This window comes from Saccopteryx bilineata, chromosome 1 (assembly GCF_036850765.1).
Source record: "Saccopteryx bilineata isolate mSacBil1 chromosome 1, mSacBil1_pri_phased_curated, whole genome shotgun sequence".
NCBI classification, from domain to species: Eukaryota; Metazoa; Chordata; class Mammalia; order Chiroptera; family Emballonuridae; genus Saccopteryx; species Saccopteryx bilineata.
The window spans coordinates 299,623,584-299,909,713 of record NC_089490.1 but is presented as its reverse complement, the minus strand read 5'-3'; the positions used below and the strand labels follow the sequence as shown (position 1 = coordinate 299,909,713).

The window sequence follows — 286,130 nt, the reverse complement described above, 5'->3', positions numbered from 1 at the left end:
AGAATTTTAAGATGGGTGGTCAATAAGGTCAAATCCTATACTATAGATCAGTGGAGGACCAAGAAGTCCATTCCATGTAATAATGAACAGGCTCTGGTGACCTTTTGAGAACAGACACTGTGTAGTGGTGGGGTTAAAAGTCAGAGGGCAATGAGCTGAGAAGACCTCGGAGAGAGTAAAAACAGAAGCAGTGAGGGGAGGAGCAAGGGGGGCTGCAGAGGAGGTGGAATAGAGAATGAAGGTGGTTTAGGATGAGAGGACCTTTGTAGGACAACATATGCAGGGAGAAGTGTGAATGAAGCCGAAGGTTCCAGAGGGGAAGAGGGCCACCTCCTCCTTTGATCTTGAGGAGGCAGGAATAGGTGCATACGTGGGGAAATCTGGAGGTGAGCAGGAGGGAAGGACGAAAGTTGACAGAGCCCAGATACAAATGCACCTCTATTTATTATGAAGTAGGTGGTTTATCCGTTGAGAGTGGAAAGAGTGGGGAGAATGAGGGAGGCTTCCAGAAAGAAACCCTTGGGAGGCTAGAAAGACTAGTGATGGCACCCAAGGACTCGATGGGGCTGGAAATGATAATTTTGTAATGCAGTCATCTGCAAGGTATGTGATTTCCCACAGAAGTCTCAACAGGCCTGAGCAGTGAGTGGAGGACACCAATAAGGGCTGATCTAGGTCTGGAAGTGGTCAGAAGAAAAGTGGCAATCTCGGAAGTGAGGATGGTGGCAACAGTGTATTTGAAGCAACTGATGGTGGAATCTGCACTGGGAAGAAGAAACTAAAGGAGAGCTGATGAACTGAGAGGACAAGGAAGAGTGAGGAGAAGAATTTGATGCAACTGAGCCTAAGTTTAATGGGAAAGGAGGAATGTGGAAACTGGGGTATTAAGCAGACAGAGTAGTTTCAGACTTCCAGATTTCAAGGTAGGACAGTTCTGTGGAGTAAGTTCCAGGAGATGGCTTGTCACGTGGCACTGCTGTAGCAGTACAGAGGGGAACAATCACTGCATGTGGATGGTCAAGGATCTAGGACACTCGACTATCTTCATCATGGATCCTGAAGTCATCCCAGGATCCATCAGAGTGGTAGATACTGAAATGCTGAGGATATTTACTGTTCGGCCCACATTCATATAACTTGAAGAACTGGTAAGCATGCCTTCAATGAAATCATCAATAAAAAAAATTTAACTGAAGAATGTCCCTTGTCATGTCATTACTATGTCTGTATGCTGACAGAGACCTATTAAATGACCTTTAACAAAGAGAACAGAGATTCACAGATGAGTGAGGGTATTCTTAACCACAGGTTAAGGGCTACAATGACATTAGGTCTTTTCCCTTCCCTTTAGTCTAATCTGGGAGCCAACCACTAAACTAAGTCTCAGTGTGTCTCCTCTTCGACCTGCAGATATCTGTACTTCTTACCCCAGAGAAAGGTTAGCCCCTGTTCTTGCTAATAATGCTTATCACTGGCTCTGAAAAAAATGATTTGAACAAAGAAGTAGACACTCATGAAGACCAGCCATACAACCCACTTCCCCCCACAAACCAGCCTGGTCCTGGTGGGGTAGCTCAGTTGGTTAGAGCATTGTCCCAATACGCCAAGGTTGCAAGTTCAATCCTGTGGCCACATACAATAAGCAACTAGTGAGTGCAAGGTTCTTGTCTCTCCCCTACACTTTCTTCCCTCACTAAAATGAATTAAAAAAGTAAAAAAAAGAGAGAGAGAGAGAGAGAGAATCAGACTTGGGGAGACAGATGACAGAGCCAAAGCCAAGACCCTGAGCAAAAATTAACATGCCAGGTTTGAGGAACTGAAAGAGTCGTTTATTGTTCTGGGAAGTACTGGGTGAGGGAGTGATGTAAGTTGAAGACACTAACCCTTTCTTCAGGAACTTGTGGTGAAATAAGCTTAGTACAGACATTTTCTGACACTTCTCATTTGGCATAAACCTTCAGACAACTTTAAATTCATAATATCCACAGCACAGAAAGAAATGTCAAAACTTTTTCTTTTTATATAAATTTTATTTTTAAATTTAGTGAGAGGAATGGAGGCAGAGACAGACTCCCGCACGTGTCCCAACCTAGATCCATGCTGCAAGGCCACTAGGGGGTGATGCTGTGCCCATCTGGGGCCCTTGCTCTATTGCAAGCAGAACCATCTTTTTAGTGCCTGAGGTGGAGGCCATGGAGCCATCCTCAGCGCCTGGGACAACTTGCTCTAATGGAGCCATGGCTGCAGGAAGGGAGGAGAGAGAGAGAAAGAGAGAGAGAGAGAGAGAGAGAGAGAGAGAAGTGAGAGGGAGAGGGGGGGAGAAGCAGATGGGCACTTCTCCTGTGTGCCCTGACTGGGAATTGAACCCAAGACAACCACATGCCGGTCAGACACTCTACCACTGAGCCAACCGGCCAAGGCCAAGTAATGTCAGGACTTTTTAAACAGAATTAAGTCTCCATTTTTTTTCCCTATCAACTAGTTTCCTCATTTGGAATCAGATTGCATAGTAACCCTAGCCTCAGAGTGAAAGCAAATATTAATGCATATGTCATAGAACAAGTCCATGCTAAGAAATCCAAATCCTTCCAAATATCAAGGCTTACTTGGCCTTTCCAAACTCAAATTTCCCAGGTCCAATGTGAAGTAGATAGCCATTGGCCACTCAGGAAAATGCCCTCAGATTTCAACAGAGATGATCTGGAGAGTCTCCCGCACTGTGGTTAGTAGTGGTTCAATGCATGGGAGACTCTCCTGCTTACCAAAGATTGCTTTTGTCTGATGACTATTTTCCACGTACTTCTTCAAAACTGTGAAGAGAAAATCAAAAGCACAAAAAAATGTTTACCAGTTTTCCATAAACTCACCTGTTTCTCCCTCCTGGTCAGGGAAATGTAAACCTTACACAAAATGTAGTCTCTAAATTCCTCTCTCTTCTTCCTCATTCTCAGATCAATTCTTTGGTTCTCCATTTTTTACCCACAACAATCCTTTTTGTATTCCTGCAGTAAAAATCTGCATAAGAATTAACTCGGGACTTTAATTATTATTATTATTATAATTTCTCATAGTTCAATAATGCTCATCTTTCACTACATGGAATCTAACCTGAGATACACTAAGAACAACCTCACCATTTAATATCATCATAATTACACTGACCTCAGTACTTTATATACACTCGGAATGTAATCTCAAAAATTGCATAAGGATTTACAGAGCATTTAGTAGGATCTACAATTGAATTTTTTTTCTACTTTCATGTACGCATGAATGTACATGGCACTTTCTAGAAAAAGGGTGTCATAAACTAAACTATTCAGTGATACCTGGTCTAAAATTACCTGAAGTTCAAAAGGCACAAGAAAAAAATAATTATTATATAACATAGAGCTGAAAATTATTCCTATTATTTCATACTTATGTTCACAAGGCATATTGCCTCACACAGAGGGGTAGTCAAATATGTAACTAAGTATTATACAACTGCTCACAAAAATTAGAGGATCGAGGAATGTTCAGATACTCCAGTACTTTCAGCCTTTTATATAGTGCACTTTCACCAATGAAATAAAAGTTGCTTTTGCATCTCATTTGCATAATAGAACAACTTTCTTTGATTTGTCATTTGCTTTTCTGATGTTCTTGTTTAATAAAAAAAAAATCAAATGCTTCTTTTATCACTTCATGTTTTTTGAAATAGCCCCTAATTTTTGTGAACAGTATAAAATACAGTCCTTTATTTTATTTTATAAAACATTAACAGTGATATAAAAGTCTAAACTAACCCTGGCCAGTTGGCTCAGCGGTAGAGCGTCGGCCTGGCGTGCGGGGGACCCGGGTTCGATTCCCGGCCAGGGCACATAGGAGAAGCGCCCATTTGCTTCTCCACACCCCCCCCCCTCCTTCCTCTCTGTCTCTCTCTTCCCCTCTCGCAGCCAAGGCTCCATTGGAGCAAAGATGGCCCGCGCTGGGGATGGCTCCTTGGCCTCTGCCCCAGGCGCTAGAGTGGCTCTGGTCGCGGCAGAGCGACGCCCCGGAGGGGCAGAGCATCGCCCCCTGGTGGGCAGAGCGTCTCCCTCTGGTGGGCGTGCCGGGTGGATCCCGGTCGGGCACATATGGGAGTCTGTCTGACTGTCTCTCCCCGTTTCCAGCTTCAGAAAAAAAAAAAAAAAAAGTCTAAATTAGAACAACTAAGACATAGGAGCACTATTCTTCTGAAGTGAGATTTGCATTCTTTTAGAAATATTTTACAGAATTATATCTATTATCCTATTTCTTTCAAACCTTTCAAAAATTTAGCTTAAAGCACATGAGACCTTCTACTTTACTATACATAACAGTTCAGTCAAATCCAACTATTTTCTGATTTCCCAAATAAAATTCACTTTTACCCTGAACGCCCTTCCCAATTATCAGTCCCTAAGGAAATTTGACCTATTGCTCAAAGTCTATCTCAAATACTACTTCCTTTAAGAGGCAGCATAGTGTTCCTTAAGAATGTGGGCCCAGCCTCTGCCTGGCTCCAGAGTGCTTGGGTTCAAATTTTGGCCTACCATTTTCCAAATAGATAGCCTTGACAAGACAATTAACCTCTGTTCTGTTCCCTCCTTTCTAAGATGAATAATAATTCTTATTGCTCCTAAGGCTATAAAAGGTAAATAAATTTGGTTCTGCCAAATTTTTAGAAATTGTAAATGTTCAAAAATTATTAGCTATTATTTATGTAGCTTTTAATGATCAATCCAACAAGATGTAATATCTTCCTTAAGTTATTTATTTATTCAACCAAGCGTTGGGCACTACTGAGAGATAAAATGTATTGGAACCATAATGTAAAGGAACTCACTGCCTAATTAACAGACATATGAAGAGATTATTTACATGGCAATCAATGTTTTGATTGAGCATTATTTCTTAAAGTATAGTCTGAGAACTATTTGAAACAGAAATACCTAGTACTAGTGCTAAAATGCAGACGTATGGACTTCACTTTGGACCTAATAATTCAGAGTCCCTGGGGTAGCGTAGGTAGGTATTCTTAAGCATACTAAAATTTGAAAACCACATATTAGAAGTATAAAGAGGAGGCTTTGAAAGCTTAGAGAAGAAAACTCTTGGGTATTTATCTTTCTACTTTTATTAATATTATGTATATTTGTCTTATTCTCCACTTAGAGTAAAATAAATTCCCTGAGGTCAGGTATTTCATTCCTTGTATTTAAAGAGAATTAAGTTGAATACTTTGATAGGCCATTTGTCTGAATAGAAATTCATAAATTTAAAACATTTTATATTAAGAAAAAAAATTTTTTTGAGACAGGGAGAGTGGAAGGAGAGAAAGTGAGAAGCATCAACTCACAGTTGCTTCATTTTAGTTATTCATTGATTACTTCTTGAAAGTGCCTTGATTGGGGGGGGGGTCAAGAAGTGGCCTTTGGGCTCAAGCCAACAACCTTGGGCTTCAAGCCAGTAACCTGGGGATCATGTCAATGATCCTGTATTCAAACCTGCAACCTCACCATTTCAAATTGGGGACCTCAGTGCCCAAGGTCGACACTGTATCTACTGTACCACAACCACTCAGGCAAACATAAAATGTCTATATGTTCTGTACTCCATAGCAGGCTGTTGGCAGTTTATCATATACTCTTAAAACTTTCCACTATACTTGATATTGTGGTCAACACCTTTTTGAAACCCTTTCTATTGTGGGCTTCCCAGATATTGCACTTGTCTAACTTTCCCTCTCTTTGCTTTATGACAGCTTCACTACTTATTAGCTGACACTTTGGGCAAGTTTAATCACTCTGAGCCTCAGGTTTTTTAATGCTAAACTGAGGATAGTGGGGATAAAAGGAGACTAATACTTCCCATTCAAGTCTCTTATCATAACCAAGTATATTGATAGTATATAATTTTCAAATGTTAATTCCCTTTATTGGCTTCTCTTCCCCTTATCACCTCATGAATGTGTTTCTAAGGTCTGACCTTGGACCTTTACTCTTTAATCTCAGCACTCTTCTTTCGTAATCTCATCTAGACTCTTAATTTCACCAATTACATTTTACAGGTGATTCAACGTGTCAAAAAGGAAATTCTTCATTTTCTCTCTTCCAAATCAATTTTCCTATCTGCTAAATCACCAAGCTTCAAAATCACTGTGAGTCTTGAATTCTTCTCCATTTACTAAGTGGTTAAATTCTGGTATTATACCAACAGAGGACTAGAAAGAGGATGCTAAGGGGATTATACAGGGTAGCCAGTATAAATTAGGGCTCAGAAGTTTGCAAGGGTGCCTGGAGCAAATCCTTTGCAAAAAATTTACCTGTCCACCCCTCCTTAGGCAACCCCACAAATTTTTCTTCTGGCTTGAACCTGTCCTCATCAACACTGATGCTTCAACTTTTCTAACCTATCAGTCACTTCCTTCCTACTATCCTAATTTAGGCCCTCAAAACCTGTTAAGTGGATATTACCACAGCCTCTTATTTGGAAGAAATTAGATAAAGAAGCTATCTTCTAAACCAGAGCTTCCTATTTGGTGGGCCTCTTGATCCCCTTGGCCCTTGGGATAGCCAGAGGCTCCAGGCCAATTGCCTCCTGCTCTAAGCAGTTCATCCAATTGACTCCAGTATGAGGTAAAAATATGATCATGTTCTATGTGTGCTATGATATAAGAAAATTTGGGAAGCACTGTTACTAAAGTAATCTTCCTAAGTACAGGTTTGATTATAAAACATATTCCTCCATAAAAATTTCAAAAATGAATCATCATCGTCTACCAAGTAAAGTCTAAACTGCTCGGTCAGGTACTAATTAATGAAGGTGGTGTACAGTCTCACACTGACTTACCTGCTCAGTTCTTTTGTTTTTTTAATTCCGTGAGAGGAGGTGAAGCAAAGAAAGACTCCCTCATGCGCCCCGACAGGATCCACCCCACAAGCCCACTAGGAGACAATGATCTGCCCATCTGGAACATTGCTCCGTTGCTCAGCAACTGAGCTCTTCTTAGCGCCTAAGGTGGAGGCCATGGAGCCATCCTCAGCACCTGGGGCCAACTTACTCCAATTGAGCCATGGCTGCAGGAGAAGAGAGAGAGAAAGAGAGAGAGGCAAGGGGGAGGGATGAAGAAGCAGATGGGCACTTCTCCTGTGTGCCCCCATGGGAATTGAACCCAGGACATCCACACACCGGCTGACACTCTACCACTGAGCCAACCAGCCAGGGCCTACCTGTCCAGTTCTGCCTCTCACTAATGCCTTCCACTCCAGCCAATCTGGACATTCCCCATTCTCTTCGCTTATCATCATCATAACTGTACCATTCTCTTCACCTAGGGTAGTTCCCATATCCTTCAGGTGAAATCCACTTAGCTTACTCATAAGATCCAGTGCCCAGGTCACCTGTTTTATAAACACAATATCCCTATTTCCTATGGTAAGAACTGATTCTCCTTAGTCTGAACTCACACAGCACCCATTTTAGCTCTTATGGCATTTATCATAGTCTGTCTTGTACAATAAAGATAAATATATTTTATAACTTCTACTACCAGTTCTCCTTAAGTACAGGGTCTTGGTTTTGCCTTCACTTCAGCACCTAACACATTGCCTTGCATCAAATTATTGAATTAAATACTTTTTAGGTTTATAGTATGATTTTTGATAGCTCCATATCAGCCAATTTCAAGAAATAAAAGCATGTAACAATAGTAGCTATAATGGAAAGCTACAAAACAAAAAGTAGAGGTTTTAAGGAAGTCCCTCAGAGGGCAAATAGAAGAACCATTTACATTAGAATGTACAGAAGTGATTTTCAATTGAGAAAGGTCCAAATAGTGAATATTCTTTCTATTGCAGATTCAAGAGGATCCCAAAACCCTGAATCCTGCCCCATATGTCAGATAAAATATACAAATGGGAAGGCTGTTTCCCTGACAAGTAAACAAATGCTGGCTCTGTCTTCTTTAACTTCCAGCTCTGCAGGTGCTGCCTGTATGTGCTCCAAAAACAGTGGGAAACTTCAGATACCCCCAGTATTTTTTTTTTCAGAAAAGGCACAGAGTTGTAGGTGCAGGCTGGTAGAAAGAGGAAGAAGAGGAGGAAGGGGAAAACTCCCTACCTGGGTACTATCACAGAAAGGAGACCCACTGCAATAGTGGAAAGATTGCTGACAAAATGGAGAAAGAGTTGAAAAAAACATTTTTGTATTGAGTTAAGTAGTAGCAGGTCCTGTAGTTTCCAAATCCTCACACTCATTAGCAGTGAGGCAAAATACACTTCCTGGGCTGTCCCTGACTCAATGACAGAATAGGAGGGAAATGGGGGTGGGGAGGAGGGAGTACCAGAGTGAGGCTTCAAAACAATGGCAGTCTCTCTTATTCTCATTCCCATGAGATGTATCTTAGCAACCTATCTATAAGTAGCTGTTTGAAATACTGAAATTGGACCATCAATAGTGGTCTCTCTCTCTAAACTCTCATCTTTCAAATCTGTCCTCACACTGCAATTCAGTTATCCATGAATTCCATTACACCACTCCTCTCCTCTGAAAGATTCAGAGCTCCTTTTTCCTTACCGAATAAAGTCCAAATGTAATCTGTCAACAAAGGACTAGGTAAACTAGCCACAATCTACCTTTAATCCTTTGTCTCTCTGCCTTCCTAGCATTTCTCTCTTCCTTTTCTTTACTATTCATTTAATTTACAAAATATTTTATCACAATCTAGTATGAATAAGGCCCTGTGAAGGTATGCCCTTAAAAAAACTTATAACCATATATAATTCTGTTAATGTTTTTGAACACCAATGTATCAAATACTGTGCTACAAATTGAAAATAGCAAGAAACAAGATTCAGTCCCTACTCTCTGTCTTGTAGAATAAAGATGAATATATTTTACAACCTGTGATAACATTATTCCCCTTTGTGAATTCTCAGTCCAGTAAAATGACTATAAATATACCACATTTTATTCTTCTGGGCCTTTGAACAAACTTTTCCAGGCCTGAAATATCCTCCCTCTTTCCATTTCAAACCCCATTTCAAAATTAAACTCTCTGACCCCCTTATCTACCATATTTCCTCATGTATAAGACACACCCCTTTTTCGAAAAATTTGGGGCTAAAAACTGAGTGCATCTTATACAGTGGTTGTAGTTTTTTTGTTTTCGTTTTCTGAAGCTGGAAATGGGGAGAGACAGACTCCCGCATGCGCCCGGCCGGGATCCACCCAGAACGCCCACCAGGGGGCGACGCTTTGCCCATTAGGGGGCGATGCTCTGCCCTCCGGGGCGTCACTCTGTTGCGACCAGAGCCACTCTAGTGCCTGGGGCAGAGGCCAAGGAGCCATCCCCAGCGCCCAGGCCATCTTTGCTCCAATGGAGCCTTGGCTGCGGGAGGGGAAGAGAGAGACAGAGAGGAAGGGGAGGGGGAGGGGTGGAGAAGCAGATGGGCTCTTCTCCTGTATGCCGTGGCCGGGAATCGAACCCGGGACTTCTGCACGCCAGGCCAATGCTCTACCACTGAGCCAACCGGCCAGGGCTGTTTTTTTGTTTTCTTTTACTTGCATTTCCCACTTTTTCACGCGGATGAAGAGTTGTATGAATTTTATGATGAATAAAACTTGAGTTCAATAACTTTATGTAATACTTTTTTTTTTCAAATTTCGGGCCCCAAAACTAAGGTGTGTCTTATATAAATACATAGGGAAATACGGTAAGCCCTACTCCCACTAGAAAGAGTACTAGCTATGCCATAGAGATACTTTTAACATTTACATATCATGTCTTTCCAGGAAAGGCATGTAAGTGTATTTCAAGAAAGGAGTGGTTGAAATTGTCAGAAAGGAGAACAAAGTGTATCTTAAACTATTCTGTATTCCCCACAGTGTCTAGCATAAGATCATGTACAAAGATATTCAATACATATTTTGATTTATAATCAGTAAAAAATATAAACTTTGTGAAATTTTATTGACATGAAAAAGATACTAGCAGTAAGGGACAACGGTACTCCTACAATAGCATATCTCCAGTGGTGAGACAATTATTCTTGTTTATGTGGATGGTAACGAAGACATCAAAATTTGATAAAAGTAAGCCTTAATTAGGCATTTAGGAACTTTAGCCCGGAGAGGTAGCTGTTCTGACCAGTAAACACACTGTTACACTAAAAATCAGTTCCACAGTCATAATTATACCAAATAAAAAGATCAATTCTTTGAACCTGCACAGGGAAGAATCAGATGTTGAACAATGGTGACACCATCAAGATATAACAAGTATATTATGAAATCCATTCTGAAAAAAATCTGTTAGCCTTAGCTTTCACATTAATAATAAAAGTGTTTAGCAAAAAAATAACTCAAGACCATTTCTGAAGGTGATGGACCAGTAGAGTCATCTTTGTATTTAGATCATTCAAGAACTCTGCAAGGTAACAGAATAACTCAAACTCCAGGTGATATGGCACATTAATTCAAGTATAGTCTTCTGGTTGCATTTAATATTTACAAATCCCATTTCTAACAGTTACTTCACTGCTCTCCATTAGCATGACTACAAACCTAGTAATTTTTCTATTTAACCACCTATATTTTTTGTAAATATTATTTTACTGTTTCTGATCCTTCCTTATATGGTTATTTATATGGTAGGTATAGATGCCCTGAAATAGTAATTTTTTGAAATAAATTTTAATATGTCCAAATTTGTGATTGCTTATATCAGCAAAATATACATATATAGATTGAATTTACAATTAAAAATGGGTGCTATGATTTTTTAAAATCTGATTAATATAGTTATTACATAATAACATATTATAATTAATAACATACTGAAAAATTTCAAAAATAATAGAATTTTCCATCAAAGCAAGGATATTTTTTTTAGCTAAATAAGTATTAGAGATCTACTAGTCCAAATTCAATTTCTGAATTATAATAGGTCTAAAATGACTCACCAAAGTCACCCACCTTGTTGTTTAGTCAATCTCTTTACTTCTGGACCACAAATTTTATCCCATACCACACAACTATTAAAGCTTCTAAGTACAACCATTAACCATATAATTGATATAGTCATATAAAAAATCCAACTTATATAAGGTTCTGGTTATTTCTGGTTTTTATTTTAACCACAAGAAAATAATTTTAAATGAAAAACTTTTATTAGTAATGTATAATAATAGTGAAAAGAATCAAATAATAATATTAAATAGCAATAGCACATATAGTTTATTACATATTGAGAAACTGGACAAACTGCCTTTAGGTTTTAATTTTTTTATAGTAGTGACCATGAAAAACATTTTAAAACTATCTCCAAGGCTATATGCTATTTAAACAAAATATTCAAAGAAAGTACAATGCTGTTAACATTATCAAATTAACTCATTGAGTCCTCTTTTAGAAGTTGAAGGCTAGTGGGGTTTTCTTTTTAAAGAAACAAAAGAATCCATATATAATTTAAATATTACACTTTTATAAAATACACCAAATATTTGACCCTCACAAGAAAAGCTATATACTCCTTATTAATATCCAATTTAAAGCCCCCTTTAAATCTAGAAAAATTCAAGGAGTTTCCCCTTCTATGTTTAAGGTATACAAGTAGAGAGCTTTCAGATCATAAATGTCACCCTTTCATTACAACAATAATGGGTTTAAATTCTAAGCTTACTTTAAGTACACGATTTTATCTGTGCAGTGTGTTTGCAATCACTGTAAACCTTTGTCTCAGGATCTCTCTTTTTTGTATTAGAAAGTTTTCAATAGTATTGGCTTCTTTGAAGAGTCCATTTATCTCGTCAATATAAGATGCATCTACTGCTGCTCTCTCACTAACGGGGGAAAAAAAGGTTTTACGTTAAACTAAATAGTTACAGCATCAAAACACAGTATCCTAGTGATGTTCTTTAGTATGCTGTATTTGTTACCTATTTCAGTTAATACCTTTGTACATTGGAAAGTTTCAGTAATTTACAAACACTCCAGTAAAAGTGAAATCAGTTCCACAAATATTTTTGACTATTCAAATTCTCCTGACACAGTACAATGTACATCTTATACATTTTAATTCTATCATCAAACTATATGCAGCCATGCTTTGCTGAATGATGGGGATATACAGTGGTACCCTGAGATACGAATTTAATTCGTTCTGTAACCGTGCTTGTAAGTCAGTCAACTGGTATATCAAACAGCCGATATAACAGCCGTGCGCCAACACACCAACTAGCAGCAGCTTCCCGAATCACGACTCGTATCTTGGAATATTGCTCGGATCTCGAACAAAAATACGGACCGAGTCGCAGCTCATCTTAAAAAATTTGTATGTTGGTTTGTTTGTATCTCAAGGTACCATTGTATTTAGAAAAATGTGTCATCAGGCGATTTGATCATCATAGAATGTACTGTACGAACATCACGGAGTACACATCCACAAACCTACTACACATGTAGGCTATATAGTACAGCCCATTGCTCCCAGGCTACAAACCTGTACAGAATATTACTGTATTGAATACTGTAGGCAATTGCAACACAAAGGTATTTGTCTAAACATAAAAAGGTATAGTAAATATACAATATAAGGCATTTTAAATGGTAGACCTGTATGAGGCACTAACCACAAATGGAGCTTGTAAGACTGAAAATTGCTCTGGTGAGTTAGTAAGTGGTGAGTGCATGTTAGGGCTGAGGACACTACTAACCATTACTGTAGTCTTTTTTTTTTTTTTTTTTTTCATTTTTCTGAAGCTGGAAACAGGGAGGCAATCAGACAGACTCCCGCATGTGCCCGACCGGGATCCACCTGGCATGCCCACCACGGGGTGATGCTCTGCCCATCTGGGGCATCACTCTGTTGCAACCAGAGCCATTCTAGCGCCTAAGGCAGAGGCCACAGAGCCATCCTCAGCACCCAGGGCCAACTTTGCTCCAATGGAGCCTTGGCTGCAGGAGGGGAAGAGAGAGACAGAGAGGAAGGAGAGGGGGAGGGGTGAAGAAGCAGATGGGTGCTTCTCCTGTGTGCCCTGGCCGGGAATCAAACCCGGGACTCCTGCATGCCAGGCCGATGCTCTACCACTGAGCCAACTGGCCAGGGTCTACTGTAGTCTTTATAAACACTGTCTCAGAAGTCCTTCCCCCTATTTCCTTCTGACAGGGTCAGAAATGGAATTGTCAATGCTGCTCCATGAAAAGGAATACAGGCTGGATTGACTGAAAATATCAAGGAGAAACTGGCTGGGCAAGACACAGATTACCATAATAGTGACTGTGAGGAGAGAGTGAAAGGTAGCCTAAGGACAGTAGAAAAAAGAAGCCAAGATAAAAAGATAAAGGAACATGGGGGACTGTCATGGAAATGTGGTCTGGCTATTGTATGTTGGACCAGTAGTCATATTAAGGAACTTTGTGATATTCATTTAAAAAAAAAAAAAGAGGGGCCTGACCAGTGGTGGGGCAGTAGATAGAGCATCAACCTGGGTGCTAAAGTCCCAGGTTCAAAACCTCCCAGGTCGCAGGCTTGAGCACAGGCTCATCTGACTCGAGTACAGGCTTACCAACTTGAGCACAGGGTGGCCAGCTTAAACACTGAGTCATCAACATGACCCCATGGTCACTGGCTTGAGCCCCAGGTTGCTGGTTGAGCAAGGGGTCACTGGCTTGGCTTGAACCCCCCAGTCTAGGCATGTATAAGAAGCAATCAATATACAACTAAAAGTGATGCAACTATGAGTTGATGCTTCTCTCTCTCCCTTCCTGTCTCTGTCTCTCTCATTTGATAAAGGGGGGGGGGGATATTTAACATGGTATAGAACTGAGGACTCAGTATTTTGACTTTGGAAATTTTTTTAGTTCCACTGACTTTATCTGACATAAATGGCTCTCTCTGTCATTGAATTAAAGGTAATTGCAAAGTTTATCTGTTTTACATCATTACAACCTGAAAAAATTTCCAAAGTACGGGGACAGGGTGACTTCACACTATCACAGAAAGCTTTTACTCAAGTTGCAGTGGCACTTAGTACTTGTTAAGGCCATTCCTACAAAACAGTGTTGTTTTACAGGATCTTAGGTCTTCAACAAAGAATGTACAGCGAAGTACTCTGAAGACCATCAAGCTAGAACTGGAAGGGCTGTACCACCCTCTGTATATGTAGCACTAGGGGGACAGACTTCTTTGTGCTGAATCAGGTCAGTGCCTGATTGCCTGGGATGTAATCTGTGCACTCAAAATTCAGGTTCCATGAGTGAGAGGGAATATTGTCAAGCTCCACAGATACTGGCCCAAAGAGAAGAAAAAAATTTCTTCTGAGCCACATATCTTTCCATTTCCTAAATTCAGCTCCGTTAAAATCTTATGGGACAACTGCTGTACATGCAATCTGCTGTTGACTGAAACATCGTTATGTGGTGCCTGACCGTACAATCATTTTAACAGCCACACAAACCATTATTCAAACACAATGACTGTCTAGTAGTTTTTTTGTTGTTGTTGTTTGTTTGTTTGTTTGTTTGTTTAATGAGACTGAGAGAGAGACAGAGGGAAGGGAACAGACAGAGACAGACAGGAAGGGAGAGAGATGAGAAGCATCAACTGATAGTTGCAGAACCTCAGTTGTTCACTGATTGCTTTCTCCTATGTCCATTGACCAGGGGCTCCAGCCGAGCCAGTGACCTTGGGCTCAATCCAGCAACCTTGAGCTTTAAGCCTGCAACCCTGGACTTTAAGCCAGTGACCTTTGGGCTCAAGCCAGAGACCATGGAGTCATGTCTGTGATCCATTACTCAAGCCAACCTCAGGGTTTTGAACCTGGGTCCTCAGCATTCCAGGCCAATGCTCTATCCACTGCACCAGCACCTGCTCAGGCTGTCCAGTAGTTTTTAAAAATACCTTATAAAAAACATGATAATCTCAGGTCAATAAAATATTAAAATTCAATCTTTAAATATATATGGTTAAAATTTAAATATTTCATAAATATATTTGTTATCTTTACTATCACTCTATTATTATCACTAACTTACCAAATGGTACTTTTCTCAAAGAGGTTTTATTATAAAACTTTAAATGTTATATCATCTGTTTAAAGACCAAAATATGTAGAGCCTAGTAGTCATTCCGGAAATAGCAAAACAAAGGATGCTTAATGGAAAAGTTAGAGTTATTCTTTGAAAACAGTCAGTTAATATTAATTATCACAATTATTCTTTTTTACTAGACTTAATCTGGGGTGAGAGTGGGAAACAAGGGATGGAGAGTTGTCTCTTTCCATTTAATGGAAGTGCAACTGGAATTGAACTTGAGTCTATGACTGAAAACTAATAGAGACCCAAAGTAGTAAAATTTTATTTTTTTCTAATTGAAAACTGTTACTGGTCCAAAAACTTTATTTTCCTCCTGGAAAGTGCTATATAAATCACTGTTGAAGTTAACATTTATTCCTTTTTTTTTTTGGCAGAGTCAGACAGAGGAAGGGAGAAAGATGAGAAACATCAATTCTTCGTTGCAACTCCTTAGTTGTTCATTGATTGATTTCTCATATGTGCCTTGACGGGGGGGGGGGGGGGGGGGCTACAGCAGACTGAGTGACCCCTTGCTCAAGGCAGTGACCTTGGGCTCAAGCTGGTGAGCCCTGCTCAAACCAGATGAGCCTGTGCTCAAGCTGGTGACCTCAGGGTCTCGAACCTGGGTCCTCCACATCCCAGTCCGACGCTCTATCCACTGCGCCACCACCTGGTCAGGTGACAGTTTATTCTTGATAATGATTATCATCAGCAGGGACCATAAAAATATCCCATCAGAGCACAGCATGACCATTCCAGGTAGTTTTCCTTGTGTTGGTTTTGATTTCAATGAAAACATGTTATCTGAATCACTGAGCTTCCTGTTGGCTGCACTCATTGCCCAAGAGCTTACCACAGGCCCAAACAGCTAGGAGTACAAACAAAACCAAAACACGATCGATGTAGAAGGAAATGATCTTCATTTGCCTTGCATAATGTCATCCATCTTGGGCCTGACAATTTGCTAACAATCATTGACTGAGAAGGCAGGCAAATCTTATGAATACATCTTGTTTCTAATTAGGGAAGGTAGTCAAGTATATCCCAAAACATTTTATTTGTTTCAAGTCCTTGTGTAAATATCCTTTCTCTTCTTTTTTCTCTGTTACATGAACCTCGGGGCGGGGGGTTGTGTCTGCGCAAAGCGTAGGATAATGGTGTTCTGTGTTCACTCCGTGGATGAGCATTTGAATGGGTATTCTTTTCTACTTGTTAGTTTATAAGTAGTCTAATCCAGCCATTAGACGTCTTAGTTTCATGTGATTCAGCAATTTGTAACAGAACAGTGCTTTATAATAGCAAAATAACCCTTCATCATTTCCAGAGATATACTGCACAAGGCCAGATGTACAGAACATGTTGCAATTTGAGATTTTGTAAATTCATGTATTTGACTCATTGGTTTTAAGACTGATTTACTGGATCAAGTCACGTAGCTGGAAAGTGAGCCCAGGTCACTGTAGTACAGGTTGGTTAGTGTTTTTTTAAACTGCCTTCCTTTTGGCATGCAACTAGATTGTATTTCCCAGCATCCATCCTTTGCAGTTAGATGGAGCCCTTGTGTCTGAGCTGTGGTCAATGACATGCTGGAAGTGATATACACCTTTTCTAAGTCTACATCATAAAACCCTTTGAAATGAGAACCTCTGAACTTTTTCTCTGTCTCACAGCTGAGTGGAGAAAACTCCAAGGATGTACAAGAGGGTGAAGTAGCAACATGGAGGAGGGGCCTGGGTTCCTAAATGAATATATGGAGCAGAACTACTAGCCCCATCAGCAATCTACATTAAACTATAATAGACTTCTGTCTACCTCTCACCACTAACCCCCCAATAGACTGTGATGAGAACAAGCAATAAACATTTATTGTATTACAAACTACCTTATTATAAGAAACTGAGGTAGAATAAAATAATTCCCAAATTATAATAAACTGGATAGGTTCAATAGCCACTGAACTCAAATATACTTTAAGTACTTACCTTAACGTCTTTGCATATGTAGATAACATCATATTAATTTCCTTGCTCATATCTATAAAAAATCAGAGTTACTAAATATAACATACCTTCTGTGTTATAAAATAAATATATACAAATATAAGCATTTTATACATCACCATTCAAATCTTTCTCCAGGGCTTCATCTTTATAAAATAGTCCAGAGATTTCAGAGAAAGAAGAATCTGATTTTCCAACAGAGGACAGTTGTGGACTATCTGGCATTTGAGGCTAACACAAGAAAGTAAATAAAATAGATAAACAATCAACAAGATCCTTAGGATATATACATTCTATTTTCTAAAAAGTAAATAAGGCCCTGGTTGGGTAGCTAAGTTGGTTGTGCATTGGGGCGACACTTCGACCAACAAGCTGTCTGGTCAGGGCTGCTTGAAAATTTAAGCAAGATAACTTATCTTTAAGCAAGCAAATAATGTCCCAAATGCAAATATCAGTTGGTGGGAATAGCAGTATAGAAGGTCAGAATACAGTGTTCTTATTTTAAAAGATCAGCAACTCCAGTATGTAGGTAGCCTACTTATTATAGCAAAATAACTATTGAGAGTACTAGATATCATAGAGATATGTACCCACTTCTGTCTCTAAATCACAAATTACAAGGAAGAAATCTCCCAATAGTATCTTGGAGGCTTTTCATATACTTAGTGAAAAAGCAGCTGTAGTCAACATAGTTCCTGCTGGGACAAGCTCAGCTCTAGGAATATGAAAATTTAAATTCTGTTCATCAACAGAACTTTTGTAAATGGAAGAAATTTGAGAAGTATATAAGTAAAATAAAATAAAATAAATATAAAATATAACTGTAAATATAAAATAAAAACATTAAAGCCCCAGGAACATATAGATTACCTCCAACTCTCTTGGTCTCTTGCAATTTCTAGTATCAGGTTTTGTAAGGTGACTTTCCATCATATTCTGGAGGTAAGAGCTGCAAAATTTTGAGCAATGCCAAATTTAAGTACAAACTCCATGGTACACAGCTCTCTTGAATCCTTCCCCTTTCTTCTACTCACTGCTACTCTTCATTTAGGCTCTCGTTATCTGTCACCTAAATGACAGTGTCTCCCTTCTCCAATTCATCCTGCAACTGCTGTTTGGGGAGTCTCTCAAAACTCTGATTCCCACATTCCCTTAACCTTTCAAAACTGTAATTACAGCATTCCCTCATTTCTTATACATTCCCTTAATTATCTGTAGCTCCAGAATAAGTTAAAATTCCACCCAAAGTCCTACATCACCTGGGGCCAACCACCATTCCCATGATTTTCATCTATTACCCCCATACAGTGAGCCAAGCTAGCGTCTTTGGCACTTCTGCCTTGTTTCAGGATTCATTTAAGATTCTTCTACCTTCACAATATCTCATTGTTCAAATCTACAAATATTATTGTTCATCTAAGTCAATCTTATTTTTTACAAACAGGAAAACAGGGGCAGGGAGAGCTGATCAAGTTCAAACAAGTCAAATGGGACAGGTAAGACCAGATCTTTTCTAGCCTGAGGTTATTTCCACTGTCTTCTTTTACCTTCATACAGCATCGAATTTTACTTTTGAATTACCTTTCTATAAATTCTGAAGACAATTTCCCCAGGAGTCTGAAAGATTGTTTAAACTTAAAATAAAAATGTGGAAATCTAGTAGAGTCTGGACACCTTTTTTTTTTTTTTTTTTTTTTTTTTAGAGACACAGAGACAGACGGGAAGGGAGAGAAATGAGAAGCATCAACTCATAGTTGCGGCACCTTAGTTGTTCATTGCTTCTCATATATGCCTTGACGCGAGGGGAGGTAGCTCCAACACAGCCAGTGACCCCAGCAACCATGGGGTCACGTCTATGATCCCACGTTCAAGATGGAGACCTCCCGGTTTGGAACCTGGGTCCTCCGGGTCCCAGGCATATGCTCTATCCATTGCATCACCAGGGAGTTAGGACATCTTAAGAAATGAGGATCCTGTCTAAATACGAGTTATTTGAATTTCTTTAGCTTGTTTTTTGAGAAATTATGCTGACATCAATAACTGATACTACTCTGTTTGACTAGTTACATGTAATATTCACATATATGGCAGCAACAACAAATCTGTAACAGAGGTAGTGCAGTGAATTCCAAACATGCGCCTGCACCCTATCAGCACTGTCTGGCGTGTGTGAGTGTAAGTGCCCGTGCCCCGTCAGCACTGCCTGGTGAGTGTGAGCGCGAGCGCCCCGTCAGCACTGCCCGGTGAGTGTGAGTGTGAGCGCATCAGCACTGCCCGGTGAGTGTGAGTGTGAGCGCGAGCGCCCAGTCAGCACTGCCCAGGTGAGTGTGAGTGTGAGCACGAGCACCTGTGCCCCATTAGCACTGTCCAGTGAGTGTGAGTGTAAGTGCCCGCGCCCCATCAGCACTGCCCGGATGAGTGTGAGTGTGAGCACAAGCACCCAGTCAGCACTGCCCAGTGAGTGTGAGCACGAGCACCCAGTCAGCACTGCCTGGTGAGTGTGTGAGCGCCCAGTCAGCACTGCCCGGTGAGTGTGAGAGCGCGAGCACCCAGTCAGCACTGCCCAGTGAGTGTGAGCGCAAGCACCCAGTCAGCACTGCCCGGATGAGTGTGAGTCGCCCAGTCAGCACTGCCCGGATGAGTGTGAGTCGCCCAGTCAGCACTGCCCGGTGAGTGTGAGCGCGAGCACCCAGTCAGCACTGCCTGGTGAGAGTGTGAGCGCGAGCACCCAGTCAGCACTGCCCGGTGAGTGTGAGCGTGAGCACCCAGTCAGCACTGCCCGGTGTGAGTGTGAGCGTGAGCACCCAGTCAGCACTGCCCAGTGAGTGTGAGCATGAGCACCCAGTCAGCACTGCCCGGAAGAGTGTGAGTGTGAGTGCAAGCGCCCAGTCAGCACTGCCTGGAAGAGTGTGAGTGTGAGCGCAAGCGCCCAGTCAGCACTGCCCGGTGAGTGTGAGTGTGAGCGCGAGCGCAAGCGCCCAGTCAGCACTGCCTGGATGAATGTGAGTGTGAGCGCCCAGTCAGCACTGCCCGGAAGAGTGTGAGTGTGAGCACAAGCGCCCAGGCAGCACTGCCCGGTGAGTGTGAGTGTGAGCGCGAGCGCCCAGGCAGCACTGCCCGGTGAGTGTGAGTATGAGCGCGAGCGCCCAGGCAGCACTGCCTGGTGAGTGTGAGTTTGAGTGCGCACGCCCCGTCAGCAGTAGGGAGTCTTAAATTATCTCTCAGAAGCAGCATGGAGGTTGTTCTTATCTCCCTGACCCTTTCTCTTCCCTGTTCACCCTCCTCTTTAAAGTCACTGCAGGTGCACACACATCCATTAAAACATATTAGGTCATAGTTTCTGGACACATAATGCTTCTGTCACAACTCAAGGCCTCCAAGGAGTTTCCAGCCGCACCCGCTGCAGGGTGCGGCCTGCCCTCCGGTTGAGCACGGCCCTCCGCCTCACTCCCTTCCTACTCAGTTCCACCTCGACCCCTGGTTCCACTTCACTGGCCTGCGTCTCCCTTCCGGATCCTCCTACTTCTCTACTCTCGGTTCAGCCCGGCTGGCAACCCTGAGAGGAAGCATTCATCCGCCCTCTGCTTTCTACCACACCCTCACAAGCCACCACCGCTCCCGCCCGCCCCAAAACCAGTCCACCACGAGGCCTGGACAGCACCTCTCCTAGGCAGGGAACGCTGTGACAAGTGCCGGATGTGCGCTAGTGAGCAAACAGCCCTTGGCGACTACACGCTCTCAAGCGCTTCTGGCGTTCTGTGCGCGTGCGCTTGCTGGTCATGTGACAGACCGGGGCCAAAGCCCCGCCAGGATTGGTCCGTGTTCTCCCGCGGCCTCCCGGAAAAGTGGGCTTCTCCCGCCCCTCTCCCACTCCTCCCTTCCGCTTGGAATCTCCATAAAACAGAGCTCTACCCGGGCCCCCCAGGGTGTGCATAAGGAAGAATCGCCAGAGCAAGGGCACATTGTGTCCCGGCCACTTGGCATGTCGGGAAAGGAACACGAGATAGTATACTCTCCACTATTTGACATCCTATTCCAAATGGTTTGTGCCACAGAAGCGTATACGGCTGAGCTCTTCTGGCTTGCAGGCAGTACTTCCAAATCAGAGCCTCCATTCCTTAATCTCTTTGGTGCAACCAAACTTTGAGAATCACAGCTGTTTAGAAAATTACTTCTTTGTTGCAGGAACAAAGGAAGCGACTCCCAGAGGACAAAAAGAAACAGATAACTTACTGAAGGAAGGGATATTTGCCCACAGAGCTAAGTGACCTAACAGGCTTTAATTCGTGAGCTCCCCGAAATTCGTTTTCTTACAGCTTATATACTTTTAAGGTGTCCATGCACAGGGAGAGTGCTCCCTTTGTCGACATACAAAACTCTCATGTCTCTGGAAGGGAGTAGGCGTGAGGGGAGTTTTGGACCATTTGCCTTAGTCATTCACAATTCCCATTCATCTTGCTGGTGTTACAAGTTGTTCCAGGGAGCCCATCAAGGATCTGTCAGACTGTGGTTAGTTAATTTTTCAACTTTAGGCTTTAGGCGACCCCTGTGTTTTGGTCGTTCGACCCCTGCTGGGGTCGTGATCCACAGGTTGAGAACCGCTGTTCTATAGTCTTTGTTAGAGTCACTATTATATACCCTGCCTGCCTTTCTCCCCTTGAATTGATGAAGCTGCTTTCATCTACATATAGCTCCCAGTCCAGGTCCCTCAAGAGCTGATCTAGCAAAACTGGCCAGTTTGAATACAATGAATCCAGCATATCCAAGCAATTATGTTGTAGCTCTTTTTCTCCCACTGGGAGTAGCGAAGCTAGATTTAAAGTAGTACATATCTCTATTACCAGTCTTGGGTTTTCACATAGTAAACACTGGTATTTAGAGAAATGAGCATGGTGAGCCAATGAAGTCCTTGGGCAATTATTAGAGTCACTACAGCATGTGGCACTCACACCTTCAAGTTTTGTCCTAAAGTTAGTTTGTCTGCTTCTTATACCAACATAGCTGTAGCTGCTAATGCCTTTAAACATGAGGACCAGCCTTTAGCAACCCCATCCAGTTGTTTGGAAAGGTAGGCAACCAGTCTAGGCCATGATCCCAGGTCCTGGGTCAGTACACCTACTGCCGTCTTGCTTCTTTCTGAGATGTACAGCACAAAAAGTTTTGCTAGATCAGGAAGGCCTAGTGCTGGGGCAGCTTGCAATTCCTTTTTGAGAGTCTGAAAAGCATGGTCCTGATCTGGCCCCCACTCCATGGGTTTTTTCTTGCCCCACTTTGTGACCTCATAGAGGGGTTTTGCCAGTACTGCAAAGTTGGGGATCCATAAATGGCAGAATCTCACTGGACCCAGGAACTCTCTGACCTGTCTCCTGGTGTGGGGGCAAGGATATTCTGAATAACTTGCTTCTGCTCTACTCCTAGCCTCTTCTCTCCCTGCTGGAGAATGAATCTCAAGTATTTTACTTGCCTCTGACAGATCTGAGCCTTTTTCTTGGCAACCTTGTACCCATTTTTCTCTAGATGACATAAGAGCTCATCTGTCCCTCAGGCAGGTCTTGGAGTCTTGTGGCCCAGTGACAAGTAATTAATCTACATACTGGAGGAGGATGCATCCATTGTCCTGTGTGGGAAACTGCTGGAGGTCTCAGGCAAGGGCCTCCCCAAAGACCACGGGGGAGTTCTTGAACGCTTGTGGAAGTTGAGTTCAGGTGTACTGCACCTTTGCTCCTATAGACCCTTCCAATGGGTTCTCCCATTGAAAGGCAAATATGTAGCTCATGGCTCTCTGGGGCCAGTCTTATATTGAAGAAGGCATCTTTCAAGTATAGGCAAGTGAACCAGGAGACTTGAGCAGGGAGAAGGCTTAGGAGGGTAGGGGTTTGGTATTGTTGGATGCAGGGTTACTGCTTCCTGGTTTACAGCTCTCAGGTCTTGTATTTGTTGGTAGTCATTGGTCCCTGGCTTCCTGAGAGGAAACAGGAGTGTTCCAAGGTGACTGGCACAGAACAATAATGCCATGCTCCTTAAGCCTCTGTAAATGCACCTGGAGTCCTTCTAAAGCCTCTCAGGGAATCAGGTACTGGCTCTGGCTGACAGGCAGGGCCCCAGGTTTTAACTCTGTCTGCACTGGCACTTGGTTTATCACCAGCTCAGGAGAATTGTCCCTAGGCCCAGACTCCAGGCCACCTCTGTGTCACCTTTTGACTGGGCACTTTCCCAGGTTTGACGGCAAAAAATCCTCCATTATTCCTCTCTGGGAACAGTTAGGGTTAAAACAAGCCTAGGCTCTGGCACTTGCAAGTCTAGCTGGGCATTGTCAGCAAAAGATATAGTAGCCCTCAACTTGCTGACAGGTCAAGGGTTACCACTGAGTGCTCTGCCCCCCATATCAATCAGGAAATCTATTTGCTGGCCCTCTACCATCATGCAGATCATAGACTCATCAGGGGCTCCTGAGTCCAGTTACCCTCAGTCAAACAGAGACTCTCCTGCTATGCTGAACAGTGTGCCTTCATCCCTGGGAGCACCTGGCAAGGTTGCCTTCCCCTTCTGGTTGGGGCACTCATTTTTCCAGTGACCAGTTTCCCAACGGATAGCACAATGATCACGTCCTCAGGGCGGCCTGCCTGACTTCCTTTCTTTCCCCCTCCTGCTTTCTTCTTGAATTGGAAGGAGGGGCATCCCCTTTGCCCCCCTTGCTGAGGGCAGCTGCTATGAGGTAGCCCTCTTTTTCATTCAGCAGTCCTCCTCCCTTCTGCTCGCAACCACTCTGTTGACATAAACCTTATTGGCCACTTCCAGCAGCTGGGAAGTATTCACTCTGGCTAAGCCTTCCAGCTTTTGGAGCTTCTTTCTTGTGTCTCTTGCTCTCTGGTTGAGAAAAAGCCTTATTAGCCATTCTCTGGTTCTCTGCTTCTCTGGACTTTCTCGGTCAAAAGGAATGAAATACTGTAGGGCTCACATAATGTCTCATAAAAATCACCTGAACTCTCCTCTTTTCTCTGCAGAGTCTCGGCCACTTTGTTAATGTTAGTGGCTCTCTGGCCTTCCTTTCATAAGCCTTGAAGGAGGGCCTCCTGTGTTTCTTGAGCTGCCTCAGGCCCTCCTCGCTCTTTGGGTCCCATTAGGATCTTCTCCAGGCAACTGGGCCTGTGCATACAGTAAGGTCTGTGGGCAATGGGGGAAGGTCACGTGAGGAGCCGGCCGGGGAACTTTGGCTAGAACCGCCAACATCCATGAGCACAAGAAACTTTTCAGGAGTTCTTTGGAAAAAAGTGACTATCAGTCAGTGAGATTTTGCCACATCATATCAACTCGCCTTCACCCTACAGATGCTATATATTTCCCCCATGCGAATTTCTCCATGCGACTCTCTGGCCCCTGGCCCCTGGACCAGAGAACCTCGTTGGGTGGGATGCGCTGTACTAAATAAAGCTTTTGCTATTCCACACTTCGTGGCTACGCCCTTCCTTCTTCCTCAGCGGGGAAAAATATCTTACACATACTACCAGGGGTTTTGATGTTCCTTGGGGGCATTTTCCTCTAGCCGCTTACTCCCTGCCTGGATTACCCAGTGTCTCTCCTCTGTACTGAACAGAGCAAGGAGTAATTGATGCCAATCCACCCACGTAAGACTATGGGTTTGGAAAAGAAATTGCTTAAGATCTCTCAAGACCTGAGGCTTTTCTGGATAAGAGGGAGTGTGGTGTTCCCGATTGAGGAGGTCGATGGTGGTGAAAGGTTGGTACACTAGTACCTGTCACTCTACTATACACCCCTCTTCATCCATTATTGTGTTTCTCACTTCTCTCAAAAGCATCTGCATGCCAGGCACTGTCTTTGAGCGCAATCTCCCAGGCAGGGGAGGAGAGCCTGGGCCTGGCCTGGGGCGGGGATGGGTGGGGGAGGGCAGTGAGAAGCTCCTCCGGCTCAGGCAAGCTTACACTAGGGCTCGATAGATCTGGCAACAATGGGTCTGAGTCAGTAGCAGTCTCTGGGGTGGGTGGGGAGCCAGGTATGGGAGGGTAGAGCCTTGCTGGCACATAGAGAGGGGGAGCCAAAGCTTCTGCTGCTTCTTCTGGTTCACTAGACTCTGAAATTTCTGGTACCAATAGCGGCAATTGCTTCTTGGGTAGAGTGGAACATTTCCCTGCCTTTACTACCAGTACAGTGGATCCTGAGCCCTGAGCCAAGGAGAAAGTTTCAGAACTAGTATGAGCCAAGTGTTTATGTAGGGAAACTGGTCAGGGTGGCCTGGATCTCCAGTAACTACCTGTCACACTTTCTGCACATGGCCTATCTAAGCTCCCATCCTCTGGCCATGCAACCCCAAGTGTGGGCTATTCTAATTCATACAAAGTTCTCAATTTCCCCAGGGACATGGAGACTCCATAATCCCCTGAGAACCTTTTTTAAAGTTTTTGATCATTGTGGCCAAGGGAGTGGGTTTTCCCTGTGAACCCCTCATGGCTCCCATGACAAACACCAGTCACACCATGAGAAGGAATTAGGGAAGGGGAAGTGAAATTTGGAGGGGACGCCACTCGCTCCATCCATCACCGGCTGCTCCCCTCGCAGAGATAGCAGACTCTCTTGGCTTATGGCAGACTGATATAAGCCTTCAGCATGCAATTCTGCCTCTTAGCTTACAAGGCATCCTACGGAAAAATGGTTCAGGACTCAACATTCTCTTCGGCCCTGTGGGAGAGAGTCAAAACTTGCTCCTGTTGTCCATCTCATTCACTCCGCACTCATTCTCTTTCACATAACCTTCAACCTCTCTTAACCTGTCCTGTGGAGTGTGATTTGTTACCACAGCAGAGAGTGATCAGGCCTCCCTTCTGCCCAGTGGGGCAGGACCTCAGCTAGCTACCCTGTGCCCAGTATGCCTTACCATGACTGGCGCGTCCCTGTTCTCCTGTTGATCCACTGTCTGATCCTTGCTGGGACCAGCAGAGGGGATCCCCACCCCAGTCCTGCAAAGGCATCCACACTGGGAAATCCTTGGGTATGCTCAGCATGTGTGTCTGCAGGGTGGTTCAAGGGTTCCCCCATGGGGTGCTCAAAGTCCACCAATCCTGTGTGTCATCCCTCCTCGCTTCCTGGTCAATGCACCAAATCTCTTGCAGGAACAAAGGAAGCAACTCCCAGAGGATAAAAAGAGACGTTCAGACAACTTGTTGAAGGAACGGGTTTTTTATTTGCTGGTGGAGCTATGTAGCCTAAGAGGCTTTTAACTCATGAGCTCCCAAAGTTAGTTTACTTACAGCTTACATATCTTTACAGTATCCATGCACAGGGTACATGATCCCTTTATTGGTAGGTATACACGACCCTCATGTCTTGGGGTGGGAGAGGGTTTGAGGGAAGTTTCAGACCATTTGTCTTAGCCATTCACAATTCCCATTCTTCTTGCTGGTGGTGCAAGTTGTTCCAGGGAGCCCATCAAGGAACTGTCAGACTGTGATTAGTTAATTTTTCAACTGGCTGACTCAGACATCCCTTTGAGCTTTTTCCCTCCTCATCTCAATGTGTCGATTAGTTCAGTCCACTTAATTGACAACTTTCAAAAAATATTTTTTTAAGAATTTTTTTAATTTATTTTTTTCAATTTTATTTTAGCTTTTATTTATTCATTTTTAGAGAGAAAGAAGAGAGAGGAAGAGAGAGAAGGGAGAGGAGCAAGAAGCATCAACTCCCATATGTGCCTTGACCAGGCAAGCCCAGGGATTCAAACCAGTGACCTCAGCATTCTAGGTCGATGCTTTATCCACTGTGCCACCACAGGTCAGTCAAAAAGTGTTTTGACCCTGGCCAGTAGCGTGGTAGCTTAGAACATCATCTGGAAACACCAGGTTGTAGATTCCATCCCCGTTTACGGCACATACAGGGAGCAACCAATGAATGCATAGACAAGTGGAACAACAAATTAATGCTTTTCTCTCTGTGTCTCTCTAAAAATCAATTTTTAAAAAAACCCTCCTTGCCCTGGCCAAATAGTTGGGTTGGTTAGAGCATCATCCTGAAGTACAGAGGTTGCCGGTTCCATCCCAGGTTAGGGCACATACAGGAACAGGTTGATGTTCCCGTCTTTCTCCCTTCCTCTCTCACTAAAATCAATAAATTCAAAAAAAAAATTATAAGGCCTTCTTGTGTACAGAGGTGCTGTTAATTAAAAAATATATATGGCCTGGCCTGTGGTGGCACAGTGAATTAAGCATCAACCTGGAATGCTGAGGTCGCTCGTCTGAAACCCCACACTTGCACAGTCAAGGCACATGCAACAAACAAGCAATGAAAAACTAAAGTGAAACAACTATGAATTGGTGCTTCTTGCTCCCCCAACCCTCCCCTCTCTGTAAAATCAATAAATAAGATCTTAAAAAAAAAAATATATATATATATATATATATATATATATATATATATATATATATTTGGCAACACACATGACCTACATACTGGAAGTTTAGCCTTTTGGGTACTTCAATATGGTGACTTTGACCTGCAATTTCAAAGATAGACATTCTAAACTTATGCCCAATTAGGTGATGAGGAAGAAAATAAAGATATCAGCTCATAAAACAAAGGTCAGTTACCCCCCCCCCATAAATTTCAAGTACACATTCTTACACCTGTCAAAATTTATAACCCATACTTTATCCTAGACTGGAATAAGGAGGACCCATAAGAGCTCTCACACTCTACGTCTTCAAAAAGCCCTACAGGAAGAACTCCTATCTACAACAGAAATCTATGGCTGTGGCACCGCCTCCCCATAACTTTCTCTTCCTTTCTATACTTTAGCACCTCCTCCTTCTTTAAGCCAGCATGAAGCTTCAAATGGCTAGCCATGGCTGCACATTTTGGGTTGTGACCTTTCTTTTTCCTGAATAAATACTTTTCCATGACAGAATACCTACTCAACTTTTATTTATAGTTGACATACTTTAGCAAATTATATTTAACATATAAAATTTAATGTTTTTCCCCTTTGGCTTCTTTAAATGCTTGTTGTCATAAAGGCTTGTAAGTGTTGTGTGAATATGTTTGTTTATTGGCTGTTTGTGAAAAACCTGTTTTTCTCGGAAATTGAAAAACAAATTCCAAGAAAATACATACTCAATTTGTTTGACTTTATTTGCTAATATTGTGAAATATCAGTCACTTAATAAAAGTAGGCTAAATAATTATGGTGCAGTTATTGGCAGTCCTTCAAGGATCCTTGTCGTTGTCTAAGGACTGACAACAATCTATGTTGAAATTTTCCCCATCTATGGTAAAGTGAGGGAAAAAGAAATGAAAATCTCATAAAGCCAATGTACTTACTTTAAAGAATTGTCATTTATTCTGATACTATGTCCTTCATAATTTTTTGCTGTTAAAGTGTTTTTTTTTCATTAAATAAAAATATAAATATTTTTAGATTTCTAATGTCTTTGCTTAGTAAAGTATAAAGTTGCCCATTCAGTGTATATCTATTTTTCATTATCTTCATTTTTTTAATGGTCCATTAAGTACCAAAGTGTGGAAAATACTGATCTAATTTCTCTCCCAGTCTTCATATTGTATAATCTCTATACAGGTAGTTATCAAGTTCTTAAAATATTTCCAGGAAAAATGATTCCACCTAACACATAAAAATGTTTACATCAGAATAAGAGACCACTGTGAATATTTTATTTTATTTTTTAATTTTTTTATTGATTGATTTTAGGGAGAAAAAAGGGGAAAAAGAGAGAGAGAAACATCAATCTGTTCCTGTATGTGCCTTGACCAGGGATCAAACCCTCAATCTTTTGCATATTGGGATGATGCTTTAATCAAGAGAGCAATTCTATCTGACCAGGGCTATTTTATTTCTAAAATCTTATCTCCATTACATAAGCTGAATGAGTAAAAATAAGCAAAAGGGTGTGGAAGGTTATAGTTGCCTAGTGCTTTAAAATATCTAAAGGGTTATCATCATCTCATTTAATCTTCACAACACTATGAAGTAGGCTAAATATAGAGACATTTGGGTTACTCTGTATCAAAGAAAAATATGTGTCCCCAAACTAAGAAATCATTACAGCTGGAAAAAAATAATTGGCAGTAGCCAATTTAAAATTAGTTTGTTTGGTCCCCTGCTACTGATCATCACTGTTTGACTCCACCTCACGCTTTCATGTTAGTTGGCCCAATTGGACATTACAGTTGGAGGATGAAAAGTTGTTATTTCCATTTCAATCATATATGTAGTCTTATCATATACTTCTTAAATATGCTATTTTTTCCTCCTGACAGCCACCACACCAAGCACCTTTAGCCATTCTGCCACAGACTTCCTTCTTGTTAAAACAAAAAGCCCTGGTAGCTCAGTTACTTAGGGCATCATCCCAATACACCAAGGTTGCAGATTTGATCCCAGATCAGGGCATAGATGAGAATCAACCAATGAACGCATAAATAAGTGGAACAACAAATTGATGTTTCTCTCTTTCTATAATCAATTTTAAAAATGAAAAAAAAAAAGCAAAAAACAAAAAAATTCAACTAGCTGCTAATGTAAGCATTTTGTTTCCTAACTCTAGAACCCCTGTAACTACACAGTCTCTACTGACAAAAAAGCAAAAATCACCTTGCTAGTTACCTTGCTAGCAAGGTAGCACAATTTAGAACATGTTGAAGAGAAAAATTGTCTTTAAAAACTTTGTTTCTACTAATTATTTCCAAGGCTGTGATAGTGACACTCTGTTTTCCAAAAGTTACATCTTAGGTTCAATAATTATATTAATTGCTCTAATTGGGCTAATGATTCAGCACTATTAGGTACAGTTCTGTGCTGAAGTATGTGTACAAAGTTTCAAACTGATTTATGTGAAAAAGTGCTTTTAACTGACCAAGCAGGTGCTTTTTATAAAAGAAGCTTGGGTGTACTTCTGAAAGAAATACAGACTTTGGACAGTCAGAACTCCAGCTTTTACAGAAGAAAATATTTCATAGTGACTTTACATTAAAGAAATACCCGTATTATTTGACAATTTATTTCAAGTTCTGTGGCCCTAAGAAAGAGCCCATTTTGAGGGCGGGTCCAAGGCGTGCCAAGACAGTCTCCTCCCTCTAATTTTCTTCCTCATTCCTCTCTCCTCTTGAGACTGCCAGCCGAGGGATTCAGATAAATAGCTAGGAGTTTCAAAGCGTTCTGCCTCCCTGGCTGCCTGCTTTGGCTACTGAAGCCTCAGGAACAGAAAGGAACCTCAGACCTTCCAGGTCACTTTTTCTTCTAGGAAACTATTGAGCACAGGTAAGAAATATTATTCCTCTTTATTTGGAAACCCAAGCATGGTGATTAGAAGTAAATAAGAGAGGAAAAGTGGTTGAGAGAAATTTAAGTTTTCTGACATCACTATGATGGGTGGTTAGTAACAACCTAAGGTATACAGCAAAGTCAGAGTAGAAACTTTTCTTTTACTCAACATTGGAGGGTACCACTTTAGAACAAATATTCTCAAACTTTTTGGTCTCGTGACTTCTTTACATATCTAAAAATTACTGAGGATCCTGAAAATTTTTTGTTTTTCTAGGTTATTTATTGTACTACTGTCATTTACTGTATTTGAAATTAAAACTGAGAAATTTAAAAGATAATGACCTATTAATTTATCTTAAAATAACAATAAGCACATCACGTTAACATAAATAACATTTTTAATTATAGATCCAAAAAAAAGTCTGTTGTGACAAGTGATATTGTTTTTTTAAGTGAGTGAAAGAGAGACAGACAGAGAGACAGATAAGAAGGGAAAGCAATGAGAATCCTCAGCCCATAGTTGTGGCACTTAAGTTGTTCATTGATTGCTTTCTTATCAGTACCTTAACTAGAGGGCTCCAGCTGAGCCTGTGACCTCTTGCTCATGCCAGTGACCTTTGGGCTCAAGCCAGCAACCATGGGGTCATATCTATGATCCCATGCTCAAGTCAGGTATCCCCATGCTCAAGCCAGTAACATCAGGGTTTCAAACCTGGGTCTTCAGCATCCCGGGTCAATGCCCTATCCACTGCACACCACCTCATCAAACCGGTGACATTGTTTTTTACTTTTACAAATCTCTTTAATGTCTGGCTTAATAAAAGACAGATGCATTCTCATCTGCTTGTGACTCAATCTATGTAATATCACAAAGAATGTAGCCTCTGGTAAACTGTATTGTATACTCATGAACGAATAAAAATGAAAAAGACAAATTACATCTTGGAATTACTATGATAATAATACCTTTGATCTCATGAACTCCCTGAGAACTGCTGCTTTAGAATGATAAAAATAAATAAGCTTTTCTTTAAAGGGACTTTCAACTCTGAATCAGTTATTTTGAAAGCAAACAAAAAAATTGCCAAAGGTTCATAATCTTTATGGAATCTACCTCAACACCTTTAGGCTGGGCTCCAGTTGGATAATATAGCATTCCTTAGGAGGATTTTATTTCACAATCAGAAAGGGACTAAATAAATATTTCTATTTTGAAGTATGAATAACAAAATTGAGACACCCTTAAAATCCTCTTTTCTTTTGCTAATATCCAGCTATTTCAAGTTCCATTAACTCTTCTTTTAAAATATCTTTTAAAATCTGCTTTGCTTATATAATCCCTACATGACTGTCATGCATTCTTACTAGAACTCCAGCATGAATTCTTATAGTAGTTTCATAACCTGTCTCTAATCTTTTTAATAATGCACTGTCAGCTCAGTATGCCACTTTCTTATTGCCTGTGAGATTAAACTAGAGTGCTTCTACATGACTTCCAAAACCTTCCATAATTTAACCCCGCCCTACCCTGTATTCACCTCAGGGCAGCCAGGACTGTTCTGCTACAGTAGAAAATATGGCCCCATTCAGTCCACCCCACCACCACAATCACAACATTTTTTTAATTATCACATAAATGTTCTTCCATCTGTTTAAATTTTAAGATTTTATTTATTGATTTTACAGAGAGAAGAGGTCGGGGGGAGGGATAAGAAGTATCAACTCATAGTTGCTTCACTTTAATTGTTTATTGATTGCTTGTTGTATGTGCCTTGACCCAGCAAGCCCAGGGTTTTGAACCAGTGACTTCAGCATTCCAGGTCAATGCTCCATCCACTGTGCTAGCACAGGTCAGGTTTAAGCATTCTTTAAGATTAAATTCAATTTTCCTTTTCACACAAGGCCATTCTAATTACATCAGTTCTGTTTTGGCTTTTTGCTTTGAGTCTGTAGTTAGCAGTTAATTATGTCTCTTTTATCATTAATTACTTATCTAAATCTTTACCTAGGTCTTCCACACCCATCTCCCCTATACCCACATAATGCATTATCAATATGACAAAATTTAAAGGACAAAATGATTTACAGAACTGAAAAGTTGGGTTTTGAATCTTGTCGCTATCAAGGTGACTACAGATGATTTCAGGGAATCAGGTAATATGCATCCTCATTTCATCCCATACATTTCCACAGAATTGGAATTCCACAGCCAGGCTAGATATAATTAAAATTGCTTTTCAAGGTCAAGACATGTTTACTTTTAATCTAACAGTATGTTTTTAAACTCCTACTAGCTAAACAATGCTGGCTATACAATAAATATTCAATCACTACATGTTGTTTTAGAATTATGATAAAGTAGTTACCATGGCATTTGCCACCAAATAATTGGTTCTTTCCTTGTTACCTTCTCTAGAATCTAGAATAAAAGAATTCTGGAGCGGGAAAAGATCTTAAAGATTGACCATTCAACTCCCTGCTTATCCAAATGAAAAAAGGAGACCCTCAGAATCAAATGACTAGCCCCAGAAAAGTGTGGGTCACATGTGGCCTTACCTCCATCATGATTCTACCATCCACTAGCCTCCAGCTAGTTCCCAAGGCTTGCATAACTAAAACATTTTTTTTGTTTCGAAAGACCAATTGTCACTGAATATTTCTGAGAGGAGCTTTCTGAAGTGGTTTATAACTCTTTTAAAATAAATAAATAAATCACTATATAAATAAATACATAAGTCAGCCCTGGCCAGTTAGCTCAGTTGGTTAGAGCAGCAACTGGAAACTTGTTGCAGATTCCACCCTTGGTCAGGGCACATACAGGAGGCAACCAATGAGTACACAACTAAGTGGAACAACAAATAAATGCTTCTCTCTCTCTCTCTCTCTCTCTCTCTAATCAATTAATAAATTAAAAAAATAAATCCATATTTTGAGTATCTTAACTGTATTTTTAAGCATTTTTATTCAATGGAAACTATAATTTTTATGGATTAGAGTTAAGTAAAAAGACACAAACGAGAAAGGAAAAGGAAAAGTTGGAGAAAGAAAAGGAAGGGAACACATAGATGTATTAAGACCTAACTAAAAGAGTGGTAAGAGAATAAAGAATTCAAAATAAACACTCATGAAATAAAGAGAAACTAGTAGGAAAAAAAGAAGAAGAATATTTGAGAAATTATTCTATTTTTAAAAGAAGATTTTATTATTGATTTTAGAGAGTAAAGGGGGTAGGAGCAGGAAGCACCAACTCATATTAGTCGCTTCACCTGTGTGCCTTAACTTGGCAAGCCCAGGGTTTCAAACCTGCAACCTCAGCATTCCAGGTCCACACTATCCACTGCACCACCACAGAAGTTATTCTATTTTTAAAAATCTGCTTTCAGAGTTCCACCATTTTCTTTTTCTCATTGGCTTTAAGATGGAGTGGAAATTTAAAAACAGAAAAAATTCTACCACCCTTTCACACGTTGTCATGGTGGCAAGTTTTATCATAGTAAATATTTATTTACTATGTATAAGCTCTTCCCAGGTGTTGAAGATTTAAAAAAAAAAAAAAAAAAAAAGGACAACTCCTTGTCTTGAAATTCAGATTAAAACTGGGCAGAACTATTTTTTGTCATCAAAATAATCTGAATTCAATGTAAGAGCTATTACATAAACCTGAAGGGGAGAGGGTTGAGGGAGGGAGGTACTGAGAAGAGAAATGATTAGCTACCAATGTAGGAGTCAGGGACATTTTTTTGGAGGAGATGTTTGAGCTGAGACAGAAAGGCTGAACAAGGGCTTGGTGCGAGGGAAGTCCCGGCCCGGCAGTGGGGATTGAGGGAATCACTGGTACTGAAAGCAAGACCTAGAAGAGGAGAATTAAAGTAGAAGATGCTGGAAGTGATGAAGGCTTGATTTAAAACAGTGCTGATGGAGACGGAAAGGTGACACCAAATTATAAAGACATTTCTGAGGCATAAAATCTACAGCATTTATGAGGCAGAGAAAAAATTAGACAAAGAAGTCAGAAAGGACTTCCAGGTTTCAGTTTTTGAACAGGTCATTGGCACATGTTTGGCAGAGTAACTCATTTGTATACCTTACAGTTGGAACTGTGGAGCTGGAGCCAGAAACTGAAATTTGCAAGTTACATATTCCCCAATAACTACCACCCTCTCTCTTCACTTTATAGCCAAACGTCCTAAAAGAATAGTTTGTATTTCCCATCCCAGTCTGTCCTAGATCTTTGCCAACTTGCCTTTTTCTACCCCTACTTTCCCCAAACTGTTCTACAGATACCAAATCTTTCTAATTGTCAAATTCAGTGAAGAAATTTAAGCTTATGTCCAAGTTATGGGCCTGGTGGTATCCAAGTTCAAGCAGTCCTTGCTTGAAGTGTTTTTTCTCTGTTGGCTTCTGTGACACTCTTAAGATTTGCAAAATTGAACTAATTATTTTCCACTCGAGCTTCTCTTTCATTTTTTTTCTCAGTTAATAAGGTAACACAAATTGCTCAAATCAGGACTTTTTTTTTTTTTGACAGAGACAGAGAAAGAGGGACAGATAGGGACAGACAGGAAGGAAGAGAGATGAGAAGTATCAATTCTTCATGCAGCACCTTAGTTGTTCACTGATTGCTTTCTCATATGTGCCTTGACCAGGGGGCTATAGCAGACAGAGTGACTCCTTGTTCAAGCCAGCGACCCTTGGGCTCAAGCCAGCGGCCACAGGGTCATATCTATGATCCCATATTCAAGCCAGTGACCCCATGCTCAAGTCGGATAAGCTCACACTCAAGCCAGTGACCTCGGGGTTTCAAACCTGGGTCCTCTGCATCCCAGTCAGAGGATCTAGCCACTGCGCCACTTCCTTCCTGGTCAGGATCAAGTCAGAATCTTTGAACTCATCCTCAGTTCTTCCTTCTTCCATTTGACCCACAACCAATCAGCTAAAAAAGCCTTCTGTTTAATCTCTCTTGAACCCACCTTCTTCCTTTCATCCCTGAAGCCGCCACCTTAGTGTATACAATCTCGTCAAGTCTTACCTTAACTGTTAAAACTGCTTCTAAGGTTGTTTTCTGACCTCCATCCAGTCTTGCCCCATCCAATGCATTCTCTACCTCCTGCCAGATTACTGGCTTTTTTTAAAATTTATTTTAATTTTATTCTTTTTTTTTTTTAATTTATTCATTTTAGAGAGGAGAGGGAGAGACAGAGAGAGAGAGAGAGGAGAGACAGAGAGAGACAGAAGGGGGGGGGAGGAGCTGGAAGCATCAACTCCCATATGTGCCTTGACCAGGCAAGCCCAGGGTTTTGAACCGGTGACCTCAGCATTTCCAGGTCGACGCTTTATCCACTGTGCCACCACAGGTCAGGCCCTACTGGCTTTTTAAAACATAAATTTGACCACCTCTTTCATCTACTTAATATAAGGCAGTATTTTTTCAGAAAAAATGTCAAACTCTTCAGCCTAGTGAAACAGGCCTTTATAATACAACTCTCCTTCACAAGCTTTCGTCAAACCAAACTTCATTGCAGGTTGCATTTTGTGTGACATGAATTAGAGAGAATCTAATAAATAGAAGATAAAGGTAATAGCTTTATTTTATAAGCAAGGTGGAAATATGTGAGCTACAGGTTAGTTTATCTAAAATGAAATCATTGCAACGGGGTAGGCCAAGAGAGTTGTGCACTGTTAATACTATTGTTGCATGGAAGTGACTCTTAACTACCTGACCTGTGGTCTGAGGCAGATTAAGGTCGGTTCAGGCCCCCAAGACAGAAGAAAATATTAGGCCCCTTAAAAAAAAGAGACAGGGAAAATAAAAATACATGTTAACCATATTTTTAAATAAATAAAAAATATTATGTACTATTTGAAATGTAGAAAAGAAAGGCTCTTACTTAGCATAAGTAACTTTTAGCAGAATTCACTTTCTCTAAAACAAAGAGACTTTTAGCAGAACTTACTTATCCTAAAAGACTCCCTACCCTGGCCTTGAGGCTGGTTTCCCAGGCTGTGGCCTTGGGCTGGTTCTGCAAGGTTGCAGGTGTTCCCAGAATGTTTTTCCCTGAATGAATCCATTGTAAATTAGCTTGTTTCACTGGCTTGTTTTTAATGTCTTTACCAGCAGATGTCAGGAATCCTCTCTCCTTATAGATTGCTACATGAACATGGGTAGTAGCAGAAGCATGCCTGCTGTCAGTGTAAATATTGACCTTCTTTCCTTTGGCCCACCTTAACACCTGGGTGAGAGCAATAAATTCCACCCACTGAACTGAGGTCCCGTGGGGCAAGGCTTGGGCCCATATGGTCTCATTAGGAGTCACTACAGCTGCTCCAGCATGTCAAACCCCTAGGACAAAACTGCTGCCATCTGTGAATAGCTGTACTTCCACATTAGGTAGGAGCACATCAGTAAGGTCTGGTCTTGCAGTTTGAACAAAGTCTAGCACTTCAGAGCAGTCATGCAAAGGTATGCTTGGATCCTCATCAGGCATCAGGCTTGCTGGGTTGATAGCCTGTTTCTGGACAAACTTAATGCGAGGCTGATCTATGAGCAGAGCTTGATACTGCGTGATCCTAGCATTAGACACTCACCTTTCTGGAGTTCCTTTAAACAAAGTCTCTACTGCATGTGGGGCTGTCAGGAACAGTTCTTGCCCTGTAGTCAATTTATCTGCCTCTCTCACTAGTATGGCAGTGGCCGCTACAGCTCTGAGACAGTTGGGCCATCCAGATGCTACAGGAGCTAGTCGCTTGGAGAGATAAGCAATAGGCCAGTGCCATGGCCCTAGCGTTGGGTCAAGACCCCTTTCGCTATTTCCTTGCTCTCATGAACAAAGAGCTAGAAAGGCTTTGTAATGTCTGACAAAGCAGAGCAGGGGCCTCAGTGAGGGCCTTTTTGAGGGTTTCAAAAGCTTCTTGTTCCTTATCTGTCCAAATTAACTCTTGGGTTCCTGCTGTACAAGAGTATAAAGGCTTGGCTGTCTCTGCAAACCTAGGGATCCACAGCCTGCAGTATCCAACTGCCCCGAGAAATTCTCGAACTTGTCTCTTGCTAGTGGGGGTTGGAACTCAAAGGATTGCCTCTATACGACTGGAGGAGAGAGTGCGCTTCTCCGTCTCAACGTGGGAGCCTAGATGGGTCACCTTAGAGGTGCAGAGTTGTGCCTTCTTAAATGACACCCGGTACCCCAGAGTCTGCAGTGTTTGTAAAAGTCCCTCAGTGGCTGTCTGGCAGCTTACCTCCGTTTCCACAGCTAGAAGCAAATCATCTATGTACTGCAGCAGTGTGCGTTCTGGATGGTCCTGGTTTAAGTCGAGCAGGTCCTAATGTAGTGCCTCATCAAAGAGGGTCGGTGAATTCTTGAAGCCCTGTGGTAATCTGGTCCAGGTTAGTTGTCCTGAAATGCCTGCCTCTGGGTCATTCCACTCGAAGGCAAAGATGGGCTGACTTACAGGGGCCAGGGGAGTACTGAAGAAAGCATCTTTCAAATCTAAGACTGTGTAAAATTTCAAGGCTGGTGACAACAGGCTTAAGAGAGGGTAGGGGTTAGGCACAGTTGGGTGTATTGTCTCAACTCGCTTATTTACTTCCTGTAAGTCCTGAACTGGATGATAGTCCTTGGTACCTACCAAGTAGGCAGTAAAGGGGTATTCCATTAGGATTGGCAAGGAACAGAATACCAGATTCTTTTTTTTTTTTTTATTCATTTTAGAGAGGAGAGAGAAAGGAAGAGAGAGAGACAGAGAGGGAGAGAGAGGAGAGAGAGAGACAGAGAGAGAAGGTGGGGAGGAGCTGGAAGCATCAACTCCCATATGTGCCTTGACCAGGCAAGCCCAGGGTTTCGAACCGGCGACCTCAGCATTTCCAGGTCGACGCTTTATCCACTGCGTCACCACAGGTCAGGCCAGAATACCAGATTCTAATAGTATCTTAACATGGGGGGTTATTCCCTTTTTAGCTTCTCTTGACATAAGGTATTGTTTTACTCGTATGGGAACAGCACTTGCAGTAAGCTGAGCAACTACTGAGGCTTGATGCTTTGCAAGCCCAGGCGGGTTGGTTTCCGCCCAAACTGAAGGGAATCTATGCTGTAATTCTGTTAAATAGTCATTTGAAGCTTCCGGTTCTTCTTTAGTATCTATATTTAATAAATATTCCTCTGACAAGGGGCAAGTGACCATAAGCCACACCTGGCTATCACCCTCAGCATGAAATTCAGCAGAGTTATGACTAAAAGAAATGGTAGCCTTCAGTTTTCTTAACAAGTCTCTTCCAAGTAAAGGATAAAGACAGTCTGGAATGACCAAAAAGGGATGAGTGACAGTATTGTCTCCTAAATTACCAGTCCACCACAACATAGACAAAGAATTGAATTCCTGGTAGCACTTTGTATGGGTACTTGCTCCCCTGAGAGTGGTCTGAGCGGTGCAGTGAGAACAGAATGAAAAGCTCCGGTGTCAATGAGGAAGTCTACCAGGTAGCCTCCTACTTGCAAAGTTACCTTGGGCTCCTGGGGGCTAACAGGTTTGGAGCCTTGGCCCCATCAGTCCTCCTGTAGATTTAAGACTCTTGGGGTCTGCTGTGACTTTCCTTTTATCTTTGGATAGTCTTTCCTCCAATGTTCTTCTTCTTTACAATAAACTCACTGATTTCTGCTTAACTCAGGCTTTCCTCCTTTTTGGTTCCCTTTTTATTCTGGTGTTCTAAAACAGCTACAATTATCTTAGTCATCTTCTTAGTCCGCTTCTCCTCAAGGGTGTCTCTATTATTATACTTTCTGAGCTACTTCTAACAATTGGGAAATTACCATCCCTGGGAAGCCTTCTAATTTTTGTAGCTTCCTTCTTATATCTGGAGCTGACTGGGATACAAAAGCTAAGTTAACTGCCCTAGCATTTTCTGGTGCCTCAGGGTCTAGAGGGGTGTGGACCCTATAAAGCTTCTTGCAGTCTAAGAAAGCTGCCGGAGTGTCCTGAGGATCTTGAATAACTTCCTACACCTTAGACAAGTTCATGGGTTTCTTAGCAGATCCCCTGATCCCAGCTAACAGAAACTGGTGAAAAGTGTTCAAAGCTTCCCATCCCACTGTGGTGTTGGGGTCCCATATAGGCCGGACAATGGGGAACACCTTCTCAAGGTGGTGCTGATTGTCCTCCTCAGAGCCATTACTCCCTAGCATGACAGCTTTTCTTGCCTCTGATTTGATGCTTTCTCTCTCCTCAGTAGTGAATAAAGTGACTAAAAGCTGCTGGCAATCATCCCAAGTGGGGCGATATGTGTGCAGCACAGATTCTAACAGTCCTGTTAGAACCCGAGGCTTCCCCGAGAAAAGGGGATTCTGAGCCTTCCAATTATATAAATCACTAGAAGAAAAAGGAATGTAAACAAGATAAGGCTCTTCCCTCTCCCTTCCTTCTGCTGATGGGGCTTCTCTTAAGGGTAAGAGGGGCTCTGCTTCCTTTTTCTTTTCTTGCCTCCTAGCCCGTCTTGGTAATGGCTCTGGGCTTTCTGAGGTGGGTGGAGCCAACGGAGGAGGAAGATATGGAGGGAAAATTCTGAATCTTCCTGAACAGCTTGTAAAACAGGGACCTTCCTTTCTGATTTTGGGGCTGTTGCTAGTAAAACATGATGACCGTCTCTGACAGCATGGCCTTTCAGCCAGGGAGAGGGATTCTCTACTAGGGCCCTCCACTGATCTATATATGGGAACTGGTCTGGGTGACCCTGGGGCTTAGCTACTCCATTCCATACAGCTCTGACATCTCTAGGATCTAATGAGCCCTGTGTTGGCCACCCTACCCCAAGGGAGGGCCACTCTAATTCACAAAAGGTTCAAAGTCTCCCCCTGCTTAATTTTACACCATAATCATCAGAAAATCCAACTTTGAAATTCTTAAGCATACACTCAAGAGCAGTTTGACTCTTCCTTTGCCCTTCCCCCATTGTTATAAACAATAGGAGTACAAATGAGCTTCCCAAGATCACAAAAGGGATCAAGAACCGAGGTTTGTGCCAGTTCTCTAAAATGTCTCCCGTTGGGTCATACCCTGGAGAACCAAAGGACAGAGAGCTTTCAGATAAAGTTTGACAAACAAGGGAAGGCGGTGCCCTGTGAGAAGCCCCTCAGCTGCCCGCCTGCAACTTAAGTGCCTCTTGTCATTGGCAAGTCGGTATAAAGCCCCGACTCGGATCAAACTACATCTGATGCTGTGCTAAGCTGTATGAGGATTGCCATGGAACTGCAGGTTGGGGCCCACTCGGACTTTGTAGTTTTCACCGTGGAGCCCCAAACTGAAAACTCAGGTGCAGGCACCAGAGCTCTTCATTCACATACAGTTTACTCAGAGATTTTCAGTGTAGAGACAGAATAACAAAGCAAAAGCAAAGATAGAGATCTCGGCAGGAGCAAAACCAGAGAGGGACCCTTGAAAATAAAGGTCCTCCATCCAGTGAAGAATGCAGAAAGGAGATGCCAAAGAGGGATCAAACCAGGAGATGTCCTCTAGGATAGCTTGTAAAAATAAACAAAAGCAACAAAACAAGCAGAGGGTAAACATATGAGAGAGCAAATCTAAATGTGTCCCAGGACGCTTCTGCCAAAACAGACTTCAGATTACTTTCCACCAACCCCCTGGCCTTGGAGAACCTATTGCAGGCATGGCCAACATACAGCCCATGGGCCCGATTCAGCCTGCTTAATGAGTTTATGCGGCCCATGATTAAATTTTTAATATTCTCCGCTACTTTAAAATCTCAGCTACTCAGAAGCGGAAGTGTCTTTGATTATTGGAAACCAAGATATTTAAGAAGATAGTGATACGCGGAAAAGAATTCCGCGTGTAACTAATCTAGGGTTAACTTCCAATAATTGGTCGAATGGATTTGCAATACTTCTTTATTTTTTTAAAAAATTCCATTATAAAGATTTACAACTTTTTACTTGTCTGTACTCGATGTGAACTGTTTGACGTTTAGAGGCGATGTGAAACCCACATTCTTTTAGGCGGACTTTGCCAGTGCACACCCAAGGTCAAACAGTTCATTATTTTTGTGGTCAAGTGTGCTGAATCAAGTGGCATTGTAGCATACACAATAGCTGCAGTTGATAACTGAAAATGTGTCCAGGCTGTTTGTAAAAGGAAATAATTGTTTTATTTGTGATATAACCCGTTCAAGCTCATTCTATTACTTAAATATTGTTTTGATTGATTGCGATACAGTTTGGATATTTATACAGGATGTAATTATATTTGTATTAAAATAATATTGTATATTAAATTTTTTTCACTCACATTTTTTCATAAACAAATTACATAATAAAATTTTGTTTACTTAAATGAATTGTTTTGTATTTAACATTTTTTAATTTTAATATTTCTTCTGGCCTGTGAAAACAGTTTTCTTTCTAATCTGGCCTGCGGGCAAAAACTGTTGGCCACTCCTGGCCTATTGTGTGAGTGCGATTGAGTATGATTCTCGATCACAGTAGTTCAGACTGGCTAGCCACAGACAGATTACAGATTGAGAAAATTGCAAATTTGCTCTACTCACCTCCAGAAGCTTTCTGAATGACTCCAAATAGGTGGATGGGCATGCCAATTGTCCGCAGCTGACTGACAGACAGACAGACAAGGCCAGCGAGGCCCTGAAAAGTCTCAGGTGGCGCTTCCCCTGCTGGGTTTCCGTTACCAGCAGTCAAGTTGAGGAGGCCAGCAGCCCCAATGTTGTATTGGAACAGCGAGAAACAGATGTTTTTGCCACACGATTAAGTAGCCGAATTAAGGAGTCTTTATTTTAAAGCCAGCGACTGCACGGAGACCTAAGTCATCCAAATCATGCAGCCCTGAACACAGTTTGAAGTTAGTTTGAAAGACAGAATTACACATTGATTGGGGTAGGGGAAGAGGAGAAGCCTAGCAGTAAAACAAAGCAATGAAACAAGCTAATTTACCATGCTTATCTATAGGATTCATTCAGGGAGAAACATTCTGGGAACACCTGCAACCTTGCAGAACCAGCACAAGGCCACAGCCTGAGAAACCAGCTTCAAGGCCAGGGGTAGGGAATCTTTTAGGAAAAGTAAGTTCTACTAAAAGTCTCTTTGTTTTAGAGAAAGTGAGTTCTGCTAAAAGTAAGAGCCTTTCTTTTCTACATTTCACTATTAATGTTAAAATTGTACATATGGGCTCTGGCTGGTTGGTTCAGTGGTAGAGCGTCGGCCCAGCCTATGGAAGTCCTGGGGTCGATTCCCAACCAGAACAGACAGGAGAAGCGCCCATCTGCTCCATCCTTCCCCCTCTCTTTTCTCTCTCTCTCTTCCCTCCCACAGCCAAGGCTCCATTGGAGCAAAGTTGGCCCACTCACTGAGGATGGCTCCATGGCCTTCACCTCAGGCTCTAGAATGGCTCTGATTGCAGTGGAGCAGCGCCCCAGAAGGGCTGAGCATCACCCCCTGGTGGGGTGCTGGGTGGATCCTGGTCTGGCACATCCGCTAGTCTGTCTGTCTGCCTCCCCCCTACACTTCTCAATTTGGAAAAGTACAAAAAAAAAATTGCACATATGAAACCAAACTTGATGTCATTAGAAAAAAGTGTAAAGTTGGAGTTTTGTGGGGCCCTTCAAAAGTTGGGGCCCAGGACGCGCACCTGGTGCACCCACAGTTAAATCTGCCTCTGCCTGTGGTGGCGCAGTGGATAAAGCATCTTCCTAGAACCCTGAGGTCTCCAGTTTGAAACCCCAGGTTTGCCTGGTCAAAGTACATATGGGAGTTAATGTTTTCTGCTCCTCCCACCTTCTCTCTCTCTCTCTCCCCTCTCTGAAATGAATAAATTTTTTAAAAATCTAAAAAAAAAGAGTATCTCTTACACTTTGTAGAATTATCTGCTTCCATATCTATATTATGTAAGAGAGGTTATTTTTTAAATATCCCCAGAGGTGGTAAGAAATACAGGTATTGTTCTGCTACTAATTTTTTTAACACTCACTACTATTATAATTTAAAATATTTTTATATCTGATAATGATGTTATCAAAGTGTTAAGGAATATTATTACTGCTTGTGCTGAAAAACAAAAAGTAAAGTGAAACAAAATTTAGGTGCAAGAAAACAATATTTATAAGGCCAAACTACCGGCATGATAGCCTGTGTAGAGAGAGTGCTCTGCAAAACATTAGTAATAATGCTGAGAAAGTTGAATAAAAGAAAGAATGCACTTTGGTGGTTGTAGATTCATGGATTCCACAGATATCTCCTCACATACTTTTATACCTATTCCCAAGGAAAAGTTAATCTTGAACTACGTGAGATCTTCAGAAATGAGTTCTTCCTATAAAATGTTACTGCATTTGTGTTAATTACAGTAAAACTGATGAGACTCCCAACAAGCTGTGTTCTCCCAGCCTTCTTGCTTCCTGACTTTTGCTTACATTGCTCTATCTTGGTGGGATGCTCAACCCTCGGCCTTGAACATGCCTGCCTTTCTTTCAAAGTTACACAGTCATCTTTTCCTCTAGGAAGCCATCCACAACACCAGCAGGAAGGGGGGATCTTTTATAAATCCAATTATTATATCATTCATTATACTCTTTTGTAATCATTTATGTATTTGTCTATCTTCCCAGACTCTGAGTAATTAGAGGGTAGAAACTAAGTCTCATGTATGTTTTTTCAGCTTTCCAGCCCAACGACTACACATGGTGGATCCTCAACAATTTATAGATTAATGAATGCAAATATTCTATAGTTTCATTACCTTTTAAGGAAATTGTGTCCTCTAAATCTATTCACTCATTGACTAAATACTGTAGTTAACACTAGTAATTTCACAATTCCTACACATACTACTTGGTACTTTTTCAGGTGAAATACTTTCATAAAATATGTGTACATTACATAATATTAAAGTTTGTAGAGAAGGCCACCCTAGCCATTATTTCACCAATTTGTATGTGTATATATATTATACATACATATATAATATAAAAGCATATACAATTTAATAACTATCCACATTTATATGTGTAAGGCCCCGCATCTAAATAAAACTGTTAAATAACCACCAACTAATAAGTATTTTGGATTATCATAATTTGGATTAAGTTTTTGCAACTGGGTTTTAATTTCCTGATTCCTCTATCATATATGTTTGGCCTTAGTAGATTATGCTAGAAAAAAAATTGAGTCAGTTCTCTACCTAGGAGCACAGACTTATAAGTACCCCTATATACCAATGACAATTGTAATTCAACCACCCTCTTTGGAGCCCCAACCGTAACTGCCCTCAGAACTTGAGGTGCTCCTAAATTCTAGAGTAGGACTTCTTGATCATTTCTATGATACTGACTCCAGGGGCAATCTGTGGACCCCTTCTCATTTAATGTTTTTACCTGCATAAAATTAAAATTATAAAGGAAACTGATATTAAAATATTGTCAAAAAATTTTAAACAAATTTTAGAATAGTATATATCTGTTTCTTTATTAATACATTAAATAACAAGATCTACCCATGGGATTAATAACTTTCATGTATTTCAAAGTAGTAATGAGTTTAACACAATAAGACATCTGTATTTCAATTAGTGACAGTTACTACTAATAATACTGTGGTTTATTTCCTACAACATAATGGAATGACTGCAAAATTTTAGTTATAAGTTGGTGAAAATAAATACAGGGTCGCTCAAAAGTAACGTTAGAGTTGTGAGTACATGAAACAGTTTATTCTTGTATTATTATTTATTAATTATTGTATTTTTCCATACAAACAACTGTAAACCTACTTTTGCCACACCTGTATGTAATTTTTTTCTCATCTAAATTCATAAATTTCTCAGACTTAGAACCCCTATTCCACAGACAAAGGTCTGAAAGTGTACACACCATATTGGAATGGGGTGATGTAGGTTGGGACAGGGAAGAAAAGCCAAAAGAACAATTTTTGACATTTTCAAATTATGTTGTTTTTTTTTTACAGGAAGGTTGCATGTACGTATTACTTGTGTAAAAAGCATAATATCCATATTCCAGATCCAACCTGTTGTTGCTCAGGGAGAAAGAAGGCCATCAGCTGCTAGAGCCCTTCAGCCTCCTCCCACTCTGCCCCCACTCCCACGTGGAAGCACCATTTTTATCATTACCTCACCTTGAGCACTTTGATAACAAACCTTCAGTCTCCCACGCACAGGAATCCATTGGTTGTAAGACAGAACCAATCTGTAGTTAAAGGACAGGATTAGGTGTGTTTCTGGCATCTTATATTTTTATAGATAAAATAATCCATTTCAATAATGGGATAATAATATATATAGCTCTATTATGAGCCACTTATCCACCTTTTGTAACATTGCTTAATGAGAAAATGCTTCCTAGATTCCAAGTATCTAATGTTTTGCAAGAGAATATTTGCACATGTGCATTCCTAAGCTGAAGACTCCCAGCATTTTTTAAATGCTCAGAATGTCTGTCATCATACTGTGTGATACACTGACATCCAACTTCGGAGGTAATACAAGGACGGAAGGAGTAAAAGGAAGGAATAAAAGGTTCCTTTTGTGTCAAAAGAACAATCACTACCTTTTAACAGATGACTCTGCTTTCATTAGGAATAAAAATGGCCGAACTAGTAGAAGACAATTGCCTCAGCTTTGTGGAAATGAAGTTTATTGACAACACACTTTACTTTATAGGTAAGTCTAAAGCACTCAGCCAAATACAGGGTTCAGATAAATGTTTTCAACTAGAAAAGACATTGTGACTCCTTACTGTCATCAAATTCCATTGTAATGCTAATGATATTCTCTGGGGGGAAAAAGGTATCTAGAAATTAACTGTAATATATCCAAGGTCCCTGCACCTTGTTCCACTACATGACCTGGCCGTTTAGGTAGTAGTAGCCCACCTAAAAGGAGGCAGCAAGTGCACATTAATGAAAATGCCACCAAATTGGGTTTATCCAGGGACAATTTCCCAGAGCAACTTGGCAAACTATGTAAGAGCTACCTTAAATCTAGGACTCTGTGGCTGAGCTATACCCTATAATGTAAATATATTAGACAAATAAAATCATATTCTTACAATTAGTCTTCCATAGGCCATTTGGCCTAATTTAAAGCTTCATAATCAGTCCTGAGGCAACCTTTCATGGAAGCAATAGATTGAAAAGTAAAATCTGTCTGACTTGTGGTGGTGCAGTGGATAAAGCGTTGACTTGGAATGCTGAGGTTGCTCGTTCAAATCCCTGAGCTTGCCTGGTCAAGGCACATTACGGGAAGCAACTAGTACAAGTTGATGCTTCCCACTTCTCCCCCTCTTTCTCTTTCTCTCTAAAAAAAAAGAAAAGTAAAGTAAAACCTGCCCCTTTATAACATTTCTTTTTAGCTACAAATTTATATTTATAAACCCTGGATTTAGGTTTTATGTTTAACTTACCAGAGAACACATTAAGTCTCTAATAAGTTTCATTTTATGGGACCTTTCAGTTGGTTATATAATATTTCTAATGGGGCCAACAACAAAAGCCATCACCAGTAAAACAGAGGTTAAATAACAGGGAGTGGAAAACAAGATATAAAAGGTAGGGTGAGAGGAAATTCTCTGAATTGAAATATAGAATTTTAACATATATTTTGTTTCTCTTTTTTTCCCCCTTTAGCTGAAAATGATGGTAAAGTATAAATTTATTTCTCTTTCTTTGCAAAAGTGAAAATAGCTATTAGAATAAGCATCTCATAAGACACATCCATATCACCATTCTTAGCTGAGAGAAACTGGTATCAATCTATTTGAGAAGCCAATCTTCCCTCAAAAGAATGTGGGCCCACCTGACCAGGTAGTGGTGCAGTGAACAGAGCATCCTCCTGGTAGGCTAAGGACCCAGGTTTGAAACCCTGAGATCGCCTGCTTTATCTGACTTAAGTGCAGGCTCATCAACTTGAGCATGGAGTCACCAGCTTGAGCGTGGGATCATAGACATGACCCCAAGGTCGCTAGCTTGAGCACAAGGTCGCTGGCTTGAGCAAGGGTCACTGGCTCAGCTGGAACTCCCCAATCAAGGCACATATAAGAAGTAATCAATGAACAACTAAAGTACCGCAACTATGAGTTGATGCTTCTCATCTCTCTCTTTGTGTGTGTGTGTCTGTCTCTCTCTCTTGCTAAAAAAAAAATAAAAGATTAGTATGGTTGGATGCAGCCTGATGTTGATGTTGTTGGGGTCTTAAGTTTCTTCTTTCTTGTTATTCCATTATGCCTAGTTGTTGAATTCATTCGCATACTTGGAAATCATCATCACACTTCCTGGGTCCATAGCCCAGCTAACAAGAAAGGGTTCAAAGTAAGAGGAAGATGGGCTCATTCCTCTTAAAGTCTCACATGGAAGTCACACATATCAATCCTTCTCATTTCCATTGACTAGAATTTAGCCATACTAACAGCAAGGAATACTGGAAAAATTAATCTTTATTCTGGTGGCCATGTGCCTCATTAAAATTCAGAGATAATATGATCATATCTCTGAATTTTAACTTTAAGTAAAAATTCCTTCTGGTTACAGCATAAAAAATTGATGTGGGAGTGAAAAAGGGGGTGCCAATTAAGAAGCTATTGTAGCCCCTGTAAGAAATGATGGGGATATGAACTAAGGCAGGCACAACCAGGTGCTGATGAAGAGCTGTGAATAGATTTTAGAAACACTTAGAAGAATCCAAGTATGATACTTGGGGGTTGGACTTGGAAGGGGGTAGAGAGAAAGACGATGCCTAAGTTTTCTCACTTTGGCAATTTGTAAAATAGGAAACACAAGAGGAAGAGCAGGGGAAAGTGGCACACAGAGCAAAGAGGAAGATAGATGACAAATGTAGTTTCATGTCTTGTCTGTGGGACATCCTAGTGGAAATGTTCAGTAAACTCTTGGACATAATGGTTCTGAGCTCAGGATGAAAATTTGAGCTGGAGATACAGCTGTAGGAGACTTATACTTAGAAATGACATCTGAAGTTATAGGCATAAAAATACAAATCAGAGGAAATCTGTAGTGAGAAAGTAAAAACCAAGGACCAAATTCAGACGAGTACCTATGCTTGAGGATGCAGTTAATAAATAAAAGAGAGTAATCAAAGAAGAAACAAGAGAATGCCACAGAATCCCAGGAAATATTTTCAAGATGAAGGTAATAGGCACTGTTGAATTTTGCAGACTTCATAAATCAAGGGTAGGAAAGCATCTGTTACATGAAGCAGCAGGGAGTTGGTTGATCTCAGTGAAAGAATCTTGGTGAAGAAATTGAGACAGATTGCAATGAGTAGAAGAGTAAGGGAATGATACAGACACTATTAAAAGGAGAAGCAAAGGTAGCTACTGAGTAGGATATGATTGATGAGGAGTTTTAAACCTCAAAATAAAAAGAGCTTTGTGTTTTTCTGATTATATATATATATACATATAAATATATTTTATTTTTTTATTAAAATAAAATATTTTATTAAAAATATATATATATATATTTTAGCAAGAGAGAGAGAGAGACAAGGACAGACAGACAGGAAGGGAGATGAGAAGCATCAACTCATAGTTGTGGCACTTTAGTTGTTCATTGACTACTTTCTCGTATGTGCTTTGACCAGGGGGCTCCAACCAAGCTAGTGACCCCTTGCTCAAGCCAGCAACTCCTTGCTTAAGCCAGCGACCATGGCTCATGTCTATAATCCACACTCAAGCTGGCGAGCCCACACTCAAGCCAGAGACCTCGGGGTTTTGAACCTGGGTCCTCAGCATCCCAGGCTGATGCTCTACTACTGTGCCACTACCTGGCCAGGCAATAATTTGTTCATTATTAATAATACAATGAAGATAAGACCATAAAAAAAATTAAAACATGAAAATAATTCAGAAATAATTATTACTATCATTGTAATATTTCTACACTTCTTTAAATATATATGGGCAAAAGTAGGTTTACAATCATGAGCACATGAAATAGTTTATTCTGATATTATTATTTATTTATTATTGTATTATTTATTTGTGTTATAACTGTAAACCTGCGTGTGTATAATATTATATCTAAACTTTTTCTCTTCTAGCTTAATATACATGTGCATCCTTTCATGACAAAGAATACATACAATTATATTAAATTCCTGATATTCCATAGTAAGAGCACATCAAAATTTATTTGATCAGTACCGAATTTATGGATGTTTAAATGTTTCCGGTTTGTTGTTATTAACCGTGCTCTCGTAAGCATTCTTGTAGAGAAATGTTTACACATTTTTCTGATTGTTTCATTAGGAAGAAATCAAGGAAATAAGATTGCTTGGTTGATAAGGGAGAGGGGATGGTTGGTAAATCAGTTTCAGGAGAAGGTTCGTTAGAGCACAGGTAGGGTCAGCTCTAGATACAGAAGGGGCAGCTTTTCTACTTCTCCTTGGGGCAGGAGGGATAAAGGAAGTAACTGGTGGTGCCACAGTTAAACTTGTAAGTGCAGTAGCAGGAAATCACTTATTGAATGTGAGAGTGAGGTGATGATGTAGAGATCCTAAGGAGAATAAAGAAGGTTGGAAATTGCAGCTATGGACTATGGGAGAGGAGCTGAAATGTTAAAAAACAACAACCATATATATATTGACAATTGACGTGTTTGTAATAGCACCAATTTGCACATTTGTTTATCAAGCACTCAGCAGCCAGACTTGAAGTTTGGTAGTAGAAAGACAAATAGGTTCTGGATTGGAGAGACTGGAGAAGGACAGAACAGAAATGAACTGTTAGGTCCAGAGAGCACCAAGGAGGAAGGGCAGGCAGACAGGTTAGCTAGGGAGAAAAAGTCGATTCAGGATCAGGAGGACCCAGTGAAGGTGAGGGAAAATATACAAAAACTAGGATAGGAGATTGTGATTAGAAAGTAGAATACTTAAATTTAAATGTACAGAGGTAGCGTAATCCTGGGTGTCGTAAGAAGCAGGGTGTGTGCTCTTGGAAGCAGATTGAAAAACACTGTGCAACTTCATCTTAGCTGTGTCTGTGGCACCAGATTGTGATCAGGAGTTATGAAAAACTGCAATGTATAGCACGCCTATTTGTAAACTTGCTTTTTAATGAGATTTAATATGCATTGTAGAAAACCTGGAATCCGATTACTTTGGCAAGCTCGACTATAGCTTGTCAGTCATACGAAATCTGAACAATCAAGTTCTCTTCATTTACCGGGAAAAGTACCCTCTGTTTGAAGATATGCCTGATTCTGACTGTGAAGGTATTTTTAAAATATGTTTACAAACATGGAAATAGCGAACTACTTCATATTCCATCATACTGCCTACATTTTTCTATTATAGCCCTAGTCCTTAAATGAAAAAGTCATATCAATAAGTAATAATTTCACTGACTTACAAGAAACTTTATAGGGTATCTAATTTTTTTAGTCGGAATGAAAAACTGATACTTTAAACCAGGGGTCCCCAAACTACGGCCCGCGGGCCGCATGCGGCCCCCTGAGGCCATTCATCCGCCCCCCGCCGCACTTCCAGAAGGAGCACCCCCCTCATTGGTGGTCAGTGAGAGGAGCATAGTTCCCACTGAAATACTGGTCAGTCCGTTGACCCAAATCCACTTGCTCTTTATTTTAAATATTGCATTTGTTCCCGTTTTGTTTTTTTACTCCAAAATAAGACATGTGCAGTGTGCACAGGGATCTGTTCATAGTTTTTTTATAGTCCGGCCCTCCAACAGTCCGAGGGACAGTGAACTGGCCCCCTGTGTAAAAAGTTTGGGGATCCCTGCTTTAAACACCAACAATAAAGATTTTGCTGGGGACAAAGAGGGTAAAGGGGATCAAATATGTGATGACAGAAGGAGACTAGGCTCTGGGTGGTGAGAACACAGTAGTGTGAACAGATGTTAATTATATATATAGTGTTATTAACCAATGTTGCCCAAGTGAATGTAACTTTTTTTTTAATTTAAGAGATTGGAGATTGCCTGGGGCCACACTACTCTGAGCCTAGCTTGGGATCACCAGTTTCTCCATTGCAATTGCTTTAACTGAATCAGTTCTCTGTTGAGTTGGATCCTTAATACATGCTGGTTATAACAAATTGCTGACAGCATTTTCAAAACTCAAAATTAAAAATAAATCCACAAGCGTTTCAAATAAGTCTATCTTCCACCAGAAATTTAGAGTGCCTTAGAAAATGAGTAAGTGTACTGTGCCTTCCCAGGTGTGAATTCCAAATATCAGAGTTCAGGCAGAGTTGACACAGTGAATGTGCACTCTGGAAAAATACTGAGTTTTTACCTTAGCAGATAGATTTTTACTGTTCTATTTAGCATTTAGAAGTTAAAGAAAATCTTTTAGAATTCAGAATCTTCCTCTTAAACACTCAAAAAGTTGCTGCTTTTGTATTGTAACACACATTTGGGTGCTTTAAATAATATGTTAGCAGGTGTGTATAGTCTCCTGCTAAGTGGCTGAATTGTGCGATTGGTAACAGGTCTGTTAAGGATTATTCTTTGACTAATTTCCATAAATATTGATTTGCAAACATTCTTCTAACTAGTGTTCTCATTTATTAATGTTTATTTCAGGTAATGCACCCCAGACTGTATTTATCATATATAAATATAAAGATAGCCTTGCTAGAGGTTTGGCAGTAACCATCTCTGTGAAGTCTAAAAAAATGTTTACTCTTTCTTGTAAGAACAAAAGTATTTCCTTTAAGGTAAGACTGAACCTATCTAAGTTTTTTTTACTCTCATTTATATGAAAAATTAGAAAATCTATATATCCTCAGTTCAACCTTTGGCCTAAAACAAGAGTGGTAAGAAGCTGTCAACCATTAAAATACTATAGTTACTAAAAATTGTCCAACTCTTTAACCTATTGTAACATCATGCTTTTTCTAAGTATGCCACAGGGAGGAAGGGGTAACTTGGGTTAGAAACCTTGTTTCTAACCTGGGTCTTTTGAATAACCAATCTGTAGATAAATAATAATATAGAATAGCCTGACCAGGCGGTGGCGCAGTGGATAAAGCGTCGGACTGGGATGTGGAGGACCCAGGTTCAAGACCCCGAGGTCACCAGCTTGAGCGTGGGCTCATCTGGTTTGAGCAAGGCTCGCCAGCTTGAGCCCAAGGTCACTGGTTCGAGCAAGGGGTCACTTGGTCTGCTGTAGTCCCGATGGTCAAGGCACATATGAGAAATCAATCAATAAACAACTAAGGAACCGCAACGAAGAATTGATGTTTCTCATCTCTTTCCCTTCCTGTCTGTCTGTCCCTATCTGTCCCTCTCTCTGTCTCTGCCAAAAAAATTAAAAAATTAAATTAAATTAAATTAAAAATAATAATAATATAGAATAATATATAAATTATGGTATTTACATGACTTTTCAAAATATTAAACAGTGAAGCTAATTGTCCTTCTGCAAACTTTCTATGTACTTTGTGAATTATGATATTATATTTTGACGGTTAATTATTTTTCTCCTTCTTGCATGAATCCTTCAGATTTCAGTTAGTATATGTTATTCTTAACATAAATCTAAGTGAATAAAATTAACGAGATTAGCTGTAAAAGCAATTGTATAATGCAGAGGTCCCCAAACTTTTAACACAGGGGGCCAGTTCACTGTCCCTGAGACCGTTGGAGGGCCAGACTATAAAAAAAACTGTGAACAAATCCCTATGCACACTGCACATATCTTATTTTAAAGTAAAAAAACAAAACGGGAACAAATACAATATTTAAAATAAAGAACAAGTAAATTTAAATCAACAAACTGACCAGTATGTCAATGGGAACTATGCTCCTCTCACTAACCACCAATGAAAGAGGTGCCCCTTCAGGAAGTGTGGCGGGGGCTTGATAAAGGGCCTCAGGGGGCTGCATGCGGCCCGCGGGCCATAGTTTGGGGACCCCTGGTATAATGTATCTCAAAGCCACTGCTTTTGTATTTCTGGCCATTGCTTTTTTTTTCTATACTCCTCCTCTCTCTCTCTCTCTCTCTCTCTCTCTCTCTCTCTCTCTCAAAGAGTTTCTGAGCGAGGATTTGCCAGTAATATACTGCTGTGGAAACTGAAGGTTAAAGAATGACCTTAGTAGTCATGCCAAGGAGCAACTTGGGAGGGAGGAAAAAGCCACCGTAAAATATAATCTAGTAAAATTAACGTGTATGCTACAAATACAAGCCTCCAAACAAAAAATTTATTTATTTATTTATTTATTTATTTATTTATTTATTTATTTTTGTGACAGAGACAGAGAGAAGGATAGATAGGGACAGATAGACAGGAAAAGAGAGAAATGAGAAGCATCAATTCTTCGTTGCAGCACCTTCATTGTTCATTGATTGCTTTCTCATATGTGCATTTGACCGAGGGTCTACAGCACAGCAAATGACCCCTTGCTCAAGCCAGTGATCTTGGGGTCATGTCTATGATCCCATGCTCAAGCCAGCGACCCTGTGCTCAAGCTGATGAGCCCATGCTTAAGCCAGATGAGCCTGCGCTCAAGCCAGCGACCTTGGGGCCTCGAACCTGAGTCCTCTGCATCCCAGTGCAACATTCTTTTTTTTTTTTTTTTAAAGCAGGATTCTTTTTTTTTTTTTAATTCATTTTAGAGAGGAGGGGGGGGAGATACAGAGAGAGAGCGAGAGAAAGAGAGAAGGGGGAGGAGCAGGAAGCATCAACTCCCATATGTGCCTTGACCAGGCAAGCCAGGGTTTTGAACCGGCAACCTCAGCATTTCCAGGTTGACGCTTTATCCACTGCGCCACCACAGGTCAGGCCCAGTGCAACATTCTATCCACTGCACCACCGCCTGGTCAGGCCAAACAAAATTCTTATTTCTTATTCCATTCCTTTTCAATCAGAGTACCACCCTTTTGGGCAGCAATTTAAGGACCCCATTCTCTGTTCTGACAGGCAGGAAGCTTAGTTATATTTTGAAGGCTTTAGAAGTCTGAGGATGGACAGGCAGGGTGGAGAGGATTAAGCATGTTGTTACTTAGCAATAAAATCAAAAGGAAAGGAGATTGCCAAGCCAAGCCATTAAGGGGTGTGGGAGGTGGTAAAGGAAAACTAATTTGACTGCAGAGGCAGATTCAGAAACTAGGATAAGCCTGAACTAAAAGTGGATTATTACTGAGAGAGAATGGGAAGTGTTAAAAAAAATTTTTTTTAAGATGAAAATAATGCTTAGCATATAGTAGGAACTGGGGCAAATCCAGCCTTAGGAGAGCCTGAAGTTTATACACTTTGGGCAGGCCTTTTAAAGAAAAAGAATGTAAAATAACCAAAGGCATAAAGTTGAGGGTTTATTTAGAATAAGATGCAAAGGGGCTTCAGAAGAGACCTGTGTAAGTGGGGGGCTCTGACATTTAAGCTTCATTAATTCCACAGCAAATCTGCTTCTGAAAGGAACTCTGTATATATTACTAAGAGGGAGGGAGGGAGGGAGGGAAGGAAGGAAGGAAGGAAGGAAGGAAGGAAGGAAGGAAGGAAGGAAGGAAGGAAGGAAGGAAGGAAGGAAAGGGGCTAGTTAGTTTTAGCTCATACTTTTTAATCCCCTTTTCCCTCATTAATAAGGATCTTAGCATGATTATAAATATAGACTAATAAGTTCTACTAGGAAATAAGAAACTGTATTTCCCCATGTATAAGATACCCCCTTTTTTAAAAAAAAATTGGGCGGCCCTGGCCGGTTAGCTCAGTAGTAGAGTGTCGGCCTGGCGTGCGGTAGTCCCGGGTGAGATTCCCAGCCAGGGCACACAGGAGAAGCGCCCATCTGCTTCTCCACCCCTCCCCCTCTCCTTCCTCTCTGTCTCTCTCTTCCCCTCCCACAGCCAAGGCTCCATTGGAGCAAGGTTGGCCCGGGCGCTGAGGATGGCTCTGTGCTCTGCCTCAGGTACTAGAATGGCTCTGGTTGCGGCAGAGCGATGCCCCAGATGGGCGGAGCATCGCCCCCTGGTGGGCATGCGGGGGAGGGGGCATGCGGGAGTCTGTCTGACTGCCTCCCTGTTTCCAGCTTCAGAAAAATACAAAAAAGGAAAAAAAAAATTGGGATCTAGAAACTGGGTGCGTCTTATACAGTGGTTGTAGAATTTTTACTTGCATTTCCCGCTTTTTCTCTCTTGTCTTTTTTTCAAATTTCAGACCCCAAAATTAAGGTGCATCTTATACATGGGGAAATACGGTACAACTGGCTGCCATTATGTGCTTACCTTTCTGTGTTGGTTACTAGCTATAAAGTCCTAGTGCTTATGGTTACCCCTGTTTCCTTTGGGTAAGAACCTTCCTGACTCCGTGAGGGATGTCTTCAAGAAGTTACTGTTAGTGTCTGTTTCTTGTATATACATTCAAGCATGGTCAGGATTCTCTCAAACTTATTAGTGTACTTGGGAGAGGGAATTTTATAAAAAAGAAAAAACAAGATATTAAGTCAAGTTTAACTTTCTCTGCGTTCAAATTCAACCCGTCCTTTTGTGAACTGTCTCTTAGACCCTTGAAGCACTCACTTTTCATTATGTACTTGCACTCACCTTTGCAAGTTGGAGATTCCCCAAGGTCACCAGACTTGTTTCCATGTCCACTTACTGTGCACTTTCCCTATGAGGGCCATGAGTAATCAACACTAAAGCCAAGCAAAGCTCCTGCCCCAGGGTTTCCTTGCCCCTGTTCTGAAATGTCAGGGTTAACTATGATTAGAGATCGCCTAGTCTACCTATCCATATCCCCACTTTCAACTACAAATTTCATGCTTGGTTTGAACTAACAGGTTCAAAGGATTATTTCTCACTTATACATCAGAGTATCTTAGTCCCAAATTGGATCCTCAGCTTAAGGTCTCTTCCTAAATTCTGGGATACTGTAGACAGCTGCAGACACACGTCAGTGGGGAAACTAGTTTATACTGTCTTCAATTTAAGACTCACACTTATTGATAAAGGACAAAGGTTAAGAGTTATGGCTATAAATGCTATAACTGACTGTGAAGTTTGGAGGTACCCCAACTTTTTTTCAGGCATCTTAAGAAGCTGGAATGCTATTTTGGACCTAGAATTCTCTCTGTCAGTTCTTTGCTAGGATCATGAGAATTTTTGCTACTATGGGGTCAAAATTAAGTTCACATGTCTGCTGGTTCTAGGATTAACATGGAAAGAACCTTGGGTGGTACTCACACTTTCTAGTCCATCTTGAAAAGTAGGTATGATACAATAATTTTTTTAAATATAGGCAGTACAATCAGTTAGGTGACCTGCAGGATTACGATTTCAAGTAGCTAGCCATTCTTGAGAATACCCTGTTCTGTGTCAGAAAGATATAAGAATCAGAATTTGGCCTTCCATGGCAGAATCCAGTCAACAGACTACTTTCAGAACAGAAATTCAGGACTACTTGGAACCAGGGTACTTAGTAGGGAAGAGTCCAAGGCTGCTGACGGAGCCAATACAGCAAGGCTGTGCAGGAACTCAGGACTCAGCTCTAGAGCAGCTGCAGTAGGGTCTTCCACAGCAGTTCAGTTCTAGACTCCACTGAAGGAAAGAAGAAGCTAAGATTCCTGCCACTTCTGCCTGTCTCACAATTGGCTCACAAACTAGAACTGGGCGAGGCCGGTGGGTAGAGGCCTTCAGTGTCTTTAGTTCTGAATGGTTGGAAAAGACAAGAAGTGATGTAAGCCCAAAAAGGTTGTGGTCTTTGCTAACATTTGCCTCCATCTTGAGCAGATATGGACTTCACTCAATGGGAAAGGAGAGAAGAAAGCTATATGATTAATAAATTGGTAAAAACTAGACCTGAATGTGCATTCCATAGTGGGAAAAGCCAAAGTGGACAAAGGGAATAGGAGATTAGGAATTAAGAGGGAGAGGAGATCAATATTCCTATAGTCAGAGATTTTTTTTTTAATCTTCTGAGAGTAAAAACTTCTTTAGTTCTGTGAAGTGATATACTTCAAAATTAAATGCACACATTCTAATTGTTCATGTCCTTACAAATTGATGTTTTTTTTCTATAGGAAATGAGTCCTCCTGATAACATCAATGATGAAGGAAACGACATCATATTCTTTATGAGAAGTGTTCAAGGACATAACAAGATACAATTTGAGTCTTCATTGTACAGTGGATACTTTCTAGCTTGTGCAAGGGAGAATGATCTTTTCAAACTCATTTTGAAAGAAGAGGACAAACGGGATGAATCTATAATGTTCACTGTTACTGAAGATGAATGTTAATAAAAACTAGATTTAAAAAAATTTTTTCTTAGATTTTATTTATTGATTTTTAGAGAGAAGAAAGAGAAAGAAAAAAAGAAAGAGAGGGGAGAAGTAGGAAGCATCAACTCATAGTAGTTGCTTCCCATATGTTCCTTGACCGGGCAAGCCCAAGGTTTTCAAACCTCAGTATTCCAGGTCATCACTTTATTCACTGCACCACCACAGGTCAGGCTAGGTTTTAAGTTTTTTTAACTTATCCTGACTGTGGTATTGCAGTGGATAAAAGCATCAACCTGGAATGCTGAGGTTTGAAACCCTGGGCTTGCCAGGTCAAGGCACATAGAAGCAACCAATAAAAAATTAAAGTGAAAAACTATGAGTTGCTCCCCAGCTGGATAGCTCGGTTGTTAGAGCACTGTCCCAAAGCACACAGGTTGCCAGTTAGATCCCCGGTCGGGGTACATGCAGAAACAGATTGATGTTCTTGTCTCTCCTCTCTCCCCTTCTCTCTCTAAAATCAATAAAATAAACTTTAAAAAAAAACTATGAGTTGGTACTTCTTGCTCCACCCTCCTCCTCTCTCTCTGTAAAATCAATAAATAAAATCTTCTAAATTTTTTTTAAATTTATTTTAAAATTTAAAAGAGCATACATTGAACCCTTACCAGTTCACTCAGTTGATTAGATGATCATCCCCATATGCCAAGGTTGCGAATTCAATCCCCAGCCAAGGCACATACAAGAATGAATAAATGCATAAACAAAGTGGAATAACAACTTGATGCCTGAGGACTTGTGGTGGTGCAGTGGATAAAGCTTGAACGCTGAGGTCACTGGTTCGAAACCCTGGGCTTGCCTGGTCAAGGCACATATGGGAGTTGATGCTTTCTGCTCCTCTCCACCTTCTCTTCTCTCTAAATTTTAAAATTTTTTAATTGATGTTTCACTCTCTCTCTCAAATAAATTTTAAAAGTAAAGTTGCACCTGACCAGGCGGTGGTGCAGTGGATAGAGTGTCAGACTGGGATGTGGAGGACCCAGGTTTGAGACCCTGAGGTCGCAGTGTGAGCACGGGCTCATCTGGTTTGAGCAAAAAGCTCATTAGCAGAGACCCAAGGTCGCTGGCTTGAGCAAGGGGTTTCTCGGTCTGCTGTAGCCCCCCAGTCAAGGCACATATGAGAAAGCAATCAATGAACAACTAAAGTGCCACAACAAAAAACTGATGATTGATGCTTCTCATCTCTCTTCATTCCTGTCTGTCTGTCCCTATCTACCCCTCTCTCTCTCTGTCTCTGTTAAAAAAAAAAGTAAAGTTGCATAGATTGAACTTCCTGAGTTTTTGTCTTTCAGAAAACTTAAAAAAGTTTGAACCTATAATTGTAGTGATGAAATAAAACAAATAAATAATGGTCTCAAAAAATACCACTAAGAAATGAACAATAAGCTTTCACAAAATTGAATTGACTCCCCCTTATTCAGATGAATAAAATATTTGCATAATGTAAAAAGAATGCATAGTTTGAAAACACATTCTACATTGTTAATTGGAACACAGATGATATTCAGTGGAAGTGTTTTGAATCTTTTGGGTTATGATGAAAGAAAATGATATTTTAATTTTCTAATCATTAAGAATATTAAAACCATCAAGGTTTTGTAAAGAGACCACTTCAGCTAACTAATTTCTGCATTTCTTCCAAAGTCAGAATATCTTTAAAAGTCAAGATTGATCCTGAATCCAGCAACATATAAAAAGGATTGTATAGTCTGAGCAAGTGGTGTTCAACCGAGGAATGCAAATGCTTTAATTTTCCAAAATCAATTAATGTAATATATTAATAATGGTTAAAAACTACACAGTCATCTCAGTAGATGTAGAAAAGCATTTGACAACAGCTAATTCATAATAAAAATTCTCAACAAACTTGAAAGAGAAGAGAACTTTCTCCATATGATAAAAGGCATCTGTGAAAAACCACTAAAATTATACTTAATGGTGAAAAAATAACACAAGAATGTCAGCTCTTGCAACTTCTACTCAATTTTCTGAAGGTTCTAGGCAGTACAATCCAAGAAAAAGAAAAGGTTAGAAAGGAAGAAGTAAAAGTGCCCTTATTTTAAGACTATGATTCTGTGTGTAGAAGATCGGAATACACACATGTGTGCGCACACACACACAAACCCCTATTAAAATTAAACAAGTTCAGCAAGGTTGCAGAATACAAGATTAATAGACAGAAAAATATTTTATTTCTATATATAAGAATTAATATGAAAATGAAATAAGTCCATTCACTTCTTGGGAGGCAAGGCTGGTACAATATTTGCAAATCAATCAATGTGATTCATCACATAAACAAAAGAAAAACCACATAATAATTTCAACAGATGCAGAAAAAGCATTTGATAAAATCCAGCACCCATTCATGATCAAAACTCTCAGCAAAGTCGGAATACAGGGAACATACCTCAACATGACAAAGGCCATCTATGACAAACCCACAGCCAACATCATACCCAATGGGCAAAAATTAAAAGCAATCCCCTTAAGATCAGGAACAAGGCAGGGGTGCCCCCTTTCACCACTCTTATTCAACATAGTTCTGGAAGTCCTAGCCACAGCAATCAGACAAGAAGAAGAAATAAAAGGCATTCAAGTTGGAAAAGAAGATGTAAAACTATCATTATTTGCAGATGATATGATAATGTATATAGAAAACCCTAAAGTCACAGTCAACAAACTACTAGACCTGATAAATGAATTCAGCAAGGTGGCAGGATATAAAATTAATACTCAGAAATCAGAGGGATTTTTATACACTAACAATGAACTGTCAGAAAGAGAAATTAAGGAATCAATCCCCTTTACCATTGCAACCAAAAAAATAAAGTACCTAGGAATAAATTTAACCAGGGAGATTAAAGACTTGTACTCGGAAAATTATAAAACATTGATAAAAGAAATCAGGGAAGATACAAACAAGTGGAAGCATATACCATGCTCATGGTTAGGAAGAATAAACATCATTAAAATGTCTATATTACCCAAAGCAATTTATAAATTCAATGCAATATCAATTAAAATACCAATGACTTACTTCAAAGATATAGAACACATATTCCAAAAATTTATATGGAACCAAAAGAGAACATGAATAGCCTCAGCAATCTTGAAAAGGAAGAATAAAGTGGGAGGTATCACACTTCCGGATATCAAGTTATATTATAAGGCCATTGTACTCAAAACAGCCTGATACTGGCATAAGAACAGGCATATAGATCAATGGAACAGAACTGAGAACCCAGAAATAAACCCACACTTTTATGGACAACTGATATTTGACAAAGGAGGTAAGAGCATACATTGGAGTAAAGACAGCCTCTTCAACAAATGGTGTTGGGGAAATTGGACAGCTACCTGCAAAGAAATGAAACTAGACCACCAACTTACACCATTCACAAAAATAAACTCAAAATGGATAAAAGACTTAAATGTAAGTCGTGAAACCATAAGCACCTTAGAAGAAAATATAGGCAGTAAGCTCTCTGACATCTCTTGCAGCAATATATTTGCCGATTTGTCTCCACAGGCAAGTGAAATAAAAGACGGGACAAACAAATGGGACTTTATCAAACTAAAAAGCTTCTGCACAGCTAAAGACAATAAGAACAGAATAAAAAGACAAACTACACAATGGGAGAATATATTTGACATTGCGTCTGATAAGGGGTTAATAACCAAAATTTATAAAGAACTTGTAAAACTTAATACCAGGAAGACAAACAATCCAATCCAAAAATGGGCAAAAGAAATGAATAGACACTTCTCCAAAGAGGACATACAGATGGCCAATAGGCATATGAAAAAATGCTCAACATCACTAATCATTAGAGAAATGCAAATTGAAACCACAATGAGATATCACCTCACACCAGTCAGAATGGCGCTCATCAACAAAACAACACAGAGTAAGTGCTGGCGAGGATGTGGAGAAAAGGGAACCCTCCTGAACTGCTGGTGGAAATGCAGACTGGTGCAGCCACTGTGGAAGACAGTATGGAGATTACTCAAGAAATTGAAAATCGAACTGCCTTTTGACCCAGCTATACCACTGTTAGGAATATACCCCAAGAACACCATAGCACTGTTTGAAAAAAAGAAATGCACCCCCATGTTTATGGCAGCATTGTTCACAATAGCGAAGATCTAGAAACAGCCCAAGTGTCCGTCAGTGGATGAGTGGATTAAAAAGCTTTGGTACATATATACTATGGAATACTACTCAGCCATAAAGAAATGGTGACATCGGATCATTTACAACAACATGGATGGACCTTGATAACATTATACTGAGTGAAATAAGTAAATCAGAAAAAACTAAGAACTATATGAGATGAGACATAAAAATGAGACTCAGAGACATGGACAAGAGTGTGGGGGTTACAGGGTGGGGAGGAGGAGAGGGAGGGGGTTGGGGAAGGGGAGGGGCACGAAAAAAACCAGTTAGAAGGTGACGGAAGACAATTGGATTTTGGGCGATGGGAATGCAGCATAATCAAATGTCAAAATAACCTGGAGATGTTTTCTCTGAACATATGTACCCTGATTTACCAATGTCACCCCATTAAAATTAATCAAAAAAAGTCCATTCACAATAGGACTAAAAAGAAATATAAATATAAATATTAAAAAGTTAGCAAAAAATTGCAAGACTTGTATAATAAATTTTTCAAAGCATTGCTGAAGGAAATTAAATATGACCTAAATAAATGGAGAAGCATTCCATATTCACTGATTGGAAGACTTTCCCAAAATTGATCTATAGATACAACTCAATTTCTAGCAGGATTTTTTTTTTTGCAGAAATTGACAAGCTGTACCTAAAATATACATAGAATCAAAGACACAAAATAGCTAAAAATTTTTGGAAAGAAAAACAGTTGGGAAACTTTCATTTTCTAATTTTAAAACAAGTTTTCAGAACTGTTTGGTACTGACATAAGGATAAACATAGATCAATGGAACAGATTTGAGAGTTCAGAAATAAATCCTTATATGTGTGGCCAGTTGATTTTTGATAAAGGCAGCTTGATAGAAGGGAGAGTTTTCAACAAATGGTGATGGGACAATTGGATATCCACATTCCAAAAAAGCAACAGAGACCCTTACTTCACATTACATAAAAATTAATTCAAAATATATTAGAGACATTAATGTAAGCTACAACTATAAAACTTTTAAAATAAAACAGGAGAAAATGTCAAGACCTTGGGTTATGCAAAGATTTTTTTAGACCCAACTAAAAAGTATAATTCATAAAAGAAAAAAATTGATAAATCAGACAATTAAAATTCAAAATTTGGAGTGAAATTGGGTGAAGGGTACATTAGAACTTTCTATACTATCTTTGCAACTTCCTAAGAATTATTTGAAAAATAAAAAATTTTTAGAAGAATTTTGCACTCAAAAGACATCATTAAGAATATAAAAAGCCTGACCAGGCGGTGGCGCAGTGGATAGAGCATTGGACTGGGATGCCAAGGACCCAGGTTCGAGACCCCGAGGTCGCCAGCTTGAGCACAGGCTCATCTGGTTTGAGCACAAAGCTCACCTGCAGCGACCCAAGGTCGCTGGCTTGAGCAAGAGGTTACTCAGTCTGCTGAAGGCCTGTGGTCAAGGCACATATGAGAAAGCAATCAATGAACAACTAAGGTGTCGCAATACGCAATGAAAAACTAATAATTGATGCTTCTCACCTCTCCGTTCCTGTGTCTGTCCCTGTCTATCCCTCTCTCTGACTCTCTCTCTGTTTCTGTAAAAAAAAGAAAAAGAATATGAAAAGACAAGCCCTAGAAAATAGTTGTAAATCATATATACGGCAAAAAATTTTATATATATAAATATATATATATCTATATATATTTATATATCTATAATGTATATATTTATATATATAAATAAATATAAATATAAATATATATTATATATATATCTCCAGGATATACAAAGAACTGTTAAAATTCAATAAAACAAACAAACAAACAATAAAAACATGGTTAATACAGAGCACCGTGTATCTAATAACAGCTTTGTTTTATCATCCCTGAGCTGTTGCTGCCTCGTTGCCTTGGAACCTTGGAACTTGTCAGGTTTAAGAAACTGAAGGGCTGAGTCATACTTCTTCATTTTATAAGCGCTTTTGCTCTTGCTTCCTTATATATTTATATAATTAGGCTATTTCGAGAGGTGGCATGAAATAAGAATGAGTTTGGAGACACGCAACTTTATCTGAATCTTGTCCTGTAAACCAAGACTGTCCCATAACCAAAGTCCACATCTCTTGTATACTTTGTACTCACCTCTCTGAGGCTCATCTTTCTCATCTATGAAATGGGAATAAAATAAGAAATAGCTACTTGGCAGGGTAGTTGTACAGATAAGCAAGATAATATCATAAAGTCCTCGGTTATAGCATACACTGGAACATGGTAGCTAGTAAGTATTACTTCTCTTCTTACACTTCCCTATGCAGCCACTGCGCACATCCCCAGAGTGCTAACTGACAAAACAGGTATGAGTCTTAGCCCTTAAACTCTAATGGGTAGGAAACACAACTGTATTTATTTTCCTTTTTCTTTTTCTTTTTTTTTTTAATTAAGTGAGAGGAGGGGAGACAGACTCCCGCATATGCCTGACCAGGATCCAACCAGCAAAATCACAAGGGGGCCATGCTCATCTGAGGCCACTGCCCCGTTGCTCAAAACCCAGTCGTTTGAGCGCCTGAAACGAGGCCATAGAACCATCCTCAACGCCTGGGGCCAAATTGCTGGAACCATTCAAGCCATGGCTCTGGGAGGGGAGGAGAGAGAGAAAGAGAAATGGGGGGAGGAGGGAGAGAAGCAGATGGCTGCTTCTCCTGTGTGCCCTGACCAGAAATTGAACTCGGGACTTCCACATGCTGGGCCAATGCTCTACCACTGAGCAAATTGGCCAAGGTCGCAACCTTATTTTCTATATTTTACTTTCTACTCCAAGTTTTCATGAAGCTGAGGTAGTGGAAACTTAGTTTTAGTCATTGTCGGGTGCCCCTCTTTCTCCACAGCTGTATCTAAGTTGCACAGAATCAATAATACCAGGGATGGGATGGGCAGGGAATCTAGCCCTTGGCCATTACTACAGATTATGATGTCTGCTGAAATGTCCATCACTCCCTTTTGGTCCCTGACCAAATTGTCCCCAAGTCTGTTATTGAACAGGCCCCTGCCCTGTCCACAAGCCCTTTTAGGAGCATGGCTCTCTCCATCAACATAGTTATGACCCCTCTCCATTATGTAATGTGACTGGGGTTGGATTGATATGACATAAACCACCACACCTCCTGACTAGTCACACTGGGGTATCCTGACTGGCCCAGGCATAATCCCACATTTCTTGCCTTAATGGCAAAGTGCTTAATCACAGTGGTCCTTTAAGGGGTAAGCCTGTGGCTGAGGTTGGTGCAAACAGAGGTCCAGGAATATTTTTCCATGGCAAGGAAAAGAAGTTCCTTTTCTGAATAGGTGGACATGAGACCTGGAACTTATAGAACCATTTTGCTATCAGGAAAGAGGCCAGCCTGAAGACTAAGTCAACATCCATAGGACAACAGCAATGAAGCCAGAACCTGATCAAATCACTCCTGCCTCTGAGTTTTATTGGTGAGCAAATAAAATCCACTTATTGTTCGTATCAGTTTGAATTGGATATTTTATTACTTCCAGCCACAAGCATTCTGGCACATCTAGCCTAGTTTATAGTGATACTCCTGGGTGTGTGAAAATATTCTGGTCTTTCTGGACCCACCAGGGCTCAGAGAATTGTGAGAGGTTTTTCAAGTCTTACCTCCTAGATCAGTGGTTCTCAACCTGTGGGTCGCGACCCCGGTGGGGGTCAAACGACCAAAACACAGGGGTCGCCTAAAGCCATCAGATAATACATATTTCCGATGGCTTTAGCCACTGAGAAGCCACGCTACCGTCTGCAGCAGCACTATTCAGCTTGAATGCACGCCGTTATGGACGAGCGTTCCAAACTGAATGCCTATGGTCATGTGCAGATGTGATTGTATCATCCCTCCAGGGCCTAAGGGGCAGGGGAAGTGGGGGGAACGCTCCATAGTCCATAGCAGTGCGGCTGCTCGTCCATAGCAGCGCATTAGTGTGTCCAGCGTTTGCTGACGTCATCAGTGGGCGGGTGCAGCAAGCGCCGGAGGACAGAAACCTAGGAGGCAGAGAGGCAAGAGGTGGAGAGCCAAGAGAACCTGCGAGAGAGCCTGCTGGTGTAAAAAAAAAGGTTAATAATGTAAAAACAGTTCACACACCATACACACAATACTGTGTAAGTGTAAGGTGCTTTGTGTGTAATCATTACACAGTACACAAAGCAGCTTACACTTACACAAAGCACCATACATTTACACAGTGTGAACTACATCGGTCTTATACTATAAGAGACCACTATAAGATGTAGCTCACACTGTTCCCCAATGTATAATTATCTCCCACTATTTTCCCATATTCGGAATGAGGAAACTGCTGAAATCAGTGGTTTCCAGCATTGAATCCTCCTCCTATTGATTTCATTGGGAGTGCGGCAGATTTTATGGAAGAGAGCTCCCGATAATCTCGGGTTACCACACAATCCGCTGCAGCCTCCTTTTGATTTCAATAAAAGGCGGAGAAATGACAGTTTCCAACACATTTCTACCTCTCCTATTCAAGTCAATGGGAGGCCGCAGCAGATTCTGCTTTAGCATGCTGCTTAATTTTTTTCACGCTAGAACTTTTCCTAGAGCAGAAAAATTTCAAAGGTGGAATCCGCCACCCCCAATAGACTGAAAGAGGCCTCACACTGAGGAATCTGCTGTGCGGATTCTGCAGTGTAAAAGATCTGCCTCCTATAGAAGTCTGGCTCAATGTCATGTTCCTCAAAGAAGGCAGATAATGTAGGAAACATGTAAATTTTATTTTTATCCAATTTATTTTTCCAAAGCTGAAGTTTCACTTGGAATGATTTAATTTTTTCGGACAAATCGAGGCACGTTGCATTTGGTCCTTGCAGTGATAAATTTAAGTCATTCAAGATGACAAAGATGTCCACCAAGTAAGCTATTTTCTGCAGCTCAGTTTTATTGCTAAAAAGTGCTTCGAATTGCGGTCTTGCTTTCTGATTAAAAAATGTTTTCAGTTCATCACGAAGCTCAAAGACACGTTTTAAAACTTTTCCTCTTGACAACCATCTGACTTCAGTGTGAAATAACAGAGCATTATTTGGCGCATCTAGCTCGTTGCACAGTTGCCAAAACAGCTGACTGTTTAAGGTGCTCGACTTCTGTGAAAGAACATTTGCACATGCTTGCAGACGAAATTTCATCATACTTTCCTAATCTACCTGACACCCCATTTGCACTTGCCAGAAGTCCATTCACAGTGAAAGTTGAAGATGTTCCGGAGACAGCGCAAGAAGAGTTCATTGTAAAAAAAAATAAAAATAAATAAAAAAATAAAATAAAAATAAAATAAATTAAGAAAAACAAAAAAATTTTAAAAAAATTTAAAAAAAATAAAAATAAATAAAAAAAATAAAATATTAAAAAATAAAAATTAAAAAAATTTAAAAAAATAAAAAAATAAAAAAATTTTTAAAAAGTTCATTGACCTAATTAACAATGATGCAGCGAGAACAGATTTCTTTATGATGTCACTGACAAAATTCTGGATTAAGTGTTTACAGTTATATCCTATTCTGTCTGAGATGTGCTGCGCCTTCTTCCTTTTCCAACAACATATCTTTGCAACACAGGGTTTTCCAGCTTGCTGGCAATCAAGTCTAAATACTGAAGTAGACTTGTGAAAAATGATCTTCGTTGTGCCCTTGCAAAGACTGCCCCAAGAATTTCTGAATTGGTAAGCAAGAAGCAACCACAACCATCTCACTGAATTTGGCAGCATACTGTTGCAAAATATTGCACTGTTGTTTACTGTTATATTACTGTTGTTATATTTAAACTCATGCTATGCCATGGTGAAATGTTATTTATTGGAATTAGTAATAAATATTTCTCAATATATAATTAAATATTCTTTTTATGATTAATCACTATGTTTAAATTATGTTTGATTTGTAGCAATGAGAATACATAATGCATATCAGGTATTTACATTCCGAATCATAACTGTAGCAAAATTACAGTTATGAAGTAGCCACCAAAATTATTTTTTGGTTTGGAGTCATCGCAACATGAGGAACTGTATTGCAGGGTCACAGCATTAGAAAGGTTGAGAACCACTGTTCTAGATATACCTCACAACCATTTCTTTTTTACTAACCTACTGCTTCCTGGGGCCCAACCCAAAAGAAGGGGCATAGATCCACACTCTCCTTATATCTCACAAAGTTATCTCTGTGTGTTGGGGATGGGGATGTCAAACTATACCCCATCTATAGAACTCAGTCTGGTGGGAAGTCAGGTCTCCATGATCTACTCAACAAGAAAGTTCTCATTATTTCCCTTCTCATTATTACCTCCTCCTGTGCCCTGATGTGTCCTTGCTTAGTTAGGGAGAGAAAGTGGGTACTAGTTGTAGGAGGGTCCAGCTTGCTCATCCTGTGTCTCCAAATCAATTGTACAGTCTCTGGTCCTCTTCTTGTTCTTGGATGAATTGATAGGGCTGTGGAGTGAAAGCCAAAGAAAGCCAAAGTATGACAGGAAATACCAGAAGGAAAGAGAGACTTATCACAGGTAGTGCTCCCTGGCCAGAGCAAGTTCAGAAACAGAAGTAAACGCCATGTAAATACTGAATTACAAATTTATATTTGAAACCCACGAGAGGCAGCTGGAGGAGAATCTCAGGAAGCCTTGGGTCTTTTGCTGACTTGCCCTCCGGCCTGGGACTGGTACAGCCAGCCTAGGTGTGCAGCTTGGTTCTGCCTTGTGCACCTGACCCAGCAAAGGCAGCTACAAACTGGTTTGCTACAGGTTACTGAGGGTCAGTCACAGGCAGTATTCTGCACTGATCTGCACCAGGTTCACTCTTAAGAGACCCAGAACCAACACATCCAGTGGCCAGTTACAGACTACATCAGAGCAGGACCAACTAGCCTTTCTAGCAGCATATCCAAAGGGAGAGTTCATCAGGCACCATCACATCTGAGGCAAATTCTGCTTCCTGTGGCCAGTACCTGCACAGCAGCTTGCACACACTGGATAAGATTGAGCCTCACAGTCAGCCAGCCCAAGTCCCAGATACCCTGCCCTGCTGGGCTCAGTTCCACAGGGGGAAGGAGGAGAGGCTTAGAGCTCAGACATTCAGAATGTTAGTTCCTTAGAGCCTACTGTTCGGACTGGTCGAAGAGCTTAGCCACCTCCTGGGGGCTGGGCCATAATCAGCCCCAGTGGAAGACAGTCTCAATCTTCCTCCCTGAGACTAGACTTTCCACAGCTGAACAAACTCTACAGAAGGGACTTTCAGCCCCAGAGGCGGATTAAAGTCGGTTGAGGCCCCAGGCGCAGAAGAAAATATTGGGCCCCTTAAAAAAAGAGAGAAAGATAGAAAAATAAAAATACATGTTAACCATATTTTTAAATAAATAAAAAATATTATGTACTATTAATGTTAAAATTGTACATATGAAACCAAACTTGGTGTCATTAGAAAACTAAGTGTAAAGTTGAGGTTTTGCAGAGCCCTTTAGAAGTCGGGGCCCAGGGCACACGCCCTGTGTGCCCACTGTTAAATCTGCCTCTGGTCAGCCCCACCCAATCAGAACCTGCTGTTCATGCCTTCAGAGAGAAATAGAATTGAAGTATCTAGCAGTGGTTGAGGGATTAGGCTCTGGAGTACGGGACACTTTCCCTGCACTGTGTGCCTGACCAAGAGACTCCCAAAATAGAGGGTCCCACTTAAGTTGTCCTCCCAGTTGTCCTAAGCCACCAAGATCACAACCAGTGGAGGGGATGGTGGGGTGAGGTCAGTCTGCACCCACTCTAGTCTTTCTACAGAAGACTCTGTGGGAAGAATAGGCAGCTGCCAGAGTTGGTGGAGCAGCTGAAAAGTGGAGACAAATCTTAAGGAACTTGGGCCCTTTTACAGAGCTGCTGTCAGCTCTAAGGAAGTCATTTCTTATACACAGGTTGACCCATCCCACACAAACTCAGTCACAAAAACATAGACACAAACAGTGAACAGAGTGGTAGCTCCAGATAGGTAGCCCACAGCTGGTTAAAAACAATGTCTGACACCAACTCATATTCAAATCCTGCCCAAGAGGACCCAGAACCAACACAACCAGAAGTGGGTTGCAGACTGCACCAACACTAGACTCAGCTAGCCACACAAGTGGCACATCCATAGGAGTTCAGCAGGCACCAGGCACTGCTGGGAATAACTATACCTCTGGGTAAAGCCACCGCACAGTGTCTAACACATGTGATCAAGGTTGACCCTTAGAGCCAGCCAGCCTGAAGGGTGAACTCCACCAATGAAAGAGCCAGTAACATTTAAGACTCACATACAACAGAAGGGTAAATATAACCCTCAAGAAACATTTCTAGAACAAGGAACTCAGGTGACCTGAAGAATCATAACACTGAACCCATCTCCCTCATTAAAAACATTAGAACAAATACGGGAGTGAGAGCAGAGCTACATAATAGACAAAACATATGTCCCAAATGATCAATAAGAGAAGTCCCCAGAAAAAGAATTAAATGAAATGGAAGCAACCAAACTACCAGATGCAGAGTTTAAAACAATGGTTACTAGGATGTTCAAGGATCTTAGGGTAGGAATGGATGATCACAGTGAGAACTTAAACAAAGAGATAGTAAGCATTAAAAAAAAAAACATAAAACTAGAAGAAAGAACCAGTCAGAAATGGCAAATACAATATCTGAAATGAAAACTGCACTAGAAGGAATCAACCATAGAATGGATGCAGCACAGGATTGAATCAGTGATTTAGAGGGCAAGGTAAACAGAAACGCAGAAGCAGAGTAGCAAAAATAAAAAAGGTTCAAGAAGGATGAGGAGCCTGACCTGTGGAGACGCAATGGATAAGGCATCAACCTGGAAAGCTGAGGTTGCTGGTTTCTTCTCTCTCTTCTTCTCTCTCCTCTCTAAAATCAATTATTAAAATTAAAAAAATAAAAAATAACAATATATTCCTAGCCGGTAGCTCAATTAGTTAGAGCCTCATCCTGATGCACCAAGGTTGTGGATCCCATCCCTGGGGAGGACACATGTATTGAATAAGAATCAACCAATGAACGCATGATGTTTCTCTCTCTCTCTCTCTCTATAATGAATAAATAAAATCTTTTAAAAAAATCAGGTACAAAATGAACACTTATTTAGAAAAGAAATAAAATTATAATTTTTAAAAGCTAATTGATGTGAAACAATAAATTACATAGAAGAAAACATAGGTATTAAACTCATGGACCTTGGCAATAGGGAACATTTTATGAATTTGACCCCAAAGGCAAGGGAAGTAAAGACAAAGATAAATGAATGGGACCACATCAAACTAAGAGGCTTCTGCAGAGCAAAAGAAACTGACAACAGCCTGACCAGGTGGTGGCGCAGTGGATAGAGCATCAGACTGGGATGCAGAGGACCAAAGTTCAAGACCCCGAGGTCACCAGCTTGAACACGGGCTCATCTGGTTTGAGCAAAAGCTCACCAGCTGGGACCCAAGGTCGATGGCTTGAGCAAGGGGTTACTCGGTCTGCTGAAGGCCCATGGTCAAGGCACATATGAGAAAGCAATCAATGAACAACTAAGGTGTTGCAATAAAAAACTGATGTTTGATGCTTCTCATCTCTCTCCGTTCCTATCTGTCTGTCTCTATCTACCCCTCTCTCTGACTCTCTCTTTGTCTCTGTAATAAATAAATAAATAAATAAATAAATAAATAAATAAATAGAAACTGACAACAAAACAAACAAACAGCCAACTAAATGGGAGATGATATTTTCAAACAACAGCTCAGATAAGGGGCTAATATCCAAAATATATAAAGAATTCACAAAACTGAGCAACAAACAAGCAAACAATCCAATAAAAAAATGGGAAGAGGACAGGAACAGACACTTCTCTCAAGAAGAAATACAAATGGCCAATAGATATATGAAAAGATGCTCATCTTCACTAGCTATTAGAGAAATGCAAATCAAAACTACAATGAGATACCATCTCACACCTGTTAGATTGGCTGTTATCAACAAGACAGGCAATAACAAGCACTAGAGAGACACGGAGAAAAAGGAACCCTCATTTACTATTGGTGGGAATGTAAATTAGTACAACCATTATGGAAGAAAGTATGGTGGTTCCTCAAAAAATTGAGAATGGAACTACCATATGACCCAGCAATCCCTCTATTGGGTATATACCCCCAAAACTAAAAAACGTGGGTACATAAAGACACATGCAACCCCATGTTCATCTCAGCATTGTTCACAGTGGCCAACACATGGAAACAACTGAAATGCCCTTCAATAGAAGACTGGATAAAGAAGATGTGGTACATATATACTATGGAATACTACTCAGCCATAAGAAATGAGGACATAGTATCACTTACAACAACATGGATGGATCTTGATAACATTATACTGAGTGAAATAAGTAAATCAGAAAAAGCTAAGAACTGTATGATTTTATACATAGGTGGGACACAAAATTGAGACTCACGGACATAGATAAAAGTACAGTGGTTTCCAGGGAGAAGGGAAGGGAGGAGAGGGAAGGGGGAGGGTAGAAAGGGAGGGGCATACAGAGAAACAAATACAGTGGTACCCTGAGATACGAACAGACCAACATATAAATTTTTTAAGATATGAGCTGTGACTTGGTCCATAGTTTTGTTCGAGATTCTAGCGAAATTCCAAGATACGAGTTGTGATTCAGGAAGCTGCCACTAGTTGGTGCATGGTCGCACGGGTCCAGTATCGGCAGTTTGATATACGAGTTGACTGACTTACGAGCTCGGTTACAGAACGAATTAAATTCATATCTCAAGGTACCAGTGTATGGGTGACGGAGGATGATTTGACTTTGGGTGATGGGCATACAGCATAATCAACTGTCCAGATGATATGGAGATGTTTTCTCTTGATCTATGTACTCTGGATGGCCAATGTCACCCTGTTAAATTCAATTATCTAAATTTAAAAAAAACTGACAAACTCTACAAATATTATGTACAGATAAATAATATTGATTTCCTTAAGCACCTCTATAGTATTTTTTGTTTTAATATGTTAATTTTTAAATCAACACACTATAAAATTAACCTTGCTTTGGTGTACAGTTTATGATTCTAATAATTAAAAATTTGTAAAGCTAGCCAGACCAGGTGGTGGCACAGTGGATAGAGCATCGGACTGGGATGCAGAAGGACCCAGGTTTGAGACCCCGAGGTCGCCAGCTTGAGCACGGGCTCATCTGGCTTGAGCAAAAAAAATAATTTTTAAAAGCTCACCAGCTTGGACCCAAGGTCGCTGGCTCGATCAAGGGGTTACTCAGTCTGCTGAAGGCCCGCAGTCAAGGCACATATGAAAAAGCAATCAATGAACAACTAAGGTGTCGCAACAAAAAACTGATGATTGATGCTTCTTATCTCTCTTCGTTCCTGTCTGTCCCTATCTATCCCTCTCTCTCTCTCTTCTCTCTCTCTCTCTCTCTGTCCCTGTAAAAAAAAAAAAAGATTTGTAAAACTACTAACACAATTAAGATATAGAACAGCTCGTCACAACCAAATTCCCCTCTATTGTCCCTCTGTAGTCAAATCCACCTCTCAACCCTAATCCCTTGAAAGTAGGGATGTGTTCATCCTCCATATAGTTTTATCTTCTCCAGCATTGTACAAATGGAGTCTAATGTAAATATTTGTACTGGCTCTCCCACTACACAAAATACCTTTGTGAATCATTCAAGTTTTCAGTCCTGTTTATTGCTGAATTCCTCCCTGCAAAAAAAAATCCTGCTCCACTCAGTTATTCCCATCTTAGTTGACAGGAACTCTATCCTTGTTGATTGTTCACTCCAAACACCTTTAAGTATCCCTGGACCCCTCTTTCTCCCTCCACCCCAATCCTAATCTATCAGAAAAGCAGATCAGCTCTCCCTTTAAAATACACTGAGAACCCAGTCGTGTCTCAGCACCTCCACTGCTGCCCCTGATCTGAGCCACACTGTGTTCTCCCAGGTTGCTTCACCAACCTCTCACCTGGTCCCTAGGATCCTCCTAACCCTGGCTTCCCTAAAGTCAATTTTCACTGTAGCAGCTTCAGTGCTTCTTTGGAAAATGTAAGTCAAACCATATTTTGCTCAAAATTCTGCACAGGCCCCACATTCCATCAGAGTAAAAGACAAAACCCCCAAGATGGGTTGCAAGGCCTGCAGCACTTGGTCACCACCTACCTCTCTGATGCAGCCTCCTCCTTCTCTTCTCACTCTCTCTGCAGCAGCCACACTGGCCTCCCATCCCTCTAACACACCAAGTAAACTCGCTCACACCTTAGGGTGTAGCTGTCTTCTCCCTCTGGGATTCTCTCCCCCACGTTTCCATTGAATAATCTCTACTTCCTCCAAAACTTTGATAAAAATCTCTTTCTCAATGTGGTTTATCCTGACTACCCTACTTATTTATTTTTATTTTTACTTTACTTGAAATACAACTTTATTCTGATTTTAAATGAAAGGAATGGAAATGACATAACAAACAAGGTTTCACCACAGAATACTGTGATGCAACTGCAGCAGTCTTATAGTTGAAACTCAGTAAGGAAACAACTATGCTCCAAAACAGCTAAATATGCAGGTCCAAAAAACAAAGGTATTTTTTAACCACCACATTCACTCCGAAGCCCATTCATTTCTTTCAGCACCCCAAGATCAAGCACAGGTTCCGCTTAGCTATATAATAAAGGGCAAACCTGCTGCCCCACTGACACCACAGGACAGTTGCCTATAAAACTAGATTTCTGATGCTGGGCTCCAGCTTCCCTTGCTCACAGGTCATTGTTCTCATCCAGGACAGCGGTGGTCTGAGCAACCGCTAGGTCATGCTCATACTGCGCTGCCAAGGCCAGGTCCATGACAACCTCTGGGGGGAGCAGGAGCAGGCATGGCGACAAACTCCAAGTTAAGGTCTCCAATTAGTTTTCTAGCAAGCCAGAGGAAAGGCTTTTCAAAGCTGTAGGTACTTTTGGTAGAAATGTCGTAGTACTGAAGATTCTTCTTTCGGTGGAAGATGATTGATTTGGCTTTACCTTTCCTGTCCTTAATGTCCACTTTGTTGCCACACAACATGATGGGGACATTTTCACACAGGCATATTCTTGTAAGAGACTCTTGAAGTTACATCAAACATTATAATGGCGAAGTTCCAAGATGGCCACAGAGTAGGCAGACGCTCCACTCCCACTTCCCAGAACTAAGGTGGATTACAACTTAAATCTGAGAACACTCATCGTGAAAGACAAACTTTGGACTAAACTAAGAGGATTCTACAGCCAAGAACCACCAAAGAACCCACACTGAGACTGGTAGGAAAGGCAGAGATGAAGAAAGGGCTACCCCGCTCCTGGGAGCGAGTGGCGGCCAGGAGGGACTTTCTCAATGGGGAGGGCTGTCCAGCAAGGTGTAGGTCTTTATCCCCCAAACTGGAATCCCAGCCTAGAGCCCTGGAGCCTGGAAGGGGTTTAAGGACTATATTTGACTGAGAAAAAAGCCTAGACACGGTTTGAGAGAAGGAGGCAGGACTCTCAGATCCAGGCTCTGTATTAAAGGAACTGCATGGAGAGCCTCGCTCACAACCACTTTCCTGGAGCTCCAGGAGGACACCCTAACCCTTGGGCTGAGTCACTCCCCAAATTTAAAGTGAATATTTTTCCTGGGAACAGCATCACCAGCAAAGAAAAGAAAGTGCCCCATCCACCGGAGGCTCCCCTACCCTAGCTAGAACAAAGGCACTTAGAGCCAAGCACCATGATAGGGACACAAATAGGGAGTGCAGAGGTCTAAGCTACATCCACCCCCACCCCCACTGCTGAGTGCTCACCCAGGGCAGGCAGGCCACAAGCAGCAGGGTGTGGCTGTGGAAGTTCCAGCAAGCATGCACAAGCCAGCTTGCGGAGCTGGGAACCCACTGCTGCTGCGGAAGTCCAGGCTCACTCACAGTCCTGTTCACTGAGTGGGCTTGCCCTTGGTGGAGGCAGAGGCCCACGCATCAGTAGAGGGGGTACACCTGGGCATGCGCGAGCCCACCAGCAAGGGTGGAAGTCACACCAGCTGCTGCGGGAATCAAGGCCTGTGCACAAACCTGCTTGGGGTGTCAGCACGCCCTCAGCGGCAGTGAAAGCAGGGGTGATCTCAGTAGTGATCCAAGCAAGAGCATCCAGCCCCCCTGAGGTGGCTGCTGAGGTCTAAGATGACCGAGGTGAACCCGGAATGGTCCAAGCGGGCATTCGTGGCCCCACCCTCAAGGGTGAAAGCCAAGGCAGATGCCCAAGCCTGTGAGCAATAGTGCCCGCAGCAGAGACTGGCTTTCAGAGGCAGCAGAGGCTGGGATGGCCACAGAAGCAGTCCAAACAGGCATACGGGCATGTACAAGCCCGACCAGGCAGCACTGGCCATGGAAGCGGGCTGGTGCCAGCAGCACCTGAGCCGGAAAGCCCCGGGCAGCAACAGCGGAGGTGGCCCGGTAGACAGACCACACAAGGGGAGCACAGGGGCCACACCGACTGGACCCCTCTGACTACACCTTACTGAGTGCTAAAAAAGAACAAAAACAAACAAACAAAAGAAAAGAAGTAAATAAAATGTCTGGATAGAATGACACCTGAGGCTAAGGAGTAGGCCACATCTAATACCGTACCTAATCACTGAATTACAGTACTGAGCCCAACAAGTAGCCAGTAATAAGAGGCAATAGAAAGCAGTTTTTAAGGGAACTTGAACTTTTAAAGGAACTTCTCCCAGGCCAAGAGCAAGCCTAGGAGTGCAGCTGATATTTACAATGGCTCCTGGACCCAGCAGAGGCAGCCACAAGACCTGGATAACCAGTAGCTCCCAAAAGGTGAGTAAGAACCAGTCATAGACAGTAACACCCACTGATCTGCACCAGGCCCCGGACAGGGAGGTCCAGGGCAACACAGACAAAATTGGAAGACAGAGAAGTACAATCCAACAAGAGAAAGCCCCAGAAAATCAACTGAGTGAGATGAAAATAAGCAAACTACTGGATGCAGAGTTTAAAATAATGATTATTAGAGTGCTGAAAGATCTTAGAACAACAATGGATGGACACAGTGAGCACATAAATAAAGAGATAACAAGCATCAAAAAGGACATTGAAATAATAAAGAAGAACCAGTCAGAAATGACAAATACAATATCAGAAATGAAGACTACACTAGAAGCAATTAAAAGCAGGCTAGATGAAGCAGAGGATTGAATAAGCGATTTAGAAGACAAGATAAATGAAACACAGAAGCGGAACAGCAAAAAGAAAAGAAGTTGAAAAAATCTGAGGAAACTCTAAGAGAGCTCTGTGACAACCTAAAAAGAAACAACATCCTCATCATAGGGGTTCCTGAAGAAGAAGAGAAAGAACAAGGGATAGAGACCTTGTTCAATCAAATCGTAGCTGAAAACTTCCCTAAACTGATACAAGAAAAAGTCACACAAGTTCAAGAAGCACAGAGAATTCCATTAAAGAGAAACCCAAAGAAATCCACATCAAGACACATCATAATTAAAATACCAAAGCTAAGAGATAAAAGAGAAAACATAAAAAGCTGCTAGAGAAAAAAAGGCTATCACCTACAAAGGAGCCCCCATAAGGATGACATTCTGATTTCTCAACAGAAACACTTGAGGCCAGAAGGGAGTGACAAGAAAGATTCAAAGTAATGCAGAACAAGAGCCTACAACCAAGACTACTTTATCCAGCAAGGCTATCATTTAAAATTGAAGGAGAAATAAAAAGCTTCCCAGACAAAAAAAAAAAAAAAAAACTCAAAGAATTCATTACAACCAAACCAATGCTGCAAGAAATGTTAAGGGGCCTATTGTAAACAGATCAAAGGGGATAAGAATACAGTAAAAGAGGAATATAGCTTTAAAGAATAAAATGGCAATAAACAACTACATATCATTAATAACCTTAAATGTAAATAGATTAAATGATCCAATCAAAAGACATAGGGTAGATGCATGGATAAGAAAACAGGACCCATAATATGCTGTCTACAAGAGACACACCTCAAAACAAAAGATACACATAGACTGAAGGTAAAAGGATGAAAAAAAATATTTCATGCAAATTAGAGTGAAAAAAAAAGCTGGGGTAGCAATACTTATATCAGACAAAATGGACTTTAAAACAAAGGCTATAATAAGAGATAAAGAAGGTCACTACATAATGATAAAGGGAGCAATTCAACAGGAAGATACAACCATTATAAATATCTATGCACCTAATATAGGAACACCTAAATATATAAAGCAGACTTTGATGAATATAAAGGGCAAGATCAACAGCAATATGATAATAGTAGGGGATTTCAATACCCCACTAACATCACTAGATAGATCCTCAAGAAAGAAAATTAACAAAGAAACAGCAGACTTAAAGGACACACTAGATCAACTTGATTTAATAGATATCTTCAGAACCTTTCTCCTTAAAGCAGCAGAATATACATTCTTTTCAAGTACTCATGATACATTCTCTAGGACAGACCACATGTTAGGGCACTGCCGCGGACCAGCGCGGCTCCAAATAATGATGCAGAATTAAGGAAACACACATATCAAAACAAAAATGATGCAACCAGGAGGACTCTTCAAAATGCCTGGCAGTATCGGAGTGCCCCATAGCCCCAGTTTGCTTTATTATATAGCCATATGCAAATCAAGGACCCTGATACAAAGTTGCACATCCGAGGCTAAGACAGGAACTCTCCCAAGGCATAAAACAGGAGACATTAGTGAAATCTGCCAACATCTGAAACAAACAAAGAGTCAGAGGAAGGGCATGTATATTGCTTCCAGCAACCCAAGGAAGCAAGTAGAGTGGGTGCAAATACTCAGCATCATAGCCAAATATGGAGATGGAGGGAGGAGAACTTAGCCTTTTGCTAAGCCTCGAATCTAAAATGGTTTTTTGCGATTTGTCCACAACAGGGACAAAAGTGGTCTCAACAAATTTAAGAGGATTAAAATCATATCAAGCATTTTCTCTGATCACAATGGCATGAAACTAGAAATCAACCACAACAGAAAAACTGAAAAATATTCAAACACGTGGAAACTAAATAGCATGTTATCAAATAACGAATGGGTTAACAATGAGATCAAAGAAGAAATAAAAAAATTTCTAGAAACGAATGATAATGAGCATACAACAACTCAAAATTTATGGTACCCAGCAAAAGCAGTCCTGAGAGGGAAGTTCATAGCACTACAGACACCACTCTTATTCAACATAGTACTGTAAGTCTTAGCTACAGCAATCAGACAAGAAGAAGAAATAAAAGGCATCCAAATTGGAAAAGAAGAAGTAAAACTATCATTATTTGCAGATGATATGATACTGTATATAGAAAACCTGAAAGTCTCAGTCAGAAAACTACTGGACCTGATAAATGAATTCAGCAAGATGGCAGGGTATAAAATTAATACACAGAAATTAGAGGCATTTTTATACACCCACAATGAACTTTCAGAAAGAGAAATTAAGGAAACAATCCCTTTCACTATTGCAAAAAAAAAGTACTTAGAAGTAAATTTAATCAAGGAGATTAAAGACTTGTACCCAGAAAATTATAAAACATTGATAAAAGAAATCAAGGAAGATACAAACAAGCATATACCGCGCTCATGGATAGGAAGAATAAACATCATTAAAATGTCTATATTACCCGCCTGACCAGGTGGTGGCGCAGTGGATAGAGCATCGAACTGAGATGTGGAGGACCCAGGTTTGAGACCCCGAGGTCGATAGCTTGAGCACAGGCTCATCTGGTTTGAGCAAAGCTCACCAGCTTGGACCCAAGGTCGCTGGCTTGAGCAAGGGTCTGCTGTAGCCCCATGGTCAAGGCACATATGAGAAAGCAATCAATGAACAACTAAGGTGTCGCAACAAAAAACTAATGATTGATGCTTCTCATCTCTCTTCATTCCTGTATGTCTGCCCCTATCTATCCTTCTCTCTGACTCTCTTTGTCTCTGTAAAAAAAAAAAGTAATTTATAAATTCAATACAATACCAATTAAAATACCAATGACATACTTAAAGATATAGAACACATAAGCCAAAAATTTATATGGAACCAAAAAAGAACACAAATAGCCTCAGCAATCTTGAAAAAGAAGAATAATGTGGGAGGTATCACACTTCCTCATATCAAGTTATACTACAAGGCCATTGTACTCAAAACAGCCTGGTACTGGTATAAGAACAAATGGGTACTGGCATAAGATCAATGGAACAGAACTGAGAACCCAGAAATAAACCCACACCTTTATGGACAGTTGATATTTGACAAAGGAGGTAAGGGCATACAATGGAATAAAGACAGTCTCTTTAACAAATGATGTGGGGAAAATTGGACAGCTACCTGCACAAAAGTGAAACTAGAACACCAACTTACATCATTCACAAAAATAAACTCAAAACGGATAAAAGACTTAAATGTAAGTCGTGAAACCATAAGCACCTTAGAAGAAAACATAGGCAGTAAGTTCTACATCTCTCGCAGCAATATATTTGCTGATTTATCTCCACAGGCAAGTGAAATAAAAGACAGGATAAACAAATGGGACTAAATCAAACTAAAAAGGTTTTTCACAGCTAAAGACAATATGAACAGAATAAAAAGACAAACCACACAATGGGAGAACATATTCGACAATACGTCTAATAAGGGGTTAATAACCAAAATTTATAAAGAACTTGTAAAACTCAACACCAGGAAGACAAACCATCCAATCAAAAAAATGGGCAAAAGAAATGAATAAACACTTCTCCAAAGAGGACATACAGATGGCCAATATACAGATGAAAAAATGTTCAACATCACTAATCATTAGAGAAAAGCAAATTAAAACCACAATGAAATACCACCTCACACCAGTCAGAATGGTGCTCATTAACAACACAAGAGGTGCTGGTGAGGATGTGGAGAAAAGGGAATCCTCCTGCACTGCTGGTGGGAATGCAGACTGGTGCAGCCACTGTAGAAAACAGTATGGAGATTCCTCAAAAAATTAAAAATGGAACTCTCTTTGGACCTACCCATCCCACTTTTAGAAATATATCCCAAGAACACCATATCACTGATTCAAAAAAAGAAATGCACCCCCATGTTTATGGCAGCATTGTTCACAATAGCAAAGATGTGGAAACAGCCCAAATGTCCATCAGTGGATGAGTGGATTAAAAATCTTTGGTACAGGCCCTGGCCGGTTGGCTCAGCGGTGGAGCGTCGGCCTGGCGTGCGGGGGACCCAGGTTCAATTCCTGGCCAGGGCACATAGGAGAAGTGCCCATTTGCTTCTCCACCCCCAGCCCCTCCTTCCTCTCTGTCTCTCTCTTCCCCTCCCGCAGCCAAGGCTCCATTGGAGCAAGGATGGCCCGGGCGCTGGGGATGGCTCCTTGGCCTCTGCCCCAGGCGCTAGAGTGGCTCTGGTCGCAGCAGAGCGATGCCCCAGAGGGGCAGAGCATCGCCCCCTGGTGGGCAGAGCGTCGCCCCTGGTGGGCGTGCCGTGTAGATCCCGGTCGGGCGCATGCGGGAGTCTGTCTGACTGTCTCTCCCCATTTCCAGCTTCAGAAAAATACAAATAAATAAATAAATAAATAAAATAAAATAAATAAAAATCTTTGGTACATATATACAAGGGAATACTATGGGACCGTGAAAAAGAAGGAAATCTTACCTTTTGCAACAACATAAATGGACATGGAAACTATTATGTTAAGTGAAATAAGCCAGGCAGAGAAAGAAAAATATCGTATGATCTCACTCATTTGAGGAATTCAAGGAACAATGTGAACTGAGGAACGGAATTAAACCTGAAGGGACGGGGGGGAGGGAGCATTTGGGAGAGGGGTTAAGAAGATGTTGAGGAGAATACAGAGGAGGGGGGATGCATTCAGGGTGACACTAGAATCTATGTAAACTCAATAAGTTAAATTTAAAAAAGAAAAAGAAAAAAAAAACATTATAATGGCACACTGGGCTTGAATATAGTAGCCGTCTCTCAGCCTGCCGAACTTCTAGCCCACCGAGTCCCACACGTTGAACTTACTAGGCCCTCTGGTGGTGTGGAGCACAAGGGGATGGACCTCAATGCCCAGGGTGGCTATGTACTTCTTCTCAAATTCACTAGTCAGGTGACATTTCAGGAAAGTATATAGTTTTCCTGGTCCCACCATCACCAACTAGTATAAGTTTGAACTGAACGTAAGGTTCTCCTTGGGCAGCCATGGCAATGTTACCTTCAGAAGTGTCTCTGGCCCATCTGACTAAGAGCTGCAAAGATGGCAGAAGTGCAATTCAAATGCCCCGACCTGACTACCCTATTTAATACCATAACCTGCCCTATTTCACCTCCAGGTGCTACTGGATGCTTCTTATCCCTCATTACTTTTCATCTATAGACCTATCACCTTCTAATATACTATATAATTAACTTATACACAAGGCTGTTATTTGTGGTGAGATTAATGTAGGCTCCACAAGGGCAGAGACCTTGTCTGCTTTATTCATTGATGTGTCTAAGTATCTGGCACAGAACCTGACACACAGTAGGTACTCAGTATATGAATGTATGTGAGTGAATAAAGAAAGGAAGGTAGACATTCTGGGGCTTACTACTTTGTTGCAGACTGAGGTCACAGCTTCTAAGTTCTCATAAGTCTTGAGGACCTCAGGCACTAGCTTTGGCTTTTTGAGCTGAGGGACAGAGGGCAGCATCTGTGGCTTTAGATTTTGTCCACCACTCGCACTAGACTCAGTGTCTTGCGTGGTTAAATACTACTTACAATAAAAGAATGAACACCTGCTGGCCCAGGGCACTGAGGGGAGCTGTGCAAACAGTGCACCGTGTCCAAAACTAATGCAGTGGCCCTGGCTGGTCAGCATTCCTTTCTCACGTTTTGGACACCTCACATCCTCTTCTCCCCTGTATCAAGAAAGACTCCACACCTCCTTCCTGGAATGCTGACAGGGATGGTTATACCCAGGCAAGAAGTAATAAAACTCTACGCTATTGAATGCCTATTACGTGCCAAACAGCATTTCATTTAACTACACAGATACACATGAATTGATTTCCTAATGCAGAGGCTCCAAAGGCTGGTGTCATTCATGGCAGGTGCTCACAGTTGCTTACGGAAGCAATTAACAACCTGAGGTGGGGGGGTGAGGGCAAAGTCTCCCTTCTCCTCTAAGTAGTGGTTAAGCCTGGGCTGCCTGCCAAAGTCATAAGCTTGGTCAGCTGGTAGTTCCATAAAGACAGAGCCTGTTTCCCTGCCCTGTCCCATCTTTTGGTCCAACTGCTAGTCTGATAGGCCACCTTACCACCCCACCTCATTGCTTTCCACCAGTTCACCAAGGCTGAAAGCCATGTGTGCAGCTCTGAAGCTCACAGGTTAGTTTCCCCCATAAGCAGAGGAAGATAAGCCAACCTAAGAACTGAGCGCCTTTCACGTATCTGAGAAATATCTATTGAGTGCCCGCTATTAGCCAGATCTTTTATAGGCACTAACAATTTCAGCAAATAAGAGAGACATAACTCTGTTCCCAGGAGCTTGAAATTCTAGCAGAGGGGAAATGAGAATAGATAAATTTTTTCTTACAGATCAAAATATCAAATAGTAAAAATTTTTATGTGGAGAACTCAGAACCTCTATGAAACTGAGACCTATATCCCAGGACAGAGATTCCCAGGCTAAGATTATGAGGAACTACATTCTCGGCAAAGAAAACAGCTAGTGCAAAGGTCTTGAGGCTCGGATGAGCTTGGGGTGTGTGAGGCAGAAAAAGAGGTCCCCGTGGGTGTACTGTGGGTGCAGATGGGAGATTGGCCATGCATGGGGTGGGAGAGGTGATTGGGGCTTGGTCAGAGGCTTTGTGGACTTGGGTAAGGAGTGTGGATTTTATCTAAATGCTAATGGAGGGTGGATGATGTAATTAAATTTATGTTTCTTCTGGAATCATTCTGGCCACTAGGAGAATGGACTTCAGTGGGTAATGTAGAAGCAGGGAGACAGGAGGTGATGCTTTTTCCCAGGTGAGGGATGATGATCGTGGATGACGATGTAGCAGTGGAGACAGAACATTCAGATTCACTTGTGTTTTGGAGGAGAGGTGGCAGGAATTGCTGGTAGACTGGACAGGAGGATAGGAGTAAGGAGGAATCCAGGATGATATCTCAGCGCTCACAGACACCTGGCTTATCCAACCTTACCTCTCAAGCAAGCTGGATCTGAAGATAGTTCATTTACTATCTCCTTTTTCTACAAAACCTCTCTGTTTACAATGGTGTTGTCTATGGGCTAAAGTACATACAAACAGACATATTCAAAAAGGCCTCCAGACAGGTCTGTTGTTGATTATCAAATTGCCATATGTTTGAAATAGTAACTACGTAGGAAGTGTATCTGCAATCCCTAAAGCAGCTGAGAAATAAACCTGCTGCATGTGTATTCATAATAACATACACAACCAACATCCATGCCTGTGGCTTTAAAAGTTATTTAAGCCCTGGCCAGATAGCTCAGTTGGTTAGAGCATCATCCCAATGCACTGACGTTGCATCCCAATACCTGCTCAGGGCACATACAAAAACAGAATGATTTTTCTGTTTCTCTTTATCCTTTCCTCTCTCCCTAAAATCAATAAATTTTTTTAAAAAGTTTTTTTTTAATTATTTGAGAACAAAAATTAAACTGCAGCCCATATATTTCTAGACTCTTCCCTTGCTTCCATAGAATCCAATGTACAGAATGGGTCTTGTTTGTAATCACAATGCCCCAGTTAAAAACAAAATAAGATAAGGGCTGTAATCCCTACTGCTCAGAAGAGTCAACTGAGGTGCAGAGGAAATAAAAGATAGACTTTCAGGAAGTGAAAGGTTCCAAAGATCACAAACTAGTCCTTGGTGCTACCAGACCTCCAGTCAATCCCGTGCTCTTTCTATGACACCATAGGTTTTCCCATAAACCATTCCACCAAGTATTGAACATCCCTGGGCCCTGAGGAGAGAAGAAAAATAAAATTCAAAATAAAGAGCCGAACGGAGACCTTAGCAGAGTCACTCAAGCCAATATCCATGAACATGCCTGAGAGACAGCAGGCAAGATTTCTGCCCTCGGGAGATTTAGCATCACCAAGTCCATCATTTGGTGGATGTTAGGAAGCACCAACAATGTGGAGACATTGTACCAAGTGCTTGACATACACAGATGAACCAGACACAGCACCTGCTTTTAAGAAATGTGACTGTCTAGAAGAGAAAATAAAACATGTTTGAAAAACATTAAAAGCAAACAAAAAGGACAGTGTAGACTGGGTCTACATCAAGCTGAAATCATCCAGTTATTTAGTAAATTCAGCTTTTAAAACTGGTTTATTTAAAAAAAATAAAAATAAAAAAATAAAACTGGTTTATTTGTGGGGTTTTCTAATTAGTCAGGTGGGTTATTTGGCATCCTGCAAGTATAGAAAAGCAATTGTTTAATTTTTTTTTTACCTTTATTAGTAATCCTAATAACTATTGTAATTATTCATGGCCTTGCAGAGTTATAATTATTTATACTGAGAGTAAGTGTTAGACACAGCAACAGCATGTTAAACACAAAAAGTGTTTTAATAAAGATCATGGTAATAACAGGGGAGCCAAGCCATGTAAGGTTAACGAGTGACCTCTTCCTAGAATAAGTGACCTTTAATCAGACTTAAGGTAACAGACTTGTTTCGGTAGAGAAAAAGAGGAAATAATTACTACATACTGCCAACTTCTCAAAAGTGTCATAACATGTTTTGTGTCTTTGTTTTACAGTAATAAGAATAAGACTGTAGGGGAAATTTTGGGTGCAATGGAAACCTGCATATTCTTTTTTAAATTGAGGTATAATTGATAAGTAGCATATTTCTTTAAGGAGTAAAATGTAATAATTTGATATTTGTATATTTGAAAAATGATCAGTGCAATAAGTCTAGTTAATATCCATCACCATATATAGTTACAGAATTTTTTTCTTGTGAGAACTTTTAAGATCTCTTAGCAACTTTCAAATATGCAATACAGCATTGGTAACAATAGCCTTCATGCTATACATTAGATGCCTTGTCTTTACATCCCACTCTTCTCTCCTTCCCAGCAAATATTACTTATTTTTTAGAATGATATGGGCCCACAAGTCCTGTCCACTGCATAGCTGGAAACCCCTGTATTTAGTCTCATATGGTAAGCTTACTATGGAATAATATGAATAGCTTAAACTTTTAGACTCTTCAAATTTGAATACTTTGATGTAGTTTTGATTGATTTAGGGGTATCAATCAATCAATCTTGTTTGATTGATTGATTTTACAACTGGAAGTTTATACTTTTTGACCGTCTTTCCCCATTTCTCCCCCCCCCCCCCCCCCCCCCCCCCCCCGGTAATCACCAATTTGTTTGTTCTCTGTTTCTTGAGCTTGGTTTTTGTTTGTTTTAATTGCACGCACAGGTGAGATCATATAGTATTTGTCTTTCTCTGTCTGGCTTATTTCAGTTCACATATTGCTCGCCAAGGCCCATCTGCATTGAAACAAATGGCAATGTTTCCTTCCTTTTTGTGGTTGAATAATATTCCATTGAATACCCATACCACATTTTCATTATCCATGTGTCAATTGATGACTTCAGGAGACTTCTCCAGTTATCTGATTCCAAATCTATAGGAGCTATTTTACCACTCGGCAAGTTGTACATGACTGCTAGCAACAAAAACAATTCTTGTCTGTAGACATGCAAGTTCTATCCTGTCCAGAAAACTGACTTCCCTCCTCCCTCTGGAATGCCAGTTTTGCCCCCATTTGCACATGTATTTCAATATTCATAGCACCATCTATCATACACAGTTTCATCCTAAATTCACCTGGCGATTGGAGAGACCACCTGTGCTAGGTAACTCATTTTCTAGAAAGAAAAAGTAGCTTCTACCTTTTTTTTTTTTTTAATTTTTTTTGCATTTTTCTGAAGCTGGAAACAGGGAGAGACAGTCAGACAGACTCCCGCATGCGCCCGACCGGGATCCACCCGGCACGCCCACCAGGGGGCGATGCTCTGCCCATCCTGGGCGTCGCCATGTTGCGACCCTCCTGGGTGTCGCCATGTTGCGACCAGAGCCACTCTAGCGCCTGGGGCAGAGGCCACAGAGCCATCCCCAGCGCCCGGGCCATCTTTGCTCCAATGGAGCCTTGGCTGCGGGAGGGGAAGAGAGAGACAGAGAGGAAGGCGCGGCAGAGGGGTGGAGAAGCAAATGTGCGCTTCTCCTGTGTGCCCTGGCCGGGAATCGAACCCGGGTCCTCCGCACGCTAGGCCGACGCTCTACCGCTGAGCCAACCGGCCAGGGCAGCTTCTACCTTTAAGGCAGGTGGTAGCTTTGCAACTGGGAACCAGGTGTCTATAGATGTTAGGCTCGTCCCCAGATACAGAGACTGGGAGATGGGGCATGATCTTCCTTGGATGTTTACATTTCAAAGGGATGGTCTTCAGGTCCTTGAGAAAGATATTCCAGAGTCATAAGGCTGACCAAATGGTTATTTAATTTTTAAACGTATTTGCATATATTTCAAAGAGACTATGAAAGAACTTACAAGTTTTCTAAAGTAGCTGCTCTAAGAAAAGGAGGGGCATCTCTTCCCTCATTCTTCACAAAAAACACTAAGGCTCTTATCTTAAATGTTAATTTTCCCGTACATGTGTATCATTGCTTGTATAACTGCAGTATCTAATCCCAGTTGGGGATGTGACCAACGCCCTCCCTCAAATGTTAAAGCTCAGTGTCCTCAGTGCAAGTCAAGTTCAGTCTCCTCAAGGTCCACTGCTCCCTGGAAGTGTGCAGAACCCTGTGTGAGGGTAGTGTCCAAAGAGGGAGAAGGAGAGCCTGCTTGATATTTGCAGCTAAAAGATGCCTCTGTCTCTCCCTGATGACCTGCTCTTGGACGGGTCACTCTGTGAATGAGTGTTGCAGATGCCCTGAGGAAGTCTGAGGAACTCTCTGTTTGCCATGACCAAGCTGAAAAGTTCCCTGAGAGAGTGAGAGAGTTCAGGCTCATGTTTCACTGTCAGGTTCTGTTAGGGCAGTGGTTCTCAACCTGTGGGTCGCCACCCCGGCGGGGTCGCCTAAAGCCATCGGAAAATACATAATGCATATCAGGTATTTACATTCCAAATCATAACTGTAGCAAAATTACAGTTATGAAGTAGCCACCAAAATTATTTTTTGGTTTGGGGTCACCGCAACATGAGGAACTGTATTGCGGGGTCACGACATTAGAAAGGTTGATAACCACTGTGTTAGGGGTTCTCAAGGTGGAGCTCTTTGGACACAGCGACAGCCCCAGGGGGTGAGTCTGTCCCAAGAAGGTCAGCTGAAGCCAGGTTCCAGCACTGGCCACCTCACTGACCCAGAGCTGTGCCCTCCTCCTCACTCCACCAGCACAGGGGCCAGCTTGTCAGTTCCATCTCCAGCCATCATAGTTACTTTATGGCAGGGGACTAGAACTCCTGGCCTCTCCAGCCTCCAAGTCTTGAACTGGGCCATGCAGTTTTCCTCCCACTCGACTCCCTAACTTTGAATGTTGGGGCAAAAAATGGGAATCTTAAGAGTCTACACTTTCAAAAAGTTCTCTAATTCTTTCTATAAAAATTTCACCTCCTCCTCAGAACCATGCTAATGGAATTGAAAGAGGCAGGGAGGATACAGTTGTACTGTCTTCTTTCAGCAATGGAGAAAAAAGTCACAACTGCATGGTCAGGAGAGGCCAATCCAGTGAGTTCTCTGGGGGATTTCTGCTGTGAGTGACTTGCTGCCTCCACTAAAAAGTCAAGAAACCAACATAATCTTTTTTTTTTTTTTTTTATTCATTTTAGAGAGGAGAGAGAGAGAGAGAGAGAGAGAGAGACGGGGGGGAGGAGCTAGAAGCATCAACTCCCATATGTGCCTTGACCAGGCAAGCCCAGGGTTTCGAACCGGCAACCTCAGCATTTCCAGGTCGACGCTTTATCCACTGCGCTACCACAGGTCAGGCCAACATAATCTTAAAGGTCTGTCATATCAGGCATCCAGCTAAACGTAGAATCAATTAGCTTAGAACCTGAGAAATAATCTTTCTGTGCTCTCGATACAGAAACTCGGGTTTGAAATTAAAGTTTATTTTTTCTTGGCAATGAGAAAAAAAAATAAGGTAACTTTTATAAACAGACTTTAAAACCTTGAGATGTAGGTTATCAGCCTACTAACTAGTCTTATTGACACTCAAAAGCAGTCTCACTACCCCGTCCACCCGCCTTCTGTTTGGGTTTTCTGAAAGGGTAGAGCTGCTTCATTTCAAAACACCCAAGTTAGCCCTGGCGGGTTGGCTCAGCGGTAGAGCGTAGGCCTGGCGTGCGTGGGACCTGGGTTCGATTCCCGGCCAGGGCACATAGGAGAAGCGCCCATTTGCTTCTCCACCCCTCCCCTCCTTCCTCTCTGTCTCTCTCTTCCCCTCCCGCAGCCAAAGCTCCATTGGAGCAAAGATGGCCCAGGCGCTGGGGATGGCTCTTTGGCCTCTGCCCCAGGCACTAGAGTGGCTCTGGTCGCAGCAGAGCGATGCCCCGGAGGGGCAGAGCATCGCCCCTGGTGGGCTTGCCGGGTGGATCCCGGTCGGGCGCATGTGGGAGTCTGTCTGACTGTCTCTCCCTGTTTCCAGCTTCAGAAAAATACAAAAAAAACAAAACAAAAAAAACACACACCCAAGTTAGAATGAAGGCAATGATTTGTGTTTGCTATGGTTCTGAGTATTTTTCTTAATCACCTTTACTTTTAATAGGATACTACAATATTCATAATAACTTACTCTTTTTTAACGTACATAAAGGAAAAGTTAAAGTGGGTTAACCACTGTGATTATTCAAACAGCTGTAGCTACCATGCCATTGTCGCCAGGGCACTGTCCTCACCCTTGCAGCTGCCAAATTGAGCAAGAGTTGTGGGAATTTTCCACTCAGTTTCATGAGAAATGATCTGAAAAGAGAGTTATATTCAAATTAAGTAGCCCCACTACTCATGAGATGGATCTCGGTTCATAAATTTCATGGACTCTGCTGACTCACTTCTCTATTTAAGATGTTTATGGCCCAGGAAATAACACTTACACCATCAGAATCCATTTTCACTCTGAATGATGCCAAAGTTACATAGCTACACAGGGAAAGGGCTCAGTTTCTTCTGTGTGAGATACAACAGGAATGCTAGCAAAGTAGAAAAGTTTCACCTGTTACAGGGATCCTTCGCCCTGCACTCTCAACCAACGTTGAGAAGTGAAGTGGGGACAGTTGACTGATCAGACTGAGTTCTTCTGTTTGTCTGAGCCTTGGTAGGATCACCGGGCACCATGGATGGACCTGGGCTTCAATTTCAAGAATCAGATCCTTACATTTGTCCAGATACAAGTAGTAGAGATGTAGAGCTGGCCATGCTCTTGAAAGACTAATTAATAAGCCAAAATAACAAATATTTTCAGGTCTTATACATACACGTATGTACACACACAACAACAACACTTTCAAAGGGACAAAATTCCAGTGTTGGCAGTCAATATATTCACTTTTCAATTTTTAAAAAAATATTTAGAGGCCAAACCAAACCATTATCAGGAGTTTATTTTTGAGTACAGTATCCTCTCTCCTGTCTGACATGCCTCCCCACTGAGCCTGTTTGCTCCTGGAAGTCAGGGGCCATGTCTTCATCTTTACATTCTCAGGGCCCTACACAGTGCAGCGTCCACCGTAGACACTTAAATGTCTTTTAAGTGAATGAATAATAATGATGTAGGCGAAATCTCTGTAAATTCTAAGGTGATATACAAACAAAGAACTAGGCTTATGAATAGGGAATGATGTCATTAAACTATGACAGATTAACGCGCCCATCTTCACCGTAGGGGCCTCGGAAGTGTGAAAGCACACTCTGGGAATCATGTGGAGGTGTACGTGTGTAAAAGCAAGATCAACGCCCTGATGTCAATTAATGTGTTTAGCTGACACTGTAAGAAACATGAAGTTCAGAAAATGAGATATTGAAACTATTTTAGATAATCAAAAAATAAGCACGAATTGATGTAAAGAGAGAGAAGGGAAACCTCCAGAACTAGAACTCCATACCTCTGAACCAGGTGTCCTCCGGCTCAGAAACCTGGGTTTCATAACCGAACGGGAAACTGGGCAATGTCTCTATAGAAGATGGTTTAAAATTTCCTGTTCGCACTTCTTTTACCTTGGAAGGTGGGAAGGAGGGAAAACAAAAATATGGGTCAGTAAGCGAGTAAAAATTTTTCAGAGAAATAGTATCAGGGTCATTTTATCTCAGAAAAGGATAGAGGATCAGATGTTTGGCTAAGATGTTGAGAATATGTAGATTAAAATGTACACTGAGTCAGAAATAATCTGTGTGGTTAGACCAGATGAATATTTTGGGCCCTGGCCATTTGGCTCAGTGATAGAGAGTTGGCCCAGCATGTAGATGTCCCAGGTTTGATTTCCAGTCAGAACACACAGAAGAAGCAACTATCTGCTGCTTTTCATCCCCTCCCTCTCCCACTTCTCTCTCTCTCTCTCTCTCCTCCCACAGAGATGGCTTGATTGATTTGAGCACATCGGCCCCGGGTGCTGAGGATAGCTCCATGGAGCATCCACCTCAGGCACTAAAAATAGCTTGGTTGCGAGCATGGCCCAGGATGGGCAAAACATTGTCCCCAGATGGGGGTAGTCAGGTGGATCTTGGTCAGGGACATACAGGAGTCTGTCTCTCTATCTCCCCTCTTCTCACTTGGAAAAGAAGGGGGGGGAAAGGAATATTTTGACTTCCTAAATTTATTAAGGTGCCTGACCTGTGGTGGCGCAGTGGATAAAGCGTGGACCTGGAAATGCTGAGGTCGCCGGTTTGAAACCCTGGGCTTGCCTGGTCAAGGCACATATGGGAGTTGATGCTTCCAGCTCCTCCCCCCCTTCTCTCCCTCTGTTTCTCTCTCTCCCTCTCTCTCTCCTCTCTAAAAATGAATATATAAAAAAATTTTTTAAAAAATAAAAATAAAATAAATTTATTAAGATAAGACAAAGAAATGAAATAAGCTTGACCAGGCAGTGGCACAGTCGATGGAGTGTCGAACTGGGATGCGGAGGACCCAGGTTCGAGACCCAGAGGTCGCCAGCTTGAGCGCGGGCTCATCTGGTTTGAGCAAAGCTCACCAGCTTGGACCCAAGGTCGCTGGCTCAAGCAAGGGGTTACTCAGTCTGCTGTAGCCCCACAGTCAAGGCACATATGAGAAAGCAATCAATGAACAACTAAGGTGTCGCAACAAAAAACTAATGACTGATGCTTCTCATCTCTCTCCATTCCTGTCTGTCTGTCCCTATCTATCCCTCTCTCTGACTCTCTGTAAAAACATATTAATTAATTAATTAATTAATTAATTTTAAAAATAACTAAATAAAAAGTTAGTGAATTCCCCCCCCCAAGCCTCTAAGTCACAGGAAGGAATAAACCAATAATGAATGAGCCCCTAATTCTGCTGTTTAGGCCTTGAGGGACAGGAACCAGAGACAGTCAGAGTTTGGAAATGAAGAGGAAGTGCCCTTGGCCACAAACTTGGCAGAGCCACCGACATGGTTGAGTCATGGTTCAGGCGGTACCATCAATTCAATGTCAGCCATTAGTCACATGCATCCGCTCAAGGGCAGAAAACTAAGACCAGAAGAGAAGAATTGGTAGAAAATAGAAAGTGCCACTTCCTTTTTTATTCACGGCATCCTAATTTCCTTTTATTTTAAGTGTATGGTATTTTAAAATATTATATTTGTATGGTAAAATAGGGAGATAGGCCAGGAAAGACTTGGATAGGCTAGTCCTAAAGTAGCAATTATATCCATTTTTTTTACTAGAAGGAGAAGAGTTCTTGCTTCTTGTTCCTAATCCCCCTCTCCTGAAAGTCACCACTTCTGTTCCACCTCTTCTCCCCCCCAAAAAATCATACTTTAGATATTTGTTCTTTGTTTTTGTCTTTCAATCACGTGACTATCAAATAACAATTGGGCAGAGAGTTTCTGGAAAATAGTTCTTGAATAAAGCCCTAATATGACTTACAATTAGAGGAGGAAGCAAGGAAAATTCTACTAGGAAAGCATTTTCTTAAAAATCAGAAAGCCTTGCCCTGGCCGGTTGGCTCAGCGGTAGAGCGTCGGCCTAGCGTGCGGAGGACCCGGGTTCGATTCCCGGCCAGGGCACACAGGAGAAGCGCCCATTTGCTTCTCCACCCCTCCGCCGCGCTTTCCTCTCTGTCTCTCTCTTCCCCTCCCGCAGCCAAGGCTCCATTGGAGCAAAGATGGCCCGGGCGCTGGGCATGGCTCTGTGGCCTCTGCCTCAGGCGCTAGAGTGGCTCTGGTCGCAATATGGCGACGCCCAGGATGGGCAGAGCATCGCCCCCTGGGGGGCAGAGCACCGCCCCTGGTGGGCGTGCCGGGTGGATCCCGGTCGGGTGCATGCGGGAGTCTGACTGTCTCTCCCTGTTTCCAGCTTCAGAAAAATGAAAAAAAAAAAAAAAATCAGAAAGCCTTGTGTACTAGATTAACTGAGCTAATGGGAAACCAGGCAACACGCATAAGATAGAGATGCACTCTCATCAGAGAAAAATTGCTGGACACGGGGAATGAGGCTGGAACACATGCCCTCCAGATGCAGATTTTTGAAGAATGAAGCCATCATGCTATTAAACAGAAGTCAGAACCAAAGGAAATCCTCACTCACTCCATGTGGTAACAAACACTGAATCTAAAGTTAGGACAGAAAAAGAAAATCATCATGGAAACTCTAAAAATACAAAACAATAAAACAAGGGAAAGGAAAAAGTACTACAGGCACTCAGAAGCTTTATGTGCATCTGAAGGACTTTTATCAGGAGCCAGAAAATTATTATAGGGAACAACAGTTAGGCATCTTTAGTGGAATTGAAGAAGACATGAATGGATGGGAGTGAGAACATAGAAAAAAATAAGATAAGCAAAATTTTGGTAATTGTTAAAGCTGGTGATGGGTAATTGTGTTAATTTTAAATTTTTTAGAACAAAAGCTTTTTTAAAAACTTTATTTAGAAAATCAAATTTAACAGGATGACAATGATCAATAAGAGTACATAGGTTGCCTGACCAGACGGTGGCGCAGGGGATAGAGCGTCGAACTGGGATGCGGAAGACCCAGGTTCGAGACCCCGAGGTCGCCAGCTTGAGCGTGGGCTCATCTGGTTTGAGAAAAAATTCACCAGCTTGGACCCAAGGTCACTGGCTCAAGCAAGGGGTTACTCGGTCTGCTGAAGGCCCACGGTCAAGGCACATATGAGAAAGCAATCAATGTACAACTAAAGTGTCGCAATGCGCAACGAAAAACTAATGATTGATGCTTCTCATCTCTCCGTTCCTGTCTGTCCCTGTCTATCCCTCACTCTGACTCTCTGTCTCTGCAAAAAAAAATAAAAATAAATAAGAGTACATAGGTTTCAGGTAAATGTTTCTATAGCATTTGAACTATTGATTATGTTGTATACCCATCACCCAAAGTCAAATCATTTTCCATCACTGTATATTTATCCCTCTTTTCCCATTGGCCCTCCCCCTCGTAATCACTTCATTTTTATCTATGTCCATGAGTCTCAATTTTATATGTGTGAAATCATATAGTTATTAGCTTTTTCTTTTTCTGATTTACTTATTTCATTTAGCATAATGTTCTCAAAATCCATCCATGTTGTCGTAAATGGCAATATGTCATCATTTCTTGTGGCTGAGTAGTATTCCATAGTATATATGTACCACATCATCTATATCCAATTCTCTATCAAGGGACACTTTGGTTGTCTCCATGTCTTGGCCACCATGAATAATGCCGCAAAGAACATGGAGGTGCATGTGTCTTTACATACCAATGTTTTCAAGTTTTGGGAGTATATACCCAGTAGAGGGATTGCTGGGTCATATGGTAGTCCAATTCTTAATTTTTTAAGGAACCACCATACTTTCTTTCATAATGGTTGTACTAGTTTACATTCCCACCAGCACTGCATGAGGGTTCCTTTTTCTCCACAGCCTCTCCACCACTTGTTATTAGCTGTCTTGTTTATAATAGCCAATATAACAGTTGTGAGGTGGTATTTCAATGTAGTTTTGATTTGCATTTCTCTAATAGCTAGTGAAGGTGAGCATTTTTTTCATATATCTGTTGGCCATTTATATTTCTTCTTGGGAGTTTTTTTGTGTGTGTGTGATTTTTTTTTTTTTAACAGAGAGAGGGACAGATAGGAAGGAAGAGAGATGAGAAGCATCAATTCTTCATTGCAGCACCTTAGTTGTTCATTGATTGCTTTCTCATATGTGCCTGGACCAGGGGGCTACAGCAGAGTGAGTGACCCCTTGCTCAAGCCAGCGACCTTGGGCTCAAGCCAGTGACCGTGGGGTCATGTCTATGATCCCACGCTCAAGCCAGGGACCCTGCGCTCAAGCTGGTGACCTCAGGGTTTTGAACCTGGGTCCTCTGCATCCCAGTCCTATGCTCTATCCACTGCACCACCCCTCGTCAGGTTTTGCAGAAGCTTTTTAGTTTGATATATTCCCATTCATTTATTTTTGCCTGTACTTCCCTTGCCTTTGAGATCAAATTCATAAAATGTTCTGTATAGGCAAGGTCCATAAGATTAGTATCTATGTGTTCAATTTATTGTTTCAGATCTTATACATAAGTCTTTGATCTATTTTGAATTAATTTTTGTGCAGGGGGACAAACTATAGTCAAGTTTCATTCTTTAGCTTATGACTTTCCAATTTTCCCTTTTCTATGCAAACTCACCAATCTGCAGTCCATGCCCCAAGCCACTCCCTTTATCTTGCTGTCACATACAAAGCCACTATTTTTCCCACCTTAAATTAACCCAGTGCTGGACATCAGACAATTCCAAGGCCACAAAGCCTGCTGGAATTGTTCTCACTACCTAATCCTAAACCGTGTGCCTTTCCTCTCCTGCCTTTACCGCAGAACACACAGCAGAGGCTGCGGTCATGCTCCTCCCTGCTCCTTCCTGCCTCCTAACTGACACTGGTGCTCCCCACTGTGGACCTGCGTGGCATGGCATGCCTTTCATTCGTGGGCCGACTTTTCTTTCAGTGGCATTAACCTCTCTATGTTTTTTTTTCAATCACTGTTATAACTTAATAGTTGGGTACAAATCATTTTATTTTCCTACATTCTTTGGCCATGATGTCTATCTTTTTCAGTAACGTCTTTTTTTTTTGTCAGCAGCAGCTGCTACTGCCAGAAATATGAATATACAATGTCACAGAATTGTTGAGTATATCTGTTCCTTATTCACTAGCCACACAATATATCAGTTATGTTTATAATCACCTCCTTCCACACAGGCATGTGCTGCTGGCTAATAAACACAGAGGATGCCATACTCCTCCATTCATTCATTCATTCATTCATTCATTTATTCATTCATTCAACAACCTTTTCCTGACAACTAAGCATGTACTAGACCAATGTGCTGAGTCCCAAAGTGGGAACAGGAATCTGAGGCATGATCCCAGCCCTTGAAAGTGTCAGAATCCAGCTGGGTAAATAAAACAGGATCAGAAAATTCTAAATTATAAGATGTGAATTGGCCCTGGCCGGTTGGCTCAGCGGTAGAGCGTCGGCCTGGCGTGCGGGGGACCCGGGTTCGATTCCCAGCCAGGGCACATAGGAGAAGCGCCCATTTGCTTCTCCACCCCCCCCCCTCCTTCCTCTCTGTCTCTCACTTCCCCCTCCCACAGCCAAGGCTCTATTGGAGCAAAGATGGCCGGGGCGCTGAGGATGGCTCCTTGGCCTCTGCCCCAGGCGCTAGAGTGGCTCTGGTCGCGGCAGAGCAACGCCCCGGAGGGGCAGAGCATCGCCCCCTGGTGGGCAGAGCGTCGCCCCTGGTGGGCGTGCCGGGTGGATCCCGGTCCGGCGCATGTGGGAGTCTGTCTGACTGTCTCTCCCCGTTTCCAGCTTCAGAGAGAATACAAAAAAAAAAAAAAAAAAAAAAAGATGTGAATTTAACTTGGAGACATTCTTTTGCTTTCACATCCTTTTTAAGGTTCTCCTAGAGATGTTTCTTAATCATAATGCTGATACTGAAGTCCAATTTGTGAAATTGCTTATTTATTATTTCAGAGGGAGAAAAAAAGAGTTATTTAAAGGATTAGTAGGCCTGACTTATGGTGGTGGCGCAGTGGATAAAGCATCAACCTGGAATGTGGGTCACTGTTTCAAAACCCCAGGCTTGCCCAGTCAAGGCACATACAAGAAACAACTACAAGTGGGAATTTCCCACTGCTCCACCCCTCCTCTCCCCCGCCAAAAAAAATTAGTAAATAAAATCTAAAAAAATAAATGAATGATTAGTAGATAGTATAATACTAAAAGTAGGTATTTTCTGAGAGTGAGTAAAAGAAAACGGTAAGACTCAGAGTCAAATCTCAAGACTTGGAGAGGCGGTTCTGGTTTGTTACTGTTGATAGAGAATTATGATTCTGCTGTGTTCACTTGGCTTTTGAGCAGGGGTTTTGTTTTGTTTTGTGTGTGTGTGTGTGTGTGTGTTTAACTTGGAAGCAAAACTGAAAAACCAAAGGGAAAACACAAAACACACACACCAAATTGTCATATTATATGACGGTAACTAACCTTTTACACATAAAGAGAATATATAAATACAATGACATTCATATAGCAACAACTGCAGTTTTATTTTTATTTATTTATTTATTTTTAGAGAGGAAAGTAGAGAGAGAGACAGAAATATCATTCTGTTTCTGTATGTACCCTGACCAGGAATCAAACCAGCAACCTCTACATATTGGGATAATGTTCTAACCAACTGATCTGTGAGTAGTTTTGTGAACTATATTTGGCCAGGGTAACAACTTGTTTTAGAGCTAACTTCCTGAGAATAACATGAAACCAAATTAAAATGAAATGGAAGATAAATTCTCTAGCCAATTAACTAAATAAAAAAAGGAGAGAAGCCCTGGCCGGTTGGCTCAGTGGTAGAGCATCAGCCTGGCGTGCAGAAGTCCCGGGTTCGATTCCCGGCCAGGGCACACAGGAGAAGCGCCCATCTGCTTCTCCACCCCTCCCCCTCTCCTTCCTCTCTGTCTCTCTCTTCCCCTCCCACAGCCAAGGCTCCATTGGAGCAAAGATACCCCGGGCGCTGGGGATGTCTCCTTGGCCTCTGCTCCAGGCGCTAGAGTGGCTCTGGTCGCAACAGAGGGACGCCCCAGAGGGGCAGAGCATCGTCCCCTGGTGGGCAGAGCTTCTGCCCCTGGTGGGCGTGCCGGGTGGATCCCGGTCGGGCGCATGCGGGAGTCTGTCTGACTGTCCCCGTTTCCAGCTTTGGAAAAATACAAAAAAAAAAAGGAGAGAGGCACAAGAAAACAAGATGAGGGGACATGATAGCAACTATGTACACACATGGAGTTCTAGAGGAAGACAGAGATGAATAAAAAGAGAAACAGTTGACAGGGAAGATGGGGAAAAGTCATTCCAGGCAAAGGAAACAGGAGATGCAAAATGTGATGTTTCTACCTCCGACTCCGATTGTTGACACATCCGTGACCACACACCACTGCTGGGTTTTTCTCTTGCCCATCATCTTAAATTTAGCAAATATTTTGCGGTATATCCCAGAAGCCTCTCAACTTTAACTACAACTATGAAAGCGTCTTTCACTGGGTTGGCCTGAAAGCTTTGCTCTTAATTAATCCTTTCCCACGCTATAATTTGAAAATGCTATGTGGGAAAATTAGCTTCTATGTGAATCCCACTCTCCATTCTTTCTCTTCAGACTTACCTTGGGTACTTGTTCATATTATAGCCCTTTTACAATTTGTATCAGAAACTGACACTTACCTTTTCCCAGCCCTAATATGAGCTCCTGGGGTGCAGAAACTTTTTTTCTGTAAATATTTACATATATGTTGAAGAAAACCCAATGGGATATTGAACGCCTCTAACTACTCTTCTCACGGGATCCTCATCAAGCAGGCTTGTTTTCTTCACCTTTTCGGCTTCTCTGTCCACTTCACTGTAACTTCACCAATTGTGCTATTGAACTTTTTCATCTTTGGTGGTCACCTAAGTACCATAGTATCTAACTATGGATTTCATTCTTGTAAGTAAAAGTGTACTTTTCATATATTTAAAAGCCATTTATCTATAACCCTTGTTCATTTTTCTAGAGTTGTTTGTATATCCCAATGTTTTATTTTCAGACAATAACTAGTTAATCTGCAAATCCATTAAAATATTTAGCAGCCCTGGCCGGTTGGCTCAGTGGTAGAGAATTGGCCCAGGGTGTGATAGTCCTGGGCTCGATTCCCAGTCAGGGCACACAAAAGCAACCATCTGGTTCTCCACCCCTGCCCCTTCTGTCCCCCCCATCTCGCATCCATGGTTTGACTGGCTTGAGCAAGTTGGCCTTGGGCGCTGAGGATGGCTCCATGTCCTCGCCTCAGGAACTAAAAAATGGCTCCAGCTGCAATGGAGCAATGGCCCCAGACAGGCAGAACATCACCCCTTAGTGGATTTGCCGGGTGGATCCTGGTCAGGGCACAAGCAGGAGTCTCTCTGCCTTCCCTCCTCTCACTAAAAAAAAAAAAAGAGAGAGAGAGAGAGATTTAGCCTGACCTGTGGTGGAGCAGTGGATAGAATGATGACCTGGAACACTGACATCACTGGTTCAAAATCCTAGGTTTGCCCGGCCAAGGTACACATGACAAGCAATCAATGAACAAATAAAGTGAAACATCTATGAGTTGATACTTCTTACCCCACAACCCCCTTCCCCTGATAACCACTTCACCTTTATCTATATCCATCATGAGTCTGTTTTATATCCCACCTATGTGTGAAATCATATAGTTCTTAGCTTTTTCTGATTTATCTCACTCAGTATAAAGTTCTCAAGGTCCATCCATGTTGTTATAAATGTCATATGTCATCATTTCTTATGGCTGAGTAGTATCCATTGTGTGTGCATGTGTGCATGTGTACATCTTCTTTATCCAATCCTCTATCAAAGGATACTTTGGTTGTTTCCATGTCTTGGCCACTGTGAATAATGCTACAATTAACATGGGGGTGCATGTGTCTTTGTGTACCAAAGTTTTCAAGTTTCTTGGGTAGATACTCAGTAGAGGGATGATGGGTCATAAGGTAGTTCTATTCTTTTTTTTTTTTTTAAATCACCATATTTTATTTCATAATGGCTGTACCAGTTTACATTCCCACCAGCAGTGAATGAGGGTTACTTTTTTTCCACAGCCTCTACAACATGTCTCATCCAAAACCTCTGGGGTGCAGCAAAAGCAGTAATAAGAGGGAAGTTTATATCATTACAGGCTTATATCAAGAAACAAGAGAGATCCCAAGTAAACAACCTAACATCACATCACATGTTAAAAAACTAGAAAAAGAACAAAGGCAACCCAAAGTCAGAAGAAAGGAGTGTAAGTTAGAGCAGAACTAAATGAAATAGAGAATAAAACTATAGAAAAAATTAATACAACAAAGAGCTGGTTCTTTGAAAACATCAATAAAACTGACAAACCACTCACTAGACTCACTAAGGAAAAGAGAAAGGACTCATATACAAAATCCAAAATGAAAGAGGAAAAATTACCAAAGATATCATAGATTTACAAAGGATCATACTACAGTACTATGAAAGATTATATGCCAACAAATTCAACAAGAGGAAATGGATAAATTCCTAGAACTATGCAATCCTCCTAGACTGAGTCACAAAGAAGTAGAAAACCTCAATAGACCCATATGCAGGGAGAAAATAGGAGTAACTATCAAAAACCTCCCCCAAATTAAGTCTAGGATCAGATGGCTAAACTAGTGAATTCTACCAAACATTCCTAGATTTCGTACCAATCCTTCTCAAAGTCTTCCAAAAAACAGAAGCAATACTCCCTAACACATTTTATGAGACCAACACAATTCTGATAACAAAACCCGGCAAGGGCCCTGGCCGGTTGGCTCAGCGGTAGAGCGTCGGCCTAGCGTGAGGAGGACCCGGGTTCGATTCCGGCCAGGGCACACAGGAGAAGCACCCATTTGCTTCTCCACCCCTCCGCCGCGCTTTCCCTCTGTCTCTCTCTTCCCCTCCCGCAGCCAAGGCTCCGTTGGAGCAAAGATGGCCCGGGCGCTGGGGATGGCTCTGTGGCCTCTGCCCCAGGCGCTAGAGTGGCTCTGGTCGCAACATGGCGACGCCCAGGATGGGCAGAGCATCGCCCCTGGTGGGCGTGCCGGGTGGATCCCGGTCGGGCGCATGCGGGAGTCTGTCTGGCTGTCTCTCCCTGTTTCCAGCTTCAGAAAAATGAAAAAAAAAAAAAAACCAAAAACCCGGCAAGGACAACACAAACTACAGACCAATATTTCTAATACAGATGCAAAAATCCTAAACAAAATACTAGCAAATTGAATACAACAACACATTAAAAAAATACATCACGATCAAGTGGGATTCATTCCAGGAGTACAAGGATGGTTCAACATAGGTAATCAATCAACATAGTACACATCAACAAAACAAAGGACAAAAAACATATGATCCTATCAATAGATGCAGAACAGGCTTTCAATGCATTTTTTAACTTCTACAATACCTTGTGAACTTGAATCCTATCTTACACTGCCACTATCAAAGTTCCAGCCCTTTCTTCCATTTGTCTCTTTAAAGTCTTTCTGACTCTAGCTTATCAGCTTTCCTAACCCTTTGAGTAGTACAAATGTTCATGTATGTCCTCGTGCCTCCTGACCATCCAGAGTACGATCGATTTATTTTTAAAATGTTTAAGGCAACGTTAAAAAAAGGCAAATGTATGTTCTTGTTTCCATAAATTGGTTATCAAACAAACATGATTTTAAGTTAAAAAAACTGGAACTAATTTCATTTTTTGAAAAAAAACTCCCTCCCGGGAGTCAGTGAGCATGAAAAAAATCTCACTACTCAAAGGGCTAATGTCACCTAAATTCCTCTGAAGCACATTTCTGATCTAGTCGTTCTTACCCTCACCACTTGCTGCTGCTGCTGGCTCCGGCCTCCCTCTCCCTGCTGCTCCAGTAGCTCCCAGCCACCTGCTATTCTGCAGTGACAGCTCAGCTCTGCCTAATTACAAAACCAACCTGAGGAGCACACAAGACCTCCACTTTCGCAGTCACCATCTAATGAAGCCATTAGCATCAGACACCCTTCCAACTCCAAACTGGGATCTGATGGCACTGGTGATAGCTACAGGATTCGCACACTGTCCCATTACAGCCTTCCCTGTTTTGACTACATTTAATTCCATTTTACAGTAGTCATATCCTGGGAGCTGGGGAGGGAGAGGAACAACACTAAGTGGGGGTCACTGTCGATACAGAATTTTAAAACAATAAAATTAATTAAAGGTCAGGCTGCTTTTTAACAGAGAATTTTAAAATAATAAAACTGACTAAAGTTCAATCTTTTTATCACCATTACAAAATAGCAATGCTAAACATCAGTAATAAAATCCTCCCTCCGCAGGGAGGACTGGCCCCACACCACCACTCCTTTGTGAACTACTGCTATTCAGACATCTCTTTTGAAACCTTTAACCCACCCCACAACAGAACAAATCACCTCTTCCTAAACCTGAATATACATCCGAATCTCCTACATGGCCACAGTATGTTAAGGGGAGCTTATGTTTAACTAGCACAGACATTTATAAACACACTTACCCTTCTGGCCAGCTTCCCATTAACAGTTTACCTCAGCTGCCCAGTAAGGTCCTGAGTGGAATGCGCCAAGTCCCAGTACCTCTAGTTGCTAAGAGAATCAGCCATCAGGCCTACATTCCCTACAGACCAGACTAACTACACACAGAATAGAACTTGAATTCCAAAGGCTGGCATTCGCAGAACACCACAATCTGGACCTAATTCTAATTCTTCTAATATTTTCCCCACACCAAACTATCTATACTCAGTATATGTCTGCCTATTACATGTGAGTCTTTTTGTGTTACAGTGCTTTATGTCTGATTTACAAAACTGTGAAGCCTCAGAAGGAAATTAAATACACAATCCTGTGTTAGTGCTATAGACGCAATACACATGCAGTTCTGTTGAATAAAACTAGGGACAGTTAATACATAAAAGAGTAGAATACATTTTTATTATACAGAATTTCATAAAAAACTTTATTTTCATAGAATTCTCACAATGGGAAAATAATATATTACTTAGTTTTACATTTGTGAACAGATTATTTTAGAACAAACCAAATGAACACATTAGAGTTGGTTAAGCCTCAGTTTAGAATCTGTAGTATTTGGATACATCTGCAAGGAGGCCTCTTTGACTTCTCTATATTCAGAAGTCCTCCAGGCTCTTTTTCCCAAGATTTAGAAATTAGTAATTTGAAATACTAGCATTTCCTATCTTAAAGTTTCCCAAAGCCATAACCATCAGTGACTAGTACCAACTGAACAAGGGGGAAGTTTTCAAACACTAAGTACTGCCCACGTTCTGCAGTCTTTACATAAACTAGTTGAATTAGTCGTTTTTCCCTTTCTCCACCATTCCCAGGGCAAATATAGAAGTCCAATCAGGTATTGATAGTAATAAAGCTTAATTTCCTTTACGAGTATGATACACTAAAATGCGAAAGCTTATAGACAATGTTCAGTCATATTGTGAGTCTTGTGAGAAGCTGGAAGACATCATTAACTCACCAGAATCTAGAACTCAGTCTCACAATTTCTTGGATACAATTCCTCTCAAACCTTTTCCTCATAGATTAAATTCTAAAACTAACCTGTTGATTAAAAGAGATTTACCTCACCAATGGACTTATCTGTTATTTCTTCCTTATTGTGAGATGAATGGCATGACAGAGCAGAGGCAAAGAGGTGTACAATCAATTCTCAAGATGTAAAGCCAAAAAGGTCAGAGCTTCCACAGCATGCCAACAGCTTTGCAGATGCCCACATCATGGTAGTTGAAATAACAAAGCCCGGCAAAAGTGAGCGCAGAGAGGGCCAGAAGACCCATGTGGGCAGCTGTCTGCAGTGCATCCCCTTTAACATAGTCAGTAACAACTTGTCCGAGGCCCCTAAGGAAAGAAATCACAGGACACATGAAAAATCACAAATGGAGTTAGCAGGCTCCACAGATAACCTGACTACAAAAAGATAATCAGTTTCAAAATGCAATTACTCATAACCCAACACAAAGGAACCAAGCGCTTCCTGGTAATAAAGACATCTTCCCAGTCTCCAGATTCAACTTTCAGGGTCATTTCTGTCAGAGATAGTAACTAACTACTACCCTATCTACAAAATCTTGTTTTTTAAAAAAACTAAAGCAGACCTGGCCGGTTGGCTCAGCAGTAGAGTGTCAACCTGGCATATGGAAGTCCCAGGTTCAATTCCCAGTCAAGGCACACAAGAGAAGCGACCATCTGCTTCTCCACCCCTTCCCCTTCTCTCTCTCTCTCTCTTTTCCTCTCCTGCAGCCATGGCTCAAATGGTTTGAACAAGTTGGCCCTGGGCGCTGAGGATGACTCCATGGCCTCCACCTGAGGCACTGAAATAGCTTCATTCAGAGCAATGGAGCAGTAGAACATCAATGGGCAGAACATCAATCCCTACTGGGCTTGCCAGGTGGATCCTGGTCAGGGTGTATGCAGGAGTCTGTCTCTTTGCCTCCCTGCCTGCCCACCTCTCACTTAAAAAAAATTTTTAAAAAACTAAAACTAAAACAATGCTCTACAGAGTTTGTCATCAATTCACAAACAATGATTTAAGCAGATATTATGTGCCAGAACCTGCTGCAGGCACAGGGAGCACCGCAAGTAAGATGGCACCCTGGCCTATGAACACTCACTCTGGGGGAGAGGAAGAGTGCACATGTGTAGGGAAATAACACTGTGGGAAGGAATGAGAAGACATTCCAAACAAGTGACAAGGAGGTGAGTGTAGCTGATGAACACAAGAGATCAGAAGGCAGGGACAGATCACATCGGCCCTTGGCAGTCATGAAAAGAGGTTGAGCTAATTTTACTTTTTTATTTTATTTATTTTATTATTATTATTTTTTACAGAGACAGAGAGAGAGTCAGAGAGAGGGATAGATAGGGACAGACAGACAGGAACGGAGAGAGAGATGAGAAGCATCAATCATCAGCTTTTAGTTGCGACACCTTAGTCTTAGTTGTTCATTGATTGCTTTCTCATATGTGCCCTGACTATGGGCCTTCAGCAGACTGAGTAACCCTTTGCTCGAGCCAGTGTCCTTGGGTCCAAGCTGGTGAGCTCTGCTCAAACCAGTTGAGCCCACACTCAAGCTGGCGACCTCGGGGTCTTGAACCTGGGTCCTTCTGCATCCCAGTCCGACGCTCTATCCACTGCGCCACCACCTGGTCAGGCAAATTTTACTTTTTTAAATAGCAGTTTCACTGAGATAAAATTCACATACTATAAAATTAACCCTTTTTAAGTGTACAACTGACTTTTAATAGGATCACAGAGCTGTGCAACACTATCACTATTTAACTCCAGAATACTTTCTTCACCTCAAAAAGAAACCCTGTATCTAATAGCCCATTACCCAACCACTGATTTGTTTTGTGTGTGTAGATTTGCTTGTTCTGGACATTTTATACCCATACAATTATACAACACATGGCCTTTCGTGTTGAGTGTATTTCACTACAGTGTTGTCAAGGTTCGCCATGTGCCATGTGCCAGCGCTTCATCCTTCATGGGCGAAAAACACAGCATACCTCTTTTGATTGCCCCAGGCTTCTCTGCATTTTGCAGGCACTGCAGTTTGCAGCAACCTCTGCATCAGGCAAGTTTATTGGTACCATTTTTCCAACAGCATTGGCTCACTTCATCTCTCTGTCGCATTTTGGTAATTCTGTATCTGCTACGGTGATCTTTGATGTTACTATTACTAGGGCAAGACCTTTCAACAGAAAAAACTGATGACTTGCTGAAGGATCAGATAATGGTTAGTGTTTTTTAGCAAGAGGATTTCTTTTTTTTTTTTTTTTTTTTTCATTTTTCCGAAGCTGGAAACGGGGAGGCAGTCAGACAGACTCCCGCATGCGCCCGACCGGGATCCACCTCGCATGCCCACCAGGGGCGATGCTTTGCCCCTCTGGGGCGTCACTCTGTTGCATCCAGAGCCATTCTAGCGCCTGAGGCAGAGGCCACAGAGCCATCCCCAGCGCCCGGGCCATCTTTGCTCCAATGGAGCCTCGCTGCGGGAGGGGAAGAGAGAGACAGAGAGGAAGGAGAGGGGGAGGGGTGGAGAAGCAGATGGGTGCCTCTCCTGTGTCCCCTGCCCAGGAATCGAACCCAGGACTCCTGCAAGCCAGGCCGACGCTCTACCGCTGAGCCAACTGGCCAGGGCCTAGCAAGAGAATTTCTTAATCAAGGTATGCACTTTTTTTTAGACATGATATTGTACATTTAATACACTGTAGTATATATAGTGTAAAAAACTTTTATCTGCACTAGGAAACAAAAAAAAAGTGACTCACATTACTGCAACACACATTTTATGAGGTTGTCTAGAACTGAATCTGCACTATCAGTGAGGCATGGCTGTAGTCACATATACCAGATCACTTTTTTTAGCTATCCATCAGTTGATAGGCAGTTGGATAGTTTCCACTTTTCAGCTACTATAAATAACACTGCTATAAACATTACTGCACAAGTTTTATGTGGGATTATGTTTTCTTTCCGTTTTTTCTTTTATTCAATGAGAGGAGGGGACACAGAAACAGACTACTGCATGTGCCCCCACGAGGATCCACCCAGCAAGCCGACTAGGGGGCAATGCTCTGCCCATCTGGAGCACAGCTCCATTGCTCAGCAACCAAGCTCTTCTTAGCGCCTGAGATAAAGGCCATGAAGCCATCCTCAGCACCCTGGTTCAACTACCTCCAGTTAAACCATGGCCACAGGAGGGGGGGGAGAGAGAAAGAGAAAGGGGGGTGGGGGAGTGGAAAAGCAGAGGGGTACTTCTCCTGTGTGCCCTGACTGGGAATCAAATCCAGGACATCCACACGCTGAGCCAATACTCTACCACTGAGCCAACCGGCCAGGGCCTTTATATGTTTTCAATTTGGAGAGCGTATATTTCTCCAAGTGGAATCTTCCAGTCTCATATGGAAAATAAAGCTTTTTGTGGAACTTCTAAACTGTTTCCCAAAGAGGTTGCAACATTTTATATTTCCAACTGAGATATACAAAGACTCCAACTTTCTGACATCCTTGAAATACTTGTTACTGTCCAGCTGTTTCAGTACAGCCATCCTAGTGGGTGTAAAGTGGTGTCTCACTGTAGTTTTGATTTGCATTTCTCTGGTAACAAATGATGAGGAGCATTTTTTCATGTACTTATTGACTATATCTTCTTTGGATAACTGTAATTTTACTTTTAAAAAATGTCACTCTGCCTGACCAGGCGATGGCGCAGTGGATAGAGCGTCGGACTAGGATGCAGAGGACCCTGGTTTGAGACCCCGAGGTCGCCAGCTTGAGCACAGGCTCATCTGGTTTGAGCAAGGCTCACCAGCTTGGACCCAAGGTCGCTGGATCGAGCAAGGGGTCACTCGGTCTGCTGTAGCCCCACGGTCCAGGCACATATGAGAAAGCAATCAATGAACAACTAAGGTGTCGCAACAAAAAACTAATTGATGCTTCTCATCTCTCTCCGTTCCTGTCTGTCTGTCCCTATCTATCCCTCTCTCTGTCTCTGTAAAAAAACAAAAGAAAAATGTCACTCTGGCTGTAGTATGGACAGTGCAGGCAGAAGGAGAGCAGGAACAGAAATAGAAAACTAGCAAGGAGGCACGACTTAAGGCTGGTGAAGGAGAGTTGGTGTGCAGTGATGACTCAGGCTGCACTGAAAGGACAGAGCTAACAGAAGGAGATGACAAACTACATGTCAGCTAAGGAGAAAAGAAATATCCAGAATGACTCCAAGAATTTTTGGCCTGAGCAACTAGATTTAATTGAGTCGGAAAGAATAGGAAAGAAGGTTTTAAGGGAGAATAAAGAGAGATGTGAGGCCTGGCCTTTGGTGGCGCAGTGGGTAAAGTGTCAACCTGGAACACTAAGGTTGCCAGTTCAAAACCCTGGGCTTGCCTGGTCAAGGCACATATGGAAGTTGACGCTTCCTCCTCCTTCCTCTCTTCTCTCTCTAAAATGAATAAATAAAATCTTGAAAAAAAAATTTTTTTTTAAAAAGAGATGTGAAAGAAAAAAGTGATTTTGGCAAAGTTAAATTTAGGATAATTTTTATAAGTGGGGGACATCAGGCCCTGGCCGGTTGGCTCAGTGGTAGAGCGTCGGCCTGGCGTGCAGGAGTCTTGGGTTCGATTCCCAGCCAGGGCACACAGGAGAAGCACCCATCTGCTTCTCCACCCCTCCGCCTCTCCTTCCTCTCTGTCTCTCTCTTCCCCTCCCACAGCCAAGGCTCCATTGGAGCAAAGTTGGCCCGGCGTTGAGGATGGCTCTATGGCCTCTGCCTCAGGCGCTAGAATGGCTCTGGTTGCAAAAGAGCGATGCCCCAAGATGGGCAGAGCATCGCCCCCTGGTGGGCATGCCGGGTGGATCCCGGTCAGGCGCATGCGGGAGTCTGTCTGACTGCCTCCCCATTTCCAACTCTGGAAAAATACAAAAAAAAAAAAAAAAAAAAGTGGGGGACATCAGAAACTGTTTTATAATTTGCTACATTTGAGGTGCCTGTTAGATATGGAAGTGAAGACACTGAATGGACAGGTAGATATATAAATCTGGACAGAGGAATATTTTATGTTTGAATGTTTTCTACAGGTTTTGAATATCTCAATCAACATGCCCCTTATATGCAATATTGAAACAAGCTCACAGCAAACACTCTGAGCACCCAATATAATACTGAAGGCAAAGCTGTACTTGCCAGTGACTGTGGAGAGTGAGGACTGCGGCCAGGGAGTAATCCATCGTAGCGGAAGGATTCACATAAGCAGCTGGAAGTAGGCCCAGGAGCAAAACACTGACAACCCTCTCTCCAGTCCAGTGGAGAGATGCAGCCTTGGAACCAGCTATAGAAAGGAAGGACCAGATCCATAAGAGCTGAAGGGGTAGGCCTATCTCTCATATCAGTACCCGCCATAAAGAAACCCAAATTGACAGAACAGCAAACAGTATGCATGCAGGACTTAACTCTGAGCTTAGAGGGTAAGATACACAGGGTAAGTGAAAGACATGCTATCTCTGTTTTTCAGATTAAAGTGTCTCAACACCTTCATATGTTGACCAGAAAACAGATCCACCTTACTTTACCAGCAAGATGAGGGACAAGACATCTTTGGAGAATTACCAATCTTGGACTTCGGAGTAATGGACACCTTATGAATATTAGTAACACTTGAGAAATTCCTTTAAAACGTTAACTTTTTCTCATACCCTCTAATCTTTGGAAGTAATGTTAAAAATCCTCCCAAAAAATCCCTGGCTAGAAAGCTTGGCTGATTAGAGAATCGTTCCAAAGCACCAAGGTTGCCAGTTCAATCCCCAGTAGGACACATACAGGAACAGACTGATGCTCCTCTCTCTCTCTCTCTCTCTCTCTTCCTCTCTCTAAAATTAATAAAATAAACATTTAAAAAAAAATCCTAAGACAAAACTAAACCAGCCAACTTAAAAGAGAAGCAGAGTTCTGATGTCAACTTTCAGGACTGTGGTCCCTGTTCTGTCCAGTTGCTTATAAACAAAAATGGCACATGAGAGCTGAAGCAAGTGCAAGACAGAACGGGTTATAATCATTGCTCTAAGAGCTATTGTCTTTTGTTTTTTGTTACAGATCCCCTTGGGAATCTAATAAAAGGAAGAAGTGACTTCCTAGAAAAATGCACATGGACACATGCATTAAAAACTATGCAGACTGGCCTGACCAGGTGGTGGCGCAGTGGATAGAGCATCAGACTGGGATGCAGAAGGACCCAGGTTCGAGACCCCAAGGTTGCCAGTTTGAGCGAGGGCTCATCTGGTTTGAGCAAAAAGCTCACTAGCATGGACCCAAGGTCACTGGCTTGAGCATGGGGTTACTCAGTCTGCTGAAGGCCCGTGGTCAAGGCACATATGAGAAAGCAATCAATGAACAACTACGGTGTCACAACGAAAAACTGATGATTGATGCTTCTCATCTCTCTCCGTTCCTGTCTGTCCCTATCTATCCCTCTATCTGACTCTCTCTCTGTCCCTGTAGAAACAAAAAAATTAAAAAAAAAAACTATGCAGACTGACCAGGCAGTGGCGCAGTAAATAGAGTGCTGGACTGGGAAGCACAGGACCCAGATTTGAAACCCCGAGGTAGCCAGCTTGAGCACGGGCTCATCTGGTTTGAGCAAGGCTCACCAGCTTAAGCCCAAAGTCGCTGGCTCAAGTAAGGGGTCAGTCGGTCTGCTGTAGCCCCTCACCTCCAGTCAAGGTACACATAGAAAGCAATCAATGAACAACTAAGGTGTCGCAACAAAGAATTGATGCTTATCACCTCTCTCCCTTCCTCTCTGTCTTCCCTATCTGTCCCTCTCTTTCTGTCTCTGTGTCACACACACACAAAGAAACTATGCATACAACTTCAGGGCTTTACTTCAGTATCATGCACCCCAAGTTATAACTCCTCTGCTAAATCTAATTAACCTAAGCAAACAAATGCGGAAACAAAAACTTTTCTAAGATAAAAATATTCTAAAAAGCAAAGACTACATTTACCTAATTTCTCATAACTCAGATACAATTATATCTAAGTGGTTGATTCAAGAATCAAGAGAACTGTTTTTCTGTAAAATACTGATCTTGCCAGACTTCAAAAATGGTAATACAGTTAACTCATTATTCACCTACAGATGTTCTAAGACATTCAGTACTATCTATACCAGTGGTTCTCAACCTGTGGGTCGCGACCCCGGCGGGGGTAGAACGACCAAACAACTACCCCTGTGTTTTGGTCGTTCGACCCCCGCCGGGGTCGCGACCCACAAGTTGAGAACCACTGATCTATACAGTATTCATACAAAAAATACTATGATTTTAATATCAACTTACATAAAAATAAACAAGTTAATTACAACTATAAATATACATGACCATTTTTTTTTTTTTTACAAAGAGAGTCTCAGAGAGAGGAACAGACAGGAAGCGAGAGAGATGGGAAGCATCAATTCTTCATTGTAGCGCCTTAGTTGTTCATTGATTGCTTTCTCATATGTGCCTTGACCAGGGGGCTATAGCAGAATGAGTGACCCCTTGCTGAAGCCAGTGACCTTGGGTTTCAAGCCAGGGTCCATGGGGTGATGTCTATAATCCCACATTCAAGCCAGTGACCCTGTGTTCAAGCTGGGGAACCCATGCTCAAACCGGAGGAGCCCGCACTCAAGCTGGCGACCTCGGAGTTTCAAACCTGGGTTCTCTGAGTCCCAGTCCAATGCTCTATCCACTGCGCCACCACCTGGTCAGGCAGAGATTTTTTTTTTTAGTTAAAAATCCAAAGACTTGTACCAGAAGGCTCTGAGTGTAAATGGCAACATTTAACCATGTTGACGTTGCCTGCCCAAAGGTGTAGGTATGGTCTTCATTTGAAAGAGTTGGACATGAGAGCTCCCCTCACAGAAAACAAGTCCTCCCAAAGACATGATAAGTTCAGATCAAGACAGCCAGACCCTAGAGAACAGCAGTAATGAAGAACACTTACAATGGCCCTGGCCGGTTGGCTCAGCGGTAGAGCGTTGGCCTGGCGTGCGGGGGACCCGGGTTCGATTCCCGGCCAGGGCACATGGGGGAAGCGTCCATTTGCTTCTCCACCCCGCCCCCCTCCTTCCTCTCTGTCTCTCTCTTCCCCTCCCGCAGCCAAGGCTCCATTGGAGCAAGGATGGCCCAGGCGCTGGGGATGGCTCCTTGGCCTCTGCCCCAGGCGCTAGAGTGGCTCTGGTCGCCGCAGAGCGACGCCCCAGAGGGGCAGAGCTTCGTCCCCTGGTGGGCAGAGCGTCGCCCCGGGTGGGCGTGCTGGGTGGATCCCGGTCAGGCGTATGCGGGAGTCTGTCTGACTGTCTCTCCCCGTTTCCAACTTCAGAAAAATTTAAAAAAAAAAAAAGAACACTTACAATGGCGGCTAGGTGACAGGTGAATGTGCTGTATTCCACACCATCCTGTGGTAGGTTGGTCCTGGAGAAACGCTGAGATCTGAGCCGGTCTGACCATTTGGGTTCGGAGAAAGAGAGCTGAAGGAAGAGATATTCAGGGAATCATAAGCATATCTCTGGTAATAGCATCAATGGACTTTCTAAACAACCGTAGACAAGCTACTTCAACCCAAGTAGGGAATAACATCTCACCTATAAAATAAGGATAGCGTCTATTTCACTAGGTTGCTGTGAAGTCAGACTAAGTAGCCACTGAAAAGACTAAAAAATCAACACACCACCAATGTAAAAGGGCTTCACTTTTACCATTTTTAAAAATTAAAGTGCCCGACTAGGCAGTGGCACAGAGGATAGAGCGTCGAACTGGGACACAGTGGACCTAAGTTCGAAACCCTGAGGTCACCAGCTTGAGTGTGGGTTCATCTGGCTTGAGTATGGGCTCACCAGCTTGAGCACAGGGTCATTGGCTTGAGCACTGGATCACAGACATGGCCCGATGGTCGCTAGCCTAAGCCCAAAGGTTACTGGCTTTGAAGCCCAAGGTTGCTGGCTTGAGCAAGGGGTCACTTGTTCTACTGCAGGACCTTCACCCCCCCCCCCCCCATCAAGGCACATATGGGAAAGCAATCAGTGAACAACTAAGGAGCCGCAATGAAGAATTGATGCTTTTCATCTCTCTCCCTTCCTGTCTGTATGTCCCTGTCTCTCTGTTTCTATCACCAAAAAAATAAAATTAAAGCTTTCTCTTTCCATTTATTCATCTCCTCTGCAATGAAGTAAGACATAAGATACAGTGTTTGTCCTCAAGGAATTCAGTCTAGTTTAGGAAATTCCTCTACTACCATCCTCCTTTTCAAGATCAATTTCTCCACTTGTACTTTTTTTTTAGAGCATTTATATAACTTTTATTTTATATATGTCCACAAATGCTCCTACAACACACAGAGATCACTTCTACTTTTTTTTTAAGTGGGGGAGGGGCAGGGAGGCAGACAGACTCACACATGAGCCCCAACTGGGATCTACTAGGCAAGCCCACTAGGGGGCGATGCTCTGCCCATCTGGGGCCACTATGCCATTGCTCGAATGGAGCCATTTCAGGGCCGGAGGTGAGGCCATGAAGCCATCCTCAGTGCCCTGGCTAAACTGCTGGAACCACTGGAGCCATGGCTGCAGGAGAAGAGGGGGCGGGGGGAGGGCGATGGTTGCTTCTCCTGTGTACCCTTACCAGGAATTGAACCTAAGTTAACCCAACTCTACCATTTACTAGCTGTAAGATATCAGCAATTAAGTTAAATAGGCCCTCTAACCTCAATGTCCTCACTTGTATAACAGAAATAATAATACTTATTTCATGGTGTTGAAAATTAAATAATATATTCCTCCATTCTTTTCTCTGACAGAACTCTCTTCTGGTTCTCTTTGATTCTCTAACCTGCATTAGAGAATGTAATGTAAACTTCTGCCTGCATTCACTCTTAAATTTCCCACGATTGTATCATCTGCCCATTGCTTTCCTCCTTCCTCTGCCTACCTCCCACCATTCTGTCCACTCAGCCTATAAGCTGATGACATCCAAATTCTGCTTTTCCAGCCTGATGTCTCTACAGTTTAAGTGCCTGCTGGGTTTCACCCGAGATATTCTATATGGTCCTCACGCTCACCATGCCATGCCAAAAACTAAGGTTATCCTTCAACTCACTTTCTCATCCAAAACTATCTCCTATTTGCATGTCTCCCACTTTAATAACATTCCAGCTATCCTTCAACTTTACCCAAAAACCTGGATGTCATGTAGGGCTTTCCCCCTAAAAATTAAGTCAATTGCCAAATCACACATTTATTGAGATTTTTTTTTTCTTTGTACTACTCTCGAAGTTCAGGGCCTCACTATCCTTGCCTATACTACAACTGTGCCCTCTCTCATCAACCTGGCTTGTGTCTCAGCCTGCCTATCTCCCACAACAGCCATCTACCACACTGCCATCAAAGTGGTCAATCGAAACTGCGCAAACCTGTCAAACCTTTCAGTGGCTCCCCTGCACACCAGGCAAAATGCATACTTCCCAAAAGATAAAATTGTCGTTTGATCCCAATTAACCTTACCTTTCTAGGTTCATCTCACTCCTTAGTCTGAGCTTCACGTTCTAACAACATCCCACTTGTTTTGTTTTCTCTGTTAACAGTCAGTTTCTATACCTTGGTCACTGCTTTTGCGTATTCCAGTGACCCCACCTGTGTTGTCCTTACTCCTGCGGCCATCCTCATCCTCAGACGCCAAGTAGGCCTACCTCCTTCCCAACAGACAGCCGAATATAGTCTCCCTCGAGACTGGCCTAACAAGTCTATGCACAGCACAACAGCCGTTTTCTGCTGTTAAGTTATGCTCTCGTGAGCTTTCCCTACAAAAAGGAAACGCCTTTGAGGGCCAGACAGTGTTTTATTTACGCCAGCTTACTACAGCGCCTGGTATATCACAGATGCCCAGCTCAGTGATGACTGAACGCCACGTACTCCAGGGAACACCAGCCGGCCAGCCTCTGGGGCTGAGAGCCTCGATTCCCAATTCAGGTGGGGGCATCCTAAGAACAGAGGACGGAGAGAGAGGAGCTCTAGGTACAGCCTGCAGGGCTGTAGCTTTCAGGACTTCTCCGTCGGATTTGCCCCTCCCCACGTCGGGTGATTATCCGAGCCCGCTGGCGATGCTAGTCACCGCCGCGGTTTCGGAGGAGAAGTGGCCGGAGGGGAGAAAGAGGAATTCCCCGCTAAGAGGCCTCGCCGCCCCGCGGACGACCCAGCCCGCACTCCTTCCCCAACGGGTAGCTGCGCAAAGAGCTCCGGCTTCCTGACAGCTCACCTCGGGCTCCTCCGGCCCCGCAGAGGACGCTCAGCCTACAGATACTCGCCATCTCGCTTCTCAACGTTCAAGGTCACCCGGCAACCCGGAAACAGTCATAGGGCAACTCCCGCCCCACGACGACGAGGAAAAAAACCAGAAAAACAAAAACGAAAACGCGAGCTGAACCGGAAGTCGGGGTTGGCAGCGCCCACCGCACATGCGCAAATGCGCGGGTCGGGCCCATTGCACATGCGCATACGCAGTGGGACTGCACATGCGCACGCGCGCTGGCCGGGAGCCGCCGCAGAAGCACGCACTCACCGACAGCCGGAAGGGCCGGAAGGGCCGGGAGGGCCGGAGGCCGACGGGAACAATGACGGAGCTCGGGGAGTTGGACGAGGCAGAGTTGCAGCGATTGGTGGCGGCAGAGCAGCAGAAGGCGCAGTTCACTGCCCAGGTGAGGAGACAGGAAGCACGTTGACGCGGAAGGAGGGTGAAGTGCGGGTCCTGGCATCCTTGGGACTCTACGCGGTGCCCCCAGGCTTGGAAGAAACGAGTTGTGGCGCTTCTGCCGCGGGTGACCGGGGGTGCTGAGGCTCGTTCAACAAGCGCAGGGTGGGGGAAAGAGAAGGTGTAAAGCAGAAAAAGAACACTTGGGCGACCCAAGGGCGCGGGAGTTTGTTTTGGCGGCGAGCTCTCGGAGCTGGCATTTGAAAGATCGAGGTTCTGATCGTGCCTCCCCCATTTAGAGGCCACGTGCGGCGAGAGTGGACACCCTGCCGCTCTGCGTCGTGGTTTCGCCATTGCTTCCATGGATTGTGGAGATCAAATGCGATCATATACTTGAAAATGATAGAGTGGAAGACGATTATTGGAAAAAAATGGAGAAGGTTCTGAAGGAATCAGCAATCAATTTAAACTATTAGTTTACAAGAATTTTGGAGCCCTTTCGGCGTAGTCGGAACCCCGGCGTGGTCCCTTATTGGCGCTAATTAGTTAGCGCTAATCACTAACCACTTCTTTTAAACCAAGGTGACAAAGTCATAGTTTAGGACCGCAGGGAGGATTGACTGAGTGCTTAGTTCCCAGACTCCAAAGTAGTGAACCCTTGGTAAATAGGTTTTTTCCCTCTCCTCCCCCCGATGGGGGAGCATTAGGAAGCGGGAGGGTTCGCGGAATGAAAACCGAGGTTAGAAATCCGAGTTCTGAACATTTTGAAAGTGCATAAATTTTCTGTACCTGTATGTGCATTTTTTTTTAGTGGAGCCTCAGATGTGTTCATGATCCCCAAAAGTTAAGGACTACTCTTTGACGGGTAGGTTTAAAATGATACAGATGCAGTGGTTAGAGGTAATTAACTTATACTACACCTTCCCAGTTCACACAGGTGCTAGTTTGTGAATATTAGAAAAAGGTATTGATCCTGCCTGAAAATTTACATTCAGATTAAGGACTTGACACAGTTAATAGACAATAGCCTTCAAAGAGGTAAGAATCTGAACTGTTTGAAGAATGAGTAAAATCTTGGGGAGGACATTCCAGGAATATTGAGTCAAGTTGAATATGCTGTGTGGGCCTCATTGAAACAGTATGGGTGGGGGTTAAATAAGGGAGTGCCCTGCGTGGCTAGCAGAAATTGATGCATTAAGCAACGACAAGAGGTGACTAGATGGAAAGTACTTTTTAATAAGAAAATAAAAAAGGACATGATAAAACGTTTGTTGCAGTGTAGGGATGAAGCTCTGGACCACGTTGGAGACAGATTAGGTGAGGAGAGCGCCCATAGCTTATTGGAAAGAAATAATATTGGCAGTATTGCCTAACCTATGGTGGCACAGGGTATAAAGTGTCAACCTGGAATGCAGGTTCAAAGCCCTAGGCTTGCCTGGTCAAGGCATATGCGGGAAGTAACTATGGGTTGATGCTTCCCACTTCTCCACTGCCTTCTTTGTCTTTCCTCTAAAAATCAATAAAAAATAAGGTTTTTTAAAATTGGCAGTTAGACCTATACACAGACCCTAAAGGTTACTATTTTTCTTTTCTCTTAGGTGCATCACTTCATGGAACTATGTTGGGATAAATGTGTGGAGAAGCCAGGGAATCGCCTAGACTCTCGCACTGAAAATTGTCTCTCTAGCTGTGTGGACCGTTTCATTGACACTACTCTTACTATCACCAGTCGGTTTGCCCAGATTGTACAGAAAGGAGGGCAGTAGGCCATTCCCTGGGAGAATGACAAGCAGCACAGGACTTGTTATTAAGCAGATTGAAGGGACAGGTGGGAGAAGTTGTCAACCCACTGTCAGGTCAACTTTCAGGCTACTACCAAGCCTGTTGGTGCTAAAAAATAACATCAAATGTTCAAAAAGTGGAATTTATTTATTTGGAATTCAGAAATTCCACATTGTATCACAACAGTTATTCAATAAATGTGTATTCTCCAACCTTTTTTAAATCCCATTTTAGGATTTAATAAGATCTCTGATTGGCAAAAATACTAGACATAAATATGTTCCAAGGCTAGGAGTGCAAATAGGAGGTCTTAGGTTTCGAAGAGCCACCCTAAGCCATTTTTAAGGGGGCTAGAAGAACCATCAAAGCCTCAGCCTAAGGCATAAAAAATTTAGGGTAGAAGATAAAGAACAGGAAACAGCTTTATTACTTATACATGACCCAGAAAAGGTAAACCTGGCAAAAAAAAAAAAAACCAAAGTGGGCAACGTGTATTTGTTGGGAAAGACAGGCCTGCTACTATGGGAGGAAGGGGAGGGTAAGACTCAAACAGAAACAACCAGCTTCATGGCCTTGTTCCACTCACCAACCCTCTGCTTATAATCAGTATTGTTATAGTATAGACATAATGCTAAAAAAGAAAAATGACAACTCCCTCCAACAAAGATTTTACTTGCTCCAGGAGTAAAACAATTGCTTTAAGTTAAGAGGTAGTAATTATAGACTGTTCTTCCTCCATTAGGCCCCTACTAATCCCAAAGGTAAAAATATATATAGTTGAACACTGACAATTGAGTACCAAAGTACTAATATTTCAAATAAATATCCCCAAAGGTAGCACCTGCTTATAATCAGGATAGGGAACCTCTGGCCAACCATGTACTTTATGACTAAGCATTTTATTAGAAATCTGTAAATAAATTTAGCAGAACTACAAAATATTACCTCATTGGAATGATGTCATACTTATCTCTCGCTGGTGTCTTACACAGTTGTCACCATGAAGTACTTGTGTATAACACATGGGGCAAAAGGAAGGCCAGGGAGGTTAACTTACCTACTCCAGACCACAAATCTATTAGCAGCAGAAACATGAAAAAATGATGTCACCTGATCTGCCATAATGAAAAAATTAACTTGCATTCTGTCAGCCATCTTCTGGTGGTGTTTTGGTTTCCTGTGATTTGACACTGGGGATGACAGCATGTAGTAAAGGGAAATAAGACTGTCTCTGCTTGGTGCTTTAATACAAAGGCAGGCTGCAAAGAAGGAGGTATGTCCCTGAGAAGTCTATTTCATTTTGGATTTGAATCAACCTAGTTTCAAAGAAAATTAAAAGTTCATTAATAGATTTAGAAATGAATAGGAAAGACAACATTCAAATGGCAGATACTGCCCTGAAACCTGTTCAGAGCACCATTAGCATAACTAATTCCTAATTCTTCCCCATTTGGCTGAGGACTTACCTAAAAGGAAAAATTTCTGAACACAAGTCTATGTAGATAATATACAGCAATGGAACTAGAAAACCATTTGCTATCCAATTACCATGTTTATGGGTATACTGAGTATAACCACAGTCCTGTCCAGCAGGGAAATTTGACAGAAAAGCCTATTCTAATAATAGCTCTCTGTGGATGTTTTAAAGGTAATTTGTTCTTATGCCATTTCCCCATTAAATAAACGACAACATATTTGGGGCCAAAATACAGCAAGATCAAAGCACCAAGACTAAGACAAAGTCAAGTGGCACCTGCTATATAAACCAAACAAACTCACTGTTTCCTTATACATTCTGCTCAGCACTGGTTCCAATCCATCTCTTGATCCCAGCCTTTGTTTCCCCAAACTCAACAATCCAGTTGGTGTGTATAAGTCATTATTGGATTCTGCTTTTTGGGTCCTTTAATTTGCTGTATATGTACTCTATGCTAAACGTAATTAACTGCAAAAAATAATCTCTTCAAGAAACCTTCATAACAAAATACCAGGTTCCCTATTAACAATAAGAGGATCAAGTGTAACAGGCCAAAATAGAAGACAAGTCTGTCAAAACGTATATGGATGGCACAGGACAGCTCTGACCTCAGGCTCCCGGTGCTGAACAAGTCACTGGCAAAGCCTCAAGGGGCAAGAGCTGTAAATATCCAAGTCACATGGAAAATGAAAAATGTTCTTTTAGTCATCCTCTGAACTCTCAGCAGACCTTTCATCTGTAGCCACTTTCCAATTTGTGCGTTTGTTTGTCCTCTCCTGTATTTCACTGTTAACCACAGGGGTAGTGACTTTATCTCTCTTTCCACTCTTGGTTTTCTTAGTGTCTCTTTCGTCACTTGCCTCAGAACTTCTGGATACAGATTCATCTGACTGAGAAGTGTCACTTTCCGCCTCTAAAACTAAAGCAGATTTTTTGAGAGACTTTTTCCTTGATTTTTTCTTATGCTTATGTGGTTGTTTCCTGGTATCAGAAGCCCCAATTTCTTCCAAGCACTCATTTGAGGAATCTGCTATTCTATCTGTGGCTTCCTTTTTGCTTTTCTTCTGTTTTTTGTGTGACTTTTTTTTCTGCTTTTTTTTGTGGGATTTCTTTGACTTCTTGTGTTTGTGAGACTCATGGGTAGATGATTTTATGTGGGGAGATCTTTTTTTCCCATTGGTAATATCTTGTTGATCACTATTAATAAAAAAGAGAAACTGCTTTACTATAGAAAGTAAAAGGTGTATATTTTAATATTCTACATTCTAGATAGGAAGTTGGGGTTAATATCTGAGTTTTAAAACAGCTTTGACATAGGGTTACTATGAGACTTAATCACTCTTTTTGTTTCATCTTTAAAATGAATTTAAGAACTCTAGTCTGTAAAATAACACCAAAACCATTAAATATTACTGAATTCAGGAAAAAAGTATTAAGATCTGCTTACCACTATTAGCATTATCAAAAATAATTCTGCCAATCTTACAGGTATACTGTTTAGTTTAAAACTGTTTTCAAATTAAGAATTTTTAATATAAAAAAATTAATCAGCCATACTGACTTACTGTATGAAATACTATGTATAAAAACCTTAGTGCTATAGATATGTCAAACGTCAGTCAGGGAAAGGTGAAATACCAATCACCTTCCATCTAAATTGCCTATTATTACTGTTACATTTTTAGTTGTAAATATTACATGCTGTGTAAAAACTAGGCACTCAATTTACAGTTAAACTTCGTATTAATCTTAGTTTCTAACTTCTTTCCAGTAAGCCTATTTGCCTTACCTGTCTGTTTCAAATTCTTCAGGATATAACTCTTTATAACCACTATGACCCCATCTGTAAGATGACATTACACATATTGTTGAAGCAATACATATGTTTTTGAAAATTAAATTAGACTTAGTAGTGCATGCATACACAGAACAAAGAAAATAGATGGTAGAGCCAACCCTACATTACAGCTCAAGAATTTAGTTGGCTACATTTTTCTGTACTGCATATTTCCGACACAAAGAAAGTATTCTTTTGTTCATTTGCAAGAGATCTTGCTATTCTCTTCCTTAAAAAACATAAGCAACTCTTCTAATCAACTCTTGACCTGTGATGTACTTCTCCAAAAACATTTCATAATGCTGTCTACACTGGTACAATTTTTTAAAAATAACTTTACTGAAATATAATTCATATACCATAAAAGTCACCCTTTTATTAAAATGCATAATTCAGTGGCTATTAATATATTCAGAGTTGTTTAAGCATCACCAGTATCTAATTTCAGAACATTTTCATCACCACAAAAAAACTCTACTAACAGTCATGCTCCATTCCTCCTCCTGTAGCTCATGGAAACCACTCATCTACTTTCTCTAGATTTGCCTATTCTGGACATGGCCTTTTGTGTCTGGCTTTTTCACCTACGGTACATATTTTCAAGGTCCATTCATGCTGTAGCATGTTACCATTACTCTATTCCTTCTACTGCCAGATAACATGCCATTATCATTCTATAGACCACATTAGGGTTATCCATTCATCAGGTAAGACATTTGAGTTTCCACCTTTTTGGCCATAATGAATAAGTATGCTGTGAACATTTGTGTATAAGTTATAGTACAGATAATTAAAAGTACATTCTCAGGTCAAATACCATTAATGGTAACAAGAATTTAGTCACGCACCTGTCTGGCATATTAGCTTCATACTCATATAACTTCCTGTTCCAGGATTTAGCCTTAAGAAAATCATCTTCCAGTACCCCAGAAATTTCATTCTTTGGCCTCCAATTGTCTCTTTGACTTTCTTCATCAAAACCATCACTACGCATCCGGCTATATGAGGAAACAGAACTTTTAGATTGGGGAGCAATCTGTGAAGTTACTGTAGGGAACATCATGTGCAAAACTCACTGAACAGGGGAAAACAAAACAACCTGAGACAGCCTGATCAGGCGGTGGCGCAGTGGACAGAGCATAAAACTGGGACACAGAGGACCCAGGTTCGAAACCCTGAGGTCGGCAGCTTGAGCATGGGCTCATCCGGCTTGAGCACGAGGTCATTGGCTTGAGCAAGGGGTTACTCAGTCAAGAAAAGCAATCAATGAACAACTAAGGAGCTGCAATGAAGAATTGATATTTCTCATCTCTCTCCCTTCCTTGTCTGTCCCTGTCTGTCCCTCTCTCTCTTTCTCTGTAAAAAAAGAACAAAAAAACTGATACATAATATTTTTTAAAAACTCCTGTAAAAAGACAAGATCTGTTCCTCTCCATTACTCTGCAGTTGTCCGGTGAAAATCTGACCATTATTATTACAACATATCGCAGAATATTAATGAAACAACTTCTGGACTGTTGCAGCTCACTCACTAGGACAGGGGTCCCCAAACTGCAGCCCCCTGAGGCCATTTATCCGGCCACCACCACACTTCCAGAAGGGGCACCTCTTTCACTGGTGGTGAGAGGAATCCGCATCCTGTGCTCCTGGAGTACTGTATGTGGCGGTGTCGCTCACGTACAGTACTACTTCCAGTGACGTGGGTTGCACATGTCACGGCTCGGGAAGCTCGTCATATCACTTGTTACGGCTAGCAGTAACAAATATAGAACCGGACATTGACCATCTCATTAGCCAAAAGCAGGCCCATAGTTCCCATTGAAATACTGGTCAGTTTGTTGATTTAAATTTACTTGTTCTTTCTTTATTTATTTATTTATTTATTGTATTTTTCTGAAGCTGGAAACGGGGAGAGACAGCCAGACTCCCTCATGCGCCCGACCGGGATCCACCCGGCACGCCCACCAGGGGCGATGCTCTGCCCACCAGGGGGTGTCGCTCCGCCGCGACCAGAGCCACTCCAGCGCCTGGGGCAGAGGCACTTGTTCTTTATTTTAAATATTGTATTTGTTCCCGTGTTGTTTTTTTACTTTAAAATAAGATATGTGCAGTGTGCATAGGGATTTGTTCATAGTTTTTTTTTATACTCCGGCCCTCCAATGGTCTGAGGGACAGTGAACTGGCCCCCTGTGTAAAAAGTTTGGGGACCCCTGCACTAGGAACTCACTCCTAATTCTCAACAAGGAGGGTATGCAAAATGGGAAACAGGGCATCATGACAGCTGGAGACAATCCAAACTGTCCTGCAGATTCTGAAATATACTCCCTTCCTTGAAAACCAGCAACTTGTACTGAGGTCACAGTAACAATGGGAACAAGGCCTAACCCATAAGAATACTGGGGTAAAAAACCAGTTGAAAACCACTGATTCAGCCCATATTTAGAATATGTACTAACCATTCACTAAAGCCAGCTAACTGGTTATCAAAAAGGTTTTTTAATAAAGGGTTCCTATGTGCCAAGTATTGTTCTAGTTACTGGAAATATAATGCAAATGAGACAGAATCCCTGTCCCTAAGAGATCATATTTAGCCTGACCCATGGTGGCACAATGGATAAAGCGTTGACCTGGAATACTGAGGTCGCCAGTTCGAAGCCCCAGGCTTGCCCATTTAAGGCACATATAGGAAGTAACTACTTCGAGTTGATGCTTCCTGCTCCTCCCCCACTTTCTCTCTCCTCTCTCAAATCAATAAACAAAATCTTAAAAAAATAAAGAGAGCATATTTAAAGATTTATTCACCATAACAGGCATTAACAGTCTACTCTAAAATAGAGTGGAGCAAAAGTAGGTTTACAGTTCTGAGTATACACAAACACACAGTTAATTCTTGTATTATTATTTATTATTTTCCATATGAACAACTGTAAACCTACTTTCGTGCCACCCTGTATTTTGCTCCTGGAAGTGCCACTTGGAACTGAACAACCAACACAAAACCAATCACAGTCTGTACTCACAATAATTCTGAATTCTCACAGAATCATCCTCAGAGAAAAAAGACTGAAAGACATTTTTATGTTGAGACTGCTTTCCTCACCATGGATACCCTGCACACTTTTTCTCTTATTAAGAATAGTTTTAGGCCCTGGCCGGTTGGCTCAGCGGTAGAGCGTCGGCCTGGCGTGCGGGGGACCTGGGTTCGATTCCCGGCCAGGGCACATAGGAGAAGCGTCCATTTGCTTCTCCACCCACCCCCCTCCTTCCTCTCTGTCTCTCTCTTCCCCTCCCGCAGCCAAGGCTCCATTGGAGCAAAGATGGCCCGGGCGCTGGGGATGGCTCCTTGGCCTCTGCCCCAGGTGCTAGAGTGGCTCTGGTTATGGCAGAGCGACGCCCTGGTAGGGCAGAGCATCGCCCCCTGGTGGGCGTGCCGGGTGGATCCCAGTCGGGCGCATGCGGGAGTCTGTCTGACTGTCTCTCCCCGTTTCCAGCTTCAGAAAAATACAAATAAAAAAAAAGAATAGTTTTAGCCTAACCAGGTGGTGGTGCAGTGGATAGAGTGTCGGACTGGGATGCGGAGGACCCAGGTTCGAGACCCCGAGTTTGCCAGCTTGAGCACAGGCTCATCCGGTTTAAGCAAAAGCTCACCAGCTTGGACCCAAGGTCGCTGGCTCAAGCAAGGTGTTACTTGGTCTGCTGTAGCCCCACAGTCAAGGCACATATGAGAAAGCAATCAATGAACAACTAAGGCGTCGCAACAAAAAACTAATGATTGATGCTTCTCATCTCTCTCCATTCTGTCTGTCCCTATCTATCCCTCTCTCTGACTCTGTCTCTGTAAAAAAAGAAAAAAGTTTTAAAATAATAAATATGTTACGTTTTACCAAATTCATTTTAGGACTAGTGAGATGACTAAATGATTTTACTCCTTTAGGAAATATGGGGAATTATATTACTAGTTTTCATAGTATAGAACTACCTTTGTCTCCTCAGTAGGAAGACTGTTCTTTTAAAATTCTGCCGGATTCTGGATACCAGCATTATACCTGAGAGGCTTGGATTTATATGATTTATGGCTCTCTTTTATTGTGATATCTCTAACAAGTTTTTGTCATCAAAGTTATTCTGTTGTAATATGTAGTCTTTGCTTCTCTCTACACTCTTGGTTTAAACAGTATAGGGCAGGGGTCCCCAAACTACGGCCCGCGGGCCACATGCAGCCCCCTGAGACCATTTATCCGGCCCCGCTGCACTTCCGGAAGGGGCACCTCTTTCATTGGTGGTCAATGAAAGGAGCACATTGACCATCTCATTAGCCAAAAGCAGGCCCATAGTTCCCATTGAAATACTGGTCAGTTTCTTGATTTAAATTTACTTGTTTTTTATTTTAAATATTGTATTTGTTCCCATTTTGTTTTTTTACTTTAAAATAAGATATGTACAGTGTGCATAGGGATTTGTTCATAGTTTTTTTTATAGTCCGGCCCTCCAACGGTTTGAGGGACAGTGAACTGGCCCCCTGTGTAAAAAGTTTGGGGACCCCTGGTATAGGGGTTATCTAGTCTCTAAAGATTTCATTGATTTAAATTTTTATTGATTTCAGTGAAACGAGAGAGATGGGGGGTGGGGGGGTGGGAAGCATCAACTCAGTCATTGCTTCTCGTATGTGCCTTGACTAGGCAAGCCCAGGGTTTCAAACCGGCAACCTTGGTATTCCAGGTCGACGTTTTATCCACTGTGCCACCACAGGTCAGGATTACTTAAACTGTTTTTTATACAATTATTTTTAAAATTTTATTCATTTTAGAGAGAAGAGAGAGAGGGGAAGGGAGGGAGGGAGGGGTGGAGGAATAGGAAGCATCAACTCTCATATGTGCCCTGACCAGGAAAGCCCAGGGTTTCAAACCGGTGACCTCAGAGTTCCAGGTCGACACTTTATCCAATGCGCCACCCCAGGTTAGGCCTGACTTAAACTTTTAAAATTTCTAAATCCCATGGCCCTGCACACTTTCTTGTCTAAAGCCATTTACACACAGCCAGTCCAAAGCGCACAGACTCTGCAGGCACACTCATTCTCCTTAAATAACTCACTACTAGTGATTTCTCTGGGTGGCTTTACAAATCAACATTATAACTTCTAGTCTTTTTTCATACACACAGCTGTACACTAACAGGTATATGAGGCCCAGCAATGTTCCTAACATTCAGACATTCCTATACCACTACAGGTGAGACAACTAAGCCTGCATAATCCTTCATATTTACACTCCAATAATAAAGAGGCAATGTGAAAGGCTGTGTGATTTGGCAAAGACAGTAGGTGGGGTAAGAAAAGGCCGAGAAAAAAAATTGGGGGGGGGGCAGAGACAGAGAGAGTCAGAGAGAGGGACAGTGGGGACAGACAGAAAGGGAAAGAGATGAGAAACATCAATTCTTTGTTGCGGTTCCTTGGTTGTTCATTGATTGATTTCTCATATGTGCCTTGAAGGGGGAGTGGGAGGGAGGCTACAGCAGACCAAGTGACCCCTTGCTCGAGCCAGCGACCTTGGGTTCAAGCTGGTGAGCCTTGCTCAAACCAGATGAGCCCGCGCTCAAGCTGGCGACCTCGGGGTCTCGAACCTGGGTCCTTGGCATGCCAGTCCGACGCTCTATCCACTGTGCCACCGCCTGGTCAGGCAAGAAAAAATATTTTTTAAACATAAAAAAAGAAAGAAAAGGCTGGGAGATAAAAGACTAATAAGAGAACGGAATAAATGACAGGCTAAGCAACCATAAGAAACAAACAGGAAATCTAAAGATAAAAGTCATAGGTAAGTTCAGAATCCACAGAATCTTCAATGTTTACAACTATTCAAGGGAGACTTTTAAAATGCTCTATTGTAAATAAGTACAAAGACTGGGACCACATGCATCATAGCCTTTACCCTTATGCTTGGGTCTAGGTTTATAAAAGAGGGAAGGCTTAAGAACTCAAAGGATTGAACTGATATATCTTTAGCATACCATAATGTTTTTAAACAAAAGTGGATGATTCTGAAAAAGATGAGAGAGAATTATTTTGGTTCTCAGAGCTCCAACTTCACCTTGAACTGCTGGGTAACATTTTCCTTTTGGTCCCCCGGTAAGCATCTTCCATCTGTTTCTCCAGTTCTCTTATTTTCCACATATCAGATTCCTCCTGAATCTAGATTTTTTTGTAAAGGAAAGAAATTAAAATAAATTATAAAAATAACCCTTTACATCACAAAAAAGTAACAGAAAATACAGTCTGCACTAATTATTGGATTTTAATCTGGGTTATGATCGAGAACCTGGGAAATTAAATCTAGTTTCTCTAATATGATTAAACATTCTAACCCCATATGTGAAATTATGCAGCAAAAGAACTTTTTAACTCGTGCATAGACACATTTATAACATTATCAATTTTGCAATTACCAAATGATAATCTCTTATGTTTCTAAAATGCTTTACGATTTCAATGGTATCATCTCAGTTGAACCTTAACCAATCTTAGGAGGAAAGCAAAGCAGATACCAATTATAGCTTACTGAAAAGAAACAAAAGCTCAGAGATTTTTACCAAAGTCAAAAAGCTAGTAAGGACAGGTCTTTACATTTTCCAGGTTACGTCCTTTTTCACATTTTAATTTTACTGAAAACAAAGCAAGGCCCTCGCCGGTTGGCTAAGTGGATAGAGCATCGGCCCAGTGTATGGACATCCTAGGTTCAATTCCTAATGAGGGCACACAGAAGAAGTGACCATCAGTTTCCCTTCCCCACTCTCTCCCACTTCACTTTCTCTCCCACTCTCACAGCCAGTGGCTTGATTGATATGAGTGTCTGCCAGTGGTGAGATTCAGCTACTTTGCACCGGCCGAACCAATACCTAATTTTTTGTTGAGTTCGGCAAATCGGTTGTTAAAAGGGGACTTGTAATCAGGGTTCTAAAGTGGACACCTGGGCAGCTGCCCAATGTGGAAATCACAAATTTACACTCCTTACTCTTTTTTAACACTCATCTGTGCAACAGCATATTCTAAGCACCCACAGGTTCATTCCGTCCATAGGTGAAAAAAATTGCAAGTGAGGACACCAATCAAGAAGCAATACGGTTCGGTGGGACACTTGAATCTATGTAAACACAAATTAAAATCATAAATATTAAAAATTTTTAAAAAAAGAATATGGAAATATCTTAAATAACAGTTTTATTGGTTTTTGTCAGATATTATTCAATATTTTTTCATTAATATGTTAAAACTGGCCCTGGCCAGTTGGCTCCATGGCAGTGTCAACATAGCATGTGGAAGTCCCAGGTTCGATTCCTGGTCAGGGCACACAGGAGAAGTGCCCATCGGCTTCTCTACCCCTCCCCCTCTCACTTCTCTCTCTCTTTCTTTTCCCCTTCCTGCAGTCATGGCTCAATTGGAAGGAGTTGGCCTGGGGCACTGAGAATGGCTCCAGAGTCTCTACCTCAGGTGCTAAGAAGAGTTTGGTTTCTGAGCAACGAAGCTATGCCCCAGATGGGTGATGCTTCGCCCCTTAGTGAGCTTGATGGGTGGATCCTGGTCCAAGTGCATGTGGGAGTCTGTCTCTCGGCCTCCCACCTCTCATTTAATTTAAAAAAAAAAATTTTTTTTTAACTTATTCTTATAACCATCAGTTTTGTGTACCTCTTTTGTTCTTATTTAAATATTAAAGCATGAAATAATAAACTACTTTTCAGTATATCGTTTTTTATATTTAAAACAGTCATTAGGGCAGAGAACTGGTTATTAAATTATTTGAATTCCACCACTGGCATCAGCCCAGGAGGCGGAGGACAGCTCAGTTGATCTAAGCATTGGCCTCAGGCACTGAAGATAGCTGGGCTGATTCAAGCATCAGCCCCAGATGAGGATTGCCAGTGGATCCTGGTTGGGGTGCATGCGGGAGTCTGTCCCACTATCTCCTATCCTATCGCTTAAAAAAAAAAAAAAGAAAAACAAAATAAAACGACCTGAGAATTGCTAGAGAATTTCGAGAGAACCAGATTACAAGAGACCAAAATCAAGAATGTTTTATTTCTAACTCTTCTTATAATATTTTGTTAAATCTGTGCTAGATTTATCTTTTTAACAACTCCTTTCAGTAATTTTTATTTATTGATTTTAGTGAGAGAGGAAGTGTGGGAGAGAGAGACAGAGAGAGAGACAGAGAGACAGAGAGAGAGACAGGAACATCTATCTTCTCCTGTATGTGCCCCAACTGAAGAAAAAAATCTCTGTGCTTCAGGATGATGCTCTATCCAGCCAGAGCTGCCACACTTTCAAATCTAAGCTCACCATTCAAGTAGAGGTGGCTTAACAAAATTACAGAGGCTGCTTAGGTAACAGTCATACTCTCACTCACAATCAGAATACTAGGTGATATGATAGTAATACTATTTATGATCAAACTAGGAGTTCTACAGTTCACCAAAGAAAACCAAACAAAGATTCTTGGCCCTCTTTTCATTGAATGTGCTCTCCATGCCCTCTATCATTTCCTATGTATTAATAATCCCAAACTTTTATGTATAGCCTCAATGTTTCTCCTTTCTACAAGTCTGAATTTCCAACTGTTTGGACATCTTATAAGCACCTCACCATCAACACATGTTCAAAACCAGACTAATTACATCTCCCATCATACTTGTCCCTTCTTTTGTTCCCTATCTTAATAAATGGCATTATCATCATTCACCAGTCACACAGGTAGCTATGTTTGATTCCGTAACTACCATCATCATCCAATCTGTCACTGGGTTCTTTGGATTCTGCCTCCTATATCCGTCATCTTCATCCCTAAGGTCACTGCTTTCCTGTGAACCCCTTCATCACTTCTCACCTGAAACATTGCAATTGCCTCCTAACTGGTGCCACCCAATCTGACCTATCCCCTACCCAGTAAAAAAAATCATTTTTCTAAAATGTAACTACAATAAAGTCACACCCAGCTTAAAAATATTTGACGGTTTATTTATTGCCTAGAGGAAAAAGTCTAACCTCCAACATCACAATCCACTCAATCACATCTTCTGTCACTACCCCCCACTTTCTAGACACACACAATTTCTGGCCATGCCCCAAGTGCTTCATGAACTTTCTTACTGCTGTATGTTAGTACATGAATTTCTTTCCTTTTACACCTGGTAAATTTGAACCTGTTCATCAAAAACTCGTTAAATATCAGCGCTTCAGATATCACCTATTCTGTAAAGTGGTTCCTAATTCCCCAAGGCAGGTTTCATTATTCCTTCCTTAGTACACTAAAACATTTTACCATATTCCCCATGTATAAGACACTACCATGTATAAGACACACCTTAATTTTGGGGCCCAAAATTTGAAATAAATAAATGTATTACATAAAGTTATTAAAGTCGTTTTATTCCTCATAATACTCATACAACTCCTCATCACTGTCAAAACTCCCATCCATTATTACCTTGTCCTCATCTGTGTCTGATGACAAATCACTGTCTTCATATATTGCCCCATCCTCAGTTCCATCTATGGCATTTGAAATGCCACACTTCTACAACCACTGTGTAAGAAGCACTCAGTTTTTAGACCCCAAATTTGCGGAAGTGCGTCTTATACATGGGGAAATACATCTCTACTATAGTAATTATCAAACTATATTGTAATTATCCATTTTATTCAACTTTGTATCTCCCAACAGTACCAAAATAATGCTTGGCACACTGTATGCCCCATTACACGCTGAGGAAGAACCAGGCTGTACCCCTCACCTTATTGTGAGCATCTGTGTGACGGATGACATTCCTTAGAAGGACTTTCCCAAGAGGAACCCCGGACATTCTTCAATCTGAAATAAATCAATAAATAACATTTTAAAATATTAACTTCCTTTATCACCTTATCTTTTATTTTAACACTATAAAGAAGCATGAGATAAAGGAAAGATCAGAAGTCCTGAGTAATTGTTTTTTTCTTCACCAATAAAAGGGGGAAAGGCCTGGCCACAGAAATGCGAGGATTGGCCAAACCAGGCGGTGGCGCAGCGGATAGAGCGTCGAACTGGGACACGGAGGACCCAGGTTCGAGACCCCGACGTCGTCAGCTCGAACGTGGGCTCATCTGGCTTGAGCAAAAGCTCACCAGCTTGGACCCAAGGTCGCTGGCTCGAGCAAGGGGTTACTCGGTCTGCTGAAGGCCCACAGTCAAGGCACATATGAGAAAACAGTCAATGAACAACTAAGGTGTCGCAACAAAAAACTGATGATTGATGCTTCTCATCTCTCTTCGTTCCTGTCTGTCTGTCCCTATCTATCCCTCTCTCTCTCTCTCTCTCTCTCTCTCTCTCTCGTCTCTGTTAAAAAAAAAAAAAAAAAGAAAGAAATGTGAGGACTGAAGGGAGAGACAGTACACTGGAATTCTCTGAAATGATACTAATTATTTTACTCTTCAAAATAGCTGTTTTATATGAGGCAAGTACTTTCCTTCCTGATTAGTAAATAAAATTCCCTTAGAGCCATAACTTGTCCCAGGCCTAGCAGTCCAAGGCAAACAAGGTCCAGATTAGAAATAAACTCTCGAATCCCAAAATCAGTTTGTGATGAACCAGCTATCCGGATTTGAGAGTGTCAGGGGCCACAAATGTCAACAATAACAAAAACTGACACCTAAAAACATCAAATACATAGATGCCTAAATTTCTGCATTCAGAGAATTTCATTTTCTCTTTTGTATAAAAGTCTCCCAAAAATAGCTGACAGGGCTATCCACATACGCAGTTAGCCGGGGCTTTGTACCACCACCACCCCCGCTCACTCACCCCTCGGTCCTGAGGAAATCAGGCATCTTGTTAGTGCGAGACGAGGAACCACTCCATTACGAGCTCTCCTCCGACCCAGGCGCCCAGGAGTCAGGGCTCAAAGGCAGCTCTGCAGTTTCACCCGAGTCCTTCGTGGGAACGCAGCCTTCCCACCGGCTCTCCGCCCTCACCCGGCCCCAGGCCAGGGCGCCCTGCTCAGCCCAAACCCCAGCGGCGTCTCTCCCGACCAAGGCCCGAGGCTGCGCCGGGAGGAATGCGGGGCTGGGCTGGCCGGGGCGCTCCCCCGCTCGCGCTCCTCTGGGGTGGCCTCGGGGATTGGGCTCGCCCCCAGTGGGGGCACTTTGGACTGGAACGGTCGTCGACTGGGCCCCAAGATGTCTCTAAAGGGCCCAAAGGGGCGGCCGAGGCTTCCCAGGGGAGGACAGAGAAAATACCCCCATCTCGGTCACCGGGATCCCTGCCCTCCAGCGGCCAAGAAGCTCCCGGGAGCCTGCCCTCCAGATGCCCTCCCCGCATACACACACACAAACACGCCCATACCGTACACCGCAGCCTCGCGTGGCAAAGGTGGGGAGGAAGCGGTCTGGGAACCGAGGGGGCAAGCTTCCCGTCTAGGCCGGAAATTGTGCTCCTGAGAAATCCTTCCCACCAACGAAGATGCAAAGCCTTTCACTGGAGGGTTTCCAGGACGGTCAAGAGGTGGTCAGGTGCCCAAGGCAGGCAGGTGCCTTCCGGCGGATAAAGTGGGCCGGGCTCAGCTACAGCTAAGAAGCGAGGCCCGGAGCAGGAAGGAGAGATCCGGAACTAGATGTGAAAGGACCTCTCTGCCTCCCGGACCTATCCGGACCGTATTACATACCGCACCCTGTCTGGTTACTCTGGTAACGGGCGTCGCAGTTCATCCGAAAACTAAAAGGTAGGTTCGCAGACCGCTAGAAGGTTGTCGGTTCGTCCGGTCCCCCGTCGTCTAACCCTACTGTAGTGTTCGAAGAACCGAAAGCTCCTCCTTTTCTCATTCTGAGGATACGCTGGGACACCTTCCCGCATGGGTGGGGTGGGTGCCCGGGAACTGCCCTCGTGTAGCGTCCAGCAAGTGTTCCGCCCTCTCTCATCAGCTTGCTTAGCCATCACAGTAGCCCTAGGAGATGGGCAGTGTCGTTTTCCTTCTAAGGAGAATAAACCTACGCGTATGTGTACATTCATTGTCCAAGGTCACACAGCTGGCAGGTGATAGCGCCAAGAGTGTAGTCTGGGCATTCTGGCTCCGGAGTCCATGCTGTTAATGACTATGCTGTGCTGAGCGATGAGGCCGTCTCGTGTGGCCCCCACCACACACCTCGGCGGCTTCCAGACCGGGTTCAGCCCCAATCAGCCCAAATCCAGGGGCTGGAGAAAGGAAACCGCCAGAAATCTAGACTAAAATGAATACTCTGTTCTCCTCAGGGCGTGTGAGGGTCTAGGCAGAGGTTACAGCCTCATGAGAGAACACCACGTGAAAATTTAAGGGGTACTAGATAATTTGAGAATAAGGCAAAAGATAAAGTGGTGTTGAGCCACAGTCGTGTTTTTTTGTTTGTTTGTTTGTTTTTGTGACAGAGACAGAGAGACAGAGAGAAGGACAGATAGGAAGAGAGATGAGAAGCATCAATTCTTCCTTGAAGCTCCTTAGTTGTTCATTGATTGCTTTCTCATATGTGCCTTAAGGGGGGGTTGCTACAGCAGAGCTAGGTTCATGTCTATGATCCCACACTCAAGCCAGCAACCCCGTGCTCAAGCCGGTGACCTCGGGGTTTCCAACTGGGAACTCCGCGTCCCAGTCTGAGGCTCTATCCACTGTGCCACCACCTAGTCAGGCTGAGCCACAGTCTTTTAGACACAGGTGTTAAGGATAAATGCTGACTTTACCAAAACAATTTCTGACCTGTTCCTCCTCCCCTAAAAGAAGAAATGAATCAATAGTTACACAAAATTTTTCCCCTTAACTCCTGTCTTTCCAGAGACTGAAGAGACCTGTTCACCTCTATCATGAAATCCTCCTCAAAGGATCTGCTCACCCAAGCTAGTCAGTTCTGGAATCTCCTAGATGAGCTGGCTGAAAGTAACCCTGTGGGCTATGAGAAGTTCATTCAACAGCAGCTGAAAGAGGGCAGACAGCTCTGTGCCGCCCCAGAACCACAGCTCTGTCTGCAGACAAGAATCCTGGTGTGTAGAGTTGTTGCCCAGGGATGGGGAGGTCCTGAAACGATCGTACAGTAACCAGAGAGTAGCTTACCCTAAGCTTTTGCTCCTATACTTTAGCACAGGAACACTTGAAGGTAATGGCCACTCTAAATGGAAAATGAAATATACGGTGGGAGATCGCATTGAAGGAGCAAAAATAGAACATTCATATTTGATATTTTGAAGATCTCAAAATTAGCCATTTTTTTCTGCTAGAATAAAAAAGTAAAAGTAATGTAATGTAATGACTTATTGGAAAAACCATAGCCTAACCAGGCAGTGACACAGTGGATAGAGTGTCAGACTGGGATGCAGAAGACCCAGGTTCAAAACCCTGAGGTTGCCGACTAGAGCACTGGCTCACCAGCTTGAGCACAGAGTCACTGGTTTAAGCAAGGGGTCACTTGCTCTGTTTAGCCACCCCTCCCAGGCACATATGAGAAAGCAATCAATGAACAACTATGGTGTCGCAACAAAAAACTAATGATTGATGCTTCTCATTCTCTCCTTTCCTGTCTGTCTGTCCCTATCTATCCCTCTCTGTCTCTGTAAAAAATAAAAATAAAGCTCTGGGAGTACAGGTGCTTTTTGGTAGGCTATCAGCCACCATAAGACCTCCCAATCCCATCCTTTTCTTTCTGTGTTTATTTTCTAATCCTCCACTGTTTCCACTTCAGACCTGCGAAATTACAAACCCCGCTGACTCGTGACAGGGGATCAAAGGGCCAATCCCTGCATGTCAGGATGATGCTCTACCAACCGAGCTATCCAGCTAGGTCAAAGAGATTTTTTTTAAATAAAGAGAACCTGCCTGACCTGTGGTGGCGCAGTGGATAAAGTGTCGACCTGGAATGCTGAGGTCACCAGTTCAAAACCCTGGGCTTGCCTAGTCGAGGCACATATGGGAGTTGATGCTTCCTGCTCCTCCCCCCTTCTCTCTGTCTCTCTCTCCTCTCTCTCTCTCTGTCTCTCCTCTCTAAAAATGAATAAATTAAAAAAATTTTTTAAAAAGGTGGACAGCCTGACCTGTGGTGGCGCAGTGGATAAAGTGTCAACCTGGAAACACTGAGGTTGCCGGTTCAAAACCCTGGGCTTGCCTGGTCAAGGCACATATGGGAGTTGATGCTTCTAGCTCCTCCCCCCTTCTCTCTCTCTCTCTCTTTCTCTCTCCTCTCTCTATAATGAATAAATAAAATAAAAAAATTAAAAAAAAAAAATTAAAAAAAAAAAAAAAAAAAAAAAAAAAAGGTGGACAAACAAATGCACCAGGAATAGCTGCTTAGAACCCCTGTGAGTACCAGCTTGATTCTTTTTTTTTTTTTCAGGGACAGAGAGAGAGTCAGAGAGAGGGACAGACAGACAGGAACAGAGAGAGATGAGAAACATCAATCATCAGTTTTTCATTGCAACACCTTAGTTGTTCATTGATTGCTTTCTCATATGTGCCTTGACCACGGGCCTTCAGCAGACCGAGTAACCCCTTGCTCAAGCCAAGGGCCTTGGGCTCAAGCTGGTGAGCTTTTTTTTTTTTTTCCTCAAGCCAGATGAGCCTGCGCTCAAGCTGGCAACCTTGGGGTCTCAAACCTGGGTCCTTCCGCATCCCAGTCCGACGCTCTATCCACTGCGCCACCGCCTGGTCAGGCACCAGCTTGATTCTTCATGAAAAGCTTTGTGGAGCCTGACCAGGTGGTGGCACAGTGGATAGAGTGTCAGACTGGGATACAGAGGACCCAGGTTTGAGACCCCGAGATTGCCAGCTTGAGTGCAGGCTCATCTGCTTTAAGCTAAAGCTCACCAGCTTGGACCCAAAGTCACTGGCTTGAGCAAGGGGTTACCTGTACTGCTGTAGCCCCATGGTCCCACGGTCAAGGCACATATGAGAAATCAATCAATGAACAACTAAGGTGTTGCAACGAAAAACTGATGAGTGATGCTTCTCATCTCTCTCCTTTCCTATCTGTCTGTCCCTATCTATCCCTCTCTCTGACTCTCTGTCTCTGTAAAAAAAAAAAAAAAAAAGCTTTGGGAAAATCATGTAACAATAGTAATTTCTCAAACAGTTTTAATACATGTAATCACTTACTTGGGACCTAAAATTCTCACTCTTCAAATTTTGTGATGAGTTACTTTTAGAATATTTCTTAAAAATAAAAAACTAGGTTTAAAGATATGCAAAATTATTTGATTTCTAGAAACCAAAAGATAGAACAATGTTTATCAACATATGTCAGTGGAAGAGGATTCCAGCTCCCCAGTCAGCCACTCATCCAGTACCTGTAAGGCTTGGGAGACCAGAAGATGTGTCTGAAACATCAGGTACACAGAATTACAGGACAGAAAGCACATTTAAAAATTTTTAATGGGAATAGCATAAACCAGACTTTACTTGGTAAAAGACATTGCATGTAAAACATTTTATTTGCTATAATGTAGCTAATGACTAATAAATGCACCTTTAAGCAAATTGATACTGTTTATGTAACAATATGAGCTGTTTTAAACCCACATAAAATACCAAAAAATGTGCCCTATTTGAAATTTTGTGTACATGTTATGCTTGCCTCTCAAATATATAGGCATAGAATTTACACTTTCTAACTTTACCAGGATTCTGGCTTAATATATTACCTGACAGTTTCATTAGTGAAACAAGTTGTCTTTATCTCACACCCTCTGAATTTCACATGCAGATGTTTGTCTTTTATAGTCTTTTTTGGGTTTTTTGGCTTTCTTTATTTTACACACAGATGTATATAAAGTCATCGATGTTGCCTACAATCCTGATGTGCTCCAGGCAGCAGAAAAGGATCCAGTGAAGAAAGATCTGTTAATACGAATGGCCATGAAATGCATTGAGGAACAACTCCAGGTCACGCTCTCACACTTTTACCATATTACCAAATTCAAAGTAAAAGGAAGCACTCAAAGGATGAAACAAAATCTGATGGGAAGCCAAACTGACCCCACAGATCTAAGAGAGAATATGAGAAAGGGTGAGTTATTGAAGATAAATGGGAAATTAAACTGATTGTAAAATTTTGTATCCTGTGTACACTTTGCAAACTATAAATCTCAATTTTAAAAGATATGAAACAAAATAGAAAAAGATAAAGATTAGATATTAGAAATATTAGCATGTCCTGGAACTTTTAATTCCTGTAAACTTTTAAATTTTTACATCTCTCTGGTGTAAGATTCCCAAACTAATTTAGCTGCAGCTTTATCTCCCTTCTTGGCTGACAATACATATACAGTAGCTTACCGCCTGAGAGTAGTTTATGTTGTTGATTAATTTTGTGATTTTTATCTTTTTTTTTTCATAAAGAACTAACCCTTGAACAGATAAGCAGTACTGTGAGCAATCGAGATCACCTCCCTCAAATTTTACTACCAAACGACCAAGTTTCAGGCAAAAAAGGGTGCCTGATAGAAGAGATTTCCAGTTCAGAGACCCAGGTGGAGATGAAGAGACCAGCCCATGAGTTAAAAATTGTGGCAGATCAGAATGAGAAACCATTGAAGATTGAATTAAAAGTTGAATTACCTGGTGTTAATTCAGTATCTCTCTGTGACCTTAGTGTTTCTGAGGTAGGTTGAGTAGCTTATACTGTAAATTTGTGTCAGTCGACATTCACTATTTCATGCTGCAGTAACAAACTCCACCATCTCAGTGGCTTACAATAATTTGCTCAAGTTACATGTTAGCTAGACCTACTCTGCTCACAAGTCTTATACATTTCAAGATACAGGTGAAGAAGCAATTCTCCTGGCAGAGGGAAAATAAAATGGCCAAACTGTGCAACGAATCCTAAAACTTCCTGTCAGTCATGGCATATATCACTTGTACTCACATTCTATTGGCCAAAGTAAGTGATTACACCAACTCCTACATACATCAGTAGACAGGGAAGAATATTCTTCTCACATGGCCGGGATACACATATAATCCTCTGACAAAAGATCAAATAATTGGCAACAATCCTACAGTGCACCACAGTCCAGTCTTTTTGTCACAAATATTTGCATCTTTCCCCAAGGAAGATACCTCCAATTCCACCATCAGACTGTAAAGTACAGGATTTTGCCCTCATAGTCTGCATTCTGCTCCTCTTGAACCAGACCTATGAACTACAAAGACAAGTCATCTACTCCCACAACCTCATGCACCATACAATTTGAAACAGGGAGAAGATAACCACAGTTAACAGTCTCAGTTTAGAAATGGTAAAAATATAAGGCACACAGCAGTCACTGATTTACAGCAATGCTGAAATCCTGATAGACAGTATTCCAAGGGTCCCTTTTCCTGGATGAAGATGTTCTGACTTAGGGCCATGACAGATTCCTTTATTACCTAGTCCCCTACCTAGTTCCACTGTTTTCCATCACCTTCAATTCCATTCTTTGCGAAGGTTCCCCCCACATTTGATCACATCTAAAGAGAGAACTGGACAACATGCCATCCTTAGATGCTGAGCACTCAGCGTGGTTTGTGTCCATGGAATGTTGGGGTCCAAAGATTATTTTACATTAGTTTTAGTCGAAGCTGGTAAAATTTTATTTAATTCCAATCAGTGCTATACCCAACAATTTTTTTTGTTTGTTTGAGACAGTGAGAGATGGAGGGACAGACAGACAGGAAGGGAGAGAGATGAGTTCATAGTTGTGGAACCGTAGTTGTTTGTTGATTGCATTCTCATATGTGCCTTGACGGGGGTGCTGCAGCCAGGCCACTGACCCCTTGCTCAAGCCAGCAACTTTGGGCTAAGTCAGCGACCTTGGGCTTCAAGCCAGTGACCACTTGTTCATGTCTATGATCCCATGCTCATGCCAATGACATCAGGGTTTCCAAACTGGGTCCTCAGCATCCCAGGCCAACGCTCTATCCACTGCGCCACCACCTGGTCAGGCTATACCCAACAATTCTTTTTTAGACATCCATTTTTTTAAATTGATTTTAGCAAGAGAGGAAGGGAGAGTGAAAGAGAGACAAGGATATCAGTCTTTTCCTGTATGTGCCCTGACCAGGGATCAAACCAGCAACCTCTGTACTTCATTCAGGCCAATGCTCCAACCAGCAGAGCTATCTGGCCAGGGCTAGACATAACCATTTTTCAATGGCCTTTCTTTACTTAATAGCTGTGATTTGTGTCAAATGCAAAAATTTATTGTGATGTAATCCTTACTTAACGAAGGTAGAAATTTCTTATTTTAGAGAAACATGACTGGGAACAGAGGGGACATGGAGAGATGAGAACCATCAGCTCATGGTTGCTTCACTTTAGTTGTTTATTGATTATGTCTCATACATGCCTTGATCGGGGGGAGGGAGTAGGCTCAAGCTGAGCCAGCAACACTGGGCTCAAGCCAGTGACCTTTGGCATCATGCCAACGACAGTTGGGCTCATGTCAATGATCCCGTGTTCAAGCTAGCAAGCCCAAGCTCAAGCTAACGAGCCCAACTCTAGCCGACAACCTCAGGGTTTTGAATCTGGGCCCTCAGTGTCCCAGGCCAACACTCAATCCGCCATGCCACTCCCAGACAGGCAACCTACGTAGAAATTTTAACAAAAGTATAAGGACTTGTGATTTAGTCATTGTCTCCAGACTGTCTTAATCAGCCTTTGTTAAAAAAAAAAAAAAGAAAGAAAGAAAAATCTCAGCCTTGGCCAGTGGCTCAATGGATAGAGCATCATCTTGGCATATGGATGTCCTGGGTTTGATTCCTAGTCATGGTACACAGGAAAAGCGACCATCTGCTTCTCTCCTCCTCTCTCCCTCATTCCCTCTCTTTAAAATAAATCAATAAATAAAATCTTTTTTTTAAAAACTCTCTTGACCTGACCTGTGGTGGGCGCAGTGGATAAGTCGTTGACCTGGAATGCTGAGGTCACCAGTTCGAAACCCTGGGCTTGCCTGGTTAAGGCACATGTGGGAGTTGATGCTTCCTGCTCCTCCCCACTTTCTCTCTCTCTCACTCACTCTCTCCTCTATAAAATGAATAAATAAATTTTAAAAATTTAAAAAAAAACTCTCTTGGAGCCCTGGCCAGTTGGCTCAGTGGTAGAGCGTCGGCCTGGCATGCAGGAGTCCTGGGTTCGATTCCGGCCAGGGCACACAGGAGAAGCGCCCATCTGCTTCTCCACTCTTTCCCCTCTCCTTCCTCTCTGTCTCTCTCTTCCCCTCCCGCAGCCAAGGCTCCACTGGAGCAAAGTTTGCCCAGGCGCTGAGGATGGCTCTGTGGCCTCTGCCTCAGGCGCTAGAATGGCTCTGATTGCAGCAGAGCGATGCCCCAAGATGGGCAGAGCATCGCCCCCTGGTGGGCATGCCGGGTGGATCCCGGTTGGGTGCATGCGGGAGTCTGTCTGACTGCCTCCCCATTTCCAGCTTTGGAAAATGCAAAAACAAAACAAAACAAAACTCTTGGGCCTGACCAGGCGGTGGCGCAGTGGATAAAGTGTTGGACTGGGATGCAGAGGACCCAGGTTCAAGTCTCCGAGATCACTAGCTTGAGCGTGGGTTCATCTGGTCCCGGTCGGGCGCATGCGGGAGTCTGTCTGACTGCCTCCCCATTTCCAACTTCAGAAAAATACAAAAAAAAAAACAAAACCCCACATAAATCCCTAGTCAAGGCACATACAAGAATCAACTAATGAGTGTATAAACAAGTGTAACAGCAAACAATGTTTCTCTTTCTCTACCTGTCTCAAATATATATATTTAAACTCTCTTGGTTTATTATTCTTAGGATGATTTACTGATTGAGGTCTCTGAGAAGTATAGATTACATCTGAATCTTCCAGAATCTGTGGATACTGAAATGACTTCAGCAAAATTTATCAAAGAGAAAGCTACATTAATCGTCACAATGCCACTGGTGTAAGTCAAGAACTAAATTTAGGTGAATTAAGGGACCTTCATTATGGGTGAAGAAAGAGTGGTTTATCTTAAAAGCGCATTTCATGTTTTCTAAGAGTTCCTTTTGATGGAATGAGATTTTTCTGATTATCTGTTACCTTAAAAATAAAAAAAAATTCATCCTAGCCCTGGCTAGATAGCTTGGTTGGTTAGTGTCATCCTGAAGTGCAGAGGTTGCCAGTTCAATCCCCGGTCAGGGCACATACAAGAGCAGATCAATGTTCTGTCTCTCTCTCTCTCTCTCAAGTCAATTTAAACAAAAACAAAAACAAAAAAACCCTCTCATCTGTATGCACCATGGTTGCAGGTTTGATCCCCCAGTCAGGGCACAAACACGAAGTAATCAATGCGCAAGTAAATGAAACAACTAAGTGGAACAGCAAGTTACCCTCCTTCTCTCTCAAATCAATGGGAAAAAAACTCACTTTCTCCTCAAATAAACAAGCAGAAACTACTAAAAACAGTACTGCCAAGATATACTTGTTTTTGAAGATATTTGTAATGGTCTTTTTTTTTTTTTTTTTTGTATTTTTCTGAAGCTGGAAACGGGGAGAGACAGTCAGGCAGACTCCCGCATGCGCCCGACCGGAATCCACCCGGCACGGGCGAGGCTCTGCCCACCAGGGAGCGATGCTCTGCCCCTACGGGGCTTTGCTCTGCCGCAACCAGAGCCCCTCTAGCGCCTGGGGCAGCGGCCAAGGAGCCATCCCCAGCAGCGCCTGGCCCATCTTTGCTCCAATGGAGCCTCGGCTGCGGGAGGGGAAGAGAGAGACAGAGAGGAAGGCGCAGCGGAGAGGTGGAGAAGCAAATGGGCGCTTCTCCTATGTGCCCTGGCCGGGAATCAAACCCGGGCCCCCGGCACGCCCGACCGACACTCTACCGCTGAGCCAACTGGCCAGGGCCTGTCATGGTCTTAAGTAACTTAAATACCATTTGGAAAAATTCTATTTGTTTCTAAAGTAACATGTGGGAATTCTGTTTACTAGTTGAAAAAATAAATGTTGTGTCTAGTAAATTTTTGCATCAGACACAAATCCCAGATTGTGCAAGAAGTTTTTTATCATCAAGATGGGCCATAGGAGTAAAGGTTTCCTCCAACAATAAAGATACAAGGTCAGTGTAATGATATGCAAATTTACTTCTGTGAATCTCTACTTCTATGAAATAGCTGACATCCCAGCTACCCAGGTGGGCATGGACCTGTGGACTGGACACAAAGATGCAGTAATAGTAACTGGGTGTTATTGCACAAAAGTAAGGTGCAAAAAAGTATCTAACTCTAATTTAAGAAAAGGAGTTGACATTGGGACAAGTGTCTTTCTCCTAGGAAAATAACTTTTTGTAATTTAAAAAATGTATTGATTTTTAGAGAGGGAGGGAGGAACACTGATTTGCTGTTCCAACCAATGCATTCATTGGTTGATTTAAAAATTTTTTTAATTCATTTGAGTGAAGGGAGAGAGAGAGAGAGAGAGAGAGAGAGAGAGAGAGAGAGAGAGAGAGAGAAGGAGCAGGAAGCATCAACTTCCATACGTGCCTAGACCAGGCAAGTCTAGGGTTTTGAACCAGCAACCTCAGCATTCCAGGTCAACGCTTTATCCACTGTACCACCACAGGTCAGACCATTGGTCAATTCTTGTATTTGCCCTACAGGGGACCAAACCTGAAATCTTGGTGTACCGGGACGATGCTCTAACCAACTCGGCCACTTGGCCAGGGCCAAAGAAAATAATTTAAAAAATACTTTTCAACTCCCATTCATCTAAGTTGTCAGATATTTGTTCCATACAAAGGTATCAACTTCCCAGTTTATATCCCAAGTGAGCATTGCTCACATCAAACCATAAACATTCCTTAATTCTTCTCTAGAACAAAACATTCTTGTGATTAGTTTTTAGTTCAACAGTTTTTAAAATCCCTATTAATCTTATTTCTTAAAATTGTATTTATTGATTTTTGAGAGAGAATGAAAGGGGGGGAATCTTTCTTGGGGGGGTGGGGGACATCTAATACACTTAATGTTTAAATGTTAAATATAGGCCCACTCAGTAGAGTGTTGGCCCAGCTTATGGGTGTCCTGGGTTTAATCCCTGGTCAGGGCCTACATGAGAAGCGACCACCTGCTTCTCCCTCCTCTTTCTCCTCTCACGCAGCCAGTGGCTTGACTGGTGCAAGGCCCTAAAGATAGCTCTGTTGATTTTAGCATTAGCCCAGATGGGGGCTGATGGGTGGATCTCAGTCAGCTACTTGCGGGAGTCTGTCTCCCCTCCTCTCACCTAAAAAAAAATGTTGACTATGCTAGTTATTTCCCAAAATCATTTCACTTATAGAACTTCAATGGACTTTTTTATTGAAAAAACATCCCCACCTCCCCCTCCCTACAAGAAAACCAAAACTTTGCCCAGGAAGAGCATAAACTAATGAACTGTGGAGTATAAATTTGAATCTTACCAACATCTTTTTTCCTCAAAATTGGAAATTATTCAAGATAGACACTGTCCTTGATTTAGAGACCAGAGTTTTCTATAATTAGTTTTAGACCAATTGTCAGTTATGATTCTTTCCCATGTACTCCAGGGCTTCTGCATTAGCAGGTGATAAGTCTTCCTTGAAACACATTCCTATCCAGTCTTGCACTGGTCAACCCTCTTGTAGAGCAGGCCTTGAGATACTGTAACCACATCCACAAACCTCAGGATTGGAGTAAAATATCTAACAGCCAGACCACACTTTCATCTTGCAATGTGCCACACCCCAACATGAGGTGCTTCAGTAACTCCTTAAGCTTAAAGTATTAGATTATATCCTTCTGAACTCAGTCCTGATTTTATCAATTCTATGAACTCAAAAAGTGTCTGTAGTTGAGCCTTATATCCCTGCTCTGAATCGTTTATTGTGAAAATTAATTACCAACAGATGAAAAATTAGTTACCAACAGGTGAGACATATTGAAAACATCTAGTTTCACTTTTAAACAATCTACTTTGGCCTGAGCAGGCGGGGTCACATTGGATAGAGCATTGGACTGGGACATGGAGGGCCCAGGTTCAAAACTCTGAGGTCACGGCTTGAGCACGTGCTCACTAACTTGAGTGTAAGATCATACACATGACCCCACGGTTGCTGGCTTGAGCCCAAAGGTCACTAACTTGAAGCCCAAGGTCACTGGCTTGAGCAAGGGGTCAGTCACTCACTCAGCTATCCAAAGAAAATCCAATCTGAACCAAACCACTATTTCTAACCTTTACTCTGTGAATTATAGCAAGATAGATTGAATCCAGATTTAGATTATAGGTCAGATTAATTTTTAACTCAACAATTTTTATTAGAAGACAACTTTTTATTTTTTTTCAAGGGAACAAAAGAGCCATAAACATAAGCAAAGAATGAATTATCGCTGAAGTTTCCTGTGTTTGCACCAGATGTAGCTCATTCTGATGATGGTCCCTTGTGATAAACTTGTTGCTTCTGTGTAATCTTCAGTTCAAGCTATAATTACTAATTACCATATTGATGTTTTCATAACAGTACAAGGGAAATATTTCTGGAATATATGGAGTGTCACTTGTGCACCATGTAATAATGAACATTTAGAAATAGATTCAACAGTGAAAGAGCTAAATTTCAGGGGCTAGCTCCATATTTTACATATAAGAAAGCACTATCAGATTAATTTTAAATAGTCAAAACAATTTCAAATATTTATTAAAGCACATCAATTCAACAGAAAGCCTGGAACTGTGATAATGTTCCCCATTCATTTTTATTATCTTGACTATTATCCCCCTACCCAGCCAAAGAAAGGCAAAATGGAAAAAAATATTTAGGCTGATAAGGTAGTATGCAACCTAAGTATTTTTTTCTCTCACCAATAGGATTTTAGGGTTAAAATTAAATTAAAAATTTTAATTTACGAGTTAACCCTGGGGTGGGAAAACACAGGGCACTTTTTTATACACATTTAACAGTTTTTACTTTATCCAAGTAGAAATGACCCCTTTGCTTTGGTTATCATCTTTCAGTGCCCTTCCCCAATGTCTCTCTCCCTCTTCTTTTCAGAGAACTTGTTAGTCTATGTGTGGACTTTGGCACATATCTCTAGAAACCATATTTTACTTATGTACACTTATTCCATTGTTACTTGATATAGTTTTCCAAAGTTATATTTGAGTAGTAAGTTCTGGTAATTAAGTTCATTTGCAAGCAACCACCACTTAATATTGATGGAAAAATTCTACTTTCACAACTTCTCTGTTAAATTCCGTAAGCATATTCTTTTATTTGGAGGTAATGTAGAATTCTACTTAGAATTATACATTTAAGTTGTTTAAATACCCACACAAATTCTCATTTGTATCAAGTATCTGGTGTGTGTGTGTGTATGTGATCTCAAGGAGGGAAAACCACCATTTTGGGATTCAGGGAAAAATAAACAATGGTTGAAGAAGTATAAGAAAATGCTGACTTTTTTAAATTTCCCTTATTTTCCTTGAAGTTTTCTACTCTTGCCATCCAGGATAAAATCAAGATCAGGTAAAAGAAAAAAATTAATTAGGGTTAAATTCCAAAATCATGTTTCAATTCAAACCCGTTCCCTAAGAGAACAAAGTCTCCTGACTTCTCTTTTCCTCAAATATAAAGAAAACATCTGAGGAAATTAAATTTCAAAATCTTAAGGTTTTATCCAGGTTACTTTTATGTACCTGGCTCAATAGGAAAACACAATTCTACCTTTACACAGTGAAAGTACTTATCACCCAAGGGCTATGCCACAAGTCCCTTGACCAGGAGTATTCAGCTTAAAATTTGCTGTTTACTAAATGTGCACAATATTTGAGTGTAACTGGAATTTTAAAAAATTCAACAATGACCATTACAAGTAACTTAACAGGACAGACTCAAAAATAACTGCTTAGCTTTAAAATAAAAAGAACCACCTGTTTAATAACATATTTATATCTTGATAAGACTGAACCAATGTGACCTTGGAGAGTCTAGAAATTCTTGGGTTAATTATAACAACATGGTGACAGGTTTCTCAATGTACTTTCTAAACTCAGCAAGCCACTGGGCTCCAACTGCTCCATCGACTACCCGATGATCACAACTGAGTGTAACAGACATCATGCTAGCCACTTCAAATCTAGAAAAAGATTAAAAAATATTATTAGGTATTCTAAAAGCAATCACCAGATTTTAGCCAGTAACAGTCCAAATGCCAACTCTGGCCTTATACTCCCAGCCAGGTAATATTATTTTCTACCTATTCTTTATGTCCTGCAGACTTCTAGCCAAAATTTATAGCATAAAGAAGCAAAACAAACAGCCATCTGGAGCACAGATCAGCAAACTAAAGGCCCACAGGCCAAATCCCACCAAATGAGTTTACTGGAACTCATTTACACAGTGCCGATGGCTGCTTTCACCCGACACTGGCACAGTATCTGCAAGAGAGACCACAGGACTCACGAAGCCTTAAATATTTACTCTTTGGCATCTGACACTACCTGAAGTTAGAACATGCCATGCCAGTAATTCTAAAACTGGGCCTCAAATCAGTTGTAATGTAATTACAGTGAGCTTACAGCCACTCTCCATTCTGGCACTCACCCTTTCTCGTTGTCTGCAGGGACCAGTCTGTCTTCTGAAGCACCAATGGCCAAAATACACGCTTGAGGCGGGTTAATAATAGCAGAGAAGTTCTTAATTCCAAACATTCCTAAATTGGAGATGGTAAAAGTGCCACCCTAGAGGAAAAAAATTAAAATTAGATCATGTTAATTGCTCATTAATATAAATCTGAAAAAAACTAACATTTGTGAAAAGACCTTAAGATCTTTTACTTTAAGAAAAGCCTCTGAACTATCATAAAAAAGTGTATGAAATGACATATTAATTAGCTTGACTGATGATCATTTCATAATGTATGTATACATCAAAACATCAAGCTGTACACCTTAAATACATAGTTCCAATTTATGAATCACAACATCATTATAGCTGAAAGGAAACAATAAAGGCCTAATTGAAATACTCTGCACTTAAAAATACACAATCATTACAATATGAGTAAGTCAGGTGCATGGCCTTTGTATACAAGCTGGAAAATGTCTTTTTTGTGTGTGTATGTGACAGGAACAGAAAGGGGAACAGAGAGGGACATACAGACAGGAAGGGAGAGAGATGAGAAGCATTTCTTTGTTGTGGCACCTTAGTTGTTCATTGATTACTTTCTCATATGTGCCTTGACTGGGAGGCCACAGCAGACAGAGTGACCCCTTGCTCAAGCCAGCGACCCTGTCTGTGCTAAAGCTGGTGAGCCTTGCTCAAACCAGACGAGCCCATGCTCAAGCTGGTGACCTCAGGGTTTCAAACCTGGGTCCTCTGCATCCCAGTCTGACACTCTATCCACTGTGCCACCACTTGGTCAGGCTAGAAAATGTCTTATTTTCAGCCTTTGATAGGTTAACTCAATTTTTCTTTATTTTCAAGACCTTGTGTCAGTGAGACTAAAAGGCAGAATAAAAGGTGGAAAATGCAATAAAAGTATAATGCCAACGTTAAAAATAACATAATTGTTAACATTCAGAAGATAAATAAATAATAGTTTACCTGGAACTCATGCGGCTGTAATTTGCCCTCTCGTGCTTTGGTTGCTAAAGAAACAACATCATTAGCAATGGTTTCCAGTCCCTTTATATGTGCATTAAATACAATAGGTGTGATAAGTCCTGCAGGAGTACTGACTGCAACACTGATATCAACAACATGATTTCTATTTAAAAAGAAAAAAGAAAAGGAATCTCAATAATTATCAGCATTGTTTATTAAGAGCGTATGTATTAAGCAAGAATATTGACATTTACTTCAGTCTGTGCTACTGTTCAGCCAGAGGTATCTCTCCTGGTTTCTCCATTCTGTTCTGCACCCATCTGGACTTAACACATTTAAGAAATGAAGGGTACATGTGCCAGTAGGCTGGTTTCACACGCATTCTCTAACTCTTCCATCTGCCTCAACTAACACATGTCTGTAGGTAGAGAGGGAGGCTCAGAATTCAATGAGAATTAAACAAAAAACATCCTTAGATTTTGTGATAAAGTGGCTTGGCTGGAGCTGAATCTTCAAGTGAAGCTTGAGCAGATGAAAGGAAGAATGAAGAGAAAGAAGTGCATTGTGATAGAAACAGGAGTGCTCAGGATGTAGGGTGGCGGTGTCCTAGAACAAAGGATTTCCAATTTTTTCTACACCATGGGCATCTTTGCATTTGGGTCTCATCTCAGAATATTTTTTTTTTTTTTCATTTTAGAGAGGAGAGAGAGACAGAGAGAGAGAGAGAGAGAGAGAGAGAGAGAGACAGGGGGGGAGGAGCTGGAAGCATCAACTCCCATATGTGCCTTGACCAGGCAAGCCCAGGGTTTCGAACCGGCGACCTCAGCATTTCCAGGTCGACGCTTTATCCACTGTGCCACCACAGGTCAGGCCTCAGAATATTTTTTAACAAAAAAAAGAAAAAAACCTAGACAGTAAACAACTATGCTGAAATTTAATTATCTAATTATTCAAAAACCAAAATATGATACACGTGCTATTGTATTAACTCATTAACAAGATCTTGCAGCAGGTCTAATAATGGCTACAATTTTAAAGTAGTAATAAGGAAAACAATATTTTATTTAATACACCTGCAACAAGTACAGAATGATATAAAAATAACAGAATTTTAGCCCTGGCCTGGTAGCTCAGTTCATTAGAGCATGGTCCCAATACACCAAGGTTGTGGGTTCCATCCCCACTCCAGACACATACAAGAATAGACCAATGAATGCATGGATAAGTGGAACAGCATATTGATGTTTCTCTCTCTTTCTCAAAAATCAATAAATTTTAAAAAGAAAGGAACTGATTTTTACTGGTCACCAATACAAGTACTATTAACAGTGTAATGGGGAAATGAATAGGCTATACTACTGATATTAGTTTACAGAATAAAATTAACCCTGGCTGACTGGCTCAATACTAGAACATCAGCCTGGTATATGAAAGTCCTGGGTTCGATTCCCAGTCAGGGCACACAGGAAAAGAGACTATCTGCTTCTGTACCCCTTCCCCTTCTCTCTCTCACTCTCCTCCTCTCCCACAGCCATGGCTCAAATGGTTCGAGCAAGTTGGCCTCAGGTGCCGAGGATGGCTCCATGGCTTTGCCTCAGGCGCTGAAATAACATGGTTGCCGAGCAACAGAGCAATGCCCCAGATGGGCAGAGCATCGCCCACTAGTGAGCTTGCCAGGTGAATCCCAGTCAGGGCACATGTGGCAGTCTGTCTGCCTCCCTGCCTCTCACTGAATAAAAAAATAAAAATAAATACAAGAATAAAATTAAAATAAAAATATTCTAGCCTGACCAGGCAGTGGCACAGTAGATAGAGCATCAGACTGGGACACAAAGGACCCAGGTTTGAAACCTCAAGGTCACTGGCTTGAGCGCAGACTCATTTAGCTTGAGCACAGGCTCACCAGCTTGAGCGTGGGGTCACTAGCTTTGCATGGAATCACAGACATGATCCCATGGTCACTGGCTTGAGCAAGGGGTCACTTGCTCTGCTGTAGCCCCCTGGTCAAGGCACATATGAGAAAGTGGTCAATGAACAACTAAGGTGTCACAATGAAAACTTGATGCTTCTCATCTCTCTCCCTTCCTGTCTGTCCCTATCTGTCCCTCTCTCAAGACTCACTCTGTCAAAAAAGAACAAACCAGAATATTCTAAATAAGCTTATAAAAGAATTTCTGTAAAGCTAATTATGTGAACCTTAGTAAATATTAAATCCAGCTTGTTACTTTAATTACGATTTTTTTTATTGATTTGAGAAAAAGGAGGTGGGGGGGAGAGAGTGAAAGAAAGGGGGGGAGTGGAGCGGAAAGCATCAATTCATAGTAGTTACTTCTCATATGGGCCTTGACCCAGCAAGCCCAGGATTTCAAACCCACGACCTCAGCATGCCAGGTCAACTCTTTATCTCCTGTATCACCACAGGTCTGGCTATAACTATGTAATCTAGTAATAAAGTTATGTATCCTGTAACATATTAAATGTATATATCAATCCTATGCTTTTATCTCTGGCCAAGTTCTCGTTACAGCCTGTCACCCTCTGGCTGATGCACATCAAGAGATGGTATGAAAAATGGACACAGCAGAAACTACAGGACTGTACCTTAGCTCCTCCCCTCTCTCCCTCCACAGTGAGGCTGGCTGTTTTGACTCTCAGACAAGGCTAAGGGAGCAGCCTGAATGCAGGGATGTGGAGACACCAGTTTCAGAATAACAGTAACTCCATGAGTTACTTGGTAACTTCAATTTCAGTTACAAGGCCAAGAAGACCACAGAAGTCCAGTCTACCATGAAGATAAGAACTTCCTTCCCTGAAGAGAAATTGCATATCTGCCCTCCCCCTAGCATTCTCCCTCTCCTGAATCCCCTCGACAATCTGGCCAAGGCATCTGCACTGTTAAGATGGGTTTTTGAGAACAGGAGTGTCCCCTTCTTCTCAGGTGGCCAGCACTTGAATAAACTTCTTTCCTTTCACCAGCACCTGTGTCACAAGCACTGGCTTTTCATGTCAAGGCAGGCAGCTGAATCTATATTCAGTTAACAATAGCCCTTTGATTTGTTTTCTACTTTTTTAACAGAAGGAAACACTAAATTTCAGTTACAGGTTAGTAGAAAAGAATGATTGTTTCCCCTACTCTAGTCCCTTGACTCTTCAATTGTAGCCACAGCACAACTAGTTATCTATGGAAAAGCCCCTAATAAAGTGTTCTACAACTGAGAAAAAGGTAAAACTTTCACACGAAGGAAAACTCCAGCTCCTTCTAGGCACAAACTTTAGAGGATTCTAGGTACCAAATCCCTCAATGTGCACACACTGGCCAGAGCTAGCTGGCTTTTGCCATTTTCAAACAAAGGGACCTGCTCTAATACCATTTATGGCCTTTAGCAGCTACCACAGCTGGGCTCTGGCCAACATATCACATAGCAAACACTGTTTTCTTAATAAACTATCCTATTACAATATTATTTGTTTATGATCTTCTTTGTAGACAGTAGAGATGGTGTTTCCTATCCTGTTTACCACTGAATCCAGCAAACAGAACATGTTCAATAAATACTGATTAGCTGTATGAACAAAAAAATGAGGGCTATTTGGTAAGAATTAGTGAACAATACTGAGAAACTGTCCTGCAACCTCAAACCTTTGATCTAAGTAGGGTTTCCTTCAGATATTCTTAAAAGATTAAATATAAATTGACTCTATCACTCAACAATTCCATTCTAAGGAATATACCAAAGAGAAATGAAAACACACTAACACAAATAATATGCATAGTCATATCAACCCTCTAAAAGATATGTCTATGTCTAGCCTGACTGGTGGCACAATGGACACAGCAATGACCTGGGAGGACCCAGGTTCGAAGCCCCAAGGTCACCAGCTTGAGCAAGGGGTCACTGGCCCCTAGTCAAGGCACGTATAAGAAGCTATCGATAAGCAATTAAAGTGCCACAATTATGAATTAATACTTCCCTCTCCTTATCTCTGTCTCTTGCAAATAAGTAATTAAATAAATAAGTAAATGGTATGTCTATGTCTTTTTTATTTATTTATTTTTATTTTTTTACAGAGACAGAGTCAGAGAGAGGGATAGACAGGGACAGACAGACAGGAACGAAGAGATGAGAAGCATCAATCATTAGTTTTTCGTTGCGCATTGTAACACCTGAGTTGTTCATTGATTGCTCTCTCATATGTGCCTTGACCGGAGGCTACAGCAGACTGAGCAACCCCCTGCTTGAGCCAGCGACCTTGGGCTCAAGCTGGTGAGCTTTTTGCTCAAACCAGATGAGCCCGCGCTCAAGGGGGCGACCTCGGGGTCTCGAACCTGGGTCCTCCGCATCCCGGTTTGATGCTCTATCCACTGCACCACCGCCTGGTCAGGCGGTATGTCTATGTCTTGATGCTAGAATCTACCAATGAAACCTATTTAGTCAAAAGGTCTTTGCAGGTGTAATTAGGACATTGAGATCTTATCATCCTGGATTATCTGGTGGGCCCTAAAACCAACGCCAGATGTCTTTTTGAGAGAGAGACAAGAACTCTGAGAAGATCATGGGAAGATGGAGCCAGAGGTAAGAGCGACACAGCTACAAGTCAAAAAATGCCTGGGGCCACCAGAGCTGGTAAAGCAAGAACAGCTTCTTCCCACGAGCTTCTGGAGGGAGCAGAGCCCGGCCAACTCTGATTTCAGACTTTTGGCCTTCAGAACTCACAAAATAAATTTTTGTTTAAAGATACCATGTGTGTTTTGTAATGGCAGCCCCATAAAACTGATATAGTGTATAAGGAAGAGAGGTGTGACCAAGGAAAAAAAATCAGTAGATTACCTGATACGTAATGAGAAGTATGATATGTTTGAGAAGACTAAAAAATGGTTTAGCATTCTCTCGGGGATCATGATGAGCACATAGAAGACTAGCCCTCTCTCAATCATTAAAGCAAGTGAGTACTCATGGCATATTATATGTCTTAGTCATAAACAATATATTCATAGGCATAAAAATGTTAACCCTGAGAACTGATTCCAAACTTGTGCTATAATCAATGTCATAGAATGATGGGTGTGTGTGTGTTTAGGAAGGGTATAATAAAGCTATATCTTAATCCTCTTTAATAGGAAGTCAATCCATAAAGTAAAAAATTTAAAAATCCAGGCCTGACCTTTGGTGGGGCAGTGGATAAAGTGTCAATCTGGAACGTTGAGGTCGCGGGTTCAAAACCCCAGGCTTGCCTGGTCAAGGTGCATATGGGAGTTGATGCTTCCTGCTCCTCCCCCCCCCTTTTCTTTCTCTCTCTCTCTTCCCTCTCTAAAAATAAATAAATAAAGTCTTAAAAAAATTTAGAAGTCCATAAAAGGCAACAAAAAAGTTATTTACAAATATAAAGGTAAATACCAGAAAAAATTTAAAAGTTGTGTTCGCCTCATGGGAGGCTGAGTAGGTCACTGTAAGCCATGCTGCAATATTTTAACATTATTTTAATAAAGACTGAATACTAACAATATGAGAAAGCCTACATGTCAGAAAAACCTAGGCCTGGAGCCAGAGTCCTGCCACTCACTAGCATGTAACTCCAGGACAGTTACCCCCTAAGCCTTTGTTTCTTCATCTAAAAATGGAAGTGAAACACCTAACTCATAAGGTGGTCCTAACAAAAGAACCTGAGCACCATGCTAGTCGCGTGCCACCATCATATAATAAAGAGTTTGGTTTGCTTTAAAATTTGCCCCCCTACAAAGTTTAGCAGAACTAACTGGTAAACAAAAACCATATCAACTTTGTAAAAGTCATTACCAACTTAACTGTAGATATCTATATACATATTTCCTTTCCTGAAATCATACAAAGAATTTGTCATCTTTACCAAGTAAATTTAGCACTGTCTCATAAATAGTTTTATGTTATTTTCAAACATTTTCCCCACAGCATTATACTCACTGTCTTATAACTGTGTCCAGCCAAGAAGAATTTGCTTCAGGAACTTTCAAACAGGCCAAAGCTGAAGCTTTTATGAGGAAGTCATTAACAGAAATTTTGCTTTTCCCTTCTAACATCTGCAAAGACAAGAAACCATTGTAGTTTCTTAAATTCTCTTCCCAAATACTGAAACTATATAATCTTAAAAAAGAGAATGAGGGAGAATATACAAATGTCCTGAAGTGAAAAGGATGAAATGAAATCAAAACTTGGTTCTTTCATCTTTTGTAACGTATGCATTTATAGCTGTAAGTTTTCTGCTAAGCACTGCTTAAGGTCCATTTACCTCAAAAGCAAAAGTTCTTTAAAAAGACTGACAAAACAACAAAGGTAGATTGACAAAAATAGGGGACATTACTACCTAACATACAGAAATAAATAGGAGTATAGGTAATACTATGAACAACCATATGCCAACAAATTAGATAACCTAGGTAAATGGACAAATTCCTAGAAAGATATATACTACCAAAACAAAATAAAAAAGGAACAGAACTTCTGAACAGATCTATAATTACTAAAGAAAGTGAAGCGATAAAGATCTACCCCCACAGGAAAGCCTAGACCTAGGTGGCTTTGCTGGTAAATTACACCAAACATTAAAAGAAGAATCAATATCAAATGTTTTTTTCTCTTTTTTTTTTATAGTGAGAGGCAAAGACGAGGATAGACAGGAAGAGAGAGAGATGAGAAACACCAGCTCATAATTGTGGCACCTTAGTTGTTCATTGATTGCTTTCTTGTATGAGACTTGACCAGGTATTCCAGCTGAGCCAGTGATCCCTTGCTCAAGCCAGCGACCTGTGGGCTAAAGCCAATGACCATGGGGTCACATTTATGATCCCTCACTCAAGCCAGCGACCTCAGCATTCCAAGTCAATGCTTTATCCACTGCGCCACCACAGATCAGGCTCCTACACCATTCTTTTTTTTTTATAGACAGAGAAAGAGACGGAGAGAGGGACAGACAGGGACAGACAGGAAGGAAGAGAGATGAGAAGCATAAATTCTTTGCTGCGGCACCTTACTTGTTCATTGACTGCTTTCTCATATGTGCCTTGATGGGGGTGGGGGCTTCACAGCAGAGCAAGTGACCCCTTGTTCACCTCTGAGCTCAAGCCAGCGACCATGGAATCAAGTCTATGATCTTAAGCCAACAACCCTGCACTCAAGCTGGTGAGCCCACGCTCAAGCCAGATGAGCCCGCATTCAAGCCTGCGACCTCGGGGTTTTGAACCTGGGTCCTCCGCATTCCAGTCCGATGCTCTATCCACTGTGCCATTGTCTGGGCAAGCTCCTACACCATTCTTAATAAAAACCCCTAATCCAGATCCTTATCACCATCAATCACTTCAAGCTTATATGACATGCAAAAATAGCTCTACCATTAAGATATGCCAGTATTTCTATGAGACTAATTTTTCTTAAGATATTGCTATCATCATGTCACTTTTACTTAATGTTTAATTCATCAAGTCAAAATTCTTCTGCTAAATCAAGGTGTTTCCTAAACCAACAAGTATGTCCACTCTGGAAAGGGTAAAGTATCTCCTACAAATGCTGCACTTATCCCTTTTTGATATACCACTGTAAGGATGAACTGTAACTTTTCTGCCAATACAAATGCTTTCTATTCTCCATAGGTCAACCAAGTTTCCTGCACCATTCTGAATTCCCCAACTATCTGCACTGGTCTCCACATTCTCTGAACTCCTGTAACACTTAACTTACCAGATGAGGAGTATTACCACAAAGAGACTAATACACAAATAAATACTTTTACTTTAATAAAAACTGCCTTGTTCCTGGCTGGGTAGCTCAATGGATACTGTCATCCTAGTGCACCAAGGCTGCGGGTTCAACCCCCAGTCAGGGCATGTAGAAGCAGCAATCAATGATGCACAACTAAATGGAACAACTAAGTGGAACAAGGAGTTGATGCTTCTCTCTTTCTGTCTCCCTCACTATCAATTGAAAAAAAATATTTTAATTGCCTCTTTTTTTCACACGCATAGTTTCAATAAGATTAAATCACAGAGAAGAGCTATGCTTTATGTGTGTTCCCAAAAGTGCCTTATGCTAAACACTATGAAAGTTTTTGCTACTTAGCTAAAAACACAAAGTAATATACTGTTTACCTATCAAAACCCTCAGGTAGCCTCACAAAACCAGTAACTCTGCGAGGCTAAAACTGACCCATAGCAAAGCCAATTTTAAATGATGGGTTTTGGCCTGACCAGGTGGTGGCACAGTAAAGCGTGGGTCTGGGATGCTGAGAACCCACGTTCAAAACCCAAGGTTGCTGGCTTAAGTGCAGGCTCAGCAACTTGACTGTAGGGTCGCCAGCTTTAGCGTGGGATAATAGACATGACCCCATAGTCGCTGGCTTGAGCCCAAGGTCACTCGCTTGAGAAAGGGGTCACTGGCTCAGATGAAGTCCCCTGGTCAAGGCACATATGAGAAGCAATCAATGAACAACTAAAATGCTGCAACAACAAGTTGATGCTTCTCATCTCTCGCTTATCTGTCTCTCCCTCTTTCACTAAAAAACAAAAAAGGGCTTTAATTAAAGGTTAGAAAAATGGAAAGTCTCCAGGATAGCCTTTGCTAGTTAAAATTACAATGAGACCCATACCCGTGATCAACTCACATACTGTTACAAAAAATGCGGGCAAAAATGTCAATAGTTAGTGGGAAAAAAAATCAAGATTTTTATAATTAATGGAGTTGGTATTTCCAGGCCTTTTACCTTATTAAGTTCTTTCCGTACCAACAAAACTTCTCCCATGTTGACGTCAACAGAAAGGTAATAATGAGGTATGGTTTGCTTAGATTGCATTAACCGCTGTGCAATAACCTGAAATCGAAGAGATTCAACAGTATTTTATCTTGTATTCAGCTGCGACTTGACCTGAGTCAGGGTTCTAGCTGCCCAATCCCTGCTCCCGGGTAACACCTACCCCCAAGGCAGCATCATCACACGTGGAGGATGGAGGGCTGCACCTCACCTGTCCTCTAACAGCCCTTCATCAGAGCACAGCATTTGTTCATCCCCAATGGTTTAACTAGTCACACCAAACATCTCTGAAGCTAATCCCCTAAGACTCCCAACTAAGTCTGTTTCTAACTACGGATGCAATATAGATGTCCCCAACCATTTTACTTCCAGATTTACGGTAACATTCTTACTCGGCGAATGTTGCTGATTGGGACATCTGTGAAGATACCCGTAGGAACTGGTGTCACTCCTGGACCTGGCGGTGGCACAGCAGCTGCTGGAGCCTATGGAAAGGTAAAAAAGCTCTTAGTCACTGTGGCTCAACCTTAGCATAAACAATTAGAAACTACTAGTGACTGTTGTACAGATGACAAAATAAAATTAAAAGGCTTACAGAAAAACAGCTATTTCTATACCAAGGGAGCAAAAAGGAAACAGATTTGGACGTACTTGTAAGAGTTTTGTTTTTAACTTTTACTTTTAGAATTCTGTAATCATGTTTTAAGTGTTACTGCTCTTTGAGCCAGGGTATGTTTAAATGATTAGTCAAAATAATTTTTTTGAAAAGTTATCTTCAAAAAAAGCAATTAAGAGTGACTTGGCAATCCCATCCCAAGATACATTTCCTGCGGGGTCTGTGCACCATCCAGGAGGAACGACATTTCATGGACAAGCTAAATTGGCATTCAAGAGCAAGGGTCCTGGCTTCAAGTTCAAGATGAGGAAGCAGGAAGATCCTGAGCTCACCTCCTCTCATTGACACCAAAACCACAACTACATACATATAAAACAGCTATCTCTGAGAACAATCTGACTACTAGCAGAACAGATTTTCTACAACTATGGACATAAAGAAAAAACCACACTGAAATGGGTAGGAGGGGTCGAGTCAGGACCTGCCCTACCCCATACTCCCCATGCGGTGATTCACAAGTGGGAGGGATATCACAACTGTAGAGGTAATCTCTGGAGAGTGAGGGGTCTGAGCCCTAGCCTGGGAGATCTGCACCAGGAAGAGGAGCACCCATAACACCTGGCTTTGAAAACCAGTGTGGGGTAGGAAGGTAGGGAGTAAAGAGGGATAAATACTGTATATGGTGACGGAAAATGATTTGAGTTTGGGTGATGGGCACACAATATAATCAACAGTTCAAATGCTGTAATGTTAACCTGAAACCTATACAGTGGTTCCTCGTCTATCACAGGGGTTAGGTACCAGAACCCCCCATGATAGGTGAAAATCCGCGAAATAGCAACCTTATATTTATTATATTTATATATATTTTAAGGCTTTATAAACCCTGCCCACACTCTTATAAACCTTTCCCACACTGTTATTAACCTTTCCCATACTTATTTTGCTTATTTTACTGCAAAATAATTAAAATATGTAAAAATACCTATATAATGCAAAATCCCACAATATAGCGAAAAATCCGAGATACAAAATTAGATATATACAATTTAAAAATCCATGATACACTGAGACCACAAAAAGTGAACCGTGATATAGCGAGGGACAACTGTATACTCATTAATCAATATCACCCAATTAAATTTAATTTTCTTTTTTCTTTTTTTAAGTGAGAGGAAGGGAAATAGTGAGGCATACTCCTGCATGCGCCCCGACTGAAATCACCCAGCCACCCCTCTAGGGCTGATGCTCAAATCAACTGAGCTATTTTTAGCACCTGAGGTCAATGCTCAGACCAACCAAGCTATCCTCAGCACCAGGCCTGCTTGAACCAATGGAGGGGAAGAGAGAAGGAGGAGAGGGGGGAGAAAAGATGGTTGCTTCTCCTGTGTATCCTGACCAGAAATTGAATCCAGGATGAACATATGCCAGGCTGCTACTCTATCCACTGAGTCAACAGGCCAGAGCCAAATTTAATTTTCTAAATTAAATTTAAAGAAAACTAGTGGGGCTTATGTGTAGGAGAGCCAATGGACTGTAAAAAACCCAGGTTGTGTTCTTTCTGAATCCTAGGACAGAGACAGCAGTTTGAAAAGCACCTAGGTCAGCCCTGGCCAGTTGGCTCAGTAAACAGAGAAACATAGGGTGACTGAATGGATAAAAAAACAAGACCTTTACATATGCTGCCTACATGAGACTCCAGATTGAAAAACACACCCAGACTGAAAGTAAAAGGATGGGAAAAATATTTCATAAAAAAGAAAAAAAAAGCCTGACCAGGTGGTGGCGCAGTGGATAGAGCGTCGGACTGGGATGCGGAAGGACCCAGGTTCGAGACCCCGAGGTGGCCAGCTTGAGCGCGGGCTCATATGGCTTGAGCAAAGAGCTCACCAGCTTGGACCCAAGGTCGCTGGCTCCAGCAGGGGGTTACTCGGTCTGCTGAAGGCCCGCGGTCAAGGCACATGTGAGAAAGCAATCAATGAACAACTAAGAAGTCGCAACGCACAACAAGAAACTGATGATTGATGCTTCTCATCTCTCTCCGTTCCTGTCTGTCTGTCCCTGTCTATCTCTGCCTCTGTAAAAATAAATAAAAAATTAAAAAAAAAAAAAAAAAAAAAAAGAAAAAAAAAAAAAGAAGCTGGGATAGCAATATTTGTACCAGACAAAATAGACTTTAAAACAAAGGCTATAACAAGAGACAAAAAAGGACCCAGCAATTCCGTTTCTGGGTACTTATCTAAAGAAAATAAAACACTTATTTGAAAAGATATATGCACCCCTATATTCACTGCTGCATTATTCACAATGGCCAAGATATGGAAGCAACCTAGGTGTTTGTCAATAGATGAATGGATAAAGAGGTGGACACACAAACTGGAACATTACTCAGCCATGAAAAATAATTAAACCTTGCCATTTGTGACAGTGTGGACAGACCTAGAGGGTACGTACTAAGTGGAATAAGTCAAAGAAGGACAAACACTGTATCATTTCACTTATGTGCGGAATCTAAAGAAATGAAACAAATGAACAGATTCATAGATACAGAAAAATTAATGGTTTTTAGAAGGTTGATTAGTTGAGGTATAGACAGAAATGTGAAAGGGATTAAGACGGGTCAGGAACCTATGGCTCGCAAACCAGATGTGGCTCTTTTGATGGCTGCATCTGGCTCGCAGACAAATCTTTAATAAAAAAGAAATAATGTTAAAAATATAAAACATTCTAGGCCCTGGCCGGTTAGCTCAGCGGTAGAGCGTCAGCCTGGTGTGCGGGGGACTCGGGTTCGATTACTGGCCAGGGCGCATAGGGGAGGCGTCCATTTGCTTCTCCACCCCCCCCTTCCTCTCTGTCTCTCTCTTCCCCTCCAGCAGCCAGGGCTCCATTGGAGCAAAGATGGCCTGGGCGCTGGGGATGGCTCCTTGGCCTCTGCTCCAGGCGGCAGAGCGACGCCCCTGGTGGGCGTGCCAGGTGGATCCTGGTCGGGCGCATGCAGGAGTCTGTCTGACTGTCTCTCCCCGTTTCCAGCTTAAGACAGTAAAAAAAAAGAAAAAGAAAAAGAAAAAAAATATATAAAACATTCTCATGTATTACAATCCATTCATTTCCTATTGCTCATGTTCACGGTTCCGGGTGGCTGGAGCCAATCACAGCTGTCCTCTGGGACAACACCAAATTTTTATTGGATAATGCATAACATACACGGGTTGTTGAATGGCTCTCACAGAATTACATTTTAAAATATGTGGCATTTATGGCTCTCTAAGCCAAAAAGGTTCCCGATCCCTAGATTAAGAGGTACAAACTTATACTTGTGACTTAATTCACAGGGATGTAAAACATCTCATCGGAAACTAAGTCAATATCACAATAACTTTGCACAGTGACAGATGGAGAGTGGACTTTTCGTGTTGATCACTTTGTAAGGTATGTAAGGTTAAATCTCAGTATATTGTACACCTGAAACTAATACAATATACATCAACTATACTTAAAAAGAGCTTTACATTCCAGAATAAAATTTAGGCATGAGAAAAATAAAAAAGAAAAGCAATCAAGCATTCTTAAATTGACAGGACTAAGAGAGAAATATAAAGAAGTCATTTTCCTGAAGTATGAAGAAAAAAATATTAGTAAATCTTTCACTTTACAGCAAACATCTAAGTAACTAAATTATTTTGCTCACTTTTAGCTATCTTAGCACCTTAACCAATCACATGGAAGTTGGTTATGTGAATTTAGTCACTGTAGAAATAACCACATAAATCTCAAACCCTAATTAACCAACTTGCAAGCATTATTTTAAAAATAGGTCCTGAAGGAGAGGATATGTCAGAAAAAAAATTTAGTATCACTATTGGAACCCATGTCAATGCAGTGTATCATCTCTGCTTTCACAGAGGAATGACATCACATTCCTCTCTATATACTGCTAGCCAGTGACATTATATAAAGAAAACACAGTTCTGGCCTGATTGGTTGTAGCGCAGTGAATAGCGTTGACCTGGGATGTTGAGGACCCAGGTTCAAAACCCCAAGATCACCAGCTTGAGCATGAGCTCACCAGCTTGAGAGCAGCGTCACCCTGGCTTGAGCCCAAAGGTCACTGGTTTGAACAAGGGGTCACTGGCTCGGCTGGAGCCTCCCAGTCAAGGCAGATATGAGAAAGCAATCAATGAACAGCTAAGGTGCCACAACTACGAGTTGCTTCTCATCTCTCTCCCTGTCAGTCTAAAAAATAAAAAAAAAACTAGAGTTCTGGTTAAGCAATTTCATTCACAACTAAGGTGTGAAAAGGTCTGTCAAGCTGGACAAAGCACTCTGCAGGGAACAAATGGAGAAAAGAGCCAGTGTGACTCACAGGAGCAGCTTTAGTAGGCACAAAGGAGTCAATGTCCTTCTTGATGATCCTGCCTTCTGGTCCTGTTCCTGGAAGAGATACATAAATGTCAATCAGACAGATGACAGCTCTCTGCTGGCTCCTCAAGGAGACCAGCACTGTGATCCTGAAATGCAAGCTCCGAAGGGTTCTCTACCAAAGACTCTGAAGGGATCACGGCCTTCACCCTGCTCCATAAGTTCTCCCTAAAAGCACCAGCTTTTGTCAATCATTAATTTTAATTCATAGCGTGCTCTTGCTTGATCTGCAATGGGTTTTTTTATTATTGGTATTATTAAGTGGGAGGCAGGGAGGCAGAGAGACAGACTCCCACATGCACCCCAACCAGGATCCACCTGGCAAGTCCACTAGGGGGTGATGCTCTGCCCATCTGTGGTCGCTGCTGTGTTGCTCAGCAACCAAGCTATATTAGCACCTGAGGCGAGGCCATGGAGCCATCCTCGGCAACTGGGGGCAACTTTGCTCAAACCATTCAAGCGATGGGTTCTAGATTCATTTGATTATAAAGAATTCCCTTCAAATGAGAGCAGAGTCAACAGTTACGGTAATAATTGTTTTAGATAAATCAGGCAAGTCCAATTTTTCACCCCAAAACAACATGAATAACTCTGTCATAACAATCTCATCTTTAGAACCATCCATTCCTTGATGGTCTCCACTTCCACAGCTTCCTCATAGTGGGCCTAGACTCTAAACCAGCCTGTTTTAGGACTCTGAGGGAACACATAAGGAAAGATCTTCAAGTCCTCTTAATAGGCTTAATTTATTTTTGATATCCTTCTCCCACCCACAACCTCCCAGGTTTAATTTCAAACCCAAGTAGATAATCCTGAACCTAAATTGTAAAGAGATTCAGAATTCAGTTATTAAAATATCTTTCACAAGTGGCCCATTTCTGGAAAAGATTTGGTTAAATTGATTCATTTCCCCCCAAGGCAGGTTTTTAAAAGCATTGTTGTTGTATGCTGTTGGTCCCAACTCCTTTTCATTATGAAAACTGAGTTGCTAGCCCTGGCCAGTTGGCTAAGTGGATAGTGTCAGCCTGGCACGTGGACATCCCGAATTCAATCCCCAGTCAAGGCATACATGAGAAGTGACCATCTACTTTTCTTCCCCTCCACCTCCCTCTTCTCTCTCTCTTTCTCTCCCTCACCCTTCCCCTCCCACAGCCAGTGGCTCGAATGGTTAGAGCTTCAGCCCCAGCCACTGAGGATAGGTCGTTTGATCTGAACATAGGCCTCAGGAACTGAGAACAGCTCAGTTGCTTTGAGCATCAGCCCCAGATGGGGTTCCCGGGTGGGTCCTGGTTGGGGTGCATGTGGGAGTCTATCTCCCCTCCTCTCACTAAAAAAAAAAAAAAAGAAAGAACAATTAGTTGGCTAGGACTGCTCATCCTTATCAGGAGCTCTGGAAGAGATAGCAGCGCCCCGATTAGATTCCCCCCCTTTCTAAAGGACAGAAACCATAACCTCCCCTATAGCCAAGGCTGATTTCGACAAAGCAACCCCTCAAGAGGAGGAAGGCTGCAGTACTTGCCTTATGCTAACCTTCCACCACCCACAAGAATTTCCAAAACTATAAGGATTTAGTTAAATCTTTTAAGTTCTTGTGCTTATCTCCCTAAGGAGGCACAACAGGCCATCATCATAAAGCCATACGGGCCAGGGAAGAACATTAGACTAAGATAAAAAAATGCAGGACTGTTGTCAGACATAAACCAAACAGGTAACTATAGTCACTAAATCTCATCTGGTTTTATCTGTAGGACAGAGATTATAATACCAGCTCCTGCTCACATGAATATAAAGATAAAATGCAATAGTGACAAAATTACCAGTTATAAAAACAGTGTCTGAGATGTAAATACAGCACAGGGAATGTAGTCAATAATACTGTAATAACTATGATGGTGTCAGGTGGTTCTAGACTTAGGGCGATCACTTTGTAAGGTATATATAAATGTCTAATGAACAACTAAAACATTTAAATATTGTATGTCAACTGCAGTTGAAAAAAATTTTAATGGGATAGTAATGTGAAAGGGCTTTGCACCAAAAAAAAACCCCAAAACATAATATGGGTTGCTTTGCAACAAATCATACTGGATGGACATCAGAGTTTAGGATTTATAAGTGTCTCCCAAAATGATTACATTTTGGTAAAATTTGCTAAGTAATCTGTCCCTCCAGGGAGGGAGAGGGACTGGAGACGGACCCCACCAACCAATGGCCAATGATGTAATCAACCATGCCTTCTTACTGAAACCCCTATAAAAAAACAAAAGGTTTGGAACTTCCAGGTTGGTGAATACATGGATGTGTTGGGAGGGAGGTGCTCCCAGACTGGGCATGAAGGCTCCACACCACCTAGCCCAGCTCCATTCCTATCCTACACCTCTCTTCTGTTTGACAGTTTCTGAACTACAACATTTATAGTAAAATAGTCATAGTAAAGTGCTTTCCTGAGTTCTGTGACTCATTCTAGTAAATTATCGAACTGGGGAGTGGGGTCTTAGGAGTTAATGGTTTGCAGCCAATGAGTCACAAAAATCGGTGGTCCCAGGACTTGCAACCAGCCTCTGAAGAATCAGTGTCAGAACAGAACTAAACTGCTGGAGAGCCAGGTGGTGTCGCAGAACTGATTGTTGATGTGAAAAAAAAATACATCTGATGTCTGAAAACACCCCCCATCATGGGCCCTCTGAGCTCCCTATTCTACACTACTCCCTCCCCTACTGTAACATTTATTCGACCTCATTAGGACCCACACTCCAATGACTCCTCTATTCTCACCGTCCATTATCTCCTCTTGGCTTTAGTTCCTCCTCACCCACTTTACACTCTATGGATCACTGTAAAGTTCACTCCCTGGTCACACTCTTGAATGTTTGCCTTCTCAATGCCTACATATAGCTGGGGGAAAAGTATACAACCCATGACTGACTGTGCTACCAATTCAAAGCCAGAAACCTAAAACAGACACACAAAACAAGGTCGAAATTATATTTTCCATGAACTCACTTCCCCAACCTCAGAGAACATTATACAATCTAACCTTAAACTTCACACACTCCTTCTCCAGGGGATACTCTTGCTTCATATGTCATCACAGAAGCAGCAGCCTGAAAGGCACTCTACTCAGCCTCCCACCACACCCACAAACCCACCCCCTATTCTCTACTCTCCTAAAAAAACAGACAGATGTCCCTGGTTTCTATCGAAGGTCAATCCTGTCACCTTATTCTCAAAAACTTCAACCCTTGCCACGTACTCTGCTCTTCCTCCCTTTCTGCACCATCCATTACCATTTCTCACACTGGGTCAAAGCCATGCACTTTGCCCTCCCTGACACGTGGCAGTATTTGAAGATATTTCTGGTTGTCACACGTGGGGGATGCTCCTACCATATAGTGGGTAGAAGCCAAGGATGTTGCTAAACACACTATAATGCACAGGAGACACGCCACTCCCCACTTTCCACCCAACTAATTATTACCTGGTCAAAACTATCATTAGAAAGCCAAGAAAGTTGAGACCAGATCCATTCTATCATTCATTTTTATTCATTTTTTTAGAGAGGAGAGAGAGAGGGAGAGAGAGAAACGGGGGGGGGGGGGGGGGGGCTGGAAGCATCAACTCCCATATGTGCCTTGACCAGGTAAGCCCAGGGTTTCAAACCGGCGACCTCAGCATTTTCAGGTCGACACTTTATCCACTGAGCCACCACAGGTCAGGCCTCTATCATTCATTTTTAAAAGCCCTCTCTTGAACCCACACCCCCCCCTCAACAGCTACACCTCTATATCATGCCTTCCTTCACAGCAAAGCTTCTTGAACAAGTTATCCACAATGCTATCTTATCTTCGCTTTTCACTTTTCAACCTATCCAGACTGGCTTCCATCACACCATTTCTTTTGAAATTACTGTTGTTGAATTGCCTTATCCAATCCTCAACTAAGTTCTACAGATTCTATGTCAAAATGTATCTCGAAGCTGTCCATTTCCATTCTTACCACAATCAGCTCCAGAATCAACATCTTGACAGGGACCTTGGCTTTCATTTAATCCATTTTCAAAGAGCAGCCAAAATGTCAGTTCTTTAATCTTTCAGTGACTTCCTACTGTATTTAAATATGATTCAAATTCTACCTTAACCTGCCAAGGCCTTTATGTTCTCACCCCCAGGTCTCTTCCCAGCCTCGGTGACCACTGGGCCCTCTGCTCACTGTGCTCCAACAACACAAGCCAAACACGCCGGGCTCTCCTCCACTTTCAGACTCTGTACTACTAGTCTCTGCCCAAAATGCTTTTTCCCCAGTTTCTCACATGGTTGGCTCACAGCTGACTCCTCTTCCAGGTCAGAGCAAATGTCACCTCATCAGAAAGATCTTCCCCAACCACCCTGTGTAAAAGCAGTCACAACTGCACATATACTGACCCTGTCACTCACTAGTTTATCATCTGATTTCTTTCTTAACATTGAAGTCATGTTATTTAATAATAATAATATTACTATTATAGCTCATACCTACATATGCTCTCTATGTGCAGGTACTATTTATTAACTTATTTAATCCTCACATCCTATAAAGTATTATTTTCATATACAAATGAAGGAAATAAGACACAAAAGGTCACATAGCTAGTGTACAGCTGAGTTGAGGTTCAAACCCAAGCATTCCAGCTTCAGAACCCACATCCTGAACAAGTACACTATGCTATACTCCCTTTCTGTTCATTTAATTCTTTATTGTTGGTAATATAACCACTTAAAACTGAAATCTTGTCTGTCTTATGAGCAAATGTTGGATGCACAGACAACGCTCAATGAGTATTTATTTAAATAAGTAAATCACCTAACTCTAACTGCATAATATTGGGATGTTTCCACTTATATCTTTAGTAAGCCAGTGTTACTAAATATCTAACAAACAATCCTTCTTTACTTGTCTATTTTCTTCAGAAATAATTATTAACCCAGTCCCTCCTCCCCCTAAAATTTATTCCAACTTACAGTGTTGTTCCTGATTCTAATCACATATAAAGAATGGAAATACCCTAACCTGTGATGGTGCAGTGGGTAAAGCGTCAACCTGGAATGCTGAGGTTGCCAGTTCGAAACCCCAGGCATGCTGACCTGTGGTGGCTCAAAGGATAAAGTGTTGACATGGAACGCTGAGGTCACTGGTTCAGATCCCTGGGCTTGCCTGGTCAAGGTACATACAGGAAGCAACTATTACTTGTAGATGCTTCCTGCTTCTCCCTCATCTTGCTCACTCTCCCGCTCTTTCTCTCTTTCTCTCCCTCTTCTATCCAAAAATCAATAAATAAAATCTAAAAAAAAAAAAAAGAAACCCCAGGCTTGCCTGGTCAAGGAACATAAGAGAAACAACTACACAAGCTGATGCTTCCCACCCATCCCTCGCTCCCTCTCTCTCTCTCTCTTTCTCTAAAAAAATAAATAAATCTTAAAAGAAAAAAAAAAAAAGGAATGCTATATACCCTTGCCGGATAGCTCAGAGCATCGTCCTGATACACCAAGGTTGCGGGTTCACTTCCCAGTCAGGGCACATACAAGAATCAACCAATAGGTGCATGAATAAATGGAACAACAAATTGATGTTTCTCTCTCTCTTCTTTCCTCTCTATCTCAAATCAATCAGTAAATTAAAACAAGAATACAAAGAATGGCAATATACTAGTTACATATATTAAGATGGGAAAATGAGTCTTCCAATACTACAAGAATCCTGAGATCCAAAAAATTTACATTTTATTTTCGTACCTTTGCAGACTGGCTTACCCTCTAACCACAAAACAAGATTACAAACATGATAGCCAGCACTGAGTGCCCAAATCTGGATAACTAGAGAAATCACCACTACTTTCTCTGATATGTAAGCAAAGAATAACATCAAAACAGAAAGCGCAGAGGGCGGTAGGAAGAATACAGGCTTCAGAATTAAACTAATCTAGATTCAAATTGTAACTTTACTATGTAACAGAAAGGGAGATCCGTTCATCAATTTTCTCATCCAAAAATATAGGAATAATTCTTAATTCAAAAAGTGTTACACATGTGGTATTAAATAACTAGCACATCGTACCAGCCATCAAACCAGGTTCCAGAAACAGTAGTTTTCCCCCTTTTCCCAATAAGAATCTTAATTACCTTACATTAAACTTTAGCTTAATTTTAGTTTAAAAATGTTCATTTAAATGCAAGACGATAATAATACGAACAAATGTTTTAAGTACTTATATATTCTAGATACCATTCTAAGCACTTCACCTATTTGAATGCATGCTATTAACTCAGTTTTACAGATGTAAAACAGATGGACTAAGTAACTCACCAACAGATATACACAAGTAACTCACAAAAGAGCTTATTACACAGAAAATGATAGAGCCAGAATTAAACCCTGGATGATGTGATTCTAGACCCCATGCTCTTATCACTAAGCTATCCTTTTCTTTGGGGAGAAAAAGATGAGTGAAACTTTTTCCTTTGCCCTCTGGGAGTTTTACTTTACTTTTACATGAATTTTATTATTTTAACTCATTTCTAATCATCCAAACTTCATATTATGTTTATTGTTACATTCAGTCAAACTAGCACTAATGGACACTTCTTCATAGTATGTAATTGAGTCCTATAACCCAATTTTGCTGAATAAGCACCTTATATCTTTACAAACAATTAAGCTATTCCCATGAATAGATGATGAAAACAAACTAAATAATATAGGTAGATTTTAGACTACATAAAGCACAATTAAGTTTCGGTGATGGCAACATTTCCCAACCTCACTCTTCTCCCCTCTATCCCAGACAAGATGACAATATATAGTTGTATGTGATGGTCACCAGGAAGAAACACAACCAAAGTTTAGCTCTATGACTCCACCCATAGAAAAAGACTTACCTTTCACTTGTGTAAGGTCAATCCCTTTCTCTGCTGCCAGTTTCTTTGCAAGAGGGCTAACAAACAGCCTTCCCCTTGGTCCAGCAGGAGTAGCTGGGCGGGCAGCTGATGGCATAGGGGCTACAGGTTGGGGAGTTGGAGGAACAGGGGTCACCTTTGTAAAAAAGTTACAAATTGTTAATTTACCACTGCAAATATTGGTCTGAAAGATCAACAGTTTACATGTTAAGTCAAAGCTATTTTAATTAAATAACTTCCATCTTTTTTCCAAAGATCATAATTCAGTTTCCCCATTTAACATAACTATGTGAATAAGAGCAACACTGATGTCAAACATGGAACAAATCAAGTTGTCTTACTCCAGGAAAACAGACATGGAATGTACTGCTGACCAGTACACGTGCTCACAGCCCTTCTTCACTTCACTCTCCTGCTGCTCCTTGACACCATCCTCTTACATTACCACCAGCATGGTTTCTGTCTGTACTTAACCTAATTTCAAAATAGTAAGTTATGCCAGAAGGCTCCATGTTGAAAGCTGGTTAAGAAATAAACTCATGGCCCTGGCCGGTTGGCTCAGTGGTAGAGCGTCGGCCTGGCGTGCAGGAGTCCCCGGTTCGATTCCCAGCCAGGGCACACAGGAGAGGTGCCCATCTGCTTCTCCATCCCTCCCCCTCTCCTTCCTCTCTCTCTCTCTTCCCCTCCCGCAGCCGAGGCTCCATTGGAGCAAAGATGGCCTGGGCGCTGGGGATGGCTCTGTGGCCTCTGCCTCAGGCGCTAGAATGGCTCTGGATGCAACAGAGCAACGCCCCAGAGGGGCAGAGCATCGCCTCCTGGTGGCATGCCAGGTGGATCCCGGTCGGGCGCATGCGGGAGTCTGTCTGACTGCCTCCCTGTTTCCAGCTTCGGAAAAATGAAAAAAAAAAAAAAAAAGAAACTCAGCCATGGCCAGTTGGCTCAATGGTACAGCATCAACCGGATTATAGATGTCCTGGGTTCGATTCCCGGTCAGGGCACACAAGAGAAATGACCATCTGCTTCTCTACCCCAACCCTCCCTCTTCTCTCTCTCTCTTTTCCTCCTGCAGCCATGACTCAATTGGTTTGAGCAAGTTGGCCTCAAGCACTGAGGATGGCTCCATGGCCTCTGCCTCAGGTGCTAAAAAATGGCTCTGTTGCTGAGCAACAGAGCAATGCCCCAGATGGGCAGAGCATCACCCCCTAGTGGGCTTGCCAGGTGGATCCCAGTCAGGGTGATGTGAGAGTCTGTCTCTCTGCCTCTCCTCCTCTCACTAAAAAAAAAAAAAAAAAAAAAATTTTAAATAAACCATTTGGACACCTGAAAACAGTACAATTATGTTAAACAGTATCACTAATAAATTCAATTAAAAAAAAAAAAAAAAAAAAAAAAAAAAAAACAGAACTACAACTTGCCAGCCCCTTGTGAATGTAGGACAGTAAGAAACAGATTTCTCTGACAAAAGTGTGCACCTCACCTGCACTCTCATGATTCTGACACAGAATCCTTGTTATAGTGCTATTAATGCTTGGGGTTCCTACAAGTTCGTGTTCTAGGTATATAGCATATAGTGTATGGTATATAATGTCAGGCTAACTTCTACGCAAAAGTCATATTACAGCAAGGTTCTAATGCATTATAAATATAAGCCTGAGTCACTATAATATGTAAATACCAAGAGAGTACACAGTGACAAAGATTACATAGTAAATTCTATAGAAAATGGAGAACAAAGCATTACCTTCCATACGCATATCAACATCTAAAGCAGAAAAGGAACATGCCACCTCAGCTTTGTTCTCAGCATGACTCAAGACAGCAGGAAAAAAAGGAAAGCTATAAGGATCAAATTATTGACCATTAGGTGAATGGATCAGTGCCACACCCCCTGCACGTCTCCACCAATGTTAACTGACTATCTCCTTTCTCATTCAAAGAATCTCACAGCTAGAAAGAATTTAGAATATCATCTAATCTAATCCCTGAATTTAGGGAAGGATAAATTGTTTCCCTCAATTCTGGAAGCACACCTACCAGGGGAGGGGTAGATGGTGGTGCTTGTGGTTTTAAATCAGTGACTTCACTTGGCCTATAGTCAGCAAATGCTGGTATGTCTGCCTCTTTTTCCACTATTATACAGAGTGGTGTTCCCAGAGGGACATCTCTCGTGCCTTCTGGGATCAGGATTTTTGCCAGGTAACCTTCTTCTTGTACTTCAAAACCTTAAACAGAAAGAAAAACTATTATGGAACATAAAGGAACTCTAAATCCAAGGCATACTTTTAAGAAAGAAGTTCTTCTCCTTCAAACTAGCATATAGGCCCTGGCCGGTTGGCTCAGCGGTAGAGCGTCGGCCTAGCGTGCGGAGGAACCGGGTTCGATTCCCGGCCAGGGCACACAGGAGAAGCGCCCATTTGCTTCTCCACCCCTCCGCCGCGCTTTCCTCTCTGTCTCTCTCTTCCCCTCCCGCAGCCAAGGCTCCATTGGAGCAAAGATGGCCCGGGCGCTGGGGATGGCTCTGTGGCCTCTGCCTCAGGTGCTAGAGTGGCTCTGGTCGCAACATGGCGATGCCCAGGATGGGCAGAGCATCGTCCCCTGGTGGGCAGAGCATCGCCCCATGGTGGGCGTGCCGGGTGGATCCCGGTCGGGCGCATGCGGGAGTCTGTCTGACTGTCTCTCCCTGTTTCCAGCTTCAGAAAAATGGAAAAAAAAACAAACAAACAAAAAAAACAAACAAACAAACAAAAAAAAAACTAGCATATAACCTTTGTGTCTCCACTTCTTTCCTACAAAAATGGGGACAATGGTACCTCTCTCACAGGAATGTTATGAAAATTAAATGAATTAATATTTTTCAAGTGCTTAGAAACAGTACCTGGTGCAAAGTAAACACTAAATAAATATCTATTAAATAAAACTATGAGATTACTCTAAAAACATCTCCAAGGTAGCCCCTATGCAGACCCGTAAGACTCTATGATGGCATTAGCTATACTAGTGCAGATCATAACCACACAGATGTTCAATAAAGAGAGCTGCTGGGCATGACAATGATGTGGGATGTAATCTTTAGAGGCCCTGGCAGGTTGGCTCAGTGGTGGAGCATCAGCCTGGCATTTGGAAGTCCTAAGGTTTGATTCCTGGTCAGAGCACAGAGAAGCACCCATCTGCTTCTCCACCCCTTCCCTTTCTCTCTCTTTGTCTCTCTTCCCTACTTGCAGCCATGACTCAAATGGTTCAAGCAAGTTAGCCTTGGATATTGAGGATGGCTCCATGGCCTCCACCTCAGGCACTAAAATAGGTTGGTTGCCCAAGCAATGTAGCAGTGGCCGCAGATGGGCAGAGCATCACCCCACAGAGGGCTTGCCAGGTAGATCCCGGTCAGGGCACATGCAGGAGTCTGTTTGTCTGCCTCCCTGCCTCTCACTTAACAAAAAAACCCAAAAAAACAAAAAAAAGCATCTTTGGCGTTTTTCAAAAAGGTGATATTTGGTATTACATCAAACATTTCAATGTAAAGAAATACAGTATTAATAGGGTTTCTATGGTGTTGACAACTGTCATTTTATCCAGCTGCTGCTCTTACAAGGAACTCAAACATGAGGGCTACAAAAATAAAACCTAATGCAATTGCAGAAGATAACTTTTGCCTTCTGGATCCTAGAATTTCATTGGTGTCATGCCCCTCTCCCTGATGAACACATCTTTGGTGAATTCTTCCATTTCCCACTTAAGAAGTAATATCCAATAACAGGTATTTTTATAAAGAAAATAAAGGATTCCAAGGCCACAAGAGTTTAGAGTCTGACCAAGATTATTTCTCTAGTGATTAGTCTCTAGAACAGCCTCTACAACACTGGTATTCAAAGTGGATGCTCATATGCAAAGCAGAACTATTTTTTGTTTATGTTTTAAACAAACATAATCCTTTCTTCTAATATAAGCAATAGGCAGGAACATAATATGCAAAAACATTAAAGGGAGCTGCCCTGGTGAAGGGAGAGAGGGGGACAGGACGCAATCAAACCCTGCTCAGTGAGTCCTCCTTTGCCCCAAGGTGCCATCAAGGAATCCTGGGGTTTGAAACCAAGGATTTCATGATTGCAGGACACAGTCTAGAAACAATACTGCCGAGGATGCCCCAAATCTCCCACTGCATCTTTGGGGGCTGGACAGGGAAGAAATATGTTTACCTATAAACATTACCACAAATACATGATTTTCTACATGAGCTGCATAAAAATGAATAGAAAAAAATATATGAAAATATGATATCTGAACATATTTAGTTATTCTATCAGTTATTCTCAATCTATAAAAACAATCTAAATGCTGGTTTCAGTTTTCCTTTAAAATCATCTTAAATTCTTCTTTGGTATTTTCTGCCTTGGGGGTTATTTTCTCCTTACCTCTTTTTTCCCCTTGCCCACTTTAGAGAATACAGTTCTGACATAGCTTCTCAGTAACATAACAAGGAAAAAAAGCAAACTCTGGCCTGAAAATCTCTAAGTTGACACATCCTCGATTCAAAGAAAGTGCATTATGGAACTGAAAAATCTGACCATGCACAATTTTGTTATTAAATAGCCTGTTCCAGGAAATTAATCCCAAGAATTAAAATGTTTCACATTATCACTCACTCATTATAGGATAAGATGGCAATCCTCTTCCCTCATTGGAAAACTAAGTGTCTCAACCATTAAGAGTTGAAGAAATCTCACCTATAGTGGCCTTGTCAGTCTCTATCTCTGCCAGTAAGTCTCCTTCACTTAGCTTCTCACCCACTTTTTTTTCCCATCTCTGCACTGTGCCCATGGTCATGGTGGGAGAGAGGGCAGGAAGAACCACCTGTAGAAACAAACAATTACTGCTTAATACAGAAAACTTGGACACACTGACATTCAGGCAAATTTAATTTTATAGTGACAGTGACTATGACAACCTCAACCCCCCTCTGTCTGACACCTCATAACAGCAAATTGTTCTTCAAATCTCAAGCTTTATCATATCAGTAATATTCTGACCCCTCCAAAGGTAAAAACAATAAGCTGATGGAAAAGATTTCTTTCCAGACAGTCAAAATTAACTCCTCAATATCTAAGCTTTACCAGTTTTTAACATGTAGATTAAGGAAGAATTTTTCATTTCCACAGAATGATCTTAGTCCAAGACTATTTCATTAAAATTACTGTACGCTGGATTAGTATCTATCTTCTCACTCAGAGGAAATGCATTTCTCTCAAACTTCCTAGATATCTTTCCAACATAAAAATAGTATTAAAAACTGTTCTTTGCAATAGTCACTTCCACCTCAATAAAATCTAAACACCAAATTGGCTGGTGTAAATTAAAAATTACTTTCCTATTTATATGGCTTATAGGGCCACTGAATTGGGATGCTTACTGGACTATGGGTTTTGTTTGCTGTCTTTTCAGTTGTTTGTCACTAATTAACAGTAGGATTATGCTGAGAGAAAAATGATTTCAATTGACATCTCGGGAAGTTGGGGGAAAAGTAAAACAAAACTTAGAATTCTAACTAGGAAAAAAATTTAAATGTTTTTCATGTTCAGAATTTGCCATCTTCATCTATTTCCTATAAATTAGCGGAGCTGGAATAAAGAAGATGTTACACACACACACACACACACACACACAGGAATACTATACTACTCAGTCATAAAAAAGGTGAAATATTACCATTGCAACAACATGAATGGATCTTGAGAATACTATGCTAAGTGGAGTAAGTCAGATGGAAAAGAACAAGAACTGCATGATTTCACTCATATGTGGGATAGAAAACAAAAAGCAACAAACAAACTCACAGATACAACAGAATGGTGGTTTCCAGAGGAGAAGGGGAAAGGGATGGGGGAGGATGAAGAGTGTAAAGAGGGTCAAATGTAAGGTGACAGCACGAGACTAGACTTCAGGTGGTAAACATAACAGAGTACAGATATTGTAGTATAAGGCGGTACACCTGAAATTTATATATATAATGTTATTAACCAATATTACCCAAACAATTTTAATACAACACCCTCACTAAAACAACAACAACAAATCAGCCTGACCAGGCGCAGTGGATAGAGTGTTGGACTGGGACACAGAGGACCCAGGTTAGAAACCCCGAGGTCGCCAGCTTGAGCCCAAGGTCGCTGGCTTGAGCAAGGAGTCACTTGCTCTGCTGTAGCCCCTCGGTCAAGGCACATATGAAAAAGCAATCAGTGAACAACTAACGTGCCACAACGAAGCATTGATGCTTCTCATCTCACTCCCTACCTGTTTGTCTGTCTGTACCTATCTGTCTCTGTCTTTAACTCTTTTTGTCTCTGTCCAGAAAAAAAAAAAAAAATCAGTGGAGCTGAAAAACCTCCACTTAGTATCTTAAAGACGTAACCCTAACACTTATACACAAAACCACAGACGTACAATAGAGAAATGAGGTTAAGTCTTAGGTAGTGAGACAGGATTTGCCAAACAAGATGAAATAAATGTGTGAACTGAACACCAGGCAAAACTTCATTGTGAGTGACTGCTAATAATAGATCATGGGGTAGAACCTATATCCAAAAAAGAAAAAAAAGATTCCTACACAGAAATGTCTACAAATAAACTAAGTGAAGAAGTTCTAGTCTTAAAAAAGGACAGCTGGTTGTCATCCATTTCCAGTATTTGGAACACACAAATATACAGAGGATTACCTGAATATCTAATAAACGGATTTAGTTTCTTAGAAACTGATTTAGTTAAGAGAATCAACAGTGATTGTTGCCTTCAGCTTTGTTGTAATGCTATTATGTATGTCTATTCTACATTTATTCTTCCCTGTCTGTTTTCTCATTTATTATATACTAGACTACTTCACCCCCTCTTAGAAAATAGGACACTACCACATGTCAAAGGAAAAAAACCAACTGAGGACTTTCATTCAATAGACACACTTGAGGCCTACTAAAAACTCTATTTATACAGAGAGTAGACAACTGCAAGTACAAACCATCCTCAAAATCTAACATAATGTCCTTGAGTGAGAAAAAGCAAAGCATTACCTTGTCTACTACACTACACTGAGGGGTTAAGTAAATGTCCAAGCTAATGCACCTGGAAATAACAACTAGGAATAAAAGTTGTCAATTTTCATGTTTAAATTTCTATTTATTTGCAAATGATGAGGTAGCCATACTTAATGCCAGTTTCCAGAATGTGATAGCCCCCTATGAGAAATAGAAATAAGTAGTAGACTTTCTAGAGTAAACAACCGGAGGGGAGGCTGAGCCTCACCTGCATATGAGTGGGATATGAGCTACCAGGAGCCTGAGGAGAAGGAGTAGGTGTTGAAGAAGTGGCAGCAGGGGTTGGTGCTGGGGCTGCTTGTGGGGTAGGTGCTGCCGAGTCCAATGTATAATTTTTAAAGGCCTCAATATCCTCAGGTCTAAGGAAGAGAAAGAATGCGTAAGTATAAGGGGATTGATTATATAGCAGATTTAGCTCCTACAGAAGGAGTCTTAGGAGGTTTTCACTCCTAATTTCTCAATTCTGGGTTAAAATACCGCACGAATCACCTAAGTTCCAAAAACTGCCAAGGAACTACTCACTTTTCAACTGTGATACAGATGATAGATCCAACTGGAACATCTCTGGTACCTTCAGCAACAAGTATCTTTGCCATGTAACACTCTTCCATACTCTCAAATCCAACAGTGGCTTTATCAGTTTCTACCTTTAAACAGAAAAAAGGTAGCTTAGGCCTGTGCTGCCAAGTATGAAGAGTACTAGCTCGTGTTTAGAATTATACAGTTCATGTGAAGCTATAGCCTCTATCATAGATTTGAAAGAAGAAACTATTTTTTTAAATCTTACCTAAAAACTCAGTTTGGCTAGCGGCTGATAACTATTCTAACCAAGGTTCTCTAATAACAAGTTGTAAGAAACATCCGTTTCTTTAGCAGAAGGGATAAGTACCCACCCAGAAAGTTAATGCTCAGTTTACCTAACAGTCCCTTCCAACTTACTTCCATAATTTAAAACAACTCACCTCTGCAATTAGTTCACCCTCATTGATTTTTTCCCCTTCCTTTTTTTCCCAACGGGCGATGGTGCCTGCTTGCATTGTGGGGGAAAGAGAGGGCAATGGCACCTGGAGGAGGAAAGGGGAGAAAGACTGCATTTTAAAGGAGTTACTTAAGTCTGGTGTAACGTTTCACACAACTGAGTTTAAGTTAATGCAGAGTCTGGGTCTCGCACACACAATGGAGCCGCTGCCCCAGTGTCTCCGGCGACAGGTTTTCTGCCCCCAGACCCGCAGATCCGACAGCGCGGACCCGGGTAGACCCAGGCAGACGCCGCACAGACCCCACACTGACCCCGCACTGACCCCAGGACAGGGCGCTTCTCTCCGCGGGGCAGATCAGACGAGGGACAGGAGCTCCAGTAGAGCGGGCGCAGCACGCCCCAGGACGGCGAGGAGACTCCCGAGACCTCGTAGGGGGAGCAAGGCCGGGAGGCCGACCCCTGAAGGGCACCGGGGCCCCGCGAAGGGCAGCTCCGGCTCACCTTCTGGTGCGGGGGCAGACTGTACCAGCGGCGTCCCGGAGCCCCCAGAAGCTGCAGCAAGAAGCGGCTCCGCAAGGTGGGCCCCGAGCCCGGGCGCCGGCCTCCGAACGCTCGGACCCTGCAGTACCCGGTGGTCGCGCTGCTGCACCGCGCCGAGGGCGGACCGACACGCGGGACCGTGCACCGGGCCTCCCGTGGGGCCGCCCACAGAACCCCGGACACCGCCCGGGGAGCCGCGCTGCAGGCCCGCCGCGCATAAAAGCGCCACATGCTGCCGCCGACCCCCGACAGCACCACCGGCACCGTCTCCCGAGTGACCTCTCCGAGCGCGGCGCGCTGCCGTCAGCCGTGTCAGCCGGGCCGCACACTGTCGTAAAGCGACTCAGTGGCTCGCCCCGCCCTCGCGACGGCCACACTTGGCGGTTCTTTCCGCCCGGGTTATGGGAGTGGTCACTGGGGGCCCGCGCAGACGCCTGTGTTTGAGAAAACTGGGTTGCGGGAGGTGGCGGGGGGCGAGACGGCCCGAGCGTTTGAAGGGCACGCCAGAGAGGGGAGGTTATAAGGGCGGCGAACGCCCGGCAGCCCGCATAGCGGGCCGTGCTGGACGGAGGGGCAGGGCCGAATCGTGAAACGCACCGCAGCTCTGCGGGGCACGGGGAGCGAGGCCAGGGGTGGGGCCGCCGGGGGCTCCAGTGCCTAGAGCTCAGTCCCATCTGCCCTGTGTGCCCTCAGCTTCACCTGCCTGCTGAGCGCTCAGCCCCCCTGCCCGCTGTGCCCTCAGCCTCACCTGCTCGCTCAGCCCACCTGCCCTGCAGTGCCCCTCAGCCTCACCTGCCTGCTGAGCGCTCAGCCCACCTGCCCGCTGTGCCCCTCAGCCTCACCTGCCTGCTGAGCGCTCAGCCCACCTGCCCGCTGTGCCCTCAGCCTCACCTGCTCGCTCAGCCCACCTGCCCTGCAGTGCCCCTCAGCCTCACCTGCCTGCTGAGCGCTCAGCCCACCTGCCCGCTGTGCCCTCAGCCCACCTGTCCTGCAGTGCCGAGCTACAGAGACTCAGTGTCAGATTGGTGGCCCTACCCGGAACCTGAGCGAACAGCCCTGTGGAAATCGTTCAGGCGTGCTGTCCAGATTTAGCATATTCCCTGGGTGAGGATACAAGTTTATAGAACAGGTTTGCGTTCCTAATTTACAGAATCCCTTTCCATCGCAAAATAAACCCCTTAGTTTCGCTGGAAATATATCGTCCTAAAACTAGCAGGAGCAGGAAGTATGTTTGTATTATTCTTCGATGTCTCCCCAAAATTTAGTGTCTGGTCTACAGTGCAGACTGAATGCACGTCTTCTGGATTAACATTTGTTAGGTACACTTAACCACAGGGCTATCACCCTATAATTAGAACATGTCTCATTTCTGAGCCGAGGGTGACATTAGACTAGCAGGAAGCGAGTGCTGTATTTATATCTCTTAGGTTCCCAGTGGACAAACAGGGAACGCCAAAAACACAAAAGAAAACCACAACATTAGAAAACTTTTGTTCAACTTTGCCAGTGATTAAACATTTGAAAACTAAAACAGCCAGGAGAGAACTATTTCACATTTACATAAATCAGAAACTTTAGTCTAAAAACCCAGTATCAATGAGTTTGCAGAGACAGATATCTCGTTTTGGGGCACTAAATATTGGTTGTTTTACAGATGGCAATATTGTAAGAAATAATAATCAGGAAAAAAGTTTGCATTCTCCACCCCCCCAACCCTATTCTAGTATCCCCAGGCATTCAAAGTAAGGGAGAAAAAGTGTTAGTATAACAGAGAAAGAAATGGAAAGACATAACTACAGGTATACAAAAATGTGGGAGCCTAACCAGGTAGTGACACAGTGGATAGAGCATCAATCTGGGATGCTGAGGACCCAAGTTTGAAACCCTTAGGTCTCAGGCTTGAGCATAGGCTCACCTGGTTTGAATGTGGGTTCACAGACATGACCCCATGGTCACTAGCTTGAAGCCCAAAGTTGCTGGCTTGAGCAAGGGGTCACTGGTTCAGCTGAAGCCCCCTGGTCAAGGCATGTATGAGAAGCAATCAATGAACAACTGAAGTGCCACAACAACAGGTTGCTGCTTCTCATTTCTCTCCCTTCCTGTCTCTTTCTGTCTCTAAAAAAAAACAATAATAATAAGGGAAAGATTAAGCAGGGACAGCTGCCTAACAGAATAATATGCAGGCAATACAATTGAGAAACATAAAACTTCCAGATTTCATGGAAAGGCGTATTTAAGAATAGAGCAATTATATTGTTATGTAAAACTACTTACAAATAACAATTGGAGAAATCAGTGGAAGAATGTGATTAGTTAAAAGGCTTATACTATAATTTTATAAATTACTAAAAAAATAATGACTTGAGAATTGCCTGAAATACCTACTTATACTGCATTTGAATTTAATAACTGGACCTAAATTAGCCTTTGGAGATGATCTTCAGTTTCCTGTTCACTTACTTAGGCCTTGCTTAAACCTTGTTTTGCATTCAGTGCATATATAGTTCGCATTTTGAATTTACTTTTGACAGGTGTAGCTAAATCAAAGGGAGGCACAGGACAAACAGTCCAGGGATGAAAGGATGACCCCAGAGGTAGGCTAGGAATTCTTACATTCCTCAAATCAGTCCTGAGAGAATAGGCCTGAACTTCCTTAAACAGATTGGATAAAGGAATTTAAGGAAAAGGAGGACTCAAAACTAATAAGGTTTGCACTCTTGAGTTCTTGTTTAGATATGTATATATAGCTTCAAAATAAGTGCTAAATCAATGAATTCTGTGGTAATAATAATCTATTTTGTCCTTGCATTAGAAATACCAATAGTAAAATATCTGTAGCAATAAAGTAGTCCTTATCTCCACTCCCCAAGTGATGAGTAAACATGCTACCACGGAGATCACTTGAGGAAATTTATTTTCACTAAATGTAAATTGCTTTATTGATTAATTTCAGTTGATAAACAGAAGTGAAAATGATGAATGGTATTTAGTTTGCAAACCGTTTTATTCATAGTTTTAATTAGGTCACCAATCTGGTATATACAGGCAGTTAAAACTGGTTAGCACTCTGATAATCAGAAGCCTCTGGTGTAACAGTCTTTATGAAAACACTGTAAAACAGAAATTACATGGTAATAATCTCTTTGAAAAGCAATGGTTGCAAACACCCATGTTTCTAATAAAATATAACTTTACATATATATTTTAAGCAAGCTATACCTCTTACATAAATCCAGACAATAGAAGGAGTGTGCAATCATGTTTATTTTATAGAAAAAAAGGAAAATTATTGTGACCTAAATGCTTTTACGTAATTAGAGTCCTCTTGGATTGGATGTAGAGCATAAGATATTTTCCCTGATTTACAGCTATCCTGGTCAAAAAGAGATGAAACGTTGGTAAGTAAGTAGTACTACAATTTCCAAGTAAGTTTAACCTAAATCCTTTAGGTACAAATTGTCAAGTGTTCCAATTCCAACTAATTTAGGAACCTGAGTACGTACAATATCCCATTTTTAAATGAAGACTTTTCAAGGAATTGAGCTTTCTACTAAACTAGTTTTTATAAGAGAGTCATTTTTGAATTTAACAAGCTTTGGAGATTATCATAAGAACTCTAAACATTTTAGTTCCTTCGTTTTCTCAAAGAACTTCAGCAGTAGCAGGATGGGCTATCCCACACAAAAGCCATAAGGGACAGTACTCTGAACAAGTCAAAAGGCCTCCTAGAGTGCCATCCCCACCACCGTATATCTGATAGGAAATTATTCAACCCAGAATGAATCAATGCACACTCCTCCCCAGGAGGTTTCTCTGTCTTTAGAAACTGGAATGAAGATTACCAACACATTTTACACAGGAATTACTGGAGCAGCATTCTGTAATGGGGGTGCTTAGTTATTACTTCTGGCATACGAGATAAATGAACTAAAGGGATAAAATTACCTTTTTCTCCCCTGAACTCTTCTTCAGCTTTCTATGGAGGCACTGAGGCCAGGCAGCTCCTTTTCCAAAGGATACAGAGATAAAAGACAAATAAAATAGAGGACTTGGAAATTTTTTTCTGACTTAATTCTCTCTGAAAAGGTAAATCCTACGTGACGGTAAGAATGTTTGCTGAAAGAAAACTGACAAGTAAAACCTGATTTAAGAGATGGACACTCAAGATAAATCATACTGGAAATACAATAATAAATTTTGGCCTGATAGCCCTCGTGCTATCTTATAGCAAAACACTAAAATTCATGCAACAGACATATTAGTGGCATGAGGACTTTTTCTCCAGACTTCCTAGGAAAAAGAAACTAAGACTATACTGTTTTCTTTCATAGTGAATTACTGTTGCTGTTGACTGACTTTCCCAAACTTTTGTAGTCAGTCCTGGTGAGAAATAATTCTTCAGTAGAAGACTAGGTAAACTTACATCAAAGACATCAGTTGTCTTTTGAGCTCCTGTCTGCTAGAGTAATCAAACATTATGTAAAACTACCTCCACAACCATAATGGCAAGTAGAACTGGAACAAGAGTTATCATTAATATGCTTGTAATAAAATAAAGCTTATTCTGAAACCACAAGGCCCGGTAAGAGAAGAGCCATATAAAAGCTGCTGGGTCTCTGGAAAATGGATATGGTATACTGAATATGAGAATATATAGAACTAGCATTCCAGTTATAAAAATAGACATGGTTACCAGACCAAAAAAAAAAAAAAGCAAGTACAAAAGAATTCTCCAAACATGAACAATTTTAAAAAGACACATCTATATAAAACAACAAAGTGTCATCTCAGCACTCTACAGAGCAGTCTGTTCAAATGGCTGAAAAGGGTAGATGAACTAGAAACAGACAGGTCAGAAACCCAGAACTGATCTGTCTGACTCTTCTGGTTGGCAGTGTACACTGGTGATCACGGGCAGACTGCTTTTAGGGGGCAAAAACTCTGTGTATATAAAATGGCTGATTGATTGTGTTTGAGGAATGAATGAGGAAATGTAACTATTCTCTTTTAGCTTCTACACTTGACAATGTTGCACATGAGAAAGGATTCTAGGTTTTCTCACCCAGAATCAAACCCTGCCATTTACTACAACTCATGCTTCATGCCCCATGGCTTCTGTTGTGCCCTAAAGTATCATCCGAAAGTAAATACATAATAGAAAAGAATTCTGGCCTTGACATGAAGAGAGGCAGACCAGCAACTCATGCTCAATACTTCATAAGCCACAAACACTGAAATGAATGCGCTGTCTCCTTGGTGAAGAAGATGCATGAGCTTGAGAAAGCCACAAGAGAAAGGAAGTCAAGCACCTTTCCATTCGCACCTGGGTCTGTAAGGACTTCATTCCTTATTCCTTTCAAATACAAAGTTCATCAGTTGGAAGGGGGAAAAAGGGGGCTCTAAAGTTGAAGAGTCCCCAGAGAAAACTAGCAATACGTGAGCTGTTGCCCCTGTGGGCTAAAGGACAAGTTGCAGAACAAGTTAAGACACAGGCGGCCCAAGGTCTTACTTAATTATGGTTTTAGCATAATAAAGCACAATATGGACAGCCCTTTTTCCATCCAATCAACAGTTCAGCATCATCCATATCTAGTCCAAAAGATTCCTGAAGAATGGCTATCTTTGGTACCACCCCATGACTTATTCCTGGTTTTGTAATAGCTGCAAAGAAGCAAAGAGCTGGTAACTTCACTTGTCTGTGAGTACAATTGCTGGGACTCTGATTGCTGCAACCACTGAGGCCAATTAAATAACACTGTAACACATATCAGTGATGCATCCAATTCCCAGGTTCCAGATAAGATCATCCATCCATCCCTATTGGTTAAGGCCTTCGGTTTGTTGTCCTCAGAGTAGAATACAACACTGCGTTCCCATGGACAAGGAACTCCAGATGAATTCATGGTCTACACTTGGACAGGGATTTTAAGTACCACATATATCAGGCACAGAAACAGGACTGGCCTGTGGCTGTCACCCTTGGAGAAGCTTCTATTTTGGCAGCATGAACTAGAAACTTCTTAGTGTAGTCTAGTTTTAGTCCTCTTTCCTGAGTGAAGAAGCAGCTGGGGAGTCACAAGTTCCATAAGCCCCAATCTAAAACTTGGCATTAATTCTCTCCGTGGTCTTCTTCTACCCAGGCCACAATTTTCCCTTCCCATCCAGGGATAGCATCGTCATCGTGGAAAACCTAGAGAAAGGAAAAGAGCCATACTTAAAAAAATAACAGTAAGATAGATAGTCTCACTAAACAACAGCTGCTGGTAAAAATAAGACCTTAAACATAAAGGATAAGAAAGTATAGCACAGCCTGCCTGGCATTGGTACAGTGGATAGAACATTAACCTGGGACTCTGAAGTCGCAGGTTCAAAACCCCAAGGTGGCTGGCTTGAGCCCAGGCTTTCCAGCTTGAATGCAGGAACATTGGCTTGAGTGTGGGATCATTAACATGATCCCAAGCTCGCTGGCTTAAGCAAGGGGTGGGTCACTGACACATACGAAAAGTCAAGGCACGTATGAGAAGCAATCAATGAAAACTAAAGTGATGCAACTACAAACTGATGCTTCTTATTTCTCTCCTTTCCCACCCTTGCTAAGAAATGAATAAATAAAAACTAAAGTGTAGAGGAAAGCTTTGAGTTGAGTTGAGTCCCTTTGGTTTTGTCCCTAAAGTTATAATGTAAAAAAATTTTTATATATAATTACATATTCTTGGTTCCACATCTATGAAATAGTAAGAGCATACCTAACAATGCTTTGTTTATAGAGACATATTATATAAGAATTAATAAATTACTAACCATAAAGCACTTTGGGTTTCTTAGGTGAAAGCAATAGTATAACCCAGTGGTAGTCAACCTGGTCCCTACCACCCACTAGTGGGCATTCCAGCTTTCATGGTGGGCGGTAGTGGAGCAACCAAAGTATAAATAAAAAGATAGATTTAACTATAGTAAGTTGTTTTATAAAGATTTATTTTGCTAAACATCGAAAATTCAACATAAAGTACTTGGTAAGTAATTATTATTATATGCTTGCTGTAACTCTGCTTTATAAATTTTATAAAGTAAAGTTATTTCCCTACTTTATAAATCACCATTACTGTGGAACCGGTGAGTGGTTAGAAAATTTTACTACTAACAGAGATACAAAAGTGGGCGGTAGGTATAAAAAGGTCGACTACCCCTGGTATAAACATTAAAACAAGAATAGGGAAAATTTTGGTCCTGGGCATTGTAAAGAAAGGGTTAGAAAGACCAATTTTAATGTGTTTACATGAAGTTCTTTTCATTCCTGCATTCAATTCATTTACTTAGCCACTAGAACAGGGTTATTAAAACATTTAAGTGAGAAACCATACAAAATAAAACAATGGCTTTTCCAAACCTTTCGTTCTATAACCACAATGAAAGCACTTAAAATACACCATAACTCAGAACTCTCTTCCCCAAATAAGTTTATTTTTAACAGATGGATTATAAAGAGAAGTGTAGGCTAAGAAAATAGTCAAGGAGTTAAGAATAAGCAGTGATGACTTTCCAGAAGTTCCTAATTTCATCATCTGAGAAACCAACACAATATACAATTCCATATTCATGCCTACTTATTTAGTTTGCTCTACACAGGAAGCACAACGTTTTCTAGGATTTGGCAACTGATAAAAAAGGGATGGCAAAGCCAAGTTTTTGTTTAGGCAAAGGTCCTTTATTTTCCCCCAAACTTTTTCCTTTTTAAAATAAAAACTCTATACCAGTCTAGTCAAGGTAATCAAGTCCTTGAACTAATGAAGCTATCAACTTCATTAGATTGGCCATTCCCCAACCTCAGTCTAGAGTAATCAGACTGGTCTAAGGCTCTGGGAAGGTCCTCTGACCTGGTCAGGGAACTCAGGCACTTCTGGTTACTAGTCCTCCAGTAGGAGGCATTGGGGTTCAGGAACACCAATAATACCACCAGACTCCACAAGGGTACTGTACCTCCTCTTTGACAGTGCCAAACTCAGGATCCAGCGCTTTGAAGTGATACCGGTGATTCCCTTCTCGATCAATAGCTGCTTTAAAATCCTTCAGTGTCACCTCCCCCAACCTGCAACAAACAGAGCTCTAAAATAGACTGTTTATCAATAGGTTGAAAAGATAAGGTGTCAGCTCTGAACCCAGGCCACTGTCAAAATCTTTTGAAGCATAAATAGCATGGCCTTGTTGGGTCACTGCTCCTGATAACCCAGATCAGGGGTCGGGAACCTTTTTGGCTGAGAGAGCCATGAACGCCAAATACTTTAAAATGTAATTCCACGACAGCCATACAACAACCCGTGTACATTACGTATTATCCAATAAAAATTTGGTGTTGTCCTGGAGGACAGCTGAGATTGGCTCTATCCACCCGCAACCATGAACATGAGCAGTAGGAAATGAATGGATTTTAATACATGAGAATGTTTTATATTTTTACATTATTTTTTTATTAAAGATTTGTCTGCGAGCCAGATGCAGCCATCAAAAGAGCCACATCTGGCTCACAAGCCACAGGTTCCCGACCCCTGACTCAGATGATTTTAACACAGCAGAGGTTCGGAAACCAGTCACCATTAGGGCACAAACATGGCATTACATATGAGGTGATCTGAGAATTTAAAATAGATTTATTTGGCAGCAGCCAAATCACTGCTTTCTTTTTCTCTGGAAATAAGACGTAATGTTTCTGAAATCTAATTCATTGAAATACCAGTATGTCTAAGTTCATTTGATTTCCTTCTTTGCAACAACATTTTATGTTTCTAGGCTGGCAGAATTAAATCAAGTATCACCATCTATCCTTCTAGTCTCAGAAAGCTACTTTCTAACCCAGACCAAGTAAGCAGACTCTCTAAGAAGGGAAATCTTATCACCTTTCTCCATAGTTTGTTCCACAGTATAAATACCTTATTTCAGAGCCATTTACCTTAGAAGGGAAACTATTAACCCAGTGTTTAAAGGATGTTTTTTTTAAGGCGGGGTTTTTTGGTGTGTGTGTTTTTTAAAAGACTTTATTTATTCATTTTTGAGAGAGACAGAGAGAGAAAAGGGAGGAACAGGAAGCATCAACTCCCATATGTGCCTTAACCAGGTAAGCCCAGGGTTTTAAACCAGGGACCTCAGCGTTCCAGGTTGACGCTTTATCCAATGCACCACCACTGGTCAGGCTGTTTTTTGTTTTTTTGTATTTTTCTGAAGTGAGAAGCTAGGAGGCAGAGAGACAGACTCCCGCATGCGTCTGACTGGAATCCACCGGCATGCCCACCAGGGGTCGATGCTCTGCCCTTCTGGGCCATTGCTCCCTTGCAACCACAGCCATTCTACCACCTGAGGCAGAGGCTATGGAGACATCCTCAGTGCCCCGGCCAACTTTGCTCCAATGGAGCCTTGGCTGCAGGAATGGAAGAGAGAGACAGAGAGAAAGGAGAAGGGGAAGTGTGGAGAAACAGATGGGAGCTTCTCCTGTGTGCCCGCCTGGGAATCAAACCCGGGACTTCCACACACCGGACCAACGCTCTACTTCTTAGCCAACTGGCCAAGGCCTGTTTGAAGGTTTTTAACATGAATTCTTAATAGGTTAGTTGTAGTCATCAAACAGTAACAAAGATCATGGCCAGGCTGCAATGGCTATCAACAGGAGCTATTTTAAGCATTTAAGAAACATTTATCCGGCCCTGGCAGGTTGGCTCAGTAGTAGAGCGTCGGCCTAGCATGCGGAGGATCCGGGTTCGATTCCCGGCCAGGGCACACAGGAGAAGCGTCCATTTGCTTCTCCACCCCTCCGCCGCGCTTTCCTCTCTGTCTCTCTCTTCCCCTCCAGCAGCCAAGGCTCCATTGGAGCAAAGATGGCCCGGGCGCTGGGGATGGCTCTGTGGCCTCTGCCCCAGGTGCTAGAGTGGCTCTGGTCGCAACATGGCGACGCCCAGGATGGGCAGAGCATCGCCCCCTGGTGGGCAGAGCGTCGCCCCATGGTGGGCGTGCCGGGTGGATCCCGGTCGGGCGCATGCGGGAGTCTGTCTGTCTCTCCCTGTTTCCAGCTTCAGAAAAAAAAAAAAGAAACATTTATCCTAACTCAAAGCATATCTGCATATCAGAATTGGAAGCATTATTGTTGTGTCTGTGCCTAATGGTAGATCATGACTTTGTCCTTGTAATGCTGCCAGTAAAGCTGAAACTAGACTCTATCTCCTATGCCCTTCTACCATAAGCTTCTCAAACAACTCATACCTGGTTAGACAAATGGGAATAAGCAATGATTCTGCCTGCCTGTCATTTTTAAAGAGAAATAGATCCAAGAATCTTACCTCTTTGGTATACTGACCATGAAGGGTGTGAGTGATCGGTCAGTGAAGTAGAGCACTTTAGTACAGGTGCTGACAGCTGGGGAGCTCTGTGAGTGAGGCAGCTCTGCAATCACAGAGACTCTGTGGTCAGAACACTCAGCTTGCTTCCAACCATCCCTCACATCCAGTTCTTCAACAGGTCCCAGGAGGATGAAGCTGCCTGAGGTCACAGAACAGCTTTCACACCCTTGCCAGACACCCAAGTCCATAGGATGTGACCCACAGGAAGTCAGCACAATTATTGCTTTAGTCATGGACATAGTTCACAAGGACCATCATTTCTTACCCAGTCCAGGTACTTCCAGCAAGGAAATAGCAAATGTTCTGACAGGCACCATTGCTAAGAGTTGAAAGAATTCAGAGGAGCCCAGCAATATTTCAGTTAGGGCAGAACAGACACATAGCAGGAGCTGCAGACACTGCCAATACTTACATTTTGGAAGTCTGTGATAGAGAAAGCTCATGCAATTCATGAATAAGAACAAGAACCACAGGAGTGGAGTAATCTTAAGAACACAGATGCAAAGGGGGCCTCATGCCTCCACTCAATTAGATACAAGACCAACTTCATCCTTTAGGTACAGAGGATCTGTGTGTTGGTCCATGGGTTTTTAACTCGGGTCTTTTGATTCAAATCTTTTTTGTGTGTGTGACAGAGAGAGAGACACAGAGAGAGGGACAGACAGAAACAGACAAGACAGGAAGGGAGAGAGATGAGAACCATCAACTCTTCATTGCAGCACCTTAGTTGTTCATTGACTGCTTTCTTGTATGTACTTTCAGAAGGCAGGAGTCGGGGGCTACAGCAGCCTTTGCTCAAGCCAGCGACCTTGGGCTCAAGCCAGCAACCTTGGACTCAAGCTAGTGACCCTACGCTCAAGCTGGTGAGCCGGCACTCAAGCTGGATGAGCCCACACTCAAGCTGGTGACCTTGGGGTTTTGAACCTGGGTCCTCTGTGTCCCAGGCTGACGCTCTATCCACTGCGTCACCGCCTGGTCAGGCTTGATTCATGTCTTGTCTCTACCCTTTGTATAAGTACTTATAGAAAATTTTTATTAATGAGTTACTTGTGATTATGACTTTAAGAGAATAGGAGAAAAGACTAATCAGAAACTTTTATCATAAGGACCCCCCCAAAAAATAAAGTTTCATTAAAATCTGTTCTACAATTATATTTACATATTATTTTCTTCTTGACTTTTCCTACATATTGATCCCAATCAAACTGGCAGCCATATTCCTAGAGCATTTCTAGGAAGGGGTTTAAAATAAAAGCAAGTGTGAGGGATAGATTAACATAGGGGAAGAAAGGACATCCTCTTTTTGCACAGCAGTCACAGCAAGTTTTCAGACTTTGTCTTCAAAGAATGCCAATTATTGAAAAGACCTACATGCCTGATGCTCCTTTGACTTCAGCATCTAGAACAGTGCCTGGCACACAGTGGCTATTTGATAAAATAACATATTCACTTTAATCATTAAATTTTATGATTGATTGATTCATTCATTCATTCAACAAACATATATTGTATACTTACCATGTACTAGATTTTGAGAATATAAGATCAACCACATGTGGTCTCTGACCTCAAAGAGTTTACAAAGTATGGATGACAGACATGGATATAAATAACTAAAATACACTAAAATCAGCTTTGTGCAAACTGCACAGGAAGACTGAAGATGGAATGGTTAATTCTACCTGGAGGAGGGCAGAGGCCCCACAGCTGGAGACTCTTTAAACAAGTCCCTCAACAAGGCACTTAAAAAAAATCAACATTCCAAGAGGGAAGGATACATATAAATGCATGAAATATGATCATGTAATCATAAAACTAAACGTTAACTAGTTAGGCTGGAGCACAGAAATACACTGGGAAGTTGTGGGACATAATAAAGTAGGGAGGGGACAGATCACAAGGACTCTGGCAGTCTAAGACATTTAGGTATGAGCCTTAAGCTCTGGGGAAATACTAAAAGGGAGTGATATGATCAGAATGGCATTTTTGAAAGGCCAATCTAGCAGTGAAGTAAAGCATGAGTTGGGTGGGAGAACCTCTGGATCCAGTAATCCTATTAACAGGCAATCAAAACATTCTGAAAGATGAGGAAGGGCAAGATGGAGTCCTGGAGCCAGAGAAGAAATGGACTTGAAAGACCTTCAGAAGATACAAGTCTCGGTACTTGGGATATAGTTGAATATTGAAGATAAAAGGGAAATAAAAAATAACTGGATTTAAGCCTGGGGAAGAAGGATGCATGGAACTACTATTAACTAAGATAGAGATACAGAAGTGAGTTATGTCACCCTTTAAAATGTCTGTTGCTTGCCTATTATGTATCAAGTACTACAGATGCAAAAATAAATTAGATGCAATCCTCATCCTTAAGAAGCTTCAAGTCTAGAAGAGGTGAAGGAGCAGAAAAGTTACACTGTGATAAAAATGTGAAAGTAACATGGCTTTTTTATAAAAGGAACAGACATCAAAGCCCTCTCTCCACCATGTGAGGACACAGTGAGAAGCCAGCCATCTGCAAGCCAGGAATAGAATCCTTTCTCCCCAAACCTGACCATGTCAGCACCCAGATCTTGGGACTTACAGTTTACAGGACTGTGAGAAAATAAATTCTGTTAAGTCACTCACTCTATGGTATTTTGTTGTGGCAGCCCAAGCTGACTAATACAAATGTTATGTACACATTCTGGGTAAATTTCAAAGGAAAGGGTAATCATGACATGAAATGCCAGAGGAGGCCCTGACATATGGAGAGCAGCCATGGCATATGGATGTCCTGGGTTCAATTCCCAGTCAGGGCACACAGGAGAAACAACAATCTGCTCTTCCACCCGACCCTCCCCCATTCTCCTCCTGCAGCCATGGCTTGATTGGTTCCAGTGAGCTGGCCCCAGGCACTAAGAATGGTTTCCTAGCCTTCACATCACGTGCAAAAAATAGCTTGGTTGCTGAAGAGAGCAGTATCCCCAATGGGCAAAGCATCATCCTCTAGGGGGCTTGCCAGGTGGATCCCAGTCAGGGCACATGCAGGAGTCTGTCTCTGCCTCCCCTCCTCTCAATCAAAAAAAAAAAAAAAATGCTAGAGGACTAGCAGGGCATCAGTGACATCAATGAGAGTAGTCTCCGTTGGTTAGTAAAGAAGACTGAGTTGGATTACACAGAGAGTGAAAAAGAGTAATGAGGAAGAATAAGTCTTATATAACATCAAAACATGATAAAATGTTAACTGTTACTTCAGTGTGGCATTACTATAAAAAGCATGTACAAAAACTCAGAGAATGACCTACAAACATATCTTTGTGTATATGTGTGTCAATTTAATACATAACTCTTTTTTTTTCCACGAAGAGGAGGGGAGGCAGAGAGATACACTCCCACATGTGCCTTGACTGGGATCCACCCAGCGAGTCCACTAGGGGGCGATTCTCTGCCCATCTGGGGCCTCTGCTCTGTTGCTTGGCAAACTAGCTATTTTAGCACCTGAGGCAGGCCATGGAACCATCCTCAGTGCCCAGGGCCAACTTGCTCAAACCATTCGAGTCATGGCTGCAGGAGGGGGAGAAGAAGGAGAGAGAGAAGTAAGAGGGGGAGGGCTGGAGAAACAGAGAGGTGCTTCTCCTGTGTGTCCTGACTGGGAATCGAACCCAGGACATCCACATGCTGGGCTGACGCTCTACTACTGAGCCAACTGGCCAGGGCCTAATACATAACTTTAAAAAGGCATTACAAGTTAGTTTTAAAGTTTAGGTTTATGATTATTTTGAGTTAATTTCTGTATGTGATATGAGGTATGGGTCTAGATAGACTCTTTTTATATGGGCCTTTGATTATTCTAGGTCAATTGGTTGGAAAAGCTTATCCTACCAAGTTATTTTCTTTTTCTAGTTGGATGACCCACATCTTCACTCCTTTTGCCAGACAACAGCCTTTTCACAATTGCTGAAAATCAATTGGCCAAATACATGTGAGTCTATTTCTGAGCTATTTTGTTCCAATAACGTATGTTTAGCCATTTGCCTGTACTAAACTAACTTTTTAGTTTTGAAATCAGACCATTTGGTCATCCAACTACTTTGTTCATCCTTCTCAACTCTTTTTTGTGACTACACCAGTCCCTTTTATTGTTTCCTATAAATTTTAGAATTGGTTTGTTTATATCTACAAAAAGTCTAGTGGGATTTTTATTGAAAACTTTTGCTTTTTTAACAGAGACAGAGAGACAGTCAGAGAGGATAGACAAGGACTGACAGACAGACAGGAACAGAGAGATGAGAAGCATCAATCATTAGTTTTTCATTGCGCATTGTGACACCTTAGTTGTTCATTGATTGCTTTCTCATATGTGCCTTGACCGTGGGCCTACAGTAAACCGAGTAACCCCTTGCTCAAGCCAGCGACCTTGAGTCTAAGCGGGTGAGCTTTTCTTGCTCAAGCCAGATGAGCCCGCGCTCAAGCTGGCAACCTCGGGGTCTCGAACCTGGGTCCTCTGCATCCCAGTCCGATGCTCTATCCACTGCGCCACTGCCTGGTCAGGCTACATTGAAATTTGATTGAAGTTTTAGATCATTTGGGGAGAATGGACCATCTTAACAACACTGAATAATCCAATCAATGAACATGGTCTATTTTCCTATTTCTTTAAATGTATTTTTATTTATTTTACCTGTGTTCTATAGTTTTTAACATAGAATTGTACAAATTTTGAAAGGTTTATACCTATGTATTTAATGTTTTTTTTGGTCCTACTATAAATGGTACTTTAAAATATTTTTCTACTTCCAAATATTGATGGCTAGTATATAAAAGTACAATTGACTTTTTGTATAATGATCTTGTGTCGTCCTGTGACGCTGCTAAACTTGCATCTTAGTTATAATAGCTTTATTACAGATTTTTGGGGATGTGCTACATAGACAATTATGTCATTGAAAATAGAGGCAGTTTTGCCCCTTTTTTTTCTAATTTCTATATTTTTTCTTTCTTTTTCCTGTATCTATACTCATTAGAGGTACTGATTTTGGAACCAGGGTAAAATAAAATGTGTTAGGAAGTGTTCTTGCCTCTTCTATTTTCTGGAAGAGTTTGTGTAAAATTAGTATTATTTTTTTTCTTTTTTTTTAAATTTTAATGAGAGGAAGGGAGGCAGAGACAGACTCTGGCATACATCTCAACCAGGAACCACCCAGCAAGCCCACTAGGGGGCGATGCTCTGTCCATCTGGAGCACTGCTCCATTGCTCAGCAACCGAGCTCTTCTTAGCACCTGAGGCAGAGGTCATCCTCAGCACCCAGGGCCAACTTGCTCAAACTATTCAAGTCATGGCTTCAGGAGAAACAGAGGGAATGAGAGAGAGAGAGAAGTGAGAGGAGGAGGGGTGGAGAAGCAGATGGGAGCTTCTCCTGTGTGCTCAGACTAGGAACCGAACCCAGGACATCCACATGCTGGGCCGACGCTCTACCACTGAACCAACCAGTCTGGGCCGTATTAATTTTTTTTTCTTGTGGGAGAGACAGAGTCAGAGAGAAAGACAGATAGGGACAGACAGAAAGGAAGGGAAAGAAAGGAGAAACATCAATTCTGTGTTGTATTTCCTTAGTTGTTCATTGATTGATTTTTCATATGTGCCCTGACTAGGGGGCTACAGCAGACCGAGTGACCCCTTGCTCAAGCCAGCGACCTTGGGCTTAAGCTGGTGAGCCTTGCTCAAACCAGATGAGCTCATGCTCAAGCTGGCGACCTCAGGGTCTTGAACCTGGGTCCTCCACATCCCAGTCTGACGCTCTATCCACTGCACCACCACGTTGTCAGGCTGGGCCATGTTATTTTTTCCTAAGTGAACCCATCTGATTCTGGAATTTGATACATGGAACATTTTAAAAAATTTTTTAGCAACAGCAGGAGAGAGAGAGAGAGAGAGAAACAGGAACATTGATCTGTCCCTGTATGTGCCCTGAGAGGTGATCAAACCGGCAACCACTGCACTTCAGGAGGATGCTCTAACCAACCGAACTGGTTGATGCTCTAACCATCAGCCAGCCAGGGCTGACGGATGGAACATTTCAACTATAAATTCAATTTTATACTTATAAATCTATTCAGCTTATCTATTTCCTCTTGACTAAGTTTTGGTAGTTTGTGTCTTTCCAGGAATTTATTCATTTCATCAAAGTAGTCACATTTATGGGCATAAAGATGTTTGTTCCTGATGTATGCATTTAATGTCTATAAGATCTATAGTGATGTTCTCTCTTTTATTTCTTTTTTTGTTTAAGACAGAGGTAAGAGGACAGTGAGACAGACTCCTGCATGCATCCCGACCAGCAATCCCTATCTGAAGCCAATGCTCAAATCAACCAAGCTATCCTCAGCACCCAGGGCTGATGCTCAAACCCAGCAAGCCACTGGCTGCGGTAGGGGAAGAGTGAAAGAACAGGGGTGGGAGGGAGGGAGAAGCAGATAGTCGCTTCTCCTGTGTGCCTTGACAGGGTATTGAACCCTGGACATCTATACGCCTGGCCAATGCTTTACCACTGGGCCAACAGGCCAGGACCTACACTGACCATTTATACTAACATAAAGAAAGTACTGGAGAGGAAAAGAGGTAAGATATAGAGTAAAATATGCCCTTGCCAGATAGCTCGGTTGTTTATTATCAGCCTGAGCCAACAGAGAGGTTGCTGGTTCAATCCCCAGCCAGTACGGGAATAGACCAGTGTTCCTGTCTTTCTCTCTTTCTCCTTCTTTCCTTTCTATATAAAATCAATAAAAAAATAAAAATAAAAAGATATAGAGTAAAATATGCCTTTTAAAAAACAGAAATTACTTTTAAAACAATGCTGAAAACCAAAAATGAAATTAATTTTGGTACTAACAAACATCATTTCCTTCCTAGTTACCTCATTCAAAAAGCAAAGTTTAACTGGAGGCTTGAGAATGCTATTTTATTTACTCTACAGAAAAATTTTAGCTTTAGCATTTGTGCAAATATTTTAAGTGTTTTATTTTAGGCCTTATTAATTTTTTTTCTTTAATTGTATATGTAGCATACAAAACATAATGGTTAGCTTTTGTGTAAACTATGTAGATAGTTTTACATTAGGCCTGAGAAAACTATAAAAGATAACAAAAGGGAAACATTATTCAACCACAAGGTTAGAATAAAACAGAAATTATCAGGCAGGGTAGATTTCCATCATGTTGGAATGAGAAGGGAGAAAAATGTAAAGAGTGGGCATAGGGCAGGTTCAAATTACTTCCTAGCCAAACCACTAGATGGCGCAGCAATTTTGCAGGGCTTAAACTGAATAAACACTCGAAATTTTAAGGAAAATCCACAACAAAATTAAACCTCTTGCCTCTAGGAAAAACTGGAATTTTTCCGTGCTATTTGGGTTGTAAGATGATTCGTGTGTATGATGATTGGTGTGTATTTTTGTTGTTTTATATTTTGTTTTGTTTGGTGTAAATTTTTTGAGCTTGTGTATTTCCCAAAGATATTTTAGCCTGAGTCAACGACATCTTGCACATGGTTAAATAAATGGTACTTGAAGTGATAGAAGGATGATGATGGTATCTTCATTGTCCTAGAAATAAGTAAATTCTAGTATTGCTACAGAAATAACATATTATAAGAGTGAAGTACTACAAGGAAAATTCTATCCACAAAATATTTAGTAGCATGAAAAAATATTAAATTTCTGATCTAATATGCTTGGACACCTTGTTGAGAAATAATGAGCACTTACTTGAATTAGGGGGCCAAGATTCCCGATATTCACTACCTGATTGAGTTCTGGGTGACTTGCCCCGAACCTGGAGAGCCACAAAAAAATCACAGAAATCAACAGCAGAACTGAACCAAGAATGTAAATCAATAAAAGTGTACCTAAAATATACTGTTTCTACTACATCTTCTTCCACAGTATGTAAAATTGGACATAGCGATCCTAACAATAATAATGCACACTTACAAAAAGCTTTCTAGTTTTCCAGGTATTGTCCCATATATTTCCTCATCTAATGTGAACTCATTAAGGGGGAAAAGACAGGGGGATAAGCAGTAAAGGGGGACCCATGGGGTCCAGCACCACAATTCCTTAGACTATTAAATAGTTGCTGGGAGTAAGAGTTATCGTGAAATCCCTCCCGGGGTTGTCATATGGTGATGAAGAGTCAGCCCTGCTGAGAGGAAAACCAAAGAGAAAAAAGCAACTGTCACCTTCGGCGACGTCTCATCTTTTAGCACGGCCTTCACCTAAATTATACTTGATAAAAGTAAGCTTCCTCAGAAGCTTGCCTAAAAGAAACACCTTGGAAAGATTACCCTTCTTTCTTGTTTCTTCTGGGTCTCCAGGACATGCAGACGCTCCATGAGGCTGCAGATGCCCTGCTCCAAGCTGTCAATGGTGTGGTGCTGAGGGTCATGGCCACCAAAGCTGTTGCGCAGGCTGCGGAGAGCGTCACGAACAAGCTGAAGGTCACTGGTCTGTGGGCAAAAGAGATGCTGCTGGCGTGGTACAGAGCCCAATTACTAACCACATCCCAACCATAGGGCTTAAGAAGACAGAGCAGAGGTTTGCAGGGTAGAACTTTTATTTTTGAGGGAGAAGGTGTGAACTCTAGGAAATATTCCTCCACACGAGCAGGCCCTATGTTTGTTCACTAATTCTTAATTCTAAATAACAAGTGCTTCACATTTTTACATACCCGACAGATCCAGGAATGAGGGAACTGGCATATAAAAGGCCTAGTACCACTGATAATGGTGAAGGTGCTCTTCTGGTTTTAGCTGGAAGGGGCAGGTCTGAACTGAAATCTTAAGAACCTTACCCCCCTGTAATTGATTGAAGCAGCTCCTTTTCCGGCCACTGCAGGGAGAAAACCGTTGCTTTGAGAGTTGTGACTGTTGTGGTTGGTCACCTACAGCAGCAAGAAAAAATGATGTTTATGAGAGAATTCCAAACCAAAAGGTCCTGTCCAATTTTCTTCTTTACATTTATCACTTCTTGACATACTTTGTAAGTATATATTTGTTTCATGTCTCTATTAGGATGTGAGCCTCAAGAGTACTTTCATCCACTACTGTATCCCTGGCACTTGACACTTGGTGGGCATTATTAAATGGAGGACAAACAAAATGCCAACTTCAGCCTGGAGGCCCTCGACCCAGCGTCTGCCTGGCCACCGCTTCCAGCCTTTTCTTCAGTCATTAAACAAAAGGACAATGACTAACATCTCTTGAGCCTGATTCTGTGCTGAGTGGATCTACAAGGACCATGTTTCATTATTCACCTGGATGATCTTATGTAGTCTTCATAATGGCAGAGATGGCCACTAGTATTTCCACTTTCTGGATGAGCCTTATTTCTAAGGTTCAGAAGCTAAGCAAATTAAGGTCACATGATGGTGAAAAGTTGTATAAAGATGGACTCTGAAACCATATTTTTACCCTGGAATCTGCACTCCTACCCCTCAACGAGACAGTCTCCCAACAAACCGCCCTGTGCCCTTGGTTCAGCCCTGAGTCAGAAACAGAATCTCCCTCTTTGCCCTTGTAAATGTGGGGGGGGGGAGACTCTGAGCGCAAGGTCACCTCCTCTGCCTCTCTTTTCGTGCAGTGAGCCAGAAGGGCATCTTTGTGTTTTCGCTCCTGCTCTAGATCCACCTGCAAACCAGAGAGACCAAGTCAGAACATGATTTTTTCAGGCCACAGAAGCAGGAAAAGTCAGTGGCTGAAAACATCCCCACCTGCTGATAACCGGCCTCGGAGAGTTTCCGGAGTGCTTCCTCCAGCTTAGCCTGGTGCTGCTGAAGGAGGCGGTCCTTCTGCCCCAGCTCTTTCTGCAACATAGACAGAACTTTCAGACCTACGGCAGAGCCGAGGACACAGAACCATCTGCCCTCTGAGTGCAACTTCAAGCCGAGGAACTTAACAGCCCTGGGGAACAGTCCTCTCCTCAGGCAACACTGGAAGACGAGGCACACCACAGCAGTTTGGTACAGTGCAAAGGATTCTTGAAAGGGGAAAGAGAAAGGGAGTGACTGTTTGTAGAAGGACCACTACGTACTATTCATGTGAGTTAGATACAAAGGTTAAGACAACTGAAGTTTCCATACTCCTAGTTCTGTACGCCTTCTCCCTCAGAGTCAGTGAATCAGGGACACACAGGAAAGGACGTCCTCACTGAGAGCAAGGATGAGGACAGAGTACTTAAGTGCTTTCTGAACAACAGCAACATTGGGCTGTTCGTAAAAGGTCAGGAGGACACCGTTTCCACACTGATGTCCATTCTTACTTTATATGCTCCCAAGAGCCGGTTCCTCTCATCCAGCTTCTTCTGCAGGTCCGCCTGCAAGAAGGATGAGAAAGAATCAGTGAGCACAGAGATGCTGTCCACCAACCCCGGCAGGAAGTGAGCTACTCGGTAACCAGACCCCATGGCGGAAGCACAGAGGGGGCACGGCTGTGATAACAACGTACAGGTGTCTTTAGGCAGACAGACTGTAGAACCACAGTGCAAACTCAGTGTCTCAGTGCCCAGAGTTGAAGGGCAGGGGCCAGTGTGCTGAAGGCCTTCCCCTGGGAACAGAGACGGGTCTGACAGGAAATAAAATAACTGCAAACCCTGAGAGCAGCCGTCCTGAAATTAAGATAGAGTAGGATAGCAGATCTAACAGGACTCCAGTAGTATCCTGTTTTGCTACTGGGGCTCAGGGAGGTTGAGGTCCACTCCTAACTCACATTCTGGTTGTGCAGCTCATCTTTGTCCATATTTGCCCTCAGTAGTTCTTGTTTGAGCTGAAGAACAGACGTGTCCTGCTGAGTCAACCTCTGCTGCAAGGCATCCTAGGGGGAAAAAAAGCAGACTGATTATTGTGGTCCTAATTAATCAATCAGCCAGTTGTTACTAAAAGTTATGAAACCTCTCCCAGTCTGCATTAATTCTGGCAAACTGGGGGACAAAAGGAGTATAAGGATCTTGCCGCAGAGTGAAGTAGGGGCTTTCTGTCCCTTCCAGGACAGCAGCATCTGAAGGAAAATCCCCCACTGTCCTACCCAGCTGAATAGAGCCTGATTTTCTCCTCTGCCTAGTACTCACCACTACCCTCTACTTCACTCCTGACAGCCCATCCTAGACAGAGGTCTTTGGAATCAAACAGACTTAGATTCAGACGAGATCGAGCACATTCAGGGTGGTATGGCTGTAGACCAGACTTAGATTCAAATGACAAGTCTACCACTTCCTTCATTACAGTTGACCTTGGACAGTACACTCTTCTTCCTACCACTCTGGCTTTCCCATCTATATCTTGGGTATATCAATATTCAATTTACCTGTCTGCCAACTCCCTACTTCTTAGAGGGCATCAGCTGACATGTGTCTCTGCCTGCCACCCTATTCATACAGAATCCCTGAAGTCACTCCCACCCTGACTTCCAGAGCCCTGTGCCTGCCCGGGGCTTCCACCCCTAACCTAGACTAGAGCTGGGAACATAGTTCCATGCTCAGAACTGTTCGTACTGGCTCCTCTTCCCAGTATCATAGGATTTTACTTTCAGCTTTCTCTCAGGTTGGACCCTCTTGGTTCCTACCATGCTTAAGAAAAGGTGAGCTGCCTGACCAGGCAGTGGCACAGTGGATAGAGTGTATGACTGCGATGCAGAGGACCCAGGTTTGAGACCCCGAGGTCGCCAGCTTGAGCTCAGGCTCATCTGGTTTGAGCAAAGCTCACCAGCTTGGACCCAAGGTCACTGGCTCGAGCAAGGGGTTACTCGGTCTGCTGTAGTCCCACAGTCAAGGCACATATGAAAAAGCAATCAATGAATAACTAAAGTGCCCCAAAGAAAAACTGATGATTGATGCTTCTCATCTCTCTTCATTCCTGTCTGTCTGTCCCTATCTATCCCTCTCTCTCTCTGTCTCTGTAAAAAAAAAAAAAAGGTGAGCTGATGACCAATGAATGCATAAATAAGTGGAGCAACAAACTGGTTTCTCTTTCTCTCTCTCAAATCCATCAATCAATATAAAGATAGGTTGTACATACTTACGTAAAAGGGTCAGCAGTAACATATTTCTCCAAGCACAGTGACCACAAATGGAACTATGAACAAGAAGTGCATTCCAACATATTTGCCCTGACTTCTCCCTCTTTACAGACTGCAAAAAAACGGTGTGGGCTCTGGAGAACATGGGAGCCCATCTCACAGATGCTGTCTGCCATGGCGGTCTGTGGCAGAGGCAGCCTCAGAAGCCCTGGCATCAGCTGTTCAGAGGAACATTTCCCAAAGTGGACTCCATAGGAGAGAAAGCGTTTCTGTGGATAACAACACTAAACTTTCTTTTAGGCCGACTTCTTCACGAGAAACTTACTCGGGTCCTTTGATACATTACCATTTACTGTGACTCTTCCAGTCAGCAGGGCATCCCTCAATCTCATCTGACCACAGAACACGTTTGTTTTATGGAGAATCTCAAAAGCACTAAGACTACAAACGCACTCTGACAGCTGTTAATGAGTCACACTCTAGGCTTTCCCATGCCTGGAAGTGCAGGTGAGGGGAAGCAGCAGCCCAACACACCCTTTTCCACTTCCAGGCATTTATACTGCAGGTGCACTCCCCCGTGGTGAAATGGCACACATTCCAGGTCATCAGCTAGATCACTGTTTGTATGAGTAGCAGATCAGAAATGACCTAAAGGACCACCCACAGGAGATCAATTAAATTAACACATATGCATACACTGGCACTCTATGCAGCCACAGTAAGGCCTAGGAAGGTCTTTACGAACTGAAATAGGATGACCTCCAAGGTACACTGCTAAGTGAAAACAAGTGACATGTCAGGCTGTATTTATTGTATATTGTTATTTTTGGGGAAATCACATATGTACATATTTGTTGATAACTGCTAAATTGCCTCCAGGAAAGAGAACTAGGTGATGGAGAGGAGGAGTCAAAATTTTCAAGGATTATCCTTTTGTACCTTTTTTAATTTCAAGTAGTTAATTGATTGACTTTAGAAGGAGAAGGGAGAGAGAAATATCAATCTGCTGCTCCACCCATCCATGCATTTGTCGTTTGACTCCTGCATGTGCCTTGACGGGGGATCGAACCCACAACCCTGACATATCAGGACAATACTCCAACCAGGCTACCCTGTATCTTTTTAATTTTAAACTATTTGAATATTATTAACTATTCAAAAACTAAATAAATTTAAGAGGATATTCTTTCTTTTTTAAGTGAGAATAGGGGAGATACTGAAACAGACTTCTGTATGCACCCCAACCGGGACCCACCCGGCAACCCCATCTGGGGCTGACTGATGCTCGAATCAACCAAGCTACCCTCAGTGCTTAAGGCCTTCTCTCACACCAATGAGCTATCCTCAGCGTCCAAGGACAATGCTTGAACCAGTTCAGCCAGTGGCTGCAGGAGGGAAAGAGAGAGAAAAGGGGGGAGAGAGAGAGGAAGAGGAAGAGGAAGAGCAGATGGTCACTTCTCATGTGTGCCCTGACAGGAGATCGAGCCTAGGACATCTGCACACCAGGCCTATGCTCTGTCCACTGAACCAACCAACTAGGGTCTTAAGAGGATGTTCTTCTTCAGAACTGAGGAAAACTGATTAAAAAAAAAACTGAAACTGGAGAAAACTGTAAGAATTGATTGATATTATAAATAGAAACTAAAAAAGGCAGCACAGAGGGCCATGACAGCACCAGGAGTCATAACTCCCAGAAATAGGCCTCAGCAAACAAAGGTGCACATTCCCTAACATGTCTCCCTCCCCACCCACAAAGCCTCCCTCCACTAACAGCACAGAGCCTGTTAAAGGCCCTACCAAATGTATATAAGAAAGAACTATAGGAACCATCTAACCTCCTAACATCCATTTTCACCAATAGGCAGACTATATCACCTTGTAGAGAGTTTATTTAAAGAGTTAAATGTCTTCCTTTTTACCTTTATCCCCTGTAAGTTTCTGGCTTCTTGTTTACACTTCAGCAGGTCCTTCTGCAAACCAAATATAATTACGTCAGACGGCAGCATCTGGGCTGCTTCCAAAGCGTTACCTTGTTCTGTCAGTAGGCACACCACTCAGATAACCATTCCATGGAAAGTTAACCCTCCAGGAAGGAGAGAGCAAGCCTGGCCCAGTAAACAGCAAAGGCTGACCCACAGACACAAGAATAGGGCCTATTCCTTTCTGCCCTGCGGCACCCAGGCTCGGCTGCTCGGGCAGAGAAGAGTCGTCTTGCCAAGAAAGAAGATACCACTTATTCCATGGGCTCTCATTCCTGGGTTTAGCAATCTTCACCAAAAGGAAACCTTAATCATAATAATTTAAATCCCTCTCACAGAAATATGTGATCATAGTTTAATATGCCCACCCCCAAAGTCTTAAACGATTATCTTAGTTTTTAATGTTCGGCAAAGGGTTTGACTGCTTCTGATTCTCCAAGGGTATTGTTCTCTGTGACCAAACAAAACACAGCCCAATAATGAAATAGTAAGTAAGTAACCCTCTTTTACAATAGAGTAAGTAGATGACTGGCACTAGGGAAGAGATTTTAGGAGAGGAACACCCAGAACTTAGACCTCACTCTCTTCTTATTCCAACACATCAAGTGTTTGGAATTAACATGTCTAAACTGGGAATGCTTAACCTGGACTCAGAAAGGGCTCCAAAATCATGCCAATAAGAATTCAAGTCAGTGAGTGTGTGTGCATGTGCTCCTGCATATTTCTGGGGAGAAGGTTAATGGCTTTTAGTCACATACTTAAGACATTGAAAAAAGTTGAGGCTCCAAAATTACGCCAATAAGAATTCAAGTCAGTTAGTGTGTGTGCATGTGCTCCTGCATATTTCTGGGGAGAAGGTTAATGGCTTTTAGTCACAAACTTAAGACATTGAAAAAAGAGTTAAGACCCACTGACCTAAAAGAATTCTGGGAAGTATTCATTAAAAGATACTGGATTATATTTAATAATACTGTATTGTATATCTGAAAGTTGCTAAAAGAGTAGACCTTAAAAATCTCATCAAAAGAAAAAAATTGTAACTATTGTAGAGTCTAACTAGATTCCATTGTGGTGATCATTTTGTAATATATATGTGTATATATATATATATATTGGTATATATGGACTCAATAAGTTGTTTATGTGAAATTAGTATGTTATAAGTCAATTCTGATCATTCCATTTTTTATTTTAAATCAAAAATAAAAATGATGAAACATTTCAAACATATAGAAAGGTATAATCAAGAATGACATAGACACCTAGTACTCATCACCAAGATTAAAAAGATGTTACCTTTTTGCCATATTTAGGACAGAGCTCTCTCTCTCAGTTAAAAGCATACTACAGATACAGATAAAGGTCAGGTCATGAGTCTACATCCCTCCCCTCTACCTATCACTGTCCTGAAGTTTGTGTATGACATTCCCATAGTTTTTTTCAAAGGGTAAAAATGTATGTCCTGGCATACCTTTAGGTCTTGATTCTCCTCCATACTCTGATCCAGACGACTCTGGATTATAATCTGAATATAAGGCAAAAAGAGGTGTTTATGTACTATGCTGTGAAATTCAGAGGTCATTCATTCAACAAACATTTACTGAGCACTTACGAAATGCTAGTCTCCCGTTGAGATACAAAGAACAGAAGGCAGCTCCCGCCCTCCAGTGGGAGCATGTGCCCAGGGAGGCGGGAGTGGATTAACATGGATCACATGTAGAGTGAGTATGTACTGGGTGTAGCAGGATGGGCAAGGGGAAAGAGTCATAACAACAGATTAAGTTAGAGAGATAAACAGGGGCCAGATCATGAAAGGCAGGTGAGGGCAATGGAGAATCGATGAGAAGTTTGAGGTGAAGAGATGACAAAAAAGAAGTTTGCCTTAAACTGAAATTATTCTTGCTGTTTTATAGAAAATGAATTAGAGGAGGACATAAGAGGAAGCAGGAAAGCCAGTTAGAAGGTTGCTAGAATACTGGAGAAAGGCCTGAATTAAAGTAGTGGAGGTGAGAATGGAGAAAACTGGATGAAGATACTTAAAAATCAACTGACAAAACTTAGTAACTAATTGGATGTAGTGGGAAGGGCTAGAAAGGATACAAAGATGATATTTAGATTTCTCTTTTGAGTATTTGGCTAGATGGGTAGTGGTTAAAAAAAAAAAACAGTCCAAAAGGACAAGTAATTTTGGTGATAGAAAAAGAAGGGAAAGAAAACTTCTTAAATTTAGAATTCATGGAAATGGAAATGCTGCCCTGGCCAGCTGGCTCAGTGGTAGGGTCGACCCAGCATGTGCAAGTCCTAGGTTCAACTCCAGGTCAGGGCATACAGGAGAAGCATCAATCTGCTTCTCTCCCCTACCCTCTCCCCTTTTCTCTCTCTCTCTCTCTACCCATCCTGCAGCCATGGCTTGATTGGTTCGAGTGCGTTGGCCCTAGACATTGAGATCGTCCCATGGAGCCTCTGCCTCAGGCGCTAAAAATAGCTTGGTTGAGAGCATGGGCCCTAGATGGGCAGAGCATCAGCCCCAGATAGGGGAAGCCATGTGGATGGATCCTGGTTGGGGTGCATGTGGGAGTCTATCTCCCCTCCTCTCACTTAAATAAATAAAAATAATAATAAAAAAAGAAATGGAGATGCTTATGAAGGTGATCAACAGGTAACTGCAGCCCTGGCCAGTCGGCTCAGTGGTAGAGCATCAGCCTGGCGTACAGGAGTCCTGGGTTCAATTCCCGGCAAGGGCACACAGGAGAAGCGCCCATCTGCTTCTCCACCCCTCCCCCTCTCCTTCCTCTCTGTCTCTCTCTTCCCCTCCCATAGCCGAGGCTCCATTGGAGCACAATTGGCCCGGGTGCTGAGGATGGCTCCATGGCCTCTGCCTCAGGCGCTAGAATGGCTCTGGTTGCAACAGAGCAGCACCCCAGATGGGTAGAGCATCGCCCCCTGGTGGGCATGCTGGGTGGGTCCCGGTCCGGGCATGTGGGAGTCTGTCTGACTGCCTCCCCATTACCAACTTCAGAAAAATACAAAAAAACACACAAAAAAACAGGCAACTGCATGTTTCATATACTATATAAATCTAGAACATTACAGAGAGAGCTGAGTGTGAAATAAATATTTGAGAGGGAACACCTGAGTCAAGTGGGAAGTGAATGAAGCCACAGAGGCCCAGGTGAACGTGTAAGACAGTAGATGGCCCAGGTGGCACCCTAAAGAACACCAAAATTTTAAGGCATAGGCAGAAAAGAAGACCTTAATATAAACTCCATGAGGATACAGTCATAAATATTTGTTGACTGAGTGAATGGAAGGAAGAAAAAAAAGAAAGGAAAAGTACTAAAAAATGTAACAGAAAAACCAGGGGAATTGGAGTTAGGGAAAAAGCATTTCAAGAAGGCACAGACAACAGGGTCAAATGCTAAAAACAAAACAAATAAATTAACCAGATGATGTTGTGTCCAGTCACAAAAGAAGGGGCTCACCAATTGTTCCTCGGGATTGACTCCTGGTTCACAGAGGGCCAGGGGCCTCTCCTGCTCGTCTTCTGGTAAGGACCCATTGAGCAGTAAGGCCTAGGTAACCAAAAAGGCGAAAGAATTTTAACTCCCGTCAGAGCACCAAGTCTACAGTTGGGCTTGGTAGGTTCATCCCGGATTGAAATCACAACTGGATTCTTCTAGAAACTTCCGTGGTAATTTTGATCCTTAGATACTACCAACTGCTCATCTTGGGTCTACCTGGGGCTGCTGTTGTCAGGCTGATACTCTCTGGAAGCACCGAAATCCTCTGCTCCAAGGCTGCTTGGCCCAGAGAGCAATCTAACATAAACATTCCTTCCAGAAGGGGCATTTCAAACCAGAGCCACTCAAACTGAAATTTGCCAGCTGGAAAGTGAACTAAAAGCAGTATGGAATTTCCTGGCATGCAAAAAGTGTATCATAAGCCTGACCTGTGGTGGCGCAGTAGATAAAGCATCGACCTGGGAATGCTGAGGTCGCCGGTTCGAAACCCTGGGCTTGCCTGGTCAAGGCACATATGGGAGTTGATGCTTCCAGCTCCTCCCCCCCCTTCTCTCTCTGTCTCTCCTCTCTCTCCCTCTGTCTCTCCCTCTCCTCTCTAAAATGAATAAATAAATAATAAAAAAATTCTTAAAAAAAAAAAAAAGTGTATCATAATAAATTAGCTAGAATACATTTTCGAGCATGGACGTGGGTTTAAGAATTCTGAGTTTTACTCCCTAAGGCAACCTACAAAGAACAAGAAGGAAGACATACCTGCAGAGAGAGATGGGCACTCATTTCCACTCCTCACATCAGGTTTTGTCTTCATTAGGATATGGGGAGGGGGGCAGGTCTACCCTGACGCTATGGAAGCTTAAACCCAGGATCGCTCACCTATGCGGCTCTCTCAAAGTCTTAGATATAATCCTGTATGCATAACCTGTGATTTTATTTTTAAAGTTGCCCCCCCAAAATTGTGTACTTTTGAATTTAACAAACTTGGATCTATCCCTGCAGGTAAGTATTATAAGACCTATCGCCAACCTGTGGTGGCGCAGTGGATAAAGCGTTGACCTGGAAATGCTGAGGTCGCCGGTTCGAAACCCTGGGCTTGCCTGGTCAAGGCACATATGGGAGTTAATGCTTCCAGCTCCTCCCCCCTTCTCCCTCTCTGTCTCTCTCTCTCCCTCTCTTTCCTCTCTAAAAATGAATAAATAAAATTAAAAAAAAATAAAGACCTATCAGCTGAATGAAAGATTTAAAATATGTCCTCATTTTACATTGTTGGGCAAACCAATGTGTTTCGAGTGTGCTCAGGTTTGCTCACTTGTATTGGGGCAGCGCCATGTGTGTCTAGTCTATGGAAGGCTGTGGGTGCTCGCCCTCAGGGCGGCAGATTGCAAATTGCAGATGTGTTCCTGCTGGAGAGAGGCACTGTTTGCTGTAGTTTGGTGGAGAAGGGTTGTTTCCCCAGCCCAGTGGTCGGCAAACTCATTAGTTACAGAGCCAAATATCCACAGTACAATGACTGAAATCTCTTTTGAGAGCCAAATTTTTTAAACTTAAACTATATAGGTAGGTACTTTGTTATTAACTTAATTAGGATACTCCTAAGCTGGCCTTTGCCCCTGCAACTGAAGGGACCAAAGAGCTTCATGTGGCTCACGGCCACTAGCCTCACATATATCATGAGTTTATCTCAATCCAATCAAAAGGGAAGAGTTACAGAGATTAAATCCTGTTTCAATAAATCTAAGACAAATTACACAATGTTGTATATAAAAATCCAACCACTTGTTGGCCTACCAAGCACTAGTTAACAATAAAAGTTTAGAAAATCAAATTAATTTGGTTACTGTGTGGAGTAGTGACAAGAGGTATAGACAGGTGTAAAGCCAGTGGCCATGGCCGTCGTGGTCATGCAGGTTCCCATTGCATGCGGGCAGATGGTAAAGGAACTGTGGAGCCAGAAAATGGTGGGCCATTTCGTTTATTAAAGTCTTGTAACAGCAGACGAGCCAATAGGCAGGGCTCCCAAGCCCCTCAGCATTCTGGACTCACCCAAACTCACAGGCACCCCACCAACATCAGTACTCCCCAGCCAAAACAGGCCTGGCCAAAATCTCAGGGTTCGCTCTCTCTCTCTCTCTTTATCTCTCTCTCTCTCTCTCTAGTTCTCCTCTCTTCTCTCTCCCCTCCCTCCACACACCTCTCTCTCTGTCTCTCTGTCTCTGTCTCTCTCTCTCTCTCACCCCAGCAAAACCTCCTGAGGGAAAGAAACAATCAACCCTCCCCACGGAGGCAGGCAGTTTGCAATTTGCAACCTGCTGCCCTGAGGGCAAGTGCCTGTAGCTTTTCACAGACTACACACACAGCGCTGCCCCTCAACAATACAACAGTTAGGCAAAATATAAGCGAGCAAACCTGTTACAAACTTGTTTGCCCAACAGGTATAAGCAGCCACAGAGCTGTAGGGAGCTAAGGTAGACACCACTGCTAACTAAAACATGCCAACAGTCAGAAATTCCAGATGTGGCTTGGCATGAACCTGTCCATCACTGAAAGAGTTAAGAAGCCCAGTGGATGCTGTGAGCCCCATTGTATTTTATAATGGAACACAATTCTCATTGTGATCATGCGGCTGTGAATTAAAATTCCTGTCTGCAGAGAATATTAGGATGCTGACTTTCTGCCTGTCGATTCTTCTTTTTCTGTCTAATCTGCCATCGAATTCCTCCCAGACTGAAAAATGCAAACGAAACTGAAAACCAAACTGATGGATATCTATGTTTATATAATGAAATTAGCCCGGGGGGGGGGGGGGGCTGGTGGGTGTAATTCCAAACTTTTCCATGCTTTAATCCTTACAATAAAAAGCACAACACAAACTCCATTCATTAAACCATTCATTAATAGAGTAGCAGAAAAGAGATCTAAAAGTCAGACATTTTAAAAATACAGAGAAAATAGGGGCAAAATCAACAATCTCCCTGGAGGAATGTTCAGGCAGTAAACCTTCCTCCAACCCTTCTCAGTTCCTGCGGCATACATTATGCAAATTGTTCTACCACAGGACCAATCTTCTTTCTTCTTTAGGAACCCTTTGTGTCCCCACCCTGTTGTTGTGGCTGGCTGGGAGCACACCCTCACTGCCCGGGGCTTCCAGAGCCACTCATATAACGTGGGGCTTTGTTTACGCATCCATAAATATTTGACAATTCAGAAGCAGTCCAGTTCCCAGCACAAACAGAAAAGAATATTCCCAGGCAATTTCAGGGTCATCAGCACACTACAAAGGCTCCTACAAATAGAGACAGACTGCACAAAGACGGAGAGTTGAGGGAGGGGGTCATTTCAGGGTAGAAACTAAGTCAAGTGGGTCAGTCAGCCTCTGGGAGAGGTTTCCTGAGCTGGCACTGAAGGTATAAGGAACACTGAAGGGCTTTGTTGCTCAAGGAAAACCTCTTCTACCTGATCATGAAGCCCTGGCATCCACTAGCAGATGCATTAGGAGTGAGCTAATAAATCCCCAGGCAGATCACACAGAGACCTGTGGCATTCCCAGCCCTTGCAGCGTTCCTGCTGAAGAATTCCTAAGAGGCTGACTCTTCAGTGACATTATTTGGTGAGAGCTGCAACTGCAAGTGTGTCACTGCAGAGGAGGAAGGCCCACCCACAGGCAGAGCCAGAGTAAGGGTCCAGTGGGGTCAATGGAGGCTCCCAGGCTTACAGAACTTCTAACTACTGTGGAATCCATAGGTCCATTTAAGAGTACTGCACTCACATAAAAGGAATTTTCTGCTCTTTATGTACTACTCCCTCTATCTAAACTCCCCATTCCACTCTGACCTCACACAAAAACTGAGTCAGTTTATTTTCAATTGATCTCAGTGACTTAATAATAATCAACTGGCACAGCAAAGACAAACTACGAGGGAAAGAGCTACCTGTAATCCTGAGATCATTTTCTTGGCTTCCTCCATTTCTTTTTCTAAATGTTCTTGTTGTTCCAACAGCTGTTCTTCCCATGAAGTTTCCAGACGGGTTGCGGGGCTACCTGGTCGCCAGTCTCGGGATAACGGAGAGTCTGTCTCCTCTACAAAATGAAAGGAGGGAGTACAGTTCATGTTGAAGAAAACTGAAAGTGCTCAGTCCCCTGCACTCACAGGTTCAGGTCACCTGCCTTTCCAACCTGACCTGGCTGCACAAACTGCACTCTCCACCAGGGGGGGCTGTGCAAAGAATTGGTTATTTACTCCCACCCCAGGCTGCGGGAACAACTCTTACTCTGTTGGGGAAATACATATATCATCAGATTCAGAAGGTTTAGGAAGCTGTAATACCTCCTCTTTGGGAATCTTGGTGTGGAACAGACACAGATTTCACTATTAATTCTCTAGAACTGGCATTCCCAGAGCCTGACTCTGCTGGGCACCAAGAGGCAGGTGTCAGACCCAATGAAAACAAAACTCCAGCTGGCTGCTCAGAGCTTCAGAGGGACCTCAACTCAATGTTCCTCTGACCCCTCTGTCCAGATAGTCCCCTTTCACACATAACTCCGTGTGACTCACAGAAAACAAACCAATAAAAGCATATTTGCAAAAATTGTTTAATCTCTCTCTCTCTCTGGTTTTATCATCTTATCTTTTCAATCTCTTTGCTCTGATCTCATTCATAAAAATGAAAAGAGTTAGTATAATCCCTCTGGGTTGTTGTAAAGATCAAATAAGGTAGGCCCTCCACTTGTGTGCAGGGCCACGTGGTACCTGGTCCAGAGCAAGTACTGGATAAATACTCTCCCTCTCCCACCCCAGGTCCCAGGAATGCCTGACTGGAAACATGACTTAGTCTTTGACACTAGTGCCAGAGCTACAGGGAGAACAGGATAAGGAGGAATTTAATTCCAGTTTTTCTTCTGAGGGCTATGGTTTCATTGTATCCCTCATAGGTGAATAAAACTCTAAGTCACCTGTTTAGCTTCTTCCACATTTCCATCTATATTTATGTAAGTAAAAAGAAAGCAACTGAAACAGAAGAAGAAATCTAAACAGAGGGAACTCCCAGAAAAATAAAATAAAATAAACAAAGGGAACTCCCTGTGGTCCTTTCTGAAGCCTTCATACCACCCCTGATGTAGACCTGTTCTTCTCTACTGTATGTTCTCACAGACACATCAGCTCCCTACTCTATATTTCTTGCCCTAATTAACATTAAGGAAGTACTGAAATTATTTGTACAACCCAGAAATAAAAACTATTTACTTGAGTAAGGTCTCTGATTCTTCCGAAGTCACTTCATAATTCATAGGCAGCCAGCTGAGGAACAGCCTGTCTATACTGCTGCAAGACTTTTGACAGCTAGGACACGGGAAGTGACGTGCTCTAAGAGGATAACTACATTAATTGGCTCTAAAGCATTAGGACCCTCAAGAGCTGATCCTGTATGCATAGACTATGGATAGGCACAAGGCCAGGGAGCTTACGGATAGATAGTCAAAACCCCCAAACTCTTCAAGCTGAGGGCTATTCCTTGAGCCAACCCAGGCAGGCTGAAAAATAGTACCTGTCCTGTTCTCTATTCCTTCAGGGGGAAGAATCACAAACTCTGCCTTCTCCTCTGCCTGGGTGATGATAGATTCACTCTTTGCACTGTGAATTGGACTGGGTGAAGTCAGGCTGTGATGAAAGGAAGAGAAACAATTAATATGAACAACTGTTTAGACGCCAACTTTTGTGATTTATCCCAGAGACACATTCTTATTCATCTTTCTCCTACTGCCTAACACAGTACCTGGCCCACAATAACAACAACTATTTATTGAATTAATAAACCTGGTGAATCAAATGAATGTTGAATGAACAAATGAACCAGTCCTGTGAAATCTTTTCCACAACATGGCTTAATTCATTGAGTGTTGTAAGGTACCAAAAGCTGAAAATTGATATTAATATTCCAGGAGGAAAGGTCAGGCTTTCCTATCAGGCTTTCCTGTCCCGTCTCTCCTTTAGGGAGGGGAGGGCGAAGAATGTAGAAGTTTCTGGCTTGCAAGAACAAGTTTATTCAGTTTTAAATCTAAAATAAAGATTAACCTAGAAACTTCTTCTCTTTCAATAGGAGGCAGCACTTATATACCACCCTGCATTGACTGTAGTTCCTCCCCTTTCCTGGAATCTTGAGGGTAAAATACCTCTAGGCTAGTGAGGGAAGATGAACCCTGAAATATTTGTAAACATCTTTGATTGTGTTACCTTGAGAGTCTTAATGTTTCTGTGTATCCCCTAAACAAATGTTGCCAGCTTGTACCATGATGTCATGCTCTCCCTCACCCATGTGTGATCAAGAATATATAAGCAGCCCCTGACTATTTTTTGGGACTGCACGATTTGGGCCTGCAGATGCCCCGTGTCAGCCATATGTGGCCAGCATATTAAAATCTCCTCCCCTAATAAAACTCTTCAAAATTCATCTGGACTGGTGTCTCTATGTGAACTCGATGAAATGAGGTACAGTGCCTATCAGAATCTGGGGTGCGGTACTTTATAACAGAGAAGAAATTTATCAAAAGAATGGGTAATCTAGCATTTTAAAGAGCTTCAAATTTTGTTTTGTTTTTTACTTATGAACACCACCATCCCTGGGCCCCAGTTCAGAGACTGATGCCGTATGTATTTTAGTATCTTTGGGAAATAAAGAAAAATCTATTTCCAATACACTGATCTTTCACAGACACAAACAACACCGGCAGCATAATCACAGTAAACCAGCTGTGGGCTGCTGCCAAGGAGGGGACAGAGTGGCAGGTGCCTCAGCAGGGAGAAGCTGCTGGCATGTGGATAGTACCAGGACAGAGAAAGGGGCAAAGCTAGGACATGATAAGGAAAAGGGTCACAGGTCAGAAGGGGACAAGACCTGATTGGAGATAGAAAAGGTTTACTTGATAAAAAAGATTTATTCCCAGAGTTACTTATATTTCTGCCATGCATTTTCAAATTGCCATCGGAAACCTTGCAACAATTCTTAAATTCCGATATAAATATGAACCTTAGAAGAGCTGTTTGAATTTTTCGGGAAATGGAATTTTAAATTTCCAGTCCATCACGTCTCTAAGACAAGATGGGACCTCAAGTCAATGCTGCTTCATGAGGAGCCCTTTCTACTTGAGTTGCACCTGAGAACGTCAGCACTGAAACCATCTCAGGGCTGTAAGGTCTGCAGGGCCAGCCCCCTCCCAGGAATTCTTTCCAAATCCATCACCTAGACAACAGTGATAGTGTCTAGGATTCAATGACCCAAGTAATGTGCCCCTGAAGTCTCCCAAGCTAATCCTCACAGCCACAATCAGGAGTTAACATTTCTTCTTCACAAAAAGCAGAGAAAACAAGAGGCAAGCACAGTGGAGGTGGCAAGAGATTTCAAAACTCCTGAAGCAACCTGAGGACTAATGTCTCATTCCCCTCATTGTCCAAAGTTTAAAGGCTTAGGGAGAATGATCTCAACTAGTAATATATTGTCATCCTTATTAGAACACAGAAAAAGAAATTAAGGTTGTTTGCTCCTTCAAATTAAAGGAACTTAACCAACCGTATCTATTGATGTACAACCGAAAAAGCAGGAGGGGTGAAGAGTGGCAAGAAGTGATACTTAGAAAAGGTAACTGCTTAATGGAACTCTTATATCCATCTTACACTACTTAGACAACCTGACCCAGGCCCACATGAATGAACTTTGGGAAAGGACACTGTGTCATTTAGAAGGAAACAGATTTGTGACTGTTCAGGCCTCACCCAGCATTTGCCTTCTTCCAGAAATTGAGAATCAAGTGCAGAAAGGCCTGTAACATCTGCTCCTCTTTGGGAGGTGAGACGCTTTCTCAGCTAACAAGGTGCTACGGTTGACATGTTCCACACCCCACATTTGCTTGGACCACAGTGGGTAAGCTTGAGAGGAAGGTGAGGTTGGGAGGGTGATGTGAGCCTAGGATGCTAGAAAACTGCTTTCCTAAGAGCAGAGACGCATGCTCAGCTACACCACCCCCCCCCAGCGAGCTGTCTCCGTATAAGGACAGGGGAGGTGGATGCCTGCTTACCCAGCCCCACGATGGGCGTGACAGAGCAGCCAGAAGAAAACAACATTTCTTTTTTAAATCGAGGATGCCAGTGTGTAAGGCCAGGGAGCCAAGACCATGAAACTAGACGGCCAAGTTAGGAGGGAGAGGACTCGAAGAAGAAAAATCCTGCATTAAATCCTCTGCCTTGAAAGCATCCTCACACTTACTAAGTATATGATATACTCTGAGCCCTGATTAGCTTTAAAACTCTATTTTATAAACAAGTCACCCCCGACTTGTCATCATAATCTTCTCAAATAAGGGAACTGATTACAGACCGGGTCCGGCGGATGCACTTCTTAGTCCCACGGTTTAACACCTCTCCACCTTCATTTATCAGACAAGCGGGCCCGGCAACAAGTCAGTTATTTTTTTCTTTCTTTTTTTAATAGGGAAAGGGCGACAAGAAGAAGTCCTGGTCCTCCTGAAGTGCCTCCCCCCTCGGCAGAGACTAGACAGAGTGAAGGGCCACCCCTCCCCGCACCCACTATCTGTCCTCTAAGCAGCCCGTTATCCCCGCATGGCGCCCCCGCCGCACTCCCCGGTCCAGGCTCGGCTCCCACCCGTGCCGCCACCTCCAAAGCCACAGTGGCCCCAGCTCACCATTTGACTTGCGCCCCGCCCATGGTCCCTCCGGGCTCTGGCTTCAGCAAGCCTGCGTCCCTGGCCGCAGTGGGCGGTTGCGAGTCACCGTGCTCCCGGATTCGCGCATGTCTCCGGGCGCCGGTTCCTGAAGACCGGCTCCGCGGGCGGGCGCACTCCCCGCTCTGCTGCCCCGACCGCGGGCGGGAGCGGGGAAGACGAAGAGACCGGGTGCTCCCGAGCCCGGGGCTCGCAGCCTCGCGGCTCAGGGACAGCCGCAGCCGGAGCTGGGCGGGGGCTGCCTCCCCCTGTAGGCCGCCACCGCCGCCAAGCGGCTCCGGCGCGGCTCGGACGCGCCCTGGAGCGCAGGCATCTCAGCCCATCTCCGCACACCGCTCCTGCTGCGCGGCCAAGACCCCGCGGCAAGCGCGCGTGCGGCGGCCCCAGCCCTCAGCCTCTCGGGTCCGTCCCGGGCCTCCCCACCGCCAAGCCGTCACACTCGCGGGGCCTTGAAGGGGCACCGCTAGGCAGGGAGGGCCACTGGCAGCAGAGTCCCCAGGCGGGGCTGCGGTCCTCGTCCTGAGAGCACCAGATCTGAAGACGTGCCTTCTCTACCCTGAGCGCTCCCTGAGTGGCCGCGGAGGCTGGCGTGGGTGTCCGCCAGCTCCTTGAGGGTGGGGGCTCCCCCGGAAACCCGCGGGCCGCCCCTCTCCTCCCGCCTTCCCCTCCGGCGTTTCGAGTGTCCATTTTTACCAACGAGGGACCGTTTTGCTTGGATACAGGGAGAGGCTGGCCTGAGATCTTGGAAGCAACAGGCTCGCAGGGTGTCTGTCTCCCGAGGAGCGAGGAGGGGGAATTAGAGACCCAAGGGCTATATTCTGGATCTTCACCTTCTTTCTCCTGGTTCCGGGTCACACCCCGGGGTCTCCCAGCCTTCCTGGTCACTGAGCCAGGAGATGGCTCCCCCTAAGCAAGAGTGGAGGAAGGAGTAGAAGGTAGCCATGCCTGCTGGGTCACAGGGAGCTAACTGAGGAAAAGGCAAGGTGCTGACTGAGCACCCTAATGAGGCGAGTGAGATCAGCTTAGAAAAAAATAATAGAATCCTGAAGGAGTGAAAGACAAAAAGGAATGCAAACTATAATCTTGAGTCCCTCCTAGAAAATTGTCCCCATCGCCCCCCTACAGCCAGATTTCCAGTGGGTCCCTAATTCACACTATCTCACTGCCAATGCCCCAGTCTGAGTTCTGCAGGAGAGGAAGGAAGCAAGTACTCTCAGTAAGAAACCCAGACCTCCCTCCCTCTCTCTCTCTCTTTCTCTCTCTCTCTACCCTCTCTCTACCTCTGCCAGGCACAACCAGGCACAGAAAAGCAAAAGGTCTATAGCCAAGCAGGAAGCAATACATCTCATTTTACAATGAAACATCCTTTGATTCTGTGCCAACTGATAGTCTAAGCAGCAAGAAAGGAAGAAATGGTTTAGATTCTCATTAAAAGCACATCTATTGTTTAATGGGTATATGGTTTCCTTCTGGGGTGATAAAAATATCTTCAAACTGGGTGGGGATGATGGTTGCACAATAGTACAAAGGTACTAAATGCCACTGAATTGTATACTTTGAAATGATTAATGGTTAATTTTATGTTATATACATTTTATACATAAAAAAGCATATCTATTAACTGTGAAAATTAAAGAAAGTAGAGCAAGGTTACCAGTGTATTAAAAGGCTAGAAAGAATTTCAGATGACTTCAATAAACTAAGAAATGGTCCATCAAACTAAGATGGAATTTTATGAGGAAAATAAAAAGGAGGAAAAAAAACGAAGATATAAAATACATTAAGACAAAGAACAGGCCCTGGCTGGTGGCTCAGTGAATAGAGCATCGACAAGGCATATGGACGTCCCAGGTTCGATTCCCGGTCAGGGCACACAAGAGAAGTGATCATCTGCTTCTTTCTCCACCCCCCCCACCCCGCCCCTCTCCACCTTCTCTCCCTCTTCCCCTCCTGCAGTGAGTGGCTCCATTGGTTCCAGTGTGGCCCCAGGCACAGAGGATAGCTCCACTGGAGCACATGAGCCTCAGGCACTAAAAATAGCTCGGTTACTCTAGCTAGTATCGGTCCCAGTTGGGATTGCCGGGTCAATCCCAGTCCTGGCACATGCAGGAGTCTGCCTCACTATCATTCCCCCACCTTAAAAAAAAAAGACAAAGAACAATTAAGCTTAACTAGAACAGACTAAGCTGGGTTGAAGTAGGAGAGAAAAAAGGTCCAAAGAGCATAAATTAAAGGATTCAGCAATGAAATGAAATTAGCAAATAAGCTGACATGATCTGGGGATGTGTTTATAGGAGCATGATTTACATAAGCCAGGAAAGTAGTCTTTTCCTGACACTATAGTTGGTATTAATCAGGCTTTTAGGAGAGCACTCTGTCTTGTTTTGGTCTCTACACCTGGCTCTAAGGTATATAGATAGCCTTTCAGCTAGAATCACATACAGCATTAACATACTCAAATATGTACTAATCTACTTTTTTTTTAAGTGAGCAGGGGAAATAGTAAGGCAGACTCCGCATGCACCTCATCCAACCAGGATCCACTTGGCAATCCCATCTGGGGCCGAAGCTCAAGTACTGAGCTATTTTTAGCACCTGAGGTTGATGCGCTCCAATGGAGCTATCCTCAGTGCAAGGGGCCACTCTCAAAACAGTGGAGCCGCTGGCTGTGGGAGGGGAAAAGGGAGAGAGAGGGGGGAGGGAAAGCTGATGGTTGTTTCTCCTGTGTGCCCTGACTGGGGATCGAACCCAGGACATCCATATGCCAGGCCGATGCTCTATCTACTGAGTCACCAGCCAGGACCTTGTAATAATCTTCTAATACTCTAAGATAACTTGTTCATTTTCTCTTGCTATGAGCTTTATATAGCTCATAGCTTTATCTTAGGCCATAACTTAAGAGTTATATTCAGGCACAATAACAGTACAATGGAATTGGTTCTCACAAATAGTGGCAACTGATATACACAAAATCGTAAGGCCAGGCCATGGCAGGTCCTGGTTGTGCCCCCATGTGGACACAGCTAAGCCCACACACAGGGGCTCTGCTCAAAGCTTCCACACTTGGGAACTTCACCAGCATCCCACCCTACCCTCCTGCCAGCACAAAACTCTGAGGCAGTGCTGAGGACCACCCCTTTAAAGTCACATAAACTAAGGGAAACAGAAAGGACTTAAGTGCCTTCTGGCCTATTGTGTTGCTTCTTGAGGCTGAGAACTCTGAGAATCCCCAAGAATTCATCTTTTTTTTGTTATTGTAATGAAAAAAAAAAGCCTGAGGCCACAATTACCTGGAACAGCTGGACTCAGACGGGGCCCTTTGCTGCCCTTCATACTGCTGCACCAGAGCTTGCACACTCCAGTATGGGTTCTCAATCTCCTCATCCATGCTGCTGTTCCTAAAGTCAGAGGGCACCAGCAAATGAGAGGGTGTCAGTCCTTCAGGACAACTCAGCAAGTACAGATAGACGGCCACTCTGTGAGCACTATGGGAACAAAGATGAGTACGGCAAAGCCCCTGCCTGAAAGACACCCAAAAGCTAGTAGGGAATACAGACACAAAAACATGTAATTTCACCAATCTTTGCAACACCTCAGGGTCCTGCTCAGCAGATACACAACCGCCGAAGAGAAGCATTTCCTGCCATGACTTCGGGACAGCTTGCCTTTAGCATGTGTTCCAGGGGGAGGCTCCCCCATGTTATTGGAACACTGCTCCCACATACCTCCCAGAGAATAAAACACACGGTGCCAAAGGCATCTATTTAAAATTCCCAGCACCAGAGCAAAAGATTATATATAAGGTCTACCGGAAAGTTCTGTCCGTTTCTATCACAACAAGTTTCGACATGCAAGCACGTTTATTTGGCGCATGTGTGCCTCTCTATTTTTATCACTTAATGTATACATACTGATGTAGCAAATTAACTAAAACAAAGTTGATTCACGTTAGTCTTATGTGTGAAGCGATAGTGTACCCATGGCTACTGATAAAGTTCATTTACGCCACTGTATTGTATATGAATTTCAACAAGGAAGAAATGCTACAGAAACATGTAGAAATTTATTGAAAGTGTTTGGTGAAGGTACAGTTTCTGATAGGACATGCAGAAGATGGTTCGAAAACTTTGAAACAGGTGATTTTGACCTTTCTGATAAGCCACGTTCTGGGCGACCATCTTTGATCGATGACGATATTGTTAAGACCATGTTGGAGCAAGATCCTTTTCTGACAACATCGGAGACCACAGAAAGGCTTAATTCAGCTCAGCAAACCATTTCGGACCATATTTGGAAGATAGGATTGGTGTGAATATATTCAAGATGGGTGCCACATGAGTTAAGTCAGAAGAATTTGTATTTTGTTTTATTCCAAAAACGGACAGAACTTTCCGTTAGACCTTATTTATAATTCCTTTACTTTCTGCTAATTGCAAATAAAGCTTTCTAAAAGAAAGGGCTTTTCTCTTTTGAGGTGCCCTCCCCAGCCTCCACCCTATGCTCTTTTCTGCAGTGTGGGACTGTTTAGGTGATATTTCCATCTATTGCACTGTATCAGTTAAGGGAAGGAACATCAGATAAAGTCAAGTCCCCATCCCCAGACTCCTACTCTTACCTCTGTCTGTATCGAAAGACATCCCGTCCTGACCGTGACATGTCATGACACACATCAGCCAGAGCGGCAGCTGCTCCCTGGGCCACAGCAGTGGCACAGTGTGGCTGGTGACTCTGCAGAGAAGCTCTGGAGTCCCGTGCGTGGCTTACTGTCTTGCTAGAGCCAGGTTTGAAATGAGCTGCCAAGGCAAGGACCAGCCTCATGACAGACTTCAGGTTTCCTTCCACAATATCTGAGGGACAGAACAGACCGAGAGTTCCTCAGAGGGAGGCAGAGCGCTGAGGACTGGTTCACTTAGCATGTACTTGCTGGTATTGCAGGGGAGCGAGGCACTCGACGTCTCTGTCCTCACAAAGCCATGTTCAATAGGGAGACAGAGATTCAAAAGCAATTACAATAAAGTACAATAATGTGTTGGGATAGCAGACGTACAGGATTCTTTGGGGGCTCAGAGTGGAGGCATCTTGTCTAGTCCAAAGGGCTTATGGATTTCCAGAGGAAGTGAGTTCTAAACTGAGACTTTATGGGTGAAGAGTGGTTCAACAGATGAGGGAAGAGAAGGAAAAAGAATATTCCAAGAAGGGCAAACAGCAAGCATTAAGGTGTAGAGGCAAAAGAAAGCATGACACACTCAAGTTGCACTGTCTGATGTGGGAGCCGCTAGCCACTCCAAGCACTTAAAAGGCATCTATGGCCTGACCAGGCAGTGGCACAGTGCATAGAGCATCGGACTGGGATGTGGAGGACCCAGGTTCAAAACCCCGAGGTCGCCAGTTTGAGCAAGGCTCACCAGCTTGAGCCCAAGGTCGCTGGCTTGAGCAAGGTGTCACTCAGTCTGCTGTAGCCCCCCCACATCAAGGCACATATGAGGAAGCAATCAATGAACAACGAAGGTGCCACAACAAAGAACTGATGCTCCTCATTTCTCTCCCTTCCTGTCTGTCTTTCCCAATCTGTCCCTCTCTCTGTCTCTGTCACAAAAAAAAGGCATCTATGGTCTGCATGGAAATGTGCTGTTAGTGTAGTACACACACACACAAAGAGAATGAAAATATCTCTTCAGATGCAGTACAAAAAATAGTACGCAAAAATCTCATTATAGTTTCTTATATTGATGACATGTTGAAATATGTAATATCTTGGATATACTGAGTTAAAGAAATTTATTATCCAAATTGGTTTCACGCTTTTTTCTTTTTAATGCACTGCTAGGAACTTCTGCATTGCACATGTGGCTCACATTGTATTTCTATGGCAGAGAAAACGGAAGAAGCGCAGCGCACCCAGAGCTCAGAGCACAAGCGGAAAGGGGTGGATCCCAGGTCAGGTCGGAAAGAGCAGGGTAAGTCACCGGGAGGATTTTGGATTTTATCCTAAGGACCTCTGAAACAGAGGAAAGCTCATTCCGGTTGCACTGTGGGGAGCAGATGGGAAGAGGACAGAAATCAGTGCAGTACGACTAATCAGGAAGCCAGGCACATCTCCAGGTAAGAGACAATGATGTCCTGAACAGCAGGCAGTATTCCCTCAAAATAGCTGACTTTAATGGGCCAGATCCCCAAGCCCATTCCTCATGGAGAACAGATGAGACATCTTATCACATTCTAAATTTGCCCTAGAAAAAAAGAGCAATGCAGGCAGAAAGAACTGTGATAGGTCTGTTGAAAGTTAATGTAAGGAAATGGGTAAAATTCTAATTTTTTTTTTGTTTCTTGTTTCATAGCTTTTTAAATACACAAGGTTTTTTAAAAGAATTGGGTTTTTGAAAGGACTGATTCCTTCTACAGGGTGCTCTCAATGGCCAGTATCTACCTTACCTGAATGACCCCAACACAGAGAATAATCCAACCTGAAGGGCATGCGCCCTTCTGCCCCCCTCCTCACCAGAGCCACAGGTAAGGAGGTCCAGAAACATAAGCTGAAACAGAACCGGACCACAGTCAGTTCTCGAGAAACGGCGAGAAGACTGTGTTTTCTGAGGACACTTATACCCTTTCTTCCTCGCAGCTGGGCTCTCTCCTGGCCATGTGACTATAGGAGAGGGCCTGGTGGAGGGCACAGAGTCCCTTTCGGCCTGCCAGGAATGTTCTCTGATGTCACACAAAAAAAATGCTAGAAAATACTTTCTGTCTGGAAAACGGGCTGGAAAAAAATGTAAGCTATTATGATTTGAAATATATTCCTCACAAAAATCAGAGGATATTTCAAAATAAATATGAAGCAATAAAAAAGCATTTGATTTTTTAAATTTATTTTATTTTATTATTATTATTTCTTTTTACAGAGTCAGAGAGTCAGATAGAGGAATAGATAGGGACAGACAGACAGGAACAGAGAGAGATAAGAAGAATCAATCATCAGTTTTTCATTGTGACACCTTAGTTGTTCATTGATTGCTTTCTCATATGTGCCTTGACCACGGGCCTTCAGCAGACCGAGTAACCCATTGCTTGTGCCAGTGACTTTGGGTCCAAGGTGGTGAGCTTTGCTCAAACCAGATGAGCCCACGCTCAAGCTGGCAACCTCAGGGTCTCAAACCTGGGTCTTCTGCATCCCAGTCCGACGCTCTATCCACTGCGCCACTGCCTGGTCAGGCCGATTTTTTTTATTAAACAAGAACATTAGAACAGCAAACAACAAGTCAAAGAAAGTTGTTCAATTATGCAAATGAGATGCAAAACTAATGTTTATTTCATTGGTGAAAATGCACTATACAAAAGGCTGAAAGTTCCGGAGTATCTGCATGTACCCTGATCGCCTAATTTTTGTAAGCAGTGTAATTCTTAGTCATGAAACCTTAGGAACTCAAAACACAAAATCTATCTTCATTTTTGATAATGTAAAAGACACTTTCCAAAATTAATATCCCAATTTTGTAATTTCTTCTCTATTATTTGTCCTGCACACAAACAAACCATTGAAGTAAAGGGAGAGCATATATCTTCACCCAGATTTTCAAAGCACTCAGATTTTGATAATCACCCTGCCCCACAAACTTTCTTATGGGAAAATGACATGAGGTCATAGGCCTAATCCTGCTCCAGTCTATCAGAACCTTGGCTACACAACCAAGCCATTACCAGCTAAAGATGGGTGTACTCATCCACCAAAAACACAAAGAGGCACTGACCTTTAGCTGAAGTCTGGTGCATGCGAATCTTTTTGGAGGCCACAAACTGTAGCACCTTCTCCACGTTATTCTTCATCTCCTGTTGGTTTCTAGGACTCAGTTGTACCCCACTCAGCTTTTCTCCTGCTATTAGAAGACAGAAAATACAGTGTGTTGTAAAGTCATGGTGCACTTTTGACCGGTCACAGGAAAGCAAGAAAAGACGATAGAAATGTGAAATCTGCACCAAATAAAAGGAAAACCCTCCCAGTTTCTGTAGGATGATGTGGCAGCATGTGCGCATGTGCAGATGATGATATAACACTGTGTATACAGCGGAGCAGCCCACGGCCATGCCAGTTGAGATGTGGACAGTACAGAAGAAAGTTCAGTGTGTTCTGTGGCTCACTAATTCGAATCTGGGACCAAAGTGCAACGTGAATATCGGCGCGTTTATAACGAAGCACCACCACATAGGAATAACATTACTCGGTGGGATAAGCAGTTGAAGGAAACCAGCAGTTTGGTGGAGAAACCCCATTCTGGTAGGCCATCAGTCAGTGATGAGTCTGTAAAGGCTATATAGGATAGCTACCTAAGGAGCCCTAAAAAATCTGTGCATGAGCCCACATCAAACTGCACTGAATAGGCATGAAACTGGGAGAGTTTTCCTTTTATTTGGAGCAGATTTCACATTTCTATCGTCTTTTGTTGCTTTCCTGTGACCAGTCAAAAGTGCACCATGACTTTACGGACACACTGTATATGAAGTTAAAGGGAAAAATAGTATCAATGTCTCATACAGATATTGAGCGACTTACGACCTATACGACTTACGACCATTCAACTTTACGACCACAATCGCTAGCCACAACTGCTCTGCGTCTGGCAGGGCAAGCGTTGCCCAGCTGGGTGTACAACAGTGCGGACCAGCTTCTGGCAGCACTACTGTCTCCGTGTGCACCATTTCAACTGTTATCCCAGACTCGGTACTACAGCAATTTGTGTTTTGTTTCTTGGATATTTTTCATCAAACCCCTCCCAAGATGTCTACACCAAGAGGAAACTGTCTTTGTCTACACCTCAGCCTGCCAAAAAGGAAAGAAAGGCCATTGATTTCGACACAAAAATGAGCGCGGGCTCATCCAACTTGAGCATGGGTTCACCAGCTTGAGTGCAGGGGCTGAGCATGGGATCATAGACATGACCCCATGGTTGCTGGTTTGAGCTCAAGGTCACTGGCTTGAGCAAGGGGACACTCGCTCTGCTGTAACCCCCTGGTCAAGGCACATGTGAGAAAGCAATCAATGAACAAGTATGAAGGAGGAAAGAAAGTGAATGTGATCGCACGTGTTTATGAAAAACCAACTCCGGTAACCCCAACTGCTGCCTCAGATGATGACATCAACAATCTGCAGCCAAGCACTAAAGGCCAATAAAATGTTTCGTACATGTTTATATATTTTGATATGTTTTGCAATTGGGAAAATGTTTCCTATGGTATTTTTTACACTTGCATTTTGTATTTTTGTATGCACCTGTATTTTGTAATTTTGTATGTTTTGCAAATATTAAACCAGTAATATTAAACACTGGTAATGCAGTGTTTTACTTAAACCTGACAAATGTAAAAATAAGAAACAAAATGGTGTAGAGATGATACAAATGACATAAAATGAACAAAGAAAATTATGATATATAACAATAATGAAAGAAAATTATGATAAAATATAACTTAGAGATTTTTATAACATCATTTCACAGTACTATACATAAATCCTACTCAACTTACGACCAAATTGTGTTACAACCGGTCTGTCGGAACCAATTGTGGTCGTAGTTGAGCACTAGCTGTATAGCCAGACACAGAGAAAAGAAATATAAGATGTAAAAAGTAAGATTATATAGGCCTTAGCCAACTGGCTCAGCAGTAGAGCATTGGCCCAGCGTGTGGAAGTCCCGGGTTCAATTCCCGATCAGGGCACATAGGAGAAGTACCCATCTGCTCCTCCACACTTCCCCTTCTCCTTCCTCTCTATCTCTTCCTTCCCCTCCCCAGACAAGGCTCCACTGGAGCAAAGTTGTCCCAGGAGCTGAGAATGGCTCCATGGCCTCCGCCTCAGGCACTATCAATAGAATGGCTCCAATTGCAGCAGAGCAACCCCACAGATGAGCAAAGCATCGCCCCCTGGTGGATGCTGGGTGGATTCCAGTCAGGCGCATGTGGGAGTCTGTTTGACTGCCTCCCTGCTTCTAACTTAGGAGAAATACAAAAAAAAAAAAAAGGTAAGATTATATAGGCCCTGGTTGGTTGGCTCAGTGGTTGAATGTCAGCCAGGCATGTGGATGTCCCAGGTTCAATTCCTGGTCAGGGCACACAGAAGAGCACATCTGTTTCTCCACCCCACCCCCTCTCACTTCTCCCTCTCTCTCTCTCTCTCTCTCTCTCTCTTCCCCTACCACAGCCATGATCAGAGCAGGTTGGCCCCAGGCGCTGAGGATGGCTCCATGACCTCCACCTCATGCGCTAAGAAGAGCTCAGCTGCTGAACAACATAGCAACACCCCAGATGGGCAGAGCATTGCATCCTAGTGGGCTTGCTGGGTGGATCCCAGTCAGAGTGCATGCAGGAATCTCTCTCTGCCCCCCTCCTCTCACTGAATTTGAAAAAAAAAAAAGTAAGGTTATATATAAGTATGCAAGTGAGTTAAGACTTGGTGTTTGTAACCTGGATGGGGAATAGGAAAATGAAAGTCTTTTGATGGGCCTGCAAGATTTTAAATCTATTCCCAAACCTGTGAAGCTACTGGGTGTACATTTATTCATTCAACAAATATTCATCAAACACCCACTGTGTGCCAAGCACTGTCTAGGCTCCAGAGAAACATTACTGAACAAAAGAGATAAAGGTTCTTCAAGAAAAAAAGGAGCCTGGCCTGTGGTGGCGCAGTGGATAAAGTATCAACCTGGAATGCTGAGGTCGCCTGTTCGGAACCCCGGGCTTGTCTGGTTAAGGCACATATGGGAGTCTATGCTTCCTGCTCCTCTCCCCCTCACTCTCTCTCTCTCTAAAATGAATGAAGTCTTAAAAATAAAAATAATAATAATAAAGAATAAAAAGGTAATTAATGAAAAGAAACAGTTCCTTCCATTATAGAGTTTGTATCTGTGATGATGACAGCTGACATGCCGACAAGTAAATGTTTAATGTAACTTCAGGGAGGGATCAGTGCCCTAGGGAAAGACACAGAAGTAGGATCATGGCCTCTCTGATAATGCCTTTGGGCAGAGAGTTGACTAAAGTAAGAGATGTTACAATTTGAGGAAGAAGAATTTCAGACTGAAGAAGTACAGGTACAAAGCCCAAGGTAGGAATGGGCTCCGCTTCTCTGAAGAAGAGCAAGACCCAGCGTGGCTGCAATGGAAAGAGGAAAGAGTGGGGTCCTTGGAGAAGGTAGAGAGGTGAGCAAGGCCAAGTCATGAAGTCCCGTGCACCAGAGTCAAGATCCTAAATTTTATTTTAAGTGTAATGAGCAGCCAATGGAGAGTGTGAGGCAAGGGAGTTATGTGATATGATTTATGTTTTTAAAAGTTGATTCTGTGTAAGCCCTGGCTGGTTGGCTCAGTGGTAGAGCGTCGGCCTGGCGTGCAGAAGTCCCGGGTTCGATTCCCGGCCAGGGCACACAGGAGAAGCGCCCATCTGCTTCTCCACCCCTCCCCCTCTCCTTCCTCTGTCTCTCTCTTCCCCTCCCACAGTGAGGCTCCATTGGAGCAAAGATGGCCCGGGCGCTGGGGATGGCTTCTTGGCCTCTGCCCCAGGCGCTAGAGTGGCTCTGGTCGCAACAGAGCGACGCGCCGAAGGGGCAGAGCATCACCCCCTGGTGGGCAGAGCGTCGCCCCCTGGTGGGCGTGCCGGGTGGATCCCGGTCGGGCGCATGCGGGAGTCTGTCTCTCCCCGTTTCCAGCTTCAGAAAAATACAAAAAAAAAAAAAAAAAGTTGATTCTGTGTAGACATAGATTATGCAGAGAGGAAACGAGGAGGTAGGTTAGAAAGAAAATGAAAATCTTCAAGGCAAGAGATAATGATAGTTTGGGCTAGAGTGGAAGAGGCTCCCAGGTAAAACCCGACGTTGGGTAAATTGTACCCACCAATAAAGCAGAAAGCACATGTGAAGGACTGGTTATAGCAACATTAGGAAAAGAGAATAATAAAGGAGAACTTGTAAGTGTTCTGCTCTAAGAGCTGAGTGAGTGGCACTGTGACACATCACTCAGAGAAAAAGCCCTAGACTCTAAGTCCTAGAGGATAAAGGGGTTAGTGGAGAGAAGGAAGTCAAAAGTTCCCATTGGAACACGTCGAGTTAGAGTTGCCTTTTAGACAGTCAAGCAGAGATGCTGAATACGGAGCTGATGCCCAGGTCTTAAACTGAAGGAAAGTTTAGAATTAAAAATATACTGTATACTATAAAGAAGTCACAAGGATAGAGAATATTCAAGGGCTAAGGATGAACCTGGAGAACTTCAACATTCAGAGACCAGAACGAAGGAGCAAAGAGCAGAGCAGACAAGGAGTCAGTGAGAAAGGAGGTCAACTAAGTCCCGGTTATTTATTTATTTATTTATTTATGGTTTTTTGTGACAAGACAGAGAGGATCAGAGAGAGGGACAGATAGGGACAGACAGAAACGGAGAGAGATGAGAAGCATCAATTCTTCGTTGTGGCACCTTAGTTGTTCATTGATTGCTTTCTCATATGTGCCTTGACTGGGGGTGGGGGGTGGCTACAGCAGACTGAGTGACCCCTTGCTCAGGCCAACGACGTTGGGCTCAAGCTGGTGAGCTTTGCTCAAACCAGATGAGGCTGCGCTCAAGCTGGCGACCTCGGGTCTCGAACCTGTGTCCTCCACATCCCAGTCCAATGCTCTATCCACTGCGCCACCGCCTGGTCAGGCAGTCCCGTTTATTTTAATGGATGATTGGCTAAAGAAGATGTGGTTCATATATAGATACAATGGAATACTACTCATCTATTAAAAAAAAGATAAAATACTGCTATTTGTGACAACATAGGTGGATCATGAGGGTATTATGCTAAGCAGAGTAAGTCAGAAGGAGAAGAACAAGAATCATATGATTTCACTCCTACGTGGGATACAAAACAAAAAACAGCAAACAAACAAAACAAACTCACAGTCATAGGCAACAATGTGGTGGTTACCAGAGGAGAAGTGGGGTGGCAGGAGGATGAAGAGGGTGAAAGGGATCAACCCAAGGAGACTGATCTTCAGCTGGTGGGCACACAGTAGAGTATATAGATGTCACATTATAAAGATGTACGCCTGAAACTTATATATTATTATTAACCATTATCATCGCCAACATTTTTTTAAAAGTGTTTGAAGGAGGAGGGAGTGATCACTGTATGAAGTTCTCTTCCTTTTTTTTTCTGTGTGTGTGTGTGTGTGTGTGTGTGAGAGAGAGAGAGAGAGAGAGAGAGAGAGAGAGAGAGATGGAGAGAGGAACAGACAGGGACAGATAGGAAGGGAGAGAGATGAGAAGCATCAATTCTTCCTTGTGGCACCCTAGTTGTTCATTGATTGCTTTCTCATATTTGCCTTGGGGCACAGGCTACAGCAGAGCCAATGACCCCCTGCCCAAGCCAGCAACCCTGGGTTCAAGCCAGCAACCTCGGGTTATGAACCTGGGTCCTCTGCATCCCAGTCCGACTGCACCACCGACTGGTCAGGCTGAAGTTCTCTTAAGTTGAATAAAATGAGGACAAAGACCTGGCCACTGGCTTTCACAAGGCAGAGGTGGTGACCTGGAAGAAAGCAGTTTTAGTAGAGTGCTACAGTGGGATCAAGACTAGTGAGGGTTAAACAATGAATGGAGACAAGCAAGTGAATTCAGTGATTTTTTTTCTAGAAGGCAAAGTCACAAAAAAAAACTTGGGTTTTAGGAAAACAAGAACACATATTCACATTGCTTGTATGTGCACAGAATATCTCTGGAAGGAAATGCAAAAAATATGCTAAAACGGGTTGCCTCCAGAAAGAACAGGTAGCTGGCAGAGGAACCAGGTGAAAAAAGGCTTTGATTTTTATATCCTTTTCTGCCTTCTGTATGTTTTACCCAATTATATTTTCAAGTACAATCTACTGAAATAAGTGAAAAATTAAATGTTTAAAATGAGCTTGGAATCAAAAGCAGAAATAGGTTTATACCATTTCTCTGTCAGGCAGTTATATGACCTTATAAAAACTGCTTAGCCTTTTTAAACCTCATAAAATGAGTAAGGTGGTGGTGGTTACATCATAGCCATGTCATACATCAATGAAAGTATCATGCTGAGCACAATGCTTGATATGTTCTAAGTGCTCAAAGATTTTATTTATCTTTATAAATCCTCTCTTTTAAGCTTGTTTCCTGAAAATGGGATAACATTAGCTGTTTCTCAAAAGTTGATGATTAAATGAAATTAAACTAGATAGAAAGTACCCAATAAATGGCAGCTGCTATCACTGTGACCATTGCTATTACCACTATGAGTGACCACTGAGGAGTCCATGAGCTGTGCTGGTGAGGCCAGGCTGCCTGTAGCAGGGTCTGCGTCAGCACCTGCAGGCCCGCGTCACTCCAGGACTCTAAGTTCAGCTGACTAACACAACCACCAGTGTTTCGGTCCTCGTTTTGTGCCAGGCTCTTGGCTAGGAGATGTGGAACCAGAAAAAAAAAATTATATTGTACCTGGTCTTAAATTTTTTTTTAATAATTTTTAGAGAGAAAGGAAGGGAGAGAGAGAATAAAACATCTATTTGTTGTTCTACTTCTCTATGGATTCATTGTTTGATTCTTGCATGTGCTCCGTCCAAGGATTAGACCCATAATCCTGGCGTATCAGGACAGTGCTCTAACCAACTGAGCTACCAGGCCAGGGCCTGTATCTGCTCCTAAAGGGCTCAGTGTGTACAGGAGAGATAGGTAAACAATTACTATTCGATGAATGGAAATAAAATAACAATAGTTATATACAAATGCTATGGAAATAAGGTCATGGTACCATCTAACAAGAATGACCAGCAATAACTCCAGGGCTTCCAAAGGACAAGCCCTTCCATAAAGCACTATGGTAGTGAGGATCTTAGAGGTCCTTGCCTGGCTACTATACTCCCTTTTCCAGCCTGGGTTCAGACCTCAATTCTTCTGACAAGCTACTCCTGAACCCCGAACCTTGGGGTGAGTGACCCCCCCTTCCATGTGTTCCTATCTGTACTTACCCCATCAGAATACTAGGTGTAATAATGAAAATTACTTCACTTTCAAGTCTTTCCAACTAGATTGGGGGGGGAGGGCTCTTGAGAGCTTAGACTGTGCTCATTATCATATATGTTGCAAAGCATGATACAGTACCTGGGACACAGTGCTCACTGACCACTAAATAAATTAGTTAACCTTGGGAAATTATTCTAAGTCTTCCCCACTTCCATTTCCAACTATCTCAAAGAAGAAGCAATCAGTCCTGAAAGGTACGTGAAGGACAAAGAAGGCCATATTCTGGTTTAGGTTAGCACCCGAGTCCACGGCCAACTGACCTACAATCTCGATGAGGTACACCAGGATCACCCCATCCCGAAGGTCCTGCCGCAGGTCCTGCACGGGCTTCACTGCCGGCCTCTTCTTCAGCTGTGCATTCACCCAGGCCACATATGCCTGCAGCTGTTGCTGGAAAAGGAAAGGTGGATGTAAGGGAAGTCTGCCCAGCACTCCTCACCTCTACCCCGCCAGGGCAGCGTGTGAGACTGATCTATATCCAGAGGGAGGAGGAGGTTCTAAGGAAAGAATGAAGACAAATGGTCAGACGCACAGCATGTTCTGAAATTCTCTAGTTTCATGCCAGTCTCCAAAGGAAAGCTAACCTCTGGCTTGGATGGCCATGTACACACAGGTAAGCAGGCGAGTGTGTCAATGACTCTGCCTCCTGCCTCCCTTGAGTGTCGCTCTATTGGCAGGGATGAGGGCCCAGAACCACAGCCAGTTAGTTCCCTGTGTGATCACTGCTGCCAGCCCCACATCATGCCTCTGAGGAACAGGCACCCGTGTTTCAGGTGCACGATGGACTGTGATGTTCATAAGGACTGATCTGGGGGAATCAGGACTAAATAAACAAGCACAGAGCTGCCTCAGCTGCTTCTTTCACGAGACTTAACTAAAATCATCTCACACTCAACCTAAGATTTAGTCTCCTGAGCCCATAATTAAACCTGGGATTACTACAATCCCAGGTTTAATTAGTTTTAATCCATGCTGTGTATCGTCAAAGAAGATCTAGGCACCTAAAACCTGCACAAAGAAGGACAAAGAAAGGCTCGGGGAAGCAGTGTTCCTGAGGACTGGGGCAGAGGTCGGGGGGCAGCGCTTGCATTTATTTTCAGACAAAGCTAGGGCCCAGTATCCTCAGAAGTCTGTTAGGCCCAGGTGGGGACATCTAACTCATCCCAACCCTCGGATAACCTTACATATTGCATCTGTCCCTGTTCACACAGAGCTTATATGCAGTGTTTATTCTGATTATTTGATATGAAGATGGGCTAAATACTAAACTAGTACATGAACAATGTCATAGTACAGGCTGCAGCTCTGTCTGGTTTCTATAGAAGCTCAAGACCCTGAACCTAAAAGTTAAGTTCAAGGGCTAACAGAATTAAATTATAACTTGGTTAAAGTACAGTTGATTTCTAAGATCCAAGGACTTCCTTAATAAATTGATGTTGGAAATCACTCACTGACTGCTTCCTGAGCTCAAATTAAATCTTCATTATTGGCTTGGCCTGTGATGGTGCATTTGATAGAGTGACGACCTGGAGCGCTGAGGTCACTGGTTTGAAGCCCTGTACTTGCCTGGTTAAGGACCATATGATAAGCAAACAATATAAAATTAAAGTGAAGCAACTATGAATTGATACTTCTCGCTTCCCCTCTCCTCTCTCTGTAAAATCAGTAAATAAAATCTAAAAAAAAAAATCTTTGTTATGTTCTCTATGTTGATTTTTGGGAATAAAGCCTTTGGAAGACAGTAAATAGCAAGACAACAATCTATTAGCTACTGACAAACTATAGGAAGTGCTGTGATCAGTAGGAGGTGGGGGGAGGAATCTAATATTTACTGAGTGCCTACCATGAATTAAACACTATTTTTGGTGTTTCACATATGTATTAATGAGCTAAGGAATATACCTGGAACAGGCTGCCACACAATTGATGCTTATTAAATAATTATTATTTTCATTATTATCATCACCTAATTCAATTCTCACAAAAGCACTGAAGAATCAGTACCATTTTCAGTCTATGGATGAGGTTCAGGGAGATTATCTAACTTCTCCAAAGTCCCTATAGCTAGCACATAGTACACCTGGTATTGAAACCCACTAAATGCGGTCCAAGCATGTACTAAGGGCCTCTTGCTTATCCAACTCTTTCCATAGAATAGAGGTGGCTGCACCTTCTAGCTAACATAGGTCAGCCTTTCGTCCAAGGTCTGCTCCCACTGCACAGCCAAAGCACTGTGTGAGGCAGACCAGGCTCAATACCGAACCACTCTGATCTGGGGAAAGGAGTTCAGATCAGCAGAAGCACTAAGGGCAACAGCTGGGATCTGATTACCTGACTGATATATAAAACTCTTCACTAATCTCCCTGAAGCAAACGGCACCCTCAACCCACTTTCCACACATTTCTCTTAAAATCTTTCACTGGCTTCTCATAATCTGCATTTATGTTTGTCATGTGCTGACCCCTGCCTCTTCTCCAGCTCCATCACTCCTCTCCCATACGCCCTACCCCATGCTTCAGCTCACCCAAACCCTGTGCAGTGCCCAAATCCATCATGCTTCCCAGCCCCTCTGCCTCCCTTGCCTGCCATCCCCTTTTAAGTCTCAGCTCAAGCAGCACCTTTCTCAGGAAGCCTTTCCTGACTCACCTACACACCTATGATCTCCTTGAGGACATCCTGTGTGATTTTAGAACATGCAGTCAGAAGGGGAAAACATTATGTGGGAATCCAGGGACGAGAGAATTTTAAGATGGGTGGTCATTAAGGTCAAATCCTATACTATAGTGCAGCGGAGGACCAAGAAGTCCATTCCATGTAATAATGAACAGGCTCTGGTGACCTTTTGAGAACAGATACTGTGGAGTGGTGGGGTTAAAAGTCAGAGGGCAATGAGCTGAGAAGACCTCAGAGAGAGTAAAAACAGAAGCAGTGAGGGGAGGAGCAAGGGGGGCTGCAGAAGAGGGTGGAATAAAGAATGAAGGTGGTTTAGGATGAGAGGACATTTGTAGGACAACATATGCAGGGAGAGGTGTGATAAGGCAGAAGGTTCCAGAGAGGAAGAGGGCCACCTCCTCCTTTGATCTTGAGGAGGCAGGAATAGGTGCATACGTGGGGAAATCTGAAGGTGGGCAGGAGGGAAGGACGAAAGTTGACAGAGCCCAGATACAAATGCACCTCTATTTATTATGAAGTAGGTGGTTTATCCGTTGAGAGTGGAAAGAGTGGGGAGAATGAGGGAAGCTTCCAGAAAGAAACCCTTGGGAGGCTAGAAAGACTAGTGATGGCACCCAAGGACTCAATGGAGCTGGAAATCATAATTTTGTAATGCAGTCATCTGCAAGGTATATGATTTCCCACAGAAGTCTCAACAGGCCTGAGAAGTGAGTGGAGGACACCAATAAGGGCTGATCTAGGTCTGGAAGTGGTCAGAAGAAAAGCAGCCATCTGGGAAGTGAGGATGGTGGCAACAGTGTATTTGAAGCAACTGATGGTGGAATCTGCACTGGGAAGAAGAAACTAAAGGAGAGCTGATGAACTGGGAGGACAGGGAAGAGTGAGGAGAGAAAATTTTGATGCAACTGAGCATAAGTTTAATGGGAAAGGAGGAGTGTGGAAACTGGGGTTTTAAGCAGACAGAGTAGTTTCAGACTTCCAGATTTCAAGGTAGGACAGTTCTGTGGAGTAAGTTCCAGGAGATGGCTTGTCATGTGGCACTGCTGTAGCGGTACAGAGGGGAACAATCACTGCATGTGGATGGTCAAGGATCTAGGACACTCGACTATCTTCATCATGGATCCTGAAGTCATCCCAGGATCCATCAGAGTGGTAGATACTGAAATGCTGAGGATATTTACTGTTCGGTCTAGATTCATATAACTTGAAGAATTGTGCCTTCAATGAATCATTGATAAAAAATTTAGCTTGACCTGTGGTGGCACAGTGGATAAAGCATCGACCTGGAATGCTGGTGTCACCAGTTCGAAAACCCAGAGTTGCCTGGTCAAGGTACATATGGGAGTTGATGCTTCCTGCTCCTCCCCCTTTCTCTCTCTCTCTTTCAATCTCTCCTACCCCCTCTCTAAAACTGAATAAATAAAATGTAAAAAAGTTTTAATTGAAGTCATGTAATTTCAACATCTGCACGCTGACAGAGACCTATTAAATGGCATCTAACAAAGAGATCAGGGATTCACAGATGAATGGGGGTATTCTTATCTACAGATTAAGGGTTACAATAACTTTAGGGTCTTTTCCCTTCCCTTTAGTCTAATCTGGGAGCCAACCACTAAACTAAGTCTCAGTGTGTCTCCTCTTTGACCTGCAGATATCTGTATTTGGTCCAACAGGCAGGCCAAGACTTGGTTCTTGCTATAAATGCTTACTGCTGGTTCTGAAAAAGCTGATTTGAAGGACGAACTAGACACTCATGAGGACCAGCCATAACTACCCGCTTTACCCACAAGGATGTTTATCTCAAAAGAGGCCTGTAGTGAAAACTTAGGCCTTGGTTTTAAATTTACTAGAGCTACTTCTACAGCAGATGAAATACCATATGTTATATGCAAGAAGCTGTTACTTTCTGCTGATTGAACTAGTAGTTTCATTTTTTTCTTTTTTGCCTCAGAATCTTTTCTCAAATTATAACTTGTGTGAAAGCCAAATATGTAAAATAGAGAAAAGCAGTGATTCTCTGGTTAGCGCCAGGGCGAAACCATGTCTAAAGGGCTCTTGCATCAGCTAGGGGAAGAACCCACTAAATTTTTTTTATTCTAGCACTATCTTTTTATAACTCAATTATTCAGTGAAGACAAAATACAATAGATTCAGCAGAATGAAAATATTTGAAATACTAAGAAACACATCTTGAACAAGCTACACCGGACCACAATCCATTTCCAATCAGGCCTGCAGGGGCGGGGAGGCCAGAGGTGTAAGTTCTTGGGGCAGCTGTCCAGCTCATGAACCCTCTCCAGTAGAAACAGGCCCCCTCTACATACTCAGTGGTGGGGCTGGTGTCATATCACCCCTCCGCCGCCCACAGTTGGCTGATCTAGCTAAGTTGATAGTTCAAGCCCAGTAAATTTCTGGAAATTTTTTCAAAATTTATTTATTTATTTATTTATTTACTTATTTTTAAAGACTTTATTCAATTTTCAGAGAGGAGAGAGAGAGAAAGAGAGAGAGAGAGAGAAGGGGAGGAGCAGGAAGCATCAACTCCCATATGTGCCTTGACCAGGTAAGCCCAGGGCTTTGAACCAGCGACCTCAGTGTTCCAGGTTGACACTTTATCCCACTGTGCCACCACAGGTCAGACAAAATTTATTGATTTTTAAAGAGAGAGGAAGTGGGAGAGAGGGAGAGAGAGAAACAGAAACATTGATCTGCTTCTGTATGTGCCCTGATGTGGAATCGAACTGACAACTTTTGCATATCGGAACGACGCTCTAACCAACCAAGCTATCCGGCAATAGCATCTCTGGGATTTCTTTTATCATGCATTTAGGAATAGAATCAGTCTCCTTTCTCACTATCCTTCTCTCTTAATTTCTCCCAGTCTCGCTTTGACAAAGTTGTTAAGATATAAAACTTAGACGCTGCCATCAGCCATGCTGGTCACCTAAGAGACAGAAGCCATCTGTGGTGACAGTAAGTAGAGCCACCCACAGAGAGAACCAGAGACAACAGGCTAGCCGAGGAAGCCATCCTGCCAGTGTTTGCTCTTTTGGTTTTCACTGAGACTCTGCCCCATCCCTGCCCGTCCCATGGATTTCCTTGGTTCCATGAGTTAGTAGATTCTAGTTTGTATCTCTGCTAGCGCAAGCCAGGTTCTTGATACTTGCAATAAAAAATAAAAATAAATAAAAAAAAAAAAGCTAGGCACTTTTGACTTTCAGCTTATAGGAGGCTTAGATGCAACTTTCTTCGATCCTCTTGAATCCAGGCTCATCTGACCAGCATCCTCCACCGTGCTGCCAAGATTCAGCCCCAAGAGATCAAAGTCATATACCTGAGGTGCACTGGTGGGAAAATTGGTGCCACGTCCACCCTGGCCCCCAAGATTGGCCCCCGGGATCTGTCTCCAAAAAGGTTGGTGATGACACTGCCAAAGCAGCCAGTGATTGGAAGGGTCTGAGGATTACAGTGAAACTGACTGTTCAGAACAGACAGGTCCAGATTGAGGCAGTGCCTTCTGCCTCTGTCTTGGTCATCAAAGCCCTCAAGGAACCACCATGAGACAGAAAAAGGCAATAGAATATTAAGCACAGTGGAAACACCACTTTTGATGAGATCGCCCACATTGCTGGACAGCTGTGGCACCGATCTTTAGCTAGCGAACTCTCTGGGATCATTAAAGTGATCCTGGGGATGGCCAGGTCTAGGGCTGCAGTGCTGATGGGTTCAAACCTCATAGCATCATAGATGACATCAGCATTGATGCAGTGGAATGCCCGGCTAGTTAACAACTACAAAGAAAATATTTCCATTATAGATCACTTGACAATCCAAAAAAAAAAAAAAAAAAGGCAAGACAATCAAGCATACAATGTCTGTAATCACAAAAATCTAATCTTGAGCCTGATCTGTGGTAGCACAATGGGTAAAGCATCGACCTGGAATGCTGAGGTTGCCGGTTCAAAACCCCGGCTTGCCTAGTTAAGGCACATATGGGAGTTGATGCTTTCTGCTCCACCCATTTCTCTCTCTCTCTCTCTCTGTCTCCTCTCTCTAAAATGAATAAATAAAATCTAAAAGAAAAAAGAAAAAAAAACTGCATGATAAAAAAAAAATCTGATCTTGACCCAGAATGAACATCTCTAACTTGTTCTATGAAAGCCAGGATGCCTGAGTAATCCAAAAGTCTAGGAAGATTAAGGGTTTTTACGACAACCCTCTGAGTCAGGTCTCAGAGAAAAGAAAAGTAGACACAGCAACAGTCAACATTGTCTGAGGAAGATTTTGGCTTTACAAGACTGAGCCATGCTAAAGCTATGAGAATGGCTGGCTAGGGCAGGAAGGCCTTAACAATGCTACACTCTCCATCAGCTTCCTTCATGACACTCCAGGTAACCCTACAATATAAATTTAAATTCTTCCATTATAAACAACTCTGCCTACCATCTCAATCTGTGCAGGAAGTCTTGACCTTGAAAACTTTCCTGCCCTAGCTGGCTGCTCAGTGGTAGAGCACTGGCCCAGCATGTGGAAGTCCCAGGTTTGATTCCCGGTCAGGGCACACAGAAGAAGCAACCATCTGCTTTCCCACCCCTCTTTCTCCCCCTCCCCCTTCTCTCTCTCTCTCTCCCTCTCGCCCTCCCACAGCCATGTTCGATAGATTCAAGCATGTTGGCCCCCAGCACTGAGGATGGCTCTGTGGAGCCTCTGCCTTAGGCACTAAAATAGTTTGGTTACCAGTTACAAGCATTGACCCCAGTTGGGCAGAGTGTCAGCCCTAGACAAGGGTGGCTAGATGGATCCTGGGGCATACAGGAATCTTTCTATTTCCCTTCCTCTCATAGAAGGAAGGGAGGAAGAGAGGGAGGGAGGGAGGGAGGGAAGAGAAAGAAAAGAGAGAGAGAGAGAGAGAGAAAGGAAAGAGAGACAAAGAAAAAGAAAGGAGAGAGACAGAAAGAGAGAAAGAAAATGAAAAGCTTTCTGTAGCCAAGTATAATATTCTTTGTTCTTCTTTGAGACATGCCCTTCCTTCCAAACAAGTCTGTAAACCCAGCCTCTGCTTTCTATCTCCTCTAAGTCTCAAGGTCAAAGAGAGTTTTTTCAGAGGACTTGTTTGGTTAGAGTTGTGAAAGCACAGACTGGGCTTTGCCAGAGAAGCCTGTGTCCCCCACCATTCCCACCACAGAAATATCCAGGAAGCGGCTCTATGGCTTCCTTCTGGCAAGCAAGAAAGGCACACAAGAGAAGCGGGCTCTGGTGTTGAGCTGGGGTGTCCTGGAGACCTGATGGCTAAGAAATCAGTTTCACAGTGAAACCAGATGCCAGTTTGAAACTCTGACCTTCCAGCAGCAGAGCTCAGGAGAGGGGAGTGGGGCTGTTGCTGAGAAACTGCAAGGAAGACACGTGATTACACGTCGTTTGGAAACCTTGAGTTATTACTGGCCTAAATTCTGTCAAAAGAATGTAATATAGTATTTATGTCTATTAAGTCCTGCAGGCCTTTACTGAACTAGGAAAGGCAACTTGTTCATTAAACTTGGTGGCTAATTAGGTAAAAATGAAGTTCACAAGTAAAAATACTAAATTTCTTCTTCCCTGTATGGGTGTTAGTCAAATAAGTTTTTAAAATATGATTTTTATGTTTGCTTGCTTCTAGTTTGCATTGGGGCTGGGCAGCACCAGGTATATGTGGTCTGTGAAATTGCAAATTACTTTCCTGCTTGGGAAGGGCCATTGTTTTGCTAATTTAGTTTGCTGCAGGAGAGGATTTTGCACTAGAAAATTTAGAGAAGAAGGAGAAGAGGAGAAAAGAAGCCATGTTTTGCAGAGAGAGGACTGAAAATGCAGAGTGCTGAAGAAGAAGCCATGTTGGCAGAGAAGGGAGAAGGTGTGCAGATGGGGGATCAGAGGTGAGGAGCCTTGCGAGCTCTGCTGAGACTGGTGGGGCCTTTGATTCTAGGAGAAACGGGAGAAGATTCTCCTGGTTGTGGAACCAAAGAATGTGTTAGGGCTTTGGGAGCTCTGAAAGAGTGAAAGGGAAGTGTTTCCCCTGTGTGTTTGCCCATGGGCTGGCGTGAGACTTTAATAAAGAAATGTCCCACCGTTTTTTGGCTCCACTGTTTCTTTACTGGTCTGTCCGGATTCAATGAGAACCTGCATGTGAATGGCCATTGCAGCAGCAGCCCCTGGCTTTACAGTAGAGCTCTCTGTATTAGTGTTCAGCCCAGTCAAAGGATAATACTGTACACCAGAAAGTAAAAACCTAAAGATTTTCTGAAAGATTGCATCTCTTAACCTTATTTTTAAATTTCCATTAGTTACAAGTTCTGTAAACACTCTGTTCTTCACAAGTACATGTTATAAGGTAAGCATTCAATTAATGCATGTGAATGAATGAATGAATGAATGAATGAATGAATGAATGAAGTATCACCGTACAATCTATGGATATGCTTTACTAAAAACAAGGTAGGAGCCCACCCTCAGGGCCTTTGGGATTGGTTCCTGTTGGGCAGATAAAATATATTATGCTCACTTTGTTAAAGACGGTGCTGCCCATGAGGAGGCCCTGCCCATGAGGAGGCCGTTGCCCAGGTGATAATTAATGTGTGTTGAGAATCTTTGTAGCCTGGGGCTCTTGGTTCCTGGGATGATTAGCATGAAAGAGCGGAAGGAGGCCACGTGGAGTAGGCCAGGAGAAGCAGCCAAGATGGCGGAGTGCTGAGTGAGATGCCAATTTGTGTAGAGTTTGTATCTGGGATAAGGAAGGAGATGAGGAACTGAGGAGAATAAGGCTAGTGAGCTAGAAACCTTTGATTCTAGGAAACTCGGATAAGTCAGTGGCTTTGTGAGCACTGAATGTGAGTGGCTTTTGGAGCCCAGTGTGTATTTTTACTTGCCCGTCGGGTGCAAGCTAGGATTAAAGATTATGGCCCACCAGTTTGTGGCTCCGTTGTTTCTTTACCGACTGTCCGAATCCAATGCGAACCTGCATGGGCCAGGCGGCTGTGATTCTGGCCCTGGCCCTGCCTATTGGCTTTACAGTTCCTTAACTCCCTACCACATCTGACCAGGGAAAGTTATGTCCATGACCACTTAAATAAAGCCTGGTTTTGGGGTTAACAAATAAGGAAATATATTCAAGAAAGTTTCATTCAGTTTGAGTCCTAACAGCCTAGCCAACAAGGCCAGTCATGGGGGAGTGGCACCTGGCAAACAGAGCCCCATCACTGCTCCACACGTCTGGCTAGGCCATTCCTCACCGAAGGGACATAGCACTGCCTGAGAGCCTGCTGGCAGGGAGCATCTGGTCAGCTGGCATTGACTCCTGTGGGAGCCAAGCCAGTGAGCTTGGGAGGAGGGGAGAAGTCAGCCAGGAAAGAAAAGAGAAGGTTGGGGTGTGTGGTGCTTTGTTACATTAAAGACTTAACTGGCCTTTCATTCCTACAGCAAAACACAGAGGAAGTCATTGTGGAAATGTTTGAGAGCTTCTGCTTGGCCCCATGCTGCAAACCTGACTCCAAGGAAGGCAGGAGGCACGTTGGAGTGATGTCTGCTGCAGCTGCTGCACATGCCAACCCTCTTCGGCACTCACCCCGCGTCCCACTTATGGGAACGACACCAAAGGCTCTTCCTGTATTTCCCAGAGGCTGCCAAGCTAATGAATCTCCACGTGGGATTCCAACTTCTGCTTTTCTACACGGGGAAATAAACTAGTAGGGAAAGTCTCCCAGGTGCTATGTTTAAAAGGTTAAGGCTCAGACTGGATTTCCTGTTGACCAACATTTTAACAAATTATTCCCACATTGTTCAGTCCCTGAGGCCATCCACACTCTAGCTGGGCACAAATGTGTTCTGCCTGACAAGCAGGATTTCTATATCGCTACAATTTTCCCAGGTTTGATACTCTGAGTGACCTGTGAGCTCCAGGAGGGCACAAACTCTGCGTTACTTGACTTTTATTTCCAGAGCCTGGCACAGTGCTGGGTAAGCAGTCATTCAGTGAATGTCTGCTGAATGAGCACTTGCATGCATATTTATCAGATTAGTAGGAAAAAAAATCTGGTCTCAGTGAGCAGGTAAGTTGGTAAATCTTTGGTACTTTTCCTGATATCATTAAGTAGATGATTTCTCCATAATCTCCCACAAACACTACCTCTTCGACGGCATGTATCACAACGAGCATCCTATTACGGTTTTTCAGTACACCTATAAATCTCTCCCTATAAATTCTTTGGAAGCAGGAACTAGGTGTGTTTTCAATTATTTTACTCATGCCTTCATCCAATAAATGAACCAAATAACTGAATGAATGAATGAATGCTTATTGACTGGAACTATATGACAGTCGTTGGTCTATCAAAATCTTTCAACACAAGCACCTAAGTACCTTTTTAAAAAAGTCTATCCCTCAGAAACAGTTGCAGAAATTCATGTAGGTATTGTACATTAACCAAAGACAAAGTTCACATGGCATCAATACCAAGAGGCAAAGAAGACAAATACATAGCTTTGAGGCAGATGCAAAATAGGGGCAGTGTAAACTAGAAAGGCCAGGTCCAAAACACAGGAGACAGGGGACAACAGCCAGGGTGGCTACAGAATGTGGCAGTAGCCAAAACTTGTGGCTAACTCATAATGCAGACTAACCGTGTCAATAAAAGAGAACACATTGGCAGCCCTGAAATGGATCAATTCTGTAGGTAACTTATCAGGTGTGTTGAGACCAGGGTTTTATTCAGGGAACATAAAGGAGAAAATTATGTTACACACAGTTATGCATAGTGGCATGTGATTGAGACAGAAGCCAACAGGGGGTAGAGGGAAGCCTTGATTGGAAAGGCAGGGTTTCTCTCTGCTGCATGGCTCCCTAATAATTAACCAGTTAGATTCACAGCTTTATTTCCTGTCAGTTTTCTCTGCCATCGAGAATGAGGTCACAGCCCTAACCACACAGACCTTAAAGGCATCAAGGTGATGAAGCATAGCTTCAAATATGCTTGGCTCATTCCCCAGAGATGACTGGATACATGTGGTATTCTTAGCCTCAGTAGCATGAATTTGTCAGAGGAACTGAACTGTCTTCTGACACTGGCCTTTAAGTCCCTACTTACATCATTATCACATGAGTCTCACAAAAGAGATATTACTGGATCTATTAAGCGACACTAGAATTTCAAACAGGTCAATCAGGGCCCCATCAACTCTGAAATATGATAACTAATCCTAGCATTATTCAAGAGCACTAAATGTGGTACAGTAAGTGATAAGAATTATTCAATATAACTTATTAAGAATGTAAAAAAACTATATAAACTTTTTTTTATAGAGAATCTTTTTTTATTATTTATTTATTTATTTATTCGTTTTAGAGAGGAGAGAGAGACAGAGAGAGAGAGACAGGGGGGAGGAGCTGGAAGCATCAACTCCCATATGTGCCTTGACCAGGCAAGCCCAGGGTTTCGAACCGGCGACCTCAGCATTTCCAGGTCGAGGCTTTATCCACTGCACCACCACAGGTCAGGCAAAACTATATAACCTTTAAGGAAACTTTGAGCCTAACCAGTCATGGTGCAATGGGTAGAGCGTTGACCCAGAAGGCTAAGGTCCCTGGTTCAAAACCCTGAGGTTACTGGCTTGAGCGCAGGTTCATTGGCTTGAACACAGGCTTGCTAGCTTAAGTGAGGGATCATTTACATCAGTGGTCCCAGGTACCGGTCTGTGGGCCATTTGGTACTGGTCTGCAGAGAAAGAATAAATAACTTACATTATTTCCGTTTTATTTATATTTAAGTCTGAATGATGTTTTATTTTTAAAAAATGACCAGATTCCCTCTGTTATATCCGTCTAAGACTCACTCCTGACACTTGTCTCGGTCACGTGATACATTTATCCGTCCCACCCTAAAGACCGGTCTGTAAAAATATTTTCTGACATTAAACAGGTCCGTGGCCCAAAAAAGGTTGGGGACCACTGATTTACATGATCTCAATGTCACTGGCTTGAGCCCAGCCAAGGCCATAGGCTTGAGCAAGGTGTCACTGGCTTGACTGGAGCCCCCTGGTCAAAGCACATATCAGAAGCAATCAATGAACAACTAAAGTGAAACAACTATGAGTTGATGCTTTTCATCTCTCTCCTCGCTCCCTCCCTCTCTCTTTCTGTTCCCCCCTCTTTGTCTCCAAAATCAGTAAGAAATAAAATAAAAAAATAAGAGAACTCTGAGATTTAATATATTACTATTAATATTATACTGCTCATAAAAATTATGGGATATTTTATAGCTTCATATTCATTTTAAAATATCCCCTAATTTTTATTTATTTATTTATTTACAGAGACAGAGAGAGTCAGAGAGAGGGATAGACAGAGGCAGACAGACAAAAACGGAGAGATGAGAAGCATCAATCATTAGTTTTTCGTTGCGACACCTTCGTTGTTCATTGATTGCTTTCTCATATGTGCCTTGACCGCGGGCCTTCAGCAGACCGAGTAACCCCACGCTCGAGCCAGCAACCTTGGGTCCAAGCTGGTGAGCTTTTGCTCAAACCAGATGAGCCTGCACTCAAGCTGGCAACCTCGGGGTCTGGAACCTGGGTCCTTGGCATGCCAGTCCGATGCTCTATCCACTGCGCCACCGCCTGGTCAGGCATCCCCTAATTTTTGTAAGCAGTATATATAGATGATGTCAATTTCTCAGATAAACCTGTATCTCCCATGTATAAGACGCACCCTTTTCTGAAAAATTTGGGGTCTAAAAACTGGGTGCATCTTATACAGTGATTGTAGGTTTAATACTTGAATTTCCCACTTTTCATGCTTATTGTCTTTGTGCTCATTGTTTCACACTTGTTACCAGTATATTATGGTAGGTTACGCTTTGCCACGTTCTGCCCCAGAAATGGCTCAGAAAAAATTTTCGTACAGTGCTGAATTCAAGTTAAAAGCAATCCAGTTTACAAAAGTGAATGGAAATCGTGCTGCTGAACATAAGTTTGCTCCTCCTCCAACTGAGAAATCAATGCGAGACTGGCTGTGGGAAGAAGAAACCCTCCTGAAAACCCCAGGGCAAAAGAATGCCATGAGAGGCAAGTCAGCAAAATGGCCTGATTTAGAGAGGGAGTTGAAGATATGGATTGAAGAGCAAAGGGCAACTGGAATTCCTGTGTCCATAAAGATGGTTCAGCATGAGGCAAGAAGAATTGCTGATAAAAAAGAAGATACTGATTTCAAAGGAGGACACAATTGGTGCTTCAGGTTCATGAAACAGAATGGACTAAGCATGCGTACATGCACCAGACTTGCCCAAAAGATGCCTGAAAGCTATGAGCAGAAGGTCCTTGAATTTCATCGTTTTGTCATTCAATGTCAGAAGACACATCACTTTGAGTTGGAACAGATTGCAAATATGAACAAAGACCCCCTTCAGTTTGAGTACAGAGGCAGATTAAGGTCGGTTGAGGCCTCAGATACAGAAGAAAATATTGGGCACCTTACATTATAGAAAAGTGTAAAGTTGGGGTTTTGCGGGGCCCTTCAGAAGTATGGGCCCAGCGCGCATGCCTGGTGCACTCGCTGTTAAATCCGCCTCTGTCCAAGTAACAGAATTGTTGATAAGAAGGGGGTGAAAAGTCTGTAAAGATAAGTGGACATGAAAAGAGCCATTATAGAGTTGTTCTAGCTTGTTGTGCAGACAGAACCAAGCTGCCTCCTGTGCTGATTTACAAATGCAAAACAATGCCAAAAGAAGACATCCCTCGAGGAATGATTGTCCACATTCATGACAAGGGTTGGATGGATCAGGATGGGATGAAGATCTAGTTTGAGAAAGTTTGGAGAAGGAGACCAGGTGGACTCTTATGCAAACCTGTCCTGTTGTTGCTTGATCAGTTCAGAGCACACATAACAAAAAACACAAAGAAGATTGAGGAGCAAAAAACAAAACTTGCCATCATACCTGGAGGCTTGACATCCCAGCTCCAACCACTTGATGTCAGCATTAACAAACCCTTCAAAGCTGCCATGAGAGATGAATGGAACCAATGAATGAAGTCTTCTGGGGACAATTTGACACCAGCAGGAAGAGTGAAGAAACCAACTATAGGAGAAGTTTGTACCTGGGTGAAAAGATCCTGGGATAATATCAAGATTGAGATTGTTGTCAAGTCATTTAAGAAGTGTGGCATTTCAAATGCCATAGATGGAACTGAGGGCGAGGCAAGATACGAAGACAGTGATTGGTCATCAGACACCGATGAGGACAAGCTAATGGATGGCAGTTTTGACAGTAGGTTACGCTTTTAAACAATGAACATATGACTGCATTCTTTTCTTTCCTTATTTTTTTCCTTTTCTTGATAGAGACAGAGAGAGAGAGTCAGAGACAGGGATAGATAGGGACAGACAGACAGGAAGGGAGAGAGATGAGAAGCATCAATTCTTTGTTGCGGCACCTTAGTTGTTCACTGATTGCATTCCTCATATGTGCCTTGACTGTGGGGCTACACAGTCATTGTATAAATTTTATAATGAATAAAACTTGAGTTCAATAACTTTATGTAATTTTTTTTCAAATTTTCAGGCCCCAAAATTAAGGTGTGTTTTATACATGGGGAAATAAGTACTTACTGGCTATTAGACTTCACATCCACTAATAGAAGGGGATGGATTAGCATGTAGAAAGGGTGGAGGGAAGTTTACAGAATGAGTAGAAAAATAAAATGTCAGAAAGAAAAGAGTCATTCCTGCATTATTCTAGGGCTGAATTAACAATAAAGTTGTGTGTCTGTTGTTTTTACATTCCTACCACAAAAAGAAACTCTCTCTCTCTCTCCCTTTCCTATATGTTTTATAAGAAATAGAGGTCAGGGGATGTTTACAGACACACTAAAACATGAAAAATAAAACAGCCAAGCCTCTTGGCTCTTCAGTGGAAAGGTCTGGAAGTGAAAAGGAACAGAAGGCAAAGACAAGGGCTGACTGTGCTGGTCTCTACCTGATAGACACTGGGACCTGGGATCCGGGGACTGAGTTTCAATAAGGGGAGGTCAGAGGAAGACCTAAGGGGCTTCGCCACAATTGCTGGATATGTCAGACACATATAAAGCTTGAGACCAGAGGAGGCCCAACAGCAGTTTTAAAGGGGAACCAGGAAAACAGGAAGCACTCCAAGATGTGGCTTCTGGTCTGTATGACTGTATCTCTTTGTTAACCATCCCCTTGTGTTCAAACTAGCCCCTTGTGTTCAACTAGCCCATGTGTTCAAACAGGGCTAATGCAGAGACAAGGTGCCCTGCAGTGCAGGCAGGCTGCAAACTCCGCCCCTCAGCCAAAGGAAAATTCTGAGTCAGTTAGGTTGGGACAGTGTCTTTGCAGTTTTCCTCTCTGTGGCAGGGGCACAGGCACCAGGCCCACAGAAGGTTCTGGGATAGGTCGGGCTGCAGAAGTTCTTAATTAGAAACAGGAATTAAGGAAATAGCCAGTCATGCAGCTGTAGAAAGAAAACCTTACACACAAATTCATGAGAATGGTTACCTCTGGGGAAAAGGCCAGGACACTCAGTCTTGACTCTAAAGAAAAGAATGCAGCCTGACTGGGCTGTGACGCACTGGATAGAGCATCAGACTGGGATACATAGGACCCAGGCTCGAGACCCCGAGGTCACCAGCTTGAGTGCGGGCTCATCTGGTTTGAGCAAGACTCACCAGCTTGAGCCCAAGGTCACTGGCTTGAGCAAGGGGTTACTAAACCTGCTGAAGGCCCACAGTCAAGGCACATATGAGGAATGCAATCAGTGAACTAAGGTGCCACAACAAAGAATTGATGCTTCTCATCTCTCTCCCTTCCTGTCTGTCTGTCCCTATTTATCCCTGTCTCTGACTCTCTCTGTCTCTATCAAGAAAAGGAAAAAAAATAGGAAAGAAAGAAAAGAATGCAGTCATATGTTCATTGTTTAAAAACGGATCTTTTTAAAACTTAAATTGAAGAAAGAGAAGGAAGACAGAGGAAAAGACAGGAGAAAGGAAGGAAGACACAACTAACAGTCTAGTTGTGATCTTGCAGAGATCTCCCTGGAACGTGGGATAAGGCAACCCAAAGGGGAGGGGCTCAGAAGCAATGAAAGACATATGGAGCCGCTCAGAACAGGGGAGAGGGGGAGTGTTCTAAATCAGAATTTTCAGAATCGTAAGAGAAGGAAATTGAATAAGTATCAGAATTTTGAGAGAAAAGAGTAAACGGACTTTAGCCAGCTCTGACCCAGACTACCTGTCAGATTGGGGCCCCAGGTCACCACTCTCACACAGAAGGGTGCAAATCCTAGCTCCCCTGAATTGGGCCCAGAAGCCTGGGCCGCCTCTCTCCTCTTCGGTCTTCTCTGCCAACCATGCCCTTGGCTGTGGAGAAATCCACTGCCTTGGACTGAGATAAGATATCAACATGAAGAAGGCACTTCATACAACTGACACCTATTTATCCTGACCTATCTCAGACTTTCTACCAACGCAATCCCCTCTTCCCTCGGCTCACGGGTTAGCTCCTGAAATAGAATGAGCACCCTGGCCACATGCTCAGGAGTTTCCTTGGGGAGAACCTCTGGGGAGGGCGCCTCTTCTGCAAGGAGACAACCTTCGAATTGTGGTCCTATCTCCTGGGTTCGGGTAAGCTGCTAGGGAAGGTCAATCAATGCCCACTTAGTTAGGGCAAGAGGCCCTTTTGATTTCTCCTGGTTCACCATCCGGTCTGCACCGCACCCACCCACCACTGAAGCCTCCTTAGAGCTCTGCAGGCGAATTGTTGTGGGATCCTCACGGGGATCCGGGCAAAGGAGGACCCCTCCCAGGGATCAGGCGTGAAGCGTTGGGGGAGGGAACCGGGAGTGGGAAGAGCAGACAGTTACCTCGTTGAAGCCCTCCTGCAGGACGTCCAGCAAGTTTCCCCGGGTCAGGCACGCTAGCATTGTTCTTGCCGGGCTCCGCGCGGGGTTTGCAGGCCCGGGGACTGCGCCTTCTCCACCCGCTGCACACAAAGACTCAGCTCATTGGGATTTCCCGGGAACCCCGCGCACGCCACTGACTGGAAACCCAAACCGGAGCTAAACTAGCAGCTCCCAATGGGCATGCTCCCCCGGAGTTCTTTGCGGGAGAGGCTGGCGCTGCCGCGGTTTCTATAGAAACAGCTGGGAGCGCAAGGTTGGACCGCGCTGGCGGGTAGCGTCTTTCCTGGCCGGCGTGAGCTGGAGCTCTGCCGGAGCGGGCAGCCTGCAAGTGCGCGCGCTGCACATACACACGCACGCGCGCACACGCGGGCACACGCACACGTGCGCGCATATGTATACACACACACACATCTGCTGACTTAAGGCCACAAGCACCTCACCACATGGTGAGTGGAAAGGGGAGTGAATCACAGGACTACCCCCACTCCTTCCCGACTGGCTGAAAACAGCAAACCTTTTCCAAAGGGGCCTGGACAGTGAGGTTAGGAGGTTGGGCTAAAGAAGGGGAAGCAAAAGGGAGAGAAAGAGGGAAAAACCATTTGAAAGGAGAGAAAAAAGAGGATGGAAAGAGCAAACTTTAGTTATTGATAGTATTAGGACACATTTAATAGAACTAGAGCTAAACAAATCACAACAGAAACATCAAGGATAACCGAAGGATGACTGGGGTTTTAACAAAAATAAAAACCTTTTTTTTTTCGTTTTAGAATAACTTCTAAAATGTAAAACCCATATTTTTATTTAATTAAAATAAAACCCGCAAAAAATGTCCTGGTGCTTTTGAAAGAGTTTAGTAAAGCTTACTCAAGCTGCTCCCCTTTGTTTATATATAGTTACTCCAGTCGCAGCCTTACTTATTTTTAAGAACACTAGTCATTTGTACTCTCAGTGCAAACTCTTGTCTCTGTAGGAAAACTGGAAGCTGAAAGAATACCCACAGGTATTATGTTACCCCTGGATCCTAGGGGTAGGGCAAGGGTTTACAGAGTTAGAAGGCTCAGGGAAGGTCCGGACCTTGTCCAAGGACATAGCTGGTCAGTGACAGAGACAGGACTCTACACTCAGGATTTTGCTGAAGGCCCAGATTCTCTCCCTAAATCTCTGTCAGTACCTTAGCAAGAAAAGTCAGTAATGGCTTCTCCTTCTCAGGTCAGGAGGGAAAAATCTTCACCCTGCAGAGCAGTCAGAACTGACAACATCTTGCTTGAATGTTTTTTGTTGTTGTTGTTTTGTGACAGAGCCAGAGAGAGAACCAGAGAGAGGGACAGATAGGGACAGACAGACAGGAAGGGAGAGAGATGAGAAGCATCAATTCTTTGTTGCAGCACATGGATTACTTTCTCATATGTGCCTTGACTAGGAGGCTACAGCAGACCAAGAGACCCCTTGCTCAAGCCAGCAACCTTGGGCTCAAGCTGATGAGTCTTGCTCAAACCAGATGAGCCCATGCTCAAGCTGGCGAGCTTGAGGTTTCAAACCTGGGTCCCCTGTATACCAGTCTGAGACTCTATCCACTGCTCCACCACCTGGTTAAGCTTGTCTGAATGTTTAAAGCTGCAAAACACAGAAATGCTTCTGAGAAGAGAGAAACCATCCTTCTGGAGCATGGCAAGCAGGAAGCAGAACATCAGCAAAGGTGTTAGCTGGGTGCTGCTGGCTGAATCGTGGGGGTTCCATTCTGGCTAAGGCTGCGGGAAAACCATGACAACAACTCAAGCTGAACCAAGCGACCCACAAGTCAGAGGACTATCCTTCAAAATCTACCTGGGGAATTTAGATGCCACAAATTCCCCTAATCAGAATCACAGTCCATATACCCTCAGATGAGTCATTTTAATACAACAAGACCCTTTTTAAAAGAGAAGTATGACACTTCCCAGAGCATAAAATTGCAAACACACATGCATAGAGATACAAAATCCAAACACCCAGTTGATGGATCCTTGGATAGAGGATTCTGATTGGTTGGCAGCCCATCATGCTTTGGACACAGCAGAAAATATTGAGACATCAGAAGGAGGTCTTACTGTATACCAAGAGATCACTGTTTCTCAAACAAATCATTTATTAAAGGAGGATCTGTGAGCTCAATGTTCCTGGGATAAGACTAATGATTATCACTGAATTTTAAAGCTTCAAAAAAATATCTCATTTGGCCCAACTCCCTCATTACATAGATGAAGGAACCAAGGCTATGAGAAGTGCTTATAGTCACTCAGCTAGTCAGTGTGGGAGTTGAGGTCTGACTGAAGCAAACATCTCTGAAGCCTAACCTGTGCTGTTTGCCCTGTATCTCACAGCATGCTGGAGGAATTAGAGCATTGTGGTAAATTGATAAAAGATTTATCTATTATTATTTTTTGTGTGTGACAGAGACAGAGAGAGGGACTGATAGGGACAGACAGACAGAAAGGGAGAGAGATAAGCATCAACTCTTTGTTGCAGCACCTTAGTTGTTCATTGATTGCTTTCTCATATGTGCCTTGACCAGGGGGCTATAGCAGACTGAGTGACCCTTGCTCAAGCCAGCGACCTTGGGCTCAAGCTGGTGAGCCTTGCCCAAACCAGATGAGCCTGCACTCAAGCTGGTGACCTTGGAGTTTCGAACCTGGGTCCTCTACGTCCCAGTCCAATGCTGTCCATTGTGCCACTGCCTGGTCAGGCTCTATTATTATTATTATTTTAAGTGAGAGGAGGGGAGATAGTGAGATATACTCCCACACATGCCCCCACCAGGATTCCATCTGGCAGCCCTGGTCTGTGGCAGATGCTTGAATCAACCGAGCTATTTTTAGTGCTTGAGGCCAATGCTCGGATCAACTGAGCTATCCTCAGTGCCCAGGGCCACACTCACACCAGTCCAGCCACTGGCTGCAGGAGCAAAAGATGGAGAGAAGGGGAAGAGGGAGGGTGAGAGAGCAGATGGTAACTTTTCTTGTGTGCCCTGACTAGTAATCAAACCCAGGACATCCATACACTGTGCTGATGCTCTATCCACTAAGCCAGTGGTTCCCAACCCCCAGGCCGCAAATTGGTACCAGTCCGTGGGCTATTTGGTACTAGTCCACAGAGAAAGAATAACTTACATTATTTCCGTTTTATTTATATTTAAGTCTGAACGATGTTTTATTTTTTAAAAATGACCAGATTCCCTCTGTTACATCTGCCTAAGACTCACTCTTGACGCTTGTCTCGGTTACATGATACATTTATCCGTCCCTAAAGGCTTGTCCATGAAAATATTTTCTGACATTAAACCGGTCCATGGCCCAAAAAAGGTTGGGGACCACTGCACTAAGCTACCGGCCAGGGCTGATAAAAGATTTATTATAGGGCATATGGTCCAAGATTGCACTATTTCCTGAAAGTACACCAACCACATATTGTACAGCAGTGGTGTCCAATAGTACTTCCTGTGATGGTGGGAATGTTTTATATCCGTGCTATCCAATACAGTGGCTACTAGCCATATATAGCTATTAAGCACTAAAAATGTGGCTAATGCAAATACAGAAGTAAAATTTAAGTGGCATTTAATTTCAATTATTTTAAATTTAGATAGAACAATTTCTTTTTTTTTTTTTTTTTTTTTTTGAGACAGAGGGAAGAGAGCCAGAGAGAGGGATAGACAGGGACAGACAGGAATGGAGAGATGAGAAGCGTCAATCATTAGTTTTTCGTTGCGCGTCGCAACACCTTAGTTGTTCATTGATTGCTTTCTCATATGTGCCTTGACCGAGGGCCTTCAGCAGACCAAGTGACCCCTTGCTTGAGCCAGTGACCTTAGCTCAAGCTGGTGAGCTTTTTTTGCTCAAACCAGATGAGCCTATGCTCAAGCTGGCGACCTTGGGGTCTCGAACCTGGGTCTTCCACATCCCAGTCTGACGCTCTATCCACTGCGCCACCGCCTGGTCAGGCTAGATAGAACAATTTCATAATATTTTATTCCATTGTCTCCACACAACTACTGAAATGTTCCAAAAATATGATATTTTCATACATAGCTTGCTCTAACACTTGGAAAAAGCACAAAAGTCCCATTAAACAATATCATCTCAGTTTTTTTTCTTTCAGAAGATATGTTCACCATACTTATCATGGTCTGCTTCAGAAGGTGGTCCAGGTGAAGAAGTGAGCTTTTTGTTCTAAGCAGCGCTAATATTTACTATTTCTTCCATCCTCTCCATCCCACCCTATTGTGATAGCAACGTAAGAGCCGGGAGGAAAACTGGGTTAGCTAAAAGAACTAAGAATAACTAGGAAAAGGATCTGCACCCCATAGTGCCCATATGAGGGAAAACAGCAAGCCATTCTGTGTAGCTGGAACCACTCCCACTGCTGTGGGCTTGTCACTCACTCTGACTGGGAAGAGAGGCAGAGTCCAAGCAAGCTGCTTTCTTCATATCTCTGCCATGCTGTCTGATTTCTGAAATTATACCAGGCTTCCTCAGCCCTGCATTTTTTTTTTTAGTCCTGCATTATTTTAACAATGGTAGATACCTCTCTCATCAGCTAAACCCAAAAGCTATACAACCATAATATAGCAAAAGTGAGCTCTTACTATATGCTAACCCCTGTACTAAGTGAGCACTTAGGTACTTCAGCTCATTTGATGGTCAAACACCATAAACAGTAGATATTTTTATATTGTTCCCATTTTACATATGAAGAAAGAAAGGTCTGGAGGGTAATTTGCCCCAGCCCTATGGCTACTAAATACTAAAGACAACGTCCCATTTCTTAATCATTATGCGATACTTTTATATGATGCTTTCAACAAAGAAGGTATTCAGTAAATGTTTTTAGTTGAATGAATGATTGAATAAATGAATGAGCCAGTGTAGGAAACATTAGCAAACTCATTTATCACTTCTATTAATACAAATAATAACATGTAACCTAAGTAAGACTTTGAGCCTTAAACAGAACTGTCATTTGATGAAAATATTGACTGTGACTTCTCCTTGTGTAGAAGATGTGTGAAATTTTCACCTATGTAAAATTTAACACATCTATTGTGGAAAATCATTAATTACTATGGAGAAGCAGAAAAGCAGTTTGAATAAACAAACAGAATTGTCAATGGAAATATTTTAAATGACTCTGAGATAATTTCTTAATATTTCTCCTGTTTTCTCACTTTAATGAATTCCTTGGCAGTAACATTAGAATTTCTATTGTACTTATCTTTATAGACATCAGCATAAATACATACAAAGGGGCTCACATCTATAGGTGAGGGTCCCAAACGTGTCCTTGTTCCTAAACTGCTCTCTTTGTCCCCAGGCTTCTCTGCCAGTCCACACCCCTTAATCTTCCTTAGACTGCTCAAAAGCCTTCAAACACTCCTTCTTCCTAGCATGTCAAGTATGAATTCTTCACTCCTAGCTCTAAAAGCCTCTCCCTAAATTTCCTAGGCTCAGGTTAGTGGGCTCCACGCTGACTCACAGATTTACAAGGCTCTTTTTTACCTCATGCCTTCACAGCTGTATCTCTGCCTAGAGTATCCTACAGTTTAGATAGATAGATGATAGATAGATAGATAGATAGATAGATAGATAGATAGATAGATAGATAGATAGACGGATATAGGTAGAGATAGATAGATAGATAGATCTTTCAAGCTTTTGTTTTTGTTTTTCTTTCAAGCTTTTATTTAAGACCAATGATCCAGCATGGATTTCAGACCTTGTTGAAAGCAACCACGTCCAAGGACTGCATATGTCTTAAAGAGCAGTGATCCACTCTTCCAGCGTGTCTGTTCCCAAGTTATCGTCTTCTACAGCACACTGTATTTGAAGTTTTTGAATCCCATGCTCCATTGGAACCAATTTAGAAGAACCCCAGACCAAGCCTTCTGCTTGAAGGCTCCAGACGCACTCCTCTAAATTTGCTATATCTGTTTCATCATCCCAAGGTTTCATATCTAGTAAGATGGAAGACTTGGCAGTAAGTGCAGGCTTTAGGCTTTCTTTGACTCATACTGTGCAAAGCATTCTTCTCAAATCAGCCTCTTAGCTTCCTTGCTTTCCTTCCCCCCACTGTCAGATCCAAAGAGATCAATGTCATCATCAACTTGACTATCTGTAGCTCCACTTTCCTGGTGTCCTCCACATTAGCAGGCCATACCTGCTCAAGCTTTCTTCATTCCTGGCAGGCTGGCCTTTTCCTTTTTGTAAGACTTGATGTGATTATACCAATGTTAAGACATGATGCAAGTCGGCAGGTGGTGGGCCAGAGACCACTTCAAATGCTACCACCTCTCCTTGCAATGGCACGTGCCCCTTGATGTAGCTCTCATTTGCCAGGTAGTTGTTGAGAACCTGGAGGCAAGTGGGGCTTTTCAGGTCTCCAAAACCCATGGTGTTGGCTGACCCAGGAGCTGAGCAGCAGCAGAGAGAAAAGTTGTTCACGGCAGTCAGCTCTGCTAAGACGGAGACAGAAAGCTCCCACACCTCTGTTACTCAATCTTCACTGTGCCTAGTTCAAGTTCCACTTCCTCATGAAACTTCTCTGACCACTCTTGATTTTGTTAAAATCAAGACAGATCTGATCATAATCTATCTGGAATACATCTACCAGAGAACCCATGGTTCATTCCTACTTAATGTCATGTTAGCTGTTCGATCTTCTCTGACTATTTAAAATGAAAGCACCCCCTCACTCCAGCACTCCCAAACCAGATTATTTTTGTTTTTCTTCCAAGCATTACTCACCATCTTGTATATTTGATATTTACTTATTTATTGTCAGCATCCTCCTGCCCAGATGTTAAATTCCCCATGAAGGCAGGGAATTTTGTCTGTTTTATTACTGGGTAGTCTCGAGAACCCAGAATATTCCCAACACATAGTAGGTGCTCAATAAATATTGGTTAAATAAATGAATGAACCATCTTCTCTTTAAAATTTAAAGGTCATAGCATGTTTCACACTATATCAGCTTTATACTAGGAATGTGAATCTTTATCTCTCTCTTTTTTTTTTTTTTTTTTTTAGTGAGAGGAGGGGAGGCAGAAACAAACTCCCACATGCGCCTTGACCGGGATCAACCTGTAAGCCCACTAGCTGGAGATGCTCTGTCCATCTAGGGCCCTTGCTCTGTCGCTCAGCAATCAGTTCTTCTTAGCACCTGAGGTGGAGGCCATGGTGCCATCCTCAGCGCCCGGGGCCAATTAGCTCTAATAGAGCCTTGGCTGCAGGAGGGGAGGAGAAGAGAGAGAGAGAAGCAAGAGGGGGTGGGGTGAAGAAGCAGATAGCCGATGGGCGCTTTTCCTGGGTGCCCTAACTGGGAATCAAACCAGGGATATCCACACACTGGGCTGACACTCTACCACTGAGCCAGTCGGCCAGGGCCTTTGTCTCTTTTACCGTATTTCTAAGACAAATATAAATAATTTATGACCTGACCTGTGATGTCTCAGTGGATAGAGCATCACCCTGGAATGCTGAGTTCACTGCCTTAAAACCCCAGGCTTTCCCACTCAAAGCAACTACTAGAAGCAAGTAGGAATTGATGCTTCTTGCTCCTCCCCCTTCTTTCTCTCTCTCTCTCTCTTCTCTCTAAAAGCAATAAGTAAAATCTTTATGATTAATAAATAAATTGTTATCTTTCTATATTTTCCTCTCTTCATCAATGTATCCTTTCATTAATCATTAATTGTATATTGAGCACCTATTATATATTATTATATGCTGGGTCCAATTCTTTTAGCAAAAACTTCAAGAACTGTTACACATAAATACACACATATACATGCAAGGAAAGAGACTAAAGAAAGAATAGTAAAATGAAGACAAGTAAAGCTGAGACTCTAAAATTAATGTGCGGGGAGAGGGTACATAGTGAGTGTAACAGACTGATTGGGTAGAAAAAGGAAGAAAGAGACAGAATGGTGAGAGACTAGAGTAGGATGTTGCCAAAGTAATCACCAGATGTTAGTGCTTAATACAAACTGTACCAGTTAAGATGAGCGACATCTGGTGGACATTTTGAAAGTTTCTCTACTACGAAAACACTATAAATGCTCCCATGCCTCTGGACTGCCATTCATAATGTGTTAGGGCTCCACATTACTAATTACACTGTCATGAAATAGTCTTTCTGCAGGCCCCAAGGTCTCATCGCAAGAGGTAGCCAGCTTTCTACTAAAGACTCTTCTAACTCCCAGTTAACGTCCCTCTGCCTTCTGAAGGATGTACATCACAGTTCTTCTTTTAAAAGGTAACTTACTACTTAAGGCCCTGGTCAAGTAGCTCATTTGGTTAAAGTGTCATCCCTATACTGCAAGGTTGTGGGTTCCAGATCAGAGTACATACAAGACTCAACCAGTGAATGCATAAATAAATGGAACAACAAACTGATCCCCCCAACCCTTCTTACTCTCTTTCTAAAATCAATCAATAAAAAAATTTTTGAAGCTTATTAAAGTTAACTTATTACTTAAAATGTTCACATTCTTTCACCAAGGAATTCCACTTCTGAGACTCTGCCCTCAGAAAAAAGTCTTAAACAAGGAAATCAGTTAGTTATTTACAACAGGGAGAGTGAAACCTAAAAGTTCAACAATTGTGGAAAGGTCAAGAAAATTACAGATATCATGTTTACCAAATATTTGTACGTACATTAAAACAAATATTTTAATACTTTTTTTTCTTTTTTTTTTTTCTTAAGTTGGAAACAGGGAGGCAGTCAGACAGACTTGCGCATGCGCCCAACCGGGATCCACCCGGCATGCCCACCAGGGGGCGATGCTCTGCCCATCTGGGGCCTTGCTCTGTTGCAACCAGAGCCATTCTAGTGCCTGAGGCAGAAGCCATGGAGCCATCCTCAGCACCCGGGCCAACTTTGCTCCAATGGAGCCTCGGCTGCTGAAGGGGAAGAGAGAGACAGAGAGGAAGGAGAGGGGGAGGGGTGGAGAAGCAAATGGGCGCTTCTCCTGTGTGCCCTGGCTGGGAATCGAACCCGGGACTCCTGCACGCCAGGCCGACGCTCTACCACTGAGCTAACCGGCCAGGGCCAATACTTTTGAACTAACAAACCTTAAGTTTAAAAAAGCAAAATTCAAAAAGTATGTACATCTCACTTCAAATATGTAAATAATATACATAGAAAAAAGACTAGAAGAAAACATTCTAGAATATTAATAATGATTGCTTCTGGATGGAAGGATTATGGTTTTCTCAAATCATGGTTTTAGTATCTCTCTAATGCTCTATAATTAACATGCTTGTTTTTACAAAAACATTATTTAAATCTTTTCTTTAAGAGGAAGGGAGAAAGAGAGACTCCCACATGCAACCTGACTGGGATCCACCCAGCAACCCCCATCTGGGACCAATGCTCGAATCAACTGAGCTAATCTCAGTGCTGGAGGCCAAGGCTGATGCTTGCTTGAAACAAGAAAGGAAGAGAGAGAGAAAGGGGAGAAGGAGGGGAAGAGAAGCAGATGTCGCTTCTCATGTGTGCCCTGACCGGGGATTGAGCCCCAGATGTCCTTATGCTAGGCCAACATTCTATCCAATGAGGCAACCAGTCAGAGCCAATTTGAATTGTTGTTTTGTTTGTTTGTTTGTTTGTTTTCCTAAGTTAGAAGTGGGGAGCAGTCAGATAGACTCCGGCATGCACTCAACTGATATCCACCCAGCATGCCCACCAGGGGGCGATGTTCTGCCCATCTGGGGTGTTACTCTGTTGCAGCCGGAGCCATTCTAGTGCCTGAGGTGGAGGCCACAGAGCAGTCCTCAGCGCCCGGGGCCAACTTTGCTCCAGTGGAGCCTTGTCTGTGGGAGGGGAAGAGAGAGAGAGGAAGGAGAGGGGGAAAGGTGGAGGAGCAGATTACTGCTTCTCCTGTGTGCCCTGACTGGGAATCGAACCCGGGACGTCCACATGCCCAGCATATGCTCTACCACTGAGCCAACTGGCCAAGGCTCCAATTTAAATCTTTTAAATACATATGTTCTGATTAATTGCTAGACTTTTTCAGCCTCTGCCTGGTTTTATTAATTCCAGATAAAGATAAAGAATCAAGTGAGCTAGAGTTTCCACAAGAAGTAGAAGCAAACAAAGAAAGCAGATATATTACAATTTAGTTCCAGGACCTGAATCCTGAGGGAAAATCCCCCAGTGGTAGAACTGTACTGAAAACCCATTAATGTCATCACATTCCTCCCAAACAGTATGCCAGAAATTCACAGAGGGCTCTGCTGGAAGCAGGGAGCTACAGAGTCTCATAAACACAAGGGTCCCCATCTTCAGAGTCCCCAGAAGAGCCAGATCTGGGCCACCTTGAAGTAGGAAGAGGAAGATGTATAAAAATACAGGGAAGAAAAAAGTTCCAAAAGCTAAACCAATCTAGTTGGGTCAAGCCCCTGCCTCAAACCTATGAACTTAAATCATCTAGAAGTATCAGAAATAGGATACTGGTTAGCAGGAAGTCTAACCTAAGGTCTTATAAAGCACAATGGGGCTATGGCATTTTTTAAACTAGTCACTTAGTTTTAATAGTAATAAAGAGCATGCTTCCCTATCATTAGTGAAACAAGGATGCATTTTCCCGCCTTTCTACCTTTCACACAGTCTAAGACCACAAGGATTCTGAAGACAATCAGGAGAAATACTGGGAGCGCTGCTTCTGACACACACTTCCTTTCATCCTCAGAAATTCAGTGTTAAACTAGACAGGCAGAATTTATATTCTTTTTTATTATTTAGAAATCAAATGCAATGGGGTGACACTGATCAATAAGAGTACATAGACCTTGGGCTTGCTCGGTCCAAGTAAATATGAAAAGCAAGGAGCTGATGCTTCCAATTCCTGCCCGCCTCTCTTCTTTCTGTAAAAATCTTAAAAAACAAAACAAATAAAACAGCAACAACAACACCAAAAAAACCCACACACACATGTGACCAGGTGGTGGCACATTGAAAAGAGCTTCGATATGGGACACTGAGGACCCAGGTTTGAAACCCTGAGTTCACCAGCTTGAGCACAGGCTCACCAGCTTGATTGCAGGGTCACTGGCTTGAGTAGGATCATCAACCTGATCCCATCCATGATCACTGTCTTGAGCCCAAAGTCACTGGCTTGAGCAAGGGGTCACTGACTCAGCTGGAGATCCCCCTCCCCCATCAAGGCACTTATGAGAACGCTATCAATGAATAACTAAAGTGCTAGGGTTGTGATCATAACTATGAGTTGATGCTTCTCATCTCTTCCTTCCTGTCTGTCTGTCTCTCTCTCTCAAAAAAAAAAAAAAAAAAAAAGAGAAAGTACATAGGTTTCAGGTAAACATTTCTATAGCATTTGATCTGTAGATTGTGTTGTATTTACACTCTAAACACGGAGTTTATATTCTATAACAGACTTTTTGAAATAGCACTTTAAGTTTATAAAGTGCCACCACCTATACATCATCTTATTTGACCGTCACAGTAAATAACTCTTGGAAATAGAGTTCATTTAATTGCCCCAGCTAATAGGAAATGGGCTCTTGTCACGGCTTCTGAACCCACTTGCACGCACTATATGCCAGAGAATAGGCGGGGAAAATCCCGACAGAAATACTCATAGCAGATCATTTGACTACAGACTATGTACCTACCATCCTAAGTGCTTAAAATCCTCACACTCTACTAAGTCGATACTATCGCTGCCAGCTTAGTGTGCGCTGTGATTCCTTTTTCAGTACGCTCTTCATTCTAAGGAGACATCCCGCCCAGGGTCAACCCGAGGGCCCGCTGCATTTGGAAAGGATAGTGTCCAAGCTGTGAAGGGAAAGTGCATTATTACCACTCCGAGTTCTGAAAGTATGAATCAGTAATGGCACGCTAGAACCCGCCCGGCTCATAGCGGGTTCGAAACTTCCACAGCCTCCTTCTCACCCCTCCCTCGCCCCTCCGCGCGTCCCAGTCCTGATCTGGGCGTTCAACTGGTCGTAATAATACTTCCCAGTGACCCGCTGCCTTTTGGCACTTACCTCTTAAATCATAAGTCGGTGTGGTTCAGCATCTCTGTCCCCAGCCTTCCCAGCCGGGTCTCCTGCTGCGGCGCCGCAGCTGCGTCCCGCTGCCATGGTGACACGGGGCCCGCCGCCAGACCCGCCTCCAGCTGGCTCCAGCTGGACCGCGTGACCCGCCTCCTGCCGGCCTGGACCCCGCCCCCAGTCTGTCCGGACCCGCCTTCTGCTGGCCGGAGCCTGGCCGCTCCTCCCTACCCGCCCAGACCTGCCGGAGGAGCTCCTGGTGCTGCCTGTGGAAGCTCTCTTGCTGGTCCTCGGGACCCCGCTCTGCTCCAGGCGAGGCCCGCCAGAGTGGAGCGCGAAGTAGAGCCCGCAGACCTCCTGAGAAAACGCGATAGGCACATTCAGTAAGCGATTTATTGCTCTTAGTGACCCAGCGCCTTCCAGAGCCAACAGTCTGGCCACGCAGTGCTGTCATTGTCAGTGACTTGCAACCCTTGTAACGCATGATCGGGAAATGCTTCCCCCACCCCTCAGCCCCACCCCCATGTATCTGTTTAGGTTGGGACCCTTGACCAAGCCACTGAGGAACTGGCCTGAGCCAGGCCTGGGGGCTGTGTACGAAAGTCCAGAATGCTTTGTCAGAGCACCTATCCTTCAGCTTTGGTGTTAAGGGTATACAAAAGGGATACAATTAAATAAGTTCAACAAGATCAGCTTAAGTGTTCAAGGGGTAACCTGTGTTTTCTGCTCTTTTCTTGACAGTAGGAACAAAAGTAGGCACCAAAATAGACCTTCATGCACACTATACGTAGAGCCCTCATTTTGTGCAATTCCATTCACTCCAGGCTAACTCAAATATAACTCCAAGCTAACAGTGGCCAAAAAGGGATAGGCATAGGGGAGAGAGCAAGAGTGCGGACACAAAATTCCAAGGGCTCTTGAATTCCTTAAGCTTAAAATGTGGCTGCCATTCCTGGGCTGCCATTCAGTTCCTCAAAACAGTAGATTCTCCCACGTGAGTAATGGTGAAATGTTGGAGACTGGTCCTGCCTTCCCAAGGCTCACACTAGGGTTCCGTTCTTGCAGTCATAAGCCTGAGGGAAGGACAGGGTGGTGTACTCTGTAGCATTTTCTGACTTTTGGTGCTGCAACTCCTGGGCAGAGCGTGGCTGGGTATGGCCACACACTTGAATGACTGCGTAATGCAAGCTGTTGTCCTCTGACCTGAGGCTTTGGCTCCTTTCCAGATCTGCGGGCTGCTCCAACGCCCACTCACACATATGAACTGTTGTGTCATGTCCCTGCAAAGAATGAACAGCATTAGGACAGATTCTTGACTTGGTTTGGTCTCTTGCCTTCAAAGTAGGGTCAGTTAGACTGATGTCCCTGCACTTTGGAGGATGGGCAGAACAAGCACATTCTGTAGATGACTGAAACTTGTCTGTGTTGGGCAAACCAATGTGTTTCAAGTGTGAAACGTATGTTAGGTTTGCTCGCTTATATTGGGGCAGCGCTCTGTGTATAGTCTATGAAAGACTGCAGCTGTTTGCCCTCAGGGTGGGAAATTGTAAATTGCAGACTGCCTTCCTGCTTGGAAGGTATGATTGTTTGCTACTGTTTGCTGGAGAAGGGGTTTTTTTCCCCTCAGCCTGTTTTGCTAGTGGAGAGAGAGAGAGAGAGACAGAGTAAGAAAGAGAGAGGAGAGGCTTGGGAGCCATGCTGAGGCTGGTAGGGGCCTACCAGTCCAGGTGAGTCCAGAATGCTAAGGGGCCTGTGAGCCCTGCCTGTTTGCTCATCCACCATTAGGAAACTTTAATAAACAGAATAGCCCACCACTTTCTGGCTCCATTGTTTCTTCACCACCTGCCCGAATCCAATGAGAACCTGCATCTTCACTACAATGACCATAGCCACTGGCCTTACAGTCTGCTCCAGGGGGAGAAAGCCAGCCCTGGCATTCTCTCCCTGTCGGAGCAGCCCCCCAGGAAGGGACAGAGGTACTTACTTACCTTTGTGCCATTCTGCTGTGTCTGTATCTGCTGCTGCTGCCACCTCAGTGTCCATCGTGATGGACTTCCTAAGACGAGGAAACCCAAATTAAATCCATTCTCTCTTCCCTGTCTCTACTGAGGTTGCCCTCTTCGAATCTCTGTTAAACTATTGTTGGGCAAATGAGTTTGTAAAATTTGTATTTTTTGAATTTGCTCACTTTTATTGTTAAAAAATGGCGCTGGCTTAGGTTGCCAGTTCGAAACCCTGGGCTTGCCTAGTCAAGGCACATATGGGAGTTGATGCTTCCAGCTCCTCCCCACCTTCTCTCTCTGTTTCTCTCTCCTCTCTCTCTCCCTCTCTGTCTCTCTCCTTTTCTCTCTCCTCTCTAAAATGAATTTAAAAAAATAAAAATAGGCCCTGGCCGGTTGGCTTAGCGGTAGAGCGTAGGCCTGGTGTGCAGAGGTCCCGGGTTCGATTCCTGGCCAGGGCACATAGGAGAAGCGCCCATTTGCTTCTCCACCTCCCCCCCTCCTTCCTCTCTGTCGCTCTCTTCCCCTCCCGCAGCCAAGGCTCCATTGGAGCAAAGATGGCCCGGGCGCTGAGGATGGCTCCTTGGCCTCTGCCCCAGGCGCTAGAGTGGCTCTGGTCTGCAGAGTGACCCCCCGGAGGGGCAGAGCATCACCCCCTGGTGGGCAGAGCGTTGCCCCTGGTGGGCATGCCGGGTGGATCCCGGTCGGGCACATGCGGGAGTCTGTCTGACTGTCTCTCCCAGTTTCCAGCTTCAGAAAAATACAAAAATAAAAAAATAAAAATAAATAAATAAATAAATAAATAAAAATAAATGGCGCTGGGCAGCCATGTGTGTGCCCTCAGAGCAGGGCAGTTGATTGCAAATTGTGGATTGCATTCCTGCTTTGGAGGGGCTATTGTTTTGCTAATGTTTGCTGGAGGAGGGGTCTTTGAGGGCCCAGCTAGTTTTGCAAGGAGAGTGGAGAGAATGCAGAGTGCTGAAGAAGAAGCCAGTTTTGCAGAGGGAGAGAAGGTGTGCAGATGGGAACCAGAGGTGCGGGGCTTTGTGAACTCCGCTGAGACAGGTGAGGCCTTTGATTCTAGGAGGAACCGGAGAAGATTCTCCTGGTTGTATCAGGGCTTTGGGAGCTCTGTGTGTTTGCTTGTCGGCCAGTGCGAGACTTTAATAAAGGAATGGCCCGCCATTTCTTGACTCCACTGTTTCTTTACCATCTGTCCGAATTCAGTGACAAACTACATGGCCATGATGGCAGGGGTTTCTGGCCATACCCTATTACGGTGGGCTTTTCACTACTCTCCCTACATCTGTTCTCACCTTTTTCACTTCTAGGATTCCCACATCCAGACTCCTTAATGGGGAATGCAATCTGGACTTTTTCAATCAGCCCATATCTTCCATCCTCATTTTTTACCAGTCCTTAACATAGTTGAACAAATACATATTAAGAGCCTGTTAGAGTCCCAGGCTCTGTGCCACACTATGGGAATGTAAGAGTGAGTAGGTGGTTTCCTCTGCCTCAGGGAGCCTGCAATCTACCAAGGGAGACAAATGATTACACAGACTACTACAGGGCAACGTAGTAAGTGCTCAGCCACCCAATAGTAGGTCACTTTCCATCAAATCAACCTCTTCTCTCTCTTTTCTCTTCTCTTCTTTTCTTTTCTTTTCTTCCTTTCTTTCCTTCTTCTGAATAAGATAATTCCCTTGCCAGAATAGCCTCTTCCCTCTGCTCCTCTTCCAACTTGTGAACTTGCTATTATTTTTTCAACATTAGTATTTCCTCCCACTTTCCCACAGTAGGAAAATGCCTCTAGCATAGCACAAGTAGCTGGCATTACAGTTACTTGTTTACATATCTATCTCTCAAACTTGATATTCCACTTCTTTAGGACCAAGGCATTATGTCCTTCTTCCTGTGCCTCTTTGCCTCTGTCAGAGCCTCACATAAAATATACATGCTCAGTACATTTTTGCTGGATGAATGAAAGAATGAGCAGCCAACCTTGCCACTCTGAGATAGTAAAAGGATGAAACCCAGAGTTTCAGAGCTGGTCTTGAACCCAGGAACCTAAAGATTCTCTGTGGTACACTGTCTCCCTTTATCCCTTCCAACACTGTTCTTTTCCACCCTTATGCTCCTTCCAAATACACTACTTCTATTATCTTCTTTAATTTGCTACCCACCCCACCCTATCCCATCTCCCTCTCCTCCCCCCCCCCCAGTTACCCATTTTCTTTTTCCTCTGGAAATTTGATGGGCAGCTCCTGTGAAAGAAAAAAAAACAGATCACCCATGTGTAAGAGCCCTGGTCTCTATCTCCCTTCTTTCATCATTTGCTCTGTGGTTTCTTTAACATTCTGCAACAATCTTCCCTCACCTCCCTCTAACATAAAGTCCTCCTGAGCCAGCCCCAAAGGATTTGTCAAGGATACCACACCTCTCCCAAAGGGATGGTTCTGGAAGGCAGAGTGGTACAACTGACATAACCAAACCCAAAATACAGACTCAGGCCACCGGACATTACATGCCAGGGACGTAGCTGGGTCGAGCGCTATTCTGGGCTTGTCCAGCAGGCTAATTCCAGCAGAGGGTGAGGGAAACCTGCCAGATAATGGAATATTTCTGTGCTCAAAGACCCTCCTGCCTCTGCTTCACTGCCATTTTAGGGGGTCTCTACCAACCTGGGGTTCTCATTCTGGGAGTCACTGAAGCTGCCACAACCAGGGCTCATTGTGAGGGCTACTTAAAGCCCTTTCCTAACAGGTGACCTCCCTCCCTGCTTCCCTGTCCTTGTTTTTAATTAACAGAGAAAGTGAGAGATGTTTAACCTTTCTGGCCCACAGCACAGGGAACTCTGAATTTGGTGAGTGACTCAGCCACCCCACCCTGGCTGCAGGACAGGCCTCTCATACTCATTTCTGAGCCCTTGGGGTCCCCAGTGGAGCCAGTGTGTCTGTGATTGTCAACTCTTTGATGACCAGAGGAACAACCTTTGTCTGAGGAAATAGGCTGAATAGTTTGGAGCTTACTGTGATGTTTTTTCTTGCTAGTACATTTCCAGCTCTCACCAAAACCAACTCTATTTGTCTGACTTCTGTCTCCCCAAGAAAGTTTCCTCCTTTTGCTACTTAAAAAGAGGGAAACTTCTAAATCATGTGCATTTTGCTACTGTGGAAAAATCAGGATTTTCCCACATTTATCTGACAGAGATGTTTGTGTTTGTGTTTGTGTTTTGGTTTGACTGCAACTTGCTAAGTTGACAGCCATTAGAGTCACCACGTGAATTCTATGGGTGGTTCAGAAGAAAAGCTTTGAAATACTTCTAGGTCTTTCTATTTCCTCATCTGACACTTTGGTTCTTCTTTTCCCTTACTGCTGCCTAGTCATAGCCTTATCCCAGCCTCTGATTTCCTTTCCTGTGTCAGTATTGTCTTCCTGCTTACTTCTACTTAAATGGATAAAGAAAACATTAATTCTAAAATACCATAGACTTGCGCAACCCAATTTTAGTGAATGGAGCCTGCTTCCAAGTTGGATATTGTACAATGCATGGACACAATCCAAATGGAATATTCAGTTACTCGTAGATAATAAGACTTTATTCTTAGCTTAAAATTAAGGAAACTAAATGGGTACTCTCCCACATTGATAGTAAGAGTAAAAATTGGTATAATCTTTCTAGAATACACTTGGCAATAAGTATAAAAAGTCTTAAATAAATTCATACCCTTTAAAGTAGCCATTCCATATACTAAGAAATAATCAGGGGCAAATATGGATACTCAGCCTAAACAGGTGGTGGTGCAGTGGATAGAGTGTTGGACTCAGGATGCAGAGGACCCAGGTCAAAACCCTGAGGTTGCAGGCTTAAGCAGGGTCTCATCCAGGTTGAGCACAGGGTCACTGACTTGAACATGGGATCATAGACACGACCCCATGGTTGCTGGCTTGAGCCCAAAGGTTGCTGGCTTAAAGCCCAAGGTTGCTGGCTTGAGCAAAAGGTCACTTGCTCTGCTGCAGCCCCCCCCCCCCCAGGCACATATGAGAAAGCAATCAATGAACAACTAAGGTGCCGCAACTAAGACTTGATGCTTCTGAGCTCTCTCTTTCTGTCTGTCTGTCCTTATCTGTTCTTCTCTCTGACTCTCTCTTTCTGTCACAAAACAAAAACAAAAAACAGAAAGAACTATGCACATAGGCATTTTACAAATGTTCCACAGTAAATATGTATTACTTTGTAATCAGAAAAGAATATTTTAAAATAAAAATCTCTTTAATTATCATATCAATTTAAGTTTCTGGAAGTTTGTTGAGATGATGAGAAATAGAGGGAAATAGCGTTTACAAAGTCCTACTAATATTTTAAGAAGAAAAAATTACAGGCCAGGACAAAAGTAGGTTTACAGTTGTCCATATGAAAAATGATAAAAATTTATTAATAAGTAATAATAGCCTGGCCTGTGCGGGCAGAGTGGATAAGGCATCGACCTGGAATGCCGAGGTCACTGGTTCAAAACCGAGGGCTTGCCCTGTCAAGGCACACATGGGAGTTGATAGTTCCTGCACCTTCCTCCCTTCTCTCTCTCTCTCTCTTTCTCTCTCTCTCTCTCCTCTCTAAAATGAATAAATTGTTTTTTTAGAAAAAGTAATAATAATACAAGAACAAACTCTGTTTCGTGTACTCACAGCTGTAAACCTACTTTGTCCCACCTGGTATTTTGGTTAGAATGTCTGGTGCAGTGTTTCCAGCCAGGATCTAGAGTTGGACAATTGCTATTAGACTAGCCATGTGACCTTCAGCAAGTTTTTAACATCATTAGGCTTCCTTTCATTTTTTCATCAATAAAATGAAGATGATAATAAAATCTCACTCTCATGGGAGTATTGTAAGAGTTAAATAAAATAATAAATGTAAATTACTCAGCTAGCTGCCTGGCGTATACCCAGAGTCAGTCAAAGCGGAGTACTTGTGACTACAACCACCAGAGGAAAAATAACCAAAAATAAAGAACATGAAGATTAGGGAGAAAAGGAGATGAAAGAAGCTGTTAGACCCCCTTCATTAGAAGCTTTTCTATGTTTCCAGATAGTCTATGTCTGTAGGGCATGTCAGAGTTTAAAATGTGCTTTTTTCTTTTCCAGTCCAGACAATGTATCAGGAAACATGTATTGTTCACATTTTACAGATGGGTCAATGAAGGCCCTAAAATTTTAGGTTAAGTCAAGAAAGCATAGACCACATTTCCTATTACTACTATGTATTCTGCTTCTGTCACTATGCCTGGTACATATAGGTGTTGAGTAGAATATTTGTTTAATAAATTGATGGATAAATGAATGAGTAGTAGGAACAGGACTTGCAGCCAATGTACTGACTCCAAATTAAGTGCCCTTTTCATTTCTTTCTTTCTTTTTTCTTTTAATCGAGAGGAGGAGAGATAGATAGACAGACTCCCACATGCACCCTGACCAGGATCCACCCAGCCACCCCGTCTGAGGTCTATACTCGATGTTTGAATCGAGCAAGCCATCCTCAGTGCCCAGGGTGCCACTCAAACCAACCAAGCTACTGGCTGTGAAAAGAAAAGAGACAAAGGGGTGACAGTGAGGAGGAGAAGCAGATGGCCACTTCTCTTGTGTGCCCTGACCAGGGATTGAACCCAGGGCATCCACATACTGAGCCAATACTCTATCCACTGAGCCGATACTCTATCCACTGAGCCAACCAGTCACAGCCAATTATGTGCCCTTTTCAATGCACCTCACCCATCTAAATATAATGATGCTTTATTCATAATCAGGATATCCCCAACACCAGCCCAGGCTTGGAATGGTATAGCTAAGAAGGTACAGGTTGTATAAAACCAGGTCCAAGGTCTATAGTGATGACAAAGAGTAATGGAGACATTACAAATTAATTTACAGTGAGGCATTCACATGTGCTCTACTCTTCAAACCTGTAATCTAAACAACACTGGTCATGTTATCTATATTTCATATGAGAAGAAAGAGAAGTAAGAGGATTTACCTAAGGTCACACAGCAAATAAGTATGAACGTTATATTCAAATATTCCATGGATAGTCTCCTTCTCCCCACTGCTGCCCTTTTAAATAAACAGTTTTCCAACGTTGAGCTGTTTGATTTGGTAGCCACTATTATGCAGTGGTTAAAAGTATCTCTGAAGTCAGATAGATGTAGGCTGGAATCTTGGTTTACTGGCTTACAAGCCATGTGACCTCGGACAACTGCTCTGAGCCTCAGCTTCTCAGCTGTAAAAACAGGAGAAGGAGTAAGGCCTCCTCCCCCATTGAATTGTCGGGAAAATTAAATAAGATTGTAAAGTGGCTGTCATAGTAAGCTATCAAGTGCTACAGTTATTATCACCATTTGGGGGAAGAAGGGAAGGGACAGAAGGAAAAGGAAAGGAAGAGGAGGGCAAAGAGAAACAAGGCCAATTCATCATTCCAGCCCTGCTCTGGACATTTTGTGACAGCTGGCTGGGCCATGTTTCCTGAATTCTGAAAGGAAGTGCTGTTCTGCTGGTGGCACAGGGAGGTTTAAGGCAGAGGAAGGTGGCGTGAGAGGTTGGCAACTCTCTACAGGCTCTTTTTCTCAGGGCCTCCATGTCTACCCACACAGATGGTACCCCCCCCCCAGTTGCCCCTACTCACCAGCTTCCCCTGCAGCAGAGCAGGTTTCCCATGGGGCTCCTGTCACCTTCTCCGAGGGAGACCAGCTGTTTCTCCACATAAAAGGCCTGTGCATTTCCTGGTTCCCGGTTTAGCTTTCAGTAGCAGCTCCTAGGGAGTATCTGTCAGTGTCAGATTTCAACCTAACAGGTTGGACTTTGGAAGCCACCTGCTGGAAGGATTCCCAGGTGACTGCTCTCAGCCAAAGAGTAGAGGAATACACACAGTCTCCAGGTGAGAACTATCTCACCTTGGGGATTTGGAGCTGCTTTGATGAAGCCATGAACTTTGAGCTTCAAGCTTCAGTAAAAAGAAACCTGAGATAGAAATAGTTTTCCTTAGGAGAGGTTTCTCTGTGACATCACACTGTTATTGAAGTATATGCCCTCTATAATGGGGTAAAGAATCTTACCTTATGTTTCCCAACACTACTCAGTTTTAATTGAGTTTCACTTTCAAGGTTATCAGTATCAGTGTTTATTATTATACCTGTCCAGAATCTAGGTTTGAATACTGGAGACTCTAGGAATGGTAAATTTAGGGAAATGGATTCCTTTTATATATTTTCTCCCTTGCTATCAAAATTAACATGGGCAAATCACTTATTTTCTTAGGACTGTAAAATGGAAGATTGAATCTATTACTTAATACCCTCCCTGGTAGAAAGTCATATGACTATGATTTCAGTGGCCTTGGTACTTCTTAACCTCTTACTTCCCCATTCCCAGTACAGAAGGATAGAATCCCCACTTACACCTCAACTTAGCTGCTACCAATGACCACAAATTACACTCATTCCACACTCACCAGTAACTAGGATGCACTTGAGCCAATTCCCTGTAGTAAACACGGGGTCTGGGAGAATTCGTGAAACCCATAAGGCTGGGGTCCATTGCTCCCACTCCCACCTTTGGTGCCTTGTCCAGATGCCCAGGTATTTGTATGCTCTTCATGGGTATTCAGGACTCACGACTCAGCCCTACAGTCAACAGAGGGTACCCGGGACTCTCCTCCCTATCTTCTTTCTTTATGAAAAATGGGGACAATAAGAGTGATGGCCTTACAGAATTATGGTGAGGATTAAATAAGATAATATATGTAAAGCTGTAGTCCATAGCCTGGCACATGGGCAGCTCCCAGTCAGCCCTAGCCATTGTTGCTATTTCTTCTTCTTCTTCTTTTTTTTTTTTTTTCTGAAGTTGGAAACGGGGAGGCAGTCAGACAGACTCCCGCATGCGCCCAACCAGGATCCACCCGGCATGCCCACCAGGGGGCAATGCTCCGCCCATCGGGGGCATTGCTATATTGCAACCAGAGCCATTCTAGCACCTGAGGCAGAGGCCATAGAGCCATCCTCAGCGCCCGGGCCAACTTTGCTCCAATGGAGCCTTGGCTGTGGGAGGGGAAGAGAGAAACAGAGAGGAAGGAGAGAGGGAGGAGTGGAGAAGCAGATAGGCGCTTCTCCTGTGTGCCCTGGCCAGGAATCGAACCCGGGATTCCTGCATGCCAGGCTTTACCACTGAGCCAACCGGCCAGGGCCACTAATTCTTCTTGTTCTCAGCTGATTGTCAGGTGGTAAAGCACCTTGCTTCATTATCTTGTGCAGCATTGTCGCACTGGCCTCTTATTTCATGCCGTGATTCTCCCTGGCAACCTGTCCTGCACTCTCCCCTTAACTGCATTCTTTTCATTCTGTTATCCAAATATCTAAGCCTGGCACTCAAAGCCCTCCCCATTTGGTCCCTTACTGGCCACTTTCTCTAATGTAAAGGAAAACACCTAAGAGATTTTACATGGCCAGAAACACGAAAGGAACCAGCACTGTGTTTTGGTAGCCTACAGCAGCATTTATAGAAATCTAGAGTGGTAAACTAGGGTATTGATTATTCCACTGAAGTTGAACCAGTCAGTCCCCAACTGGAATAATAATTTTAGGTCTACATGTCAAATTTCAATTTATGTGGTCAAAAGGCAGTGTGTTCAAGAGAAAGTTGTCTGGGTAATAAGTGATATGGAAAGTCCTATAAGATATGGTTAAAGATCTAGGTATGTTTAATTGGTAAAAGGAAGCCTTAGGGGAACAGGATGGTAATATTTAAGTATCTGAAGGACTCTCAAGTAAAAGAAGAACTACATCTATTTTCTGGACAGAACAAGAACCAAAGGCAGATGTTACTGAAATGCATATTTTGGTTCAATAAAAGGAAGAATTCATAACAGATATGTCCAAAAAGAAAATGAATTCACCTACTTTATGAAATTCTTAGTTCTCTGTCTCAAAAGAAGTTGACTAATAAGCTTTAAGATTTTTGGATGTCGTGGGGATTTGCACTAAATCAGAAGTCTCAATTTATTTTTTCTACCTAAGTAAACTTTTTTTTTCTTTCTTCTTCTTTTTTTTTTTTTTTTTTTTGCATTTTTTCCGAAGCTGGAAACGGGGAGGGAGTCAGACAGACTCCCACATGCGCCCAACCGGGATCCACCCGGCATGCCCACAACGGGACGATGCTCTGCCCATCTGGGGCATCGCTCTGTTGCATCCAGAGGCATCCTAGCGCCTGCAGCAGAGGCCTCAGCGCCCCGGCCATCTTTGCTCCAATGGAGCCTTGGCTGCGGGAGGGGTAGAGAGAGACAGAGAGGAAGGAGAGGGGGAGGGGTGGAGAAGCAGATGGGCGCTTCTCCTGTGTGCCCTGGCCGGGAATCAAACCTGGGACACCTGCACACCAGGCCGACGCTCTACCATTGAGCCAACTGGACATGGCCTAAACTTTTCTTTTAAATAAAGCACATGTAAAAATCCCAGTTACAAAACAGATCATTGTGAAGCTGTTTTGGTTGAAATCTGAATAGGCTCTTTTAAAATCCATTTTCTTCTCAATCTGAAATATAGAGAAAAAGGCTTTTAGCAATAGGTAACTTTAAAAAAGGCTCTTCCATAAGTAACTTCATTTAGCTTCTTTTCTATCCTAAACTCTCAGAAACCCCAGAAGTTACTTAGGTCTAAAACTCCCTACTCCCAGCCTTGAAGTTAGCTTCGCCAAACGGCAGATGTGTCGGGGGGGGGGGGGGGTCGTAAATCCTAGAATGTTTAGAAATGTTTTTGTTAAGCATGTGAAACATTTATCACTACTGTGTTATCATCTTCTGAGCTTATGGTCATAGTGTGTAGAATATTTTTTTTCTTTAAATTGATCCTATAGATAAACATTGTAACAAGACAGTAAGATTTAATGATCTTATTATCGAGATTAATGAATATGTTTTATTGCTTTTGTCCCATGCTTCGCTGAGGCTCCCCTGCTTCCCATACCCCAACCAGTATGTGATTTTGTCTTTAAAAGCTAGCCCCAAACTGTGTTCGGGGCCGCATGACTTGAATGACTTAGGTCTCAGTGCAGTCACTGGCTTTAAAATAAAGACTCCTTAATTTGGCTACTTAATTGTGTGGCAAAACGTGTCTTTCTTGCTGTTCCAATACAATAAATTAGGTACTAAGGTTTCCAAGAGTAGACAATAAGAGAATATAGTTTTTATAATTTATATTTATAATATGTATACCCAATAGTGTATTACTTGGGGTTGATGAATATTTGTTGAATTCATGAATGAATGACCATATTAACAGTTATTTCTCTGAAGCATGCTTTCATTTTATTTTATTTATTTATTTTTTTTCTGAAGCTGGAAACAGGGAGAGACAGTCAGACAGACTCCCGCATGCGCCCGACCGGGATCCACCCGGCACGCCCACCAGGGGGTAATGCTCTGCCCCTCCGGGGCGTCGCTCTGTTGCGACCAGAGCCACTCTAGCGCCTGGGGCAGAGGCCAAGGAGCCATCCCCAGCGCCCGGGCCATCTTTGCTCCAATGGAGCCTTGGCTGCAGGAGGGGAAGAGAGAGACAGAGAGGAAGGAGGGGGGAGGGTGGAGAAGCAAATGGGCGCATCTCCTATGTGCCCTGGCCAGGAATCGAACCCGGGTCCCCCGCACGCCAGGCCGATGCTCTACTGCTGAGCCAACCGGCCAGGACCCATTTTATTTTATTTTTAAAAAATTTTTATTTGATTTTAGAGAGAGTGGAAGGGAAAGAGAGAAATACTGATTTGTTGTTCAACTTATTTATGTGTTCATTGATTAATTCTTATATGTGCTCTGACCAGGGATTGAACCTGCAATGCTGGTGTATTAGGATGATGCTCTAACCAATTGAGCAACCCGGTCAGGGCCATACTTTCATTTTAAATTGATGGCAATCCTTTCACCAAAAATGGGATTCTTTATTTATTTTAATTTTTTTAGGTGAGAGGAGGGGAGATAGTGAGGCAGACTCCCACCTGACAAGCCCATCTGGCTGAGGCTCAAGTACCGAGCTATTTTTAGCACCTGAAGCTGATGCTACCAACCGAGCTATTCTTAGTACCTGGGGCCATGCTCTAACCCAGGGGTCGGGAACCTTTTTGACTGAGAGAGCCATGGACACGACATATTTTAAAATGTAATTCTGTGAGAGCCATATAATGACCCGTGTACATTAGGCATTATCCAATAAAAATTTGGTGTTGTCCCGGAGGACAGCTGTGATTGGCTCCAGACACCTGCAACCATGAACATGAGCGGTAGGAAATGAATGGATTGTAATACATGAGAATGTTTTATATTTTTAACATTATTATTATTATTATTATTGTATTTTTCTGAAGTTGGAAACGAGGAGGCAGTCAGACAGACTCCCGCATGCGCCCGACCAGGATCCACCCGGCATGCCCACCAGGGGGTGATGCTCTGCCCATCTGGGGCATTGCTCTGTTGCAACCAGGGCCATTCTAGCACCTGAGGCAGAGGCCATGGAACCATCCTCAGCACCCGGGCCAACTTTGCTCCAATGGAGCCTTGGCTGCGGGAAGGGAAGAGAGAGACAGAGAGGAAGGAGAGGGGGAGGGGTGGAGAAGCAGATAGGCGCTTCTCCTGTGTGCCCTGGCCAGGAATCGAACCTGGGACTCTTGCATGCCAGGCTGACGCTCTACCACTGAGCCAACCGGCCAGGGCCAACGTTTTTATTTTTTTATTAAAGATTTGTCTGAGAGTCAGATGCAGCCATCAACTGGCTCGCGAGCCATACATTCCCGACCCCTGCTCTAACCAATCGATACACTGGCTGCAGGAGGGGAAAAAGGAGAGAAGGAGGAGAGAGAGGGGGAGAGAAGCAGGTGGCTGCTTCTCCTGTGTGCCCTGACCAGAATCAAACCTGGGACATCCACACACCAGGCTGACACTTTATCCACTGAGCCACTGGCCAGGGCTTAAAAATTGGATTCTTCAAATGAGGGTTCTTATCCTAGGGATATACAGTTCCCTATGAAAAGCACATGAATAGACTGCAAGGACTCTATTCAAATTGTATGCCAAATTTGGAAACATACTTTTCTGTGGTAAGAGGATCTATAGCTTTTGTCAGATTTTCAAGTGCGTCTGTAACCCAACAAAGTTAAAATCAGATATCCACTACAGCCTTGTAAAAGATATATTTTGGGACAGGGAGATCTTCTGGACGCTCCCCAAAATGAATACACACACATGCTTTTTTTACTACAGAGAGTAAGTGAGGGGTCAGAGCCCCAGTCTTTCTCTCACACACCCATACCTCTAGTAATAACATTATGCCCAGAGGACACCTCCCTAGCCATCACGATCACACCAGTGGCCCTAGATCCCCTGCATTCAGGCTTGGATTATGTGGGGGATGATACAGTGATTCCTATCTTCAGGATGTTCCAAGCCATGAGGCAAATGCTTCCTCCCACAGGCCTCCCCTGGGCACAGGGTAGGGAGACTGTGGGGTTGGCTGACAGTAGAAGTGGTTTCTGTGTCTGTGTCCCTGTGTATACATATTTGGTCCCTCATAATCAGAGACCATTTTCAGGGGTTAGACATTAATATGGGAAAACAGGGCTTTAGGCAACTCTCTCCAGCCAAAACCTGTTTTCCCAACTCCGATCCAAAACAGGCCAGACAGCCTGGAGAATCTTGTTTTTGTGTCTCTAATCACCAGCTCAGACAGTTCTCTCTGTGTTGTTTGGATGGCATATCCCTTTTACCTCTTAGGATCATGCTCCCTTTTGTTGTATTGTGAGAAAATTATGGCTAGGAATTTGATTGGGAGCCAGTGTTGATATCAGCATCCAAGTGTGAGTTCGAGGTCTGTAGCATTGGGCATATCTAACCGAGGACTTTTGTTTCTAGCTGTGACCACCTCCATCCATTCCCACCCCATCCTCCAGGCCACAGAATAGGAAGCAGCACAAGCAAGGCCCTAAGATTTGGGTTTATTCCGTTCCACCCAGAAACAAACCAAAGGCTGGGACACATCCCAAGGGACTAAACCATACATGTGGCCCAAGCACTTTTCCCTTCCCCTAAGGATGCTGCTACCCCTGGGGTGGTGGCAACTGCTGTATCACCACAGGAGGTGGACAGCACTGGGTACTGGGCCTGTGGCACTCAGGGCTCAACTTTGGCTGCCTCCTCCTCTTCTTCCAGATCAGGAGGTGCAGGGAGGAGGGAGATGTAGACTTCATTGACTTCCGTGTCCAAATGTCGGCCACCCCGAGGCGCCTCCAAGTTAAGGATGCCATCGTGAGAGAGAGCAGCGCGGACCCGCCAGGGGTCCACATCAGCAGGCAGGACGTAGGTGCGGCAGAACTCTCGGGACACGAAGCCGTGGCGGTCCAGGCGCTGGGGATGCCGGGCAGACACCTCCAGCAAGTTGTCCACAGTCCTCACGGTCACCTCATCTGGGGTAAAGTGGCTTACGTCCAGAAATGCCTGGAACTTGCCCTCACTGAGCCTGAGCTCAGAAGCCCCTGCCCTGTTGCCCTCCCCAGCTCTGGTGGCCCGGGGCCGGACATAGTAGCCATGGTAGAGGGTGGGGGTCAGGATCTCTTCTGGCAGGAGGCCTGAGAGGCAGAGAGAGAGAAGGAAGAGGCAGGGTGAGGAAGTAGGAGGTGGAAACGAGTGAAATGGGACAGGAGCACTAGGGAGAGCAGGGGCGTCAGGAGAAGCAGGGAAGGGGAGGTAGGGGACAAGAAGACTGGAAAGAGGCGGCTGGGGAGAAAGGAGACAGATGCGGGCGGAGGAGGCCGAACCGAAGCAGAACTGGGGAGACAGAAGGAGAACAGGAAGGGGCAAGGGGCAAGGGGCAGGTGTCAGAGAGCCACGGGCATCACGTCTGCACCGTGGTCAGCAGGAGGGGGAGAGGCCGGCTTGGAGGGCTGGGGGAATGGGAAAGGAGATGGCTCGTCCCTGGAGTTCAGTTAAGCCCCGAGTGGGTGGAGGCCAGCACCGTCGGGAGGTCAGCCCAGAATTCCGGGCGCTGGGGTGGGGGCAAAGCCGCGGTACCTTCTCCGAAGCGCTGCTCGCCCAGGCGACTCGGGTTGGCGAATTCGTACTCGGCGGTGGCCGGGTGGGCGTGCGGCACCGAGCGGCCAGACATGGCTGTGGACGGTCGCGGCCCTGGTCCGAGGTGCAGCGCGACCCCTCCAGCTGCCAGGAGAGCCAGGGCTCGGTTGGAGGTGGGGGCGGGGTCTACACCACCCAAAATAGTGCCGCCGCCGGGGGAGGGGCGGGCAGTGGGGCCCGGAGCGCCAGCCACGCGTGTGTGGCCAACGCCCGCCGCCCAGACCACCATCCCCTCCCCAGCATTCCCTTCAGCTGTCGCCCGGGACCGGTGAGGACAGCTGGGGGTCCTGGCTGGCGAGTGAGCTGGGGAGGGGAAGCTGGCCAGCGGGTCCCCGAGGGCCAGGGCCGCAGCCGAGACCCTCACAGTCTGCACCTTCTCCATGCCACCTCCTCACTTGCAGGCACCCTGCACCTGCAACCTACTCATAACGCTCTCTGTACTTAGTGTTCTGTGATCCTTGTAAGGTGCAAAATGCAAAAAACTTTCTACCCTTTCTTTGGTGTGTGGTGAGGGGTGTTCCTGCCCTGATTAATGTCAGGGTCCTCGCCAGAACCCAGGTCAACCATGAGCACCACATAGATGCCTGCCACCGACATGGTAGTGATCATTGAGCTTCTCCAGCGATCTACAAAGAGTTAATGTCTCTGGGGCCCAGCCAAGGAAGATTCCAGTTTCTGCCCAGGCTCAAGATAGTTCTGGCCCGATTCCCCTGGTTGGCTAGGCTGGAGAGGAGGAGGGGCACACCATTTGCCTGCTTGGGATTCCTGACTGTCCCAAACCGGTGGGGGGAGGGTCCATTGGGTGTGGACAGAGCCCTAGTGAAACAAATCCAAGACAAGTCACTGGTCAGCTCAGACGTGTTTGCATTTCTCTTTTCTTAGCTCAGTGAGTAGTGGCTATGTGTCACACTGCCAAATCCCAGATCACAAGTCTCCATGAACGAGCAGTGAGCTGGGATAATAAAACCGCTGACATCATCATTCTAGAAGCTTCACAAGACTGCATATATAAGGGGCTGGCTGTCACTGCAGCTGAAGCAGCTGAACAGCCAGCTGACCTCGGACACTCGCCTAGCCACCATGGACATCACCATCCACCACCCCTGGATCCGCCGCCACTTATTCCCTTTCCACTCCCCCAGCCGCCTCTTTGATCAGTTCTTTGGAGAGCACCTGTTGGAGCCTGATTTCTTTCCAACTTCTTCTTCCCTGAGCCCCTTCTACATCCGGCCACCATCATTCCTGCGGGCACCCAGCTGGATTGACACTGGACTCTCAGAGGTAAGTCTCCCCTATACAGGGCAGGAGAGTTTACTGAATCTTCTGGGAACATCCATCTGCTTTACTTTTCCTCTCTGCCTGAATTTGGTTATGTCTAAGTTTCTTAAGTCTTTTAGGCATCTGTTTGTCCTGCAGTGAGGAAAGATGAGGTTACTAGTTCCTCTGTCCCTCTGTCACCTGTTTGTCTTTGATGTTCTTACTTATTATATATTTTTTACCATGTGCTATGAAGATCATCTTCTACCCCCTAACATTTAAGTAGGATGCCCTTTTCTGGTTTGGTTCATAAGGATCTACAAGGACAGAGCTACCTACCTTCAGACTCCTTTTCTTACCACTTCTAATACCTTATACTCCTGGAAAATTTTACCATTTCAAGTTTTACATCCAGGAGGCAGCCCTACTGCACTCTGAGCCTTTCATCCTCACTGTGTGGAGCTGGAGAGGGCAGCCACTGTTTCCTTCCTTCTCATTTCCACTTCCATGATTTCCCTGGTTCTCAGGGCTGTGACAGGGCCCAGACCTGGGTCCAGGCCTAAGAAAGAAAGAATGTAGGTCTTGTCTTGAGACTCCCACGTGTTCTAAGAGGGTGGGAAAATGGGGTGAATATGTAAGGTTGACAGGAGCTGTCACAGATAACGCTCTGGTTTAAAAATAAAAACTGTGAGTAAACAGGAGCTAAGTAGGCAAGGGTTTTGGAAGGATAGTCAGGGCCAGCAGAACATTCCAGATTGAGTGGGTGGGAAACTTGGCAGAAACTTGAGCAGGAAGAAGGGGCCTTTGTCTCAGAGACAAATGACAAGGCCAGGCACTGGAGTCAGAGAGGCAGCAGAAGCCATGCCCAAACCCATCCTTGCGACGTGTCCCCAGGGTGGCCTGTCTTCTTCCCTGTCCCTGTAAATAAAGTTTGGGCCTGATGACCAAATAGTATGCCTTGGGTACCACTATGGCCGCTCCCCTGAACCAGAGAGCCATGTTTGTTCTAAAAGGGTTTTTTAGCCAAAAAGAGGAAGATAAACTACCTGGCAAGAAAGCAAGTCTGCAAAATGATGAAACTATACTAGTAATCCCCATCCCCACCATATTTTCCTCCTACCCATTTCTCCCACCTTGCTATTTCTAGATGCGTCTGGAGAAGGACAGATTCTCTGTTAATCTGGATGTGAAGCACTTCTCCCCAGAGGAACTGAAGGTCAAGGTGCTGGGAGATGTGATTGAGGTGCATGGCAAACATGAAGAGCGCCAAGTATGTAGCTTGTTTTCTCTTCTGTTCATTCATTCAGTTCATACTATGTGCCAGACAATGCCATCAATTTCTGAGGCTTCCAGTCCTAGGCCAATAAGGCCTGGAAACAGGGACAGACCTGGTGCTGTTATTATTTTGGCTAAGAGAAGTGATCTTTGTTGTTTTCGTTTGATTTGATTGCCTTAGATGGAATAGATAAGATGTTCACTTCCCAACCTTAGTCACATTAGAATCATGAAGGGAATTAAAAAAAATTCCAATGCTGCAGCATATCTCAGACCAATTAAATCAGAATTGTTAGGAATGGGACACAGGCATCAGCATTTTTGAAAGCTTCCTAGGTAATTGCAATGGACAGACAAGGTTGAGGAGCACTGACTTAGCATAGTGCTTGTCTAGCACCTGGTTGCTTTATATAATTGCATTAACTACATGCACTTTGAAGGCCCTTGAGTTTGGGACTTCTTAGTGTTCAGGAATCCTCTCTTTAGCCTTTCATAGTCCTGAACTGCTTGGTCTTCAGAGCTGTACTCAGCTTCTAATACGTTGGAACCCAGATGGACATCTGCTGAGAGCCTATCTGGATAAATGCTTGAGATTCAGCTGATTTAAGGGTTAGGGGCAAGTACCATACAGAATTCTGAAGAATAGAATACCTTCTCAATACTTTCTGGGAGGGTTGTGTGTGTGTGTGTGTGTGTGTGTCAGAGGCAGAGAAAGGGACAGATAGGGACAGACAGACAGGAAGAGAGAGAGATAAGAAGCATCAAGTCTTCGTTGTGGCACCTTAGTTGTTCATTGATTGCTTTCTCATGTGTTCCTTGAAGGTGGGGATGGGAGGGGCAAGTGACCCCTTGCTCAAGCTAGCGACCTTGAGCTTTAAGTCTGCGACCATGGGGTCATGTCTATGGTCTCACATTCAAGCCAGCGACCCCGCGCTCAACCTGAAGGAGCATGTGCTCAAGCCAGCAAACTCAGGGTTTTGAACCTGGGTCCTCTGCATCCCAGGCTGATGCTCTATCCACTGTGCCACTGCCTGGTCAGGCTCTGGGTTTTTTAATGCGTGTGCTTACCAATTAGTGATAACTTAGAACCTTGTGCATCAAACAGGACACTCTGAGGTCCTCGGGCTACTTCCATTTTGCATATATGATTTAAGTTTGGGTCACAATCTTCCTGGATGGAGTTTATTATTTTTTATTTTTTTAAATAGCAGCAGTCTTATTTGTCTGGGACATTCTGGGATATTCCTAAAGAGTCAGGACAATTTATGAGCTTCCTCAGGGACTTGGATATACAATGCTGGATGACGTTCCAAATTCTGTAGGCTCAACAAACATTGATCTAAACTTTGGGAAATACCTCTAAACATATCCATGCCTCAGGGTTTGAAGTCTGCCTGTTTCAGACTTCTCTGATTCTCACTGGTAGGAGTGACCCCGTAGACAACGTCATCTTAGTCCCAAACAGAAATGCTTTCTCTCATGTTGCCATAGCATTTAGTCACACCAAGGGGGAAGTAGGATGTCTGAGTTCTAAAGAAGTGGTGCTATTTTTCTGTTCTTATCTTTCTGCCTCTTTCTCTGTTCTCTCGGATCAGGATGAACATGGTTTCATTTCCCGGGAGTTCCACAGGAAATACCGGATCCCAGTGGATGTGGACCCTCTCAGCATTACTTCATCCCTGTCATCTGATGGGGTCCTCAGTGTGAATGGACCAAGGAAACAGGCCTCTGGCCCTGAGCGCACCATTCCCATCACTCGTGAAGAGAAGCCTGCTGTCACTGCGGCCCCCAAGAAGTAGATGCCCACTCTCTAATTGCATTTTTTAAAACAAGAAAGTTCCCCCACCAGTGAATAAAAATCTTGCGACTAGTGCTGAAGCTTATTAATGCTAAGGGCAGGCCCAAATTATTAAGCTAATAAAATGTCATTCAGCAACAGATAATGACCTTGTGTTTGAATATTCATATTTTTTTAATTGGACAAATACAGCAGATCTATTTAATCATGAAATTATGATTTAGGGGACTCCAGGGATATTAGAATCAGAAAGATTGTCTCTACCACTTACTAATGGTAAGTATAAATTTAGCAAGTCAAACTCTGGCCAGTTAGCTCAGTTGGTTAAAAGTGTCATCTTGAAACAAGGTTGCAGGTTCAATCCGCGGCAGGGCACACACGGAAACAACCAAAAAATTCATGACTGAGTGGAACAACAAATATTTCCCTTCCCCCTCCTCTCTGTCTTCCTTCCTCCCTCTGTCTCTCTAACAATCAATAAAAATTAAGCCCTGGCTGGATGGAGTGTCATCCCAAAGCACAGAAGTAGCTAGTTCCACTCCCTGGTCAGGATGTATACAGGAGCAGCTTGATGTTCCTGTCTCTCTCTCTCTCTCTCTCTCTCTCTCTCTGCCTCTTTAACAACAACAACAAAAATTAGCAAGTCGCTTAACCTTTCTGGTTTTTAGGTCTTTCAATTATAACATGGGGTAATTATTTATACACTTTTTTGAAGGAGTAAACTAAGGAGGAAAAGTAGGTAAAGCCCTTGGCAGAGTTCAAGGAATATCAGCTCCTCTCTTTCCTCCCACTTTGATTTTGGCCTTCAGTTTCAACAACAAATCTGAATGAACCCTGGATAATGATGCATAAAAGGCCTTCCTACATCTGTGAAGTTAATTATGTCACCAGGGAGGAGATATGGTGCCTTCCCAGTTATTTTCCATGTTCCTACTGATAAGCATTGCCTTCAGCTGACTCACAAAGGCCATGCAAAGGACTTGGGTAATTAACACCGATCAAACCTCTCAAATGTTGTCTCTAAATTATCCGACAAATACCTATTTTAAAACTAAGGCTGGAAAATTTCCAATCGAATGACCCACCATAAAAAAAAGTGAACTTTCAGAATTATAATGAATAACTGATAAGTGATTCTATTATTTAACTTAAACAAAGACTGCAAAAACATCTTTATTTCACTTTTGTGAGCCTAGGCAAAACTTCTGATTCAATTAATGAAAAATAGCTCTGTGTAGATTATCAGGCATAAATGTTTTTCCTTCTTTCTTGCTCCACCTCTGGACCCATTGTTCCCTACTCTTCAGCAGTTTTATTCTTGCCTCCACTTCATTTTCTGCACCCCTCCCCAGTTCTAAACCAGGTTTTATAACGACAAGTGGGGCTGCCATCCTGCTCTCACATTGGGTACTATCACAGAGCCACAGGATAACTTATATAAATTTGTAATCACGAGACCCTGGCCGTTTTGCTCAGTGGTAGTCAGCCTGGCCTGTGGATGTCTCAGGTTTGATTCCTGATCAAGGCACACAGGAAAAGTGCCCATCTGCTTCTCCACCCCTCCCCCTCTCACTTCTCCCTCTATCTTTCTCTCCTGCAGCCAATGCTCAATTGGATTGAGTTGGCTGTAGGTGCTGAGGTGGCTCCATGGTTTCTGCTTCAGGTGCTAAGAAGAGCTCGGTTGCTGAGCAACAGAGCAATGCACTAGATGAGCAGAGCATCGCCCCCTAGTGGGCTTGCTGGGTGGATTCTGGATCTGGGTGCATGTGGGAGTCTGTGTCTGCCTCTCCTCCTATCAATAAATAAAAAAAAAACAAAAAAAAAACTGTAATCACTGTATGTCTGGATCTTCCCACCTCACTGAGCCCAGAGTTTTTATTTAACGAAGCCTCCCTAAAGTTTGATGAACAGGATTTTCCCAGAATTGTTCACAAATGGGAAAATCCCAGCAAAGCCTCCTGGCTGTAAGCAATGAACTAGTTCCTCCTTCCATCTTGGATTTAGCACTTTCAGTTCCCTATCCTGTGGAAGTGAAACTTGGCTGTCACTGCCTGTGTCTAGACCTAGAGGCTAATATGCACATTCTCCTGATTTCTGTTTTTAGTTATTTAAATATTCTGTTCTTTATTTTGTCCATTTTGTTATTTATCTTTTCTGCTTTGAAAAAACTTTACCACTGCTATGTGTTAGGAACAGGGATTATATCAAACATAAACTTATTGTTCTATCTTGTCAAAAAGTCTGTCTTCTATTTACTCTTTGATTTATCACTTTTCCTAAAACCATTTATAAAAGTGAAAGTTTTGCTAAATCCATTGATCACTTCTGATAATTCATTTGACTACCCACTTCTTCCTTCTTTATATCTCATTTCATTGGTTTCTGTCACAATGTGCTAAACAGGTTTTTCTCCCACCTTTCTGATGATTTGTCTGCCTCTTCTATGAACTCACCTTTCTCTACTTATCATTCAAGTTTGCCTTTACAATAATTCTGTTGTTGGCCCTTCTATGTCCCTCTTTTTGATAAACCTAGATTATATTATCAACTCCCATATCTTCAACTCTCACCTATGTACTTTTACATTCTGAAGTTATACTCCCATGCCAGATATGTCTCCAGAGAACTGAAATTGCATGCCCAACTAGTTATTAAATGCCTCTGTTTGAATTCCCAAAGGCCCACAAACTTAACATACCTACCACTATATTAATAATCTTCGGTCTCAATTATTTTCCTCCTAATGTATTCCATATCTTGGTGAATTCCAGAGTTCTCTCCTTTTTTTTTTTTTTTTAAATAAATTTTTATTTTAATGGGGTGACCAATAAATCAGGGTACATATATTCAAAGAAAACATTTCCAGGTTATCTTGTCATTTAGTTCTGTCATAGTTCTCTTTTTGTGTATCTTTTTTTTTAAGTTAAGATTTTTTTCTTTTTTAGATTTTATTTATTCATTTTTACTAGAGAGAGAGAGAGAGAGAGAGAGAGAGAGAGAACAGGGGGAGGAGCAGGAAGCATCAACTCCTATATGTGCCTTGACCAGGCAAACCCAGGGTTTTGAACCGGCAACCTCAGCATTCCAGGTCGACGCTTTATCCACTGCGCCACCACAAGTCAGATGAAAGTATTTCAGATGGAATAGGAATAGTATCTTAACTACTTATTCTTCTTATTAATATTGTATAAGTGCACATAATTCTTATTAATATTGTATAGTGGTAGGTAAACATTATATGACAGAAATAAAGGAACTATTAGACCTATTTTGAAAACCAAAACAGGGAACAATAAAATCAACAAAAAGAAAAACAATCAGCTTCATTTGAAAAAGCAATAAATGTTTGTGTTTTTTGCAAGAGAGAGACAGAGAGAGTGGCAGAGACAGACAGGAAGGGAGAGAGATGAGAAGCATCAACTTGTAGTTGTGTCACCTTAGTTGTTCATTGGTTGCTTCTCATACAGCTGAGCCAGTGACCCTTTGCTCAAGCCAGTGACCTTGGGCTCAAGTCAAGCCAGAGACCATGGGACATGGTCTGTGATCCCAACCTCAGCCAGTGACCCTGAACTCAAGCTGGTGAACCTGTGCTCAGAGGCAGATTAAGGTCAGTTGAGGCCCCAGGCACAGAAAAAAATATTGGGCCTCTTAAAAAAAGAGAGAGAGACAGGGAAAATAAAAATACATGTTAACCATATTTTTAAATAAATAAAAAATATCTTGTACTATTAATGTTAAAATTGCACATACGAAACCAAACTTGATGTCATTAGAAAAAAGTGTAAAGTTGGGGTTTTGCGGGGCCCTTCAGAAGTTGGGGCCCAGAGTGCATGCACGGTTGGCCCACTGTTAAATCTACCTCTGCCTGTGCTGAAGCCAAATGAACCCGTGCTCAAGCCAGCAACCTTGGGGTTTTGAACCTGGCTCCTCAGTGTCCCAGGTTGATGTTCTATCTACTACACTACCACAGGTCAGGAAAAAAGAGGCAGAAATTGAAAAAAAAAAAATAAGGCTATAACAAGAAACCATTTAGATATTAGAAATTTGTTGATGTTATAAATGCAATAAGGGACAAAGCTATGTATTTACAAATTTAAAGATAGCTGAGAGCCTAACCTGTGGTAGCGCAGTGGATAAAGCGTCGACCTGGAAATACTGAGGTCACCGGTTCGAAACCCTGGGCTTGCCTGGTCAAGGCACATATGAGAGTTGATGCTTCCAGCTCCTCCCCCCTTCTCTCTCTCTCTCTTTCTCTCTCTCTCTCTCTCTCTTCTCTCTCTCTCCTCTCTAAAAATGAATAAATAAATAAAAAAAAAAGATAGCTGAGGAATTCACTCAGAATGCGCATGTTGGGGGGAAAAAAGATATAAAATGTACAAACAGTAAGGATACATGGAAGAAAAATTGAGAGACTCCAATATGTATCCAAATGGGTGTTTTAGAAGAATTAACGGGAAAAATGGTAAATCATTATTTGAAGAGATTTTTTAGAGTTGAGGGTAGACATGAGTCCTCTGATAGTAGACAGGATAAATAAGACTAAATATGCACCTAAAATATCATGGTGAAAATCCAAAACAATAATGATAAAATCTTAAAATATATACTAATTACAAGTGAATTTCAACTAGACTGACAGCAGACTTTTCAGCATCAATAAAGACTGAAAGACAATGTAGTCATGACTGTAGTTATGACATAGTTAGCTGGTAACACACAGTGTCAGTTATTATCACTCAAAGTAAAATGTTCCAGGAATGGCAAGGATGTCAATATTTAAAAAAAAAAAAAAAATCTCTCGGCCCTGGCCGGTTGGCTCAGCGGTAGAGCGTCGGCCTGGCGTGCGGAGGACCCGGGTTCGATTCCCGGCCAGGGCACACAGGAGAGGCGCCCATTTGCTTCTCCACCCCTCCGCCGCGCTTTCCTCTCTGTCTCTCTCTTCCCCTCCCGCAGCCGAGGCTCCATTGGAGCAGAGATGGCCCGGGCGCTGGGCATGGCTCTGTGGCCTCTACCTCAGGCGCTAGAGTGGCTCTGGTCGCAATATGGCGACGCCCAGGATGGGCAGAGCATCGCCCCCTGGGGGGCAGAGCGCCGCCCCTGGTGGGCGTGCCGGGTGGATCCCGGTCGGGCGCATGCGGGAGTCTGTCTGACTGTCTCTCCCTGTTTCCAGCTTCAGAAAAAAAAAAAAAAAAAAAAAAAATCTCTCATGTAATTTATTACATCAACAAAATTAAAAATGAAATAAAATTTCTGGTTATCTCAAATTAAGTATGGTTCAGCCCCCATATTTACAGGATGTGGGGGGATTCCCTATCCTGTTAACAATCCAGGAATACTAGGGAGTTTACTTAACTTGGTAAACATTATATGACAAAAATGTAAAACAATCACTATATTTACCAAAGAAAATTTCAATATATTACTTTTACTATCCTGAGCAAGACAAAGGTGCTATCATCCCTAATATTTAACTTGGCATGAAAGATTTTGGATGATGCCATAATAGGAAAAAATTAGAGGTAAGAATTGGAAGAGAAGGGATAAAACTACCATTATTTGTAAATTATATAATTGTCTTCCAACGCAACCTCTGCAGAATCAACAAACTATTAGAACTAATAATAGTGTTCAGCAAGTTTGTAAGATACAATCTTAGTTTATAGAATATTGTTATGGTTATCTATTCCTGCATATTAAACAATTCCAAAATTCAGTAGCTTAAAACATAATCATGCTATTAGATCTCATTATTTTGTAGCACAGGGCTCAGGGGGGCAATTCTTTAGTCCTCATGGCTTTAACTGGGGTCACTTGGTGGACAGTGTCATCTGTGGGCTTTAAGATGATCTAACTCTCATTTCTGATGCCTGGGAGAGGAAGACTGAAAGGCTGGGCTCTCCCTCTCTTTGTAGTGTCAGGGCCTCTCTGTAGGGTCTCACCCTCAGAGAGCTGGCCTTATTATATGGGAGCTCAGGGCTCTAAGGAATGTTCCACAAGAGAGGAAGTGGGAGTTGCCAGTCTCTTAAGGCCTGGGCCTGGAAACTTGTACAGCATTACTTTTGCCATATTCATTTGGCCAAAAACAGTTTCAGAGCTGCCCTGGATGGGTAGCTTGGTTGGTTAGAGCATCACCCTGAAGTTCAGAGGTTTCCGGTTGGATTCCTGGTCAGGGCACATGTAGGAGCAGATCAATGTCCCTGTCTCTCTCTCTCTTCCTCCCTTCCTCTCTTTCTAAAATCAATTTAAAAAAAATTTTTAAGCAGTTGCAGGCCTACAACTACAGACTTTACATTCAAAATGAAGAGCCATAGACTTCTACCTTTTGATGGAAGTGCCAAAGAATTTGTCCATCTTTAATCCTCCATAGAGGCAGTACTAAGACAGAAGGGGAGAAGATATATCCACTCTCTGAAATTTACAATAAATTAATAGGTGAAATATACAAAGAACTCCTGCAAATCAAGAAAAGGACAACTACTTACATTTTAAAAATAAAGACTATACATAAGAAATGTACAGAAGTGGAAACCAAAAACCTAAAAGGCATACTAATAAATGCTGAAAATCCTTTGTAGTTAGTAAAATGCAAATCAAAATGACAATAAGCTATCACTTTAAAATAGTCTTTCTCAATGTTGCATTACTGACATTTTGGGCCAGATAACTTCCTATTGTGGATACTTCTGTACATTGTAGAATAGTTACAAGCATCCCTGATCTTTACCCACCAGATTCCATACCAGTTGTATACTCAACGTCTTTCAACATTGCCAATTGTCTTCTGAGGGACAAAATTGCTACTGGTTGAGAACCACCACTTTATATGCCTATCAGCTTGGCAAAAAATAGACTAGTACTGGATAATGCTAAGTGTTGACAGAGATATGGCAAGATAGGTAGCATCAGGCATTGCTGGTGGGTGTGAATGGCACAGCCATTCTTGATAACAACATACAACTACCTCAGGACTCAGCAATTCAGCAAATGGATAGTTTATACAAGTCTATAAAGGGACAAGTATGAGGATATTCATATTCTCTGAAGCTGTGTTTGACAGTGGGGAGTTAGAGGCAAATTATAGCAATGTGGCAGAACACTCCACTTATTAGGTCACAAAATGAGTGTTAATATATTTTAAAAGACTGAACTCATACAAATTATCTTTTCAGATCACAATGAAATGAAAAAAGAAATTAATAACAGAAGAAAAAATGAAAAATTCACAAATTAAACAACATACCTTAAAATGATCATTAGATTAAAGAAGTCATGAGGGAAATTAGAAAATACCTTGAGACAATTAGGAAACACAACATATCAAAACTTATGAAGCAAAAGCCATACTAAGACTGAAATTTATAATTGTTAACATATATATTAAAAAAGAAAGTTCTAAAATCAATAGCCTAATTTTATACCTTAAGGAACCAGAAAAAAAGATGAGCAAACCTAACCCAAAGCTAGCAAAAGGAAGAAAATAATAAAGACTTGAGCAGAGATAAAAAAAAAGAGACTAGAAAAATAATTTTAAAAACAATAAAATCAAACTTAGTTCTTTGAAAAGATCAACAAAGTTAACAAACCCTAAGCTAGATTATTTTTTAAGTGAGAGGAGGGAAAATAGTGAGACAGACTCCCGGATGCACCCCAACCAGGATTCACCTGGCAACACCTGTCTGAGGGTGATGCTCAAATCAACTGAGCCATCCTCAGCACCTGGGGCCAACACTCAAACCAATCAAGCCACTGGCAAAAGGAGGAGAAGAAAGAGAGAGAGAGAGAGAGAGAGAGAGAGAAGGAGAGGAAGGAGG

General features: G+C 42.7%; 11 protein-coding genes and 3 pseudogenes across 26 annotated transcripts; 5 read left to right on the top strand and 9 right to left on the bottom strand.

Moving 5' to 3' along the window:
- Window positions 1-11,490: 11,490 nt before the first annotated feature.
- On the bottom strand, window positions 11,491-20,793 carry TEX12 (testis expressed 12). Its single transcript, XM_066253624.1, has 5 exons — window positions 20,740-20,793; window positions 17,949-18,027; window positions 17,198-17,309; window positions 17,061-17,112; window positions 11,491-11,846 (listed from the first exon to the last, which is right to left on the bottom strand). The coding sequence occupies exons 2-5, from the start codon at window positions 18,009-18,011 to the stop codon at window positions 11,702-11,704; spliced, it is 372 nt and encodes a 123-aa protein (XP_066109721.1). The 5' UTR covers window positions 18,012-18,027; window positions 20,740-20,793; the 3' UTR covers window positions 11,491-11,701.
- Window positions 20,794-30,208: 9,415 nt separating this feature from the next.
- Window positions 30,209-58,971, top strand: IL18 (interleukin 18). 3 transcript variants are annotated; one of them, XM_066244811.1, is made up of 6 exons: window positions 30,324-30,360; window positions 45,964-46,047; window positions 47,013-47,024; window positions 50,478-50,612; window positions 51,944-52,077; window positions 57,374-58,970. In XM_066244811.1, the coding sequence occupies exons 2-6, from the start codon at window positions 45,972-45,974 to the stop codon at window positions 57,590-57,592; spliced, it is 576 nt and encodes a 191-aa protein (XP_066100908.1). In that variant the 5' UTR covers window positions 30,324-30,360; window positions 45,964-45,971; the 3' UTR covers window positions 57,593-58,970. The 3 variants fall into 3 exon arrangements, with proteins under 3 accessions (XP_066100890.1, XP_066100908.1, XP_066100900.1); XM_066244793.1 differs by lacking the exon at window positions 47,013-47,024 and having other exon boundaries at window positions 30,209-30,360; window positions 57,374-58,964; XM_066244803.1 differs by lacking the exons at window positions 30,324-30,360; window positions 45,964-46,047; window positions 47,013-47,024 and adding an exon at window positions 49,450-49,510 and having other exon boundaries at window positions 57,374-58,971.
- Window positions 58,972-74,630: 15,659 nt separating this feature from the next.
- LOC136320441 (GTP-binding nuclear protein Ran-like) lies at window positions 74,631-82,113 on the bottom strand (annotated as a pseudogene).
- A 21,012-nt stretch (window positions 82,114-103,125) lies between these two features.
- SDHD (succinate dehydrogenase complex subunit D) lies at window positions 103,126-115,196 on the bottom strand. The gene is made up of 4 exons (XM_066244765.1): window positions 115,043-115,196; window positions 112,147-112,263; window positions 108,942-109,086; window positions 103,126-104,094 (listed from the first exon to the last, which is right to left on the bottom strand). Exons 1-4 carry the CDS (start codon window positions 115,092-115,094, stop codon window positions 103,929-103,931), a joined length of 480 nt encoding a protein of 159 aa, XP_066100862.1. The 5' UTR covers window positions 115,095-115,196; the 3' UTR covers window positions 103,126-103,928.
- A 110-nt stretch (window positions 115,197-115,306) lies between these two features.
- TIMM8B (translocase of inner mitochondrial membrane 8 homolog B) lies at window positions 115,307-117,711 on the top strand. The gene is made up of 2 exons (XM_066244778.1): window positions 115,307-115,481; window positions 117,073-117,711. The coding sequence occupies exons 1-2, from the start codon at window positions 115,398-115,400 to the stop codon at window positions 117,238-117,240; spliced, it is 252 nt and encodes an 83-aa protein (XP_066100875.1). The 5' UTR covers window positions 115,307-115,397; the 3' UTR covers window positions 117,241-117,711.
- A 201-nt stretch (window positions 117,712-117,912) lies between these two features.
- On the bottom strand, window positions 117,913-132,036 carry NKAPD1 (NKAP domain containing 1). Of its 3 annotated transcripts, XM_066244753.1 has the most exons (7): window positions 131,394-131,927; window positions 130,348-130,424; window positions 127,575-127,703; window positions 126,654-126,754; window positions 121,419-121,568; window positions 120,523-120,576; window positions 117,913-119,930 (listed from the first exon to the last, which is right to left on the bottom strand). In XM_066244753.1, the coding sequence occupies exons 4-7, from the start codon at window positions 126,734-126,736 to the stop codon at window positions 119,435-119,437; spliced, it is 783 nt and encodes a 260-aa protein (XP_066100850.1). In that variant the 5' UTR covers window positions 126,737-126,754; window positions 127,575-127,703; window positions 130,348-130,424; window positions 131,394-131,927; the 3' UTR covers window positions 117,913-119,434. The 3 variants fall into 3 exon arrangements, with proteins under 3 accessions (XP_066100850.1, XP_066100833.1, XP_066100840.1); XM_066244736.1 differs by lacking the exons at window positions 127,575-127,703; window positions 131,394-131,927 and adding an exon at window positions 131,934-132,036; XM_066244743.1 differs by lacking the exon at window positions 127,575-127,703.
- A 128-nt stretch (window positions 132,037-132,164) lies between these two features.
- PIH1D2 (PIH1 domain containing 2) lies at window positions 132,165-150,784 on the top strand. 4 transcript variants are annotated; one of them, XM_066244693.1, is made up of 7 exons: window positions 132,165-132,309; window positions 133,391-133,595; window positions 135,806-135,929; window positions 136,361-136,606; window positions 136,939-137,201; window positions 140,362-140,492; window positions 149,774-150,777. In XM_066244693.1, the coding sequence occupies exons 2-7, from the start codon at window positions 133,419-133,421 to the stop codon at window positions 149,853-149,855; spliced, it is 1,023 nt and encodes a 340-aa protein (XP_066100790.1). In that variant the 5' UTR covers window positions 132,165-132,309; window positions 133,391-133,418; the 3' UTR covers window positions 149,856-150,777. The 4 variants fall into 4 exon arrangements, with proteins under 4 accessions (XP_066100790.1, XP_066100810.1, XP_066100799.1 ...); XM_066244713.1 differs by having other exon boundaries at window positions 132,166-132,309; window positions 149,671-150,780; XM_066244702.1 differs by having other exon boundaries at window positions 132,166-132,309; window positions 149,659-150,780.
- On the bottom strand, window positions 143,832-176,794 carry DLAT (dihydrolipoamide S-acetyltransferase). 2 transcript variants are annotated; one of them, XM_066244671.1, is made up of 14 exons: window positions 176,442-176,794; window positions 175,924-176,025; window positions 175,484-175,608; window positions 175,170-175,320; window positions 172,604-172,730; window positions 169,917-170,104; window positions 167,865-168,018; window positions 160,898-160,965; window positions 156,311-156,403; window positions 155,871-155,978; window positions 153,083-153,198; window positions 147,144-147,306; window positions 146,142-146,278; window positions 143,832-145,674 (listed from the first exon to the last, which is right to left on the bottom strand). In XM_066244671.1, exons 1-14 carry the CDS (start codon window positions 176,709-176,711, stop codon window positions 145,545-145,547), a joined length of 1,932 nt encoding a protein of 643 aa, XP_066100768.1. In that variant the 5' UTR covers window positions 176,712-176,794; the 3' UTR covers window positions 143,832-145,544. The 2 variants fall into 2 exon arrangements, with proteins under 2 accessions (XP_066100768.1, XP_066100778.1); XM_066244681.1 differs by lacking the exon at window positions 176,442-176,794 and adding an exon at window positions 176,263-176,408.
- Window positions 176,795-179,465: 2,671 nt separating this feature from the next.
- DIXDC1 (DIX domain containing 1) lies at window positions 179,466-258,215 on the bottom strand. Of its 7 annotated transcripts, XM_066244565.1 has the most exons (23): window positions 257,838-258,215; window positions 257,463-257,625; window positions 256,427-256,534; window positions 256,054-256,145; window positions 228,450-228,579; window positions 220,879-221,004; window positions 217,749-217,980; window positions 216,424-216,531; window positions 209,947-210,059; window positions 208,332-208,480; window positions 204,367-204,456; window positions 202,356-202,409; window positions 200,825-200,875; window positions 197,601-197,705; window positions 197,155-197,208; window positions 196,607-196,699; window positions 196,452-196,523; window positions 195,689-195,778; window positions 195,183-195,344; window positions 194,605-194,671; window positions 186,803-187,001; window positions 184,458-184,566; window positions 179,466-182,670 (listed from the first exon to the last, which is right to left on the bottom strand). In XM_066244565.1, the coding sequence occupies exons 4-23, from the start codon at window positions 256,108-256,110 to the stop codon at window positions 182,590-182,592; spliced, it is 2,142 nt and encodes a 713-aa protein (XP_066100662.1). In that variant the 5' UTR covers window positions 256,111-256,145; window positions 256,427-256,534; window positions 257,463-257,625; window positions 257,838-258,215; the 3' UTR covers window positions 179,466-182,589. The 7 variants fall into 7 exon arrangements, 6 of the variants coding, with proteins under 6 accessions (XP_066100662.1, XP_066100672.1, XP_066100695.1 ...); XM_066244575.1 differs by lacking the exons at window positions 256,054-256,145; window positions 256,427-256,534; XR_010727280.1 differs by lacking the exons at window positions 256,054-256,145; window positions 256,427-256,534; window positions 257,463-257,625; window positions 257,838-258,215 and adding an exon at window positions 245,761-246,107 and having other exon boundaries at window positions 186,820-187,001.
- Window positions 234,078-234,651, top strand: LOC136318815 (large ribosomal subunit protein uL11-like; annotated as a pseudogene).
- On the bottom strand, window positions 251,542-252,221 carry LOC136320440 (elongation factor 1-beta pseudogene; annotated as a pseudogene).
- A 21-nt stretch (window positions 258,216-258,236) lies between the features above and the next one.
- On the bottom strand, window positions 258,237-266,656 carry C1H11orf52 (chromosome 1 C11orf52 homolog). The gene is made up of 4 exons (XM_066244657.1): window positions 266,520-266,656; window positions 262,073-262,110; window positions 259,832-259,899; window positions 258,237-259,123 (listed from the first exon to the last, which is right to left on the bottom strand). The coding sequence occupies exons 1-4, from the start codon at window positions 266,549-266,551 to the stop codon at window positions 258,884-258,886; spliced, it is 378 nt and encodes a 125-aa protein (XP_066100754.1). The 5' UTR covers window positions 266,552-266,656; the 3' UTR covers window positions 258,237-258,883.
- Window positions 266,657-272,838: 6,182 nt separating this feature from the next.
- On the bottom strand, window positions 272,839-274,408 carry HSPB2 (heat shock protein family B (small) member 2). 2 transcript variants are annotated; one of them, XM_066244630.1, is made up of 2 exons: window positions 273,930-274,408; window positions 272,839-273,325 (listed from the first exon to the last, which is right to left on the bottom strand). In XM_066244630.1, the coding sequence occupies exons 1-2, from the start codon at window positions 274,369-274,371 to the stop codon at window positions 273,033-273,035; spliced, it is 735 nt and encodes a 244-aa protein (XP_066100727.1). In that variant the 5' UTR covers window positions 274,372-274,408; the 3' UTR covers window positions 272,839-273,032. The 2 variants fall into 2 exon arrangements, with proteins under 2 accessions (XP_066100727.1, XP_066100718.1); XM_066244621.1 differs by having other exon boundaries at window positions 272,839-273,487; window positions 273,930-274,401.
- Window positions 274,409-275,000: 592 nt separating this feature from the next.
- Window positions 275,001-278,464, top strand: CRYAB (crystallin alpha B). Its single transcript, XM_066244645.1, has 3 exons — window positions 275,001-275,270; window positions 276,394-276,516; window positions 278,117-278,464. The coding sequence occupies exons 1-3, from the start codon at window positions 275,070-275,072 to the stop codon at window positions 278,318-278,320; spliced, it is 528 nt and encodes a 175-aa protein (XP_066100742.1). The 5' UTR covers window positions 275,001-275,069; the 3' UTR covers window positions 278,321-278,464.
- The last annotated feature ends 7,666 nt before the right edge of the window (window positions 278,465-286,130 follow it).

Coding starts and splice junctions, on each gene's coding strand:
- TEX12 (XM_066253624.1), bottom strand. CDS start 18,011: ATGATGGAAAGTCACCTTACAAAACCTGATACTAGAAATTGCAAGAGA. Junction 17,310..17,948: donor AGAGACCAAGAGAGTTGGAG/GTAATCTATATG, acceptor TTCTTGTGTTAG/CCTCAAATGCCAGATAGTCC. Junction 17,113..17,197: donor CCTGGAGAAAGATTTGAATG/GTGATGTATAAA, acceptor GATTTTTTATAG/ATATGAGCAAGGAAATTAAT.
- IL18 (XM_066244811.1), top strand. CDS start 45,972: ATGGCCGAACTAGTAGAAGACAATTGCCTCAGCTTTGTGGAAATGAAG. Junction 50,613..51,943: donor GCCTGATTCTGACTGTGAAG/GTATTTTTAAAA, acceptor TGTTTATTTCAG/GTAATGCACCCCAGACTGTA. Junction 52,078..57,373: donor ACAAAAGTATTTCCTTTAAG/GTAAGACTGAAC, acceptor TTTTTTCTATAG/GAAATGAGTCCTCCTGATAA.
- SDHD (XM_066244765.1), bottom strand. CDS start 115,094: ATGGCGAGTATCTGTAGGCTGAGCGTCCTCTGCGGGGCCGGAGGAGCC. Junction 112,264..115,042: donor CGGGGCCGGAGGAGCCCGAG/GTGAGCTGTCAG, acceptor CTCTTCCTTCAG/CTCTCTTTCTCCGAACCCAA. Junction 109,087..112,146: donor CCTGTCACCTAGCCGCCATT/GTAAGTGTTCTT, acceptor TCCTTTCTATAG/CTGGTTCCAAGGCTGCATCT.
- TIMM8B (XM_066244778.1), top strand. CDS start 115,398: ATGACGGAGCTCGGGGAGTTGGACGAGGCAGAGTTGCAGCGATTGGTG. Junction 115,482..117,072: donor AGGCGCAGTTCACTGCCCAG/GTGAGGAGACAG, acceptor CTTTTCTCTTAG/GTGCATCACTTCATGGAACT.
- NKAPD1 (XM_066244736.1), bottom strand. CDS start 130,416: ATGTCCGGGGTTCCTCTTGGGAAAGTCCTTCTAAGGAATGTCATCCGT. Junction 121,569..126,653: donor ATGTTACCCAGCAGTTCAAG/GTGAAGTTGGAG, acceptor TTCCTCATATAG/CCGGATGCGTAGTGATGGTT. Junction 119,931..120,522: donor GAAGAATTTGAAACAGACAG/GTAAGGCAAATA, acceptor TTTTATTAATAG/TGATCAACAAGATATTACCA.
- PIH1D2 (XM_066244693.1), top strand. CDS start 133,419: ATGAAATCCTCCTCAAAGGATCTGCTCACCCAAGCTAGTCAGTTCTGG. Junction 133,596..135,805: donor GTCTGCAGACAAGAATCCTG/GTGTGTAGAGTT, acceptor TTTGATTTCTAG/AAACCAAAAGATAGAACAAT. Junction 140,493..149,773: donor ATCGTCACAATGCCACTGGT/GTAAGTCAAGAA, acceptor CTCCCTCCACAG/TGAGGCTGGCTGTTTTGACT.
- DLAT (XM_066244671.1), bottom strand. CDS start 176,711: ATGTGGCGCTTTTATGCGCGGCGGGCCTGCAGCGCGGCTCCCCGGGCG. Junction 175,321..175,483: donor ATCTGTATCACAGTTGAAAA/GTGAGTAGTTCC, acceptor TCTCTTCCTTAG/ACCTGAGGATATTGAGGCCT. Junction 160,966..167,864: donor TGACCTTACACAAGTGAAAG/GTAAGTCTTTTT, acceptor TATCTCTTCCAG/GAACAGGACCAGAAGGCAGG.
- DIXDC1 (XM_066244555.1), bottom strand. CDS start 245,820: ATGCTAGCGTGCCTGACCCGGGGAAACTTGCTGGACGTCCTGCAGGAG. Junction 208,481..209,946: donor AGGAATAGAGAACAGGACAG/GTACTATTTTTC, acceptor TTCATTTTGTAG/AGGAGACAGACTCTCCGTTA. Junction 200,876..202,355: donor AGGAGAATCAAGACCTAAAG/GTATGCCAGGAC, acceptor TTTGGTTTGCAG/AAGGACCTGCTGAAGTGTAA.
- C1H11orf52 (XM_066244657.1), bottom strand. CDS start 266,551: ATGGGAAACCTGCTCTGCTGCAGGGGAAGCTG. Junction 262,111..266,519: donor CTCTGCTGCAGGGGAAGCTG/GTGAGTAGGGGC, acceptor TTTCTTTCACAG/GAGCTGCCCATCAAATTTCC. Junction 259,900..262,072: donor CCAGAGGAAAAAGAAAATGG/GTAACTGGGGGG, acceptor TCCTCGTCTTAG/GAAGTCCATCACGATGGACA.
- HSPB2 (XM_066244621.1), bottom strand. CDS start 274,371: ATGGAGAAGGTGCAGACTGTGAGGGTCTCGGCTGCGGCCCTGGCCCTC. Junction 273,488..273,929: donor CGAGCAGCGCTTCGGAGAAG/GTACCGCGGCTT, acceptor TCTGCCTCTCAG/GCCTCCTGCCAGAAGAGATC.
- CRYAB (XM_066244645.1), top strand. CDS start 275,070: ATGGACATCACCATCCACCACCCCTGGATCCGCCGCCACTTATTCCCT. Junction 275,271..276,393: donor TTGACACTGGACTCTCAGAG/GTAAGTCTCCCC, acceptor TGCTATTTCTAG/ATGCGTCTGGAGAAGGACAG. Junction 276,517..278,116: donor GCAAACATGAAGAGCGCCAA/GTATGTAGCTTG, acceptor CTCTCGGATCAG/GATGAACATGGTTTCATTTC.